The sequence below is a fragment of the Giraffa tippelskirchi genome, chromosome 4 (assembly GCF_054371585.1).
Source record: "Giraffa tippelskirchi isolate mGirTip1 chromosome 4, T2T-mGirTip1v1.2.pri, whole genome shotgun sequence".
NCBI classification, from domain to species: Eukaryota; Metazoa; Chordata; class Mammalia; order Artiodactyla; family Giraffidae; genus Giraffa; species Giraffa tippelskirchi.
The window spans coordinates 68,260,912-68,549,269 of NC_137278.1; the positions used below are offsets into that span (position 1 = coordinate 68,260,912).

Here is a 288,358-nt window from a genome sequence, read left to right on the forward strand (position 1 = left end):
AGAAAAAGGAGAAAAGGAAAGATATACCCATTTGAATGCAGAGTTCCAAAGAATATCAAGGAGAGGTAATAAAGCCTTCCTCAGTGATCAGTGCAAAGAAATAGAGAAAAATAATCGAATGGGAAAGACTAGAGATCTCTTCAAGAAAATTAAAGATACCAAGAGAACATTTCATGCAAAGATGGGCTCGATAAAGGACAGAAATGGTAGGAATCTAAGAGAAGAATAATATATTAAGAAGAGTTGGCAAGAATCCACAGAAGGACCATATGAAAATATCTTCCATGACCCAGATAACCATGATGATGTGATCACTCACATAGAGTCAGACATCCTGAAATGTGAAGTCAAGTGGGTCTTATGAAGCATCACTACACACAAAGCTAGTGGGGATGATGGAATTCCACCTGAGTTATTTCAAATCCTAAAAGATGACACTGTGAAAGTGCTCCACTCAATATGCCAGCAAATTTGGAAAACTCAGCAGTGGCCACAGGACTGGAAAAGGTCAGTTTTCATTCCAATCCCAAAGAGAGGCAATTCCAAAGAATGTACAAACTACTGCACAATTGCACTCATCTCACATTCTAGCAAAGTAACGCTCAAAATTCTCCAAGCCAGGCTTCAACAGTATGTGAACCATGAACATCCATATGTTCAAGCTGGTTTTAGAAAAGGCAGAGGAACCAGAGATCAAATTGCCAACATCCACTGGATCATAGAAAAAGCAAGAGAATTCCAGAAAAAAAAAAACAACATATACTTCTGCTTTATTGACTTTGCCAAAGCCTTTGACTGTGTGGATTACAATAAACTGTGTAAAAATTCTTAAAGAGATGGGAATACCAGATCACCTGACCTGCCTCCTGAAAAATCTGTATGCAGGTCAAAAAGCAGCAGTCATAACCAGTCATGGAACAACAGACTTGTTCCAAATGAAGAAAGGAGTATATCAAGGCTGTATATTCTTAGCCTGCTTATTTAACTTATATACAGAGAACATCATGCAAAATGCCAGACTGAATGAAGCACAAGCTGGAATCAAGATTGCCAGGAGAAATATCCATAGCCTCAGATCTGCAGATGATACCACCTTTATGGCAGAAAGTGAAGAGAAACTAAAGAGCCTTTTGATGAAAGAGGAGAGTGAAAAGCTGGCTTAAGCTCAACAGTTAAAAAACTAAGATCATGGCATCTGGTCCCATCACTTCATGACAAATAGATGGGGAAACAATGGAAACAGTGAGAGACTTTATTTTGGCGGGGGGGCGGGGAGAGCGCTCCAAAATCACTGCAGATGGTGACTGCAGCCATGAAATTAAAAGACACTTGCTCCTTGGAAGAATAGCTATGAATAACCTAGACAGCATATTAAAAAGCAGAGACATTGCTTTGCCAACAAAGGTCCATCTAGTGAAAGCTTTGGTTCTTCCAGTAGTCATGTATGGATGTGAGAGTTGGACTATACAGAAAGCTGAGCACTGAGGAATTGACGCCTTTGAACTGTAGTGTTGGAGAAGACTCTTGAGAGTCCTGTGGACTACATGGAGATCAAATCAGTCAATCCTAAAGGAAATCATCCCTGAATATTCAATGGGAGGACTGATGTTGAAGCTAAAATTCCAATACTTTGTCCACCTGATGTGAATAACTGACTCATTGGAAAAGACCCTGATGCTGGGAAATACTGAAGAAAGGATGAGTAGGGTACGAAAGAGGAGATGATTGGATGGCATCACTGACTCTATGCACGTGAGTTTTAGCAAGCTCTGGGAGTTGTTCATGGACAGGGAAGCCTGGCATGCTGCAGTCCATGGGTTTGCAGGGTAGGACACGACTGAATGATTGAACTGAATTGAGCCCAGCCATAAGATTTTAATCTTGTGATCCTCTTCATATGTCATACTGTAGTGCATGGACTATACATAGCACATTTGATTTAAAACTATTTCCAGAAAAATATATTTTTAGGCTTACTAACCAGCTTTCTTCTGCAGACACAGTTTTGTCTTCACAAAATGTCACCATTCCTTCTTAGCATAGCAAAAGATAATGTTTGTAATTCACAGCATTGGTAAAGGCTTCCTAAGGTTGTTCTTTACAGTCTGTACATGCTCAGAAATAAATTTAAACATTTGGGAAATTATCTGGATAATTCAGAAAATAAAATATCTTCCCTTAATGGTTAAGTGTAATGAATTATTTGGGCCTCAGTTAACTAAGAATGGTAAATCATAAATATGAGAACACATAATTTGAGAACACTATTTTCTATGCCTATGTATTTAGCTTATCTCTATAAATTTTTAAAAACTATACAGCATAGTCTGAGTAATAGATTTGAGAGCATTTTATAAATCATTTGTACAATTATACATTTGGCTAATTTTTCTGATTTGACTTTTAAACATGTTTTGTGTTGTAGACAGTTTGAGATTTTAAAAATAGAGCATTGTATAATGTACCCATTGCCCATATTGAACAATTTACAGGGCCTAGGCAATCCTGAGTCATCTATATGCCATTCTCTTTGACTACCTTTATATACTATAAACATTTTGTCTGCAAATATTTCAGTCTTTTTTGGAAATCATGTGTTTATTACAATATTTAAAAAATCAAAAAGTAATCCCATAACCTCAGAAAATTTAAATATTGTCCAAATTTCTAATTGTCATTTATATTTTAATTTTACACAGATATTTTTGTTTTGTTTGAATTAGAATCAAAACAAGTTTCAGTTCAGTTCAGTTCAGTCACTCAGTCATGTCCAACTCTTTGCGACCCCATGGACTGCAGCATGCCATGCTTCCCTGTTCATCAAAAAATCCCAGGGCTTGCTAAAATTCATGTCCATCAAATCAGTGATGCCATCCCATCATCTCATCCTCTGTTGTCCCCTTCTCCTTCTGCCTCAATCTTTCCCAGCAGCAGGATCTTTTCCAGTGAGTGAGTTCTTCACATCAGGTGGTCAAAATATTGGAGTTTCAGCATCAGTCCTTCCAATGAATATTCAGGACTGATTTCCTTTAGGATTGGCTGCTTTGATCTCCTTGCAGTCCAAGGGACTCTCAAGAGTCTTCTCCAACACTACTTCAAAAGCATCAATTCTTAGTGCTCAGCTTTCTTTATATTCCAACTCTCATATCCATACATGACTACTGGAAGAACCAAAGCTTTCACTAGACGGACCTTTGTTGGCAAAGTAATGTCTCTGCTTTTTAATATGCTGTCTAGGTTAGTCATAGCTTTTCTTCCAAGGAGCAAGTGCTTTTTAATTTCATGGCTGCAATCACCATCTGCAGTGATTCCAGAGCCCAAGAAAATAAAGTCTGTCACTGATTCCATTGTTTACCCATTTCTTTATCATGAAGTGATGGGACAAGATGCCATGATTTTAGTTTTTGAGTGCTGAGTTTTAAGCCAGCTTTTTCACTCTCCTCTTTTGCTTTCCTCAAGAGGCTTTTTTGTTCTTCACTTTCTGCCATAAGGGTGGTGTCATCTGCATGTCTGAGGCTATTGATATTTCTCCTGGCAATCTTGATTTCAGCTTGTGTATCAACCAGCCCAAAATTTCACAAGATGTATTCTGCATATAAGTTAAATAAGCAGGCTAACAATATACAGCCTTGACGTACTCCTTTCCAGATTTGGAACCAGTCTATTGTTCCACATCTGGTTCTAACTGCTGCTTCTTGACCTGCATACATATTTTTCAAGTAGCAGGTCAGGTGGTCTGGTATTCCCATCTCTTAATGAATTTTCCACAGTTTGGTTTGATCCACACAGTCGAAGGCTTTGACATAGTCAATAATCAGAAGTGATGTTTTTCTGCAACTCTCATGCTTTTTTGATGATCCAGTGGATGTTGGCAATTTGATCTCTGGTTCCTCTGCCTTTTTAAATCCAGCTTGAACATCTGGAAGTTCACGGCTCACGTACTGTTGAAGCCTGGCTTGGAGAATTTTGAGCATTACTTTGCTAGCGTGTGAGATAAGTGCAATTGTTTGCTACTTGAACATTCTTTGGTATTGCCCTTTTTTGGTATTGGAATGAAAACTGAAAATTTCCAATCCTGTGGCCACTGCGGAGTTTTCCAAATTTGCTGGCATATTGAGTGCAGTACTTTCACAGCATCATCTTTAGGATTTGAAATAGTTCAGCTGGAATTCTATCACCTCCACTAGCTTTGTTCATGCTGATGCTTCCTAAGGCCCTCTTGACTTTACATTCCAGGATGTCTTGCTCTAGGTGAGTGATCACATCATTGCGGTTATCTGGGTCATGAATACCTTTTTCGTATACTTCTTCTGTGTATGATTTACAACTCATTTAATATCTTCTGCTTCTGTTAGGTACCATTTCTGTCCTTAATTGTGTCCATCTTTGCATGAAATAGTCCCATGGTATCCCTAGTTTTCTTCAAGATATCTCTAGTCTTTTCCATTCTATTGTTTTCCTGTATTTCTTTGCATTGATCACTGAGGAATGCTTTCTTTCTTTTTTTGGGGGGGGGGGGTGAAGACAATTTGGACAGACATTTTTCCAAAGAAGACACACAAATGGCCAGAAAGCACATGATTAAGATGTTCAGCAACATTAATCATTAAGGAAATGCAACTCAAAACCACAATGTGATACCACTTTAAACCCATTGCTGCTAAATCGCTTCAGTTGTGTCTGACTCTGTGCAACCCCATAGATGGCAGCCCACCAGGCTCCCCCGTCCCTGGGATTCTCCATGCAAGAACACTGGAGTGGGTTGCCATTTCCTTCTCCAATGCGTGAAAGTGAAAAGTGAAAGTGAAGTCGCTCAGTCACGTCCGACTTTTAGCGACCCCATGGACTGCACCCTACCAGGCTCCTCCATTCATGGGATTTTCCAGGCAAGAGTACTGGAGTGGGTTGCCATTGCCTTCTCCATGAGGAAGGCTTTCTTATCTCTCCTTGCTAGTCTTTGGAACTCTGCATTCAAATGGGTATATCTGTCCTTGTCTCCTTTGCTTTTGCCTTCTCTTCTTTTCACAGCTATTTGTAAGGCCTCCTCATACAACCATTGTGACTTTTTGCATTTCTTTTTCTTTGGGAGGGTCTTGATCACTGCCTCCTGTGCAATGTCATGAACCTCTGTCCATAGTTCTTCAGGCACACTATCAGATCTAATCACTTGAATCTATTTGTCACTTCCACTGTATAACCATAAGGTATTTGCTTTAGGTCATAACTGAATGGTTTAGTGTTTTCCTCTCTTTCTTCAATTTCAATCTGAATTTGGCAATAAGGATTTCATGATCTGAGCCACAGTCAGCTCCTGGTCTTGTTTTGCTGACTGTATAGAGCTTCTCTATTTTGCTGCAAAGAATATAATCAATCTGATTTCTCTATTGACCATCTGATAATGTACATGTGTAGAGTCTTCTCTTGTGTTCTTGGAAGAAGGTGTTTGCTATGACCAATGTGTTCTTTGGCAAAACTCTGTTAACCTTTGACCTGCTTCGTTTTGTACTCCACGGCCAAATTTACCTGTTACTCCAGGTATCTCTTGATTTCCTACTTTTGCATTCCAGTCCTCTATGATGAAAATGATATCTTTTTTGGATGTTAGTTCTAGAAGTTCTAGTAGATCTTCATAGAACCGTTCAACCTCAGCTTCTTCAGCTTCACTGGTCAGGGCATAGACTTGGATTACTCTAATATTGAATGGTTTGCCTTGGAACCGAACAGAGATCTTTCTGTCATTTTTGAGATTGCATCCAAGTACTGCATTTTGGACTCTTTTGTTTACTGTGATGGCTACTCCTTTTCTTTTAAGGGATTCTTGGCCACAGTAGTAGATGTAATGGCCATCTGAATTAAACTCACCCACTCCAGTCCATTTTAGGTCACATGAATTTATTAGTATTTTGTTATTTGTAAAAGCAAATCAATGATAGTAGTATTAATCTACTCACAGATTCATGATGATGATGATGATGATATTGATTGTAGTATTAGCAGTATGCTGAAGAGAATATTTTCTGTCTTGAAGAGAGAAACAGTATAGTATTATAAGAGGATAACAAATGTGAATATATTTGTGAAAGAAAAAGGGTAAATTGTGAAGTTCATTAACATCAGTTTGGTCATGAAAGATGACTAAAACCTAAAAACTATATTCTCACAGCTCGGTTTTCTAATGTATTCATTGATTATTTAAGAGAGTCTCGTGCAGGAGCTTTTGAGAGTAATTAGTTATTAAATCCCAATCTCTACCTGGTTTTCTCATAAACTGTAAGTCATTCAGTCATGTCTAACTCTTTGTGACCTCACTATGGACTAAATAGTCCATGGAATTTTCCAGGCCAGAATACTAGAGTGGTAACCTTTCCCTTCTTCAGGGGATCTTCGCAACCCAGGAATCGGACTGGAGTCTCCTGCATTGCAGGTGGTTTCTTTGTCAACTGAGCAATGAGGGAAGCCCTTTCCCATAAAGTAGAAACTAAAACCGTTTCTGAATTACCACTTTATTAAGGAGTACAGAGGATGAGATGGTTGGATGGCATCACCAACTCGATGGGCATAAGTTTGAGCAAGCTCTGGGAGTTGGTGATGGACAGGGAACCCTGGCATGCTGCAGTCCATGGGGTCGCAAGGAGTCAGACACGACTGAGCAACTGAAGTGAACTGGACTGAACTCATCAGCCCAGAGACCAGCTATGAAGGATCAAGGGGGTGAATTGGGGAAGAAGGAAGAAAGATACTCAGAGACATTTATAAGTTGCCTTCTGCTAAGGACAATTTATTGCTCACTCTCATAGAACTGGCCCCTGTTAAGCCTAACAAATTCAGTGGTGCCAGTGGCAGTGGTAGGGAGTAGTTGGAGGAGAAAATAAATAATTTATAAGCCAGCTGCCAATTCTTAGTTTCATTACATGGACCTGAACTTTACATGGGCAAGTATTATCTTGTTTTGCATTTTAGAGGAAGCACATGGGCAGAGAACAAAAAGACTCTGCCTAGTCTTGATCCTGGTTGCTGGTAAGTGAAAATTTGAAAGTGCTTAAAAACCAATAGAAAACTGGTGGCTGAAACAGCAGCTAGAGAGGATCTGAAATACCTGATACAGGCACCAAATAATACAGTTTCAAGGTCTTTTTGTTTCTATGTAAAATTCACTTCAATAAACACTTTTTCTCATATTTAGAATGTACAAGCCTTTGTGAAAGTTAAAAGGGTATGGATGCAAAAGTAACTGAATCTCTACCTACAAAGATGCACATTGTAATGTGAGGGGAAGGTTGAAACAACTAATGGTAGACAATATATCTGAGTAAGATGCCAAGATGTTTAGAGATGGGTAAAATGAGTTTTGGATTTGGGGAAAGAAATTTTGGATAAGTTTAACAGAAGTAAATACATTGAGCTATCTCTTGACATACGGCATGATGATGATACACAGAGGTGCAGTTTTGATTGATGTTCACAGTCTGAATAAAGGCACTGAAGTTTCAGACTATGAAAGAAAGATTTGGGTGTGTACAGTTGGTCATGATTGAATGAGTTTGGAGCAGAAGGCAAACCCAGAGAATAGATTACTAAATCTCAGACTGATCCTCAATATGCAACAGAGTTCCGGAAATAAAGAGTTATCTATTGAATGAATAAGCTTCGTGGGAATGCCACCAGTTGTTGGTCTTAACTGATAGCTCAGCTGGTAAACAATCTGCCTGCAATGCAGGTGACCCCGGTTCGATTCTTGGGTTGGGAAGATCCACTGGAGAAGGGATAGGCTACCCATTCCAGTATTCTTGGGCTTCCCTGGTGGCTCAGCTGGTAAAGAATCAGCTTGCAGTGTGGAAGACTTGAGTTTGATCCCTGGTTTGGGAAGATCCCCTGGAGAAGGGAAAGGCTACCCACTCCAATATTCTGGCCTGGAGAATTCCATGGGATTGCAAAGAGTTGGACATGACTGAGAGACTTTCACTTTCACCAGTTGTTGCATGCACAGAAATGGGTCTGAGGTAGTGCTTAAGAAACTCTGAGTTAAAAAATAAAGCACAATTCCTGTGGTTGGACTTTTTAGGAGTTTTGATGGGAAATAAAAATGATACTTTATATTAGCATTTAAGATTATTTTAACATGAAATTGATTTTTGTGTGAAATATCTTGCCAGATTCTTGTTCTGTGTGGTGTAGATTTTAGATAATGCTGTGCTAGAATATACTGCATGTTGTTGTTGTTCAGTCAGTAAGTCAGGTCTGACTTTTTGTGACCCCATGAACTGCAGCACATCAGGCTTCCCTGTCCTTCACTGTCTCCTGGAATTTGTTTAAACTAACGTCCATTGAGTTTACGATGCCATCCAACCATTTCATCCTCTGTTGCCTCCTTTTCCTCCTTTCTTGAATCTTTCCCAGCATCAGGGTCTTTTCCAATGAGTCCACTCTGCACCAGATGACCAAAGCATTGGAGCTTCAGCTTCAGCATCAGTCCCTCCAGTGAATATTCAGGGTTGGTTTCCTTTAGGATTGACTGGTTTGATCTCCTTGTTGTCCAAGGAACTCTCAAGAGTCTTCTCCAGCACAACAATTTGAAAGCATTACTTCTTCAGTGCTCAGCCTTCCTTATAGTCCAACTCACATCCATATATGACTGCTGGAAAAACCATAACTTTGAATATTAAGACGTTTGTCTGCAAAGTGATGTCTCTGCTTTTTTAATACGCTGTCTTGGTTTGTCATAGCTTTTCTTTCAAGGAGCAAGCATCTTTTAATTTTGTGGCTCTATGAAGAGGAAATGAGTGAAATAAGTGAAACCTTAAGTGAGTATACATTAATATTTCAAGTAATATTCATCAATATCTTATTTAAGGAAAAGTTTGGAACAGAATTATTAAATCTCTGAATGACAGCTCATCTTACTTTCTGTTGTTTGTATAGTTTTCTATTAATTACTCTAGTTTGAAAATGCATCCCATCTTGACTCAAGTAACAAGCTTACCATTCAAGCTCTGGCCTTTTACATTCAATCCAGCTTTCAACACTAGTTACTTGACTGATGTTGGACCAGTCTTTTCTTATTTGACGAAGAAGGTAGGACTTAGAGATAGTATAGAAAGAGAGAAAATGAAAGGAGAATACAGAAAGAGTTCATAAGTTAAAAATATAAATTTTTTTAAAAAATGGAAGAGGAAGAAAGGAAAAACAGGAAGGGAGAGAAGGAAGAAAGAGGAGAGAAAAGACAGAAAAAAACTTAATTGAACTTGAAAATTCTTAACACTGAGCTCTTTTAATATTGTAGAATGGGCACAGGACCCTGAACAAATCTTTCCCTCTGTGGTAGTCAGTTCATTTATTTGTGGGATGTAATTTGTGGAGGTTGCACTGTGACATTCAGTTACTTAATTCTCTGTAATTATGAATCATCTATAAAGCCCTAAGGATTATAACAATTCTCTAGAGCCCTGAAGTGAATACCAAGAGAAATTAGCTTGTGTACTAAAGAATTATTCAGGAAGTAATTTTATCTGTCTTGAAGGCACATTTTATATAATTATTTATATAGTCTTCTTAATAAAAAGCCACACCCAAGTATTTGCCTCTACACTTGGAATTGTGTTTCAAGTCTGTGGAAATATTTTGACGGTCAATAGAGATTCATTTAACATAATTATGCATACTAACATTTACTTTTCTCTTTAATATTTCAAAAAAAGGGATTGATTAGAAAAGAAGGGAGTGAATTTCTACCCATGACTCAGTTCAATGAATTTAAACTGTAGATTAACTATTAGTATGATGGTCTAATTTCCTTCCAGAATTTCCATTCCCTTTTTCTAGGATGCAAATGCCGAGAACTCACCATTATTAAAATTCTAACTAAACTAAATATATTTCTTCATATGCTCAATAAAATTTAGTGACACTAGCTTCATTATTTTTGCCATAAATATTAATATTTTATCTTTAAAGGTTTCTGGGCCATATATAATCTGTGAAATATAAGTGATTTTTCTTAATTATTATTGATTTGTAGAAAGGCAGCTCAGGCTTTCCACCAGCAATGAACTTATTGCATTTGTTAAGACATACAAATAAAATGTAAGTAATGTATACATGAGATATTTTGAAGAAATGAATAGCTAGTACCCCACTAAGAACCCATATCAAATTTATTTCTAGAAGGGTTACAAATGTTAGCAATAAGAATACTAACTGTTTCTATGTCCTCAATAACACATTCTAGTCTATCAACACAACCTATGAGCAAAGAATCAGCAAAGGAGGATGATGAATGATCAAATAAAAATCCTTCCCAGTTTTAAAGCAAGTATTTCTCACTTTATGACAGTTTATCCTACACTATTATTTAAAATAAAACTAGTATACATATGACAACTAAATTCAAATTTGCAAAAAGCTACAAGCTTAGAAGATACTTTTTAGCTTCTCTGTTTTCCCAGTGTTAATATAAAATAGGTAAATAAATCTTAAATATGTAATGATAATAACTTCATGGATACTCTCTAGGATCTGTCACAAACTGATTTGGAAACAAACACAAGCACTTTTTATAAAATGTTTCACACAGGTTCAGTTCAGTTCAGTCGCTCAGTCGTGTCCGACTCTTTGCGACCTCATGAACCGCAGCACACCAGGCCTCCCTGTCCATCACCAACTTCCGGAGTTTACTCAAACTCATGTCCATCGAGTCGGTGATGCCATCCAACCATCTCATCCTCTGTCGTCCCCTTCTCCTCCTTCCCCCAATCCTTCCCAACATTAGGGTCTTTTCCAATGAGTCAACTCTTCGCATGAGGTGGCCAAAGTATCGGAGTTTCAGCTTCACATCAGTCCTTCCAATGAACAACCAGGACTGATCTCCTTTAAAAAATATATAAATGTCACAATACAACCGGTCTTGCACAACAAGATGAGGAGCTTATATATATATTGGGATCTCCTACAATTCTTGATTAGTAAATACACAGCTTTGTTGGAAGTATACATACTTGTGTTGACTCAGAGTTCTGCAACCTAAGTTAATATAGTGAAATAAACATTTCCACTTACTAATAGTGAAATTGCTTCAAATGCTTTAGTAACCTCATTGGGCATATTGACTCACTCATCTTGTTTAACTAAAGTTGATGGAGACATGATATAATGGATAAAAATAAACCTCCTAGTACACTTGACCTGAAGGTCTCTGGAAACATAGACAAATACAGAAAAAACATGAGGTATTCTGAGAACTGTTACCAGGAGAATCCTGGGAGGACGGTAATATTTCAAGCTAATTTGAAAGCAGTAGATTTTGAGACATTTTTATGTCAATTGCAGACACTTCTACACTTGTCATATATCAAGAAGGGAAAATTTAAATCTTTTGAAAAGCTGTAGTAAAATTCACAGGTGTCCCAGTATAAAATTTGCCATCTTAGTCATTTTTAAGTGTACCATTCAGTAGTATTAAGTACATTTACCTGGTTTACAAATTTCTCTTTAAGACTAGACTTTCACTTTGAATATATATAAAAAAGTGGGATTTCAGTTATTTTATATATATATACCTAAGAGTGGATCATATGGTGAGTCAACTTTTGTTCTTCAAAAAGGAACTACTGTACCTTTTTTTTTCCTCTTTTTGTAGTGACTGATTCATTTTGCATTCCCACCAGCGGTGCTCAACTGTTTCAGTTATTTCACTTCTCTCATGAACAATTGCTGTTTTGGGGGGTTTTTTATTATTATTTTTTAATAATGGCCATTCTAATGGATGTGAGGTGGTATCTCATTTTGGCTTTGATTTTCTTTCCATATTAAGAATCTTTTTACGGACTCATTGGCCAATTATATATCTTTCTTGGAGAAATTCCTGTTCAAATCTTTTTCCCAGTTTTTAATTAGGTTGTTTGGTTTTGAGTTGTAGAAGTTCTTTATAATTTTTATATTAGCCTATAATTAAAGATATGATTTTCATATATTTTCTATCTTTCTGTGTGTTGCTTTTTTACTCTGGTGATTGTATCCTTTATGCACAGTCATTTAAATTTTGATGTGATGTAATTTATCTATTTTTTTCTTTTTTGCCTATACTATTAGTATCATAGTCTGGAAATATTTGCCAAATTTGATAGAAAGGATGAAGCTTTCTTCCACCATGTTTTTTTTTTTTTCTAAGTCATTTATTTTATTTATAAAGTTTATTGTTTTTATTCTTAACCTACAACAGACTGTATAAGTTCATGGGAAGTCATAAATATTTCACAGAATAAGTGAGTTGAATTGGTCATTTGACATTGCCAAATTCAGAAATAAACTTTATAATCATCTTTGAATTACTCCGTATATGCTCCCTGGTTCCATGTAACACACATTTCCCTGAATTAACACTAATCTCAATTATGTGTTGGAAACACTTTATCCAAATTGCAGATTTCTTCCCTTCCTTTACTGTATTTTCAATCAGAATAAGACCTTAATTCTAATAGATTTGAATTTTTGATTTCTTTTTCTATAGAGTTTTTGTTTGTTATAAATTGTTAAATCACTTCTTACTCCAAAATCATGAATATACCCTTCCTGTATTTTCTTTTAAAAATGTTTGCAGTTTTGCCTTTCATATTTGAATTTTTGTATCCATGTGGAATTTCTAAGTATTGTGTAAGAAAAATATTCAAATATTTTCCATATGAGTAACCAAATGTTCCTCTTCCAACAACACAAGAGATGACTCTACACATGGTCCATACTGAAATCAGATTGATTATATTCTTTGTAGTTGAAGATGGAGAGCTCTATACACGCAGCAAAACAAGACCAGGAATTAACTGTGGCTGAGATCATGAAATCCTATTCAAAAATTCAGACTTAATTTGAAGAATGGAGGGAAAACAATTAGACCATTCAGGTATGACCTATATCAAATACCTAACGGTTGTACAGTGGAAGTGACAAATAGATTCAAGGGATTAGATCTGATATAGTGCTGCAAGAACTGTGGATGGAGGTTGATGACATTGTACAGGAGGCAATGATCAAAACCATCCTCAAGAAAAGAAACACAAAAAGGCAAAATGGTTGTTTGTGGAGACCTTACAAATAGCTGAGAAAAGAAAAGAAGCAAAAGGCAAAAGAGAAAAGGAAAGATATACCCATTTGAATGAAGAGTTCCAAAGAATAACAAGGAGAGATAAGAAAGCCTTCCTCAGCAATCAATGCAAAGAAATAGAGGGAAACAGTAGAATGGGAAAGACTAGAGATCTCTTCAAGAAAATTAGAGATACGAAGGGAACAATTCATGTAAAGATGGGCAAAATAAAGAACAGAAATGGTGGAGACCTGAAAGAAACAGAAGACATTAAGAAGAGGTGGTAAGACTACACAGAAGAACTATACAAAAAAGATGTTAATGACCCAGATAGCCACAATGGTGTGATCACTCACCTAGAGCAAGACATCCTGAAATGTTAAGTGGGCCTTAGGAAGCATCACTATGAACAAAGCTAGTGGAGGTGATGGAATTCAGTTGAGCTATTTCAAATCCTAAAAGATGATGCTGTGAAAGTGCTACACTCACTATGCCAACAAATTTGGAAAACTCAGCAGTGGCCACAGGACTGGAAAAGGTCAATTTCATTCCAATCCCAAAGAAAGGCAATTCCAAAGAATTTTTAAACTACCACACAGTTGCACTCATCTTACACGCTAGCAAAGTAATGCTCAAAATGCTCCAAGCTAGGCTTCAACAGTACATGAACAGAGAACTTCCAGATGTTCAAGCTGAATTTAGAAAAGGCAGAGGAACCAGAGATCAAATTACCAACATCCACTGGATTATAGAAATATCAAGAGAATTCTAGAAAATCATCTGCTTCATTGACTATGATAAAGCATTTGACTGTGTGGATGACAACAAACTGTAGAAAAATCTTCCAAGAGATGAGAATACCAAGCCACCTTACCTGTCTCCTGAGAAACCTGTATGCAGGTCAAGAAGCAACAGTTAGAACTGGACGTGGAACAACAGACTGGTTCCAAATCGGGAAAGAAGTACATCAAGTATATCGTCACCCTGCTTATTTCACTTACATGCAGAGTACATCATGAGAAATGCTGGACTGGATGAAGCACAAGCTGGACTCAAGATTGCCAGGAGAAATATCAAAAACTTCAGATATGCAGATGACACCACTCTTACGGCAGAAAGTGAAGAAGAGCTGAAGAGGCGCTTGATGAAAGTGAAAGAGTGAAAAAGAGTGAAAAAGTGGCTTAAAACTCAACATTCAGAAAACTAATAAGATCACGGCATCTGGTCCCATCACTTCATGGCAAATAGATGGGGAAACAGAGGAAACAGTGTCAGACTTTATTTTTGGGGGCTCCAAAATCACTTCAGATGGTGACTGCAGCCATGAAATTAAAAGACACTTGCTCCTTGGAAGAAAAGTTATGACCAATCTAGACGGCATATTAAAAAGCAGAGACATTACTTTGCCAACAAAGATCTGTCTAGTCAAAGCTATGGTTTTTCCAGTAGTCACGTATGCATGTGAGAATTGGACTATAAAGAAAGCTGAGTGCCAAAGAATTGATGTTTTTGAACTGTGGTGTTGGAGCAGACTCTTAAGAGTCCCTTGGACTGCAAGGAGATCTAACAAGTCCATCCTAAAGGATATCAGTCCTGAATATTAATTAGAACGACTGATGTTGAAGCTGAAACTCCAATACTTTGGCCATCTGATGCAAAGAGCCCACTCATTTGAAAAGACCCTGCTGGTGGGAAAGATTGAAGGTGGGAGGAGAAGGTGACGCAGAGGATGAGATGGTTGGATGGCATCACCGTCTCAATGGATATGAGTTTGAGTAAACTCCAGGAGTTGGTGATGGACAGGGAGGCCTGGTGTGGTGCAGTCCATGTGGTTGCAAAGAGTCAGACACGATTCAGTGACATAAGTGAACTGAACTGTGCTGTGGGCCATACCTACTCTGTCAGAAACAGTAGCAATTATGGAAGCAATAGGGCTAGGAACATATATATATGCTTCCTTTCCAGTGTTCATGGTTTGTCAGTGACAGAAGAACATATTTGAAAGACAGTTAATTCAAAAATTCTCCTGTTAAATAAGTTTTGACAATTTTTAAAAATCTTTCAGTATAATGTATGTAATACTGCACATCTGTAGTTCCATGGTTAATTTAAATTTTTTGTCTAAATAAACACACTCTTCAGGAGTTCATTGATTTTTAGAGGTGGAAACTTCTCACCATCAAAACAAGCCAGATGTTTCAGTATAATTCATTGATTTATTGAATACTTTCATATGTAGTTGCCACTTCAATTCTAGAAGTTGATGTGGACTGATCTTCATGACAGTGAGATTCAAGAAAAATGTTATGGAACCAACACCAGAGTTTTAAGAATATGCATAAAGTACCGACTGTTATAGAAGCATAAGTATATATCAGTAAGCTATGTTTTTGTGCTTCTGCACAGTTCAACATATAGATGGTCTGTTAAAAGAAAAACCACGTTGCTTTGTTTCTAAACTAAATGTATAAAATATTGCTGAATATCAGTGGGCAAGAAAAATAGATGGGGAAAAATGGAAAAAACTGTTTCCCCTCATTTTTGATTCTCAGCTGAATGTCATGGCTGCACTAGATATCAGGAGACAGCTTTCTAGTCTCGTGCATTTTCTAAAATTTAATCTCCTCATTGAAATACAGCTCATATCACAGAATGGAAGGAATCTTAATATTAAAGAGAAATTCCCTTAGATCCAAGTGTTTTTTAAATAAACATTTGCCAAGAAAGGCTTTCAGACATGTCCTAATGAGGTTTTAGATTTTGGCATGAGAGGAAGACAAATATACATCGTTTATATGTAGAATTTAAGGAAATGGTACTAATGAACCTATGTACAAAAAAGAAGTTGAGTCACAGATCTAGAAACAAACTTGTGGTTATTACCAAGGGAGAAAGGAAGGGAGAGTTACATTGGGAGGTTGGGATTGACATATGAAAGTGAAAGTGAAAGTCACTCAGTCATGTCCAACTCTTTGCAGCCCCATAGACCGCAAAATACCCCATGGAATTCTCCAGGCCAGAATACTGGAGTGGGTAGCCTTTCCCTTCTTTAGGAGACCTTCCCAGCCCAGGGATAGGACCCAGGTCTCCTGCATTACATGTGGATTCTTTACCAGCTGAGCCACAAGGGATTGACATAGACACACTACTACATACAGAACAGATAACTAAACAGAATGTAGCACAGGAAGCTACTCAGTACTCTGTAATGACCTGTATGGGAGCAGAATCTTAAAAAGAGCACATATATGTATATATATCTATAGATATATATCTATAGATATATATCTATAGATATATATATCTATAGATATATATCTATATCTATATATATATCTGACTTACAGCAGAAACTAACAACTTTGTAAATCAATCATATTTTTATTTACAATTTATATTATAATTTATATTTTTGTTTATATTTTAACATAATATTTAAATAAAATATTTAAAATTTAGTAACTTAACTATTAATAAATTAATATTAAATAATATTAAATAAAATATTTAATATTTAAATATTTGAATAAAATATAAATATATTTATATTTATAATTTATTTTTCAATTAAAACATAATTAGAAAAGAAAAAGCAAGTCTTGAAGCACTGTATATTGGTATAATATACTGTACGGAAAAGGTCTTAATGACCCAGATAACCACAGTTGTATGGCCAGTCACTTAGAGCCAGATAATCCTGGAGTGTAAAGTCAAGTGGGCCTTAGGAACCATTACTACCAATAAAGCTAGTGGAATTCCAGCTGAGCTATTTAACATACTAAAAGATGATGGTGTTAAAGTGCTACTTTCAATATGTCAGCAAATTTGGAAAACCCAGCTGTGGCCACAGGACTGGAAAAGGTCAGTTTTCATCCTAATTCCAAAGAAAGGCAGTGCTAAAGAATGTTCAAACTACTGAACAATTGCGCTCATTTCCCATGCCAGTAAGGTTATGCTCAAAATCCTTCAAGCCACACTTCCACAATACTTGAATCAAAAACTTCCAGATGTACAAGCTGGGTTTAGAAAAAGCAGAGGAACCAGAGATCAAATTGCCAACATCTGTTGAATCATAGAGAAAGCAAAAGAATTCCAGAAAAAAACATCCGTTTTTGTTTCATTGACTATGCAGAAGACTTTGACTGTGCAGATCACAACAAACTGTGGAAAATTCTTAAAGAAAGAGGTGGGAATGGCAGACAATTTTACCCGTCTTCTGAGAAAGACTTGCGGATCAAGAAGTAAAAATTAAAACTGGACATGGAAAAACTGACTGGCTCAAAATTGGGAAAGGAGTATGACAAGGCTGTATATTGTCATCTTGTTTATTTAACTTATATGCAGTATACATACATCATGCAAAATGCCAAGCTGGATGAGTTACAAGATGGAATCAAAATTGCCAGGAGAAATTCAACAACCTCAGGTATGGAGGTAATACCACTTTAGTGGCACAAAGCAAAGAGGAACTAAAGAACCTCTTGATGGAGGTTAAAGAGGAGAGTGAAATATACAGCTTTAAACTCAGCATTCAAAAAACTGAAAGATTATGGCATCCAGTTCCATCACTTCATAGCAAGTAGAAGGGGAAAAAGTGGAAGCAGTGACAGATTTTCTCTTCTTGGGCTCCAGAATCACTGCAGATGATGACAGCAGCCATGAAATTAGACACTTGTTTCTTTGAAGGAAGGCTATGACAGGCCTAGGCAGTGTTTTAGAAAGCAAAGACATCACTTTGCCAACAAAGGTCTGTCTGTATAGTCATAAGCTATGGTCTTTCCAGTAGTGAGAAACGATATGAGAGTTGGACCATAAAGAAGGCTGAACACCAAAGAATTGATGTTTTTTAATTGTGCTGCTGGAGAAGACTAAGAGTCCCTCAGACAGCAAGGAGATCAAACCAGTCAATCCTAAGGGAAATCAACCCTGAATACTCATTGGAAGGACTGGTGCTGAAGCTGAAGCTCCAATACTTTGGCAACTTGATGCAAACAGGTGACTCATTGGAAAATACTCTGATTCTGGGAAAATTTGAAGGCAAAAGGAGAAGAGGATGGCAAAGGATGAGATGGTTAGATTGTATTACCAATTAAATGGACATGAACTTGGGCAAACTCCAGGAGTTGATGAGAGACAGGGAACCATGGAGTGCTGCAGTCCATGGGGTTTCAAAGAGTTATCCATGACTTAGTGACCTGACAACAATAAAATACTAGGAAAAGCAGATGGATGTTCATTGGTATAATACACTAGGAAAGGCAAACATTGCTTCTGTATATGTATGCATAAGTGAGGAACATGGAGTGCTACTTTTAAAAAGTAAATTAAATAATATATATTATTTATAATAAATATTTTATACATCATGATATAATGTGTATGGACTTCCCAGATGGCGCTAGTGGTAAAGAATGTCCCTGTCAATGCAGGATACATAAGAGATAAGGATTCTATCCCTAGGTCGGCAAGATCCCCTGAAGGAGGGCATGGCAACCCACTCCATATTTTTGCCTGGAGAATCCCATGGACAAAGGACCCTAGTGGGCTACAGTATATAGGGTCACAAAGAGTCATACTCTACTGAAGCGACTTAGCATGCATGCACACATAATGTATATAGATGTCTGTATGTTTGTGTACCATGATGTTTATTACTTTTTATTTTATATCTTTTTTTAAAATTTATACATTCAATATAAAATATTTAGGAAGCACAGATAAATTATATTGGGCAAAAATATTTAAAGACATAACCCTTATACATGATGATAAACACTACTGATATTTCAATATATATCTTATATTCATTTATGCTTTCTGTAAATTATTGTTATAAGCATATTAAGAGAGATTTATTTGAATAAATTACTTGTCACTTTTATCCTGCCAAAGGTAGAATTAAATGACAATTAATAATGTGATGCTTGCTAATTGTTTTCTTATGAGTGGGTTCCATGGTGTATAGCGCCTTCTCCCCTTGGAGGAGTAGACTACTCAGCATGAAACCTGGATATCTTCCAGTTCATGAGAGTTCTCTACCTGCATCTTGGTTTTGAGGAAAGGGCCCTGCAGCCACATATGTATTACATAGTCTCATCAATGGTAACCAGCATCAAAATGGGCAGATTCTTTAAAGTTGAGCCAGTGACTTTCTCAATAATTTTAACACAAAAACAACAGGAAAAGAAAGAGAGGGAAAATTAAAAAGAAAACACACACAGAAAAACCGAGCCTCCATGACACATTCAGTGTGTTATGAGATACTGTTTTCAGCTCTGTGGGTTATGAGACAGAGAGATTGCCTCAGGAGGGAAAAGAAGCAAGTGAGTAAAGAAAAGTAGTGATAAGGAATGGAGGAAAATCATAATGCCAGAATTTCTAGAAGCTTTCCAGTTTCAAGTTACACATAATCCATCTCTATTGTTACAATTTAAAATGGTTTAAAAAGCTCTAATTTTTATGTTACATGTATTCAGATATAACTTAATACTGTCATAAAGTTTATCTTCTGATGCTGCAATTATTCTGGGGCTGTAGTCACTCCACGAAGGTAAAATATCACTCTTGAGAACCATTTAAGTGATGAGCTCCTAGCAAATCCTGATGGGGAAAAAAGGCATCTTGATACTTGAATATCAGAATATCTGACTACTTTTTATTTTACCCTGTGTTTATTTATTATCATCTATCAACTAGCCTAATTTCTTTCATATCTTCAATTTTTGGAAATGCTGTGCTTTAGTTGAATATGAATTTATATTCTACTGTCTAACCGTGTTTTGTTGTTCTTCAGTTGCTGAGTCATGTCCAACTCTTTGCAGCCCCATTGGCTACAGCACACCAAGCTCCTCTATCTTCCGCTATTTCTCAGAGTTTGCTCGAATTCTTTTCCATTGAGTTGGCGATGCTAGCCATGTTTAATCAGTTCCAATACCTGCTTTACTTCTGCTCCTCTGGAATGGAATTGTGTTCATTTTTGTTTGTTTGTTTTTATTCTTGTAAGTCAAGACTCTCTGTCTATTGCTGTCTAGCCAGCCTGTTCCATGTGTATGTATTTTGTGCCCTTGATTCATTATTCATCTATAAGCATGGGCAATAGAAGGAGAGAGCATAATATAATGTACCAAGAAAGATGCATATTTCTTAAATTTCAAAGTATTCACCTTGGTATTTTAGGGAATATTGCAAATTTCTTTTTCATTTATTTTGTCTATAAAATTCAATGTAAGTAAAAAAATCACCCATCCTTTTTCTTACATTTGAGATTTTACTTGTATAACTTTAGTTATTTGAGGACAGTGGGGAAAAAAATGGGGTTTATATAAGATAAATGTAATATAATCCCAGCTATTCCCCTGTTACCTGTTTGATCTTGGACTGTTACTTTCATCCTTGAGCATCAGTTCCTTATTCATAATTTTCAGAATTATTCAGAGGGATTGAAATATGTTGAAATTTGGGGGAACATAGTAGAATTTATTACTCTGACGCTTTAATCAATTTTCTATATGCTGTTGCTTTAGTCGTTTCTGATTCTTTGTGACTCTATAGACTGAAACTTTGATGCATACCATTTGTAGACAATTATAGTGAACAATGAGCTTCCCAGGTGGCGCTAGTTGTAAAGAATCTGTCTGTGAGATTCTCCAAGCAAGAATTCTGGAGTGGGTTGCCTTTCCTTCCTCCAGGGGATCTTTCCAACCCAGGGACTAAACCCGTGTTTCTTGAGTAGCCTGCAATGGCAGGCAGATTCTTTACCACTAGCACCACCTGGGAAGCCAGTTTTCTCTATGACTATATAAATCAGGACTTATCAAAACATTCAATTTGGATTCATCATATTCTAGCATAATTTTTCTTGATTTCATTTTTTTAAAGTGCAATCAAATAAGTTATTTAATTATAATACTCTTTTGAACCATCTACATATCCATCATATCTATATTATTACCACAATAGAAGCTAAGTTGGAGAGGGAAATGGCAACCCATTCCAGTATTCTTGCCTGGAGAATCCCTGGACAGAGGAGCCTGGTGGGCTGCTGTCTATGGGGTTGCACAGAGTTGGACACGATTGAAGTGACTTAGCAGCAGCAGCAGCAGCAGAAGAAGTCAAGTGGTGAGGTCTTCCTCTTTAGACATCAGATACTCTCACAAAACTGTCCAATCTTGAAGGATGCTATAAAACACTATGAACAGACTTGATGCCTTAAAAAGCTTTAAGACATTCTGTACTTTAACCTTTCCATCTCTTGTAACATTCATCAAAGTGTTCAGCTTATGGGATGAACAATTAGAAGTGCTACAAAAGTTTTTTCTCTTGCTGAAAGTGAAAGAGGAAAGTGAAAAAGTTGGCTTCAAGTTCAACATTCAGAAAACTAAGATCATAGCATCCGGTCCCATCACTTCATGGCAAATAGATGGGGAAACAGTAGAAACAGTGACACACTTTATTTGGGGGGACTCCAAAATCACTGCAGATGGTGACTGCAGCCATGAAATTAAAAGACACTTACTCCTTGGAAGAAAAGTTAATGACCAATCTAGATGGCATATTATAAAGCAGAGACATTACTTTGCCAACAAAGGTCCATCTAGTCAAGGCTATTGTTTTTCCAATAGTCACCTATGGATGTGAGAGTTGGACTATAAAGAAAGCTGAGCACCAAAGAATTGATGGTTTTGAACTGTGGTGTTGGAGAATTCTCTTGAGAGTCCCTTGCACTGCAAGGAGATCAAACCAATCTTAAAAGAAATCAGTCCTGAATATTCATTGGCAAGACTGATGTTGAAGCTGAAACTCCAATACTTTGGCCACCTGATGGGAAGAACTGACTGATTGAAAAAGACCCTAATGCTGGGAAAGATTGAAGGCGGGAAGAGAAGGGGATGACAGAGGATGAGATGGTTGGATGGCATCACCAGCTCGATGGACATGAGTTTGAGCAAGCTCCAGGAGCCTGTGATAGTCAGGGAAGCTTGGCGTGCTGCAGTCCTTGGTGTTGCAAAGAGTTGGACATAACTGTGTGACTGAACTGAACTGAATGTTTCTCATAGCTTTTTTTCAAGCAACTGTCTTAATTTCATGGCTGCAGTCACTCTCTGCAGTGATTTTGGAGCCCAAGAAAATAAAATCTGTCACTGTTTCCATTTTTTCCCCATCTATGTGGTGATGGGACTGGATTCCATGATCTTAGTTTTTTGAATTTTGAGTTTAAAGCTATCTTTTTCACTCTCTTCTTTCCCCTCATCGAGTTTCTTAATTTCTCCTTGCTTCTGCCATTGGAGTGGTATCTATCCAAGATTACTGGTATTTCTCCCAGCAGTCTTGATTCCAGCATGAGCTTCATACAGCCTGGTATTTTGCATGATGCATTCTGCATATAAGTTAAATAAGGAGAGTGACAATATATGGTCTTGATGTACTCCTTTCCCAATTTTGAACCAATTTGTTGTTCCATGTCCAGTTCTAGCTGTTGCTTTTTGAGCTGCTTGCAGGAAGGAGGTTAATGAACAGCAAAGTATAAATTGCCTCATAAGAGGAAAAAGGCAAATTTATTTCCTTCAGAAAGAGTTTAATATTTAAAGATGTTCTTGAGAATTGTTATTAAACAAAACAATGTAAAGATTAGCTCTGAATGAATCCTTCCTTGTTAAGTTTTTGAAACAAATATTTGTTGAAATAGTGTTGACAACAATATTATGTTAGTTTAGGTTGTACAGCATACTGATTTGATGTTTTTGTAGATTATATTCCATGTAAAGTTTTCGTAAAATATCTATGTATAAAATACAAAGCTATATACCTTGTGCTGTTAAGTGCATCCTTGTATCTTACTCTTAACCACAAAAATAAAGATTACTAGTATTTTCATGTAAATGCTTGTCTTATTTTCAAATTTCTATCTAAATTGGGAGCTATAGGTCAAACAAAGACTTTTAGCTTCAATTAATTTGGATAATAATTTAGAGATAGAAACATGAATCAAAGTTAGATATAACAAATTTTAGAGGTGACTAAACATAAATAAATGTTTTAGGAAAGATATCACAATGAAACCTTATTTCTCCCAAAAATATTAGCCAAAATCAGAGAGATAAGAAATTCCATCTTTAATGACAGATATTAAATTTGACAGAAATAACCAAAGCAGATAAGTAAGAGTGATGCATATGTGGCTGTAATGTTTCTTTCTCACTGGCACTTTTTCTTTTGGTAAAGCAGTGAAAAGTAATGGAATATAGCTATTTGATTTATAAAATCCTTGGGGGAAAAGTGTTTGAATTTTAGAGGAGAAAATGAGCACCAGTATATATTAGAAGATGTATCCATGGTAACTTGACCCCAAAATGAATTTAATTAGTATATGTGAAATCTATCTCTAATTTCCCTGTTGCCAAATGTATGACCAGCATCATTAAATATTACTTGACTCACTCATATATCTTCCTAGTTTTAGACAATCAGAGAAGAAATGATTTCTGCAGTGATCAGGATGATGAAAAACAGCATCAGATTTTTTACTTTCCCAATAAAAATAAGAATATTCAAAAGCACTTCTAACTGAAGTATAGTAACAGGTATCAGTTTATCAGATTTCAGAAACTATTTAATAACTAGAAACTACTGAATAAAATATATATTACATCTGATGTCAGAAAACTGAAGTTACTCAAATGGAAACACAAAGGAAAAAAAATGGTGTTAAAATTCAGTCCACATATCCTGCGAGCATAATCCCTGCCTCCCTGGGAAGATGGCCTAAAAACCAAGAACCAAGTCATACAATGGCAGCTATTCTGATAACTGACTCTGCAGCCAAATTATGATGTGATGGTTTCAGTCTTGGCTTGAATCACAGGTGAAAACTTAGAGCTCTTTAATACTCCTTATTCTAGGTTAGAAGATCCAAAGTAGTACAATTAGAAGCCTAAAATAGCAGCACATACATAGAGATGTAGTGTTAAGAATAGGAAGCATAGAGAGGGACCTTGTTCTCTTGACCTCCATCTTTCAATATTAGAAATAAGATACCTCTTAAAAATAGAGCTCTGCAGGTTCCTGAGTCTCTGAGCCAGAAACAGTGGATTTAAAGGAATTCTTAGAATTCTGTTATCCTCCATGGCCACCATCCTTCTAAGAAAGCACCAACAACTAGGGTCCTGAATAGACATTTCTCCTAAGAAGACTTACAAATGACCAACAGGTATACAAAACATTGCTTAGTGCACTAATCATTAAGAAGTTTAAAATCAAAACCACAATGAAGTATCACCTCATGTCTGTCAGCACATCTCTCATCAACAAAAACAAAAGACCACGAGTGTTGGCAATGATGTGAAAAACTAGAACAGCTGCACACTGTTGGTGGGAAAGCAAAATGGTTCAGGCACTATGGAAAACAGTATGGAAGTTCCTCAAAAATACTAAAAATAGAAATATCATCTTATCCAGCAATCCTGTATTAGATATTTATTCAAAAGAATTTAAATCAAGATTTGAAGACATACTAGCCTTAATTTTCATTGCAGTGCTATTTACTATAACCAATATTTGAAAACAACCTAAATGTCAGCTGATGAATGGTTAAAGAAAATGTGGTATATACATGCAATAAAATGTAGTTCAGCCTTAAAAGGAAGGAAATTCTGACATTTGTTACAACATGGATGAGACTTGAGGGCATCTTGATAAGTGAAATAAGCTAATCCTAGAAAGATAAATACTGCTTGATTCCTCTTATATGAGTTATCTAAAATAGTCATATTCATAAAATCGAAGAGTGGTATAGTGATTTCTCAGGGACTGAGTGAGGGGGAATTGGTGAGTTACTAATTAACTGGCATAAAGTTTCAGTTAAGCAAGATTAATGAACTTCAGGGATCTGTTGTACTGTGTTGTACCAAAAGTCGACAATAGCAGGTTGTACTCTTAAAATTTTTGAGTCTAGCTTTCATGTTGTTCTCTTACAACGATGAAATTAAAAGAGGGTGGGGAGCCAATTAAGATATGATTTTTAGGGAAATTTTCTGAGGAGATATTATGTAAATTGACCTCTGAAAGGTGAGAAGGGGTGACTAGTGTTAAGTATATTGAGAAAAAAATTTTTGACAGAGAAAACAGGAAGTGCAAAGTACCTGAGTAAGAAAACTGAAGGCCACTGTTGACAGAGGATAGCAGATAGAGTGAAGAAAAACATAAGCTAAGTGGGATTGGATGATAGGGACTTGTGGATGAGTAGTAACTTCTGATGCCATAAACTGAAATTGAAATGTAGGTTCTTATTTATTAATCTTCCATTTTTTCTTGCCCTGTTTATATTTGCTCACAGAGATTTGTATTACTTGTTTTATTCCTCATCCTTTGCATCTATTATCCATAAATGAAAGTCTTAAATTTCATTTTATTTTAAGGAATCTGACACAGGCTTTCAAAAGCAGGTTGGTTTTAACATTTCATAAACACCATCTAGGTCATAGTTACATATGGTATATTTTATTAGGCCAAAATAAAAAGAAAAACATATTTCATAGAATGTAAACAGCAAAACACAACTCATAGACATTTATTTCTTATTATTTTTAAATTTTATTGGCTGTAAATGGGCGTATAAAATCTATGAAGCCTCATGGAGGAAACAGAAACCCCTATTCTGTTTCTAATTTCTCCCTTTCCAGTGCTCATCCAAAAAAAGTTGTTACCTACATGATCAAAATTTACCAGAATTTCAATTGTTTCTGGGTAAATAGAAGTTAGAGCTATTCATCATAAACACTGTCTACCACTTTTCACCTTAGAACTCCCATCAGTTAGTGACACATATTCAACAACCTGACTTAAACTTGCAATATAGTCATAAAATTTTAAGGGGACTTAATAGAGCCCCTGAACTTTTGGTTAAGAAAAAAAAAGATATTAAACTTACTAAAAAAAAGTTTAACAATTGCTGGGGAGGGCAGGAGGTACATGAGGAATCCCTGTTGTTGTTGTGTAGTTGCTAAATTGTCTGACTGCAACCGTGTAGACTGTAGTACAGCAGGTTCCTCCTACCTCTACTATCTCCCAGAGTTTGCTCAAATTCATAACTACTGAGTTGGTAAAGCTATCTAACCATTTCATCCTCTGCAATCCTCTTCTCCTTTTGCCTTAATTTTTGCCAATATCAGAGTCTTCCAATGAGTCAACTCTTCTCATCGGGTGGCAAAGTATTGGAGCTTCAGCTTCAGCATCAGTCCTTCCAATGAATATTCAGGACTGATTTCCTTTAGGATTTACTGGTTTGATTTCCTTGCTGTCCAAGGGACTCTCAAGAGTTTTCTCTGGTAAATCTCTGTACTTGTCTTTAATTTTGCTATGAACCTTCCCCCAACACAATTGCCAAGTTCTCTAACTCGTCTCTTGGGTTTTCAAAACATGGAAAAACTAATTCTTCCTGAGAAATTCAGGATCTTTCCCTCCACCTATTGATTCCAGCCAGTTGCTCATTCCATGATCTACACCTGAACCAAGATTACACTGTAATAAAGATAAGACCAGTACACACAACTACTTAAACAACCTGAACTCACTCAATTAATGACTCAAATTTTATGGCCCAAAATAGGGGACTAAATCCATTCTTACCCCAACTAACTTGCACATCCTTTTCTACAAATGGAAAGTAATGAGAAACAATAAACATGCACATGGTAATCTTCCTTTCAGTTCAGTTCAGTTGCTCAGTCATGTCTGACTCTTTGCAACCCCATGGACTGCAGCATGCCAGGCCTCCTTGTCCATCACCAACTCCCGGAGTTTACTCAAACTCATGTCCATTGAGTTGGTGATTCAGTACAACCATCTCATTACTTTGCCAAAGAAGGTACATCTAGTCAAGGCTATGGTTTTTCCAGTAGTCATGTATGGATGAGAGAGTTGGACTAAAAAGAAAACTGACAGCCGAAGAATTGATGCTTTTGAACTATGGTGTTGGAGAAGACTCTTGAGAGTCCCTTGCACTGCAAGGGGATCCTACCAGATCATCCTAAAGGAAATCAGTCCTGAATATTCATTAGAAGGACTGATGTTGAAGCTGCAACTCCAATACTTTGGCCACCTGATGTGACGAGCTGACTTATTTGAAAAGACCCTGATGCTGGGAAAGATTGAAGGTGGGAGGAGAAGGGGATGACAGAGGATGAGATGGTTACATGGTAGTCTTCAAGCACAGTAATTATCAAGAAAATGTTTTCTCATATAAGAAAGCTTTTCAAGATACAGATCTTCTGCAGCATTACTGTGCATTCACTTGATCTGAAACTGAGTGCCATTTGAAGATGGAGATTTCTTTCTAAATTATGCATGGGAACACTAAAGTGATCTGTTTTCATTTCTCCTTTCTCTTGGTTCCCCCTGTTTATCTTTCCTGTTACAATCAGTCTGAATGACAAAGATAAGCCCCCGTTGCTCTTGTTTCTTACCTTTTTCTTCCCTTAGAATAGTGCCTAAATATTTCTTTTCCAGTCTTTGAATCACTTCCCTTTTTCTGTTGTCTGCCATTTCTCAAAAGGATAGAGTTGGAAAATCATCATAATTCTAGGTTTTAGGCCTGGAGGATGTTAGGTAGCTAACAGATTATTTAGTTGATTTGAAGTAGAAAAGAAAGCTGTAGAACATTTTAGGAATGTGTTAGCTCTTCAAAATTCTAATAAAGTGCTACTTATTCATTCACGTTCTAACCATCCTATTCAAGACAATACTGTTAGCCTTGCTCTTTTAAGTAGAGTAAGTGGAATACCAAAGAGAATGTTAAGTTTTATTAATTCACCTTATCATTTTCTTGAGAATGACTAATCTCTGGAAGTAGCTTACTTGATCAAACAAATACCTTTTATTACTATAAAGGAAACATCCTTTATGTTAAAAGAGTGAAAACAGTTCTATGAATAAGTAAAAACAGAAGAATGTTTCCATCAGTGGGAGATATTTGAGAGGAAATATAATGTCAAGAAAAACAAGGCATTCATGGAAATAATACTTATGTAACTAAGCAGATTCCAAAATTGATTGTGATAACTCTACAATTTATCCTAATTATCTGATCACTAAGATGAGATAGAGTATCATATTGGCATAAGAGGGCAATAATGGAGTCACAAAACCAAGCTCAATAAGGTAACAATGCTTGGATGTGTTGGAGACCATTGTCTTCCTTAATAAAATCAAACTGAGAATACCCAAGGCAGACAAAGGAGACAGAATCATTGTATGGAAAATATTTTTGAGTCTGTCATTCCCAAACATAGTTTACTTCCTCTGAGGCTCTGGCCTCCATTTCTTAATATCTTTATGACTGTAAATAAATTGTTTTACTTTTCTCTGCCCCAAGTTTCTCATCTATTAATGGGCTTATTAGTAGCACTATCAATTAGTAGTGTTGGTAAAATTAAAAGGCATATAACCTAGAAGAATGCTTAGACAATTTTATTCTGATTTTATTAATACTTTTACTACTACATATGTCTTAGTGGGGTTCCATTTCCCGTAAATGCTACTCTCTAAGTACTCACTTGGATATTTTCCCCCAACAATCTATAACTGATAGTTATTAGAGTAGATCTTTTAAACAAAACTTTATTAAATACTCAGAGCTAACAGAAAATACTGAGCTATATATAAACTATCTTGCTTATAAAATATAGGTCTCTCATCTTCATCTTGGACTATCCTTGAAGATCTTTCAATATCTAGCTACTGGTCATGGAAATATGGTAAAAGCCTTCATAAATTCATTTATAAATAACCCCTGGGACAGCTTAATTTCTCAAAATCCAAGTGTAAGGACATGATTTACAGAGACAGCTGAGAAATTCCTTTTCAATCTGTTCGATGTATTGAAGCCCTCATTTTAAGTTTCTGTTTCCGTTTTCAAGACATCCCTCTTCCATAGATGAAATAGAAAATGTTCTCTCTCCTCTTCAAGGGAGAGCCCACCACTATATAGGTCAGGCCCTTATCCTGTGACTGCAGACAGTCACTGTGGTCAGAATGCAACATGGCACTTGTGCAATGGGAGATACCATTGCTGACCTCTTTTCACAGGACAGCCAAGAGGAACAAGATTTGTACAGAGCAGGTACCCACAATGGGAAATCATTGAAGAGAAACTCAAAGCTTATTCAGGCAAAAAGGTTTTCCTTCACTGACAGGCTGAAGTGTGAGAAATGTCTAATATTCACCTCTTTGGATTAAGAATGAGGTTTATCCTAAAACGTAAAAGCTGTTTGGCAAAAAAAAATGCATTACTTTAACTTCAGTCATGGATATAGCAAGTTTAATGTGAGTTGGTGTATTAGAAAAGCCAGTTAGTAACTCAAATGGAATGTTATATGAAATAGGAAAAGCCTCTGAATAGATTATGGACTGTTTACCACTAGCCCCTTACCTTAAGTAGGGTAGTAGTAAAATATTTTTGCTAAATAGAGGACAGCATGATTTGGGTATTGTAGACTTAAGGCAGAGGGTCATTGAGGAAGGTTTTGACAGGGTAGCTAAGAACAGAGAAAAGGCAATGCAGAGCTCTAGTCTATAAGCTCTAGTCATAAATTATACAAGTGACTAAAACTGTAAACAGACAAATAGCAAAGTCTGATAAAGCCAGGCAGAGCTTTAGAAATGAAACCTTTTGAACACTCCTGCCTAAAATTCTTAGACAGTTCAAAAGATGGCCATACATGTGGAAATAAAACATACTAGAGTTTCAGGAGGAGAGATGTATTAGTACAATATTAACATACAAAAAAAGACATAATCTCAAGTGTAGTTAATATTTTTTTTTCTTTTTTTATCGTATCTCTTCAGAAAAGGAAAAAAAGAAAAAAGATAAAGAGGGAGCATGAAAGAGGAAACTGCCTCTGTAGCTAGAAGTATTTATAGATAACCCTTTGGAGAGCACAGTGGCAGAGTGGCAGGGTTAGAAGGTGCAGTAGTCCTTTTACTACGATGACATTCAGGGGAAATTGCAGGCATTGCCACCTGGATAGCACTTAAGTATCTGTAGTGAACTTAAGCATTTACCATTGAAAATGAGTAATAGGCCTGTGTTAAAAAGACAACTCTGCTATCTGTGTAATACATAAAAGAAAGTAATGAAATTAAATCCTAGTCCATCTTATCCAGATTGTGCTGGCCTTAGCTATTGGCCTGGCTTTGGACAATGACCTAGAATTTAAATGCTATGTCCATAGAAGATTAGAATAAAAACACACCCGAGGAATTTCTAGGCTGAAAGTTTCATCCTTAAAAGGACAGAATTGGATAGACACACAGTGTCTACAATTGTTCATTTCCACTGTTGGTATTTTAAAATGCTTTTTCAGTCATTAAAATAAAACCTTCAAGATTTTTGAATAAAGTGAAAGCTAGGTCATTAAGAACTATCTGTTCCAGGTTTGTCTCTTCCTGGCTATGTGATTGATGAAGTCAGTTCATCTCTCTAGGGTCACTCTGATCCCTTAAAGTGTTGCACTGTATGTAACACAGCTTCTCCCTTCTAAGACTGCATGGTTCTGTATGGGAGGCCTACTAATGCTCATGTTCTAAGTCTCTTTTTGTCTTCCCAGCCATCTGTTAGGTAGGACCACTGGACTTATTGTCTGTGCACTCTGGGTAAAGGTGGCACAGATCCCTTCTAGGCAGAGACATAGAAGAGCAGAGCAAGGACACCATGAGGACCCTTAATTCACCACAGTGACCTTGGTGGTTGTACCTTCTACATCATGCCGTCTCAGACTGTACACCCTCTATTGAGCTGAGTCCCTGGGTAAAAAAATAAAACAAAGTTTACCTACCAAATAATGTTAAACATGTTATGTGAGTGGGTCAATTTTTCAATCATGCCCACTGCTACTTTGTAAAAGCAACTTATAGTAGAGGTCACATGTGATTTTAAACATGCTATTTGAAAAGTATTCTATAGATATATGGAATCATATAACTGAAAGGCATGTTTGAGATCATTCATTTAAATATCTCATTTTATAGATGGTTGATTTTATAGGAAATTTTGACTCAAAAGAAAACTGATAATATCATTGATAAGTAAGAGCTTAGTGTCATTTAATACTTATCTATATATAACTAATAATACCTGAAGTTCAATTTCTATGATTTCCTGAAAACTAATCAGGCAATTGTTTGTGTTCTCAGAATTTGGGTATAGTTCCAGATGTAAGATTCTAATCTATCTTGAAATTGAAATAAAAAATTTGGGTAATCTAAGATGGATATTTAAATAGTTTTCTAAAACTCAGAACTTACCTATTTTATTTGGGAAAAAAATCAGGGTACTACAGTTATTCCCTCTCCTTAAGTTTGTGACAGTTGACTTAAAATAATCAGTTTTTCAAATAGAGTAGAAATAAATGATGAACACCTTCAAGCCACCATATAATCATAAATCACTTTTAAGATCAAAACAAAAATTAAAAATATTATCTTTAATCTAAGTCATTTAAAATTTGAAATTATTAGGTAACATTCCTTAGTCATATAACAAGTTAATGGCAGAACAAAGACAAATAATATATATATTTTAAATAATTTTTCCATTCAGCCCTAACATCTGCCATATAAGTATGTAGGGGAAAAAATTATCATTTGCTACCTTCTGTAAGTAGAGTAATGTTACTAACACAGAGCAATGCCAGAACAAGATACTAGTCTTCCCTATCTTTTCATCAGCCAAATTCTACTTACCATTCTGACCTCAAGTAAGAATCTCTCATTCATAAAAGTTTTCCTTAACATGGTATAGTGACTAGATTCTCTGATTGTTTTACAGTATAGTACTTTTCTTTCTTTGGGCTTTTCATAAGTTGAAATACTTTGTTTTTATTTATTCAGTATGCACTCCATAAATGAACGAAATATTTAATGACTCCAGTGCTTTTTCACCTAAAATTTCTTTCATCTACTGCTCCATTACCTTAGATTGCTCACTATGGTAATAAAGGTGAAGTTTTTCTAAAAAATATATAGCTGAGTTCACTTTTATATATACTGATTTTTTAAATAAGTTGGAGGCAAGCAAAACACTAGACATATCTTTAATATTAGTTTAGGATGCAGATTTTTCTTCCAAGGTATGGTCCCTCATAATAGGAAAAGTGATTAGCAACTTGTAGCAAATATGAAAAGTAAGTATTAGTCTGCTTCTCTTCCCTTCTGTAAATGCGTGTGTCACTGCCAACTCAAGCTGGATTGACATGCTATAGGACTATAAAATAATTCATCACTACAATTAAGCATTGTTAAATATTTCAAGGTATTGCTGACATCAGGGAGACATATGCCTCCAGAGCCTGTGAAAAGGACAGCATTTGCTGAAATTAAACCTTTTCCTGCTTGTCACATACAAGTAGAAATTTTAAAATTACTTTCATTGGAGGTAGGGCTTCCCTGGTGGCCCAGATGGTAAAGAATCTGGCTACAATTAGGGAGATTTGGGTTCGATACCTGGGTCAGGTAGATCCCTTGGGGAAAGGAATGGCTACCCACTCCAGTATTCTTGCCTGGAGAATTCCATGGACAGAGGAGCCTGGCAGGCTACAGTCCATGAAGCTGAAAAAATCAAACATGACAGAGTGACTAACCCTTTCACTTCACTTCACTGAAGGTAATATTTCCAATTTCTTTTCCCAACTCCTTGTCCTTCCAAGATTGATGCTAATTTGACCTTTCTGTAACACGTATTTTGTCTTGTCAACTTCCCTTTTTAAAAACCTTCCAGAGCTGTTCCTTGACTCTAGGGTAAGTTTAAACTTCCCAGTCTAGCATTTAACATTACCCAAAATGATGCAAAAGTGCTTACCAATCACATTTCTTTACTTTTCCCCTAAACCTCAAGTCTTTGTTCCTCCTGCCAACTACTTACTTTGATACTGTCTTTACTCATGTTCCCATTCCTTTGCATGACTCTCTCCTGTTTTTACTTGGTCTTCATTCTACTTTATTTTCCATTTTATTTTTCTGCTTTATCTCCAAATCAAGAGCTCAATCTACCTCCTCAGAAGTTGGTTATTCTCTATTTTCCACCATTTCCAGTTGAAAGTAACACAACCTCAGCCCAGTTATACACCTTCATTTGAATATATGTAGACTTCTTCACTGAGGTATCCATTTATGGGTTTTGGGTTTTAACCATGCCTAGTATAATCTTTGCAATCTCTTAGAGCTCAGCAATATAAAATATGGGCATAAAGCATGATTAAAACATTTGAAAAATAGCTTTAGTTATATTGAAAATGGAGAGTAAGACTACTTAAAATGATCCAAGATTTTAAAATCTCTTCAGCAAATGATAGATTTTGGAATTGTGAGATTTTATAAACTAGGATTTCTAAATAAGCAAAATAAAATACAGAAATATTTTCCCTAATTAACATTGGCAAGTGGAGTAATGAAAGAAAATGGGCTATTGTCTATCAAATTCTGGTATTTTATAATTGACAACATTATAAACGTATAGCCTTATAAAATAGAGCAATATATGCAGATATTGGACTGATTCTTTACAGATTAAAGTCATACTTAAGAGTTTAATTTTTTCAATTAAATCTCTGATTTTTGGTATAGTTTTCTCTTTCTCCCAAGGTAGAGTATTAGCCACTCTGTCAAATTTCAGTTTGAGGAAGGAGTTAGAGTTAATCAGGATATCTCCACTTCTTCCCTTTTGTTCACTGATAATTTGTAAAAAACCTATCCATGAAGCCCTCTAAACAGCTGAAAGGGTTTATCTGGTCAGCTAGGAAAAAAATCACCAACAATTTAGGAGCACCAACAATGAATTAGCAGATAAACTGACAAATGAAATATGATTTTCCTCTTTTCAAATGATAATTTTAAGAGAAAAAGGAAAGAGAAGATTTTTTTTGAATTATTTAAATGAACACTATAGTGGAATTTAATTTCCTTAATCTCACAACTCTGGTTTCCTAGTTTCTTTCAAGAATGACAAATGGATAAAAATGGCTTTTAGCATTTCTAATTTACATTAACTTGGACAAATATTGACAGTTTATGGTGAACAGTGCTGGTATTCATGATCTCCAAAGGAGAAAATTTCACTCTGGGACCCAAAAGAAGTGGTCTCAGTCATTCAGAGCTTTGTGTAACAAAGTTTATTTGAGTGAAAAAGATAGAGAAAACCTCCAACAAAAGGCACTGGAAGGGGGTAGGAGAGTACTCGCCCTCACTGGTTTCAGTTCAGTCGTGTCTGACTCTGCGACCCCATGAATCGCAGCACGCCAGGCCTCACTGTCCATCACCAACTCCCAGAGTTTACCCAAACTCATGTCCATTGAGTCAGTGATGCCATCCAACCATCTCATCCTCTGTCGTCCCCTTCTCCTCCTGCCCACAAACCTTCCCAGCATCAGGGTCTTTTCCAATGAGTCAACACTTCGCATGAGGGGGCCAAAGTATTGAAGTTTCAGCTTCAACATCAGTCCTTCCAATGAGCACCCAGGACTGATCTCCTTTAGGATGGATGGACTGGTTGGATCTCCTTGCAGTCCAAGGGACTCTCAAGAGGCTTCTCCAACACCACAGTTCAAAAGCATCAATTCGTCAGCACTCAGCTTTCTTCACATTCCAACTCACATCCATACATGACTACTGGAAAAACCATAGCCTTGACTAGATGGACCTTTGTTAGCTAAGTAATGTCTCTGCTTTTTAATATGCTATCTAGTTTGGTCAGAAATTTCCTTCCAAGGAGTAAGTGTCTTTTAATTTCATGGCTGCAATCACCATCTGAAGTGATTTTGGAGTCCCCCAAAATAAAGTCTGACACTGTTTCCACTGTTTCCCCATCTATTTCCCATGAAGTGATGGGACCAGATGCCATGATCTTAGTTTTCTGAACGTTGAGCTTTAAGCCAACTTTTTCAAACTCTCCTCTCTCACTTTCAAGAGGCTTTTTAGTTCTTCTTCACTTTCTGCCATAAGGGTGGTGTCATCTGCATATCTGAGGTCATTGTAAGTCAAGTGGGCCTTAGAAAGCATCACTACGAACAAAGCTAGTGGAGGTGATGGAATTCCAGTTGAGCTATTTCAAATCCTGAAAGATGATGCTGTGAAAGTGCTTCACTGAATATGCCAGCAAATTTGGAAAACTCAGCAGTGGTCACGGGACTGGAAAAGGTCTGTTTTCATCCCAATCCCAAAGAAAGACAATGCCAAAAAATGCTCAAACTATCGCACAATTGCACTCATCTCACATGCTAGTAAAGTAATGCTCAAAATTCTCCAAGCCAGGCTTCAACAATACGTGAACCGTGAACTTCCAGATGTTCAAGCTGGTTTTAGAAAAAGCGGAGGAACCAGAGATCAAATTGCCAACATCCGCTGGATCATTTAAAAAGCAAGAGAGTTCCAGAAAAACATCTATTCCTGCTTTATTGACTATGCCAAAGCCTTTGACTGTGTGGATCACAACAAACTGTGGGAAATTCTTCAAGAGATTGGAATACCAGACCGCCTGACCTACCTCTTGAGAAACCTGTATGCAGGTCAGGAAGCAACAGTTAGAACTGGACATGGAACAACACTGGTTCCAAATAGGAAAAGGAGTACGTCAAGGCTGTATATTGTCACCCTGCTTATTTAACTTATATGCAGAGTACATCATGATAAATGCTGGGCTGGAAGAAGCACAAGCTAGAATCACTGGTATAAGCCGGGCATTATGTATTTCTCAGCTGGCTGCTGAGAATAGATAAAAAGAATACTTTCAGGTTGTAAGAGTTCCAAGAGACCCTTTCCCAAGGCATAGCCTCTTGAGGTAATTTCAGCGCAAGTTTAGCCAGGGAGAACTGGTTCCCTGTGGGCAAAGTCTCTGGGCGAGATTTACTGTTGCTATGTAATCAAGAGTACAAAGTCTTGAGAAACAGGTTCCCAGGTAAGATTTGTTACAATTATACTTGTTAACATAGAGCCTAAGAAAAGTATTTGAATGAGTAAGACATTGTCTCCCTGTGTAATTATCAGCTCCAGACATAAAGATACCCCAGATCTCAGGCAAGATACATTGTTGCACAAGACTTAAGGAAAGCCTGAGCAGAATGTTCACCTCTTCCTTAGAGGTCCCTGGACACCCTGCCTACCTTAACTCTCTCAATATCGAATATCTTGCGGTCATTTATTGATTATTTTATTTGATTAATTTTAACTATGCATACATCATTAGTAAATTAATTATGCATACTGGTTTTATTTGTGTACATGTTACTGTATTTCTTGTCCAGACTAACACTCCCATAAAAAGCAAAGATTGGCTTCCCAGTTTCAAGGAATCTCTGTGATGACAGGCAAGGGAGCTTGGTTACCACTTTTGAGTCACATGGGCAATTTCTCTTTGATCTATACTTTTAAATTTTGAGCAGACCCTTGAAAATCTGAAACTCTGGAGATGAAACATCTAGGCAGAAAAGGGTTTACAATCCTTGAGATTCAGTATTCTCACATTTAGTATCTCTCAATGCCTCTTCTCATTGATGTAAAAGCATCAGCTTAATTTGCAGAGCTGAGGACATCATTAACTGCACCTTCAGATAAAGCATCTCAAAAAAAAAAAGAAAGAGTTCTGAAGCAGGAAACTTATAACACTCTGAAAACTGGAAACTTTTAACTTTTTCCAACATTATTTCAAAGTTCAAAATCAAAAGTGAACTCAGACTTTAATAAAAAAATGTTTGTCTATTCATGGAAAATGATTTCCCACAAACCTCTCCTTAATTATTACTTTATAAGTTGCAGTTTTCATTGGGCAAGATGGCATTAAAAAATCCTTGGAGGATTTACTAGCACTGTCGTAGTGATCCTGTTTGAACTTTTAAAATTGAAAGCTTGCATGCACACTTCACTTTTCAGTTATATGAGATATATAAACTCATAATTGTATATATGGTGATGAATTCCACCATAAATGTAGGCACTTGCTTATATAATACCAGTGTCCACTCAATGAAAAATTGCTGTTTTTCCTATTGAGGAATATTCACATGCTCAAATTCACATCTGTCTCTTTTATTTTCCCCCAATAACCACTGCTACTACCTTGATCAGATAGTCAGAATTTCTTTCTTGGATAGGTACAAAGTTTCCCAACTCTTGAGAACATACTACACATTCTTTACCCTGAACTTAGAATGAGCTTATAAAATACATATTTGATTATGTCATTCCCTACTTATGTGTTGCTAGGATAATGATGTCCAATCTCTTTATAAAGCCACCAAGTCCTTAATGAAATGGTCCCTTGTAAATCTTGAGTCCTTGAGCATAAGGACTGTCATCTAACTGTATCTCTGGTGTCTAGTAAGGTGTCTAGCACCCTAAACACAACTCAGGATGTAATGATCAATGGTGAAAAGTCTGTTGAATGAGTCAGGCAAGTAGAATCATCTTATCTGGTGTAGTTCTAGATGTAGTGTTCTCCATCATTTAAAAAATATCCTCTGGCAACTTATTTGTCTCTTAAAAATGACATTTCTTAAATATAAGTTTTTTGTTTGTTTTTTATTTATTGGATTTATTGAAATTCCCCTGTGGTGTTTTCATTACAGATATAGACTATGTTGTTTAACTGATTTTCTAAAAATTTTAACATCCATACTTAGTAAAATCCAAAGTTAATCAGTATCTTTATATCTTCCAAACAATATAAATATACAAGAACATCTTAATTCATGTTCTCTGCACCCAATTTATATACTCAATTTATAGTCTTGTTATTTTATATTTTTTTCTTTTTAATACCAGAAATTTGATGTTACACTTATGATTTTTGATAGTCATTAGTAGTTTAAGTTTACCCATATAATTACCAAATTCTGTACTTGCCATTCCATCTTGTTTATTAGTAGTGAAATTATTTTGTTTTTGTTCCTGATATACACCTATTAGCAGTCTCTGTAGAAAAATTCTGTTGGTGATAAAATTTATAAGTTATGGTAGCCCTAAAAGTGTCTTCACTGTGGCCTTATTCTTGAAAGATATTTGTAGTAGACATACAATTTAAGATAGAGAGTTACATTTTCTCAGCTCATTGGGAGTGTTAGTCTCCTGGAGTCCATTGTTGCTATTAGAAAGTCAAGCATCAATCTAATTAGTATTTATTTGATGAGGATCTTCCTTTCCTCTCTGGCACCTTTCATGGTACTCTAATTTTATTTTTTTATAGATTGTATTTTTATTTTTTAAAAATATATTAACCATATTTATTTTCCATTTTGTGATCATTCCAGTGTCTGAAGTTCTTGTTGTTTCTGCTTTCTACACTTACTGCTGTCTTCTATTCATTTTGCATTCTTTTCCTATATATTTCATATTTTATTGTGGTTTCAGATTTCTTGGACTTTTATTTGTAATTATTCTTTTATGACTGTTTTAAAGTTAGTTTCCTCCCCAAAATTTGTATTTGAATCTGATAGATACCTGAAGGCAATAAAAATCTCAGACATCTTTTCACCCTAAGGATTTTCAGATCATATATTACACCAAATTCAGGTGATATTTCCTCAGAAATTCATATTATACATTCAGACTTAATGGAACTTTCTTGTTTTTATTCTTCAATTTCCCTTCTATCCAGAATAAAAGTCAAAATTACATATTATGTTTTCTATATGTGTAGTTTATTTTTAGTTTACTTTTAGGGACCCTAGTTTTACACAAAATATATTTTGTGTGTAAAAATCTTTTTAGATTATACATTCAGCCCTGCCATTGTCTATTGTACTGTCATCAGTGAGAAGTTCATTGTCACTAGAGTTTGAAAGAAACTTTAGGAAAGCTAACTTCAGTATGAGCTTCTCTTTCAGACTTTCCACTTTTACTTTGTTTTGAGGCCTCTGAGTATTTATTTTTAAATTTCTCCTTACCTCAGCAAAGCTTTTAGAACGGCTTGTGTTTATATCTTTTAGCCAGGATTATTCGTTGTTTTGGTCAGGAGGTTTATTTAGGCTATCTCTTTAGTCATGCTTCAGGAAACAGAATTTTCTCCTTGATGTGTTCCTGTCTAAATCTTTTGCCCATCTTTATGAAACTTCCAATGACAAAAACAATTTCTTTAGAAAATGGACATTTTCTAATCTAGAATTCATTTGCTTTCTCTGTCTATTCTGATACAGTTCACACACACACACACACACACACACACACACACACACAACTTAAATTTCTACCCCTTAGGCTTCCACTGTAGGACTTCCACTACCCCTTCCACTATAGGACTTTCTCATTATCTTCCATAATTCTGACTCTTAGCTTTTTTACAGGATCGCTCTTTTCTGTCCATTTTTTTATTGTTCCCATGTGTGTTGGTTAATTTTATGTGTTCTCCTGTTTAGGCTGTAGTGCCCAGTTGCTAGGTCAAACACCAGTCTAGAAGGTGCTGCTGCTGCTTCTAAGTTGCTTCAGTCATGTCCGACTCTGTGAGACCCCATAGATGGCAGCCCACCAGGCTCCCCCGTCCCTGGGATTCTCCAGGCAGGAACACTGGAGTGGTTTGCCATTTCCTTCTCCAATGCATGAAAGTGAAAATGAAAGTGAAGTTGCTCAGTCGTGTCTGACTCTTTGAGACCTCATGGACCATAGCCTACCAGGCTCCTCTCTCCATGGGATTTTCCATGCAAGAGTACTCGAGTGGGTTGCCATTTCCTTCTCCAGTCTAGAAGTTATTCTGAAAGTATTTTTAAAATGTGGTTAACATTTAAATTAGCAGATTTCTTATAAGCTAGATTGCCTTTCGTTTTGTGGATTGGCTGCATCCAATCAGTTGACGGCCTTAAAAAACTGAGATCTCTCAAAAAGGAAGGAGTTTTACCTCCAGACTGCCTTCATACTCACTTTAGATTTAGGACAGGAATATAAAGTCCTGCCAGAATCTCTAGCCTGAAGGTCAGCCCTACAAATTCAAACTAGCCTCTACGATCATGTCAGTTTGTAAAAGTCAATCTCTCTGCTCTCTCTCATACATGTGTGTATATACATATATATATGTGTATACATATATGTATGTGTATGTATATATATATATATATGAACCTATAAATAATGATATGATGGGATTTTATACATATACACATATAATATACATATACAAATTATACAAATACATATACTAATTAAACAAGTATAACATACATATATAATTGTGTGTATGTACATACCTTATATATAAAATATATCTATGTATAAACATATGCATTTATACATAAGTGTGTATATGTATATATAAGTATATATGATGGGGCAGGGAATGGTTTTTGGACTTCTGGGATTCTATAGGCTTCTGGGATTCTCTGGCTCCAAACATGTGGTATCCTTCAAGAAAAGGGCAGAATGACTCCAAAGGCAGTTCAGGATCGTTAGGGCTTCCTCTGGCCCAAAGGACACAGTCCCATTGCAGGACTATCTCCTTCTCAGTTCTTTAGAGTAGGGTCAGCTCCTCAGTTTCAGAGAGCTGGCTGCCAAAGGCTGTGGTAAGTACCAAGGATAGAGCATCTAGGCCGAGATATTTTTTCTCTTGCCTTAAAAGCTAGTGTAATTTACCCTGCTAGATTTCAGACTTGCTTTCTGAAATTTACCCTTTCTTTTCATTTCCCCTTTGAAGTGGAAAGGGGACCCCTTTGTGTTGGACCCCTTTGTGCTGGTCCATCATTGTGTTTTGGAAGCAGATAACTTATTCTATGGTTTGACAGGTTCTCAACTAGAAATACATTTTGCTTCAGAATGAATCATACCTCACCTATACGTGACTTATATGATGGTTAGGAGGTATTTTGTACAGAGATGATGCTGGAATTTGTTAAAATTTTTCAAGATGTTGGAATATGGTGAATTTTGTATGTGAAAAGGACACTAATACGGACAGGGAAGAGGGTGGAGTATTATGAGATGAATTATGTTCCTCAAAATTTTATACATCAAAAATAATGTAGTATCTCAGAAAGTGACTTTACTTGAAATATGATGTTTACAGAGGTAATCAAGTTAAAATGAGATTATTACCAATAGTCCTAATCCAGTATGACTTGTATTGTAATAAAAAGAGTATATTTGGACACAGAGATACAGGATAGATCATGTGAAGAAATACTGGTAACATGGCCAAGGATGGTCAAGGAGAAAGGCCTGAAACAGAGCATTCCTTCCTAACCCTCAGTAAGAACTATCCCTGCTGACATTTTGATTTTGAACTTTTCTAGTCTCCCAAACTATGAAATACATTTCTATGGTTTAAGTCAACCAGTTTGTGATAATTTTTTATAGCTTTTGCAAACTTATACACCAGAGCTCTAACCACAGCCCCTTTACTTTCTTTTTATCCAATATTTTCAGAAAAACTTGTTTCTCCCAAGGCTTATGACTTCTGAGTTTATTGCATTATTTATAAATTGTCATTAGCATCTATGTCAAGTTCCAGTTATTTGAATCCTTATTAAGCACTTCTACCTGCAAGTATTATCAAATTGTGTCTAAATAAAATGGTCCCCCCAATCTTTTTTTTTTTTTTTGTATTATTCATCTTGTTTAAAATCTTTTTATTCATTGCTTCAGGGTCACATTCAGCTTTTCCTTCTGCATCATTTCCTTGTTTAGTTGATCCCAAAGACAGGTCTCAACAATTCTACCTTAATACCTCTTCTATCCTTAGTCTAGCTTCTCAATATAGCATTTTATAATATCTTAAACTAGTAAGCAGCACATTATAACATTATCTAGATTTAAATTTGAATTCCAGAAGTCAGAGGAATTGCTTAAAACTTGAGTTTCTGTTTCTTTATAAACATAGCTTTTTCTAAAATTTAAGTCTGATCATGCCAATTTCCTAATTAAAAAGTAAAATTAAAAAATAAAGCAGAAAACTTCCTTTACCTAAAGAAGATATTTAAACTTCTTAGTATAGCAAATTCATTTCTTTTCAAAGCTATTTCTTCTGCCTATTCCTCTAGTCTCTCTACTTTCTGCTTGCAATCTATGCACTATTAATGCTAAACTATTTTTATTTTCCTAAAAATATTATGTTTATGTCTTTATGTGTTCTCTTTGCTCACAATGTCTTTCTGCTAGCTTAGCTACTTGGCAAATCTCTTCTTACACTTTTAAGGTCAGAGACAGGGATTCTCTCTTCTGGAAAATAGTTTCTGGATTCCTATACTTATTCATTTATCTGATCTTTGTAAACAGTAGCTAGTAGTATCTGTTAGAATATGTATTGTATTACATTTACTTATTTGCATATATTTATCTTTTGTGAATATATTTATCCTTTGCTGACAAAGGTTTGTCTAGTCAAAGCTATGGTTTTTCCAGTAGTCGTGTATGGATGTTAAGAGTTGGACAACAAAGAAAGCTGAGCGCCGAAGAATTGATGCTTTTGAACTGTGGTGTTGGAAAAGACTCTTGAGAGTCCCTTGGACTACATGGAAATCAAAGCAGTCAATCCTAAAGGAAATCAGTCCTGAATATTCTTTGGAAGGACTGATGCTGAAGCTGAAGCTCCAATGCTTTGGTCACCTGATGTGAAGAAGTGACTTATTTGAAAAGACCCTGATGCTGGGAAAGATTGAAGACAGGAGGAGAAGGGATGACAGAGAATGAGATGTTTGGATGGCATCACCAACCAGATAGACATGAGTTTGAGTAAACTCCAGGCATTGGTGATGGACAGGGAAGCCTGGCGTTCTGCAGTCCATGGGGTCACAAAGAGTCAGACACAACTGAGCGACTGAACTGAACTGACCTTTTGTGAAAATGTGGATTTCTTGAATGTGAAGATTTTGTTATTTTCATTTTGTTCCCCAAATGTGGACATTTTCTGCTGCCACTTAAATTCAGTAATTCCTCATTACATGAGTGAATGAGCATAGTAATTATATACAGACTAGATGATTCAGGTTAGGCCATATCAAGTGAAAAGTCTTCTAGAGGACATAGGAAGAAACTAAATGTTGGACAAACTATAATTTATCATTATTTTGGTAACTTATATGACATTTTTGTAAGATGTAAATTAAAATTTAAATCATAACCATATAAGTGATGGTGGCTAAGCTATAAATATGAATATAGGTCTATATTAATTATAATTCAAACATTTATTCCTGGATGATGTTGAGAAAATAACCAAGGATTTATCAGTCCTTTATTATGTACATTTTTTCCAGAAAAAGAATATAATTATATCTCATTAATTTATTGTTAAGACTTGCTGACCTAGATGTCATTGATTTTTTATATAATCACTATATCAATTGTGGAGTCATATGTTTTCATTTTAAAATTCAACTTTTATCATTTCCATCTCCTGAATGAAGAGGGTTTTCCCTATATTCCCCAAAATATAGCTGCATTCACAATTCTAGCTCTGTTATCAAATGGGTGTATTCCTTAAATGGTGGTTTAGTCACTAAGTCATGTCTGACTCATGTGACCCCATGGACTGTGGCCCACCAGACTCCTCTGTCCATGGAATTTTCCAGGTAAGAATACTGGGGTGGGTTGCCTTTTCCTTCTCTGATTCCTTGAGTAATTCATACTAATTCTGGTTGCCTCATTTATAAAATGAGAATAATAATGTTTACATTTGCTACCTCCCAATATTGTTGTGAAGTGTAATGAGACAATAAATATGTTGAAACACAGGAAGTGTGAGAAAACACTTTAAAATATTTCAAGCAGTTTTTAAGACTACATTTTCCAGCTTCAATGGAAGTATGTTGTGTTTCCCTTTGATTAGTTATTTATAAATTAAAAAAAAAATCAGTGTTTATTATCATTGTTTTGGGGCTTCCCAAGTAGCTCAAACAGTAAAGAATATGCCTGCAATGCAGGAGACCTGGGATCAATCCTACATTGGCAAAATCCTCTGGAGAAGGGTGTGGCAACCCACTCTGTTATTCTTGCCTGGAGAATTCCATGGACAGAGGAGCCTGGCGAGCTACAGATCTACAGTCCATGGGGTCACAAAGAGTTGGACACAGCAGGGCAACTAACATACATATACACATCATTGCTTTTAGACATGTGATGTTCTATAAACAGATAAGATTGGCAAAAAGAACTTCTGTCTTTTTAACTTATCAGTCAGATGACATTAAATTACCAGGTGAATTTCAATTTCATAATTTGATTTTCATGCCATCATCTGTAATAGTGCAAAGATAATTGTAATGGGACAGTCATGAATGTAAGATGTGATGAGTTAGGTCTAAATATTTCTGATATCATAGGTGAATCCCCAGATAAATTATATTGATGTTACATAGTATCTAACATTTTTTGGTTTCTAGAATGTTTTATTGCATGTCAAACCAAACCTGTTCTTCATAAAGCATAGAGTTGTTGCTTTGGCTGAAAGAAATCCATTCCAGAATTCAGATACTACATACTGCCAGTGAGATAGGTGTAAGGGAAGTTCACTGAGGCTTGCTAAATGCTATCATCTTCAATTACCCTCCAACTTTTAGAGTTTCTTAAGAAAACCTGATACTTCCTCTTGCTAAAAGCGCCAGCACCAGCATCATGAGTCGTAGATGGACAGTTCTGTCAATGCATTTTCTTCTTCTTCTCAGTTGGAATCCATTTGGTCTGTGTGAGCTGTCAGCTTAGATCTAACTCTTTCTGCATTTCTGCACATGTGGAGCAGAAGTTGAGTCCCTGAGCACATTTCAAAGCTGTGGTTCTGGCCCTGATGTTTTAAGAAGTTTTCTTTTCTTCCAAGTGGAGGGACTATGATAGTTAAAATGGTCATGGTTCCTGTGTTGCTATTCTTCATAATTTTCCAACTAGCTCTAAGAGAGCTAGTTATATATTTGATAGAATAATATTTGCTTACTTAACAATTTTGTTAACTGCTTTCGGACATACCAGTTCATTCACAATCTGGCCATTCTTTGCTTTACTAATAGCTAAGTTTGGCTGAGATTGATTTTATGTGTATATTAATTGCTCAAATTAAAAATGAATAAATTATTTAAAGTTCCTTATTTGGGATTTTGGATCAAGTACTAAGTGAAGTATTCCTTTTATGAATTTTGAATTAACCATAATATATTTTGTTTTTCTTTTTTTTTTTTTTGGTTGGAACTACAGGGCAGCATATCAGAAGGTTTAATGGGTTCTATCAAGATGCTGACCTAATTTAAACATTAATCATACTAAATAAACTACAGATCATTGTGCCACTTATAATGGTTAAATTTACTGATCACTTGTTCTTAATTGAATTGTTTACCAAGCCTATATATAGTTGATACCATTTCTACTTCCAATTTTATCATTTTGAAAATTATAAAAATGTTTTTATTTGGAATTCAAATTAAAAGCCTACTAATACTTTAGGATTATCTATGAGAGTAGTCAAGGATAAATTTGAGAATATTTATTGAAGATTTTAGTTGCTAACCAAAGGATCTTGAATTTAGTACTGTAAATAGTTTGAAGTCAGAGGAAACATTTGAAGGAAGGGTAAATTGGAGTACATGAGCTTTTACCCCAAGTTTATTGAGATACAACTAACATATAACATTGTGTAAGTTTAAAGTGTATGATATGATGATTTGATACATATAATTAGCATGAAATAATTACCACTACCATTTGTGTATTTGTATGTGGTAAAAGCATTTAAGATCTGCTCTCTTAGCAACTTTGTATTATGTAAAACAATAATTTAACTATAGTCATCATACTGTGTATTAGATCCCTAGAATTTATTCCACTTGTATTTGGAAGTATGACCCCTTTGACCAACATCCCCATTTTCCCCGTCCTCCATTCCATGGAAACCACCATTCTATTCTCTCTTTCCATAAGTTTGGCTCTTTTAGAGTCCACATAGGATTGAGATCATAGAGTATTTGCCTTTGTCTGACATGTTTCACTTATTGATGGCTAGGAGGGCTTTTTTAAATTGGTAATGTATACATATATATCCAAGTTAATTGAATAGCTTGCACATAAGTTCACAAATGTGCTGGCAAAAACAAACAAGTAGCTTATAGTATACACACGGAGGGATTCAAGGGATCATGGGAAGAATATTCAGCAACTGTCAGAGCCTTGGCCACAGCCTGAGATTTCTGCAATTTTAAGAATCAAAAATTGCTGCCTAAACTGGAAGCTGATTGAGAATCACCAAGGATGCTGGGAGCCTTGAGAGATATGGGAAACACTTAAGAGAGGTTATCTATATATCAATGACTAACTTAATCTGGAAATATATAACCTACACAAAGGATATCTTTAATTCCTGATTAAAGTACCTTTTTATTAAGACTTTGTTCATTCTTTTTCAACCTTTATTCATTGAACAAATATCTATTGATTGCTTACTGCGTTACGGGCAATTTGAGGCATTCTGTAAATAGTTGTAAGTTAGATAGAAAAGCCCTCTTCCCTCATGAGACTTATGTTGTTGTAAGGTGGGTGGTGGGTGAGGTAAATGGTAAACCAATCCATGTGGAAATCATGGATAGTGAGTTTTACTGCTTTGCTACTTTGTATTAATTTGCATGTCTGTTATTACTTGCTTGTATACTCAAATGCTAGAGCTTCCCAGGTGGCTCAGTGGTAAAGAATCCACCAGCAAATGCAGGAGATATGGGTTCAATCCCTCGATCAGAACAATACCCTGGAGGAGGAAATGGCAACCCACTCCGATATTCTTGCCTGGCAAATCCCATGGACAGAGAAGCCTATCAGGGCTAGGATTTATAGAGTTGCAAAAGAGTCAGACACTACTTAGCAACACTGCTTAGATGCTACCACATTTTATACGTTCCATCTTTCCTCATGCTCTTGATATGTATTTGTTATTGAGTCAAGTGACAGAATAAAGGGAGAGGAGAGTAAGTTGAGGGAAGAATGGAACATGAAGAAGGGAGACTGTGACAATAGACAACATGATGGATTTGGTTTCATTAGTAACTTTTGACTTTTAAAAATTTAAACTAACAGAATTTTTAGTGCCACATAATCTTAAATGGACAACTATATTGAAGTTGATGGGGGTGAAATAGGAGAATGAAAAAGCTGGCTTAAAATCCAACATTCAAAAAGCTAAGATCATGGCATCTGGGCCCATCACTTCATGGCAAATAGAAGAGGAAAAAGTGAAAGCAGTGACAGATTTTATTTTCTTGGGCTCAAAATCTCTGTGGATGATGACTGCAGTCATAAAATGAAAAGATGCTTGTGTCTTGGAGGGAAAGCTATGACAAACCTAGACAGTGTATTAAAAAACAGGGACATCACTTTGCTGACAAATGTCCATATAGACAAAGCTGTAGTTTTTCAAGTAGTTTTGTATGGATGTGAGAGTTGGACCATAAAGAAGACTTTGTGCTGAAGAATTGATGCTTTTGAATTGTGGTGCTGGAGACCACTCTTGAGAGTCCCCTGGACTGCAAGGAGATCAAACCAGTCAATCCTAAAGGAAATCAGTCTTGAATATTCATTGGAAGGACTGATGTTGAAGCTGAAGCCCCAATACTTTGGCCACCTGATGGTATCATAATACCATGATAGAAGGTGCTACATTTCTTTGATTAAAAAGAAGAAATGAAACAAATGTAGGAAACATTGGCTTTTGACTGATACAGCAAAACAGTTGATACATTAGTAACTGTTTTTGATTGAGTAATATGGAAAACTAGGTAATCTAAAATTTAATAAGTTTATACATGTATACTATAAACTGAGCCAGAGTTTAATTAATCCAAATACAGATATAAAATACATGATTATCACATCACTTAAAATGTTATTTGCTTTCCATTGACTCCAGAAATCCAAGCATATTATGGGCATTTCTGTTGATCTTAAGTTTAATTTTAAAACACCATCACTAAAAGAGCCTCAAGAGAACAGCTTATCATTTTGATAAGAAATCCCCCCAGGAATGCAATTAGATAGCATTGGCCATTTACAAATTACGCTACTGATTATATAGACAAAATATACAGCTGAAATAAGTGCTTCTGTGCTAGCATCAAAAGGTGAGTTATAAGAAAATTTGGAAGATGGAACTGGGTTTTCCCCACTTTACTGTCAGCTGGATATGTGCACCTTATATTTGGTGCTGTGATTTTTCTCCAGCTAGTTCAGAATTTTTAAAAATTGAGCCATAATTTTCTTTTTCGCATAAAATTGTCAGGATATTGAAAAAAATAATGGGATCAAAGTTGAAAGATTATATTTAAAATCAAGATAGTTACTTATGTGTTGAGTTAGCCAAAACTGTTTTTGTATTTCCCTATAACATGGCTCTAGTAGCACTTAGTTGTCTTTAATTTATTTGAAACAATTTTGTGAGATTGTGTTGTGACAGCTGTTATATCAGCATGTGTTAAAAAATGCTTCTAAATTGATGATTTTTTATGCAACCATTTTAATATTGAAGATGAAAAAAGCAACATTTTATGCATATTATACTTTATTGTTTTAAGAAAGGTTAAAAACACAACTGAAACACACATACACACACACACAATATTTGTGCAGTGTATGGGGAAGGTGCTGTGACTGATTGAGCACATAAAAGCATTCTGCAAAGTTTTGTGCTAGAGATTCCTCACTGGACATTCCTCTGTGATTGGATAGAATAGTTGAAATTGATAGTGATCAAATTGAGACATTAATTAAGAACAATCAACATTATACCACATGTGAGGTAGCCAACTCAAATTATCTAAGTCAAGCATTGAAAATCATTTGCACAACTTGGTTATGTTAATTGCTTTGATATTTCAGTTCCACAAAAGTTAAGTGGAAAAAAACAACAACAACAAAAAAGAAACAAAGGCTTAATTCCAACAAGTACTACTCTAAATTAGACCAGCTCTGTGTCCAAAATTAGTCAACAGAAAAGACACAATCTTCCATCAGGGTAGCACAAGATCACATATATTTTTGATGACCAGGCAAAAGGTGTTATGTATGGATGTCACAGTTGGACCATAAAGAGAGCTCAGCTGAGAGCTGAGTGCCAAAGAATTGATGCTCTTGATCTGTGGTGTTGAAGAAGACTCTTGAGAGTCCCTTGGACAGCAAGGAGATCAAACCAGTCAATCCTAAAGGAAACCAGTCCTGAATATTCATTGGGAGGACTGATGCCAAAGCTGAAACACCAATACTTTGGCCACCCAATGCGAAGAACTGACTCATTTGAAAAGACCCTGATGCTGGGAAAGAGTGAAGGCAGGAGGAGAAGGGGATGACAGAGGATGAGATGATTGGATGGCGTCAGCAACTCAATGGACATGAATTTGAGCAAGCTCCAGGAGTTGGTGATGGATAGGGAAGCCTGCTGTAGTCCATGGGGCTGCAAAGAGTTGGACATAACTCAGTGACTGCACTGAACTGAAAAACTGTTACAGTATGGCTAGGAATTTCTGACTCATCTGCTGTATTCACCAGTCACTGCATCTTTGGGTGTCCATTTATTTCAGTCTTTACAAAATTATTTTAATGGAAAAAAAAAGAGTGTCAATTCCCTGAAAGACTGTAAAAGGCATCTGGAACAGTTCTTTGCTCAAAAAGATAAAAGATAAAGATAAAGATGGAATTGTGAAGTTGCCTGAAAAATGACAGAAGGTAGTGTAACAAAATGATGAGTACATTGTTGAATTAAGTTACTGGTGAAAATGAAAATTGTGCCTTTATTTTTACTTTAAAAAGGGAACTTTTTGGCCAACCCCAGAGCATCCATGCAGCAATTAGATATTTAGAAAATTATTTAGAAATATCTATGTATGACCATGAGAAAGGCTTTCTTATCTCTCTTTGCTATTCTTTGGAATTCTGCATTCAGATGGGAATATCTTTCCTTTTCTACTTTGCTTTTCGCTTCTCTTCTTTTCCAAGCTATTTGTAAAAGAATAGCAAGGAGAGATAAGAAAGCCTTCCTCAGTGATCAATGCAAAGAAATAGAGGAAAACAACAGAATAGGAGAGACTAGAGATCTCTTCAAGAAAATTAGAGATACCAAGGGAACATTTCATGAAAAGATGGGATCGATAAAGGACAGGAATGGTATGGACCTAACAGAAGCAGAAGATATTAAGAAGAAGTGGCAAGAATACACAGAAGGACTGTACAAAAAAGATCTTCACGACCCAGATAATCATGATGGTGTGATCACTCACCTAGAGCCAGACATCCTGGAATGTGAAGTCAAGTGGGCCTTAGAAAGCATCACTACGAACAAAGCTAGTGGAGGTGATGGAATTCCAGTTGAGCTATTGCTGTGGAAGTGCTGCACTTGATATGCCAGCAAATCTGAAAAACTCAGCAGTGGCCACAGGACTGGAAAATATCAGTTTTCATTACAATCCCAAAGAAAGGCAATGCCAAAGAATGCTCAAACTGCCACACAATTGCACTCATCTCACACGCTAGTAAAGTAATGCTCAAAATTCTCCAAGCCAGGCTTCAACAATACATGAACTGTGAACTTCCAGATGTTCAAGCTGGTTTTAGAAAAGGCAGAGGAACCAGAGATCAAATTGCCAGCATCTGGTGAATCATCGAAAAAGCAAGAGAGTTCCAGAAAAACATCTATTTCAGCTTTATTGACTATGCCAAAGCCTTTGACTGTGTGGATCACAATAAACTGTGGAAAATTCTGAAAGAGATGGGAATACCAGACCATCTGACCTGTCTCTTGAGAAACCTGTATGCAGGTCAGGAAGCAACAGTTAGAACTGGACATGGAACAACAGACTGGTTCCAAACAGGAAAAGGAGTCCGTCAAGGCTGTATATTGTCACCCTGCTTATTTCACTTATATGCAGAGTACATCATGAGAAACGCTGGGCTGGAAGAAACACAAGCTGGAATCAAGATTGCCGGGAGAAATATCAATAACCTCAGCTATGGAGATGACACCACCCTTATGGCGGAAAGTGAAGAAGAACTAAAGAGCCTCTTGATGAAAGTGAAAGAGGAGAGTGAAAAGGTTGGCTTAAAGCTCAACGTTCAGAAAACTAAGATCATGGCATCTGGTCCCATCACTTCATGGGAAATAGATGGGGAAACAGTGGAAACAGTGTCAGACTTTATTTTTGGGGGCTTCAAAATCACTGCTGGTGGTGATTGCAGCCATGAAATTACAAGACGCTTACTCCTTGGAAGGAAGGTTATCACCAACCTAGACAGCATATTTAAAAGCAGAGACATTACTTTGCCAACAAAGGTCCGTCTAGTCAAGGCTATGGTTTTTCCAGTAGTCATGTATGGATGTGAGAGTTGGACGGTGAAGAAAGCTGAGCACCGAAGAATTGATGCTTTTGAACTGTGGTGTTGGAGAAGCCTCTTGAGAGTCCCTTGGACTGCAAGGAGATCCAACCAGTCCATCCTAAAGGAGATCAGTCCTGGGTGTTCATTGGAAGGACTGATGTTGAAGCTGAAACTCCAAGGGCCACCTGATGGGAAGAGTTGACTCACTGGAAAAGACCCTAATGCTGGAAGGATTGGGGGCAGGAGGAGATGGAGGCAACAGAGGATGAGATGGTTGGATGGCATCACCAACTCAATGGACATGGGTTTGTGTAAACTCTGGGAGTTGGTGATGGACAGGGAGGCCTGGCATGCTGCAATTCATGGGGTCGCAAAGAGTTGGATACGACTGAGCGACTGAACTGAACTGAAGTGAACTGACCCTATCTTGTTTACTTACTACGTATTTAGCATTGTGCAAGTACAACTGCAGTATAGAAGAAATGGCTGAAAAAATAAGAAACAATGGATAATGCAAATCTTGACTTAAGCTAATCAAACAGACACTGAAAGCTTTAAATTCTCCTCCATACACACCCAATATAATCCTTTAACCTTTGTGATACAATGTAATTTTTTTTGTTATACAATCAAACTTTGGCCCAGATAACTGACACTGGGTTGTGGTGAAGAATCTGTACAGTGTTTATTGTAAGACAAAAGACAAAGTCACCTAATGCTCAAAAAGTTTGAACTCCCTGATGGGCTTCAAGAAAGTTTTTAAAGGCAATGTGAGGGAGGGGATTCACAGAGTATGTGATCAGCTCATGAACAGCTCTCTCATTTGTTGATGGTAAAGTAACAGGGCAGTGACACAGGGGTTAATGTTATCAATCATCAGATTCCAGTAGGTCTAGGGGCTAAATGTGCCTGGTGATTTGGGGGAAGGGGATTAACATCTGTAAAACAACTTAGGAAATGCGCATGCTTTTATCTAAGTACTTCAGTTCAGTTCAGTTCAGTCGCCCAGTCGTGTCAAACTCTCTGTGATCCCATGGACTGCAGCATGTCAGGCCACTCTGTTCATCACCAACTCATGGAGCTTGCTCAAACTCATGTCCGTTGAGTTAGTGATATCATCCAACCACGTCATCCTCTGTTGTCCCCTTCTCCTCCTGCTTTCTATCTTTCCCAGCATCAGAGTCTTTTCAAATGAGTCAGTTCTTTGCATCAGATGGCCAAAGTATTGAAGTTTCAGCTTCAGCATCAGTTCTTCCAATGGATATTCAGGACTGATTTCCTCTAGGATTGACTGGTTTGATCTCATTGCTGTCCAAGGAACTCTCAAGAATCTTCTCCAACACCACAGTTCAAAAGCCTTGATTTATGTCAATGTACGGCAAAAACCGCTACAATATTATAAAGTAATTAGCCTCCAATGAAAATAAATAAATTTTTAAAAAATGAAAATTAAAAAAAAAAGCATTAATTCTTCATGCTTAGCCTTCTTTATGGCCCAACTCTCACATCCATACATGACTACTGGAAGAACCATAGCTTTCACTAGATGGACCTTTGTCCAGGTACTTCAGAGAGGAGCTACAGATTCTGTGACTGCTCTATGGCTGATTTACTGTTTAAATTCTTAGTAGTTCTCCTGGCCCAACTGCAATGTTTGTCACTCTGTGTTCATATCCTTTCCAATTGTTAATTCTCTAGCCAGGATTTTTGACTCTGGGGAGGCCTGGGAGACTTCCGTTGTTGTATTAATACAAACAAGAGGCAGGTAGAGAACATGGTGGAAGGGATCCTTCCCAGGGAGGGACCCGTAGGGTTTTACTTGGTCACACTTTTAAATCAGAGCACTAATCTTGAGAAAATGCACCACTTATCATTTTACAAAAGATGTATAAAATGTCTGAAAAACACTAATTTTAATATCAATATTTCTTTCTAAAGCTTACTTGAATGCATCATACAGATTTAAATTGTATATTCAAAATTCAAATTCTGATGGAAAAACAAATGAATAATTAGTAAATGAGATCAGTTTTACCCTTGAGTTTATTAAATTTTTAGCAGATATCTTGAAGTTTCATTCAATTTCAAGTTCCATGTGTGATATGTCAAAGAAAAATTGAACCAGACAAGTTAAACAGGCAAGGAATACTTCATTTAAGACTGTTGCAATAAGAAAGAGAGATTAAACTCAACACCTCTGAAATTAAAGCCTGGAGTGTTGTTAAGCAGTGAATTGAGCTAGTGTAAAAGTTCTTAAGTATGTTGAGGAGGGTGTGCAGAGATTGGTCGATGTAATTAAGTGTTCTGTGCTTGCTAATTGATATTTATTGGAGTTAGACTCCTCTCTCAAACACATACACACCATAGGTGTGTATCTAGAAGGGCACTGTCTTCCTTGATGATTATATTTCAAAGGAATGGCTCCCAGGTCTTTTTATTTTATTTTTTAATTTATTTTTATATTGGAGGATAATTGTTTTACAGAATTGTGTTGTTTTTTGTCAAACCTCAACATAAATCAGCCTAGGTATACATATATCGCCTCCCTTATGAAACTCCCTCCAACCTCCCACCCCATCAACCCTCTAGGTTGATACAGAGCCCCTGATTGAGTTTTCTGAGCCATACAGCAAATTCCCATTGGCTATCTATTTTACATATGGTAATGTAAGTTTCCATGTTATTCTTTCCATATATCTCACCCTCTCCTCCCCTCTCTCCATGTCCATACATCTGTTCTCTATGTTTCTCCATTGCTGACCTGTAAATAAATTCTTCAGTACCATTTTTCTAGATTCCGTATATGTGCATTAGAATACAATATTTATCTTTCTCCTTCTGACTCACTTCATTCTGTATAATAGGTTCTAGGTTCATCCACCACATAAGAACTGACTCAAATGCATTGGGTAAGTAATATTATGGCTGAGTAATATTCCGTTGTGTATATGTACCACAATTCCTTTATCAATCTGTTGATGGACATCTAGGTTTCTTCCATGTTCTATCTATTGTAAAGAGTGCTGCAATGAACAATGGGATACATGAGTGTTTTTCAATTTTGGTTTCCTAGTGTATATGTCTAAGAGTGGGATTGCTGGGTCATATGGTGGTTTTATTCCTAGTTTTTTAAGGAATGTCCTTACCGTCTTCCATAGTGGCTGTATCAATTTACATTCCCACCAACAGTGCAAGAGTGTTCCTTTTTCTCCACACCCTCTCCAGCATTTATTGTTCGTAGACTTTTTGATGCTGGCCATTCTGACCAATATGAAGTGATATCTCGTGGTTTTGATTTGCATTTCTCTAATAATGACCAATGTTGAACATCTTTTCATATGTTTGTTAGCCATCTGTATGTCTTCTTTGAAGAAATGTATGTTTAGGTCTTTTTCCCACTTTCTTACTGGGTTGTTTGTTTTTCTGGCATTGAGTTGTATGAGCTGCTTGTATATTTTGGAACTTAATCCTTTGTCACTTGTTTCATTTGCTATTATTTTCTCCCATTCTGAGGGTTGTCTTTTCACCTTGCTTATAGTTTCCTTTGCTGTGACAAAACTTTTAAGTTTAATCAGGTCCCATTCTTTACTTTTGCTTTTATTTCTGTTACTTTAGGAGGTGGGTCATAAAGGATCTTTCTTTGATTTATGTCATCAAGTGTTCTGCCTATGTTTTCCTCTAAGACTTTTATAGTTTCTGGTCTTACATTTAGGTCTTTAATCCATTTTGAGTTTATCTTTGTGTATGGTGTTAGGAAGTGTTCTAATTTCATTATTTTACATGTAGCTGTCCAGTTTTCCCAGCACCATTTATTGAAGAGGCTGTCTTTGCCCCATGGTATATTCTGCCTCCTTTGTCAAAATTAAAGTACCCATAGGTGCATGGGTTTATTTTTGGCCTTTCTATCTTTCGTTCTTTGGCCTGCATTTCTGGTTTTGTGCCACTACCATACTGTCTTGATGACTGTAGCTTTGTAGTATAACCTGAAGTCAGGAGGGTTGATTCCTTCAGCTCCATTCTTCTTTCTCAAGGCTGCTTTGGCTATTCAGGGTCTTTTGTGTTTCCATATGAATTGTGAAATTTTTTGTTCTAGTTCTGTGAAAAATGCCTTTGGTAATTTGATAGGGATCACATTGAATCTGTAGATTGCATTTGCTAGTATAGTCATTTTCACAATATTGATTCTTCCCACCCAGGAACATGGAATATCTCTCCATCTGTTTATGTCATTTTTTATTTCTTTCATCAGTGTCTTATAATTTTCTGTGTACAGTTCTTTGTCTCTTTAGGTAAGTTTATTCCTAGATATTTAATTCTTTTTGTTGCAGTGGTGAATGGGATTGATTCTTTAATTTCTCTTTTTGATTTTTTGTTGTTAGTATATAGAAATGCAAGTGATTTCTGTGTATTGATTTTGTATCCTGCAACATTGCTAAATTCACTGGTTAGTTCTAGTAATTTTCTGATACTATCTTTAGGGTTTTCTATGTACAGTATCATGTCATCTGCAAACAGTGAGAGATTTACTTCTTTTCTGATCTGGATTCCTTTTATTTCTTTTTCTTCTCTGATTGCTGTAGCTAGGACTTTCAGAACTATGTTGAATAATAGTGGTGAAAGTGGTCACCCTTGTCTTGTTCCTGATCTTAGGGGGAATGCTTTTCATTTTTCACCATTAAGAATAATGTTTACTCTATGCTTATCATATATGGCCTTTACTATGTTGATGTAGGTTCATTCTATGCCCGTTTTTTGAAGAGTTTTAATCATAAATGGGTGCTGAATTTTGTCAAAGGCTTTTTCTGACTCTATTGAGATTATCATACGGTTTTTATCTTTCAGTTTGTTAATATGGCGTATCACACTGACTGATTTGCATATATTGAAGAATCCTTGTATTCCTGGAATAAGCCCAACTTGATCATGGTGTATGATTTTGAACGTGTCACTGAATTGTGTATACTAAAATTTTGTAGAGGATATTTTCATCTATGTTCATCAGTGACATTGGGCCTTAGTTTTCTTTTTTTGTGTTGTCTTTGTCTGGCTTTGGTATCATGGTGATGGTGGCCTTGTAGAATGAGTTTGGAAGTATTCCTTCCTCTGCAATTTTTTGAAAGTGTTGTAGAAGGATAGGCATTAGCTCTTCTCTAAATGTTTGATAGAATTCTCCTGGGAAGCCATCTGGTCCTGGGTTTTGTTTTTGGGGATATTTTTGATCACAGCTTCAATTTCAATGCTTGTAATTGGGTTGCTCACAATTTATATTTCTTTTTGGTTCAGTCTTGGAAAATTGAACTTTTCTAAGGATCTGTCCATTTCTTCCAGGTTATCCATTTTATTGCCATACAGTTGTTCATAATAGTCTCTTATAATCCTTTTTATTTCTGCATTGTCTGTTGTAACCTCTCCTTTTTCATTTCTAATTGTGTTGATTTGATTCTTTTCTCTCTTTTTCTTGATGAGTCTGGCTAAATGTTTGTCAATTTTGTTTATGTTTTCAAATAACAAGCTTTTAGTTTTATTAATCTTTACTATTGCTTCTTTCACTTCTTTTTCATTTATTTCTGCTCAGATCTTTATGATTTCTTTCCTTCTACTATTTTTGAGGTATTTTTGTTCTTCTTTTTCCAGTTGTTTTAGAGGTAAAGTTAGGTTGTCTATTCGATGTTTTTCTTATTTCTTGAGGTAGGATTGTATTGCTATAAACTTCCCTCTTAGAACTGCCTTTGCTGCATCCTATAGGTTTTGAGTTGTCGTGTTTTCATTGTCATTTTTTTCTCAAAAATTTTTTATTTCCCTTTTGATTTCTTCAGTAACCTGTTGGTTATTTAGAAACGTGTTGTTTAATCTCCATGTGCTTGTATTTTTTAGTTTTTTTCTTGTGATTGATATCTAGTCTCATAGCGTTGTGGTCAGATAAGATGCTTGATATGATTTGAATTTTCTTAAATTTACTGAGGTTTGATTTATGACCCAAGATGTGGTCTATCCTAGAGAATGTTCCATGTGCACTTGAGAAGAAGGTGTATTCTTCTGCATTTGGATGGAATGTTCTGAAGATATCAATGAGATCCATCTCATCTAATGTATCATTTAAGACTTGTGTTTCCTTATTAATTTTCTGTTTTGATGATCCGTCCATTGGTATGAGTGGGGTGTTAGTCTCCTACTATTATTATGTTACTTTCAATTTCTCCTTTTATGTCTGTTAGTGTTTGTCTTATGTATTGAGGTGCTCCTATGTTGGGTACATAGATATTTATAATTGTTATGTCTTCCTCTTGGATTGATCCTTTGTTCCTTATGTAGTGTCCTTCCTTATCTCTTGTAATCTTCTTTATTTTAAGGTCTATTTTATCTGATATGAGGATTGCTACTCCTGCTTTCTTTTGCTTCCCATTTGCATGGAATATGTTTTTCATCCTCTCACTTTCAGTCTATGTGTGTCTTGAGGTCTGAAGTGGGTTTCTTGTAGACAGCATGTATATGGGTCTTGTTTTTGTACCCATTCAGCCAGTTTGTGGCTTTTGGTTGGAGCATCTAATCCATTTGCATTTAAAGTAATTATTGATACATATGTTCCTATTGCCATTTTCTTAATTGTTTGGGGTTGATTTTGTAGATCATTTTTCTTCTCTTATATTTCTTGACTATAAGTCCATTTAACATTTGTTGTAAAGCTGGTTTCATGGCATTGATCTCTATTAACTTTTTTTTGCCTGAAAAGCTTTTGATTTGTCCATCAGTTTTGAATGAGATCCTTGCTGGGTACAGTAAGCTTGGTTGTAGATTTTTCCCTTTCAGTACTTTAAATGCATCCTGCCATTCCCTTCTGGCCTGCAGAGTTTCTGCTGAAAGATCAGCTGTTAAGCATATGGGGTTTCCATTGTATGTTACTTGTTGCTTTTCCCTTGATGCTTTTAATATTCTTTCTTTGTGTTTAGTCTTTTTTAGTTTGATTAGTATGTGTCTTGGCATGTTTCTCCTTGGGTTTATCCTGTATTGGACTCTTTGTGCATCTTGGACTTGGTTGACTGTTTCCTTTTCCATGCTGGGGAAATTTTCAACTATAATCTCTTCAAAAATTTTCTCATACCCTTTCTTTTTCTCTGCTTCTTCTGGGACCCCTATAATTTGACTGTTGGTGCATTTGATATTGTCCCAGAGGTCTCTGAGACTATCCTCAGTTCTTTTCATTCTTTCTACTTTATTCTGCTCTTCAGAAGTTATTTTCACCATTTTATCTTCCAGCTCACTGATTCATTCTTGTGCTTCAGATATTCTGCTATTGATTCCCTCTAGAGTATTTTTAATTTCAGTAATTGTATTGTTTATCTCTGCATCTTTAATTCTTCTAGGTCTTTGTTAATTGATTCTTGCATTTTATCCAATCTGTTTTCAAGGTTTTTGATCATCTTTACTATTATTTTGAATTCTTTTTCAGGTAGTTTGCCTCTTTCCTCTTCATTTATTTCAACTTCTGTATTTCTAGTTTGTTCCTTCATTTGTGTAGTATTTCTCTGCCTTTTCATTATTATTTTTTTAACTTACTGTGTTTGAGGTCTCCTTTTCCCAGGCTTCAAGTCTGAATTATTTCTTCTTTTTGGTTTCTTCCCTACTAAGTTTGGCCCAGTGGTTTGTGTAAGCTTCTTATAGGGTGACATTTGTGCTGAGTTTTTGTTTGTTTGTTTGTTTTTTCTCTGATGGGCAAGTTTGAGTGAGGTCGTAATCCTGTCTGCTGATGATTGGGTTTGTATTTTTGTTTTGTTTGTTGTTTAGATGAGGCATCCTGCACAGGGTGCTATTGGTGGTTGTGTGATGCCCAGTATTGTATTCCAGTGGTTTCCTTTGTGTGAGTTCTCACTATTTGATACTCCCTAGGGTTAGTTCTCTGGTAATCTAGGGTCTTGGAGTCAGTGCTCACACTCCAAAAGGTCAGGGCTTGATCTTGTGTCCAAAATGGAACACAATAGGCAGCAAAAGCATGTCTTGAATTCACTAGGTCCCAGAAGTCCAGAGAACACTGGGACCCTGAGCAGCGATGCTAGTTCCTCTTATGAACTTGTTCATGGTGATGGTTTCATGAGACTGTTTGCACATGTCCAAACCCTTTGTAATGTACACAGGCAGACCTTGAAGATACTTCAAGTTCAGCTCCAGGACACTTTTTTTTTTTCTTTTTCTTTTGATCTTAGTATATACTTTCACTGACTCAAAGGGAGCAGCATGGAAAAGCCTCGAACCCAGGACTTTCTAGCACAGTGTTGCTCCCAGGTCTTTGAGAAAGGCATCCCTGGGTTTTAAACCTGGCCAGAAGCTGAGAGAATATTCACATCTCAACAGGACCAAGACAGAATTTACATTTGAAAATTTTCTGAAGTGAATGTGTTAAGTAAAGAGTAGCCAGGGGCCAATAGTTAGGAAACTAACTTCCTTAAATTTTTTTTAAGCTGAGGGGAATGTTAAGGCTCTCTTGATCAGAAGTGAAAGATATAAATTGGAAGGTACTCTCTAGTTTCAGAATAACTGAAGGGAATCTTATATGCATTTCATTTTTATAAGAAAAGATCTTTAAGTTTCTGTGATAGATTATGTGCCACTGACTACTGGCCTTTTTTAAGAGGTAAATGCTAACTGTTAAGAAGAGGAATAATAGTATACCTACAGGGTTGATTTTCATTGAGATTAAATGGAAATATATATATAAAGTTGTTACCACAATCCAAAATCATAGATTGCACTCATAAAGGAAAGCTGTTAGATGTCATTAATGAGCATAGAGCCTCTGATTCTGTTTGAAAATATTTGCATGATTCAGTGATATAGGATAGGTTATTATGGTAAAAATATTTTAACACATCATTTTTTGAAATATCTATTAAAACAGCTTGTGTTCATTGTATCTGTATGTAGCTTTATATAACTTAATTTTGATTTGGGAAATGTGTATTTTTACTTCATTTTAAGCCCTAAGTGTCTGTCTTTGTAACAGTTATAATATCCTTTCCTAAGGCCATATAAGCCTGAGGGAATGACTAATGCTGAGGGGAAAAGCTTAATAATCTTTAAGACTTTGGAGCTTTTGAGACCACAAGACCTTCACTCATATTCCTTTTCTCTTGACTACCTGATTGCTTCTGTTATTTCCTTAATGATGAGTACAAGCAGTTATTGAGGTTTCTACTTGCCACTACCTGCCTTGTTACCTGGAGGCTTTGAGAGGACCTGCCTGCTGCTTTTGTGGCTCCCCCTCATTTGCAGAGGCTTACAGTTCTGAAATTTCTGCTCTCCTTGTTTTCTTTCCCTCCACTCTTGCTACTAGTTTTGCTTCTTCTAATCTTCTCACCATTTTCTTCTCCCATACATTGGTTATAACTTTTGTTAACCTGTTACTGTTGTCCTGTTCTCTCAATGAAGAGAATTCCTCACTTTGGAATTTAGGATATTTCTCTAGAAGTGACAAAACAAAATGTGTGTGCATAGCTACTTCACGTTTACAGGAGCAAAAGCAGACTGTCACTACTTAGAGTTAAGGAACATAAGGTAAAATCTTCTCTACAGGGACCACATCAGATGTTAAATAACTAGGCCTCATGGAAATATGTAATATGGTGACACTAAAATATAAAAACTCTAGCAGTCTCCTCATATCATTATGCATCTCTTCTGCTTCTGTAACTCTTCCTACTTATTTCATTTACCTTAAGTGCCAATAACTAAGTATTCTATATGTTAATTTCATATTCAAACTTCCTAAGATATATAAAATTATTTGATCACTAGCCATCATAAGGAGCACCCATTTTAGAGAGATTTAATGTTCTGGAATTTTTGTTTTGTCCTTGCCCTGATTTATGGTCTGCTTAGATCTGCCTGAGAATGGAGATTGGAGCCTGATGGTTAAGGAACAAGTTATTCTAAGAGATAGGCTGTGGACTTGGGACCACTTTTTGTGGGAGTCATATCTGTGATCATCACAAGGGAAAGAGAATGTGATTAGCTAGAAAACTATAGTATAGACTATTAAAGGGTACAGTGTGGGTAAAAATAATTTGAATTAAATTTTCAGCTTTCTAACATAGAGCTTACAGGTAGAGGTTATAGAACAGCACTTTCTATGAAGCGAGAAGCTTCCCTAACCTTCAAGACTCCTCATTTGATGTGGCTGATGCCAACAAAACTGACTGAGGCAAGAATCATCAAAGTTTTCAAAGAGCAACCTTTGTCATTCTTATAGAAGATTTTCTGTATTTTCATCCTCTCCTGATTTTTCTGAATAATCTAGAGTTTATGACTACCTGACAATCAGTGTGAGGTACTAGGTTAACCTCGACATGTTCCTGAGTGCTTATGGAAAGTTTGAATCAATGTTAATTTTCCAAAGTCACTGTCCTATGTGTATCACATTACAACTGAGTCCAAGCTTTATGCGTACCTGAGACTGTTCTTGCATTTCTCCACTATAAAGGATGTCCACAAGGCAGAGCTTTCAAATCCCAAAGTTTTCTTTTTCCCACCTACAAATAAGACCTACAAGGTCCTACTGGGAAAAAAAAAATTGTTAATTATCCACTTTGATAGTCTTGTGCTCTTTAAATAGTAATAACACTAAGACACTAAGAAACAAACACTTCTCACTATCATTTTTGTCCTATGATTTTGTTTTTACGGTACTCGAACATAATTATTACACTAGTTCACAAACGTTACTACAGAAAAGCTTAAAAACACTGTGTCTGGCTTTATATATTAGCAATCAAGATCAGCTTAAAGGTGGGAAGAGCTGAAACTTAAACTTAGCTCTTCTATTTGTGAATTGCATGTTCTTTCCATAATATGACAGAAATTATCTTGTAGTAATATCCCTACAAAACTAGTGAGCACTGGTGAAGAAGGGGAGTTATTTTTAGAAGCAGTCAGTCCTGATTGAAATTCACATGCTTTTAATTATTAGCTATGCAATATTTCCCTGAGCATTTTTAATGAAAGTATATAAGTAAAAAAGTTACACTGAACATCCAAACACCCACCACCTAGATACTGATATCAAAATTTTACCATGTGTTCTTTTATCATATAGTGAACTACAGCTACGTGGTTTTGACAGCTATATTTTTCTCACTGTGGTACAATTTCCCCATCTGCAAAATGGGAATGAATAACTCCTGAATCCTGTGGACAGAGGAGCCTGATGGGCTGCTGTCTATGGGGTCGCACAGAGTCGGACACCACTGAAGCGCCTTACCATGCATACATACATTGGAGAAGGAAATGGCACCCCACTCCAGTATTCTTGCCTGGAGAATCCCTGGGATGGAGGGGCCTGGTGGACTGCTATCTATGGGGTCGCACAGAGTTGGACACGACTGAAGTGACTTAGCAGCAGCAGCAGCATAGTATTTTGGGGGATTATTCAAGATAACATTTATAATTGATTAGCAAAATACCTGAAATAGAATGAGTAATAAATTCAATGAAAATGTTCTTTGTGTGAGTACTTTTCCTTCCAGTGAAGGAAAAACTTTCCACACATGGAGAGAAGCTACAAGTATTTTCCCTTATGTGTGTGGGTGTGTGTGCTTAGTCACTGAGCCATGTCCAACTCTTTTCAATCCCATGAACTGCAGCCTGCCAGACTCTTCTGTCCATGGGGATTCTCCAGGCAAGAATACTGGAATGGGTTGTCATGCCCTCCTCCAGGGATCTTCCCAACCCAGGAATCTAACCCAAGTCTATGCATTTTGCAGGTGGATTCTTTACCATCTGAGCCACCAGGGAAGCCCATAAATACTGGAGTGGGTAGCCAATCCCTTTTCCAGGGGATCTTCCTGAACAAGGAATAAAACCAGGGTCTCCTTCATGGCAGGCAGATTCTTTACCAGCTGAGCTACCAGGGAAGCCCCATTTGCCTTTATATTAATCATCAAATACAGAACTTTCCTACTAGGAGATAGCTTTATTTGGAATGGCTTTGTATTTCCTCCAGATTCCGTGGGTTAACAAAAAACTTATTTTAACTTACTGAGATTCCTTGAAATAAACTAACCATTGAAATGAAATGAAATGTTAGTCACTCAGTCACATCTAACTCCTTGCAATCCCATGGACTGTAGACCACCAGGCTTGTCTGTCCATGGGATTTTCCAGGCAAGAATACTGGAATGGGATGCCATTTTCTTCTCCAGGGGATCTTCCCCCAGGTGTCCTGAATTTCAGGCAGATTCTTTATTGTCTGAGCCACCAGGGAAGCCATTAGGACTTCTTTAACTCTAAGGTAACTATTCAGAAGTGTTGACTTTCATGGTATCATGGGATTCTGGTCGCATTTGGGTATGTGGTATACTAGCTTTTAAAATTAGTGTTTCATTAAGCCAGCTGTTAATTCAGTTAATTCAGTCTTGTACTGACTAATGGTACTTTGTACTGTTTCCTCTCCCACAGAGGCACCAGAGATGGCACATTCAAGAACATTCATTTAGGAATATCTTCACTTTTATCTGTTTAATGTACTTGGTATGGATAAAGGACAGCAAAGGCCTCAAAGCAGAGATATCTTTAAGGTACAGAGGTGCCACTGATTAAAGACATGTATTCAAAGCAAAAGGTTGTAATAAAAGAAAGGGGTTAATAGTGAAGCAAAACAGATCAGAGTTAATCCAAGATAATTTCTTAGATAACTGATTGAAAGGTGGCTGCATAGGTTGTTACATAGATAATAAGAAGGGAAATGTAGAGTGATTTATCTCCATCTTTGAAATTCTTATTCATAGAGAAAACCTAAAATAATAGGGACTGGAAAAAATTAAAAAGTCAAATTAGGACCATACTTGACAGTGTAGGTCTTGAAAGTTATATCAGAAATTCTCTGAGTCTCTCTTCCAGCAATGATCCCTATGGCCTTGAATTTTTTTATCCATAAAATTAGGATGTTGATAAAGTGTTATCTCCAATTTTAATACAGCTTTGAAGCTGGTGGAAGAAGGCTTGAAACTGTAAATAGAAATATATCAGAAGACCTTAATTAATGGAAAAGCATACTCTATTCTTCTGTTTTATAGAAAATGTTTTAAAAAACTGTGTTGGTTCTAGAGAATTCAACAGAATGACAATAAGGGTATGGAAAAGTAAATATTATCATACAGTACTGGTGAGCATGCAAGTTTATATAATTGTGGGGCCAGAAATCTATCACTTGTAATAAGTTGAAAAAGGAACTTGCAGACATTTGTATAATATGACATTTATACCTAAAGAAGAGGGGTCAGATTGACCTTCCATGCATGTTTTTATGTTGGTTTATTTTCATAGAACACATCTGAAAGGGTATTCAAGGGAAGTATGATATGGAAATAATGATAGGAAATACAAAGTTTTTCAAGTAATTTAGGAAAACAATTATTTTTAAAGTGCTCTCTTTATGTGAAGTTTAGTATATTTTTCAAGGAATAAGTGGCAGCAAAGGCCTCTAAGCAGAAAAAGAAAAAGAAAAAAATTCTTTAAGACAAGTCAATTGAAAAATAAAATAAAATCTTCCCTTTATTTAGATATTCTGAGAATTCCAATTAACATGGTTAACTAAGCATTTTAATGTAAAAAATTTGCACTTTCACTTCAAAAAGTAGAATGTTTGCAGATTCAACAAATGTGAAAATTAGCTCCTCAAAAAATATACACATGTGCTCTTTTCAAGAAATATAGAGGAAAGCTGTCTTATGACAAAAATGTATGCTTAAAATGTTCAAAGACTAGCACCACCTGGGAAGCCCAAAAGACATTGTGTAAAATACTCAAACATATAAAATGAAGAATAAAAATAATCTAACAATAACAGGGTTGCATGAGAGAAAATGAGAGAATTTATTTTTAAAATGAATATGATATAGTTTTTGAAATTGAAAAAAAAATAGGAAGAATAATGGTCAACTAGTGACAACAATAGAAAACAGTAGAATGAGAAAGAATAGAGATCTCTTCAAGAAAATTAGAGATAACAAGGAAACATTTCATGCAAAGATGGGCACATTAAAGGACAGAAATGATATGGACCTAACAGAAATGGAAGATATTAAGATGAGGTGGCAAGAATACCCAGAATTATTCAAAAAAGATCTTAATGACCCAGATAACCACAATAATGTGAGCACTCGAGCCAAACATACTGGAGTGTGACCTCAAGTGGGCCATTGGAAGCATCACCGCAAACAAAGCTAGTGGAGGTGATGGAATTCCAGCTAAGCTATTTCAAATCCTAAAAGATGATGCTGTGAAAGTGCTGCACTCAATATGCCAGCAAATTGGAAAAGTCAGCAGTGAACACAGAAGTAGGAAAGGTCCGTTTTCATTCCAATCCCAAAGAAGGACATTGCCAAAAACTGTTCAAACTGTCACACAATTGCACTCATTTAGCCCACTAGCAAAGTAATGCTCAAAATTCTACAAGTGAGGTTTCAACACTATGTGAAGCGAGAACTTCCAGATGTTCAAGCTGGATTTAGAAAAGGCAGAGGAACCAGAGATCAAATTGCCAACATCCACTGGATCATATAAAAAGCAAAAGAATTCCAAAAAATCATCTACTTCTGCTTCATTGATTACGACAAAGCCTTTGACTGTGTGGATCAAAACAAACTGTGGACAATTCTTCAAGAGATGGGAATACCAGACCACCTTACCTGCCTCCTGAGAAATCTGTATGCAGGTCAAGAAGCAACAGTTAGAACCAGACATGAAACACCAGACTGGTTCCAAATTGGGAAAGGAGTACATCAAGGCTGTATATTGTCACCCTGCTTATTGAACTTATATGCAGAGTATATCACACAAAATGCTGGGCTGGATGAAGCACACGCTGGAATCAAGACTGCCAGGAGAAATGTCAATAACCTCAGATATGCAGACGGCACCACCCTTATGACAGAAAGTGAAGAGGAACTAAGGAGCCTCTTGATGAAAGTGAAAGAAGAGAGTGAAAAGCTGACTTAAAACTCAACATTCAAAACATGAAGATCATGGCATCTGGTCCCATCTCTTCATGGCAAGTATATGTGGAAACAATGGAAACAGTGACAGACTATATTTCCTTGGGCTCCAAAATCACTGCCAATGGTGACTTCAGCCATGAAATTAAAAAACGTTGACTCCTTGGAAAAAAAGCTATAACAAACCTAGACAGCATATTAAAAAGCGGAGACATTACTTTGCTGACAAAGCTCCATCTATTCAAAGCTATGCTTTCTCCAGTAGTCAGGTATGGATGTGAGAGTTGCACCATAAAAAAAGCTGAGCACTGAAGAATTGATGCTTTTGAGCTGTGTTGTTGGAGAAGACTCTTGAGAGTCCCTTGGATTGCAAGGAGGTCAAATCAGTCAATCCTAAAGGATATCAATCCTGAAAATACACTGGAAGGATTGATGCTGAAGTTGAAGCTCCAGTACTTTGACTACCTGATGTGAAGAGCTCACTTATTAGCAAAGATCCTGATGCTGGGAAAGATTGAAGGCAGGAGAAGAAGAGGATGACAGAGGATGTGATGGTTGATGGCATCATCGACTCAGTGGACATGAGTTTGAGCAAGCTCCGGGAGATGGTGTTGGACAGGGAAACTGGGTGTGCTGCAGTGCATTGGGTCTCAAAGAGTTGGACATGCCTCAGTGACTGAACAGCAAGAAGTGGCAACTAAATAAGGAACTAGCAATTGGAAGACACGGTTGGAGAAGTTATAAACTCTGCAGCAGAGATATAAAACATGGAAGATAGAATGAGAAATTTGAGAGGATGAAATTAAATGCTGTCACAGTGGAAAAAGACAATGTGAGAAGTTTGCTGACAACGTCCAGCATGGGACACAATCAAGAACTATGAGAATAATGTCATGCAAGAATACATGAAAGGATAAGTCAAAATAAATATATAACTAAACATAGTAAGATTGTAAAGCATATGAAAAATATCTCTTTGAAAATATCTCTTTAAAAAACACCCCCAAATAAACTGTAAGGACAAATATAAATAGTTTGAAAAGTAACAGTGAAAGTAGTAGTTGCTCAGTCATGTCCGACTCTTTGCAACCCCAAAGACTAGAGCCCACCAGGTTCCTCTGTCCATGGAATTCTCCAGACAAGAATGAAGGAGTGCATTGTCATGCCCTTCTCCAGTTGATCTTCCCAACACAGGGATCAAACCTAGGTCACCCGCCTTGCAGGCCGACTCTTTACTCTTTGAGCTACTTAACTACTTTAAAATTAGTGATTTGTTTTTAACAAAGGAGCCACTGGTAGTTGACAAATTGGGAGAAGGAATCTTCCTTTACCAAGTTTGACAAGCTGTTAACTTGACGTGTTGTGCTTTGCTAAGTCACTTAGTCATGTCTGACTGTTGGCAACCTCATGTACTGTATAGACCACCAAGCTCCTCTGTCCATGGAATTTCCAGGCAAGAATACTGGAGTGGATTGCCATTTCCTCCTCCAGGGATTCTTCCCAATCCAGGGATCGATTCCATGTCTCCTGCTTGGCAAGTGGATTCTATAGGGCTCCAAAATCACCGCAGATGGTGACTGCAGCCATGAAATTAAAAGATGGTTCCTCTTTGGAAGAAAAGCTATGGCAAACCTAGACAGCATATTAAAAAACAGAGACATTACTTCGCTGACAAAGGTCTGTGTAGTCAAAACTATGGTTTTTCCAGTAGTCATGTATGGATGATGTGAGAGTTGGACCATAAAGAAAGCTGAGCAATGAAGAATTGATGCTCTTGAACTGTGGTGTTGGAGAAGACTCTTGAGAGTCCCTTGGACAGCAAGGAGATCAAACCAGTCAATCCTAAAGGAAACCAGTCCTGAATATTCATTGGAAGGACTGATGCCGAAGCTGAAACACCAATGCTTTGGCCACCGGATGTGAAGAACTTACTCATTGGAAAAGACCCTGATGCTAGGAAAGATTGAAGGCAGGAGGAGAAGAGGACAACAAAGGATGAGGTGGTTGGATGGCATCACTGACTCAATGAACATGAGTCTGAGCAAGTTCTGGGAGATGATGAAGGACAGGGGAGCCTGGCATGTTGCAGTATACAGGGTCACTAAAAGTCAGACATGACTGAGCGACTGAACTGAACTTAAGCCATCTGGGAAGCCCAAAATTTCTTATAGGGCAGATCTAATAGTGGCAAACTGTCATAGCTTTCATTTTATTGGGACATCTTAATTTCTGCTTCAATTTTGAAGTAGTTTTTCTGTGTGTTGAATTCTTGGCTAAGAATTTTGTCTGTCTTAGAGCACCTAGAATGTAACATTCTACTGCCTTCTGCAGTCATAAGTTCTGATGAGAAGTTGGCAGCAATTCTTAATGAAAGTCTCATATTTGACAAGTTGATTCTCTCTTAGGACCTCTAAGATTCCCTGTCCATGTCTTTCTAAAGTGTCATTATCATGTATCTGCTGTGGACCTCTTTGAGTTTATCCTACTTAGAATTTACTGAATTTTTTGAATGTATAGGTTAATTTTTCTAATCAAATTTAGGTAGTTTTGGGCCATTATTATATAAATACTCTTTCTGTTCTTTTCTTTCTCTCCTAACCTACTTGGACTCCCAGTATGTGTATGTTGGTGCATTTGATGGTGTCACATAAGACTCAATCTTTATTTTACATCCTTCTTGTTTATTTCTATTATCTGATCAATTCTCGGTTGACCTTTCTTATATTTTCTTTTATTATTTCTTCTGCTTGCTCAGATCTGCTTTTGAAAACCCTATAGTGATTTTTTTTTTTTTCATTTCACTCACTTGCTGCAGTTTTTACTTCCAGAATTTTAGTTTGGTTCCTTTTTGTAAATTTTGCCTCTTTATTGATTAACTATTTGATAAGACAATTTTCTTTCGGTTTCCTTTGGTTGCATATGTTTTTCTTTAGCTTTTGAGCATACTTAAAATAATTGATTTAAAGTCTTAATCTAGTAAGTCCAATGTTAGTGCTTCCTCAGAACAATTTCTATTAATTGCTTTTATTTTCCTGCATGTATCCCATGGTTTACTGTTTATTTACATTTTTCATAAGTTTTGTTGAAAACTGGGCATTTTGAAAATTATAGAATATTGGATAAAAAGATTCTCCCTCATCTCCAGGTTATGTTTAGCAACTTTATTGAACTGACTTGTAATGTCTGCATTATTTTTTGTATGCGGCCACTCAAGTCTTTGTTCCTTTAGCTTGTGTTCAGTTAGGGGTTGGCATAGATTTCCTTAAATACCTGGGTTCGAAAAGTATCTTTAAGTCTTTGAAGACAGACTCTGGGACATATCTTCTACCCACAGTTGGATGATTTACAACTCACTTCCACTTCATGTTTGCACAAATTCTAAGTATAAGCTATAGGTAAGAGCTTAGGGCATTTTCAGGTCTTTTTAGAGCATGTCCATGTGTACATGTGTTCATGAATTTCTAGTTTCCAATGGATATGTTGGAGCTTTTCAAAACTCATATTTCTAAAGGCATCTCATTACTCAGCTTTCCTGACAATCATTTTGGTTATTTTGTTTCTCCTAAACAGTTATCCATTGCCTCATGTAGTACTAGACTAACTCATTTACCTGTAAATGTTTTAAACAAATACCTCCTGAGTATCTGCCTCATCAGTGGAAGTGTTTTGAGATAGGCCAAGACAAGCCTCTCAGACATCTTCTATGAAGTCAATATATAAGCACAACACACAAGCACTATTCTTTGCAAATGAGGTTCATTCTTCAACTTTAGGTACGTGTACCTGTACCAGAAATGTGGTTGTTATCTTCAAAGCAATCACTGAGCTGGAAAGAGGGAGGGGACCAGTATATGTTAAATACCTCAAAATTCTTTATTCTTATTGAGATCTAGCCAGTTTTTCTTTCTTTCTTTTTTTTTCTTTTCAGCCAGTTTTTCTTGATTATGGATTCCTGTGGTTGCTATAAGATTTTCCTTAGTTTCTAGAATTCCAAAAAATTGTATTACAACAGTTTTTGCCAATTTATTTGTTATATCTATGGAGTGCTAGATTTTTGGAATCTTATTCTGCAAGTTTCACTGATATCTCCAGTTAGAATATTCTAAAATGTAAAATAAGTAGCTGGTTTTGTCTACTAAATCTATATTTTAAGGTAAAAAAAAAAAACTGAAATCAAAAATTTAAATTTAAGTATCCTTTGGCATCAGTATGCAAAATGCTTCACACCGAGATGTGTCTGAATATGGCACATATTCCAACACATATTTAATATTATTAAATCTTGCTGAAAGCTAAACTTCAATATGTTCTTAATATTTCTCCAACTCAACCCTGTCCCTATGCTTCCCATTTCTGTTATGACGTGCAGCTGAAAACATTGATGTCGTTTTTCTATTCTCTTTTGTTATATTTTCTAGCTCACAAATTGTCAGTAAATTGTCAGGACCCCATTTCTAAGTACTAACATTTTTTTTTTTTAATCTTTTTATTTTTATTTTTTTTATTTTTTATTTTTTTGCTGAAGATAGATATATATATATATTTTTAATAAATTTATTTATTTTAGTTGGGGGCTAATTACTTTACAATATTGTAATAGTTTTTGCCATACATTGACATGAATCAGCCATGGGTTTACATGTGTTCCCCTTCCTGGACCCCCCACCCACCTCCCTCCCCATCCCATCCCTCTGGGTCATCCCATTGCCCCGGCCCTGAGCCCTTGTCTCATGCATCGAACATGGAATGGTATTCTGTTTCACATATGATAATATACATGTTTCAGTGCTATTGTCCCAGAACGTCCCACCCTCACCTTCTCCCTCAGAGTCCATAAAATTGTTCTATGCATCTGTGTCTCTTATTCTGTCTCGCATATAGGGTTATCGTTACCATCTTTCAAATTCCATATATATGCATTAGTATACTGTATTGGTGTTTTTCTTTCTGGCTTACTTCACTCTGTATAATGGGCTCCAGTTTCATCCATCTCATAAGTACTAACATTTTAAATTCTCATTCTCTGGAAAAATTTATTTCAGTTTATTCCTAGCTAAAGTTATTCCTCTAAATTCTTCTCCACCAAAGGCTCCAAAAGTAAATCTTTCTCTTTTAATCTAATATCATATTATCTGAAATCTATAGGCAACAAAATAAAATTATTTCTTGCTTTAAAAATATAGTATATGCTTGTATGTCTACTTCATGTGCCTTCTTCACCAATGAAATCTAAAATATTTATATCATTCATCCAATCACAAACACCATTTCTTTAGTTTTTCACTTACACATGACTTTTTTACGCCTACCCTGAATAGTTTTACTAACAATACTTGGGATTTCCCTGGCAATGCTCAACCATCCAAAATATGGTGGAAAATATAACAATTATGCTTTTTCCTTTTTTCATAACAGAACCTGTATTTATAGATCAAGTGATTACAATTTCATGGAAATCTGCATAAGTATTTACTTAACTTTAGGCTAAAATATGGTTCCTTTTAAAAGATCATTGAAAAGAAGTTATATTATAATTGAGATTTTATTTACTCTGGTATCAAGGTTATTTTATAATCCTTTCCTGTCTCCCAAATCATAATAAGCAGATATTTATTTCCTTGATTTTAGGTAAATGGTTTTAAGTGGGCTTTGAGGGAATATTTTCCTTCACATTCCTTGATCAAATTTTGTTAGGCTATGAGCCAAGCCATTCATACCTCTTTAATATTCTTAGTAATGACTCCACACAGTGCTATTATTGCTTATTTGTTCTGCCTTTGGAGTAAACAAAGGCCACTGGGTAATTACCTATAATTTTATTTGTCAGATTTCATCACTAAAAAAAGAAATATTACTAGTCTTGGGGTGGGCGGTTGTTTTTAAAGTGCTTTCCATTAATGTTCTTATTGTGCTTGCATAGGTATGACTCATAACTTCTGCAAACTTCTTTACACTGAAGAAAACTTGAGTCTTGGATGACAGCTCCACTATGTCCTGACTGTACCATACCATCCTAACCTTTATCATCAGCCTTGGAAATTTTTCAAGAACTTTATAGCTGTTATGCTAATCATTTGATTATCAGAATACCTAATGAGGCAGATGAAATAAATATGACCATCTCTTACATATGAGAACACTTAAACCCATAAAGATTAAATGAATTATTCAAGTTTACTGGCAGAAACTAGTTCTCTTGACTACTAGCTCTTATCTGTTTCTATAATGTTTTGCTGAAGTCCTTGACTGATATAATCTTCCTGGAAAGTAATGGTATTGTGTCTTGTGTGTAACTGCTTCTATATGCTATCTCAAAGAGATGTTGAAAAACAAATATTGTTCATTTGAGTAACTTTGAGAACCATAGAAGAACATAAATTCATTAAAGTTGTATATTTTCTGTTATGAATCTTTTTTTTCCCCTTAGGGCTAGAATCATAGTGCTAAGATAGTAGTAATTGTATTACTCTTTTTGCTACCATATTTAGATGGATCATTCAGTGGATCACACGTCTATAAAAATTAATGCCAAAATATTGAGGAATTAGTGATAAAAGTGGCTTATAGTATGATCCACATGGGCCGATATCCCTTTCTTATCTCCCATTAACCAACTTCTAATTAACATCAAAAAAATTATTTACTTTTAACTTCAAGTTAAGGTATATCCCAAGCTCTGAAAGAAACAAGTTAAATGTGGTTTTCAAATTACTCAAATTGTAACCTTTTTGATTCCATTTCCTGTATCTTGGCCTACCTTAAAACACACTAATACTGGTATGTATAAGTAGATATATGTTTTAAAGAATTTTATGACATATTTTCATTCTAGAATTCTGATTATTTTAAAGAATAACTATAACTATATATATATATATGGAAACATAAAATAATGATGAATTTTGAGAAGTTTATAATTCTGACACATATTTCAGAGCTTAATATAAAAAAAGTTCTATTGTGGACCACATATTGGTATAGGGAACCTTGCCTTGCTTTTATATCACATAAACAGCTTCCTACCCATGGGTATGACCTTGTTAAAAGGTTCAACCAGAGGGAAAATAAAGGGTGGAGGCTTCCAAGTATCAAACAGTAAATACTGGATATAATTTTTAATCTCATAGATTTTTAATTCTCTTATTCAGAGCTTAACTAATTAAAATTAATTTTTTAGAAATAATATATTGTCAGATAAACTTCAACTCAGGTAATGATGTGACAGATTGGAATTTAGTATTACTGCTATACTTTTAAAAGGTTTTCATCACCTTTCACTGTGTTGAAATACTCTTGATCTATACTTTCTCCTCCTTATGGGAATTTGATGTTGTAGTCAATAACAATATCCTCACAAATGTTCCTGCGTGGGGAGAGATGGCTGTGTTCACTTACAAGTAGTGTCATGAAGAGGTTAATTCAAACAGATGCAATCTAATTAAGACATTATAAGTTATCTTCCCCTCTATATACTCACATCACAGAGCTTAGTGTTAGGAAAAAAGTTATAAATTGATTACAGGGTTTTACATGCTTATATTTGTTCACAAGTCAATAAATTTATAAATTATGATCAAAATATTCCTTTACTATATATGTAAAAAATAAAGAATTCATGAATTATTCCCTATAGAAATTATTTTACTTCTCCAAGTCTTTGTTTAGACCAAAATTATGTCCTCTTTATTGGGTAATTTTCTGTTGGAGACAACAGCATTATTCAACACTGTTGTCTTTATGCATGATCTCCTCCGTCGCACACTATTGCCATCATTCTGTTTGTTAAGGCAGAACTTCTGAATGATGATCTGTTGACCCTCCAGGAAACTTATCTATTTCACCAAAACATACATGTGATGCTTATGTCTAGATGATCCTAGTTGCTTGACTATCTATATATTTATGAGATATTTATCATTGACTACAGCCCCTCTTTCACTTACTTGTTCTCTGCTTTGTATTACAGGGGCTGGAAGACTGCAGACTACATTCTCAAATCCATTGCCAACTGGTCTGCTATGGGATTTCTTAAGGTGAGACATGTCCAAATAGAAAAAAGAGTAATCTGTGTTTTTACTTTGGCAGGAGTTTCACTTCAGAATTCAAAAACCTGCTGCTCAGTACCACTATTAACAGTTCTGCACTGGCTGTGCAGTAACTTCAGTTATACTGTAGTCAGTTCAGATTTGTTGGTTCAAATCCAAGGGTTGAAATGACCTTCTTTTCTCAAAATTTCATTTCTCAAGAACTAGCCTCTCTTTTCTTTATTTCTTCACTTGTTTATGACAGATTTAGATTTTTAGTTAGTTCACTGTACTAAATTCTACTCTGGAATATTTAGAAATCTTTCTTTGTTTTTTTTTTTTTTTTATCTGGTTGACTCTGATACTTCACTTACTATAAAAAGTAGTCCTAGGAAATTGATCTTTAAAGTTGGCAGTCTGCAGTGGATTTCCTGACTTGACTAGGCTTGGAAGTGATAATATAGTTACTGCCAGAGGAAAATGGGATAATGTAAATGTGTGTGGTAACTGAAATTATTTAATTCATTAGGTACTTTTGCTTGCTTCAGTTGACTTTTTAGTGGGAAATATAATAACACAGGCTTGCTAGCAATTTCTAGCAATATAAGTTTAAGGGGAAAAGGACAAGCACAGACTTCAAAATTTCAGCACAAGTTACAGAATGAAAATCACTAACTTCCTATGATTATGATACAAATATATCTTATTTCAATATAATAATGTAGCAACTAAACTTCAAACCCCAAATTAGACCCTACATGAGGGGAAATTAAAATGCAAGTTGATTCATGAGCTTACTGCTCTTATTGAAAATTGGAAAATTGATGGTAAAGAAATGGGACCCTGAAAACTGTGATGAGGGCTTGTATGAAGACTCAAATCACAGAAACTTGACCAAATCCTCTTGAGTCGCCAGAAGTCCTTCTCTATCAGAAGGACACTGGCATTGTTTTGCTTGAAGACCCTATAATGACATTAGCTGTAGAGTCACCATTCAAAGGAAAGAGATTAACCCCCAACCCAACCCCTTTACCACATCTCACTGACCCAGCCTCAAACTTAGAGTAATATTCCATCACACTTGATCCAGGGGGACAAATGTAGAGTCTGAACCAAAAAGAGATAACTGATATCCCTAAATATTTTTAATTGCTGTATTATTTCAGTAAAAAGCTGGTAAATATAGTAGTAAGTAAGTTTTTAGGGTTTAAGATCAGGGGTAGGAAAATGGAATTATGTATGCCCATCTATGTTTAGAAATAAAAGTTTATTACAATACAACCATGTAATCATTATGTATATATGTCAATGGCTGCTTTTGTGTTACTGTGGCAGAATTGAGTGGTTATAACCTAAACCTCATGGCCATTAAGCCTAAGATATTTATCATTGTGTCCCAGAAGAAGTTTGCCAACTCCTTATCTAGACCATGGAAGATAGAATGTCACATTAAATTAGGATGAATTTGTTGATACTGGTGTTTTTACCCAAATCCAGAAGTAATGTGTACTAGAGTAACTCAATTCCTTAGATCCAGAATTGTCCTATATTCATTGAAGCTAAAATAACAGAAACTTTCTAGTATTAAATGGATGATTATAAGGATATAAGAATGTTTAACTCCACCACCACAAAAATGTACCCCAAGAATACCTAGATGCTCTGCTTTCAATCCAACATTATAAAATGCATCTGTGAGTGGAGCAATAGTATCATTGTGTTGACTGTTCTCTTCACATCTAATGATAGGAAATGTGGCCGTTAAAATCCATTGCCCAGTTTCAAATGGCATAGTGGAATCTTGGACTGGCAGAGGCAAAGAGGTGGGCATTATTATTCTAATGAGAGTAGGGCTGGAACAGTAAATAAGTATTTTCATATGTGAAGATTGTTGATGGTATCTAAATTATCATAGAAATGAAATAGATGGGCATCTGATAAAATGTTACATGGTTGTATAATCAGGAAGACTCTGACTCTGACCTGGATGTCATTTCCCAAACAGCAGCTCCTTTACATATCTAGTGTCATTTAATGAACAGAAGCTATATCCCCTTGAAGAATAATTATAAATTTCTAGTTACTCTCTGTGAATCTAAGGTGGTCTAAGGCTTGTCAGAATATTTCATTAAAAGAGAAAAGTTAATACATCTTTTACTACTATGTATTCCCATCCCCCACACACATACTTATACACACATTGCTTGGTACCATTGTCTTCCTTTTTTGTTTGGGAGGCAGTGTTTACCCATTTGAGTATCACGCTCCAAGTTATCTATTGAAATGCCAGTTTAAATGAGGATCAAAGCAAACCAATGCTCTGCAACAGATTCAGGCAACATACAAACTCTTCTCTTCCTTGGGTTTTGAGATATAGTAATTTCAATAGCACCAAAGAATTTGTGGTAGACAAGAATGATTTATGGAGCCATTAGCAAGCCCTGAAGTACAATCACAGTGCCAACTCTAAGGCATTTTAAGAAAGCCATGTCCCAAGATACTATTTATGTTTTGAGAACTCCTCTTGGGTCTTCACAGAAATGAAATGCTTTACTACAAAACATCAAGGACTATGCATTTCAGGTGTCACACCTTAAACCTGATGTTATTGGATCAGACAAGCCGTAAAAATCAAATGTTCATTATCAAAATCCCTAAACAAATGGAAGAATTACATATTAAATTGTAGTTGGACAAGTGATGAATACACTGTGAATTGCATAAACAGGAATAATAGAGTTCTAAGGCACCCATTCCTGCTACATTAATCTATTTCTCTTAATGCATGTCTGTGGCTTCATACTACATTCCCTATAACTGTAGCACTAAGGAAGAAGATACTTGGACGTAGTTTACATATGGTTTTCCAAAGTCTGACATGATATAGAAAGACATTATTTTCTCATTACCACGGTGGTTTTAGATAACACTGAAAGATGATGAAACAAAATCCTTCAAGTGGGCATGTATTTAACCAATGTGTCTTATTAACTTTGCTGTGATGAAAAGATTTTCACAGGTAACAGGCATGTATTAAATTTGGAGAGTGGCTCAAGGTTTGGCTGTGTGGTCAAAAATATGTAAAGAACAGAGCATTATTAAAAGATGAAGTTTGAAGAGATGCATGGATGAATATTTCACAATAGGCATAAAATATAGGATATCTGTGTCTCACCCAAATTTAGGCAGTACCATTAGTGAGGAGGGTCTCAAAAGGCGATAGACGAGATGGTCTACACTGTTTCTATCAATTCAGTTCATTTCAGTTGCTCAGTCATGTCCAACTCTTTGTGACCCTATGGACTGCAGCACACCAGGCCTCCCTGTCCATCACCATCACTGGTTTACTCATGTGCATTGAGTTGGTTAGCTTCTTTCTTAAACAGCAAGGTTCTTGCTCAATGAATTCGTCTATACAATTTTATGGCAGTGGGGATAAAGAGATTATTCTGCACTAAAAAAAACATGGGCTTCCCCTCTTTGAGCTAATCTATTTTCTTGCCACTGCAGAGGACCCATCCTATCAATGGCAGAAAACAGTCATGAGCCACCAATATGTCAGCAGTCTCAGTAGGAACCGTCAAGAATTTGAAGGCAACTTATTGTATCAGGTTCCTTAGATCCTAAAGAGAAAAGAGAGAAGTTGCTCAGTCGTGTCCAACTCTTTGCAACCCTATGAACTGTAGCCTATCAGGCTCCTCTGTCCATGGGATTTTCCAGGCAAGAATACTGGAGTGGGTTGCTATTTCCTCTTCCAGGGGATCTTCCCCACCCAGGGGTTGAACCCAGGTCTTCCACATTGCAGGCAGATGCTTTACCGTCTGAGCCACCAGGGAAGCATTAGATCCTAAAGGGGGTGGTAATTTGTTCTTACTGGTATAGTCACTGATTTTTATGGATTTTTATGAATTTGCTTTTTTCTGCCACAGATACTTCTGGCAGCATCACATCCAAGGACTTATGAAATGTCATAAAATAAATTCAATGAACAATATACTTTACATCTTTTCTTCTGGACACATACTTCATTTCAGAACAAAATAACTGTAATCTTGGGCTCTTTGACAAGGAACATAGTAGTCTAGTCAAATAATTGATTACCCAGAAGACCTGATTTTAAAAAATGTTGAAAAGGTTTATCACAGTCCTTCCAGTACTTTGTTATCAATTAGCTATATTAAACACCTTTCTCTTGAAATTTTTAGAGTGGTGTCTGTTATCCTGTCTGGATGATGACCAATGAATCTTGCCTTCTTGTGACAAGGTTTGTCTAGTATCTGTTGAATGATTAAGTTCTGGCCACTGCCAAAACCAAGTGTAATTGCCAGATAACTATAAAGAATATCTCTTACTCCCCCACTACTTCCAACAGTATAACAATATGACCAAGACCACCAAACCTGTTGATACTTTGAATTCTTATCAGTTCAGTTCAGTTCAGTTCAGTTAAGTCGCTCAGTCATGTCCGAATCTTTGTGACCCCATGAACCATAGCACGCCAGGCCTCCCTGTCCATCAACAGCTCCCAAAGTCCACCCAAACCTGTGTCTATTGAGTCAGTGATGCCATCCAACCATCTCATCCTCTGTGTTCCCCTTCTCCAGCCCCCAATCTTCCCCAGCATCAGGGTCCTTTCAAATGAGTCAGCTCTTTGCATCAGGTGGCCAATGTATTAGAGTTTCAGCCTCAACATCAGTCCTTCCAATGAACACCCAGGACTGATCTCCTTTAGGATGGACTGGTTGGATCTCCTTGCAGTCCAAGGGACTCTCAAGAGTCTTCTCCAACACCACAGTTCAAAAGCATCAATTCTTTGGCGCTCAGCCTTCTTTATAGTCCAACTCTCACATCCATACATGACCACTGGAAAAACCATAACCTTGACTAGACAGACCTTTGTTGACAAAGTAATGTCTCTGCTTTTTAATATGCTGTCTAGGTTTGTCATAACTTTCCTTCCAAGGAGTAAACATCTTTGAATTTCATGGCTGCAATCACCATCTGCAGTGATTTTGGAGCCCAGAAAAATAAAGTCAGCCACTGTTTCCACTGTTTCCCCATCTATTTGCCATGAAGTGATGGGACCGGATGCCATGATCTTAGTTTTCTGAATGTTGAGCTTTAAGCCAACTTTTTCATTCTCCTCTTTCACTTTCATCAAGAGACTCTTTAGTTCTTCACTTTCTGCCATAAGGGTGGTGTCATCTGCATATCTCACTGTTATTGATATTTCTCCCAACAATCTTGATTCCAGCTTGTGCTTCCTCCAGCCCAGCGTTTCTCATGATGTACTCTGCATATAAGTTAAATAAGCGGGGTGACAATATACAGCCTTGACGTACTCCTTTTCCTATTTGGAACCAGTCTGTTGTTCCATGTCCAGTTCTAACTTACTTCCTGACCTGCATCCAGGTTTCTCAAGAGGCAGGTCGGGTGGTCTGGTATTCCCATCTCTTTCAGAATTTTCCACAGTTTATTGTGATCCACACAGTCAAAGGCTTTGGCATAGTCAATAAAGCAGAAATAGATGTTTTTCTGGAACTCTCTTGCTTTTTTCATGATCCAGCAGATGTTGACAATTTGATCTCTGGTCCATCTGCCTTTTCTAAAAAACTCTTATATTAAGTAGTAAACCTTGTGGGCCATCTGTCAATGTCTATACTATTCTAATTATTTCAACAACTAAATATGGTTTTCTTGGTCATTATTATATCATTCATGTTAGAGGTAGAAACTTTAAAAAATATTTTGAATATAGGGAATTTTTGAGGATGTTATTACTAAAATTTTCTTAAAACTCAGCTTGAGCTTAAAATGGTATCAGAGAAGATCATATTGAAATAATTTAGGACATTAACTAAAGCAGTATGGCTAAGTTGGGGACTGGTTGAAACTAATCTATAAATAAGTGGCTCTTTGGGTTCATTTTGATCTCCAGCGAACAAGATATCTGGAGACAGTTTTGGTTATCACAATTGGTTTTGAGACCTGTACCTGGCATCTAGTGGGAAGAAATCCAGGGATACTTCTCCGTATCTTACAACATGAGACAGCCCCTCCTTCCTCCTAAATGAAGCACAGAATTATCTTACTCAAAGTATCAATAATGATTAGAATGAAACACCTGTTATAAATGAACAAAATTATCTTTTAAGGGTATACAGGAGAGAAAAGCTATGACAAACCTAGACAGCATACTAAAAAGCAGAGACATTACTTTGCCAATAAAGATCCACATAGTCAAAGCTATGGTATTTTCAGTAGTCATGTATCTATGTGAGAGCTGGACCATAAAGAAGGGTGAGAACTGAAGAATCTATGTTTTTGAACTGTGGTGTTGGAGAAAACTCTTGAGAGTTCCTTGGACTACAAGGAGATCAAACCAGTCTATCCTAAAGGAAATCAATCCTGAATATTCATTGGAAGGACTGATGTTGAAGCTGAAACTCCAATACTTTGGCCACCTGATGAGAAGAGCTGACTCATTAGTAAAGACCCTGATGCTAGGAAAAATTGAAGGCAGAAGGAGAAGGAGATGACAGAGGATGAGATGGTTAGATGGCATCACTGACTCAATGGATATGAGTTTGAGCAATCCCTGGGAGTTGGTGAAGGACAGGGAAGCCTGGTGTGCTGCAGTCCATGGGGTTACAGAGTTGGACATGACTGAGCGACTGAACAACAACAGGACAGAGAAAAACAAACATAAATTGAAAGCCCAGTTAAGCCCATCCCCCAGTGTATCCAAGGAAAAGGAGAAACCCTGATAGCACCAACATTAATTATTGTTGTTGTTTCTGAATGGTTTCTCTATGTCTTCTCTTTGTCAGAATTTTTTTTTTATCTCTGTAAGTCTCATTTTCTTAACTTCAAATTGAGGTGTCTAGACTCATTTAGACATGACTAAGCGACTGAACAGCAAATAATATTGTTGATAGTGAGCTTGATTTTTCACAAAAATAATACATGGTTACATTATATATAGGGCTTCCCAGGTGGTGCAATGATAAAGAATATGCCTGCCAATGCAGGAGACACAAGAGACGAGGGTTTGATCCCTGTATCAGGAAGATCCCTTGGAGTAGGAAATGACAACCCACTCCAGTATTCTTGCCTGGAAAATTCCATGAAAAACGGAGCCTCATGGCTATAGTCCATGGGTTTGCAAAGAGTCAGACCTGACTGAGCATACACACACACACACATCCTTTATATAAAAGTGATGAAGAGTACGTAAATACAGGCTATATATTTTTAATTACTACAGATTGATTCTGGTTAAGCCAGTTAGAGATGTCTTGAAATACAGTGCTAACTGTGGTAGAAACAGATTCACCTTTATTCCTGATTGCATTGTCATGTCAGCCGAGACTATGTTTATAATTTCATTAAAATCTATAGTCTAATGCTTCTTGGCATGATTCTAAAGTCTCAGAAACGCTTTTAAATAGTGTCATAAGAGAAGAGTTGGCATGTTTTCTTTCTGACTTTCAAGCTTTCAGAATACAAATTAAGAACTATGTTATTCAATTGTTAAGACAGTTTGACATTATGAATGTGCTGAAACTCTGTGACAGGTTTTTTTAAAGAATGAAGTATCATCATCATTGCTAGAATATATTTTGAGTGATATGTTCTATACAAATGTTGTCTCATAAAAATCATCATAGATCTATAAGGTACAGGTTATCTTTATATAAAAGGACAATAAAATAGCTAATATTACTTAGTGCTTACCATATGTGGAAACCCCTATATTAAGTACTTTATAGATAGTATTTTATTTCTTAATTATAACAAACCACTTCAATCTTAAGTTGAGGATGCTAAGGCAAAGAAAATTTAACTAGATTGAGAACAAGTTGGTACTAACTAGTAGAGCTAGTAGTTCAGTAAAGATGGTTTTATACAGAAGCCTGCTTATTTGAATCCAGCTGCCTGATATAAATTAAAACTTTAATGAGAGGAAGAAAAGGAATTTGTGAGTATAATCATTACTTGTGGTCGGCTGTAGAAGGGGGGAAAAAAGTTAAAAGAAATTTCTTGGTCAAAACAGAGCCTGGAGCCAATAGGTAGAAAGAGAAAGACATAGAGGGGAAAAATAAAGAGAAGATGAGATGATTATAGTATCCTGTACTTTCTATGTTTCACCCAAATACACTCCTTTTTGAAATTTATTTTCATCTGGAAGCAATACAATTTTCTGGGAATTATGGTTCTTGTAGGTTAATCAGTGAGGTGGCAAAATAGGTTTGCACAATAATACACAAGTAGGTGAAACAAAGAGACTAAAAAGTGAATAATTACTGAGTTTATGTTGGAACCCTACTAATGTTTCAGTGCATGGACACCTACATACAGTTAATAATAGATGTGTAAACAGGAGTTCTCAGTATTTATGTGATACATTAGAACAAGCTCATTAAGAGACACTATGGTGGGTATCACTCTGTAAAAACTGCTTCAAAATATATGGAGTGCCTGTAAAATAACTTAATTCAAAGTAAGTATTTTTTTCATAAAAAAATATTTAGGAACTTTATTTTAGCCTTCTAAAAAAGTATTCTGTAATCAGAAATTAAATTCTAATAATTTTCACAACTTGGAAACAATGAAAATCATTAATTACTAAATACCTTAGGGCTTTCCTGGTGGCTCAGATGGTAAAGAATCCACCTGCAATGCAGGATACCCAGATTCGATCCCTAGGTGAGAAAGAGCCCCTAGAGAAGGGAATGGCTACTCACTCCAGTATTCTTGCCTGGAGAATTCCATGGACAGAGAAGCCTGGTGGGCTTCAGCCCATAGAATTGCAAAGGGTCGGACCCTATCTACAACAATTAGCTAAATAAAGTGATTGTATTGCAAGAGCATCAGGGGCCTGATGTTATAGTTAGTATTTTGATTACTCCCAAGGTATGACGATATGTCAGTGACAGAGGGCATAAGACCAGCAGCTGGCTTTACCAAGATAGTAATATTGAAAGTCTGAGAACTGCACAGAATAGCTTATAGACACCAATATGTAAATATTTGGAGATAACTCCATGAAGTTACTGATTTAAGGTTTTCTAGGTGAAAACTCCAAAACAATAGCTACTTTATCCAAGTGTGGGCTTTGGTGTAAAGAAACAGAAGTAGAAGGCCTCAAAGCCTAATCTGCCACTTCCTGGACCAAACATGCCACTGGTGCTCCAAACATCTTGTAAGAATTTTCAAAAGATGGGACATTGACTTTTGTGGTGATATCTCTTGATTTTCTTCCAAATACCCACACCATACATGTATTGTATAGAAATTCATAGTTCTATGTGATAAAAACCTCCATTAAACTGTGCTATCCTTTGTCTTAAATTACTGAAAGTCAATGCAGTTATCAGACTCACAGGGGTGATAAGTTTGCCATATGCTAAGTTTCTAGACTGTGCTGAAAATAAATGATAATCCCATCATCAGGTTATTTTTCCACAGAGGATTTTCATGGAGATGTTTAATTTCTGAGTTAGTATAATGGCCTCTTATGCGGAAGAATGAAATCCGTAGCCCTCTGTCTCTGGCTTTGAAATGTTATTATGCAAATTATTTTTAAAGTCATTTGTTAATATATGTGGACTTGAGCAGTTACTTTCTTAGTTATATAAAGTCAAGGAGTTTTTCCTCTGGCACCATATTTTGCTCTATGTAGTTCTTCTTTTTCAATACTGACTTCTGTTTTAGGACCAATCCATTTTACTTATCAATGCATTATTTAAAAATAATTAAGGATATGTATTATCCCACACCTTCTTTTTAATCCTTCTAGCTAAGAAGTTCACTTCTTCCTTTTTACTTTCTGAGAAAAGAGACTATTGAAAAGTCTCTTAAAATTTTCTAATTGAGAGGAGTGAACTGTTACTTATGGGAATAATAATATCCAACGTGAGTAACACTTATGAATAATCATTCACCATCTTTATTTCTTCCAACCATTCTGATTAAGTTGAATTCTATTTAATTCTACGACCCTACCTTGTTGAAAATTTGTGGCACAATTACAGATTATTCTTATTAACAGTTATAAATTAGGTAGCTTGTATTTTGGCTTTACTTCTGTCTGCCTTGTGATTTTTAGTTAAATTACATATATAAATATAATCGATGAGCATGATTTATTCACTGTTGCAAATGGAATTAATGTTCATAGCCCATCTCCTGTAGGGATTTGAGTGTAATAGAAATACAAATCTTGTGATTGTTCTTTAAAAGCTAACATTTACTTTGCTATTGAATGAAAGGTTCTTTAAATGCTATTGTGCTTTACAATTTTCAAAAGTTTCAAACACCTAATTTTATATAATCCCATAATAACTTTTTTCCCATATTTCTATATTGCCCATTTCCCCTTCCCTCTCCTCAAGGGTAGCCAGTAGTTTCTTCTCTGTATCTGTGAATCTACTTTTTTGTTGTATTCACTAGTTGTATTTTTTAGATTTCACATACAAGTAATATCATATAATATTTGTCTTTCTCTGTCTGACTTATCTCATTTAGCATAATGTCTTCCAAGTCTATACATGATGCTACAAATGGCAATATTTCATTCTTTTTATGACTGAGTAGTATTCCATTATATATATGTATTATGTATATATATATATAATATATATATATATATGTGGTGTATATATATATATATATATATATACACCACAGCTCCTTTATCCATTGATCTGTTGATGAACACTTGGATTACCTTGGCAATTGTAAATAATGCTGCTGTGAACATTGGGGTGCCTGTATCCTTTCCAATTAGTGTTTTTTTTTTTCTTTTAATATATGCCCTGGATTGGAGCTGCTACATCATATGATAGTTTTATTTTTAGTTTTTTGATAAATCTGCATGCTGTTTTCCACAGTGGTTGCACCAGTATACATTTCCACCAACAGTTTATAAGTGTTACCATTTCTCCAGATACTCACCAGCATTCATCTTTTGTTTTCTTTTTTGATAATAGCTCTTCTGACATGTGTGAGATGATAACTTATTGTGATTTGATTTGCATTTCCCTGGTAATTAGTGATGTTGAGACTCTTTTCATGTGCTTGTTTACCATCTGCATTTCTTCTTTGGAAAAATTTCTATTAACTTCTGCACACTTTTAATCTTTTTTTTAATGTCAAGTTTATATGAGTTGTTATATTTGGTAGATATTAATATCCTATCTGTCATATGATTTGCAAATATTTTCTCCCATTTGGTATTGTCTTTTTGTTTTGCCCATGGTTTCCTTTGTTGTGCAGAGTTTTTAAGTTTAGTTAGGTCCTATTTGTTTTTTTTTGCTTTTGTTTTCTTTGCTTTAAGAGATGGACCCCAAAAAATGCCACTGCCATTTGTGTCAAAGAGCATTCTTCCAATGTTTTTGTCTAGGAAAATTACATTATCTAGTCTTACATTTAGATCTTTAACCTATTTTGAGTTTATTTTTCTATATGATGTAGAAAATGTTTTAATTTCATTATTTTGCATGTAGCTCCCTGTTTTCTCAGCACTATTTATTGAAGAGACTGTCTTTTCTCCATTTTATATTCTTGCCTTCTTTGTCATCGAATAGATGACCATAAGTGTGTGGGATTATTTTTGGGATTTCTGTCCTATTTCATTGATCCATGCATCTGTTTTTGTGCCAGTACCGTGTTGTTTTGATGACTATTGCTTTGTAGTAAAGTCTGAAGTCAATATAATACATGACATTATCAAATTGAAGAATTAAAAGTATATGTATTGTTTTTCCAAAGTTTATCTACATGCAAACAACTTACTTGGTTCTACTTCTAATTTAAAACATTCTTAATCAAGTCCTATAGTTGGTGAACAGTAAGTCACTTAATTGTGTTATGTTGTTTTGGGCTGTATTTTTACGCTTGGATTTTACATGTTGAGGCTCTAACTCCCAATGTGACGTTGTTTGGAGACAAGGCCTTTGGGATGGTAATTAAAGATAAATGAAAGCATAAGTATGGGTCCCGGCTCTGATGGGATTGGTGCCCTAATAATAATAAGAAGAGACACCCTACCATTCTCTTTCTCCACTGGCACACAACAGAGGAATGGCCAAATAAGGACACAACAGTAAGGTGGTTCTCTACAAGCTCGGAAGAGAGCTCTCACCTGAAAGCAGCCAATGGCACTTAAATCTGGAACTTCTAGCCTCCAGAACTGTGAAAAAATTAATATCTGTTGTTTAAGTTACTAGTCTGTGGTATAACAGCCCAAGTGAACTAATATAACTGAAATTTCCAAGTATATCTAGAAATTACAAAATGGAACAAACTCAACAGTCACTTAAAGTGCATATGAAACTTTATTAAATGATAGAAAGATACCACACCATCAAAATTTTACTCTATTTATATTTTAATGCATTACGTGATGGTTTGCATAAACACCTGGAAATTTGGTGGGCTTCTTTGGGTAGGTAACTTTGAGAAATGCTAAGATGATCTTTTGAAAAAACAGACTTGGGCAATTCTCTTTTGCTGCCTAATATTCAAGGCAAATTTTTCTATATGGCTTTTGCATCAAGATGAAATTATTAATTTCATATAGAGCATCTTTCTGTTATTTGAGCTACATTTCATTACACACAAAAAAGCATTATTTTTTCCTTTAACATGCAACCAATACTTTTTATATCAATCTTTTCTGTTTAAATTATGCATTGCTGATATAAAAGTGACCAGCATCTTGGAGTGTGGTTTTGATGATGGCCAAAGATAATTGATGATTAGATTTTGTCCTAGGCTTATTATATGAAATATATTCAAACTTGGATTTTTCATCCTTTTTAAAAAAAATATATTATTTGACTGAGTCATGTCTTAGTTGTGACACTTAGGATCTTTGTTGCAGCACGTAGGCTTTTCTCTAGTTGCTATGGGCAGGCTTACTTGTCCCATGGAATGTGGAATCTTAGTTCCTGATTAAGGATGGAACCAGCATTCCCTGCTTTGGAAGGCAAATTGTCAACCACTGGACTGCCAGGGAAGTCCCTCATTTTATCACAGTGACTTTTAACCACCACCAGGTTATGAATCTTTCATCTACTCATGATTTTTAATGACAGAAATAATGTATGATAATTGAACACTGAGATTGAGCTTACTAATATTTGAATTTAAATACCAAAATAAATACTATGCAAAATATAATCATTAAGAAGCAATGACATTTTTTCAAATGCTGCTGCATTGTCTCAAACAGCTTTGAAATTTAATTTTGGAGGCATCTTCAGAGGTAATTTACTTATCATGCACAAATATTTATGTCATTTATTTTTCTCTTTCTCTTGTTTTCTTTTCAACATTTCAAATCTACCTTTCCTTAGTTTTGTTTTCTGTTAATATTGACCTGTGCTTTTAAAAAGATGAGGAATACTAGATTAAAAAAAATTTTTCAAGTAATTTTGAGACTAGGTTTCTAAGAAAATCCTTATCTGTGACACCTTAAAAAGCAGATAGACACACTGTTCTATCTTATCAATTCTCTAGAATAAAGATCATAGCCATTAGTAAATCAGATTGGGCAATCATTAAAGAAAGTAAGAAAATATACATTTGTCTAATACCAATGGGAGACTTGAAGTCTAAATTGGCTAAAAGGAGAATTTGGATATGTTGTAGTTCCAGATACCTCAAACAACTTAACGATATCTCTATCTGCACTGACTTCTTTTCTTTTTTTTTGGAAACAAAGGTGAATATTTTTAATGATTGAAGGTACAATTCATAAAGAAGTTAGACGACATAAATGATTAGACACCTAACAACAAAGGAACAAATATATGTAAAGCAAAATTCAGAAGAAACATAATGGATAAAAATATATATATAATCATAGTGAGACATATTAACATTTATCTGAGAAAATTTAATCAAATGCAGAAAAAATAGGAGCATCTTGAATGATGGCATTAATAATTTAAATATCATAGTTTTATATTTGTATTAATTTATATTAATCTTATATCTTGCAAAACATATTTAAAATATTGTATCTCATAAGTTGTTGTTACATGTCCAAAGGACATTTAGAAAAACTGGCAAAAAAGATAAATGTTATAAAATTTCAAAAAGTAGAATTCTTTTAGATTTCTTTTTTTTTGTAACTCAGCTATACATATACACATATATTACTTTTGAAATTATTTTCCATTATGAATTATTACGAGATGTTAACTGTAGTTCCCTGTGCTATACAGTAGACCTTTGTTGCTTGTTGCATATCTATTTTTTAAAATTAGAAATCTAGCATTCTACTCATACTGAGTCAAGCAAGTAGAATCAAAATGTCATAAATATTTTAGTTAGGCAAAAATTCATAAATTTTCTAAAATATATATATATTGTACATATTATTTATATATATGTATACAAAAGCTTTTCTACTATGCTTGATAGAGGCTTGGGGAAAAAAAAAACATCAAAAAAAAAAAAAAGAAGAGATGGAGAAACTGGAAAACAAACTAAATGAAATGGGAGCACTGAATATGAAATAGAAAAAGTGAAACCAACTGGATAAAAGATCTTCATATAGGCCAGTTGTTTTTAAACATGGCTGCTCATTATAAACATATCTAGAAATCTGGGGAAAAAAAAACAATACCTGGGTATTTTCATTTTTCAAAGAATTCCAAAATAATTCTGATATGCATCTGGATTTTAAAAAGTGATTACAGATTTTTCTATTGAATGGTAGCTTTGATGACATAGAATTCTATTATTTTTGTGTTGACTAATCATGATGCAATGATGTTAAGTGAGTAATAGTTACATAATCATGATAGTAAAAGATATTTATCAGTTTACACAATCAATAGCAAGCCAAAAAATAAAAGATAAATACAATTGTAAGTCTTAATGGGAACATGATTAACCTAATAATATAAAATAATTATATACTATTTAGGGGGTGAAGCAGAGTAATGTGGTAAGTGGTGCATACTTAATCATGTTTTCATCTGCTCAGTCTGTTTCTTTTGGTTGTGCACTGACTTCTGACATTAATTATGAAGAAGTAAGTCAAACTTTTTGATCACAGGTTGAGGAACTAGTCATCCATGAAACTGCCCTTACTTCAAACATCAATAACCAGTTTGGAGATTCACAGGCCACTTTCATTTCTCATCAGCTGCATACAAATTTTGAGGTTCCCTTTACCCTATCAGGTTTGACAATTTACTAGAATGACTCAGAAAAATTAGTCAATATAATTGGAGCTTTATTATAACAAAGGGATATTGTAAGGCCCCTACGTATGAGCCTTCAAGTTGAAAACTTTCAAAGATGTGAGCGTCCATTTGGATGAGGAATTCAAAGAGGTCTTCAGCAATTTAGTGACCCTTTGCAAGAAGCTGGAGCTAGATCTGCAAGAGGATAACTTCACTGAACTCCTTTTTGTGCAACACAAGAAGTTTACTAATAAAGACCTGATGGGATTGGAGGCCTAGAGAAAGAGTGAAGAGAGACAGGAGGTAGAAAAAGTACCAGAGGACACAAAGAGATTCACGATGCAGGAAACAGCAAGGGAGTTTTCCTTATTTGAAGAGACAGTTTTAGTTTTTGAGGTATAGGACCTGAACATAGAATGGTGCAGAAATGTTGCAGCATCCATTCATAATGCAATCTAGTGCTACCTCGCCATCTATGACTAGGAAAAAAAGAGCTGCTACTCAGACATAACTGGATTACTTTTTTAAGAGAGTAGATAGAATGAAATTCAGCAAGGAACCAGAACTTGTGCCATCAACATGAGGCATGAATGAAATTGAAGCTTGCATTCCATCTCTTATTGCTGATGATTCTTCAGTTCTTCCATTTCCCACCTCTTCTCTCTCCTCCAGTCAGTATCTTTTCTTGTCTGTTCATTCAGTGCCAGCCCCTGTATGCCATGTATTGTTGTGTACTACTTTACTTCTTAAGGTACTGTATTGTAAGCTTTAAAATGTTTATTTTTTGTATGTTTTATATATTATTTGTAGAAAAGTATTACAAAATTATTATAGTACAGTACTATATAGCTGACTGTTAGTTGGTACCTAGGCCAGATTTGTTGCACTTATGAACAAATTGTATTTATGATCAGAATGAAACTTGTTCATATGTATGGGACTTACGATACAAATGAAGAGGTATGGGAAGGTATGAAAAGTGAAGCTTATGACATTCTCAGCGATGTATTAACTTTTTAGTACATGTGACAATATGCAGATTATTTTCAACCAAAAAATCTCTCTCAAGTTTTGTGTCCAGAGATTGTATTGAGACTTCAGCGTGTAAGCACCATTGATGGAAACGTTGCTCATGTGTTTGTTTGTTTTTTTTTTGCCACGAGCCTTTTATATAATTTTTATTGAAAAATAGTTGATTTCCAATGTTGTATTATTTTCAGGTATACAGTGATTTAGCTGTATATATAGTATAGACTTCAGAGTGTACTACAAAACTACAGTCATCAGAACAATATGGTAATGGCATAAAAACAGACATACAGATTGATAGAGCATTATAGAAAGTCCAGAAATAAACCCATGCACTTTTGGTCAATTAATGTATGACAAAGGAGGCAAGCATATACGATGGAGAAAAGACAATCTCTTCAATATGTAGTACTGGGAAAACAGTAGAGCTAGAAGAATGGAATTAGAATGTTCTCTAACACTGTATGAGGATGGCACAGCAACCCACTCCAGTATTCTTGCCTGGAGACTCCCATGGGCAGAGGAACCTGGGGGGACTAGAGTCAGACATGACTGAGCAACTAAGCACAGCACTAACCTTGTGTACAAAAAAAAAAAAAAGAGCAAGCTCACAAGAGTTGAAGACCTAATTATAAGACAAGATACTATAAAATTCTTAGAATAAAACATAGACTGAACATTCTTTGACATATATCACAGCAATACATTTTTGGATTTATCACCTAGAATACTGTAAATAAAAGCTAAAATAAATAAATAGAATTTAATTTATAAGCTTTTGAACAGCAAAGGAAACATGAACACATAAAAAAGACAGCCTACAGAATGGGAAAAAATGCTTCCAAATGGTGTGACCAATAAGGGATTAATTTCCAAAATATAATAGCACGTACAGCTCAATATCAAAAGAAACAAGAAAGAAAAAAAAGCAATAAAAAAATGGACAAAAATTCTAAATAGACATTTCTCCAAAGAAGACCTGTGGTTTAGATTAATCTTTAGTCTCTCTTCCCTTGCAAGAGCCTAATATTATGGGACTTAAATCCTAAACCCTCTAATCACATGGTTAGTCTTTTATGGTAAAAAGTCACCTGAGTCACCTCATTAGCATAAATTATCAGGTGTTTTCTTGGGAGCCCACTATAGTAACAAAGACACTTCTATCACTTGGAAAATTCCAAAGGTTTAGATGTTACCTCTCAGGAACCTGGGACAAAATTCAACCAAATTCTTTATTACATACAATTTCACTGTCTTTTACCTTGCTAGAGTTAGTGACATTTAATTATTTTTATCAGGATATGATGAAGAAAATGCTAATAACATATTTGGCAAACCAAAAAATAAAATAGCAGTGAAAATTAAAATATTAATACCTAGTGAAAATTGGTCATTTTTATTGAATGATTTCCAAGAAATATAGTTCTAGTATTTTAAATGTATTTAAGAGTTTTGCCCTACAGCATTACATAAAGTATTGTGGATTTGTCATTATTTTGGTTTTAAATCTGAAGATGTTGGTTTATTTTTTCTGTCTAATGCTTTCAATTTCATGGATTTCAAAATATGAAAAATGAACCTAGTTTTTATTTTCAATTATGCAGGTTAAGCGGTCACGATGGATTGCTCAATTTGATTCAGAGTATCACCGTGCTTGACCCTAATGTGGTGACTATATGTGCACAGTGTTTGCAGATAACACCAGTGCTAAATGACCATTCACATATGAAGAAACAGATGATTTCCACAGATTACTTATAATGATTAATGACATTTTCTTTATTTTACATAAGCTTGTACAAATTTATTTTCCTCAATTCTTCATTATAAATTTGAATAAATCATGTTAAAACATTAAGGGAAGCAGATGTCTCTTCCCTCATTATTCACCGTTACCTATTCATAGGAATATTGGGTTCCACCAAACTGAGCAATCAAAAATAATTTCTAACCTTTCCCTTCTTATGTGCTGTATATTCTTGGTAGAACTAAAGAAAGCAGTCACTCCCTTTCCTCATCATTTAGCATGTATTGCAACTCACTATGGAATTGAGAGAAGAGTGATTAATTCTTTGCAAGATTGTTTCTACCTATTTGAAACCAAAAATCTTACACATAGGTGTTATTAAAGTCAATATTTATTGAATTATAAGGATGGATCTTTCAAAATTTGTTGAATTATGTCCTAAAAAAGCAATAACTAGAGCTTTTCATCTCTGTGCCATCATAGTCCTATATCTGCAAAAGTACAATTTAAAAACACTTATTTTCTGAATATAAAATATATACTTCTCAAAATTCTCCAAGCCAGGCTTCAACAATACGTGAACCGTGAACTTCCAGCTGTTCAAGCTGATCTTAGAAACGGCAGAGGAACCAGAGATCAAATTGCCAACATCTGCTGGATCATCGAAAAAGCAAGAGAGTTCCAGAAAAACATCTATTTCTGCTTTATTGACTATGCCAAAGCCTTTGACTCTGTGGATCACAATAAACTATGGAAAATTCTGAAAGAGATGGGAATACCAGACCATCTGACCTGTCTCTTGAGAAACCTGTATGCAGGTCAGGAAGCAACAGTTAGAACTGGACATGGAACAACAGACTGGTTCCAAATAGGAAAAGGAGTCCGTCAAGGCTGTATATTGTCACCTTGCTTATTTAACTTATATGCAGAGTACATCATGAGAAACGCTGGGCTGGAAGAAACACAAGCTAGAATCAAGATTGTCGGGAGAATTATCAATAACCTCAGATATGCGGATGACACCACCCTTATGGCAGAAAGTGAAGAAGAACTGAAGATCCTCTTGATGAAAGTGAAAGAGGAGAGTGAAAAAGTTGGCTTAAAGCTCAACATTCAAAAAACTAAGATCATGGCATCTGGTTCCATCACTTCATGGGAAATAGATGGGGAAACAGTGGAAACAGTGTCAGACTTTATTTTTTTGGGCTCCAGAATCACTGCTGATGGTGACTGCAGCCATGAAATTAAAAGACACTTACTCCTTGGAAGGAAGGTTATGGCCAACCTAGATAGCATATTGAAAAGCAGAGACATTACTTTGCCAACAAAGGTCTGTCTAGTCAAGGCTATGGTTTTTCCAGTGGTCATGTATGGATGTGAGAGTTGGACGGTGAAGAAAGCTCAGCACCGAAGAATTGATGCTTTTGAACTGTGGTGTTGGAGAAGACTCTTGAGAGTCCCTTGGACTGCAAGGAGATCCAACCAGTCCATCCTAAAGGAGATCAGCCCTGGATGTTCATTGGAAGGACTGATGTTGAAGCTGCAACTCCAATACTCTGGCCACCTCATGGGAAGAGTTGACTCATTGGAAAAATCCTGATGCTGGGAAAGATTGAGGGCAGGAGAAGAAGGGATGACAGAGGATGAGATGGCTGGATGGCATCACTGACTTGATGGACATGAGTTTGTGTAGACTCTGGGAGTTGGTGATGGACAGGGAGGCCTGGCGTGCTGCAGTTCATGGGCTTGCAAAGAGTCGGACACGACTGAGTGACTGAACTGAACTGAACTCACATTCAAGTGGAAAGTTGAAAGCTTAAAAATCATAAATTATAGAAATAAAACTGCCTTATAATAATCCATTATTTAAAATCAAATCTATTAAATATTGATGTATTTCCTTCCTTCCTTTCCTCCAAGACACATTGATAGGAAGGTAGATAAATAAATAGGAGATGTAGATAAATAGGAGATGTAGATGAATATACATATACACATATATAATGTCCTATATATATGTGTGTATATATACATATACACACATATATATATATGTGTGTGTATATGTATATATACATATACATATACATATATATACACATATACATATACATACATACACACATACATATATATATATGTATATATACACAAGTTAGACTAAGCCTTGGTCAAATTTAGAATCCTAATCATTGCTGAAAATCTGAATGTGAATTATGAGAGAATGAAAGACTACAGAATTGGATAGTGACAGCCATACAATGAAATCATAGATATCCTTTGTTTTCATCTTTGTTATAAACCAGACAATGAGGAATTTACTGCATAGGCGGTGGGGATAGTTGCAGTAATATATCTCCACTGGACAACTTTCTGTAGGTACTATGTATGCAAGCCACACATCTTCTGTGAAAACCCATAAACACCTCATGGTGAATTGATTTATACTTTTTTTCATAAATTGAGAATGCAGCTTAAATCACATCTGCTGAAAAATGAAAGGTTTGCTTACAGGTTATTAGTTTTAACTGGAAAATAACTAAATTTTTAAAATTAAATAACATTTTTGGAGTAAGTGAACACAATTCAACCACAAATATTTATATTTTCTCCCTTCCTAGATTACATTCAAGTTGTATAAAATAAATAGGAAATGTAAAGACCCACAAAGACATTGATAACAAAGGAGTAGACAATATAATTCAATAAATTAATGAGAAAATGTTTGAAAAAAATGAAAGCAACAGGAAAATGAAGGATAAATGATCTATTAGAAAATAGTGACCTCCAATTTAAAGTCTTTGCTAATGGAAATAATGGCAAGAATTGAGTTGATTTATCCTCAGGATCCATAATGAATCTCAGAATTTTGGGTTATCAAGTATACCAGGAAGAGAGTGGAACTCCAAGACTATGAAGAAAGAACATATATAAATCTAGATAATGTGAGACACAGCCCCTTCTGACTTGTCTGAGAACTTCTACATGCAGGAAATGTGCTTCAGGCTCATTTTTACAGAATTCTTGTTCAGAGAACCTGAATAAACACTAAATCAGAGAAATATCTCCAAATACTGATATTTTATAGACCCTAAAAAAAGGGACCACTGTTTTATCCCTTTATAGTTAAGCCAGTGAGTTAGTAAAACTGCTATGAACCAGGAAATTTAATCACCTTTGAATATTTGATTCTTAAATGTAAAGATATAGCGCAGAATCAGCAGATACTTGAGAAAATGATCCAATTTAACTAAGAAAGAATAAAACAGTCAAACAAAGAGTGAAAAAGAATTTCCAAAGAAAAAGTTCACATTGTCAGGTGCAGACGAAGTTTCATATTACCACACTTCTTATCCACAGGAAGATAAGAATGTTTGCATAGATGCAAGCATACAGTGTTATTGGAAAGAATCAATGTATTATAAATAGCTTTTAAAAATAGTTACCATATAGCCTCAGTTCAGTTCAGTCACTCAGTCATGTCCAACTCTTTGCGAACCCATGAACAGCAGCACGCCAGGCCTCCCAATCCATCATCAACTCCCTGAGTCCACCCAAACCATGTCCATCGAGTTGGTGATGCCATCCATCACCATCCTCTACCATCTCATCCTCTGTCGTCCCCTTCTCCTCCTGCCCCCAATCCTTCCCAGCATCAGGGTCTTTTCAAATGAGTCAGCTCTTTGAATCAGGTGGCCAAAGTATTGGAGTTTCAGCTTCAACATCAGTCCTACCAATGAACACCCAGGACTGATCTCCTTTAGGATGAACTGGTTGGATCTCCTTGCAGTCCAAGGGACTCTCAAGAGGCTTCTCCAACACCACAGTTCAAAAGCATCAATTCTTCTGTGCTCAGCTTTCTTTATAGTCCAACTCTCACATCCATACATGACCACTGGAAAAACCATAGCCTTGACTAGACGGACCTTTGTTAGCAAAGTAATGTCTCTGCTTTTTAATATGCTATCTAGGTTGGTCATAACTTTCCTTCCAAGGAATAAGCGTCTTTTAATTTCATGGCTGCAGTCACCATCTGCAGTGATTTTGGAGCCCAGAAAAATGAAGTCTGACACTGTTTCCACTGTTTCCCCATCTATCTGCCATGAAGTGGTGGGACCAGATGCCATGATCTTAGTTTTCTGAATGTTGAGCTTTAAGCCAAATTTTTCACTCTCTTACTTTCGTCAAGAGGCTCTTTAGTTCTTCTTCATTTTCTGCCATAAGGGTGGTGTCATCTCCATAGCTGAGGTTATTGATATTTCTCCCAGCAGTCTTGATTCCAGCTTGTGCTTCCTCCAGTCCAGCATTTCTCATGATGTACTCTGCACATAAGTTAAATAAGCAAGGTGACAATATACAGCCTTGACGTACTCCTTTTCCTATTTGGAACCAGTCTGTTGTTCCATGTCCAGTTCTAACTGTTGCTTCCTGACCTGCATACAGGTTTCTCAAGATGCAGGTCAGGTGATCTGGTATTCCCATCTCTTTCAGAATTTTCCACAGTTTATTGTGATCCACACACTCAAAGGCGATGTTTTTCTGGAACTCTCTTGCTTTTTTGATGATCCAGCAGATGTTGGCAATTTGATCTCTGGTTCCTCTGTCTTTTCTAAAACCAGCTTGAACATCTGGACGTTCACAGTTAATGTATTGCTGAAGACTGGCTTGGAGAATTTTAAGCATTACTTTACTAGCATGTGAGATGAGTGCAATTATGCGGTAGTTTGTGCATTCTTTGGCATTGCCTTTCTTTGGGATTGGAATGAAAACTGACATTTTCCAGTCCTGTGACCACTGCTTAGTTGTCCATATTTACTGGCATATTAAGTGTAGCACTTTCACAGTGTCATCTTTCAGGATTTGAAATAGCTCAACTGGAATTCCATCATCTCCACTAGCTTTGTTTGTAGTGATGCTTCCTAAGGCCCACTTGACTTCACATCCTAGGATGTCTGGCTCTAGGTGAGTGATGACACCATCGTAGTTATCTGGGTCATGGATATCCTTTTTGTACAGATCTTCTGTGTATTCTTGCCACCTCTTTTTAATATCTTCTGCTTCTGTTAGGTCCCTATCATTTCTGTCTTTATGGAGCCCATCTTTGCATGAAACGTTCCCTTGGTGTCTCTAATTTGCTTGACAAGACCTCTAGTCTTCCCCATTCTATTGTTTTCCTCTATCTCTTTGCATTGATCGCTGAGGAAGGCTTTCTTATCTGTCCTTGCTATTCTTTGGAACTCTGCTTTCAAATGAGTATATCTTTCCTTTTCTCCTTTGCTTTTCACTTCCCATCATTTCACAGCTATTTGTAAGGCTTCCTCAGACAGCCATTTTGCTTTTTTGCATTTTTTTTTATTGTAGATGATCTTGATTCCTGTCCCCTGTGCAATGTCACGAACCTCCATCCATAGTTCATCAGTTATTCTGTCTATCAGATCTAGTCCTTTAAATCTATTTCTCACTTCTACCGTATAGTCATAAGGGATTTGATTTAGGTCATAGCTGGATGCTTACACAACACCAATAGCAACAATAATACAAAAAATATTTACAAGATAAAGGAATGTCCCTAAAAATAAAATAAGATTATGATTTATAAGAACTGTCAAAATGTAGCAAGAAATAAAGTGACTTATAGTTGAAATAAAATCTGCTCTTTAAACTTCATTCTTTTTTATTATTCATTAATTTTAGGTTTCATCATATACCTTATTTTCAAAAATCTCCCTTCTATATTTAATCAGGAACTAAATCTCATTAGTCATATCTAAAAATTACCTTTTGAATCTCATTCTACTTACTCATACACACTAGTGATTCCTACTTTTGGCTCTTACCCCTCTTGCCAATAACACTTTGACAGCCCTCTAATTTTGGGTCTGCCCCTTAATCAAGATCATTATGTCACCTCCAGTGTTGCCTTCTAAAAATGTAATTATATCATGACAATTCAAGCTATTTTCTAGTTCTTTTTTTGCCTCTTACAGAAGAGTAAATTATTCAGTCTGGCTTACAAAGTCTTTGTAAATATCTGGTCTGACTCACAGTCTCAGCTTCATCTCCAGCCACACAGAAGCATTCAACTTCCAGTTACACTAACTTCTTAAATAATTTACACAAACTTATGACCATCATTCATCCATTGCTTTGTTTCCATATGCTTATTGAAAGGGGACATGGGTGAATTACTCAAAACTTCTGTGTATTAATCTGTATTTCCCCTCCTGAAATGAACTGATTTTGTTTGGAGGAAGTTATATGCTTGCAAGAATCAAGTGTCTTATTTTTATTACTCTATTTCTATGATGAAAAAAATTCTTCCAGTAATAGATGCGAAAGGAAAGTTGACAATAATTCTCACTGGATTTTTGTTCACTTTGGAGACAGCAGGTATATATCTTTATTATGTATAAAAATGAGAGCTTTTAGGTCAGTGCTGGGGGAATTTTTAAATCGCATACAAATTGAAAAGGTCACTTTAAGGTCAAACATCACTATTTTGGTTACTGTAGTTACATCTTTTTTGTCTTTTTTCTCATTTTCAGGTATTCCATTTATCATTGTTCTTTCAGTCTTGTCTTCACACCCCAACCCTTAACCCAAGTTAGTTTCACATGCAGAAAAACAATATTAATGAGCCACTTAGAAAATCTTAGGTATACTTTAAATGTGAAAGATCAAAGTTTTGATAAAATCAGCTTATTGATTGTTTAACTTAAGTATATATTTTTAAAAACAGATACTTTTTGTATTCTAGTATATTAGATATATCTATAAAATTTGAATCAATCCTTTAGTATTATTATTTGAATAATAGTTTTAACTGTGGAAATAAAAAGCAAATATAGAGGCAATTGAATATTAATCTAGAACAAATTCTGTTGTTTTCAATAAACAACAGTTTTAGTTCAGAGATACAGAGTACCAGAAGTTTCATTCCAACCTCTGCAACTAAAAATTAGATATACAAACTGCAAATCAATGAAATTAATAACTTTTCTTGAACCCATCAGCAAAAAGACTTTCCAGGACAATCAAGTAACCTAGAATATTGGGAGAGAAAAGGATGCTTGCAGGGAGAAACACAATCTAAGTGTATGTATGGTAACCTAGGACAGACACTTCAGGGTGTTATATATGCCAGTAAGAAGATACAGCTAATAAATTTTAATGAATAGCTAAGATGTGAGTGTGGGAAAGAACAAGCATGTGAATTACATAGGGGTATAGATACAGGCAGGGTCACACTCTTTGAGATTTTCCTCTACGATTTTTGGAAGCTACTCATACGATTGAATAGAATCCTCGGAAAACATTTCTTGTGATGTTGACAGGAGGAGACATACAATAGCCACTAGTGTCTTATGGAGAGATGCTATACCGATCTCTGCCATCTCTATTATAGAGAAATGGTTTTAATCTGCATAAGGAAGAACTACAGAAATTATATTGGCAATGTTGCAGCTGAGAAGAGGAGCTGGGAGAGAGGTGGAGTTAGTGTTAGTCCATGATACGTGCTTCCCTGGTGGTTCAGCAGTAAGAATATGCTTGCTAATGTAAGAGACGTGGGTTTGATCCCTGGGTCAGGAGGATCCCCTGGAGAAGGAAATGGCAAACCACTACAGCATTCTTGCCTCGGAAATTCTGTGGACAGAGGAGCCTGTTGGGCTACGGTCTGTGGCATCACAAGTCCGACAACATTTAGCAACTAAACAGCAACAACAGCATGGGCAAGGAAGCATGAAAAGTTTGCCATGATAGTTAGAGGAAGGGAAGGAACACTTGTGGAGACCAAAGCCCTGAAGCAAAGGGAAACAGAATCTGCCTAAAATTTAGTATGAATTAAAGTATTAGAGAATGGCATCTTCCAACTCCAGTTACCTCCAGGCTATTAGGAGAAAAATCAAAATAACAGTGGATTACAGTTGAAAGTGCTGCAAGAGACTAATTCTCTGGAAATCAGATATTGAGGAAAGTCCTCTAGCAAATTAGTCCACCTAGATAGTATATTAAAAAGCATAGACATTACTTTGCCAACAAAGGTCCATCTAGTCAAAGCCATGGTTTTTCCAGTAGTCATGTATGGATGTGAGAGTTAGACCATAAAGAAAGCTGAGCACCGAAGAATTGATGCTTTTGAACTGTGGTGTTGGAGAAGACTCTTGAGAGTCCCTTGGACTGCAAGGAGATCCAACCAGTCCATCCTAAAGGAAATCAGTCCTGGGTGTTCATTGGAAGGACTGATGTTGAAGCTGAAACTCCAAGACTTTGGCCACCTGATGCGAAGAGCTGACTCATTTGAAAAGACCCTGATGCTGGGAAGGATTAGGGGCAGGAGGAGAAGGGGACAACAGAGGATGAGATGGCTGGATGGCATCACCGACTCAATGGAGATGAGTTTGAGCAAGCTCCAGGAGTTGGTGATGGACAGGGAAGCCTGGAATGCTACAGTCTATGGGGTCGCAAAGAGTTGAACACGACTGAGCAACTGAACTGAACTAAACTGATAAACCCAGTCAGTAGGGGGATGTGAAGCCTGTGCTATTTGGAAAGAAATGTAGTAATAGGAAACTTTAATTCCCAACTCCTAACTTTATTAACACATAGCCCCATTATTTTTGTCTCTTGAAATAAAAGCATGCAGATGTCTAAGTATAAATATATTAGATATGTTTTAATAAATATTTTATAAATGTAAATATAAGTTGCATATATATCTCAATACCTACACTTATGACCAGCTGTCAAAAAAAAAAAAAATTGCAGGGCATTACAAAAAGGCAAAAAAAAAAAAAAAAACAAAATTGCAGTCTGAAGAGACAAAGATATTATCAAAACTAAATTCAGATGTATCACGGATGTTGTATTTAGCATACATGAAACTTAAAATAATAATGCTTAGCATGTTAATGGCACTAATAAAAATAGAGAAAACATACATCATCATCATTTTGAAGGTAATTTTACCATAGACTAAAAATAGTAAGAAATGACCAAATGGAAATAAATGCTAGGGAGCTGGGGAAAATAAAAGAGAGAATGATGGCCTAAGATCCACTTTGCAGTTAAATACAACACCATCAAGGAAACAATCAGTGAATTCCAAGATTGTTGTTGTTGCTCAGTCACTAAGTCATGTCTGACTCTTCACGACCCCATGGACTGTAGGCTTCCCTGTCTTTTATAATCTACTGGAGTTTGTTCAGACTCATGTCCATTGAGTTGATGATGGTATCTAACCATCTCATCCTCTGTCACCCCCTTATAGTTTTGCATTCAATTTTTTCCAACATCAGGATTTGGCTGTTTGCATGAAGTGGCCAAAAATATTGGAGCTTCAGCTTTAGCATCAGTACTTCCAATGAATATTCAAGGTTGATTTCCTTGAGGATAGATTGGTTTGATCTTCTTGCAGTCCAAGGGACTCTCAAAGATCATCTCCAACACCACAATTTTAAAGCATCAGTTCTTTGGTGCTCAGCCTTTTTTATGGTCTCTCACATCTGTACATGACTAATGGAAAAAACATAGCTTTGACTATGTGGACCTTTGTCAGCGAAGTGATCTCTGCTTTTGAATATTCCATGTTTGTCATAACTTTTCTTCCAAGGCACAAACATTTTTTAATTTCATGGCTATAGTCACTGTCCAGTGAATTTGAAGCTCAAGAAACTAAACTCTGTCACTCTTTCCAATTTCCCCCTTCTATTTCCCATGAAGTGATAGAATCAGATGCCATGGTCTTTTTTGTTTCATGTTGAGTTTTAAACCAGCTTTTTCACTCTCATCTTTCACTCCCATCAAGAAGCTCTTCAGCTCTTCTTCACTTTCTGCCATTAGAGTCATATCATCTGCATATCTGAGGTTGTTGATATTTCTCCCAGCAATCTTGATTCCAACTTGTGATTCATTCAACATGGCATTTCACATAATGTACTCTGCATAGAAGTTAAATAATCAGGGTGACAATATACAGCCTTGATGTACTCCTTTCCCAATTTGGAACCAGCCTGCTTTTCCATGTCCAGTTCTAACTGTTGCTTCTTGACCTGCATATAGGTTTCTCAAGAGGCAGGTCAGGTGGTCTGGTATTCCCAACTCTTCAAGAATTTTCCATAGTTTGTTGTGATCCACATAGTCAAAGGCTTTAGCATAGTTAATGAAGCACAAGTAGATATTTTTTGTTTTAATTTCCTTGCTTTCTCTACGAACCAATGAATGTTGGCAGTTTGATTCCAAGATAAATCAGTAGAAATCATCCAAAATAAAACAAAAGGAAAATCATAGGAGAATATTAACACTTTTGGAATAATATCAAGTGATATAATAGACACATCGTTTTAATCTCAGAAAGGGGAAAAAATGGGAAAAAGAAATGTGAACAGGAAACAATGAAGGTAAATGAAATGATTTTTGTTATTTTTATTCGCCCTAAAAAATAACTTAGTAGTTAAAGCAAAAATATGTTGTGTGTTATATAGTACATGGATATGTAAAATATATAAATGTAAAATGGTGAAAGGGAGAATTTGGAACTATATTGTTATCGGTACCTATATTACAGATGAAGCAACATAATATTATTTGAAGGCAGACTCAGAAAATAGTATTTATTTATTTATTTCTCAAAAAGTAAAACATGTTTTGAAGACTGATACTAATGTATTTCATATATATGACTTTACTATAAATCTATAATTCTATACTAATCAAGTCAGTCAGCAAAAACAAGACTGGGAGCTGACTGTGGCTCAGATCATAAACTCTTTATTGCCAAATTCAGACTTAAATTGAAGAAAGTGGGGAAAAGCACTAGACGATTCAGGTATGATCTAAATAAAATTCCTTATGATTATACAGTGGAAGTGAGAAATAGATTTAAGGGACTAGATCTGATAGACAGAATGCCTGATGAACTAAGGATGGAGGTTTGTGACATTGTACAGGAGACAGGGATCAAGACTATCCCCAAGAAAAAGAAGTGCAAAAAAGCAAAATGGCTGTCTGAGGAGGCCTTACAAATAGCTGTGAAAAGAGAAGCAAAAAGCAAAGGAGAAAAGGCAAGACATACCCATTTGAATGCAGAGTTCCAAAGAATAGCAAGGAGAGATAAGAAAGCCTTCCTCAGCGATCAATGCAAAGAAATAGAGGAAAACAATAGAATGGGAAAGACTAGAGGTCTTGTCAAGCAAATTAGAGATACCAAGGGAACATTTCATGCAAAGATGGACACAATTAAGGACTGAAATGATAGGGACTTAACAGAAGCAGAAGATATTAAGAAGAGGTGGCAAGAATACACAGAAGACCTGTACAAAAAGGATATCCATGACCCAGATAACTATGATGGTGTGATCACTCACCTGGAGCCAGACATCCTGGAATGTGAAGTCAAGTGGGCCTTAGGAAGCATCACTATGAACAAAGCTAGTGGAGATGATGGAATTTCAGTTGAGCTATTTCAAATCCTAAAAGATGATGCTGTGAAAGTGCTGCACTCAATATGCCAGCAAATTTGGAAAACTCAGCAGGGGCCACAGGACTGGAAAAACTCAGTTTTCATTCCAATCCCAAAGAAAGGCAATGCCAAAGAATGCTCAATCTACCGCACAATTGTACTCATCTCACACATTAGCAAAGTAATGCTTAAAATTCTCCAAGCCAGGCTTCAGCAACACGTGAACCCTGAACTTCCAGATGTTCAAGCTGGTTTTAGAAAAGGCAGAGGAACCAGAGATCAAATTGCCAACATCTGCTGGATTATTGAAAAAGCAAGAGAGTTCCAGAAAAATATTTTTCTCCTTTATTGACTATACTAAATCCTTTGGCTGTATAGATCACAATAAACTGTGGAAAATTCTTCAAGATATGGAAATACCAGACCACCTGACCTGCCTCTTGAGAAACCTGCATGCAAGTCAGGAAGCAACAGTTAGAACTGGACATGGAACAATAGACTGGTTCCAAATAGGAAAAAGAGTATGTCAAGGCTGTATATTGTCACCCTGCTTGTTTAACTTATATGCATAGTACATCATGAGAAACCCTGGTCTGGAAGAAGCACAAGCTGGAATCAAGATTGCCGGGAGAAATGTCAATAACCTCAGATATGCTGATGACACCATCCTTATGGCAAAAAGTGAAGAAGAACTACAGAGCCTCTTGATGAAAGTGAAAGGGGAGAGTGAAAAAGTTGGCTTAAAGCTCAGCATTCAGAAAACTGAGCACATTGCATCCGGTCCCATCCCTTAAGTGCAAAACAGTGGGGAAATAGTGGAAACAGTGGCTGACTTTTTTTAGGGGACTCCAAAATCACTGCAGATAGTGACTGCAGCCCTGAAATTAAAAGACACTCCTTGGAAGGAAAGTTATGACCAACCTAGACAGCATATTAAAAAGCAGAGACATTACTTTGCCAACAAAGGTCCGTCTAGTCAAGGCTATGGTTTTTCCAGTAGTCATGTATGGATGAGAGAGTTTGACTGTAAAGAGAGCTGAGTGCCAAAGAATTGATGCTTTTGAACTGTGGTGTTGGAGAAGATTCTTGAGAGTCCCTTGGACTGCAAGGAGATCCATCCAGTCCATCCTAAAGGAGATCATTCCTGGGTGTTCATTGGAAGGACTGATGTTGAAGCTGAAACTCTAATTCTTTGTCCACCTGATGCAAAGAACTGACTCATTTGAAAAGACCCTGATGCTGGGAACAATTTAGGCCCGATAAGGGGACCACAGAGTATGAGATGGTTGGATGGCATCACAGACTCAATGGACATGAGTTTGAGTAAACTCGGGGAGTTGGAGATGGACAGAGATGCATGATATGCTGTGGTTCATGGGGTCACAAAGAGCCGGGCAAGACTGAGTGACTGAACTGAACTGAATACTAATCAAGATAATACCCAAATGATTGTTCATGGATATAGAATAGAGAAACCAGTGATAGATCATCAGAAATATAGTCAGCATTTTATTCAAATTTGCACTCAAATTCAGTTGATGACACTTTTTTTTAATAAATGATACTGTACTTATTGTACTTCCACATTAAAAACAAACAATAAACCCTGACACATAGCTCTCACTTCATCCAAGAATTGAGTCAAAATGGATTGTAGACAAATATAAAATGAAAAATTACACAATTGCTGGAAAATATAAAATCTAATGACTTTGAATTTTTGATTTTTTAATATATGACATTAAAAGCATTATATATAAAAAGCAACTAGTTTAATTGGTGACTTTATCAAACAAACATTTTTCTCTGTGAAATTTTAATGTAATTAAAAGGTAAGCCAAATTCTGGAGAAAATATTCATATATCATATATCTCATATTAGCTTTTATCCTGAATATAAAAAGATTTCTAAAAAATTCAGTAACCAAAAAGACTCAGTAAGAAAATGGACATAAAATCATAAGAGACACATTCTTAAAGAAGATATATAAATGTTAAGTAAGCAAATGAAAAGTAACTCAAAATCATATTATTAAGGTCTTGCATATTAAAATCATACTGAGCAATATTTAAACAATTGCTAAAGTGGCTGACAAATATAAAAATGACAATATCAAGTGCTGTCAAACATGCTATACAAAGAAAACATTTTACTGCCTCTGAAAACAGTTCAGAACCTCTGAAAAAAAAAAAAATAGGTGGTTTATCATAAGGTTGAACATACTTTTAAAATATAACCCACAAAGATAGAAATATAGAGCAATGGAATAAAATAGAAAGCCCAGAGATAAACCCACGCACCTGTGGACACCTTATCTTCGACAAAGGAGTCAAGAATATACAATGGAGAAAAGACATCTCTTTAACAAGTGGTGCTGGGAAAACTGGTCAACCACTTGTAAAAGAATGAAACTAGAACACTTCCTAACACCATACACAAAAATAAACTCAAAATGGATTAAAGATCTAAACGTAAGACCAGAAACTATAAAACTCCTAGAGGAAAACATAGGCAAAACACTCTCCGACATAAATCACAGCAGGATCCTCCATGACCCACCTCCCAGAATATTGGAAATAAAAGCAAAAATAAACAAAGGGGACCTAATTAAAATTAAAAGCTTTTGCACAACAAAGGAAACTATAAGCAAGGTGAAAAGACAGCCTTCAGAATGGGAGAAAATACTAGCAAACGAAAACAGACAATTAATCTCAAAAATATACAAGCAACTCCTGCAGCTGAATTCCAGAAAAATAAATGACCCATCAAAAAATGGACCAAAGAACTAAACAGACATTTCTCCAAAGAAGACATACAGATGGCTAACAAACACATGAAAAGATGCTCAACATCACTCATTATTAGAGAAATGCAAATCAAAACCACAATGAGGTACCATTTGACACCAGTCAGAATGGCTGCTATCCAAAAATCTACAAGCAATAAATGCTGGAGAAGGTGTGGAGAAAAGGGAACCCTCTTACACTGTTGGTGGGAATGCAAACTAGTCCAGCCACTATGGAGAACAGTGTGGAGATTCCTTAAAAAACTGGGAATAGAACTGCCATATGACCCAGCAATCCCACTGCTGGGCATACACACCGAGGAAACCAGAATTGAAAGAGACGCGTGTACCCCAATGTTCATCGCAGCACTGTTTACAATAGCCAGGACATGGAAGCAACCTAGATGTCCATCAGCAGATGAATGGATAAGGAAGCTGTGGTACATATACACAATGGAATATTACTCAGCCATTAAAAAAATACATTTGAATTGGTTCTACTGAGATGGATGAAACTGGAGCCCATTATACAGAGTGAAGTAAGCCAGAAAGAAAAACACCAATACAGTATACTAATGCATATATATGGAATTTGAAAGATGGTAACGATAACCCTATATGCGAGACAGTATAAGAGACATAGATGCATAGAACAGTCTTATGGACTCTGAGGGAGAAGGTGAGGGTGGGACGTTCTGGGAGAATAGCATTGAAACATGTATATTATCATATGTGAAACAGAACACCATTCCATGTTCGATGCATGAGACAAATGCTCAGGGCTGAGGCAATGGGATGACCCAGAGGGATGGGATGGGGAGGGTGGTGGGAGAGGGGTTCAGGATGGGGAACACATGTAAACCCATGGCTGATTCATGTCAATGTATGGCAAAAACCACTACAATATTGTAAAGAAATTAGCCCCCAACTAAAATAAATAAATTTATTTAAAAATTAATTAATTAATTAAATAAAATATAACCCAGCAGTGATCTATTATTACCAAAGTGCATTGAATATTTATGCTCATACAATAATCTATTAGATGTTTGAATCAGCTCAGTTCACAAATTCCAATATTTGGAAACAAGATACATGTAATTTAATAAGTGAATAGATTAAAAATGTGGTAAATCCATACAATGAAATAAACTATGGATTTAAACAAAAAGAATGAGTCTCAAATGAATTTTACTATGGGAAAAAAATCAGAGTCAAAAGTATAAATGTTTTGTGATTGCGTTTATATAGTATTTTGGAAAAGACTAAATTCTTCAAACAGGAAAAAAAAAAAAAGATCTGTACTTGCTAAGGGGTTTGGGGAGGGAGGAGAGATAGACTGTAAATAGGTTGCACATTAATAATTTTTATGATAATGTGGTATTCTGTAGGTTTCTGTAATGGTGTATGTATTAATGTATGCAGTTTCCAAAACCTATTAAAGCACAAGGTGCAAAAATTGAATTTAACTATCTGAAGATTTTTTTTCATTTCAAATAAGGATGTGGTAGGAACTGAAGATAGAAAGTTCCTACTGAGGGACAGTGAAAAATAAATCTAACTGAATTAAAATCCAGGACATTTTTATTGAAACTAGTGGGGAGGAAAGGCAGTGGCAAAGTATACAGACAGTATAAGGCTAAAGACAAAAATTATTGGTAGAAAATTAGAGAAATATGAATAAAGTGCATACTTTAGGTAATTAAATTTTACCCTGTTAATTTATGAAATTTGATTAAAGTGACATAGTTATGCAAGTTGCTAACGTTTGGAGAAGTAGGGGATGGGAATGTGAGAATTTTGTGTACAATCTTTGCAACTATTTTGTAAATCTAAAATTATTTTTAAAATCATGATAAAAGATAGTAGTACTTCTGGAAGTTTTTTTCACATGTAAATTTAGAGTCGGTTGGTCTGTCTCAAAAATCCACTGGGAATTTGATAGCGATTATGTTGATTTGTAGGTAAGTTTGGAATGTTCTGCCACCTTAAAATAGCAAGTCTTTCAGCCTGTGGACATGATATATTTCTCTGTTCATTCAAACCTTCTTTAGTTTCTTTAGCAGTGGTTTATAAGTTTCATTTTACAGGACTTATACCCCTTTTGTTACACTTATTTCAAAATATTTTACCTTTTGAATGCTGCTTAAATAAACTTGTTCAAATCTTCTTTACCTTTACTAATTTTCTACTTGCTTTATTATTTATTGTTTCTTTTTATTGCCATCTCAGATCTGCTCAGAGCCCATCTGGTTTATATTTTCATTTAAATTACTGGCTTCTCATTGCAACTTCCCCTTTTGTTTCTTTGCTATTATATTCATTTCTCTCTTGAATGTTCTATTTGTTACTCATTGTTAGCATACTTTAGTTCTTTTATTATATGTTACTATCTTACTTCGAACATTTTAATTATAGCAGCTTTAAAAGTATTATCTGCTAAATAAATATCTGGGCTCATTCAGAGTTAAGTTATTTTGGCTCTCATTTGCTATGTTGCTATTGTTTGGTCACTTTTCTGTTTATTTTTATGCTTAATGATTTTTAATTAATTGAAAATTGTAGTTAATATAGTAATTTTGGACTTTATTATCCTGAGAGTTAATGTAGTTTTCAATAACTTGCCTGTTCTTAAGTTTTACCTACTATTCAGTTGATAAAACATTTGATCTTTTCTACTTGGTTTCTTAGAGTATTTTTCCTATGTGTGTGTGTGTGTGTGTGTGTGTGTCAGTGGTCACATAATGTGTCCGTAAGACTCTGTGTTCTGTTGAGCTTCCCCTGAATGGGTAGAGAAATGCATTTAAATTCCTCAGAAATTTTCAATAGCCCATACATTTTATATTTTTCGTGGTTCTTTAGGTCACCCCACCCCCACCCCCTACTGCATGTGTAGTTTAGATAATGCCAAGGATAGGTTTGGAGCTCCTTTCAGCTCTTGTATGGATCTGTCACTTTTAGGATATCACCATTAAATTCCCACCTTATCTACTGCCCTTCCAGAACTGGGACCTCAGTTTTAGATTCCCATGTCTACATGGACATTCCGTATCTTTCAAACTGAGCCTGCTGCTTTTAGTTGGCAAAGACCTGGGCATATCTCCTGTTCCCACATTAAATCAAGTCTGCACCTGTAAAGCTGATAATTTGCCAAAACCCCATACCAGTAAAGCTCTCATTTCCAGTGATCAAGCAGGGAAGAGGGCAGAAAGAGGGTAGGAGCATTTCCCGGCGAGAAAGCCACAGATGTAGCCTGCATTTTTTGTAACATTTCAGCACTTTTTGACTTCCCTGGTGGCTCAGACGGTAAAGCATCTGCCAACAATGCAGGAGACCTGGGTTCGATCCCTGGGTTGGGAAGATCCTCTGGAGAAGGAAATGGCAACCCACTCCAATACTCTTGCCCAGAAAATCCCGTGGACGGAGGAGCCTAGTGGGTTACAGTCCATGGGGTCACAAAGAGTTGGACACGACTGAGCGACTTCACTTTCACTTTCAGCACTTTTTAAAGAACAAATGCTTCTCAATACTCTGACTTTGGCTTATTTCTGGTGCCACTGAATTGTTGTTACTGGCAGTATTGTCATTTATACTTGTTTTCTGCAAAGAGTAATCATCGTACCTCCTCTTTCTATCACTGTGTGGAGTACTTTAATTAATTACTTTTTAATTCTAATTAAATGAATTGATTTAATCAATGAGGAAGTCTTATCTTGGTGCCAGAAAGTCATTAATACCTCTCTAAAATTTTCCAATTTCTCTCATTTTTTAAAAATAGACTAGGGTAAGACGAGTTTCAGCAGTTTTAGCAGACTACAGAAAACATTATTTTAGTTACATTATATTATTTTAGTTTTATTTTATTAATAGCAGGTGACACTGAGTTGCCATTTAATTTTATTGATATAAAATCTTTCTTTTAAAAAATTAGGTAACAAAGGTAAAATGCTAAACAGAGAACAGTAATCTTAATATTACAAGTCCCTGGATAATATGCTGTGATGGTTAATTTTATGTGGCAACTGTCTCGGCCATGGTGCTCAAACAGTTTGATTAAATATTACTCAAGGTGTTTCTGTGAGGGTGTTTGGGTGAAATTTACATTTACTTCTATGGACTTGGAGTATTGCATATTGCTTTCCATAATGAGGGTGGATCTTATCCAATTAGTAAGGAAATGCAATTTCATATTTGTCAATTCATCATTCTTCCTAAACATCTATATGTTTCTTCTATTAACATATTAGCATTTATAGAACAGTTGATATTTGCAAAATATTTTACTTAGTTTAATTATTTACTCCATAATACATGCACTAAATTGCTGTTTTAGTATAATAAAAAGTAACTCTCAAAATAAATGTGCTTATTGTTTTCTATAGTGCTAATGTCATGGTAATTGCATTTTAGAAATTAAAAGTTAGAAAGTTCAATTATACTTGCCATTATGCAATCACTGTATTTTAATGCATATATATATATATATATGTAGGGGGGGGTCTAGGTATGAATATCTATCTGTCTTTCTTTCTTTCTACATTTCTATCTATCTGGATTGCATTCTACAGGTTGAGGTATTAGTCCTAGAAAGCAAGAAACACTGAGTTTGCATTACATATTGTTACGTACAAAAAAAAAATTAATCTTAAAATCAATTGTACTTCTTTAGCCCTGTGAAAAAGCTATTAATATTCCAAAGGGCATAAAGTTGAAAAGAAAATATAACTTCCAATACTCCTTTACCCTCCAAAATAGAGATTAGTATCTTTTCCCAGATAGAACTGTGAAGGATTCAAAGGCTCTCTTATAAGCAGGGGTTAAAATGGAATGACTATCTCCATTAAAATTGTGAGAAAGTTAAGATTTTGCTTACTCATTATAAGTCCCCCCCACCAAAGAAGCACACATTGTGGCTTGATATCATGCAGACTTGGGATAAGTGCCCTGATCCTCAGTCAGATCTGAAATCAACTGTTACATGAAAGAAGAGTGGTAGGAATCTCTCCTTTTCAATGTCCATACATCCAGAGGTGTTAGTACTTACAAGGGCTCAGTTAGTATTAGTCCAGGAAAGTAACCAGGCATACAATACATAAAGACTATTTTCCACTACTTGCAGTGGAGTTCTGAATAGGTGAGTGACCTCCAGGGCAGGTCTAAAGTAGATGAGGGCTTCCCTTGTGGCTCAGCTGATTGGGAAGGTCCCCTGGAGAAGAGAACTGCTACCAATTCCAGTATTCTGGCCTGGAGAATTCCATGGACTGTATAGTCCATGGGTTGCAAAGAGTCATTCACGATGGAGCAACTTTCACTTTCACTTTTCAAATATTGAGAAGTTTTAATCACTCACTTATACAAAACTTCACTGCAAGTAGTAGGTAAAGAGAATTCTGTGGATATTTTAACTCTATATCGTTCCTTCTTAGGAGAGAAAATAAATAGAACAAAGGAATACCCCAGGAAAAAGATCACAAAAGCAAGCTACCTTAAAAGACGTTTACTCCTTGGAAGGAAAGTTATGACCAACCTAGACAGCATATTAAAAAGCAGAGACATTACTTATCAACAAAGGTCCATCTAGTCAAGGCTATGGTTTTTCCAGTGGTCATGTATGGATGTGAGAGTTGGACTGTGAAGAAAGCTGAGTGCCGAAAAATTGCTGCGGAAAGTTATGACCAACCTAGACAGCATATTAAAAAGCAGAGACATTACTTATCAACAAAGGTCCATCTAGTCAAGGCTATGGTTTTTCCAGTGGTCATGTATGGATGTGAGAGTTGGACTGTGAAGAAAGCTGAGTGCCGAAAAATTGCTGCTTTTGAACTGTGGTGTTGGAGAAGGCTCTTGAGAGTCCCTTGGACTTTAAGGAAATCCAGCCAGTCCATCCTAAAGGAAATCAGTTCTGAATATTCATTGCAAGGACTGACACTGAAACTGAAACTCCAATACTTCGGCCACCTGATGCGAAGAGCTGACTCATTTGAAAAGACCCTGATGCTGGGAAAGATTGAGGGCAGGAGGAGAAGGGGATGATAGAGGATAAGATGGTTGGATGGCATCACTGACTCAATGGACATGGGTTTGGGTGGACTCTGGGAGTTGGTGATGGACAGGGAGGCCTGGTGTGCTGCGGTTCATGGGGTCGCAAAGAGTTGGACACGACTGAGCAACTGAACTGAACTGAACTGTGATATCCTGGGCCATATACTCAGGCCTTAACATAACTGAGGATGTGTGAATATTGCACTGTAGCCTAGAGATGGTTCTGAAGTAACGAATTGAAAAGGGATGACTTTCTAGAGCTCCAAGCATTTCTCTTCTCTTTCTTAATGAATAAAATAGATTCCTTTACCTGGGTAAGATATGAATATGACTTCCTGGCCTTTATAAATCAATTTGGAAATTCATCCTCATTATCAATGTACTTTTAAGACACACTACTATGTGTGACACACTACTGTGACACACTACTACATATATGCATGTGATTTGTATAATCTCTTTGTTTTGTGTAACTTCTGTATGTACCTGTATAAGTAGCTTCTGCTTCCACTTCATTATAGAACCTTGAAAATGTTGTGCTCATATTTCACCTGTGAATTCCTAATGTGTACATCTTTGTACTTTTTCAAGTTTCCATGGTATATAAATCTCCACTTTAGATTAATTGTTAGATATATTTTTGTTATAATAAGTGTCTTTTTTTTATTTCTTAGAGCAATTTACATGATTATATCATAAATTCCAAGACGCAGATGGACTTATTCTGCACATCTCCACTTTAAAAAACAAAATATTTTGTTTAAGTTGTTTATTATTTTTACAGCATAAATTAATATTTATGAAATGCTTCTGCATTATTTTATGAGTATATGATAATACGTCTTTGTTTTTATTCATCAGTCTGTGAATAGAAAGAAAAAAATATAAATGAAGGGTTGTTGCTCAGTTGTGTCTGACTCTGCGACCCCATAGACTGCAGCCTACCAGGATCCTCCGTCCCTGGGATTCTCCAGGCAAAAATACTGGAGTGGGTTGCCATTTCTTTCTCCATTGCATGAAAGTGAAAAGTGAAAGTGTTGTCGCTCAGTCGTGTCTGACTCCTAGCTACCCCATAGACTGCAGCCTACCAGGCTCCTCCGTCCATGGGATTTTCCAGGCAAGAGTACTGGAGTGGGTTGTCATTGCCTTCTCCAAAATGAAGGGTAAAAGGAATCAAAAAAATCCCTGTAATATCAATCTGTGGAGCCATAAAGCAATAAGATGGCTTGATGAATCTTTTATTTTTTAAAAATATTGAAGTCTCTCTTGCTCTCTCTCTCTTGCTCTCTCCCCCCCCTCAGAATTACAATTATAAATCTTTTCATAATAATTTAAATCAATATAGTCTTAATGAAATGGTATGATTTTTGTCTGCTGGTTTTATGTGTACTCATGACTTTTGACCAGCTGTTTTTGAGACATAGAAGACAAATCAAATAGCATAAGAAAGACAGATTTTTGAGACGTTGTGACAGGGCATTAGCTATGAAGCACTAGAAGTCTGATAAATATATGCCCTGAGACCCAACCCAATTAAATACATTTAAGAAAATGGACTATTTCAGACTGATTTCACAGAGTTGCTGACAGACTCCTTCAAGTACTTAAATTCAGCTCAATTGCATCACTGTAGACAAATGCCACATCTCCTTCTCCTGACATGATAGACTAAAGGGACTGTGCTGATGCAGTAAGATCTTCTTGAATAAACTCTTTTATTTTTCCTCACTTTATAATTCCTGACCTTGTCAACAGGCAAAGTGATTTTGTTAGGATGAAGAATGAATAATGCTTGATAACAGATGTCTTCAACCCTAGGTGTGCTTATTCCTGAGAGACGCAAAGACTTTCCAGAAAGTACATGGCATAGATCATTTTAAGAGAATTGTGTAAAAGATATTCATTTTTAAATGTACTTATGTCTAAAAATGATCAAATTGAAAGTTCTGCAGGTCTGGAAATTCAGATCTACTGATGTTTCTGAAGCTTCTTTCCCATTTTCAAACTTTGCACGGTTGCCTTTGATCCAGATTACTAAGGAAAGGAAAGGCAAATTGATCAAATTTCTAGAATCCTATCTAGCCACATCTGTATTCTTGGGCTCCAAACAAAAAGATAATTTAAAAATACATTTGAATCGGTTCTACTGAGATGGATGAAACTGGAGCCCATTATACAGAGTGAAGTAAGCCAGAAAGAAAAACAACAATACAGTATACTAATGCATATATATGGAATTTGATAGACGGTAACGATAACCCTATATGCGAGACAGAATAAGAGACACAGATGCATAGAACAATTTTGTGGACTCTGAGGGAGAAGGTGAGGGTGGGACGTTCTGGGGGAATAGCATTGAAACATGTATATTATCATATGTGAAAGAGAACACCATTCCATGTTCGATGCATGAGACAAGGACTCAGGGCCGGGGCAATGGGATGACCCAGAGGGATGGGATGGGGAGGGAGGTGGGTGGGGGGTCCAGGAAGGGGAACACATGTAAACCCATGGCTGATTCATGTCAATGTATGGCAAAAACTATTACAATATTGTAAAGTAATTAGCCCCCAACTAAAATAAATAAATTTATAAAAAAAATTAAAAAAAAAATGCATAGCTCCTGAGGGAGGGTATAATGGTAGCTAAACCACATGACCTTACCAAAAAAAAAAAGCAAAAAGAAAAAAACAAAACTGGAGAATTAGTATCAAGCTTACTACCGAGTTCTCTGTGCTGTAGTCTGCCAGACTCTGTCTGTCAATCATCTGTCTATCTATCTTAGTATTTGAATTCCAAAGTAAGGTGCCATGGGGCTTATATTAGCACAGTTATTTTGAAAATAAAGCCACTGTAATAACTAAAATGCAATGAAGTCAGACTTTTTCTGATAGAAAGTAAAGTCATTTGGCTGGTCATTTGACCAAATGATCTGACAAGCCAAATGCATTTGAATTTTTTTTTTTTTGGTAAATTGAATAAGCTAAATGTATAAACATATAGCCAAAATAATATTAATAACAAGAATAGCAACAATGATATTTAAAGCACATATGTATAATGCCAGAAATTGCCTCCTTTCTAGTTAAGTGTGTGAGTGTGTGTTAGTCATTGAGTCACGTCCAACTCTTTGAGACACCCCATGGACTGTACCCTACCAGGCTTCATTGTCCATGGAATTTTCCAGGCAAGAATATTGCAGTGGGTAGCCATTCCTTTCTCCAGGGCATTTTCTTACCCAGGAATCAAAACCAGATCTCCTGCATTGAAGGCAGATTCTTTACAGTCTGATCCACCAGGGAAGCCCCTTGCTAATTAATGCAAAAATTAGAAATCACTTTGAATGGGCAGGAGATGCACATCACTGTTTGCAATTATTTTAAGGTGCCCAGGAACAGAAATTTATGTGGAGCACTACTCCTTCTCATTTGGTCCTTGAACAGACTTGCTTTCTGACAGGTTTTTCTTTTTTTAATTACTTTATGTTAGACAATATCAGAGAGTAGAAATTTCTGATTCCAGTCTTCTTCTTCCACCACATCAAGCTTCCCCTCTTTAATCACTGAAAACTTGTTACCCTCTTAAATTTTTTACGTTAAATTTGATTAATAGACATGCAAAAACAGTGGAGAGCTGTACTAATAAATATGTTTGGAGGTTATTTTGTAATTATGAAGAAGAATACTTCTTAGCAACATAGAAACCATTTATTACTAATTAGTCGAAGCACTCATCATTACATGCCTGATAGACTAGGTTTGTTGCATCAAACTTCTAATATTTTAAGTTATTGTATTTCAAAAGGGGTAAAATATAACAAGTTGTGTCTTACAGAATCTTAACGCATGTATATTTAGGGAAAGATTTTATTGGAAATATAATTTATCTATAAATTTATATCTAATTGTGTGTGTGTGTTCTGTTTCATTTGTTAACATTTTTGGATTCTTAGAATGTTTGGGGGAAAGTGAAAAACAGTAATGTTCTATGGATTTTTATTTCAATACTTGCTGATTACATTAACCAAGAATTTTAAGATCCTGCAGCCAATGCCAGCTCATTGCTTTGTTAACTTCTTCACCTTCAGCTTAAAACTGCAGCTTTCCCTCCAGTTTCAATAGAATAAATTTTTAATAAAATAAGTTTAACTCTTCTTTAATTAGGTTATATCATAATCCAGTCTATATTTCCTTGTCATTTTCTGTCACAATTAAAATTATATTTGGTTTTCTAAGAAAACTCTAAAAATGCTTACTCTGAATTCAAATACATTATTAAGTTAAGCTGTATATATACTAATATCAGTTTAACCTACTGTTTAAGAGCGTAGATTTTAAAGTTAGGCTTTGGGGCTTGAATCCTGGTTCAACTGTTGATTAGCTTTCTGATATTAAGCAAGTCCTTCTCCAACTATGTCTTTTGTTTTGTTTTGTTTTATGAAAGTGAAGGAAATAATTGTAACTAGCCCATATATTTGGAGAATTAGATGAGTGGTCTACACTAATTTTAGCATATTTACTAACTGTGGTTAAGCATTCTCTGTATGTTTTTCATCATTGTTATTGATGTGTTCTTTAATCTGCTGCTGCTAAGTCACTTAAGTTGTGTCTGACTCTGTGCAACCCCAAACACGGCAGCCCACCAGGCTCCCCCGTCCCTGGGATTTTCCAGGCATGAGTACTGGAGTGGGGTGCAATTGCCTTCTCCAGTTCTTTAATCTAGCAAAGACCAAATGTGTTCCATTTCTTAAGTATCAGTGAATAACCTACATTTTCTTCTCTCTCTTCTCTAAATACTCAATCCACATATATGTCTGCCTTTCTTGAGTTTCAATTATATTTTTTATCCAATTAATGTATAGTGTATACTGATCTTTTTTTTTTTTTAAGACATTAGCTATATTACTCTAGATGAAATGTAAGTACTTTGAGGACAGAGTCCAGAGGCCAAATACCTATTAGTCAGTTACACAAACTTATTGAATTAAACTACTGATTAAACACAAGACTGGGTATGAAAACTGATTTCTTAAATGGCAAAAACATATAATCTCTTTGAATATAATTTTATCACACTGATAAAAAGAAAATATTTAAGGGTAAACATAACAGAAAAAGAGATGCCAGCAAAACAATGTTGGAATTTTAAATAATATACCTAAACAGCAACAGAGCAGCCAGAGAAAATTAAAAATGATGCCTGAAGCAGGTGAAATGCATAGGCAGGTCTGTACGCATCATGGAGCCCTCAAAAGACCCAGACATCAGAAGTATGAAATACAATGAAGAAAGGAGATTAGTTTGAGAATGTTTACTATAAAAATGTGACATAAATTAACCAACTTATGGGAAAAGTCATAACAACTCAGCCAGCTTACACAAAGAAGGTCCACTAGTTAACAAGATAGCCAACACCAGTGATACATGCAGAAAATTTTCCCTATTTTCTATAGTCTATCATTTGACTATGTTTCTTACATGAATGAGAAAAATTAAAACAGAAAATTAAAACACTCAGAAGAAACAGACAAGTCAGAAAACAATGCAATAAAATAAATCAAACATATTGCATAAATACCATTAAATTATACATGCATGCATAACTAAACACTTATAAGGAGCACAAAAAAACCTCTTTGAAATTAAAAGTAAGGTAGCATAAAACAGAATATAAAAAGAAATCTTGAAAGATAAAGATGATAAAAGCCCTTTCTAAATACAACATCTACACATAGAACACTTGAAAAAGAATAGCAATCATAGGAAACCTGAAATAAAGGACCAGGAAGTCCACTATAAGACCGTTAATAATAAAGAACAAACTAAGGAAACAGAAGGGTTATTCAGCAAATAAATAATTTTAGAATATTCAAAATGGAAAAGATTCATACAGGTATAAAGTGCTATATATTATTTGCAGATTGTGGTTAAATATGGATATTGTGAACTCTAGAACAACCACTATGAAAATAAGCTAATAAAAGAAAGAGCAGTAGTCAATAATAAGTCAAAAGAAGAGATATAATGGGAGAAGAAAAAATCCAAAAGAAGGTAGCAAAGATAAATTGGACAAATGAAAAACTGTAGCAAACAATCATATTTAAGCCAATTACACCAACAATTATATTAAAAACAAGTTGTTAAATACTCAAAAGACAGAGATTGCCAAACTAGAAATACCCAACAAATGCTATTTACATGAAAACCCACTTTAAGAACAGAAACAGAGAAGTTAAAAGCTGCAATGAGAAAAGATATCCCAGGAAAACGATAGTCATAAGAAAATTAAGTTCAAAAGTAAAAGTGTTAATTGTTCAGTCATGTCTTACTCTTTGCAACCCTTGGACTGAAGGATGCCAAGCTCCTCTGTCCATGGAATTCTCCAGGCAAAAATACTAGAATGAGTAGTCATTCCCTTCTCCACAGGATCTTCCTGACCAAGGGATTGAACTCAGGTCTCCTACATTGCAGGGAGGGAAATGAATTTCAAGATGATGATTATTATAAATATGAAAGAGACTTTTTTTTAAATTATAAAATGGTAAAAAGGAAGAAAATATTTGAGTTTGTAGAATAGAAATAACCATAAATATTCATTGCAGTAGAGACTATTTAAATCATGCACATATATCACCATCAAATAGGAGCAGGCTGGACACGCAGAGAAGATTGTTAAAACTTACATAGAAAAATTCATATCACATGCAAATGTTTGGAAATTTGAACAGGATCAAATTCTAGTAATAAATAATAGTGGCAACTGAACAAAATGGAATGATACTTTCATATTTTTTCAACCAGAAATCTGTTCCCATTACAATTGTTTTCAAATATAAAGTTAAAAGAAAAAAAATAGAGACTCTTCAAAAACAAATCCCATGCATTTAAAAAAAAAAAAATTCTTGGAAGATATGCTATACTGGAAGAAGGAAGAGTGGGGTGGGAAGACAGATGTGTGTTCCAACATCACAAAATGACAAAGAATAATCCCTGGGAGAGGTGTGTTAGATTTCAAGAATACAGCTGTACCTAAAACCCTAGAGAGCATAAAGTTCAGATTAGATAAGGACAAAGGCATGAGAGGAATAAGAAAACAATGAAACTGATATATTACCAGATAGGTCTAAATATATGGGAAAAAAATTTATACTTTCTAAGAGGAGCGTAGAAAGTTAAGAAAATGGGAAAAATGGTAATTATCTACTCCAGAAAAGATAAAATAAAGTATACAAAAAGAGAAATGTAATCAAAATACTCTACATCATTCAAATGTAGATAAAAATTACATGTCAAAATATTATAATATTATTTAATATTATAACCAGAATTATTATGTATAGTAGATTTCTAGATAAGAAAAATGTGTTAAGTATTGGAAGACATGGTGACTAAATTCTCATTTTCCATTTTAGGAAGACAATGATAAGTCAAAACTTAAATTCTGAAAATATTTATATAATCATATATTTTAAAATATTAAGATATATTCCAAAACATACAACTGAAAATTTAAGAGATTGCCTTGATAGGACAAAAATACAGAAAGAGAAGAAATAGTGCAGCTGGGACTTGCTGTTTTTCATTTTTAAAACATGGCAGGACTACTGACTTTTAAAATTTTATAGCAATACAACTTTAAAAAATTTTAAAACATGTGAAATGATAGAAAGTCTAATAGTCATAAATGCAAATTATTATAGTAATAAAGTGAAGGAAATGATGAACTGTGTCAGGAGATGCTGAAAATATTTCTAGATTAAAAAAAATGTTTGCATTTGAGTGAGGTTTGTGTAGGATATCTACAGCCCCATAGCATAATTGATCTGTGGTTGCTGTTATATAACCCCATTGAAATTTACTCATCCTAGAGTGTGATAATTAGCTTAATCTAGATATGTACATTGAGACAGATAAATGCCACAGCAATTTACTCCAAATAAAAATCATAAGTGTTGTGTCTTCTGCCATTGTTTCTTAAAACTTATGCCTATAAAAGTTTCCTTTCTGTCAACTGTATTTCCTTCCTCATGTCTGAGGAATGGTGCTTTCTACCCACCAATATTCCACTCTAGAAAGGAGCAATAGGCTTTAACTGTAGCACATATGTTTAAAGACGAAACATTGAATTTTAAGTGTTCTATGTAGACCTGCAGCATGCTGTTTTCTAGAAATTGAGAGGCTGGTAAGTGAGTCATTCAACATTTCAGAGCAACTTCCTTTCGCCTAAAACAAAATGGCTTTTCACTTCTCACAATGACATGCTGTTCGTTGCAAACTAAAATTTCTATCTACCTATTTCAGACTGCCTCCAGCAGCGGAACTAAAAAAACTATTGAACTTCTGCAGTAATATGAAATTCTGATAGTGATTTTGTCAGCCTTTTCTATGAGGTTATTTTTTGGACTATTTATATTTTTGCCTGGAAAAGAAAATAAAATAGGAATGCAAGCAAAGATATATAAGAAATATGAAAGAACACATAAAGAAGAAATGAAATGAGTGAAACTATGGGGCTTATAGAGTTGGTATAAACAAGAGAAATTTGTCAATGACAAGTTTTTACTTCTCATGAGTTTTGAGTTCTAATTCTGTATCAGTTGCTCATATTATCATTGTATCTGATAAAGGAATTGGAGAAAGACTGTATAAAATGTGAAGTTTAATAGTAAATATAGAATTGATTAATCAGAATTCTTTATTTTTTATTATAACTTTGGAACTTGATGAACATAAACTGTCATTTCTACACTCAGATGCTTTATATCTACATGCAAGCGTAGTTATATGTGTGAAAGTATCTTGTAATGAAGCAGATTATCTATTGATTCATGTTTTTATATAAACATTTTTGCATAAGTTGGGAGGAGAATGTAGATAGAATCCTATACGAAAAGTATCTTGTATTGAATTTTTAGCTAGGAGTATAGAAAGTAAAGAGTCAGGGCAAGCACAGAAGCAGGAACCTTGCATCCTTAAGCTAAATAATCTTTGTTAAGTCACATCACTCAGGGAGAATAGAATCCTTTTTTTTTTTTTTAAGCTCAAACTAAGTAGAAGAAAGAAAGCAAGGTCATCCTGTTGGCTCAGAGCTAGCTTTAATGGCCTAATCTTTACTCTTTCCAGGTCCTCAGAGACATACAGTAAGTAATAAAAATAAAACTGACAAAGGAACAAACAAGCCACTGCCAGATTCATCTTTAGCCAAAAGATACCGGAGCCTCTTAAGCTTCTTGTTTGACTCACTGGTAAGTTTGTTGTCATCTCTCTGGGAACTTGGAAACAAATGAAAGACAAATGTACTTACTGGACTAAATGATCCTGGTAATAACAGTGAAGCAATGCATGTGCTATAGATCCTCAGTCTTGTGCATCTCCTTGTTTAGTAATCCCTAAACTCTCACCTACAGTTGGTGATTTGTCTTTGAAGAGAACTTTATTTGGAAATATCCTAGTTCTAACATAATTGCTTCTACAAAGAAAATTGGAAAGTGGCTGGGTTAAATGTTCATTGAAAATAATTAAAAGCTTTTCTCATCTTTCAGGGTAGAAACAGAATTTTAGGCTATTGATGCTAGAAGTAAATTTTTAAAAATATATTTAACTTGTGATTTTAAATTTAAGAAACGATGCTAATAACATTATCTATAGTGATATGCAATTTTCTATGAAGAACCCACCTTGCTATTTCAAAAACACTGAAATACTGAATTAAAAATACTTTTTTTAAAAAAATAAGACAAACAAATAATGAACACACAATGTTGAAGCACAAGTCTGTTGCAAAGGAAATAATCAGGTGCCCTTAACAGCTGGGAAGTGGGAGTGATCCACCATGGAAAAGACACATGCCTTAAAGGCTAGAGTCCTAACCAGAGTCAGGGCTTTAGTCCTCAGGCTGAGAGGGAACCTAGCATTGTTACCCTTGCTTAAAACTTAGAACTGTGAAAAACACACAGACAGAAATTGATAATTTAGCACACAAAGGATCAGTTCCTTGATACATGAGTAGAATACATTCAGCCTTTGGAACTCATAATCCATGGCCAGTGCCGTGAATGAGCACAGGAACAAATAGCTATAAAACCAAAGTAATGAGGCAAGATAAGCTGGAAATCAATTAAAAAACGATCTCAATCCAATGAATTCTATGGAATCCTAGCCAAAGGAGCTCAAAACCTGTTCTAAAAATAACCCTCTACAACCTATCAGTCAGTTCAGTTAAGTCGCTCAGTCATGTCTGCCTCTTTGCAACACCGTGGACTGCATCAAGCCAGGCTTCCCAGTCCATCACCAACTCATGGAGCTTGTTCAAACTCATGTCCATCGAGTCAGTGATGCCATCCAAACATCTCATCCTCTGTTGTCTCTTCTCCTCCCGTCTTCAGTTTTTCCCAGTGTCAGGGTCTTTTCTAAGCAGTCAGTTCTTAGCATCAAGTGGCCAAAATATTGGAGCTTCAGCTTCAGCATCAGTCCTTCCAATGAATATTCAGGACTGATTTCCTTTAGGATGGACTGGTTGGATCTCCTTGCAGTCCAAGGGACTCTCAAGAGTCTTCTCCAAAACCACAGTTCAAAAGCATCAATTCTTCGATGCTCAGCTTTCTTTATGGTCTAACTCTCACATCCATACGTGACTACTGTCATACATACATCCATCCATAGCTTTGACTAGACAGACCTTTGTCAGCAGAGTAATGTCTTTGTTTTTTAATATGCTGTCTAGATTGGTCGTAGCTTTTCTTCCAAGGAGCAAGCATCTTTTAATTTCATGGCTGCAGTAACCATCTGCAGTGATTTTGGAGCCCTCAAAAATAAAGTCTCTCAGTGTTTCCATTGTTTCCCTGTCTATCTGCCATGAAGTGATGGGACCAGATGCCATGATCTTCATTTTTTGAATGTGGAATTTTAAGCCAGCTTTTTCCCTCTTCTCTTTCACCTTCAAGAGGCTTTTTAGTTCCTCTTCTCTTTCTGCTATAAGGTTGGTGTCATCTGCAGATCTGAGGTTATTGATACTTCTCCTGGAAATCTTGATTCCAGCTTGTGCTTCATCCAGCCTGGTATTTTGCATGATGTACTCATATAAGTTAAATAAGCATGGTGACAGTATACAGCCTTTACATACTTCTTTCCCAATTTGGAGCTAGTTTATCATTCCATGTCCAGTTCTAACAGTTGCTTCTTGACCTCCATGCAAATTTCTCAGTAAGCAGGTTAGGGTCTGATGTTCCTATCTTGAAGACTTTTCTACGGTTTGTTGTGATTCACACAGTCAAAGGCTTTGGCATAGTCAATAAAGCAGAAGTAGATGATTTTCTGGAACTCTCTTGCTTTTTCTATGATCCAAGGGATGTTGACAATTTGATCTCTAGTTCCTCTGCCTTTTCTAAATCTAGCTTGAACATCTGGAATTTCTTGGTTCATGTACTGTTGAAGCCTGGCTTGGAGAATTTTAAGCATTACTTTACTAGCATGTGAAATAAGTGCAATTGTGCGGTAGTCTGACATTCTTTGGCATTGTCTTTCTTTGGGATTGGAATGAAAACAGACTTTTCCAGTCCTTTTTTCACTGCTGAGTTTTCCAAATTTGCTGGCATATTGAGTGTGGCACTTTAACAGCATATAAAAATGATTAAAGAATAAAAACAAACAGAGGATCTAATTTTAGAGCTTGTATAAATTCTTTGCATATATTAACTCATTCATTTCAATAAAGATGCTTTATAAAACATGACTTTGGTTTGAATTTCACAAAACAATGCTGAGAGAAATGCTAAAAGCTTTTGTTAGCAAGAAGGAAAATAAGGCCAGCTGGTAGGACAGATAGAAATGTAGTAATAGTGAGCAAGAAAGAGTTTAAAACATATAGAAGTATTTAAATATTGGCTATTAAATATTAAACAAAATAATTAATATGTAATAGTATAATTATATGTTGTAAATAAATTACTGAAAACATAATAAAAACATGGAATATGTGAGGAGACTTTTGGGAAAAATACAAGATTCTTTTAGTGCTAGGTAAAAGGACAGAGATAATGATTAACATTTGGACTTTGCTGGCAAAATATAAAGTTATTTGTTTTAGTGAGAATAACGTATATTAAGTGCAACAACAGGCAAACTTATAATATCAGTAGTTTAATAATGAAAATTTACTTCTAACTTATGCAAAGTCTAATGGGAGTTAAGCAGCTCACCTCCCTCAAGAATCTATGCCTCTAGAGCATGTATTCTACAAGGTTTTTGCAGCAGGAAAAGAGAGGTATACTGAGTTTTAATTGCCCTGATTTTAGCATGAAACTAATCACTTCTCACTGTCCATCAGCTATTGCCCTCAAATGGCTTTGATCTACTAATAATACAAGGCTAGCTAGAATGTAGAGGAACACAAAATTTTATGAATCATAAAGTGCATATAAATAAATATTTAATAAAGAATAAAATCCTCAGCATCTAAACTAATAGATGATAAATTGAAATATAGAAAACTTAATAAATCAAACATGGTTAAGAAAGGAAGTATAACAAAGTTAAGGAAATTTGTATTAAGTGGAAGATACAAAATAAGGTTGTATTAGTAATTCTAAGCATGTCAGAGAAGCCAATAAATTTAAATTAATTAAATTCTCTCATCATTAGACATAGGTTCATCAACCTGTGTATTTTTTGCAAAGGATACTTAAATTATAATGATGCAAAGGTTGAAATGAAGGTATGAAAACCAATCAAATAAAATTAATGTAAAATTATTAACATCAGAACATTACCGTGCAAAACTAATCAAGCAAAGATTGCCATATCGTAATGATAAGACAGTGTATCATGCAACAATCATGACCTTATACATAAGAAGATAGCAACTTCATTTGTGAAATAAAATTCAAGAGACCAGTCAGCAAAAATGAAAATCCAACATCATGCTGCTGCTGCTGCTAATTCGCTTCAGTCGTGTCCGACTCTGTGCGGCCCCATAGACGGCAGCCCACCAGGCTCCACCATCCCTGGGATTCTCCAGGCAAGAACACTGGAGTGGGTTGCCATTTCCTTCTCCAACGCATGAAAGTGAAAAGTGAAAGTGAAGTCGCTCAGTCATGTCTGACTGTTAGCAACCCCATGGACTGTAGCCTACCAGGCTCCTCTGTCCATGGGATTTTCCAGGCAAGAGTACTGGAGTGGGTTGGCATTGCCTTCTCCAAAAAAGCATGTATACATTTTCCTAATTTTATAATTTGTATTGTTAATTTAATGAGCACTCATAAATTGTATAAGTTTTGCACCCCCCCTCCCCAAAACCTATCTCACTCTATTGGACCTTGTGTAGAAGATTGTCTTTTCATTTACAGTGGGGAGTATATGTTCTGACTAAGATTTGTGGTAAAGTTGGGTCTTTATCTCAGAGCCATCATTTTTCTAATGTTTCTGCCTGTAAGTAGTAAGTCTACTGGCTAGATAAGTACAGAAAATAGGGGAAAACAATCAATATGATTATCTTATAAATGTTGTTACATCAACATTCCCAATTGGTTGTATTTGCTTATAATTCTGATTAGATAGTCACCTTTGAGAACTCCGAGGAATTCAGAAGTCTTTTTTTTTTTCTTGGACAATATTTACTTTTTAAAATTTATTTTTAATTGGAAGATAGTTGCTTTACAATGTTGTGTTGGTTTCTGCCATGCAGTAACATGAATTTGCCATAAGTATACATATGTCCCCTTCCTCTTAAACCTTCCTCTCACCAACCCCCCCATCCCACCGCTCTAGGTTATACAGTAAATTCCCACTAGTTATCTATTTTACATATGGTAATGTATATGCTTCAATGCCACTCTCTTAATTCATGCCACCCTCTCCTTCCCCTGCTGTGTCCACAAGTCTGTTCTCTATGTCTGCATCTCCATTCCTGCCCTGAAAATAGGTTCATCAGTATACTTTTCTAGATTCCATGTATATGCATTAATATATAATACTAGTTTTTCTCTTTTTGATTTACTTCACTCTATGTAACAGGGTTCTAGGCTCATCCACTTTACTACAGTTGACTCAAATTTGTTCCTTTTTATGGCTGAGTGATATTCTATTGTGTGTGTATATATATATATATATATATGTATATATATATATATATATACCACAACTTCTCTATCCATTCATCTGTCAGTGAACATCTAGGTTGCCTCCAGGTCCTGGCTATTGTAAATAGTGCTGCATTAAGCGATGGGGTATGTGTGTCTTTTTGAATTATGATTTTCCCACAATGTATGCCCAGTAGTTTTATTCTTAGGTTTTTAAGCACTCTCCCTACTGGTCTGCATAAAGGCTGTGTTAATCTACATTCCCACCGACAATTCAGGAGGGTTCCTTTTTCTCCACATCCTCTCCAGCATTTATTGTTTGTAGATTTTTTTAATGATGGCCATTCTCACAGGTGTGAGGCAGTGCTATTGCAGTTTTGATGTGTTTTTTTCTCTAATAATAAGCAATGTTGAGCATCTTTTCATTTGTTTATGTCTTTGTAGAAATGTCTGTTTAGGTTTTCTCCCTGTTTTTTGATGGTGATGCACTCCATGAGCTGTTTGAGCATTTTGGAGATTAATCTTTTGTCAGTTGCTTCATTCACAATTATTTTCTTCCATTCTCACATTTATCATTGCATCTTTTTTATAGTTTCTTTTACTGTGCAAAAGCTGTTAAGTTTAATTAGGCCCCATTTGTTTATTTTTATTTTGATTACTCTAGAAGGTGGATCAAAGAGAATCTTGCTGTGATTTATGTCAAAGAAGTTTTTGAAAGAAAATTTGCAACACATAATAGAAAGAAATTTGGAATGAGATTCTGTTAGAGTGCCTTTTTTTCTTCTTTTGTATTTGCGATGCTTGAAACCAAAAGTTGAGGTGGTGGAAGAACTCCAAGTTGCAGCTTTATAAATACTATATTAAATAAACGGTCAACAAAGAGATCATATAAGGAAAGAAGTTAATTTTCTCAGAATGCCTTGTTATTTCACTATCACTGGCTCTGAATTTTGTTTTTCCTTTCCTGGATTATTGGAGAAATATATCTACCTTTAAGGAAAAGTATAACTATGAAAGAGTTTCCTTTTATGTTTTCCCCTACTTTTACACAGAGTTCTTAGTAGTTATGTTTTCCCCAAAGCACTCAACAACAGTGTCTGGTGATAAAATGTAGAGTAGGCTAAATACGGATAAATGTGAAATGCCCTAATTATTTTCTGTGTAATTAATTGATTAAGCTCATTTTGGGTGTGCTTTTCTTTCTGACCAGAAACTTGGCTCATTAGACCAACTCAAAAAGTGACCTTTTTAAAGGAAGAGTTTCCAATACATTTATTCATGTTCCATAGTATTAAGGATAGGGCAATTGAAAACCAAAAGTAATACTTTTGGATAATGTACAGCAGACATTATTTTAAATATAATATATGGGATTTAAATTTAGGCATTCTTTATAAGACACTTCTCTTTACACAGATTTGAATAAAAGATAGCATCCTGCTTGCAGTTTTCTTTCAAAAGCCAATCCACTAGTCATATTTAAACTCAAATATTCCTGTTCTTGTTGTTGTTTTCTTTTTTTACTTTTGATGAAGTCATAATAGCATACTAGTGTTTTCTTTGAATTGGCTTCTGCATGTTAACTTTACTACACAAAGTCCATATATTAGTCTGTCTTCATTTTACTATACAGTTAACACAAATATCCACTTAACACACTGTGTATGCTTAATTTTTTGTTGAATTTGACTTACTATATTCTAAAGAACAATGGTGAAACACTACTCAACTTAGTTCAGATTGAAAAATAATTGAGTCTATGCCATGGAAAAATATTAAGATAGGGGAATAAAAATTATAAAATAATATAAGTATCCATGCTATTACAGATGACCCTTTTCATTAATGAATTACTTCCAAAATAAAATTAAGAACTTTCAGAGAGCCATTTGATATTATGATTCTCATGAGTGTTTGCAAAAAGTTAGGGTTAAAATTCGAGTGTTTGTGTGTGCATTATGCCCATAGAATAGCATTTTGGGGCTACTGGATATTATTAAGTGGTTAACTTTGAATTCTGGACCCAGACCATGTAGGGACAAATCTTAGCTATAATATTACCAGTTGTGTGGCACTGGAGATTTTACTAGAGAGAAATATACCTTGGTTTCCCCCTTTCTAAAATGGAAATGAATATAGATTTTCCTCATTAGGGTTGTGTTAGACAGGGCCTGTCAGATGGAGAATGTTTAATGAATGATGTTTTATTTTTGTTGTTGTTATTGTTGCTTTGACATGTTAGGCAAACTCTTTCATTTACCCAAGCATTCTATCAAAGTGAAATATGAGTCGTTACTTATTGGAATCCTTTTTAAACGACTCAGAATTATTTAGATATCATTAATCTAAATGATCTCGATTTTTTTATATGATTTTCAGTTCAGTTCAGTTCAGTCGCTCAGTCATGTCCGATTCTTTGCAACCCCAGGAACTATAGCACACCAGGCCTCCCTGTCCATCACCAACTCCCTGAGTCCACCCAAACCCATGTCCATAGAGTCAGTGATGCCATCCAACCATCTCAGCCCTGTCATCCCCTTCTCCTCCTGGCCTCAATCTTTCCCAGCATCAGGGTCTTTTCAAATGAGTCAGCTCTTTGCATCAGGTGGCCAAAGTATTGGAGTTATATGATTTTAAGTTGTTTATTTGAAATATACCTTTCATTCTAGTATAAGATAACAATCTCAGTGAAATATAAAAATGGGTAGGTCTAATTTACATTTTTATTTGAAAAACAACAATTACTGTCTAACACAAATGATGAAGCTTGACATTTGCTCCTTTTTCTCTTTTATTTACATTTAAGTATTGTTATTTTTATTTGTAGTATTTTCATTTAAAAATGGGACAAAATTAACTAATCATATTAAATTTGTGAGGAGGAGAGTTATATAATGTCATTTATATTTTTATTAATTAAAAATGAAATTAATAAAATAACACTGGTAATGCTATTAAAATATTGTTTGAACAATCTGAATTTGTTTACTCTCTGTTGATCTCTGATTAGATGTTTCAGTCATATCAATGTGTTGTAATACAAAAATATGATTTTTAGGACTTTCTTGTATAAACTAGAAAGCATTTTTAATTGCTGACTGGCTATCATTCAAATTCCAGTGCCAGGATGTTGCTACATTTTGACATTTCATTCTTCACTTTTATAACTAAAATTTGAAATATTCAGAACTAAAAATCACCCTGTTCCTTACAAGATATTTAGCAAGCACACGTGTATCTGTATGCGTATGTTCCCTGCTGTGGTTCCAAAGATCCACAGAATGAAATTCACTTACTTCCCACCTTCCCATGTAGTTTCATGATTGATACCTATAACTTTGTATGCCCAAAATCTTGGGATCATATTTGCCTTCAGGAGATTTTTTGAAACCTATCTTGTAGTACAGCTAATTCAGTACCACTCATTATTTCTACTATTTCTGCTTTTATTTCAAGACCTGAAGAAGTTATGGCCTATTTCTAAATCCCAGTATTTTTCTCTAAATTAAGTAACTTTTTCTTTAACTTGTTCCTCCAATGATAACTAGCTCAAGAACTCAGTGTTTTTCTTTTGAGACAAATATTCTACTGTTCTCAGTCCCCTGCTCTTGAAACTAGTAAAATGCTGAACATGAGCTTGGGGACCTATCTTTGTTTCCAGACCTCTGCAAACTCCGTGTCCCTCCTTAAATGTCCACATGCTGTTTTTTCCCAGATTCCATATATGAACAAACAGGATCACACGAAGGTAAGGCACTATGTCCATGGTCAAAGAGTCCACATACAGTAGAGTTTTGAATCCATACACTCCAACCACAGGGTCCATATATTTAACCACTATGCTACGCGCCTTCCATAGACTGCTTTTCTGTTTCTCTTTTACATTTTGTCTGGCCTCTATCACTATTCTTAAATTTTAGCTTCCTTTTGACAATGTCCATTTTTCAAAATTCTTGAGATGTAGTAAAATAAATTACAAATAGGAATCTATCTAGCCCTTAAGCCAACTCCTCTGTTGTCTTATGTGGGAGGAGAAACCTTCTGTCTGTTTTGTACCGGTATAATTTTAAGCAAATATGAGTTTTCTAATACTACAATTAACATATGTCTATGTCAAAGTTCTAATAGTACTAGACAATAATTATTAAAAAGATGAATTTCAACAGTTTTTTAAGGAATACCTATTTAAAATTTACACATGGATAAATAATGAACCAATTGCATATGAAGCTAAATCTGCCAATTATGGTTACAAATACCACTTTCTAAGAGATCCCTGGCTTCCCAGGTGCACTAGTGGTAAAGAACCTGCCTATCAATACATGAGACATAAGAAATGAAGGTTCAATCCCTGGGTTGGGAAGATCCCCTGGAAGAGGTCATGGCAATCCACTCCAGTATTCTTGCCCAAAGAATCCCCATAACAGAGGAGCCTGGGGGGCTACACTCCATAGGGTCGCAAAGAGTTGGACATGCCTAAAGTGACTTAGCATGCATGCAAGAGATCCCTGTGTACAAGAGGTTGTTTTAAATATTTTTCTTGATTTTTGGAGTAGATGTAGTACTTTTCTGAGACTCTAATGGTGAGCATTAGAATGATGGACATTTAAGTTGCCTTAAAACTAAGCATTCAAAAAACGAAGATCATGGCATCCAGTCCCATCACTTCATGGCAAATAGAATGGGAAACAATGAAAAGAGTGAGAGACATTATTTTCTTGGGCTCCAAAAAACACTGCAGATGGTGACTGCAGCCATGAAATTAAAAGACACTTGCTCCTTGGAAGAAAAGTTATGACCAACCTAGATAGCATATTAAAAAGCATAGATATTACTTTGCCTACAAAGGTCCATCTAGTCAAACCTATATGGTTTTTCCAATAGTGATGTATGGGTGTGAGAGTTGGACCATAAAGAAGGCTGAGCACCAACGAATTTATACTTTTGAACTATGGTGTTGGAGAAGACTCTTGAGAGTCCCTTGGACTGCAAGGAGATCAAACCAGTCAATCCTAAAGGAAGTCAGTCCTGAATATTCATTGTAAGGACTGATGCTAAGGCTGAAGCTCCAACATTTTGACCACCAGATGCAAAGTACCAACTAATTTGAAAAGGCCATGATGCTGGGAAAGATTGAAGGTAGGAGGAGAAGGGGACAACAGAGGACAAAGTGGTTGGATGGCATCACTGACTCGATGGACATGAGTTTGAGCAAACTCCGGGCGATGTTGAAGGACAGGGAAGCCTCTTATGCTGCAGTCCTTGGGGTCGCAAAGATTTGCACATGACTGAGCAACTGAACAACAACAGCAAATGGTGGACAGTATTTGGTCAATATCTATGTTAATTTTACCACAGAAAGATTACAAAGGAACTAAATATCTAATTATTCATGAATCTAAACAAAGGATTACTGTTAGGAAAACTAAGTTGATTCTTTAGAAACTTTTCTTTCAGTGCTTGTTTGAGATGGAAAGTAATGAAATATAAATTGCTTGGGGGCTTTTAGAAAGAATACTAGTCTAGAGAATAAAATCCCTGAGTTCTATAACTTCTCTTCCATTAACAGATTCTCTCATACAGTGAAAGTTGTCCAGCTGAAATGAGATGATGAGACTAAATCCAACCAGAAGCCTTTTCCAGTGCAAAACTGTATATTCATGATAGCGTTAATAGCCAAGAACTATCCTAATTATAACATTTAGTGAAAAATGGTATGCCCTTTGGCAGAATTAATGTTGACTATTAATGTGACTTCTCTATTTACACATGCTTTAGGGATATTTTTAATTAAAATTCTCCCTATGTTGATATCTAGCCATCTTTACTAAGTGTGTTATTTCACAATAAAGAATGAGTGTCTTTACTATTCAGAGCATTTTATATTTTCAATTTAATCTTCTGGTTCTTAATATAGAACTTCAAATCAAATGTTCCCTAGCTTTAGAAGTCATTCATCAGGTACAGAGAACAGGTAGGATTAAAGAGGATTGAATCATGGCATTTTGCTTTTTATTTCATCTTTTAGCCTCCCAACAAAGACTACAGACCATGGCCTTGTTAATCCTGTAGAGCAGGAGTCAGTTTCTGCATCATTAGTGTTAGTGATGAGTGATGCTTTTGACAAAGGTTAGAAAGCTTTTAGAACCATTTGACAACAATGACCACTAAAGATAGAAGTGGTTTCCCACTTGTTTTTCTAGAAGTAGAGTGACAGAGTTCCCACCTGACTCAGAAGACCTTTACCCTGTTCAAATCTGTCAATATTTTACTCATTTTCTGAAGCTCAATATAATAACTACTCTTTCTTCCAAAGATTTTATCTAATTGGAATTAAAGTCTTCCTTGTGGGATGCATTAGAAAAACACACACACAAACACTTAGAACATGAGAGATGTTTGATTGTAATCTTACCAGAGCACATTCTGTAATATATATTTTATTTATACTTATCTAAATGTTTATCTTTTCTCCCAAACTTGTCAGTAAGGAAGGCTGAAAGTTGAAATCATATAGAATCACATATCTTTTCTCCCAAACTTGTCAGTAAGGAAGGCTGAAAGTTAGAATCATATAGAATCACATACAGTTGAATTCTGTATCTTCAAAATGCCTAGAGCAGTTCAAGTAACACAGTAGATATGTACTCAATATTGATTAAATTGTATTGAAATGATTAAAAGGATGGAAATAATGATTTAGGGAACACTTTAGTTCAATTTTTGTGTACCACACACACTTGGATTTGTAATCTTCATTGACAGAAGTTCAGGTTTTCTGGAAGAAGATTTTGCTCACCTGCTCCTTCAAAAAAAGTTTTTATCCTATTTTAACTCATCTTCTACATATATGACTTGGAATAAGAGAAACTGCTTAATGTCCCAAACATCTCACTACTTTTGAATTAATGCTTGACCGTCAAAAATTATGTACTGATTTTACCAACAATAAATCACTGCTTTATATCTTCTGAAAAGGAAATTTTCTTTTAAAAATTTACAGTTAAATGGTGGAGATGTGTTGGAGGAGAAAAACTTCTTACAGGTGAAATCTGAAATTGTTTAAGTGATTATTATATTAAAGTTACCAAAATAACGTGGAGAATATTACCTAAATTTGTGTTAGAGATTCCAGTATAATTAGAAAACACATGTATCAGAAAAAACAACCTCCAAGGAAATTGTTGCAAGGAAAATACATAGACTACTTGGAATTTCAAAATAAAGTGATAAAAAGGTTTTGAGTGATATTGAAAAGAATGAGAAGATATTGGAGCTTGACCTTGAATAATGAATATGAGTTAGATTGTAAGATTGGGAGAGTGTAGTTTGAGATAACCGTTTAAGCAAAGACAAACTGATTGAAGGTGTTAAATAATTTGTGGGTAAAAGTCATTTAAACATCCAAGGGTTTGATATCACCATATTACAACTACTTATATGAGAAAAGCATAAGTCAAGTACTAAACAGAATTTGAAAAAGCAGAATGATGAAACCTGAATCAGGTGATGATGAAAAGACCCCATCCATGAATAGTACATACCTTAGATAAAGACGCATTAGTAGTGCTGTAGTCAAATGATACTCAGCAGTCTCTGGTTCAGTGGACACATGGCTCAATCCATCTCCATAGAGACACAGACGTGTTACATTGATTAACTGAGCAGAGTGTCATATTGATTTGATTTACACCCTCCAAAGGTATATTCCCAAGTTCAGGAATTTATGCAGCACTTAATTCTAAACAACCCATTCAGAAGTAGAAAAAACAAGTAAGTATAACTTTAACTGAAATATTTAACCATGGTAACTGTGAAAAATCACCAAGAAATAACAGCTCTTAAATTATGCCATAGTGATATTTGATATAGGGAGAATAATATAGACATATACCAATAAAATGGAAGTGATCTAGGAATATGGGTTAGGGAAAATATGTAGATATAGATGTGTAGCTTAGAATAAAAATGCCAGACTTATTGAGTGAGGGATAAAGTTTTTTATGGAAAGTAAATTTCAGCATTAATGTGAAAAAAATCTGCTTTGGATATTTAAGAGGCTATGTATCATTGTCGTAAGAAACAGATGGTTTTACAGCCTTTATACAACAATAAGTTTCATAAATCACAAGCCAGATGCAACAACAAGGCCGTTTTCAACACCTCTTCTTTTAATTCTTAATCAGACACAAAAACAGTGATTATAACTTGGAGATTCATTTGTAGATGATGTGATCATCCTTTGGTAACATAAAGGAAGGACTTGTGGAGCTCTATCTGCTAAAGTTTTCATTGCACTGTCATGTTCCTATTCCAGGGCTTCCCAGGCAGCTCCGTAGGTAAAGAATCTGCCTGCAGTGCAGGGGACGCTGGCAGATGCGGGTTCGATCCCTGGGTAGGAAAGATCCCTGGAGGAGGAAATGGCAACCCACTCCAGTATTCTTTCTTGAAAAATCCCATGGACAGAGGAGCCTGGTGAGCTATAATCCATAGGATTGCAAAGAGACAGGACTGAAGCGACTGAGCACACCCACACATTCGTATCCCATTGAAATCCTATTAAAACTTGAGATATAATCTCCAATATCAGGAATTAGATTTTCAAGTATCAGAGTAGTTATTGAGCCACATAATGAAAAGTGACACTGGTCTGTAGGCTTGTATTATTTTAAACTTTCAAGTTAAAAAGAAAAAAATGATGACTCTTCTAAACACTCAATGATCTTATTTTATATCCAAGAATAGAAACAGCATTCACATTTATTTCAAAGAACTGAAACACACTGCTGTGTTTATATATTCAATATAACGTGTCTGTGTTTCAAAGCAGGGATTTTGTTTGAAACTCTCATGACATGTTTGCTTTCCACCTTATTGCAGAATGTCCCTGTTAAACATCCATTATTTAAAACATGCTTGTCTACCCAGAAAAACATAGTAATGTCTAGAGACATTTTTTTAAAGAGTGGATTCAATGACCAAAGTTGATGCCCTACCTAATCATTTACTATTATTTATGACCTAGGAAATAAACTATACTACTCTGCTAGTCTCTGTGTGAGTACTAGCATTTATTTCAAAATACTGAGTCTAAGTTTTTACCTCTAAATGGGATATATAATACCCTTCTAACCAAATAATGGGCTTTCCTTGTGGCTTAGCTGGTAAAGAATCCACCTGCAATACAGGAAACCTGGCTTCTATCCCTGGGTTGGGAAGATCCCCTGGAGAAGGGAAAGGCTATCCACTCTAGTATTCTGGCCTGGAGAATTCCATGGACTGTATAGTCCATGGGGTTGCAAAGAGTTGGACACAACTGAGCGACTTTCACTTGAACTTAACTTTAACCAAATAATCCTGAGAATTTACCTAGATTTTCTTCACTTAATTCGTGGCATGTGGTAGGTTAAAAAGAAAAAAAAAAAAATCAAGTTTGTTTCTCCTTCCTCTGTATATTGTGCTATGTGTCCAAGTATGTAACTTTGTCACATTTTAAGAGGGCTGCTTTCCAAATTTGAGGAAGCATATGATACTTTGAGAAACCCTTCTCAGGTAACTTTTATGTTCTTTAAGCATAAAGCGTCTCATTTTAAGATCATTTGTCTATCCAATATATTAGTATAGGGTGGTAGTTTTATACTGGCAGGTACTTGGTAAGAAAGGAGAGGAAGACTGAGGGTCAAGGAGCAGAATGTGAAATTGGGTTGGGGGATAGGAGTGTCCTGTGATTTGGGGGGAAGGATTATATTTATGAGATTTTGTAGATCTGAGGGAGGAGCTAGGGACATTTGATTTGACTGGAGTCGGCTTGAATTAGAAGGGATGCAATGCCACTCACATTTTGCCAGCTAGTATATCTCATTACTACTGAAAAATAATGTGGGTCATGTCTTCAAGTATATTTCTTTCTACTTAAATTATTAATCATATTTAATCATGTTTGAATGAACATGATTTTACTGATCTATCTTTATATTTTGGATACATTATTTTACGTTATTAACAACAGTTTTGTTCTGACATACTCCCAAATTCTTTGTCATTTTTCACCTTAGATGGTAGTGGTTATGATTAGAAAATCTTTGTGAGATTTATCATGAAATCATTATTAATCACCTATTATGTACTAGATCTCAGTTACTACGCTAGGTGCTAATAACATATGATAATACCCATACCTAGCCAACTGAATAAGATGTAAAAGCAAAATGGTAAATAAAATATATCAAAATGCATGCTATGCTAAATATTTGTTTTTGATTACTACATTTAATTATTTATAAATATGTCTTATTATGCATCAGGGAGGATTTTCCCAGGAAACAATGCATCTGAGCCAGGTTCTGAAGGAGGAGTAGAAAATATCACCCAGAATGGGTAAGGACAAGTTTGTCATAGGCAAAGGGAGTGACTTGGACAAAAATCCAAGCGAAAGAAAGATCATCATATTTGTTAAACTGCAAGGGATTCGATTTATCTAGAATTCAGTTTCAACAGAGGAGTGGAAAGGAAAGGTATTAAAGGAGAACAGTTTTCCTCCCTCTCTTCGTCTCCCCTCCCTTCCTCCTTTCCTTTCCATTTTTCCTTTCCACCTTTCTTCTCTCTTCTCCTTTCCCCCATTTCTTCCCTCTTCTTTCTTCCTTTTAATATTGTTCTGCAGAGTAACAAGCTCCTTACCAAATATTAGCTTGAAGTCAAAGAATCAGCTCTGATCTCTATCTTTATGGGGTCCTAAGATTCCCTAAGATCCTTATTAATACAATTGTATCTCATTTTCTTTGTTTCCTACTCTTTTGCTCTTTCATCTAAATGTGATTTATAGACAGAAAAGTAATTGAAAACAATCCAGTTTTTGTCAATTTTAAAACAGTTTACTCTATGTTTTATAAGATATTTGCAACTGACCGAGTTTCTTCTAATAGCAAGTTCCCAAACCACTTTTCTATAGATGGGATTTAGCTCTGTTCTGTAACAATGCACACTGAATTTCTCATTTGCTCTTAAGCTCCTTGGCCCACTGACACTCCACTTTAAGTTTAATCAGACAGAAAAATCAGAAAAGCTCTGGTCTCAAGTGACCACTTTGACTTTTTTTTTCCTGAAAGCAATAAGAGATGAAATTTGCCCATTTTGTGCAGTCAGTATGTGATTCTCTATACACCTGTATACTGTGTTTATTTCAAATTCAGGGTGACCAACATTAATGCTGCCTGTCTCAGTGAGAAAACCAGCTTTACAGGCACCATTAGCAATCATTTCTAGTAGCTATCTGCATGAGTGATACTGTGTTTATTAGGAATTTTTTTGAAGATAGACCAAAAAGTATGAGAAAGTTTCAGAGCTGCTTAGGTCTTAACTAAATAGGGAATCAGATTTGATTCATTTATTATAGTCATAGTTCTTTAGCAACAAGTGTTCTTAAGATAAGGCAGACTTTTCCTCTGATTGGACCCTGAAAATTGCTTGTGCCCTGCACAAGTGATATGACACATATCATCCTGCATATGTGTAATTGGGGTTTTCAGTTAATGATATAACATCTATAAAGATATATTGACTTTTTGTAATGGTTGTATGATATCCAGTGTACTCCTTTTTTATTTATTAATAAATTTATTTATTTTAGTTGGAGGCTAATTACTTTACAATATTGTAGTGGATTTTGCCATACATTGACATGAATCAGCCATGGGTTTACATGTGTTCCCCATCCTGAACCCCCCTCCCATCTCCCTCCCTATCCCATCCCTCTGGGGCATCCCATTGCCCCAGCCCTGAGCATTTGTCTCATGCATTGAACCTGGAATGGCGTTCTGTTTCACATATGATAATATACATGTTTCAATGCTATTCTCCCAGAACGTCCCACCCTCACCTTCTCCCTCAGAGTCCATAAGACTGTTCTATGCATCTGTGTACTCTTATTATACCAATTCACATACCCACCAACATTGCACAAGTATTTCCTTTCTCTACATCCTTGCCAATACTTTTGTCTTATATTTTTGAAGACAGTCATTTTAACACTTGTGAGATTATATTTCTTTGTATTCTTCTACTGTGTTAAAATTTAACCCTGAGTTTAAAGACTGCTAAGTTCTATGAGTACTTCTAGAGAATTGTTGAAACTGAGAGTAGCTTGGTGGGGGGGGGCAAAAATTGCAACTGTGCTTTATTCAAGATTAAAAGTTTTTCTTATGTTCCCCTTAGGACCCCTGCTTTTATTCTTGTGATAGTACTTATCATACTGTATTCTAATTTCCTATGCCTAACATAAAGTCGGCTCAGAGTAAGTCCTCAATACCTACTAGTACAGCTACAGAACTAAAGTAAGAAAAGAAGGAAGAATATCTCAATATACCATACACAGTTAATTGTTTTAACTTTTTATTTTGTATTGGGGTATAGCCAATTAACACTGTTGTGATAGTTTAAGGTGAACAGCTGAGGGACTCAGCCATACATATACATGTATTCATTCTCTCCAAAACTCCCCTCCTAGCCAAGCTGCCACATAACATTGAGCAGGGTTCCATGTGCTGTACAGTAGGTCCTTGATAGTTATCCATTTTAAATATAGCAGTGTATACAGGCAACTGTAAGTTCTTTCGCTAAGACTTGTGGGTCTCATTCTGTTTTGTACATAAGTTCATTTGTATCATTTCTTTTTTATTCTACGTGTAAATGATGTTATACAATATTTCTCCTTCTCTGTCTGACTTACTTCACTCACTATGACAGTCTGCTGCTGCTGCTGCTAAGTCGCTTCAGTCATATCTGACTCTGTGCGACCCCATAGACAGCAGCCCACCAGGCTCCCCCATCCCTGAGATTCTCCAGGCAAGAATACTGGAGTGGGTTGCCATTTCCTTCTCCATATGACAGTCTAGCTCTATCCATATTGCTGCAGATGGCATTAATTCATTTTTTTTAATGGTTGAGTAATATTCTGTTACATGAGTTGCTTTTTTTTTTTTATGTAAGCCAAAAGGTAGTGTGATCAAATGCTTTGAACTACTAACAAGTAATGGCATAAAAGTGATTATTGAGAAAACAGATATACTTCTATTCCTCTAGCTTGACATTAGTGAGAAAATTCTGGTGTCTTACTTCATGGCAGATAGATGGGGAAACAGTGGAAACAGTGGCTGACTTTATTTTTCTGGGCTCCAAAATCGCTGCAGATGGTGACTGCAGCCATGAAATTAAAAGACACTTACTCCTTGGAAGGAAAGTTATGACCAACCTTGATAGCATGTTAAAAAGCAGAGATTACTTTGCCAACAAAGGTCCGTCTAGTCAAGTCTATGGTTTTTCCAGTGGTCATGTATGGATGTGAGAGTTGGACTATAAAGAAAGCTGAACGCCAAAGAATTGATGCTTTTGAACTGTGGTGTTGGAGAAGCCTCTTGAGAGTCCCTTGGACTGCAAGGAGATCCAACCAGTCCATCCTAAAGGAGATCAGTCCTGGGTGTTCATTGGTAGGACTGATGTTGAAGCTGAAACTCCAATATTTTGGCCACCTGATTCGAAGAATTGACTCACTGGAAAAGACCCTGATGCTGGGAAAGATTGAGGGCAGGAGGAGAAGGGGACGACAGAGGATGAGATGGCTGGATGGCATCATTGACTCGATGGCCATGGGTTTGGGTGGACTCGGGGAGCTGGTGATGGACAAGGAGGCCTGGCGTGCTGCAGTTCCTGGGGTTGCAAAGAGTTGGACACGACTGAGTGACTGAACTGAACTGTACTGATAGTGCCTCCATCTTGTTGCCACAAGATATCCATTGACATAGAATCTTGGACTAGAGGAAAGGAAAAAAATCATCTCTCATGTCAATACCTAGAGATCAATCTTTTCCAGATGAAGATAAAAACTAAACAGATATTCCCAACACAATAAAGGCTAAAATTAAAATTCAGTGTTACCAACTGAAAATACATTTAAGAAAGAGTTAATAATTTATCACCATAGCAAACATAAGGAATATATTATAAATGTGAGATTGAAGAGCCTGACAAAGTTATGAAATGAAATCAACATAAATTGGGATTAATCTTAAGGAGATATAATTAGATTGTGATTGAGGTTAAGAAAACCTAAGTATAATCAATACAATTGAGTGTTGAAAGAGTATTTTTAAGAGAACAAGAATGAACTGAAATAAATTTTTAGCACCTTCCATATGAAAAGGATACCTACTTCAGTGAGCCTATGTGGATGACTGGTCCATTTAGGAGGTTTATACCTATCACAAAGATTGCTGCTTTGCACTATTATATAGTTATTAATATCATTCTTCTGACTTAGATTCTAGAGCATATCAGGCAAAATTCAAATTACCTTAAATCTCACTATAGTATTCCATACAAGCAAATATTAATTCTTGTGATGAATTAATATTTGGAATTCATTCCTACATTATTCATTTATATAATTGGTTAGAGTAAATCTGGAAATCTCTGGACACACTGAGAAAAAAAATCAAATTTATATGCCTGAAAAGCTGGAGACAAGATTCAAGTATGTGTTTAACACTAAGTAGTATCAACCTAGTCACTCTGTTTAGGTAGGGAGGAAAATTTTCCTCAGGTTATACCTCCTAGTTATACAGCATGGCTATTCTACCTCAGGAAAGGTGGGCAAGAGATAAAGCAGGAAAGGGTTAAAGAATTTAAAAGAGAAAAATATTTCATGAACTCATAATGTTTCCTAGAGTTACAATGTTGGAAAGAAAGAAAAGAAAGTTAGTCACACAGTTGTGTCCAACTCTTTGCAATCCCATGGACTGTAGCCCCCCAGGTTCCTCTGTCCTTGGAGTTCTCCAGGCAAGAATATTGGAATGGATTGCCATTTCCTTCTCTAGGGGACCTTCCTGACCCATGGATAGAATATGGATCTCCTGCATTGCAGGCAGATTCTTTACCAACTGAGCTACTAGTCCTCACTTAAATTTGTCAGCACTGTGCCTGTTTTGTCACAAGCGAAGCTAGTAGAACTTAAAGAACTTATTTTGAAAGATATGATGCAAGAAGACAGCCTGCCTGGCTCTTTGGGTAACATTGATCTCTCCCTGTCTTTTGATTTTGAGTAGTGTGTACACATGTGGAATAGTGTGTGTATGTGCATATGAGTATGTGTATATGTGTATGTGAGTGTGAGTATATTTTTATGATGAAATCTTTTGTACCATGGGCCATAAAGTAAGAAATTTATTTTATATCTTTATTTTAAACTTTATTATAAATTTATTTTAAATTTCTCCCTGTTAGAAGTCCAAAAAAATGCACATACCCTTATCCAAAGAGAATATGTGTGTGTGTGTATGTGTGTGTATTTTTTAACTGCCATTAAAATAAAAATATGCTCACTGATTACAGGTAAGGAGCATCCATGTGAAGGTATACAGAATTATCTAAGGGCTCATTTCTACTACAAATCTTGTCCAGAAAAATTCTCCTAACACCACATTTTATAATAGCGCACAATGATCTTAAATTGATTATATTGCCCCTCTGATTAATTTAGTAGCTCTCCTTTACTCAACTGTCTAACAGACAGGGTTAGGTGAAACACTGTCTCCAGAGATCAAAGTGAGCATTCATTAGCGGGGAAAGAGTGGAAGGCATTGTCTGTTCATGTAGCCCAGACTTATGGGACTGGGGTCAAACTTCAAGTTAATGCAGTTTGGTTTAATGGTTTTTGGAGAGTGATAAGAAGATTGTTTCAGAAAGACATACATTCCCAGCTACAGTTTTCTACTCAGGTTTTTCTTTTATCAGATTCACAAAATGATTCTGTTTATGACTCCATGTGTGTACAAATCTCACCTGATGGATTTTGAGGAGCTTGAATGGCAGTAGTAATTTATTTCCAAACCACCATCATGATGGTCAGACTCTTATGTGAATAAAAAATTTTCATAAAGAAGCAATGACTCATGAGATGCTAGGGGACTTAATTTTATGGCACAGTTTTAGTTTGCTGCATAAGAGTGGAATAGTAAGTTAAAGAGATTCTGATTCTTAGAAATTGAAACCATATTATTTTAACTTAAAAATAACTCCCTTTGTGTCAAATTACTTCTTTAGGCTTTAAATTTTTCATCTTTAAAATGACATTATAGGATAAACTTATCCCTAAAGTCAGTTTCATCTTGAAAATCATCTTATTATGTGGTTGCTGAAGGCCATCCTGTTAGAACTCATGAGATTTTGATCTTAATTACTAGGAATCCTAATTTTGATCTTAATTACTAGGGCTTCCCTGGTGGCTCAGAAGGTAAAGCGTCTGCCTACAATGCAGGAGACCTGGGTTCAATCCCTAGGTTAGGAAGATCTCTTGCAGAAGGAAATGGCAACCCACTCCAGTATGCTTGCCAGGAAAATCCCATGGACGGAGGAGCCTGGTAGGCTACGGTCCGTGGGGTCACAAAGAGTTGGACACGACTGAGCGACTTCACTTTCACTTTCACTAGAAATCCTAATTGGACAGATAAATAAACATAATTTACATATCACATAGTTTTTTATATTTACAATTAATGAGACATATTAAAAATTTTTAAATATTCTAAACTGAGATTTTTGAAATTGTGTATGAAAGAACCCTGCTTTATAAAATGATTAGTTATAAGAACTTATTGAATGATATATGGACCCATTTATAAGTCCATTAGTGCATTTTATAATGCACTTATGGTTTATAAGTGCATATTAATTGTAGACTACTGTATTCATTCAGCTCCATTGTTGCTTTAAACTAACTACACATCTGGTGCCATTGTGCAAGTACTAGACCCCACTTCAAAAAAAAAAAAACTCCAGAAGCTACTCAGTTCAGTTCAGTCACTCAGTCGTGTCCGACTCTTTGCAACCCCATGAATTGCAGCACGCCAGGCCTCTCTGTCCATCACCAACTCCCGGAGTCTACCCAAACCCATGTCCATCGAGTTGGTGATGCCATCCAACCATCTGATCCTCTGTCATCCCCTTCTCCTCCCGCCCCCAATCCTACCCAGCATTAGGGTCTTTTCCAATGAGTCAACCCTTCGCATGAGGTGGCCAAAGTATTGGAGCTTCAGCTTCAACATCAGACCTTCCAATGAACACCCAGGATTGATCTCTTTTAGGATGGATTGATTGCATTTCCTTGCAGTCCAAGGGACTCTCAAGAGTCTTCTCCAACACCACAGTTCAAAAGCATCAATTCTTCGGCGCTCAGCTTTCTTCACAGTCCAACTCTCATATCCATACATGACCACTGGAAAAACCATAGACTTGACTAGACGGACTTTTGTTGGCAAAGTAATGTCTCTGCTTTTAAATATGCTATCTAGGTTGGTCATAACCTTCCTTCCAAGGAGTAAGCGTCTTTTAATTTCATGGCTGCAGTCACCATCAGCAGTGATTCTGGAGCCCAAAAAAAGAAAGTTTGACACTGTTTCCACTGTTTCCCCATCTATTTCCCATGAAGTGATGGGACCAGATGCCATGATCTTAGTTTTCTGAATGTTGAGCTTTAAGCCAACTTTTTCACTCTCCTCTTTCACCTTCATCAAGAGGCTCTTTAGTTCTTCTTCACTTTCTGCCATAAGGGTGGTGTCATCCGCATATCTGAGGTTATTGATATTTCTCCCGGCAGTCTTGATTCCAGCTTGTGTTTCTTCCAGCCCAGCATTTCTCACGATGTGCTCTGCATATAAGTTAAATAAGCAGGGTGACAATACACAGCCTTGATGGACTCCTTTTCCTGTTTGGAACCAGTCTGTTGTTCCATGTCCAGTTCTAACTGTTGCTTCCTGACCTACTAGCTTTTTATTAATTCAGTTCCAAATTATATGTCTGATCTCTTCTACACATCAAATTCTATTTTGTTTCTTATACCTCATCATAGATTGCTTTTCTCACAGTGAAACTGGCTTCCTTACAAACACAGATTTTGTATGTGGCCACTGTACTTCTGTCTGCTTTAAGCTACAATGCTGGACAATTCAATAAGTAACATGTCTATGGGCCATTGTTAGCACAATGATGACATAACAGTGATTGTTATGGGAGCAGGTGTTGTGGTATATTCATATACTATGTTTATAACTTCTTGTCTAGGTTGTGAAATTGAACCATTAAGTGAAAAAAAGACTATATATAAACAGAATAAATTATGTATCAGATTATTTTTTACAAACCACATGATATATACATAAATTCCAAAATACAGTGAAATATAATAATGAAAACATTCCAAGAGCTTGACATAAACTATTTTGATTTTGTGGGCCTAATTTAATGTACTTAATTCCTTCCATGTCTTTTATTTAATTTCTTTCCTATTTTCATTGGTGTAGTGACCCAGAACTTGGAGGGAGCTGGTTAATTCCAGATGACTGCCCTTTCCTTACCCCTTTTCTATATAATCTCTGCACTCTGTGAGAAGTTTCTGATTTTAGAAGACTGATTGGGTAGTGATAGATTCTGCACATTTTTTCCAGAGCAAGGAAAACTGTTGTTCCTCTCACCCCTATTGTTTCTTCCTTCCTCATGAGAGTTAAGAACCAGTTTTTTTATGACTTTATACTTGAGCCTGGCTTATTATCATAGAGTTTTTGAGTTTTAGGTTGCGGGTGGTCAGAGACACTGTTTACTCATTTATTGTAACCTACTAAACTAGAGGGACCTGCAACTAGATTTGGGGCACTAGTTCATATAATAGTAAATAATACTTTGATATTTGTAGTTGTCAGTGCTTTTTCTTTGTTGATAATGTCCTGTTCAATTTTAAGTGACATAAATGCAAAGGTTAAAATAGATAAAGAAATTACAAAAATGGGCAATATCAAAGAATGGTCAAACTACCAGACAGTTGCACTCATTTCACATGCTAGCAAGTTAATGCTCAAAATCATTCAAGCTAGGCTTCAATAGTACATGAACTGAGAACTGCCAGATGTACAAGCTGGATTTAGAAAAGACAGAGAAACCAGAGATCAAATTGCCAACATCTATTGGATCATAGAAAATGAAAGGGAATTCCAGAAAAAAAATCTGCTTCACTGACTATGCTAAAGCCTTTTACTGTGCAGATCACAACACCCTGTGGAAAATTCTGAAAGTGATGGGAATACTAGACCACCTAACCTGCCTCCTGAGGAACCTGTATGCAAGCCAAGAAGCAGCAGTTAGAACCAGACATGGTACAATAGACTGGTTCCAAATCGGGAAAGGAGTACATCAAGGCTATATATTGTCACCTTGCTTGTTTAACTTATATGCAGAATACATCATGCAAAATGCTGGGCTGGATGAATTACAAGCTGGAATCAAGATTGCCAGGAGAAATATCAGAAACCTCAGATATGCAGATTACACCACCCTTATGACAGAAAGCAAAGAACTAAAGAGCCTCTTGATGAAAGTGAAAGAGGAGTCTGGAAAAGCTGGCTTAAAACTCAGCATTCCAAAAATGAAGATCATGGCCTTCAGTCCCATCACTTCATGGCAAATAGATGGAGAAAAATTGAAAACAGTGTCTCACTCCCAAATCACTGTGGATCATGATTGCAGCCATGAAATTAGAAGATGCTTGCTCCTTGGAAGAAAAGCTATAACAACCTAGACAGCGTATTAAAAAGCAGAGACATCACTTTGCTGACAAAGGCCTGTATAGTCAAAGCTATTGTTTCTCCAGCAGTCGTGTATGGATGTGAGAGTTGGACCATAAAGAAGGCTGAGCACCAAAGAACTGATGCTTTTGAACTGTGGTGATGGAGAAGACCTTTGAGAGTTCCTTGGACAGCAATGAGATTAAACCAGTCAATCTTAAAGAAAATCAACCCTGAATATTCTTTGGAAGGACTGATGCTAAAGCTGAAGCTCCAGTGTTTTGGCCACCTATGCAAACAGTCACATCAGTGTCTTTTCACTGGAAAAGAATCTTTGTTGGCAAAGATTGGGGGCAGGAGGAAAAGGGGGTGATAGAGGATGAGATGGTTGGATGTCATCATCAACTCAATGGGCAAGAGTTTGAACAAATTCCAGGAAATAGCAAAAGGCAGGGAAGCCTGGCATGCTGCAGTCTACATGGTCACAAGAGTAGGACATGACTGAGCAACTGAACAAAGATAGAGATGAAGAAGAAAAAGAGTCTCAGGAGCTGTATGAAGATTGGAGAGATCACCACCACAAATTTATTAAAAGTTATGAAAGTACTGTAAAATTACAGATAATTTCTTCTCCATTAAGAGAGATAATAAATATATATGGATTGTCTACAAAGTATGTGGAAATACAGTGATATGGTTCATTTTTTGATGAAATATTTCTTTTGATTTATTTTATATTTACATATTGTGAACCAGCTGGAACATATTTACTGGCATCCCAGCAAAATTGATGCCATTGTCTTTTCATTTTTATTCTTTTCTGCTTTCACTTCTTAAGTGTACCTTATCTCCTCTATCTCCACCTCACTGATTTCCAAGAGATTTTTGTTATGCAAAGTGTGTCTTGTAAAGCAGTGCTGCTAGTGTTACCTAAGAAATGTTTAAAAATGTTGAATCCAGGCCCCTCCTCAAAGCTACCGAATTGGAGCCTTCATTTTAAAATCATCCCAGATAAGTATTGCAATAGATAACAGTGCAATGCTGCTATTTCAGTTCAGTTCAGTTCGCTCAGTCGTGTCCGACTCTTTGCGACCCCATGAACCTCACACGCCAGGCCTCCCTGTCCATCACCAATTCCCAGAGTTTACCCAAACTCATGTTAATTGAGTCGGTGATGCCATCTAACCATCTCATCCTCTGTCGTCCCCTTCTCCTCCTGCCTTCAATCTTTCCCAACATCAGGGTCTTTTAAAATGAATCAGCTCTTTGCATCAGGTGGCCAAAGTAGTGGAGTTTCAGCTTCAACATCAGTCCTTCCAGTGAACACCCAGGAATGATCTCCTTTAGGATGGACCGGTTGGATCTTCTTGCAGTCCAAGGGACTTTCAAGAGTCTTCTCCAACACCACAGTTCAAAAGCATCAATTCTTCGGCGCTCAGCTTTCTTTTACTCCCAACGCTCACATCCATACATGACTACTGGAAAAACCATAGCCTTGACTAGACAGACCTTTCTTGACAAACTAATGTCTCTGCTTTATAATATGCTGTCTAGGTTGGTCATAAGTTTCCTTCCAAGGAGTAAGCGTCTTTTAATTTCATAGCTGCAGTCACCATCTGCAGTGATTTTGGAGCCCCCCAAAATAAAGTCAGCCACTGTTTCCATTATTTCCCCATCTATTTGCCATGAAATGATGGGACCGGATGCCATGATCTTAGTTTTCTGAATGTTGAGCTTTAAGCCAACTTTTTCACTCTCCTCTCTCACTTTCATCAAGAGGCTCTTTTGTTCTTCTTCACTTTCTGCCATAAGGGTGGTGTCTCAAGGGTGGTACATACAGGTTTCTCAAGAGGCAGGTCAGGTGGTCTGGTATCCCCATTTCTTTCAGAATTTTCCACAGTTTATTGTGATCCACATAGTCAAAGGCTTTGACATAGTCATAAAGCAGAAATAGATGTTTTTCTGGAACTCTCTTGCTTTTTTAATGATCCAGTGGATGATGGCAATTTGATCTCTGGTTCCTCTGCCTTTTCTAAAACCAACTTGAACATCTGGAAGTTCACGGTTCACGTATTGCTGAAGCCTGGCTTGGAGAATTTTGAGCATTACTTTACTAGCGTGTGAGATGAGTGCAATTGTGCAGTAGTTGAGCATTCTTTGGCATTGCCTTTCATTTTACTATTCCCATTTGCCTGGAATCTTGCTGCAAATGAAATCTGATTAAGAAAGGGTAGCGAGACAAAACATAGGGCCTTTTGTTTTGTTTTGTTTCCTTCCTTAATAAATTTCCCATGTTTTTAGTTCTCTGGTTAATCTTGGGCTGAAGATGATGATGATGGTTTTTAACCAGTAATTGGCCGCTCTTCTTGGGAGATATTTTCTTTGGAAATAAGAGGTCACTAGTAGACTGATTGGATGCCAGGAGTCTGATTAAACCATGTCTATCAGTGGGCTATGAAGTAAATGAGATGTTATTGCCCTTATAATATTGCCTGATGGGTCATGTAGGAAATGTAATAACATTTCACATGAATTGAACTACAATGAAACAGTAACTGCATGCAAAAAAACACTTTAAATGTCACAGAATGTGGCTTTCATTTGTCTGTGGAGAGGCCTTAAGGTTTCCTAATATATTTCAATAGTTTTAAATAAAATGATTTTGAATTAGGCATGTCTAAAAACAGGAAAATTAGTTCAGAGTATTTTATAACATGGACATGATTTTGAGCAAACTCCAGGAGACAGTGGAGGACAGAAGAGACTGGTGTGAAGCAGTCCATGGGGTTGCAAAGAATTGGACATGCCTTAGTGACTGAACAATAAATATTACAATATGCCAAGCTAGAGGTGATAAAATCAAGTTAACAAAGTAAAGAAGGAAGTAAAATGGAATATGGAAGTCTTGAATGCCACTTGTAGGCATCAGTGGAAAAGAAGACTCTGACTTTATTGTGGAGAATTTTAACAATGACAGGCCTGGAGGAGGGCATGGCACATCACTCCAATATTCCTGCCTGGAGAATTCCCAAGGACAAAGGAGCCTGGCAGGCTACAGTCTATAGGGTTGCAAAGAGTCAGACATGACTGAGCAACTAAGCACAACAATGATAGGGCAATAATAGTGTTTTTAAGAGAACTAGAGGGGGCCAGTGAAGTTTTATGAGGCAGAGAATTTGTTCAGTCCTTGTTAGGTTTTATATTTGTCCATGATTGAGGTATAAATGCCTCATAGGACTGAAGCTAAAATACAATCATAAGTATTAAGGTAATTATTTACACTGAACTATTACTTGAAGAAGATTAGACAAATAATTTATTATGCATATGTGCATGCTCAGTCACTTCAGTTGTGTCTGACTTTTTGCAACCCTATGGATTGTAACCTTCCAGGCTCCTCTATCTATGGCATTCCCCAGGCAAGAATACTGGAGTGTATTGCCATGCCCTCTTCCAGGGGATCTTCCCAAACCTAATTTAGTTTAGAGAGACAAAGGAAGAGGAGGGAAGGGGAAAGAAGGGAAATGGGGTGGAAGGGAAGGGAAAGAAAAAAAGAAGGGAAAAGAGGAAAAAGAAAAGGAATAGAAAAATAGGGAAGAAGAAGGATGAAAAGACTTGAGTGGAAGTGATGGTACACAGGAGATGATAAAAATCTTGAGGACAAAAAAGTTTGGTGAGTATGAAAAAGAGAACATCTAGAAAGAATGCAGGGTTTTTTATCTGCCTGACAATTTGAATAGTATCAAGGCAGAGTGTCACAGTGAACATGAGAGGAGAAAAACTGTATAAAAACAGAGCAGTAAAAATATGAAGGTGTCAAATATTGTCAACAGATTAGGAGTGATAAAGACAGAGAAAGACTCCGGGATTAGGGGAATTTAGCCACTCCGAACAGAGCTGATTTGGAGAATGATAGTGGAAGAAGATAGACTATTGGGCACGATGAGAGAATCAACTGTGATTATTTAGAAGAAGCGAGGAAGAGTGAATATAGGCTGGAAAAATATGGTAGACAAAGTAAGGAGAACATTTAATATATGATATGTGAAGAGCAGAGTGGCAGACAAGAATTTGGGAAGGATGAGGACCTTTGAGACAAAACATGTCTTCAATAATTTCAGGTCTCTATGTTGCAAAACAGATATATAATAAATACCAAAATGTTTTAACTACTTGCATGCCTTCTTCCTCTTCCCATATTGACTACATAGCATAGACTCCACATTTATTGCTTGCATTATTGCAGTAGATTTATACCTGTCTTCACTCTTTTTTTTTTTTTTCAGTCTTTTCTCTACCAGTGATTTACATTATGGAGCATTTTGCATAACCTTGTGGATATTTTCATTATCAAATTTGTGAGTGAGGCCAAGGGTGCTAGATGTCTGCAATCCTGTTCAGCTAATCGTCCTGTAAGCTTCATTTTTTTTCAAATGTCCAGGAAGGCCAAAACGTTACAAATATTCTGGTTATAGAACATAATAATATGAAAAAAGATATTACAAGAAGTTATATGAAAAGCTCAGTAGTTTAGAGAATGTAATTTTGAATAGGGAAACTTATAGAATAAGAGACATTGTGTTAAAATTAATTGTACTGTGTATTCATCCTGTCTCTTCGGTGTATCATGGAATATCTAACTTTTAATTGAAAAAAAATTCAGTGCAGAAGTGGAATTAGTATAAATTCGATAAAACTGGTTGCAAATATGTAACAATGCAAGTTTTGAAACTCCTTTTGACAGATTTTTATAAAGTGTTATAAATCAGTGGAGATACATAAAAATAAGGAATTCCATGAACTTCATGTAAAAGTTTGTTTTAACTGTAGCACATATTATTGAACTCTTATTTATGTTTTTGGAAATTGTAGGGAGATAATAAGCAAAATGATATGTAAAAATTTAATATTGAAGATTTTGATTTGCTTTAGTCTCATTTGTTTTCTTCCCCTGATATTATCCTCAAATATATATTTGAGGTATCTGTGTAGTTGCTAAGTCATGTCCAACTCTTTGCAACCCCATGGACTATAGCCTGCCAGGCTCCCCTGTCCATGGGATTCTCCAAGCAAGAATACTGGAGTGGGTTGCCATTTCCTCCTCCAGGGGATCATCCTGACCCAATTGAGGTATATATAGAGGTATATATAGAGGTATATATCCATACCTCTCCTATGGATTCTTCTATTACTGCTTTTCTTCCTGGTGCATCCTTTTTTCTTTATTGCTTAGAGAAAAATATAATCACTAAGATCTTTTTAAGTATTAAAGACTTAATATACACCTTGACATGGGGTAGGCTTTTTAGGACAGGTTGTATTCTTTGTGATGCATCATCACCCCAACCCATGCCATTAATGGAAGAGGGACTTATTTTGATAACATGATTATTTATAAATGAATACAATCTCATTTGGTAGTATATCATACTTATTTTCTTCACTGTAAAATTATGTTTTTGTTGTTGTTGGCATGGTGTTTGGTTTTTACTTCATTGCCTAATACATTTCTGATCTTTCATTTTCTTATTTATTGAGCACATGCTACATACCAGGAATATGTGAGATATAATCTATATAATACTGAAACAAACAAAAAATCATATCTCTCCCCACATGGGGCTTGCTTTCTAGCAGGAAAGAGAGAGAATAAGTAAATAAGTGGGTTAAAATATTTTTAAATGGTGATCATTGCTGTGGAGAAAAATAAGAGGAAGTGGCAGAGGCTCAGTAAGAGGAATTTAATATAAATTAACTAAGGAGAGTCTTGCTAATATAATGCAATTAGGAGGAAATGAGGGAGAAATTCTTTCAATATTAGCCCAGGGAGTAACAAGTCTAAAGGTCCTGAAACAGGAAGTTTCTTGGCATTAAAAAAAAAACAAACAACTTGAGGAGGTGAGAATGACCGGAGCAAAGTAGGTATGTGAGAAAGAAAGTTGGGTTGGAGAATTGCAGGTGTCAGGAAACCATTGTAAGCACTTTAAGTTAATGTTCTTTGTGAGATGGGAAAGCAGGGAATGATTTGGGGCAGAGTGCCATAATCTGACCTACATTTTTAAATAATCACTCTGACATTTGTTTTGAGAATACTCTTCGAGCTAGAGCATAAGTGAGGAGATCAGCTAAGTGTCTATACCAACATATATTTTAAGAATGTTCTCTGTCTATATAAGGTATAGTTCTATAAGTGACTGATTTGATTTCATTTTCCTGGGCTGCAAAATCACTGCAGACAGTGACTGCAGCCATGAAATTAAAAGGTGCTTGCTCCTTGGAAGGGAAGCTATGACAACCCTAGACATCATATTAAAAAGCAGAGACATCACGTTGCTGACAAAAGTCTGTATAGTGAAAGCTATGGTTTTTCCAATAGTCATGTACAGATGTGAGAGTTGGTCCATAAAGAAGAATGAAAGCCAAAGAATTGATGCTTTCAAATTGGAGAACTGCTTTCAAACTGGAGAAGACTCTTAGTCCCTTGGACTGCAGGGAGATGAAACCAGTCAATTCTAAAGGAAATAAACCCTCAATATTCATTGGAAGGACTGTTGCTGAAGTTGAAGCTTCAGTACTTCGGCCGAGCTGACTCACTGGAAAAGAACCTGATGCTGGGAAAGAATGAAGATAAAAAGAGCCGAGGTGAAGGTGAGAGGGATAGATAGCATCACCTACTCAGTGGATATGGATTTGAGCAAACTCCAGGAGGAAATGGAGGACAGAGGAGCCTGGTGTGCTACAGTCCTTGAGGTCACAAAGAATCACACATGACTTAGGGACTGAACAGCAGCAACTTAGTAGAGTAAAATAGGTACACTGTCTACTTTCTTGGAGGTTATAATCTAACAGATAAGTTGCTTTAGAGCTTAAATTCATTGTTTTTTATATTTTTTCTTTTCCTTTTCAGCTAGATTTTGTATCATTTTAAAATTGGATTAGGTATCCAATTATACATTTGAATTCATTCATTTACTCATCCACTCATGGAGCAATCAAAAGCCTGCATGCCATGTTGAGATAATGATCTCTCTCAGACAAGCTACATATTGCTGGCACTGAGTGACTGTTCAACAAAGTCTTCAAGAGTTGAACTGAGTTGAGTATTGGGAGTAATAAAAAGCTGGGAAGATGACTAAAGGGTTAAGAAAAAGTATGATAAGATGTAGTTGGTATGCAGGCAAATTAGGCTGTCTATGTTGGAGCTGCTGAACTTAATGGCTTTTGGAGATCATTGATGAGCTTCTGTATTCTTAGTGTACTTTAGTAACCTCTACTGTCAAGGCAGAACAGTAATGCATGCTGACTTTTCAGAGATGTAAGAGAAGAAGGAGCATGCAAATGATTGTATACAAATGATTAAGCTGAGATTGATCCAATATAAATGCTAACTAGAAAAGGAGACAATTCACTTCATGCTATAATTTCAATGCAGAAGGAAACATCAGACCATTGATTACCCCTCTCATATATGAAAAACATATGAAAATACATTCAGCATTCACAACTATAGTAAATGTTTGTTCAGAGCTCTTGTTAGTACCAGGTTTTCTTTAAAAACCAGATGTTTCCTCTTCTTCTTCTTTATTTTTTTTAAAAATAATCATGAAGCAAATAAGAAATGTGCACTACCATCTTATAATTTTCTAGGAATAATATGGAGAGGTGGACTTACTGATATATTACTTAAAACAGTCTCTTCTCCCCTGATCATTCAAATGGAAGGGAAAATATCACTGTTAAAGAGTAAAAATCTTTAAATTTTTATTTGTCATATTTATCTTGAAAGGTCTTATGAATTATAAAAATCTACTCAATTAAATTATGAACCTCAAAATGTTTAGCTGTAATTCTTACTCTTTACCCCAAATTTGCATCATTAATAAAAATAAGGTAGTGATTGATTATTTTATGAAAAATATTCCAATTTTCATGTTATTTACCTACATATTGCTATGGATATTAACTTTGGTGTAGACTCCTTGTTTCTATATTATTTTTAAGTAAAGTAGACCTGTTAACAGAGATCCTGATGGAATAAGACAGAGGGTTTGCTTATGGAAAAATGTCACATTGTATTACTCTTCAACAATGCTTATTTTTTTTGATATCATATAAATTTGGAAGGAAACTCTACAATTATCACTGTATTTTCCTAACTTTGAATGTCATAGATTTGCTTTCACTTCTTTTTAACATTTTAATAGATGCAATTATACAAAATAGATTCTTTTGTATGCCTTCAATCACAACATTGTTTTGTGAGATTCATAATGTTTCATGCAGTAGTTCAGTCATTTTTATTGGGATAGTATATTCTATTAAATAAGGAGCTTCTCCGGTGGCTCAGATGGTAGAGAATCCACCTGCAATACAGGAGACCTGGGATGGGAAGATCCTCAGGGGAAGGAAATGGCTACTCACTCCAGTATTCTTGCCTGAAGAATCCCATGAACAGAGGAGCCTGGTGGGCTATGGTCCATGTGGTTGCAAAGTGACAGACACGATTTAGCAACTAAATAACAACAATACAATACAATACAATAATAACCAAATATTTTTCAGAGTGTTTCCAACAGAAGAGTTCTAATTAAGGTACATTGTCACCAACAATTGTATTTTATTTTTTCTTCAGCCATCCTGATGGAGGTGATTTTGCATTTAGTTTAATTTATACTGAGAATTTTAGTTTAAATTTAGGTTAAATTATGTTGATCAATTTGAACAGTCTTGACATCTTAAAAATACTGTTGTCTTCTGATCCATGTGCAAGTATAACTCGGTGTTTAGCTCTTTAATTTCTCATTGCAATATTTTATAGTTTTCCATGTCCACCTTTTTACAGCTTTTTCCCTGCATAGTTAATATCTAAGAATGCTACTGCATATTGTACTTTTTAAAATTTTAATTTTGAAATGCTTCTTGTTGGTACATAGAAATAGAGTTGATTTTTATATTAATGTTATACCCTAACACCTACCTAAGTCCACTTATCAGTTCTAATAGCTTAGAAATAAGATAGTTTTGATTTCAGTCTTAAGGCTTTTTATCTTGTTTTCATGCCTTATCACACTAGCTAAAATTATAATGTTGAATGGAAGTGGTGAGAACAGATGTGCTATCTCCGTGTATGATATAAGTTACAGGTTTTCTTAGATCAGTTAGTCAGTTCAGTCGCTCAGTCATTTCAGACTCTTTGCAACCCCATGGACTGCAGCAAGCCAGGCTTCCCTGTCCATCACCAACCCCCAGAGCTTGCTCAAACTCATGTCCATTGAGGTGATGATGTTATCCAACCATCTCATCCTCTTTTGTCCCCTTCTCCTCCTGCCTTCAATCTTTCCCAGCATCAGGGTCTTTTCCAATGAGTCAGTTCTTTGCATCGGGTGGCCAAAATATTGGAGCTTCAGCTTCAGCACCAGTCCTTCCAATGAATATTTAGGATTGACTTCCTTTAGAATTGACTGGTTTGATATCCTTGCAGTTCAAGGGACTCTCACGAGTGTTCTCCAACACCACAGTTCAAAACCATCAATTCTTCAGTGCTCAGTTTTCTTTACGGTCCAATGCTCACATCCATACATGACTACTAGAAAAACCATTTTCTTAAATATACTTTATGATTTTAGGAGGCATTCTTATATTTTTTAATTTGCTGAGATTTTAACAGGAATTGATATTAAATTTGTTGTCACAGTTTGTGTATCTCTTGATAGAATCATATGATCTTTTTCTTTTTTCATTCAATTAATATTGAAAATTATATTGATTTTTACATGTTATCCCAACTTTTGTTCTTAAGACAAATTCCACTTCTTCTTGTTTTAGATTATTGGATTTAATATTAATACAGGATATTGTCTGTCCTTTACCTCTTGTAATTTCTTTGCCTGCATTTTGAAATCAGAATAATGTTGACCAATTCTATCTTCTTTTGTTTATAATCTGTTTTTTATCCCTTTATAAGGAGTTTTAAATTTCACATATTTATCAGTTATTGAATGTCCATTTGATTTCCCCAGATTAATTTGTTGATTTATTATCATTCTAAGTGCTCTGTCCAACTTTGAGTATTTTCCTGGATATGTGTGTGCTTAGTTGTTCAGTCGTATATGACTCTCTTATGACCCCAAGGATTGTAGCACACCAGAATCCTCTGCCCATGGAATTTTTCAGGCAAGAATATAGGAGTGGGTGGTCATTCCCTTCTCAGGGGATATTCCTGGCTTAAGGGTCAAATCTGAGTCTCCTGTATTGCAGGCAGATTCTTTGCCACTGAGCCACGAGGGAAGCCCCTTCCTGGATATATTAATGATATTATTTTACAACCCTTTTCAACTAATTCCACTCTCTAAATTTCCTACAAATCAGTTTCTCTTTTCTAGTTATCATTTTGTGAATGCGTTTTTTTAATTCTTGGGTAGACCTCTAAACTTTTTATTGAATAGTGGATGTTGTGCATGTACATTTTAGGGAACCCTGATGATGTTATATTCCTTCTGAGGTTCTTCCTTTCCTTCAGTGTCTGATAATGTTAATCAAAGATGATGCTGATTTGAAGTTGATTGCCATCTTGATAAGACTATCTCTGTTTCATCTTCCCCTCCCCCAGGGTTTCAAACCATTATCTTTTATGACATATTCTTGGCAGGTTTCAATTTAAATATTTTACTCAAGACATTGTTTAAAATAGTAGCATATGCATTAGGGATTTCTCACTTACGTTTTTCATCTCCTAATCTACACGAATTCAGAATGTGGCTATTGCCCTGTACAAACTTTTAGTTAAATTCTTGATGATATCCAAGTTTATGATAAATTTTATTTTGGTTTCTGTGGCTGTGGACCTCTCTCACTGCAGTTAAGTAAGAATTCTCAGATGATTGCTTCTGCCCTGAACCAGCAAATACTGCTAAGATAAAAGTGACTGAAGTGATCTCAAGTTTTGAGGCCCTCTCTTTCTTTGTAGCTTCTTTGAATCTTGCTGCTTCATTGGCTTACTACAAGTTTTAAATTAATATTTTTCCCAATGACTTAATTTTTAAAATGATTTTTCTGCAAAAAATGCTATTATAAGCCCCACACTACCAACTGTTAACTAAATGCAGAACACTCTGGTCTCCTTGTGAAAAGTTCCATCAGCATTTGAACAATTTTTAGTTTTCTGGCACAGCAGTATTTCTAGGAGTTTAAATTATATTTTCTCTTCCCCAAACCTTGAATCATCTACTTTTCCAAGACACCTAAGTTTCAATAATAATTAAAGGATAAGCAAGCTTCTCTTGGTGTAAGGAAGTGAACAATTTGTTTGGGTTTGCCTACGTTGATTTTAATGTGTTTTGAGTGGAAACAATGAGATGGATATATCCAGAAAGTCAGAAAGGTCTAAATGTTTGATAAATGTAAATATTAAATATAAATATCTGGGATTATTAAGAGCCATGGGTATAGAATTGAATCACCCTATATAGTATATTCAGAATAAACAGAGAAAAGATAGATACTGGGACTCGGTAGATCAATTAATATTTATGTCACTTCTTAAATGAAAGTCTATATGACTCTTATGAACTAGTCAAGACATCATAATAGTCTAATGCTTAAGAAACCAGTAGCACTTCATTTATTTATTGAATATATGTAAATTTACTACAGACAAGTCAGTGTCTTATTATAGTTTATATACATTGCTTATGCATATCTTGGGGGGCATTTTTAATAAGAAATGTAAGTGAACACCACCCTCAGGAGACTAAATAAATAAACTTCTTGACTCATAAATATATATGTATATTACAAAGTGTCAAAAGAGCTCTCATTGGTAACTACTGAGTGTTAACATATTGTAGCCAAAGGACATGTCTTTCAATGACAAATGAGAATTATGAAGATTAACATGCTTTATGTATAAGTTCTGTTCAGGCACATCATATTACCATTTGCAGTAACTACATATTGCCAATTGCCTATTCTTGATTCCTTTTATCAAACTATGTCATATGTATTGTACTCTCACTTTAATGAGAAAATAAATACTGTGAAGAGTAGATATATTTTTATCACTACAATTCTATGATGCTTGCACCATGTCGAGAGTTGTATCACTTAAATATTAATATGTAAAAGTTATAAAGTAAATCAAAGTAATAATTGGATATTAAAGGCTTTTGATACAACTTTGGATTGCTAGTGTTGTTTGGGTAGTTTTTTTCATCTCTGATATAAGATTTTCTCTTGTATTTCTTTTCAAGAAATAAAATGCTTTTCATAACATGACAAATCTAACCTCTAATCTTTTACTTAATTTTAAAGTTTCCAGGATGTTACATTGGTTATTGTCTTTAACAAATATTGTGTTAATGTCACTGAGCAATGAATGACAGTAATGTCACAGTCTCCTCAATTTGTATGTATAAAATTATGTTTACATGTATTCTATTTTTTATGATACCTTATTATATTTTTAAATATAAGCATCTGTTTCTGAACATTCATTTCCATTCAGTTCAGTTACTCAGTCGTGTCCAGCTCTTTGAGATCTCATGGACTGCAGCAGGCCAGGCTTACCTGTCCATCACCAACTCCTTCCCATGAACTCATGTCCATTGAGTCGGTGATTCTATCCAACCGTCTCATCTTCTGTCATCCCCTTCTCCTCCTGCCCTCAATCTTTTCCAGCAACAGGGTCTTTTCTAAGGAGTCAGCTCTTCACATTAGGTGGCCAAAGTATTGGAGTTTCAGCTTTAGCATCAGTCCTTCCAATGAATATTCAGGACTGATTTTCTTTAGGATGGACTGGTTGGATCTCTTTACAGTCCAAGGTACTCTCAAAAGTTTTCTCCAACACCACAGTTCAAAAGCATCAATTCTTCATTGCTCAACTTTCTTTGTGGTCCAACTCTCACATCCATACATGACTACTGAAAATACCATAGCTTTGACTAGACAGACATTTGTTGACAAAGTAATGTCTCTGCTGTTTAATATGCTATCTTGGTTGCTCATAGCTTTTCTTCCAAGGAGCGAGCGTCTTTTAATTTCATGGTTGCAATCACCATCTGCAGTGATTTCAGAGCTCAAGGAAATAAAGCCTGTCACTGTTTCCATTGTGACCCCATCTATTGATGAAGTGATGGGACCAGATGTCATGATCTTAGTTTTTCGAATGTTGAGTTTTAAGCCAGCTTTTTCATTGTCCTCTTTCACTTCCATCAAGAGGCTCTTTAGTTCCTCTTCACTTTCTGTCATAAGGGTGGTGTTATCTGCATATCTGAGATTATTGATATTTCTCCCGGGAATCTTGATTCCAGCTTGTGCTTCATCCAGCCTGACATTTTTCATGATGTACTCTGCATATAAGTTAAATAAGCAGGGTGACAATATACAGCCTTAACATAATCCTTTCCTGATTTGGAAACAGTCTGTTGCTCCATGTCTGACTGTAACTGTTGCTTCTTGACTGGAATACAGATTTCTCAGGAGGCAGGTAGGGTGGTCTGGCATTCCCATCTGTTTAAGAATTTTAGGCGTGGGTAAATTATCACCTGGAAGAAACTTTTGATTTATTCAGCAAGTACGGTGTCAAAATTATTGCAAAGTTAGCATCAGTAATTGTATTAATTTTAATCCTAGTAAATTAAATATATTATATATGTTAACTTATGACACTGAGCACTGTCTAATCAAACCCATAAATAGTGAAGTCACTCTATCATATAACACGATAAGAAGATATTAGATATACGTAATTCATCTTTTGTCACGAATGTACGTATCTAAAATCTTTTTCACCAAATACATAAAGCAATGAGGTTAAAAGAATAAAGCTCGGAATTCTTTTTTTTTTCTCATTGATGGAGGAAGGCAAGACTTTATTCTAAATCACCAATCTAGGACAAGACAGAGCCTTGACTGACTCTAATTCATTGTTTTTCCCATTACACATTAACTGAAAAAATAAATCCTTCATACCCTTTTATTAAGGAGGCTACAACATGAGCAAAGGAGAAGGCAATGGCACCCCACTCCAGTACTCTTGCCTGGAAAATCCCATGGATGAAAGAGCCTGGTAGGCTACAGTCCATGGGGTTGCTGAGAGCCAGACACGACTGAGCGACTTCACTTTCACTTTTCCTTTTCAATCACTGGAGAAGGAAATGGCAACCCACTCCAGTATTCTTGCCTGGAGAATCCCAGGGACAGCGGAGCCTCGTGGGCTGCCATCTATGAGGTCACACAGAGTCGGACACGACTGAAGCGACTTAGCAGCAGCAACAGCAGCAACATGAGCAGAACCTGTGAAACCGGAATGTGGCAAAGAAGGGAATTCCTGGAAAGATTTCTCTTTGGATCAGTTTTTCAAATGTCATAGTTAAATGATCTTCATAGAGTAATTGCTAGTATCATGCAGTTAACTGCTGTGTCCTGTAAAATTACCCTTTAACTTTCACCTTCCAATAGCAAACTCTACAGAAGGAAGTCAGCACTGCACTCAGCCCTCATCTCAGGAGTGAAGAGTTAGGCTGCCACTTGAGAACAAAGAATAAACATAAGTCAGTTGGAATTCCATATGGAAAACTTGCCCGTTCTCCAACATTTATTAATTTATTCAGTCATTATTTTATTAAACTACTCCATTTTGTTGCTCAAATTGTTCCCACTTCTGCCATTGGGAGTTCTCACATTCATTTCTGTGCTCCACTGACATATTCCATCAATGTGAGTTTTGTTCTTTTTGAGTACTTTCTTACTATCTTGACACTACGAGATGCTTTGTGTTCATCTCATGTATTTCCTGCCCTAGGACTAAAACCAGACATTTTCCTGAGAAGTCTTAGATCCTTATATTGTAGAATGATTTTAGAAATCAAACAATGGTTGCTATATACGTTCACATTGGTTAGAGTATTGTTACTTTAGGCCTTCTCAGTTAACAAAGCAAAGAAAAAATAGGTATGTGTAATAACACTTATGCACACACATGTATAAACACATACATACATATACATTCTATATATAACCATTTGTATCATTATTAGAGTAAGCATGAATTTATACTAATGTTTCCAAAATTACTTTTGCTTATCTATTACCAGAAGATCATTCTAGTCTTCTGCCTTGAACTCTGTCACCTCCAAATCTAACAGTGAGAAACGTGGCTTCCAACATCCACCATTTGTTTACTTAATAGTATCAATTCTGTGATATCAGAGATGTTAACCCAAGTGGGAAGCAGTTTTATTAACTAAAGTACAGTGTTTACATTCAGTTTACTTTGTCTTTACTCTTATGTATTTCACTCATTTCCAAAGTTAGGTTAACAAAAGTTAGGTTAACACTTTTTCCACCTGCCTCCATAGATTCTCCTTTCAGGGGCTACATATTTTTCTTGGAATCTCTCAATTTTCTAATTACATATTTTAAAATGTTCATTTATTAAAGTGCAACTAATAGCTTTCTGAAAATAATATATTCTCTTGAAAACCAAATTAATTACCCTTAGGTAAATATGATATGTATAGAAATCACATTTTATATTCTTTCTTTGGTTAACCCAGAGCCCATATCTATAATAGCTGTATATTAAAAATACTTAAGGCAGTACTTAAAAATTTTCATTGAAATTTAAATCAAAAATTTTCTTTTATTTTAAAATATTTTCTCAATATCATTCCAAACTATTACCCTAACCTATCCCTTACTTTCTTGACCAGTTTGAAGGTTTTCTGAAATATATAGTATACAGTTCTGGTGATTGAATTGTGAGGAAATGTTGTATATTGGGGACCAAAGGGCTATGAATTAAAAGTTAGAAAACAATGCAAATAGAAATAATACATAAGAGAATGAAAAATAAGAGGCTTGTGATCACTTGGTCCCAGTGGCTGTGGTAGAGAGGATGCTAAATAGTCCTCTCTACCAAACAAGTATCCTCCCATGCGTTATCTGACAGCAATCCAACAGAAATGGGATGGAGAAAGATAGTGGCTTAACTGAAATAAATAAGGTTTTCATCAATTACAAATCAGTTTCATGCAAAGGAGAAAAGAAAAATTATTTCTGTCCTCAACTTTATTAGTTTGAGAAAAGAAAAATGGAAGGAGGCTGTCTGAATCTAAAAGTATCCTTTCCATTCATTTAAAAATGATTCCTTTTTGTGTGTATTTTAAAAATAATTGTCACAGAACGAGTAAAATTCAGGCCTTGTTTATTTTAGATGTGGTAAAAAAAAAAAAAAGCATGTTTAGAAATAAGCCACAAGGCAGTAAAATTGATTTCTGGTTTATCTGGTGTAGCTTCAAGTCCCTCATTGAGTCAGGGAATAATTGATTGCTGGAAACCTTGTAGCAGTGGTTAAAAATTGATAAATGTTAAAGTGGACACAATAGTTTATAGCTTTTTAAGAGTTGTGGAACCTCTATATTTCTCTCATCACCATCTCTAGATCATCAGGTAAAATTTAAAAGGCTTTTGTCTTTTTCTTTGTAAATTACATCCAGCTATTCAGGAACCCCAAGGCTGAAGGTTGGGTATCTTTTAGTTAGATGGGCAAATGTATGATTTATAAATGCAAGTTGTATATTGGGTAGTATTTTATTGCTTTTGCATTAGCTACACTAGTTAGAGCAAAACATTTAACAGTCATTTTAGAAATAACCAACTAGCAATCATTTAAAGTTTAATCTTCACTAATAAACAATATTAAAAATTAAGGTATTGAAATTTCTGCAGTGTTTCTCTGATTCACAGATTTATAATCATTGCTTTTAGGCCTGGAAGAGAATGAAAAATATGATGAAATCTAGCCCACTTTTTTATTTATTAGCTATTGTTCTTTTTTTATATAGAGGCTGAATTTTATTTCTCAAAGTCAAAAGATAAAATTTTCTAGTTGTGTCTTTTTCATGTTAAATATATGACCTCTAGAAAGATTAGTTTTAAAATTACCTAATGTACAACTATGCTGTCCAAATAATTTTGTTCATAGATAAAGGTGAAGTTTCTTACAGTTTAAAAAAATATTTCACATGACACCTGCAAACATGTTGGAGAGGCAGCAGTAATAAAGTAAATGTTTATATATTATAATTCTTATAATTTTTAATGTTTAACATAAATTTACATTGAAGGTGGTTTCAAAGAATTACTTAAGAAAACACTTTGAAAAGCATAAATATATTTTCTGGGTCTATATTAAAGAGTTTTACTATTATTTCCTTTCTAAGAACTTAAAAGTAATCTGAGATAAACTATATGGAAATAGAAAAAAAAAAGTATGCATAAACCTCACTGTTCTTTTACCCAGGCTGATTTCAATGGACAGAGAGGTATGTTACATACCAGTGATGAACTGATTTATGTTATTACCATATATTCTTATATACCAGATCCCAGGTATGCCCTGCTACCATAAATAATGCTTAATATACACCACTTGAGGAATTTATCTTTTTAGTGAATATATGGGGAAACAATGTGTGAAATGCTCCCTCAGGTAACATGAGGTAGAAGGCATAGCATTCTTGATTTAAAATGTCCAAATTAAATCAACTAGCTTACTCAGCAAATTCCAGAGAATGCAAGGGGAATAGCCTTTTAGAACCTAGGGACATACAAAATAGATAATGATGTGCTCCAATATTCCATAAACCCATCAAGTTATTATATACTTAGAAATAATTCAAGTGTATTTCTTTCAGTAAGGCATAAAAGCTGTAAAAATGGATCTTATTCTCATAAGCTTAAGAATTTCACTCAAGACTACTCTGTAAATATCAGTGGACACACATAATAATAAATGCACAAGGCTAGGAGATAAGGTTAATATTCCTTGTGAGACTCTGCTGAATAAACTTAGCAATATAAAAAAATACACTGTTTTATTTGGTTCTAAATTAATTTTGCCGTCATACTTATTTAAAACTCTTACAATTGTGGACTGGTTAAATGTTTAAGTTTTAAAAGACTTGTGATCTGCTCTTCAGTCTTCAGTGTATTCTTAGTTTAATTTAATCTGTGCTGTCTGACTCCCACAGCATAGAAAACATTGTTCTTTGATGCTAAGTGGATTTCAAAGATAACTAAGAGACAATATCAATTACTAAAACTTGGTTATTTGTAGGGGAGAAGAATCAGTAAAGGTCTCCTTTATGTCAGTGACAAAGAAAATAGAAGTATCTATGCTGCTGCTGCTGCTGCTAAGTTGCTTCAGTCGTGTCCAACTCTGTCCGACCCCATAGACAGCAGCCCACCAGGCTTCGCCATCCCTGGGATTCTCCAGGAAAGAACACTGGAGTGGGTTGCCATTTCCTTCTCCAATCATGAAAGTGAAAATTGGAAGTGAAGTCGCTCAGTCATGTCCTACTCTTAACGACCCCATGGACTGTAGCCTGCCAGGCTCCTCTGCCCATGGGATTTTCCAGGCAAGAGTACTGGAGTGGGGTGCCATTGCCTTCTCCAATAGAAGTATCTGTGGGTCACTATTAATTATAATACACTGTGGAGAAAGCATTCTTATTTATTTGAAAAGATCTTATAGAGAGCTGGTTTTTCAGTGCCTGGGCCAGTGCATATGAATGGCAAAATGGAATGAATATTATCAGATTGTCAGAATCAATACAGTAAGTAAAAGAAAATACTTATATGTGCATGTATATTGAGAGAATCAATTCTTAGATTGATAAGGAGTCTGGTGCCCCCCAGATGGAGAAAAGGACAAACTTTTTTTTTATCTTGTTTTGTCTTAGTCACTGCTGCCGCTGCTAAGTCACTTCAGTCGTGTCCGACTCTGTGCGACCCCATAGACGGCAGTCCACCAGGCTCCTCTTTCCCTGGGATTCTCCAGGCAAGAATACTGGAGTGGGTTGCCATTTCCTTCTCCAATGTATGCATGCACGCTAAGTCGCTTCAGTCGTGCCTGACTCTGCAACGCTATGGACAGCAGCCCAACAGGCTCCTCCATCCACAGGATTCTCTAGGCAAGAATACTGGAGTGGGTTGCCATTTCCTTCTCCTGTCTTAGTCACATAAGACACTTTTTTCTTAAGCTCTGAGTTGTTATGGTAACAATCTATTTCTTCTAAGACTAACTTTCTTTAAGCCCAGAGCTAATGATTACATCACTGACTCGATGGACATGAGTTTGGGTAAACTCTGGGAGTTGGTGATGGACACGGAGGCCTGGAGTGCTGCAATTCATGGGGTCGCAAAGAGTTGGACAGGACTGAGCGACTGAACTGAACTGAATGATTACATAATAAAACAACTCATCTTACTCAACTGTATGTTTTCTTTAAACTCTGTACTAATGATTATATAACAACAATGTACCTTGCTTGAGGACATGTTACTTCTTAAGAACCTTCTGAATAATAAGGCCTTGATAAGACTAGTGAGTGGGGCACTCTCTGCTCCCTTCTGATGTCTATGTCCTAAGCTTTCTCTATCCCTTCTTCACTCTAATAAATCTTTTGCCACACAAAGCTCTGAGTGACTGAAGTCACATCTTTGATCTCAAAGTGAAATTCTCTCTTTCCGAGATCATGAATCCAACACCATTCACCATAAGGTATCAATATATGGTTAGAAAGAAATTCACCAAAGTGGTGGCTTCCTGTGGTTGTTAAAATTGCTCATAATTAAAACTTTATATTGTTAAATGTTTATATATTCTCTAAATCTACAATGAATATGTTACTATACATAAATTTACTTTATATAATATATATATATATATATGTTTAAGGATTACATTGTTACAAAGATGATTTAAATTAGCTGATAAATATTTACAATTAGAAAATAAATATCCCATGTTACTATATATATTTTTTCCTTTTGTGATTTTTATATAGACATTGTAACATACATCTTTTAAAGGTGCCATTTTTAAGCTAGACTAAGTATGAATGCTAGAGGAAGAACTTGGGTTTACATAAGAGAAAAATATTTAAAACCTAGATAGGAAAGTTATTTAATTTCTATTTATCATAATTTCCCCATGTGTACTATGATGACAATTATAAGCCTTACTTCACAGGGCTGCTATGAATTTTAAATGAGATATTACTTGGAAAACATATAAGAACTTCAAAGAGTAACTCTCAATAAATCTTAGTATCAGTAGTAAAATTTTATATGTTCAGCTCTTCTGTATATCTTTCAGTTATAAAGTATCTCTATCAGGCATATAATTTAAATTATCATCATCTGAATTTACCATTGTCCTGAGGGGCAGTCTGTAATAACTAATTTATACTCATGTATTAATGACTAAACATGCCTTTCTTGTATGGGTCAGGAAAGAATGATTAAGGGTTGAACTGATGGGAATAAGTAAAAAGTGGGAAGACTAGAGGATTAAGACAGGAAGAGTCCAAAGAAATAGAAGTAGAGCTTGTAAATGCTTCCTTTTCAAAGACTTTTTAAAAACAATTACAATCACTGTCTATCAGAAAATTTTAATGTCTTTTTGCTATAAATTGGAGGTTATTTTAGGTAGCACATGCCAAGTACACTCCTGCAGAAGTATATTCCTTAGGGAAGTGCATACCTAGATGAATAAAGAAGCATCAATTAAATGTCTTCTCTGTGTCTTGGTGAGTCACCTACAATATTTATGTATCTTTTATTTTTAATTCAAGTATAGTTTATTTATAACCTTATGTTAATTTCTGTTGAACAGCAAAGTGATTCACTTATACATATATTTTCGTTTTCATATTCTTTTTCAAATTATTTTCCACTTTGGTTTAAATATAGTTCCCATATGTATCTTTGTAGTATATAAAATAAAGCATATAATCATTGAGGAATTCCATGGTATGAAACTTTTAGACATAGACACAAGAACAAATTTACCTTCTTTTATGTAGTATTTGAAATTCTGTATTTCTTTCTTTTTTCTTTACTGTCAAGATATATAAGAAAAAATCATAACAAAATTGGTTCATTCCTCCTACTTCATTTTTTAATCAGCATCTGTTATGTATTTACTTTGGTTCATTATGGCCCTAATTTAGATTCATTAAAAGATCTGAGCTGCCAAAGATGGTTCCTTACTTTAGCAGTTCAGGTGCCATGGCCAAAGTCAACCAGGAGTGCTGACTTCAGATCAGAGCACCTGTGAGATTAACTAATTCTCATGCATTGTCAAAACTGTTTTAATCTAGAATAATTGACTTGGCCAGAGTGTGGGGTCAGTAGTGTCATGTACCAAATTTATCTTGGTATGATTAGTTGCAGAGAAGAATTTTCAAGAGGTAGGGGACTCCCGAATCTCCATAAACTTCACAGGTTTAGATGTTCAGAAATGGATTTTGGAGTAATTGCTTTGATCTTTGACAGCCTTAATATATCATTCTCTTGGGCTGCCTTTTAGAAAACTTTTGGTGAACAGAAATCACAGATGATAGATTCATCACAAAAGGCCATGACATTAAAGCCTTTAAACATCAGTTCAATTCAGTTCAGTCACTCAGTCATGTCCAACTCTTTGTGATTCCATGAACCACAGCACGCCAGGCCTCCCAGTCCATCACCAACAGCCGGAGTCCACCCAAACCCATGTCTGTCGAGTCAGTGATGCCATCCAGTGATCTCATCCTCTGTCATCCCCTTCTCCTCCTGCCCTCAATCTTTCCCAGCATCAGGGTCTTTTCAAATGAGTCAGTGCTTCACATCAGTTGGCCAAAGTATTGGAGTTTCAGCTTCAACATCAGTCTTTCCCATGAACACCCAGGACTGATCTCCTTTAGGATGGACTGGTTGGATCTCCTTGCAGTCCAAGGGACTCTCAAGAGTCTTCTCCAACACCACAGTTCAAAAGCATAAATTCTTCAGCACTCAGTTTTCTTTATAGTCCAACGCTCACATCCATACATGACTACTGTAAAAACCATAGCCTTGACTAGATGGACCTTTCTTGACAAAGTAATGATCTGCTTTTTAATATGCTATCTAGGTGGGTCAAAACCTTCCTTCCAAGGAGTAAGCGTCTTTTAATTTAATGGCTGCAATCATGATCTGCAGTGATTTTGGAACCCCCAAAAATAAAGTAAGCCACTGTTCCTACTGTTTCCCCATCTATTTGGCATGAAGTGGTGGGACCAGATACCATGATCTTAGTTTTCTGAATGCTGAACTTTGAGCCAACTTTTTCACTCTCCTCCTTAAATTTCATCAAGAGGCTCTTTACTTCTTCACTTTCTGCCATAAGGGTGGTGTCATCTGCATATCTGAGGTTATTGATATTTCTCCTGACAATCTTGATTCCAGCTTCATTCCAGCTTCCTCCAGCCCAGTGTTTCTCATGATCTACTCTGCATATAAGTTAAATAAGTAGGGTGACAATATACAGCCTTGACATACTACTCTTCCTATTTGGAACCAGTCTGTTGTTCCATGTCCAGTTCTAACTGTTGCTTCCTGACCTGCATGCAGGTTTCTCAAGAGGCAGGTCAGATTGTCTGGTATTCCAATCTCCTTCAGAATTTTCCAAGGTTTTTTGTGATCCACACAGTCAAAGGCTTTGGTATAGTCAATAAAGTAGAAATAGATGTTTTTCTGGAACTCTCTTGCTTTTTTTGATGATCCAGCAGATGTTGGCAATTTGATCTCTGGTTCCTCTACCTTTTCTAAAACCAGCTGGAACATCTGGAAGTTCACGGTTCACGTATTGCTGAAGCCTGGCGTGGAGAATTTTGAGCATTATTGAGTAGCGTGTGAGATGAGTGCAATTGTGCGGTAGTGTGAGCATTTTTTGACATTGCCTTTCTTTGGGATTGGGATGAAAACTGAGCTCTTCCAGTCCTGTGGCCACAGCTGAAATTTCCAAATTTGCTGACATATTGAGTGCAGCACTTTCACAGCATCATCTTTAGGATTTGAAATAGCCCAACTGGAATTCCATCACCTCCACTAGCTTTGTTCGTAGTGATGCTTCCTAAGGCCCACTTGACTTCCCATTCCAGGATGTCTGTCTCTAGGTGAGTGATAACACCATAGTGATTATCTGGGTCATGAAGATCTTTTTTGTACAGTTCTTCTGTGTATTCTTGCCACCTCTTAGTATTTTCTGCTTCTCTTAGGTCAATTCAATTTCTGTCCTTTATTGAGCCCATCTTTGCATGAAATGTCCCCTTGGTATCTCTAATTTTCTTGAAGAGATCTCTAGTCTTTCCCTTTCTATTGTTTTCCTCTATTTCTTTGCACTAATCATTGAGGAAGGCTTTCTTATCTCTCCTTGCTATTCTATGGAACTCTGCATTCAAATGGGTTTATCTTTCCTTTTCTCCTTTGCTTTCCACTTCTCTTCCTTTCAGAGCTATTTGTAGGGCCTCCTCAGACAGCCATTTTGCTTTTTTGCATTTCTTTTTCTTGCACATGGTCTTGATGTCTATCTCCTGTACAATATCACAAACCTCCATCCATGGTTCATCAGGCACTCTATCAGATCTAGTCCCTTAAATCTATTTCTCACTTCCACTGTATAGCCAAAAGGGATATGATTTAGGTCATGCCTGAATGGTCTAGTGATTTCCCCCACTTTCTTCAGTTTCAGTCTTAATTTGGCAATAAGGAGTTCATGATCTGAGCCATAGTCCGCTCCCAATCTTGTTTTTGCTGACTATATAGAGCTTCTCCATCTTTGGCTGAAAGAATATAATCACTCTGATTTTGGTGTTGACCTTCTGGTGATGTCCATGTGTAGAGTCGTCTCTTGTGTTGTTGGAAGAGGGTGTTTGCTATGATCAGTGCGTTGTCTTGACAAAACTCCATTAGCCTTTGCCCTGCTTCATTCTGTACTCCAAGGCCAAATTTGCCTGTTACTCCAGGTGTTTCTTGACTTTCTACTTTTGCATTCCAGTCCCCTATAATGAAAAGGACATCTTAGGTAACTAATAGAGTCACAAAAAACTACTGCCTTTATGGCTCTACTATTCTCTTTTTGTAAATCAAGACCAGATACACATGCGCACCTTCACACACATGTACATATCAAACACATGTACACATCACACACAAATACTATGTACAGTAGGAAATAGTATAGCCAAATTCGTAGCTTGGTTTTATCAATTATGCAAGATTGTAACAGCATATATTTTACATTCTTAAACTTACTATTGACTTTTATTTCTTTCACCTATTCTTTGTCCTATTATTTCATTTTTCTCACTAACATTTTAATATCACCTATTTTATCCATTTTTTGCAAAAAATATGGTATATATTAAAAAATAAATTTTATAAGCTGCTCTGTGGTCATAAGCAAACTGTAAACTCTTTTGTGAAGTCTAATCAATTTTATGAAAGGATATAGCCTCAGATCCTACAAAGAAGATTTAGGAACTGGAGCTCTTTAGCCTAGAGGGGCTTAACACGAAGAAATTGTTTGGCAGTGCAGCTCTTTTTAACATACAGCTAGCTTGGCCAACTGGGACAGGACAGTCTCAGAAGAATAATCAGTTTTGGCTATAAATGACTCCCTCTAGAAAGGTCTGCATTGTATCACCTACCAGTGGATAGGGATTTTGAGAGGGTGGAAATTTTGAGGGGATGGAGTAAGTTTTGCATCACTAGAATTAAAATATGCCCTAGATTAGCACTCTCCAAATTTTACTGCTTGTATACAAACCTCTATTAATAGTTTCTTTTTTAATGCAACATACCATACATACATATACCATACATACTTTTTAAAGCCAAGTTTTGTCAACCTGGCTTATATATCCCTTGGTTACCTCGCAAAACATTAGTCCTTCTAATTATGTTTCTTCTATAGATTCACTCATACTTTATCCTCATACTCTTCTGAACTCCTGTTGCTTGATTTTACTTCTCAAAGGCATTCATTGTGTCTTTCAAAATACTCACATGTGACTATTTCCACATCCTCAATCTTATCAATGAACTTTCACTTCTTTGTCTTAAGATCTTATAAGTAAATAATTGTGCCCATATTCTACCCCTTCCCAACACACACACAAAAGTTCTGGAAATGGAATTGACAGCTCTTTCAATGCCATGCCACTATCAATTCTGTTCTAGCCTAGGTAGATATTTTGAGTACCACAAATATTTACCTCCTTGGCCTATGAATATCCAATCATTTTACTCACTATATAACTGGAAAGGACTTCTTGAAACACTAAGTATATCATTCCCAGATTTAAATTTCTTTAACTGTTATTTATTTTCCCACATATAAAATCTCAACTTTTACCATTACTGACAGGGACTTTCTTGATCGAATTCTACATTAGATTTCAGCATTAACCACCTGATCTACTTGAGATTTATTGAATTGCTGGAACTTCCTGAGCATGCCTTATTCTCTTTCACTTTTGGGTCTTCAAGACCTGAGCTTTGCTCTCCCTAGAAGGCTATTCTTCTTGTTTGAAACATTAAAGGACTTATTTTAACAACAACAAAAAAAATCATATAACATTGTATTAATTTAAGGAACAATTTGATGTATGTATATATTGCAAAATTTAGCTAACATCCATCACTTCATATAATTACATACTTTTCCTTGATCTGACCTTGAGTCAATAAAGTAATCCTTGTTATTGAATATCTCCAGAAATGCACCATAAAGTCATAGGGGTGGGGATTATATCCCCAGCATTCAGTGGCATAAGAGGGACTTAATTAATATTTAAATGCATTGAATTAAATTTAATCATTGCATTAAATGTAATCAAACTGGCTCTAACATGAAAGGAGGGATGGGTTATTTAATATAAAATAGTAGAAGTGAACCCAATGAATGAGCAGTACTGTGAAATACATTTTAACTGAAAATACTAGAAAACTTACAACATAGTTATCTAAAAATGGACTGTGCTATCTTGAGACACAGTAAGTTTTTCACCACTAGAATTAAAATATCCCATAGATTAGCAGTCTCCAAATTTTGCTGCTTGTACACAGGCCTCTATTAGTGTCTTTTTTAATGACACATACCAAACATATGGCTACCCTAGTGGATTAGTGTAAAGAATCTTCCTGCAATGCATGGGACTAGGATCCAATCCCTGGGTCAGGAAGATGCCCCGGAGACACAGCAAGTAGACACCTGTCCACAAGTCAGAAAGAAAGCTCTCACTAGGAACTAAATTAGCTGACACTTTGATGGACTTCTCAGCCTCTAGAATTATGATATACACATTTCTGTTGTTTAAGCCACCTACTTATGGTATTTTGTTATGGCAGCTTGAGCAAACTAATAGAGATGACTTAAAAAATAAAAAAAAAGAATCTCTACCATTTTCTTCCTGTGTATTAATGAATTGTTTTGTGTATCAGCCTAGATTCTTGCTCCTCATTTGGAAATTATTATGAAACTACATGATACTATTTTTAAACAATTACAGTATATATTTTTGGTTGGAAAATCTTATTTTGGGAATAGCACTGAATTTGGACACATTAGAAAATACATTAGGTGTGCTATGCTTTTGTTATGCAACCAAATGATTAATGAAGTTTTCAACATTTTCTGTATGCTGATGAACATGATTCAGTGGCTTATAAGCAAAACATTGTAAACTGGCACTCCTGGGGTATGGCATGATACAAAAGAGCATCATTTTGTTAACCTACTAATCTTAGATTTTCACTCTTACTAGTTAAATTTAGTTCCCATAACTCCATAAGTTATTCACTATAACATCTACTTCCAAATCATGAAACGTTGTCCTGATCAAAGGAAGATGAAAACACAAAGTTCTTAAAGGAAATGCATATCCCTAGAGTCTCTCGGTTATATACACTTTCAACTTACAGCTTTGTGTATTTGGAAGGACACCAGACAATTCATGGGGAAGATTTCTACTCTACCAAATTATTGGAAATATAGGAATAAATTTTACTTCCCAAATATTTAATGTATCCATGATTAGATAACATATTTGAAATGTTATTTCAAAAATTAACATCATATTTTGGCCAACAATTTCATGAAGTCATTTGAGTTCTCATAAAATCATTTCTAAAACAGATCCCATTTTTACACTTAGAAACTTTACTGTGTTGTTTTGATCTTTATAATCTATTTTTTAAAATCACATTGTATCTGCTCTAGTCTCTAGCCCAAAGCAAATCAATACTTTCTCCTACTCTTCTTTCTTTCTTCTTGTGTATAAATGATTCTAGAGAGTGGAACAGAGAGAAGAGAGAGGACAAGAAAAAAAAATGTGGAATTTACAAATATTACAGAGAACTTACACTTTTTCATAATGAAAGAAGTGAATATTTCTAAGATATTATTGTTGTTATAGATTCAGGCCCTGACATAGATTTTTATGCTGTGTGCTTGGGGCTCCACACCAATAAATCTGAGTTTGAAAAGATGTAGAAGCCTGTTTGCATATTGGCTTTTCTGGAGAAAGAAAACCAGATCTGAGGTCTTTCAGTCCAAGTTTTCATGGATGTAATCTGTTCACACTGTGCTGTCTTCTAGTTCTAATTTGTCATACTCTTTTTTAAAATGCCTTGGGTCTGCATCTTTACCTCACCACGTTCTAAATCATCTGTCAGAACCTTTGCCAGAGCAAATTTGCAAAGGCATAATAACACTCTGTCTTAACTATCACTACAAATTTTGCTAAAATAGAAATTATTTTTTTGTATGGAGTTTGTCATTTTTCTTAAGGAAAAAGTTGAAAACATCATGAATATCCAGGAGAAAGAGAGTGGCAGAATTCAAGAATATTCTAACTATGCAATAGAAAAGTATTTCACCTGCAAAATGATTTTGAAGAATATTTGGTGAGAAATTTATCTGGAAAAATTATTTTACTCTTAACTGGAAAAAGAAAAATGAGGATGGGACAAACTGTATTGTCTCAAATTTAAAGAACACATACATATTTTATGAACACAAATAATATTTTAAAAAGGTAAATGTTTAGCCAGTGCTAAAATATTAATAGTTCTTAAATCTAGATGCTTTACTTATGGTTTTAACATCAGTCTTTAAGCTTGTGTTTTTTAATTCTACAGCAACACGTAACATGTTTATAATCAGGAAAACGTTGTCAAATAACCCATGCACAGTCTCTGTCATATCCCTGATCGAAGTGTAGGTGATTATTTCTTTCTGTAATTCTGACTCTGTTTTATGAATAATGGATACCGGGTATCCTGACTTCAAAATAAGTCTGAGGCTGATCAGGGAAGATAATGTGGTCAATTAACTGTGGCTACCATTTGTTCAAGAAGAGCAAGTAGGAGCATAGGGCCCATGTTTGTCACCCTTTCTGAAAGGTATTTGCTTTTCCCTTTATATTTTAAAAAAATAATTTTATTTACGTTTTAGGACACATGGTCTGTATTTTCAATGTTCTCCAATAATTCTACAACTCATTTGGTTGAAACACCAGTCACACTTATAGAGTAACTTCTGATTTTTGACAAGACATTAATAGGAAGACTGCAATATTAAAAACATTATGAAAATAATGAGGTCACGGCTTACACCTAGATTAACTACTAGTACTCTATCTGGAAGTTGAATCTATTTCTTTCTCCCTGAAAGTGACACATGGGCCTTCCTAAAGAAAGTTTTAATCTTAGTAGTGTTACACAAATTTTATTACAGTGGAATACTGTGAAACTGTATTTATATAACTGTGGAGAAAAGGTGTCTTATATATAAACCTGTTTCTTAAATATTTAGAGCTTAACTTTTTAGGTAACTTTAACATTTATATTCTTTTGAAGTGTTAATATTTTTCCAAACATATCTTTTTGTGTTTGCTCTAACAAAAGAAAAAGTTAGAGTATTCTTAATCAGTCTTTAATACACATACTATTGTATTTCCCAGTTTAAGATATATTTATTCAAACACTTCATGAATTTATTAATAAGTGTCCCAAGATTTCCTTTTTGTGCCTCAACTGTTAGCGTAGTACATGAATCCAAAGGGCTTCTTTACCCAGACCTCAGTAGTCAGTCATAAATGTTGAGAGACAGATGGAAAGAGAGATAATTGGGAGGTCTTTTCTTCAATTTTTTTAACCAAAAGTACACTTGACTTCTTATCATGACTCCTTCTCGTGTTATTCACACACAGCAGATGTGTCCTTGGTCACTTCTGTGCAGTACACATGCCTGCACAGTTTTCACTGGTGCATCATGCTTGAGTTCCCGAGTTTAAAATTCTTTTGATTCAGACTTCATTTCCAGCTACTGTGACCAAAATATCACTAGGCCAGTGTGCATGAGGTTGGAGAGAGCTTCTAGCCTGGGACACAAACTATGCCAGAACTTTCTTCTAATATTCAAATTTGCTCTTGAGTCAGCTCACTAGCCCGGATCCTTTTCTTTATAAAGAGTTTCTATTTGGTATCAGTAGTGATGCTGTCTGCTGTAAAATGCAAGATGTCAGTGAGGTTTGAATCACTTTGAAACAATTGGGGCTTTAATCTATTTCTTTACAGAAAGTTCCTAGGATGATATGTAAATCTACTCTCATTCTTTCCTTGCACCTAGCTGTTCACACCAAGGAGATAAGTCTTTAAGGTAAACCTATTTCCTAACGTAACTGGTCACAGATTAGCATAGAAAAAAAAAATGAAATTCTGTCCAAGATAAAATTTTTCTTACATTCTACCATAGAAATGATTGTCAAAACATAAGTTTTGTCTTGAAATAAGGTATCCTACCTGATGATTGTCATCTTAATGACATGGCATTACCATTATGGGTATAATCAATTATACTTGACCCCCTCCCTTAACCTGAATATTGATTCATCCTTCAAAGCTTAGTTCAAAGAATTACTGTCTCCAAAGTTTTAGCAAACACTGAAGTAGAATTTTCACCATTTAATGGCTTCGCAAGCTGCCTTTTGTGGCTTATGGTACATATGTTTGCCAATATAAATGATCCGTTTGAGCTAAATTGCCACAGCTGCTAGAACACCTCTTTGCCCATATTTGCAGCAAAAAATAAATAAATAAAATCTTGAAAATCAAAATAAGGGCAAATTTCTCTCAAAAGCAAAAATAACATCTTTTTTTCCCCTCCCATCATTACAGAATAATAGGAGGAGAGAAAGGTATAGGCCAGTATTCAAAGGGTGTTACAGACACAAATGCGAGAGTGATTTTTTTTTTTTCATTCTAATAGGAAGAACACTATGTCAAGCACCTACATTAACAACTCATGTTCAAGAATGATGTAAGGAACTCTAAGAAACTCTAAGAAAACCTCTTCATGACAAGAACCATGGTTACCATGCAACACTATCAACAAGTATGTTATCCTTCTTTGGGCGTATACCAGACATATATAGCAGAAATATATTTATTACATAAAGCCAAAGTGCAACAGAGCAAATGGTTCCTAGAACAGATTTAGACAATACTGAAATGACATTCACATTAAACTGGCAGATTTAAAACAACAATAACAAAAATTGTCACCTATGAAGCACAATAAAGTGAAAATGCATCTGCAAATCAATCCTAAAAATTCTCCCAATGAAGAAGGGACAGCACATAATTTTAAATTCTCAGTAATATTTGCCTAACATGCTGATGAGATTATTAAGATTCTTGAGTAAAACTGATTTATAATACAGAGGGGATTTTTCAGTTGGAAAGGAAAGAAGTCTTGTTGTAAGAGTAGTTTGAAATATATAATGTTCCTAGGCTTTGCTCCCATAAGATCACAGGCTTGAAATTAAGTTCAATTCTTTGAATATTAAGCAAGATAAATTGATTGCAACTCATTTCACCAAGTGAATGCTCATTATTTTTTTAAAAATGATTAATTGAGGTATGTAATTCTCTTAGGCATACCTGTGGTGCTACACTTAAGTAACGGAAATCTTAAGCTTTCAGGAATGTAATCTAGACTTGTTTCTCCACTAAATTGTTTCTAGCTCAGCCATCTTTGTTCTTTTCATATTATTTTAGAGCAATGCCTGTTACTTTTGGAAAATTCTCCAGATAAAACCAATTTACTATCTTAAGAAGATCTAGAATGTTAAATTTTTTAAATTTATTTTTAGTTAATTTTTATTGGAGTATAGTTGCTTTACAATGTTGTGTTGGGTTCTACTTTACAGCAAAGTGAATCAGCTGCATATTTACATATATCCCCTCTCTTTTTGATTTCCTTCCCATTTAGGTCACCACAGAGTACTGAGTCGAGTTCTTTGAGCTCTGAAGTACATTCTCATTATTTAGCTATTTTGTACATGGTATCAATAGTGTATATATATCAACCCCAATCTTCCAATTTGTCCCACCTCCCCCCACCCCCCCGGTGTCCATATGTTTGCTCTCTATATGTGAGTGTCTATTTCAGCTTTGCAAATTAGATCACATATACCATTTTTCTAGATTCCACATGTTTGTGTTAATATCTATTTTTTCTCTTTCTGACTTACTTCACTCTGTAAGACAGTCTCTAGGTCCATCCATTTCAGTTTAGTAGAGACGCTTAGTCGTGTCCAACTCTTTGCAACCCCAAGGACTACAGCATGCCAGGCCTCCCTGTCCATCACCAACTCTCAGAGTTTCTGGAACTCTCTTACTTTTTCGATGATTCAGCGGATGGTGGCAATTTGATCTCTGGTTCCTCTGCCTTTTGTAAATCCAGCCTGAACATCTGGAAGTTGACAGTTCATGTATTGCTGAAGCCTGGCTTGGAGAATTTTGAGCATTTCTTTACCAGCGAGTGAAATGAGTGCAATTGTGTGGTAGTTTGAACATTCTTTGGCATTACCTTTCTTTGGGATTGGAATGAAAACTGACCATTTCCAGTCCTGTGGCCTCTGCTGAGTTTTCCATATTTGCTGGCATATTGAGGGCAGCACTTTCACAGCATCATCTTTCAGAATTTGAAATAGTTCAACTGGAATTCCATCACCTCCACTAGCTTTGTTCGTAGTGATGCTTCCTAAGGCCCACTTGACTTCACATTCCAGGATGTCTGGCTCTAGGTGAGTGTGAGCTTTCACACCATCGTGATTATCTGGGTCATGAAGATCTTCTTTGTCCAGTTCTTCTATGTATTCTTGCCACCTCTTCTTAATATCTTCTGCTTCTGTTAGGTCCATACCATTTCTGTCCTTTATCGAGCCTATCTTTGCATGAAATGTTCCCTTGGTATCTCTAATTTTCCTGAAGAGATCTCTAGTCTTTCCCGTTCTATTATTTTCCTCTATTTCTTTGCATTGATCACTGAGGAAGGCTTTCTTACCTCTCCTTGCCATTCTTTGGAACTCTGCATTCAACTGGGTATATCTTTCCTTTTCTTCTTTGCTTTTTACTTCTCTTCTTTTCACAGCTATTTGTAAGCCCTCCTTAGACAGCCATTTTGCTTTTTTTCCTTTCTTTTCCATGGGGATGGTCGTGCTCCCTGTCTCCTGTACAATGTCACAAACTTCCATCCATCGTTCTTCAGGCACTCTTATCAGTTCTAATCCCTTGAATCTGAAACGTTTCCTAACTTTCCAGTCATCTCTGCTGTGACCTGAAATAATGTTTTTAAAATCACTTAATGTAGCATTTTAAATTGTTTGTTTCAGACTGATTTCTCTGGACATCTAGTCCACAAAAATGTTTGAGAAGACTCAAACCTTTAAACACTGATCATGGATTTTAATGAAAACAAAAAGACAAAACACTTCATGCTTAAATGCCAGAGTCCTTTCTTTCTTCCTTTTTTCTTTTATATCTTTTCTGTACATTTTGTCTTATTTAGATTGAGATCCATCTCCTCTAATTTTATTCTCTAGAAACTTGCTGTTTTAGATAATCTTCTCCTTTAATTCTAGGAATCTGGTTCCTAGATTCTCCTAAAGGCATTTTGAATCCTTTACCAGTCTATAACTCTGTATTGTGTAGAGTGCAGGCAGGTCTCCTGAGGTCTCATGAGAAGCTTTTCCATAGGCTGTGGAATGAGCAACAGTCTGTAGTCCTTTGAGCTCTCAATATACAATTGCCAGTATATCTCTTCTCTTACGAAACACCAAGAGCAAGACCTCTGCTCCCAAAATTCTTCATGGCAATAGGTAAAAATTCATTCCTCCCATGTTCCTTCACCAAAGCTCCTCCAAAGCAAGAGGAATTTAATACATTCTGCCTTTTCTGTGTGCACAAGTCTTGAAGGATAGTTTGCCTTGTTTGGAACTGGTATTGTAGTTACCATCAGAATCAATTTGAGGAAATACTATAGGAGCTCTTTTGTTTGTCCTGGGACATATTGTTACAATGTCTTTGTCTTCCAATCTGCCCACCAATGCTCAGAAAAAGAAGTCAGATTTAAAATGATAAAGGTATCAGACACATGTATTTAGGCTGACGACATTTTGGAACATCTCACTGAGTTATTTGGCAGATTAATTATTAAATGCCCTCCAAACTCAAACAGTTACTTTAGTCTCTTTTTTTAAAAGCCCCTTGTAAAACTTAAAAAAAAAACAAAAAATCATTACTTCTTTTTATGATTTTAATGTTATTGACTACTTGGTTGAAAATTATTCCGTTCATGCTCACCCACCTGTTTTTCCTAATTACTTTTCTCTTTAAAAAACTTGTATCACTGAGTTGGAAGAAAATAATGAAATTATTGCTTTTTATGGGATACTGAGCTGCACTTTCACCCTTCATTCTCTTTCTGCTCACCTTAGCTCATCCTTGTGTGACTGAGACATCTTTGAGTTCAATCACAACTGTGTGTATCATTGTAATTATGATTTTAAGTCATGAGGAAAGGAATTAAGTTTAGCTGAAGTAGATAGATTCCTCTTAAAAAGATTATTTAAGAAAATGTCTTTGGAAATATGAGAAGGGCGATTGAAAGACTGAAGGAAACAAGGTACAATGTCTAAATTTCAAACCTCTCTGATAAGACACTGGAGTACAATAGTTTAAAGTATCAAGCCATGTTGTCTAGGAGCAGATCTGTTTTGCCATTTATTAGCTTTGTGACCTAGAATGAATTACAGTCTGCCCTACTCCTTATAGTTTTCGCATCCCAGGATTTAAACAAATGCAGCTCTAATTTTGATCCATGTTTGGTAGAACTTGTTTATGTGAAATCTGAGGATAAGAAGGGCTGACTGTATTTAACTTTCACTGCTTCAGTAAAATAACTTTTACCTATTTCATAGGGTTGTCGAGGATTATATGCAAATTAACTATAGAAATATAAATATTGCTAGTAATTGAGCTTCTACTGAAATGTGTCTAAGAATACACTAAAGAAAATAAAACAACTAAATGTAAGGAATCTTGTGGAATTAGGCACATACTGACAACATAATATACTAGTAGTGAGAACTTGGACAAGAAAGTCTATAACTCCTCTGGCCCTCAATTATTTTTATGTGAAATAACAATGGACTAAATTTTCCTATATTAGGACATGGGGAAACCATTCTGGGCTTATGCATAATTAGGCCTGTACTCTATGTGAGCTAGAACAACCTGTCATATGACCTGTCAGACATGCATTGTAGATAGGCTCTAACAAAGAAAAGAACTCATGTACCAGATTGTTTAGAATGTCTAATTTGAAGATAGGGATAAAAGCCCCCTACCCATGATGCTGATGCTAGTACTCCTTTGAAGAAAAGCTTCCCTTCCCAGACACCAAGGTCAATGTGACTCACTTTGTATGTGCTAATCTGTCTCTTTTGAAACCTTGAAGGAATATACCTCTGTCATGCTTGATCTTTGTTCTGTTTTGACAATATATAAAACTGTGCTGAAAACCATGCTTTACTGGAGCACTTTCTTTCTTGGGGGGGGGGGACTGCACTCCTGGCTACAGTTCTAGTTTGACTTGAATAAAAGTCTTTTCTACCTCTATTATAAGCTGGTTACTGATTATTTGCATCGACAACAAGAATAGTGATATCACCCTTCTTGGAATGTTTTCAGTATTAAAAACCACAAATATAGTTTTAAAGGTCTGCGACCTAGTATAAAATTGCTGCGACCTAGTATAAAATTAGTGATTATTCTAATTCTAATTGTTTATTACTGTTGTTAATTGACTGGGTAAAAGGTATATCCAGTGATAGCTCTTTCTGCAATCTCGTCCCATGAAAGTGAATCACACAGAATAGGGAAAAGGTGGACTTTCATAATTTCTAAGATGAAATGAAGACTTTTTTTAAACTGTTTATTTAAAATAAGATAGTGGTATACCCTCAATACCCTTCCTTTTTTTCTTAGAAATGAAGTAAAGAAGGGAGGATAGGAGGGAAGGAAAGAGGAAGGAAGGAACGAAAAAAGGGGAAGAAAGGGAAGGAAAGAAAGTAAGAGAAAGAGGAAAGGAAGAAAAGAAAGCGTCTATTGATGTTCATTACACGATTTTTTGCAATAGCAAGAATTGGAAACCTCTTAAATATCCACCAATAATGAATTGGAAATGAGTTATATATATGATGGTGCATGATAAATATATAACTTTATATACTGTGACTGACAGCATGGTATTAGTCTATTATTAATAATTAGAATGTCCAGCACCAGTTAAAGTTTGATTTGAACTGAATCCTGTAGTCCTGTGGGCTTCCCAGGTGGCTCTAGTGGTAAAGAACCTGCTGCATTCCAGGAGCCATAAGAGATATGGGTTCAATTCCTGGATCAGGAAGATCCCCTTGAGGAGGGCATGACAACCCACTCCAGTATTCTTACCTGGAGAATCCCACGGACAGAAGAGTCTGGTGGGCTCTGGTCCATAGAGTCTCAAAGAATTGGACATGACTGAAGCGACTGAGCACCCACACATGTTGTAGTCCTGTGTTGGAAAAAATGGAGCGTAGGGGATACCTTCCCCTTCTGACTCCCTTTTAGCTGGCTCTCCTAGGAAACTTTCACAAGCACTTGGATCTCTTGACGTAGCAAAGGCATCATTATTATAGATGATGTTTTGAAGCAACTTTCTTAGGCATTAGGCATCTGAAGACACATGTCTAACCTCTGTCTACTTTAGCTTTCTTTAGCATAGATCTTAAAATTCATCTATATTTCCCATCTGCATGAACTATATTTCAAAGCTTTTCAAGTGGTTTGAAGTGGACTTGTGTTTTCTTAACCTCAGAGTTTTTGACATTTTGGCTGGACAACTCTTTGTTGTTAGAGGCTGCCCTTTACCTTGTAGAGTGGTTTGAAGTATACCTGGCTTTTACCCACTAGCTTCCAGTGACATATCCTCAGTGTGATCGCCCAAAATGTTTCCAAGAGGGGTAAAATTACCCTTAAAATCAGAATCATTATGTAAGAAGGTAACATCCTGATGTGCCCACATGAAGACAATTCAGTGAGATTCTATAGAGTAGCAATTCTCCCTAAATAAATCTTTATCACATTCTTCTAATCTCATGATCATTTTATCTCTTCCATGTAGGGAGAGATTTTAAGGATCATGAGAAAGATTTGTCTAATTACTACTTAAATTCTGATGTGCTTCACACTTATTCATTTACTGTGTTGTTAGTAGAAGCAGGAATAATCTAACATTCTGGATTCTATATAATATAGTCATGTTTATATATAGCTCTTTATACTACACGCCTTTAATATTTTCTGAAATAAGTAGATTTATGTTTATTAACATAGAAAGGTATACAAGACATATTTTTAAATGAAAAATAATCATAATTTAAACATTCACTGTATGTTCCACTTTAAAAACATAATAATCTATTGTTATAAAGGAGGGTGTTATTTTTAAAGAAATGTTTTGTCTACGTGTATCTCTACAAACACACACATATATGTATGGAGAAATATAAAATAATTGCAGTTTTACAATGCTGCCATTGTTGCTACTAATATTAATAACAACAGTAAAGTTGTGTTGTAGGGCAGTTTAACATTCACATAATGTAATTACTAAGTAAGTAAGTGTTAGTCACTCAGTCGTGCCCAACTTTTTGCGACCCCATCAACTGCAGCCCACCAGGCTCCTCTGTCTATGAGATTTTCCAGGCAAGGATACTGGAGTGGGTTGCCATTTCCTTCTCCAGGGAATCTTCCCAAACCAGGGATTGAACCTGGGTCTCCTGCACTGCAGGCAGATTCTTTACCAACTGAGCTACAAGGGAAGCCCATGTAATTACTAATGTCATTTTAAAATACACATTGAAATATATTAATTCACCACTTGAAAACTAAAAACAATCTCCATAATGAATTTTAAAAATAATGTAAGTAACTTTTATTTCCTAGATTTAAAAATCAGAAGGGAAATTGGAGAAATGTTTTGGGCTGGAGTTTAGACCTAAAACAAAGAAGGAAGAATAATATCATTGATATCAAACAGGAGGAGGGCATGTCACAATTGCCAATTATGTTCCAGTAACTTGTTGAAATTGTTTAAAATTAAGTAATATCTTACCTTTTTAAACTCAGTGTTTATGCATTTTTCAATAACCCTCCTCCACCTCATTAATTAAGTCTATGTCTTTATTAAACTTTTAATTAAGTTTTTCTTTGACATTTGGCACACATATTCTGTCCACCTGTTTGCATTTGCCCTGATTTCTGGCCTGTGCCACAACATAAGAAATCAGTAGATGTCATTCTGCCAAATGTCAGTTTTTAAGTGTAGAAAACTTGTCAAATTGTTATCTGCCAATTTTCTTGCTCCCAGTGAACTTGATCTCATTTTGCCTCTTCAAGTTTGTTTGTTTATTCCTGCTAAAGTCTCTGCAGACTTTCTGATAAAGAGTTAGTTGGTCACTTCTCTTTTTCCTTCTCCGTACTCAGTGGGCTTGCACATATTTCTATAAAATACTCATAATGATATCTCTTTTACTAGTCAGTGAACTCCTTCAGAGGGAGAACTTGGGGATACCTAAAGTCAGAGTTGATACTTTTAGGACATTATGGATTTAAGACTGTTCTATGAACTTCAGCACCTGGAAGGATAAATATAGACTCTACTGTTTCTCATTAACATGATCAAACTTCAGTTCATCTGCCTTTACTTTTATCTTTTCCATAACCATCTCACTTTCTCTGTTTGCTTGTCTCTGCTATGTCAGTATTTTTTCTACATGGTGATTATGACTTTTCTGGTTCTTTAAAATCATTTTTATCTCCCATGGTTAATTCCCTACTTCAAATTCCTAGAAGAGAGATACCAATTAGTCTCTTTTGTCACTGTTATTGTCATTTTGTAGCATCAGTCACAGGTCTTTGGAGTGCCCCTAGATGATTTACTTTGCATCATATGACTCCCCTTGACCTAATTGTAGTGCTTAGGAAGGGAATATACTAAAATATACTTCCTAAGAATATATACTAGAAACCATTGCTTCCTAGGGCAGCACACTGATTATTTCTTTTCTAGCTTCCTTAAGAAGGTAAAAGAGGTTTTTCAGGCAAAGACTGAAAACTCCAATAAACTGACTTGCTATATACTGCTAATACAAGCATTCTTCCAAGATCACATGTTAGTCTTAATAGTTTATTTTCAATTTCTAGTCTTCAAAACAAAGTTGATCTTTATGAATCTCATGAAGCCCAATGAGAAGTCACATTTTATTTCTTTGTATTCCATCTCTGGCTCTAGGATAGCTTTTCAATCAAATGCATTTCTTCAGGTTTTAGATGTTTCAGCACCTGTTGTCAGCAATGATGATTCATAGAGAAGGAATTAAACAAAATGGAGTCTTGTTGTAAATGCACACAAAAAATCAATATTGCCAAATGGAAGAGAAGGAATCAATTCAGAAGGCACGTTATTGTCAAACTTCTAAAAGGATTCTGCCGACAATGGAAAATAGGCAGAATTCTATAAAAATATACTAGCTGTGCTAGTCTTTAACATAACAGACTAAGACAGTATAAAAAGTAAATGGCAAACAACAACAACAACAAAAAAGATCATGAATATATACTGTAGAGATTGAAGTAAAGCAAATGTAAACTAAACCAACCAGAGTATGGTTATTTAAACAATGCTTTTTAGAAATTTATATTGCTTTGAAAGTAGACTAGTTTTTGTTGTTGTTGTTGTTGTTGTTGGAGTGAAATATGTATGTATATATGTATCTATATAGTTTTAGTTTTTGATCCCTGGGAAAATGAGCAATTATATACAGATATCTTATATTCTTTTCTTCAATGAAAAATACTATAAGTCGAGATGTCTTTGCATAGACTAAGAAGTCATAGTGACTTTTAATAGACCCAGGCCCTCCAGGAAGAAGCTGATCTGTTTCACCAACACAAGATGACAGTTTCATGAATGAAAGTTTTCTTTCTTAATTTAAGAAAAATTAGATTTGTATAAAGAAAAAAATGGATAAAGATTCACCATCATAAAGATGAATCTGTCCTAGTATTTATTTCATAAGTAAAATTTTTGAAGTTCTGTGAGATCAAAGATTAATATTTACTAAGGTAAACTATCTGTTGTTTTATATACAACAGAAGGCTTTATATTTAATTCCTAATACTGATTATCATCAATAGTGTTTTCTATTTTTCAAAGAAACTTTGCAAACAAAACTGTTTTAGACTCACAGAAATATTGTGATTGATAAAAATAGAGACATACTAGGCCTGTTTTATGAATGGGGAAATGGTGAAGAAGAAAATATTAAATGGCTTAACCTAAGTTACAAAGCAAATCATAAATTTAAATGTCAATCACTAATTCTCCTAGATGTGCTTTTCTTGCTCATCCAGACATATTCTCTGTGGTAGGAACAATTGTCCTACTTGCATGTACAATAATAAAAGAAATTATATTTAGAAATAAAACCCATTTCTACACTGATATCTACACTAGCATATATTTGCAATATGATCTGAGGCAATATTTAGGTCAACATATGGGAATCCAGATCAATATGTTTCTAAAATTTCAGAAGATAACCCAAAATATATTGTCCTAACTTTTAGTAGACTAGAATAACTGGGTACTATAGATTGGTAGGAATAATTGTATTAAAAGCAAACATTTACAACACATTTACCATGTGCCTAATACTGTAGTGTCTGATCCTATGAGTAAATTATTCATCACATGTAAATTTATAGTTGAAGAAACTGAGTTATGAAGACATAAGTGATTTGCTCCAGACAAGACCTAGTTTATATTTTCAGTAGCAAATGAGTATAAAAATTGGTATACTGTTTATTATTAAAGACAGATTGCCCATGAATTGACCTGAATTGTTTGCCAGAAAATAGTAGTAAGCCACACTTAGAATAGTTTTTGTCATTCTATATGATGGACAGGAAGATTTTGACACACTGAAACAGAGTGAGCTCTACTGAAGATGATCCTTTATATTTTGTTCATAGACATTTTATGAACCATGAGAAATTATGGCTGGGTATCACTAACCTGAAAAGAATCATAGACTTAACACCTGAACTTTGATTAAAAAAATATTAAAGTGCTCAGCAGAACTGATTTTTCAAAAGTTGCTAATTATTTAGAACATTCTCTAACACCATACAAAAATAAACTCAAGATGATTAAAGTCCTATATGTAAGATGTACCTAACAAAAGCAGAAGATATTAAGAAGAGGTGGCAAGAATACACAGAAGAACTGTACAAAAAAGATCTTCACGACACAGATAATCACGATGGTGTGATCACTCACCTAGAGCCAGACATCTTGGAATGTGAAGACAAGTGGGCCTTAGAAAGCATCACTACGAACAAAGCTAGTGGAGGTGATGGAATTCCAGTTGAGCTATTTCAAATCCTCAAAGATGATGCTGTGAAAGTGCTGCACTCGATATGCCAGCAAATTTGGAAAACTCAGCAGTGGCCACAGGACTGGAAGAGGTCAGTCTTCGTTCCAATCCCAAAGAAAGGCAATGCCAAAGAATGCTCAAACTACCGCACAATTGCACTCATCTCACATGCTAGTAAAGTAATGCTGAAAATTCTCCAAGCCACTCTTCAGCAATACGTGAACCATGAACTTCCAGATGTTCAAGCTGGTTTTAGAAAAGGCAGAGGAACCAGAGATCAAATTGCCAATATCCGCTGGATCATCGAAAAAGCAAGAGAGTTCCAGAAAAACATCTATTTCTGCTTTATTGACTATGCCAAAGCCTTTGACTGTGTGGATCACAATAAACTGTGGAAAATTCAGAAAGAGATGGGAATACCAGACCATCTGACCTGTCTCTTGAGAAACCTGTATGCAGCTGAGGAAGCAACAGTTAGAACTGGACATGGAACAACAGACTGGTTCCAAATAGGAAAAGGAGTATGCCAAGGCTGTATATTGTCACCCTGCTTATTTCACTTATATGCAGAGTACATCATGAGAAACGCTGGGCTGGAAGAAACACAAGCTGGAATCAAGATTGCCAGGAGAAATATCAATAACCTCAGATATGCGGATGACACCACCCTTATGGCAGAAAGTGAAGAAGAACTAAAGAGCCTCTTGATGAAGGTTAAGGAGGAGAGTGAAAAAGTTGGCTTAAAGCTCAACGTTCAGAAAACTAAGATCATGGCACCTGGTCCCATCACTCCATGGGAAATAGATGGGGAAACAGTGGAAACAGTGTCAGACTTTACTTTTTTGGGCTCCAGAATCACTGCTGATGGTGACTGCAGCCATGAAATTAAAAGACGCTTACTCCTTGGAAGGAAGGTTATGGCCAACCTAGATAGCATGTTTAAAAGCAGAGACATTACTTTGCCAACAAAAGTCCGTCTAGTCAAGACTATGGTTTTTCCAGTGGTCATGTATGGATGTGAGAGTTGGACGGTGAAGAAAGCTGAGCGCCGCAGAATTGATGCTTTTGAAGTGTGGTGTTGGAGAAGACTCTTGAGAGTTTCTTGGACTGCAAGGAGATCCAATCAATCCATCCTAAAAGAGATCAATCCTGGGTGTTCATTGGAAGGTCTGATGTTGAAGCTGAAACTCCAATACTTTGGCCACCTCATGCGAAGGGTTGACTCATTGGAAAAGACCCTAATGCTGGGTAGAATTGGGGGCGGGAGGAGAAGGGGACGACAGAGGATGAGATGGTTGGATGGCATCACCGACTCGATGAACATGGGTTTGGGTAGACTCCAGGAGTTGGTGATGGACAGAGAGGCCTGGCGTGCTGCAATTCATGGGGTCGCAGAGAGTCGGACACGACTGAGCGACTGAACTGAACTGATGTAAGATGGAATACTATAAAACACCTAGAGGAAAACATAGGTGGAACACTCTTTGACATAAATCACAGCAATAGTTTTTTGGATCCCTCTCCTAACATAAAGGAAATAAAAGCAAAAGTAAATAAATGGGGCCTAGTGAAACATAAAAGTTTTAGAAAGGAAATTATGAATGAAATAAAAAGACAACCCACTACTATGTAAAAAATAGACAACTAATGAGAATCTATTTTATAGCACAGGGAATTTACTGAATGCTCTTAGTGACCTAAATGAACAGGAAATCTGAAAAAGAGGGGTTGTATGTATATGTATGGGCTTCTCTTGTGGCTCAGCTGGTAAAAAATTCACCTGTGATGCAGAAGACCTGGGTTCGATGCCTGAGTTGGGAAGATCCCTTGGACAAGGGATCTCACCTGGAGAATTCCATGGACTGTATAGTCCATGGGGTCGCAAATAGTCCAACACGACTGAGAGACTTCACTTTCACTTTCATATGTATAACTGATTCACTTTGCTGGACAGCAGAAACTAACACAACATTGCAAAGTAACTATACTCCAATAAAAATAAATTTTAAAAATAAAAGATGTATGCTGAGTATTAATAAAAACAAAACTTAGAAGCTTTGCACTGCTAAGGAAACCATCAGCAAAAAAACAACAAAAAAGAAACACTGAGTGGGAGACAATACTTGCAAATTATATGCCTGATAAGGGATTAATATACAACATATTTAAACAGCTCATACAACGCAACAACAAAAAAAATTTTTTTTAATGGACAGAAGAATGTCATAGACATTTTTTCAGAGAGGAAATGCAAATAGCTTATAGGCATATGAAAAGTTACCCATCCTCATTGGTCATCAGGAAAATGCAAATCAAAACCACAAAACCACAATGATATATGACCTCACATCTATCACAATGTTTATCATAAAAAGGAACACACGTATTTATATATAAATTTATATATTTATATATATAAATATATTTATATTTATATATAATATATTATAAATAATATTTATATTATATATATTTATTTATATAAATATTATATATAATATTTATATTATAAATATACAATATTTATAATATTTATAATATTTATATATTTATATATGTATATATAAATGTGAGCATATAGAGGGAGAAGGCAATGGCACCCCACTCCAGTACTCTTACCTGGGAAACCCCATGGATGGAGGAGCCTGGTAGGCTGCAGCCCATGGGGTCGCGAAGAGTCAGACATGACTGAGCAACTTCACTTTCTCTTTTCACTTTCATGCATTGGAGAAGGAAATGGCAACCCTCTCCAATATTCTTGCCTGGAGAATCCCAGGGACGAAGGAGCCTGGTGGGCTGCCATCTATGGGGTCGAACAGAGTCGGACACGACTGAAGCGACTTAGCAGCAGCAGCAGCAGCAGAGCATATAGAGAATAGGCAACCCTGATACACTGTGGGTAGGAATGTAATTTGGTGCAGCTGCTGTGAAAAACAATATGGAGATTTCTCAAAAAACTAAAAACAGAATTACCATAAGACCTAGAAATTCCACTCTTGGTATATATTAAAAAAAGAAACATTAATTGGAAAAGATACACACACCTCATTGCTCATAGCAGCATTGTTTACAATGTCCAAGACATGGAGATAACTCAAGTGTCTGTGGATAGACAAATGGATAAAGTAGTTGTGGTATATATGTATATAAACATATATATATATATACATACACACTTGTATGTATATATATATATATATATAATATATACACACATATAGAATACTACTCAGTCATAAAAAAGAATAAAATATTGCTATCTTTGGCAATATGGATGGACTTGAGAGCATTATGCTAAGTTAAATAAATCAGACAGAGAAGAAACACTGTGTGATATAGCTTATATGTGGAAACTAAAAAAATGCAACAAACTGGTGAATAAAGCATGAAAGAAGCAGATTCACAAATATAAAGAAAAATAAATAATGGTTAGTGGAGGGAAGGGTCAAAATAGGGATGAGGGAATGGGAAGTATACACTATTGAGAGTAAGATAGGTTCCAGAAAATACTGTAAAACACAAGAGAATATACCAATATTTTGTATTAAGTCCAAATTGAAGGTAACCTTTAAAAATTGTTTAAAGCTTCTTTCTCTAAAAAATAAAAATTAAAAAACAGTGAAGTCTCAGTGGGATCAATATTACAAAACTTGCTAATCATCTTAGAGAAGTGTTACTTGTTATTCTAAATAAGTAAACCTCAGAATGAAAATAATGGTTCAGCTGCACACAGTGTTTAAATAAAGATCATTCAGTATTCAGAATATGTGTTGGAAAAATAGGTTATAACCAACACTATGATTTTTTTTTATAGCAGCAAAATAGGGTAGCAAATTAAAATTCTCTTTTAAATATAGAGACTGAGTAAATGGTAATTTAGGTAGTGAAATCATTCACACAGTGTAAAATCTGTATATGAGCAATTGAATCATTGAGAAAATGGGTTTTTTTCCCCCAGTAAATATTATTAACTAGAAAAACAAATGTACAAATAAACCTACAATAGATCTCAAATAACTAATCTTTCACAGGTTTAGTTATATGTTTATATATTCCATGGCTGGACAGTCTCTAAATTTGTAAACATTTATTGGAATATAATATTTAATTGCTAGATTGAAATGTAAAATTAAAGACTGTTTCCACTGCCTTTAATAGAAAGTGATGTATAACATTGATTTTAATGTTTACCTATTGAAATTAACTGTAACAATACAAGATGAAAGATTTATATAAATGCAAATTACTTTCCTAAATAAGGCCGTTTTCATATGACCTGTTAGGTATTACTTGAGTTTCAATATCTTTTATTGCAACTATCCATTAGTACTTGGGCTTCCCTGGTGGCTCAGTGGTAAAGAATTCTGCTGCCAATGCAGGAGATGCAGGTTTGATCCCTGAGTCGGGATGATCCCCTAGAGAAGGAAATGGCAACTGACTGCAGTATTCTTGCCCGGGAAATACCACTGGACAGAGGAGCCTGGCAAGCTACAGTCCATGGGATTGCAAGAGTCAGGCACAACTTAGTGACTGAGCAACACAGTACTAATATCTGTATGTGAATCACCTACTGTATTTTGTCTAGTACAATATCCCTTAGAGAACAATGTTTTAAACTTGCCAACTTCCATTTGCCCTAATCCCCATTTCCATAATTTCAATGTATGTGTGCAGAGTCATAGCCGACTCTTGTGACCTCATGAACTGTAGCCCGCCAGGCTCTTCTGTCCATGGAATTTCCCAGGTAAGAATGCTGAAGTGGCTTGCCATTCCCTTCTCCAGGGGATCTTTCCAACCAAGGATCAAACGTGGGGCTCCTGCATTGCAGGCAGGTGCTTTACCATCTGAGTCACCAGGGAACCCAGATACTGTTTGGCAAATAAAATTATATAATTAATAAATCATGATGCCTTATCTAAAGGACAAGTAAAATCTCAAAAACTTGATAGGTAAGGTGGAACTGGGGTCTAAGTTCTTAAGTGAATCATTTGTTTTGTATAAGTAATGGTTTTATACTGCTTTTCTGGGAAACTTTAATGCCATATTTATATCTATTTTTATCCAATTACGAGCTACAGGAATTATTACAGAAAAGAAATTCTTATAAGTATTAATTAATTTTCTGTTTAAGGAAATCATTTGATTTGATTTAAATTACTACATCAGCAGAAATATTCTTGAATTAGAAAACCATTCCATGTCTCTTTCATCTACCTAGACTGAACAGCCTAATATTCATTATTTTTTAAAAAGCACTCAAATCAATTAGAAGCCATTGGTGTATTTGGAGCTGTATCCCCCCTCAGAGAGTCACTTAATGATTCACAAGGATATACTTAATAACAATTGTTCCCTAAGAACAGACTAGGAGTATGGCAATTGACATATTTATATTTTGGTGGCTTAAATAAATCTTTCTTGTTTGATTGCATTATAAGAAGAAGATATTATTTCATGGCTCCTGGATAGAACTGAGTTATTTAGAGTTTTCATTGTATTTAGATATATAAAATAAAGTTTAAAAATAGCCCTCAAAAGCAAAGAGAGTAGAATTAGACTTCTAAAGAATGCAAATATGAATAAAACAATATCCTGGCCTTTTTAGGATTGGTCTACCTAATGAGAACTTTTGTGTAAAAAATAAAAATTCTAAGAAATAATTCAGGACAAGAATAGTACTGATTAATTTTGATTGGCAGAAAATTAAAAACTTGTTTGCTGCCTTCAAATACATGAAGAGACCCGACATCCAAGGTAAGAGAAACCCAAGTAAGATGGTAGGCACAGAGAGAGGGGATCAGAGAGCAGACAGACTGAAACTACAATCACAGACAACTAGCCAATCTGATCACATGGATCACAGCATTGTCTAACTCAATGAAACTAAGCCATGCCATATGGGGCCACCCAAGACGGATGGGTCATGGTGGAGAGGTCTGACAGAATATGGTCCACTGAAGAAGGGAATGGCAAACTACTTCAGTATTCTTGCATTGAGAACCCCATGAACAGTATGAAAAAGCAAAAAGATAGGACACCGAAAGATGAACTCTCCATGTCGGTAGGTGCCCAATATGCTACTGGAGATCACTGGAGAAATAACTCCAGAAAGAATGAAGGGATGGAGCCAGAGCAAAAACAACACCCAGTTGTGGAAGGGACAGGTGATAGAAGCAAGGTTTGATGCTGTAAAGAACAATATTGCATAGGAACTTGGAATGTTAGGTCCATGAATCAGAGCAAATTGGAACTGGTCAAACAGGAGATGACAAGAGTGAACATCGACATTCTAGGAATCAGTGAATTAAGATGGAGTGGAATGGGTGGATTTAACTCAGATGATCATTATATCTACTACTGTGGTCAGGAATCCCTTAGAAGGAATGAAGTAGCCATCATAGTCAACAAAAGAGTCCGAAATACAGTACTTGGATGCAATCTCAAAAACGACAGAATGACCTCTGTTCATTTCCAAGGCAGATCAGTCAATATCACAGTAATCCAAGTCTATGCCCCGACCAGTAACATTGAAGAAGCTGAAGTTGAACAGTTCTATGAAGACCTACAAGACCTTCTAGAACTAACACCCAAAAAAGATGTCCTTTTCATTATAGGGGACTGGAATGCAAAAGTAGGAAGTCAAGAAACACCTGGTGTAACAGGCAAATTTGCCTTTGGAGTACAGAATGAAGCAGGGCAAAGGCTAATAGAGTTTTGCCAAGAGAATGCACTGATCAGAGCAAGCACTCTCTTCCAACAACACAAGAGAAGACTCTACACATGGACATCACCAGATGGTCAACACCGATATCAGATTAATTATATTCTTTACAGCCAAAGATGGAGAAGCACTATACAGTCAGCAAAAACAAGAATGGGAGCTGATTGTGGCTCATATCATGAACCCCTTATTGCTAAATTCAGACTGAAATTGAAGAAAGTGGAGAAAACCACTAGACCATTCAAGTATGACCTAAATCAAATACGTCTTGACTATACAGTGAAAGTGAGAAATAGATTCAAGGGACTAGATCTGATAGACAGAGTGCTGATGAACTATGGATGGAGATTCATGACATTGTACAGGAGACAGGAATCAAGACCATCCCCAAGAAAAGGAAATGCAAAAAGCAAAATGGCTGTCTGAGAAGGCGTTACAAATAGCTGTGAAAAGAAGGGAAGTGAAAAGCAAAGGAGAAAAGGAAAGATGTACCCATTTGAATGCAGAGTTCCAAAGAATAGCAAGGAGAGATAAGAAAGCCTTCCTCAGTAATGAATGCAAAGAAATAGAGGAAAACAACAGAATGTGAAGGACTAGAGATCTCTTCAAGAAAATTAGAGATACCAAGGAAATATTTCATGCCAAGATGGGCTCAATAAAGCACAGAAATGGTATGGACCTAACAGAAGCAGAAGATATTAAGAAGAGGTGGCAAGAATACACAGAAGAACTGTACATAAAAGATCCTTATGACCCAGGTAATCATGATGGTGTGATCACTCACCTAGAGCCAGACATCCTGGAATGTGAAGTCAAGTGGGCCTTAGGAAGCATCACTACGAACAAAGCTAGTGGAGGTGATGGAATTCCAGTTGAGCTATTTCAAATCCTCAAAGATGATGCTGTGAAATTGCACTCAATATGCCAGCAAATATGGAAAACTCAGCAGTGGCCATGAGACTGGAAAAGGTCAATTTTCATTCCAATCCCAAAGAAAGGCAATGCCAAAGAATGCTCAAACTACCACACAAGTGCCCTCATCTCACACGCTAGCAAAGTAATGCTCAAAATTCTCCAAACCAGGCTTCAGCAATACAAGAACCATCAACTTCCAGATGTTCAGGCTGGATTTAGAAAAGGCAGAGGAACCAGAGATCAAATTGCCAACATATGCTGGATCATCAAAAAAGCAAGAGAGTTCCAGAAAAACATCTATTTCTGCTTTATTGGCTATGCCAAAGCCTTTGACTGTGTGGATCACAATAAACTGTGGAAAATTCTTCAAGTGATAGGAACACCAGACCACCTGACCTGCCTCTTGAGAGACCTGTATGCAAGTCAGGAAGCAACAGTTAGAACTGGGCATGGAACAACAGACTGGTTCCAAATAGGAAAAGGAGTATGTCAAGGCTGTATATTGTCACCCTGCTTATTTAACTTATATGCAGAGTACATCATGAGAAACCCTGGGCTGGAGAAAGCACAAGGTAGAATCATGATTGCCAGGAGAAATATCAATAACCTCAGATATGCAGATGACACCACCCTTATGGCGGAAAGTGAAGAAGAACTAAAGAGCCTCTTGATGAAAGTAAAAGAGGAGAGTGAAAAAGGTGGCTTAAAGCTCAACATTCAGAAAACTAAGATCATGGCATCTGCTCCCATCACTTCATGGCAAATAGATGCAGCAACAGTGGAAACAGTGGCTGACTTTATTTTTCTGGGCTCCAAAGTCCCTGCAGATGGTGATTGCAGCCATGAACTTAAAAGACACTTACTCTTTGGAAGAATTTTTATGACCAACCTAGACAGCATATTAAAAAGCGGAGACATTACTGTGCCAACAAAGGTCCAACTAGTCAAGGCTATGGTTTTTCCAGTGGTCATGTATGGATGCAAGAGCTGGACTATAAAGAAAGTTGAGCACAGAAGAATTGATTCTTTGGACTATAGTGTTGGAGAAGACTCTTGAGAGTCCCTTGGACTTCAAGGAGATCCAACCAGTCCATCCTAAAGGAGGTCAGTCCTGGGTGTTCATTGGAAGGATTGATATTGAAGCTGAAACTGCAATACTTTGTCCACCTCATGCGAAGAATTGACTCATTGAAAAAGACCCTGATGCTGGGAAAGATTGAGGGCAGGAGGAGAAGGGGACGACAGAGGATGAGATGGTTAGATGGCATCACCGACTCGATAGACATGGGTTTGGGTGGATTCCAAGGGTTGGTGATGGACAGGGAGGCCTGGTGTGCTGTCGTTCATGGGGTTGCAAAGAGTCGGACATGACTGAGCGACTAAAATGAACTGAACTGAACTGAATATGTAAGTCACCATTTATTCAAATGATATTTATCAACAATCTGTTATGTACCGCAATCTGATTAAGGCATTAGGATAAAACAGTAGAAATAAAAATCTCCAGTTCTCATGAATATTATATGAAATAGGCAAGACATGACTAAATGTGTTGCATAACAATAAAAATAAAGTAATGACTATCATGTTATTTATATGTCTGCAACTGATCTAAAATATTGTATATATAAAACTTTAATTCTCATGCCAATCTATCAGTTGATTACTTCTATTTCATAAATATGAATTTAAGTGATCTGCTCTGTAGTTTGCTCAAAGTGACAAAGTATTAAATAATGAAGCTAGTGCTATCAGTTTGCATCCGAAGATGAAGAACCTCTACATAGTCAACATAAAGGAGACCTGGAGCATACTGTGGCTCAGATCATAAGCTCTTTATAGCAAAATTAAACTAAAGAAAGTAGTTAAAATCAGGAGACCATTCAGCTATGACCTAAATCAAATCCCTTATTATTATACAGTAAAAGTGACAAATAGTTTTAAGGGATTAGATATCATAGACAGAGTGCCTGAAAAACTATGGAAAGAAGTTCGTAACATTGTGCAGGAGACAGTGAACAAAACCATTCCAAAGAAAAAGAAATGCAAGAAGGAAGAGTGGCTGTCTGAGGAGATATTACAAATAGCTGAGGAAAGAAGACAAGCCAAAAGCAAGGGAGAAAAGGTAAGATATACCCAACTGAATGCAGTTTCAGAGAATAGCAAGAAGAGATAAGAAGGCCTTCTTCAATGAACAATACAAAGAAATAGAGAAACACAATAGAATGGGAAAGACTAGAGGTCTCTTCAAGAAAATTAGGGATACCAAAGGGACATTTCATGTAAGGATGGGCATAATAAGGGGCAGAAACATTAAAGACTTAACAGAGGCAAAAGAGATTCAGAAGAAGTGACAAGAATACACAGAAGAAATGTAAAAAAAAGGTCTCGATGACCAGGATAAACGCAATGATATGGTCACTCACCTAGAGCCAGACATCCTGGAGTGTGAAGTCAAGCAGGCCTTAAGAAGTATTAGTGCCAGTAAAGCTAGTGGAGGTGATGGAATTCCAGCTGAGCTGTTCAAAATACTAAAAGACGATGGTGTTAAAGTGCTGTGCTCAATTTGTCAGCAAATTTGGAAAACACAGCAGTGGCCACAGGACTGAAAAATGTCAGTTTTCATCCCAATTCCAAACAAGGGTAGTGTTAAAGATTGTTCAAACTACTGGACAATTGCACTCACTTCCCATGCTAGTAAGGTTATGCTTGAAATCCTTCAAGCTACACTTCAGCAGTGCTTGAATTGAGAACTTCCATGTGTACAAGCTAGGTTTAGAAAAGGCAGAGGAACCAGAGATCAAATTGCCAACATTGGTTGGATAATATGTAAAGCAAGGGAAGTCTAGAAAAGGATCTACTTCTGTTTCATTGACTATGCTAAAGTCTTTGTGTGGATCACAATGAACTGTGGAAAATTCTTAAAGAGATGGGAATACCAAACCATCATACCTGTCTCCTGAGCAACCTATATTTGGGTCAAGAGGTAATAGAACCTTACATGTAACAACTGATTGGTTCATGCCGGAGTCCAGCTCCAGCAGCCAGGGAATCGCCCTGAAGGGATGAGTGGTGTTGGTGGAGAATGATGCAGCCTCTGACTCAAAGTGCTGAACTGCATGTTTATTTTAAGCATCAGGTTTTCTTTTATACTTTCACAAAAGCATTAGGTCAGAGGTTTGACATCTTCAGTTTCCCCTCACCCAGATTTACTGTCTCCATAAATCAGTGTTGTCCTTCAGAGTTCCCTCTAAAGTGTCCTTGTGATTACATTGTAACTCAAGTTTGTCTCTGGGCTGCATACCACATTCCTCAATTTATTTCTTATCTTTCTAAATCCTGCTATCCCCTGGTAACTTAAGCTCATTATCTCCTAAAAAGGCTTCTAGCTATTAGTATCTCTAAAATTCCTAGTCTCTATAAGCTATAGTAAAATATGCCAACACTACAACATACCTTAAACTTTTAGCTTCTAACTATTCTTAATCATTCTTAAACTCTAAACTCAGCAAATTTCTTTTGCCATAAACATTTCCCTCACAAGCAGGTTTCAGATAACAATGTTTCCCATGGCCTCAAGCTGTGGCTTATGTGCTCATCCTGGAACATTCTTTGTAAAGGTCCTTGAACAAATGTAACTTTATGGATTATTTCCTGGGCAACTGCAGAAGGCTTTGTGCTTTCTCATGCAAGAACAATAAGCACCTTAATGTTCTTTCCAGCCAACTCAACCGAAGGAAGGAAAGGGCAAGTCAGAATCACAAGACCTAACTCCGTCATCCCAGGACTGTGCCTGCAGGATGAGGAGAGGGGGTTGGGGCCGTGCCTCCATTTTGTCAGTAATGCCTAACGCAGCTCCCGACAGGTTCAAATTAGGAAAGGAGTGTGACAGAGCTGTATATAATCACCTTGTTTATTTAACTAATATGCAGAGTAGATCATGTGAAATGCCAGGCTGACTGAGTTACAAGCTGGAATCAAGATTGCCAGGAGAAATATCAACAACCCCAGATATGCAGATGTTACTTCTCCAATGGCAAAAAGCTAAAAGGAACTAAAGAGCCTCTAGATGAGGATGAAGGAGAAGAGTGAAAATTGGACAGCAAGATTAAACCAGTCAATCCTAAGGGAAATCAACCCTGAATACTCATTGGAAGAACTGATGCTGAAGCTCTGATACTTTGGCCACCTGATGTGAAGAGCCAACTCATTGGAAAAAGACCCTGCTGCTGGGAAAGATTGAAAGCAAAAGGAGAAGAGGGCAGCAGAGGATGAGATGGTTGGATAGCATCAGGACTCAATGAACATGAAGTTGAGTGAAATCCAGGAGGTGGTAAGGGCCAGCTAACCCTGGCATGCTGCCGTCCATGGCTGGCAAAGAGTTGGACTTGACTGAGAGACTGAACAACAAGAACGACTATATTAATTGTTATATAGGGGAAAAAAAAGACACAAATGACATTCAATAGATAAGAATGGAATGTGGCAAGGAGGAAGTAAAGTGAAGTGAAAGTCGCTCAGTCGTGTTCGACTCTATGCATCCCTATGAACTATACAGTCCATGAAGCTCTCCAGGCCAGAATTCTGGAGTGGGTGAAAGTAGAAAGTGAAAAGTGAAAGTGAAAGTCACAGTCACTCAGTTGTGCCCAACTCTTTACGATCCCACGGACCATATCCCATGGAATTCTCCAGGCTAGGATACTGGAGTGGGTAGCATTTCCCTTCTCCAGGGAATCTTCCCAATCTGGGGTGGGTAGCCTTTCCCTTCTCTGGGAGATCTTCCCAACCCAGGGATTGAACACAGGTCTCCCTCATTGCGGGTGGATTCTTTACCAGCTGAGCCACAGGGAAGCTCACAAGAGAATCCCAAGGCAAGGAAGAGGGGCCTAATTAATTTATACAGAATTAGGGTTAGAGAGAATCACAGTGGTAAACTGATAGTTGGTTTCAACTTTTTAGGGACCAAAGAAATAATGGTGGTGGTGGTTTAGTTGCTAAGTTGTGTCAACTCTTGCAACCCCATGGACTGTATGTAGCCTGCCAGGGTCCTCTGTCCATGGTATTCTCCAGACAAGAATACTGGAGTGGGTTGCCATTCCCTTCTCCAGGAGATCTTCTTGACCCAAGAATTCAACCTGTGTCTCCTGCATTGCAGGCAGATTCTTTACCAACTGAGCTACAAGGGAAGCTTTAATATAAAGAGGTAATACCTAGAAGAAAATGGTCCAGGCAGATAGAAAATTAAAGAGATGGATATGTGTTCAATTAGCTCCAGGAACAGCATGTTTGGGCCTAAGGCAGGGGAATGGAGACTATAACGGGAGAAGTAATATCGATCTGTTCATTTGACTGTGATATGGAGGGAGTTGGGGATACTCTGGAGTATTCTGAATGGAGAAGGAATGTGATATAATTTGTACTTTAAAATGATAGTGCCAAGAGGATAGTAAGTTGAAGTAATTAAGGGAGAAATCAAGGAGATCAGTTGGTAGGCAGCAGTTTTAATCTAATTACAAAACCATAGTGACCTGAACTTGGCAGGATTGAAGGTATGGACCTCAGCTGAAATATGGATATGTGATTTGCTGACGAACTATGTGAGGTGTGAGAAAAGAGTTAAAGGAGATTCTAAAAGTTTATGCTTAGTCCTAAGATACTAGAAAAATAGATTAATTATTTATTCAATACAGAAATTTGTGGGAGAAGCTAGTTGATGTGGGGGAAATAAATGTTGAAGAAGAGAAGATTGAATGTCCTTTGGTAGGCATGAGGGAATAGAATATAATGCATGAGGTATTGGTTTTAGATAGGGGCTTAGAAAGCTGGTTCATTGTGACAAAATCTATGGGTGAAGATGAAAATGAGTTAGTAAATGGTAGTATATGAAAGTTTGCACAAATATATTCTATTTTACAATTGAAATAAGAAGTTTCAAGTTCAGAGTAGGTACAGTGTTATATTAACTAAGGTGGGTTTTTTGGCCAATCTTTTATCATGAAGGTCTAGAGACAAGGAATTTGAGTATATCTTCAATTAGTGATTATAATAATGGACTATTTAAGTCAAGCAAGGGAGGAAGTTAAAGCATGAGATAACAAAGGAGTAGTGAGGAGTTTGCATGATTAATAGAACATAGTTCCTGATTTAGGCAAATAGTTGTTCAATATAGAGTACTAGAAGAAGTAACCTGAAAGACAGAATAACCTATAGTTGTTACTTACCAACTATGTCATCAAACTTCAGTATGATGTCATCAGTATGTCATTTACCAAGAACAGACAAGGTAATTTCTAATGCTTGGCGTTGGCAACTAAATATCTGTCCAGCTTCAGATTATTCTAGTTTGCTGTGTTTGAACAAGTTTTGCTAACAGTCTTCTTTCTACCCTAGAGTAGCTCACTGCAGTAACTGTATGACTGGGTAAAACATTGAGTCACAGGGAGCAAAAGTGCGACGCATTGAAGAATAATGCTGAACAACTCTCTATATGCTCAAGCATTTTGTAAGATGATTACCTTTTTTCCAAGTTCAATCCAAAATATCTCTGAAATCAATCAAAAGGTGCATAAAGACTTATGAGTCCATGTTTCTTTGTAGTAGGCATTGTAAGAGGACAATTGAAATACCCTGCTTGATTCCAGCCTCCCTTGTATCATCTTTTGGTTTATAAGGATTTGGCACATTTTTAGGATCCTGAAAATTAATTGGAGCTAGTGTCATAAACTCATGTATGCTCTCAGGTGTTTTTAATGGAAAATGCTCAAATATATTACTACACTCTTTTGGTTCATTTCAGTGTCTATTATTTCCTTTCATATCAATAATATTATCTTTGGCAATGCCAGATTTATGAATGCTATCTTTTGCTAGCAAATTATGAATTAATATTCAATTTTAAGTATTAAATTCATTAAAAAAGAACTAATGTCCAAAACTATTCCATATTGCTTTTAAAGATTGCCCATCAGAAAATTTTTCCATTCTTGATTTCAGGCTGCCATCACTTCTTCTGCATTAGAAAGCCCATATATTGTACATTTTCAAGACCCACCCTTTTTCCCTTGTACCACAATAACTCAGTGTTTTACAGCTACACCTCAAATGACAGCAGAAAGGCCTTGAATCATAAAATGTACTGAATTCATATAGTCAGAATTAATCAAAAGAGAAGTCAAACCATGAAAAAGCTCTATAGTAACAAGTCATTCTAAAATATTTCTTTCTGAGAAAGTTTAAATTTTTGCCATGCACTTGTCATGATTTGCCTTTGGAGAACCATCCGAATTGTCTATAATACATCTTCATATTGAGACTCCTTATCTTGATAAATTAGTGATGTGAGACCATATCTCTGAGTCTAAGACTAATAAATAAAATTTCTATTGTTAAAAATTTTAGTAGGGAGCTAAAATGATGAGAATTTTTTGTTGGAGTAATTCTAAATTTAGGAATAACTTTAAATTGTATAAACGATTTTCATCATCAAAGAAATAAAATCCATCTTTTAAAGATAATCCATTTTCTTATTCATCTTAAGGGAAACAGATACAACTTGGTCATTTCCCTTAGAATTTCATGATTGCTCAATATAGCACTAAAATTATATGTCCCATCTTGTGTGGTGATGATAGGAAAGCTCAAATATACCTGGGCTTAACTGTATTTTCTTTCATTGACATTTTTCAATTTAATTAAAGCCTCCATAATGTCAACAATTGCTCATATCAATTCCTGATAACAGGAGGCACTGCAGTCATGAATATTGTGCTTGCCAATTCATGTTTAATCCTACAATATTTTATACTTTTTAGAATGAAATAATGGCAGAGAGCCTGGCAGAGGGGACTCAGTAAACACTGAACTTTTACATTGCTAATAATGTAATATGAATAATAGTTTAAATGCATTGAGAGTTTACCCTGCGCCTAAGCTGATTCTAGATTAAGAAGCCCTAATTTACGTAGTATTTTGATAAGTTTGTCACATTTTGTCATATCAGTTAGACATAAAGTATATTTTGAAAGATCCTCCCCCACTCACAGGACTTCCCTCGTGGCTTAGATGGTAAAGCGTCTGCCTACAATGCTGGTGACCCAGGTTCAATCCTTGGGTCAGGAAGGTCCTCTGGAGAAGGAAATGGCAACCCACTCCAGTACTCTTGCCTGGAAAATCCCATGGATGGAGGAGCATGGTAGGGTACAGTCCATGGGGTTGCCAAGAGGCAGACATGACTGAACCACTTCACTTTCACCCCACTCAGAAAAAGCACAATACATATTTTCAAATATTTTATGTATTATTTTAAATAGTTTCAAGTAATTTTTCAAGATAGTTATTTCAGTACATCCTTGAGCTTCCTAACATTAGAATATTCCTTCTAGAGCTGAAGCAAGAAATTGACAATATGAAATGAAGTTCAGGAATGGAATGGAGGTCATTGTTGAGACCCAAATATCAAGTGTGGTTTAGGAATAGCTTTGCAGGTATTATTTGGTGATTTTAAAGAATCAACAAACAGACAGACATTTTTTGCGTTTTGAGTCTGTTGCTTTCACATATCCTTGTGTTCAAGAGGATCATAAACTCAACAGTGACAAATGTATTGTTTTGGTTCAGACATAATACACTTAAGGGGATGTCAAAAAAGAAAGATATTAAGATTGATGTTAGCTAATTTTCTGTTAGTAGCTTTTGTTATTTGGCTAAAACCGCACCAAACAAAGTGCATATTTGATACTTTGAGTGCATAAATTTTGGGATTACATCAGCTCATTAATTAACATTTAGAATAGAAGAGAACGTATATTCAATTTGATGTGACACCTAATAAAAGTTGTAATTAACAGCTTCTAAGTGATTTTAAGGAAGAAAATGAATTAGCACTTTTATAAAAGGTAATTGTTCAGCAGTTCTGTTTGAAGAGATGACTGCAGGGATCATTTTTCTCTGCCTCAATTCTATAGAAGTTTAATAGGAAAACATGAGGAATATTCCTTTTAAAAATTGTAGTAGATTTTTGTCCTATTTCTTGCCTGGAAAACTTTATAAATCTAAAGTTCTTTCTTGAACCACAGTATGACATTCAATTTTTTATTGAGTTATATTAAACACACACTATTATGTTAGTTTCAGGTGTACAACATAGGAATTTTATATTTTTACACATTATGAAAGGATCACCACAATAAGACCAGTACCATCTGACACTATACAATGCTGTTACACTGTCACTGACTATATACCCTATGTGTATATTACATCTCCATGACATTTATTTTATAGCTGGAGATTGTACCTTTTAATCCTCTTTTTCTATTTCATACACTCTAGCACCTCTACCCCTCTGTAAATCATCAGTTTATTCTCTGTCTATGAGCCTATTTCTGTTTTGTTTTTCATTTATTTTACTTTTTCTAGATTGTACTTATAAGCAAATCAGTTTTTCCCTGTATGACTTGTTTCACTTAACATAGTACCCTCTGGGTCTATCCATGTTGCCACAAATGGCAAGATTTCATACATTTTATGGATGAATAATATTTCATTGTATATATGTGCACATGTGTGTGTGTCTATGGATATGTGTGTATATATATATATTTTTTCAGGTGGTTCAGTGGTAAAGAATTTGCCTGTCAATGCAGGAGATGTGGGAGACTTGGGCTTGATCCCTGGGTCAGAAAGATCCCCTGGAGGAAGAAATGGCAAACCACTCCAGCATTCTTGCCTGGGTAATCCCATGGACAGAGGAGCCTGGTGCCCCATGGTGTCACAAAAAGTCAGACACAATATAGTACAAGCACAATGCATGTGTGTGTGTGTGTGTGTGTGTGTGTGTGTGTGTGTGTATGCATGCTCATCATGCTTTCTTTATTCATTCATCTATGGGTGGACACCTATGTCACTTCCATATCTTGGCTATTGTAAACTACTACAGTGAACACAGGAGTACATATATCTTTTCAAATAACTGAATCATATGATAGTTTTGTAATGTTTTCCACAGTGAATTCATCAATGTATATTCCTACCAACAGTGCACAAGCCTCCCTTTTTCTCCACATTCTTGCCAATTCTTATTATTTCTTGTCTTTTTCATAATAGCCATTCTAACAGATGGCCGTCTATTACCTGTCTAACCACGAGATATTTCATTGTGGTTTTGATTTGCATTTCCCTGATGTTGAGTGATATTGAGCACATTTTCATGTACCTGCTGACCATGATTATGTCTTCCTTGAAAAAATATTGGTTCCGGTCCTCTGTCCATGTTTTAATTGGGTAGAATTTTTTTAATATTGAGTTTTATGTGTTATTTATATAGTTGACCCTTGAACAACATGGATTTGAACTGTGCAGGTCCACTAATACACAATTATTTTTCAACAAATGTATGATTCGCCCTCAGTATCCCTGTATCACACATCCACAGATTTAGCAAACCACTGATTGCAAATTTAATACATGATCCATGAAGTTGGTTGTATATGAGAATGCAGAATCCATAATTCAAAGGGTTGAATGTGAGATTTAAGCATCTGCAGATTTAGGGGTCTAAGGAGCTGTGCCTCAGTCACTCAATCATGTCCAAATCTTTGTGACCCCATGGGCTGTAACCTGCCAGTCTCCTCTGTCCATAGGATTTTTCAGGCAAGAATACTGGAGTGGGTTGCTATTTCCTTCTCCAGGGGAAATTCTCAACCCCGGGGTTGAACCCACATCTCCTGCGTCTCCTACATTGCAGTCAGATTTTTAACCTGCTGAGCCATCTAAGGAGGGACCTGGAATAAAAAAGGAATGAAATATTTCCCTTTGGAGTAACATAGATGGACCTAGAAAATATACTTAGTGAAGTAAGTCAGACAGAGAGATATTATGTGATATCACTTATATGTGGAATCTAAAAAATATTACAAATGAATCTATATACAAACCATAGAAAACAAACATGATTTCCAAAGGGGAGAAGGAGAAGGAGGAACAAATTAGGAGTATGAGATTAACAGATACAAACTACTATACATAACATAGGTGAGCAACAAGAATTTATTTGCTCAGGGAATTATATTTAATATCTTATAATAACCCATAATGGAATATGATCTAAAAAATAACTGAATTACTTTATACCTGAAACTAACACAATATTATAAAAAGCTATAAATGAATAAAAATTCAGATATGGAAAGTTTTATTTAAATATATATTTAATTTTTTAAAAAATATACTTGTTCTAGTGGTTACCTATGTCATAATATAGGATTTATGATTGTATGTCTCAACAACTTTCATACTGTCATGTGCTTCCATTTGAAAAATAAGTTAATACCTGCTTACCTACATCAGATAATTAAGTAAATCAACTCACTAATTATCTTTTTATATAAGATGAATAGAAGCATCACCATCTAAATCATGCCCCCCATATTACATTGTCATTAGAAAATCTTTGCTTCTAATTTTTTGTCATTATATTTTAATTTTATTCAATTTATGTAAGCTCAAACAAAGCAAGACAAAACAGTTTATTCATCTCACTGTATCCCCACCTCTTTCAACAAGCAACTTATTCTCTCTACCCGTGAGTTTGATTTTTTTTTTTTTAAATTCCACATGTAAGAGAGATCATACAATGTTTGTCTTTCTCTATCTGAATTATTTCACTTAGCATAATGCCCTCATGGTTCATCCATGGTATCACAAAGGCAGTATTTCACTCCTTTAATGGCTGAATACGGAGAAGGCAATGGCACCCCACTCCAGTACTCTTGCCTGGAAAATCCCATGGACGGAGGAGCCTGGTAGGCTATAATCCATGGGGTCGCTAAGAGTCGGACACGACTGAGCGACTTTACTTTCACTTTCCCCATTCATGCACTGGAGAAGGAAACGGCAACCCACTCCAGTATTCTTGCCTGGAGAACCCCAGGGACGGTGGAGCCTGGTGGGCTACAGTCTATGGGGTCGCCCGGAGTCGGACACGGCTGAAGCGACTTAGCAGCAATGGCTGAATAAAATCTCACATAATAATATGTGGCATATATATACCACGATTTCTTTATCCATTCATTCATTGATTGACACTTACGTTGTTTTATATCTCAGCTGTTGTAAATAATGCTGCAATCAACATGGCACTGTAGGTATCTTTTTGAATTAGTGTTTTTGTTTCATTCAGATTAATACTTAGAATTTCTGGCCATATGATATGAATAACTAATGTATTTTTGCTAAAAAGAATAAAGACAAAGGAATCTGATTTTCAGACTTGATATATACATGTTTTATTGTTTGAGGAACAGACACACAGGCCAATGTGACAAAGTTGAAAATCTAGAAATAGACTAACAAAGAATACAACTGATTATTGACAAAGTAGTAAAAGCAAATTAAGAAAAGAAAGATCACCTCCTTTTCAATAAATGATGTTGGAGCAATTGGATGTCCATAGACAAAGAAAGAAAGAGAGAGAGAGAGCTGGAGTTGAGGGGAAGAAAAAAGGAAAAGAGGAAAGAAAATAACTTTAACTTAAGTTACACACATATAAACATACATACATGTGTGTTTATGCACACATGTGTACAAACACATATTAAGTCAAAATGGATCATGAATATACATATGGAATGGTTAGTTAGTGAAGTGAAAGTTGCTCAGTCATATCTGACTCTATGCGACTCCACAAACTATACAGTCCATGAAATTTTCCAGGCCAGAATAGTGAAGTGGGTAGCCTTTCTCTTCTCCAGGAGATCTTCCCAACCCAGGGACCGAACCCAGGTCTCCTTCATTGCTGGCGGATTCTGTACCATCTGAGCCATAAGGAAAGCCCAAGAATACTGGAGTGGGTGGCCTATCCCTTCTCTAGTGGATCTTCCTGACCCAGAAATTGAACCAGAGTCTCCTGCATTGCAGAGAGATTCTTTACCAACTGAGCTATGAAAGAAGCCCATATGAAATATATAATATTTGATATTATATATATATGATATATGAAATATACAATGTGTATGAAATATATAACTATATATATGAAATATATAAAACTACAAAACTTTTAGAAAAAAGTAGTAAAAAGCCTTCAGGGTCTAAAGATAGTTGAAAAGATCTTAGAGTTTAAAACTGAATAAATAATAGAAAATAAATAATAGAAAAGTTGATAAAAATTGAATTTCAAAATTAAAACACTTTGCTATGAAAAAGACTCTGGTGAGGAGATGAAAAGATAATATACAGACAGAGAGAGCATTTGGAAATCACATATCCAATATAAGACTAATATCTAGAATACATAAAGGACATCTAATGCTACTGTGGGGCTTCCCGGGTGACTCAACGGTAAAGAATCTGCCTGCAATGCAGGAGACCTGGGTTTGACCCCAGGGTTTGGAAGATCCCCTGGAGAAGGAAATGGCGACATACTGCAGTGTAATTGCCTGGATGGTCGCAAGAGTCAGACATGACTTAACAACTAAACCACAACTAAACCACAACTAAACCACCATCACCACCACCACCACCAATGCTACTGTAGAACTTAAAATATTTAAACTAGAGAATGTGAACAGAAATGAAAAGATTCCCAAATAATCCAAACAACAACAACAACTCTCAGTACTCAACAGTAAACAGACCATCCAAGTAAAAAAATAAATAGGCAAAAGACATGAAGAGAAATTTACTGAAGATATGCTGCTGCTGCTGCTGCTAAGTCGCTTCAGTCATGTCCAACTCTGTGCGACCCCATAGACGGCAGCCCGCCAGGCTCCCCCGTCCCTGGGATTCTCTAGTCAAGAATACTGGAGTGGGTTGCCATTTCCGTCTCCAATGCATAAAAGTGAAAAGTGAAAGTGAAGTTGCTCAGTCGTGTCCGACTCCTAGCGACCCCATGGACTGCAGCCTATTAGGCTCCTCCGTCCATGGGATTTTCCAGGCAAGAGTACTGGAGTGGGTTGCCATTGCCTTCTCCAACTGAAGATATGACAGATATCAAATAAACACATATGTTCAACTTCCCTGGCTATTAAGGAAATGAAAATTAAAACCCAATGAGGTAACAGTACACACTACCAGAATGGCCAAAGTAAAAAGTAGAGATGACACCAAAACTAGCAAGAATGTTTAGAAATTGGATCATTTATACAATACATTGTTAGTGGGATTATACAGCCAGTCCCTAAAGCAGTTTGGTAGTATCATAAGATACTAAATGTTCAGTGTTGGACAGTAAAGAAAGTTGAGCCAGAAGAATTTATTCTTTTGAACTGTGTTGTTGGAGAAGACTCTTGAGAGTCCCTGGGACCCACGGAGATCAAACCAGTCAATCCTAAAGGAAATTAGTCCTGAATATTCATTGGAAGGGTTTGCTGAAGCTGAAGCTCCAATACTTGGGCCACCTGATGTGAAGAACTGACTCATTGGAAAAGATCTTGATGCTGGAAAAGATTTAAGGTAGGAGGAGAAGGGGATGACAGAGGATGAGATGGTTGGATGGCATTACCAACTCAATGGACATGAGTTTGAGTAAACTCCAGGAGTTGGTGATGAACAGGGAGGTCTGGCGTGCTGCAGTCCATGGGGTTGCAAAGAGTCAGACATGATTGGGCAACTAAACTGAACTGAAATTTTAAATTAATATTCAACCCAGTAATCACCACCCTGAGGATTTATCCTAGAGAAATGGACTCTGAACAGTAATGTTTAGAACTACTTTATTTGTAATAGTCAAAAACTAGAAGCAACAAACATACCTTTCAACTGGTGAGTGAGTGGTAAAAAAACCAAACCGAAACAAACAAACAAAAAAAACTGTAGGACACCCAACCCATGAAATACCATTTAGCAGTTAAAAAAAATTTGATACATGCAACAACCTTGATAAATTTCCAGAGAATATGCCTAGTTAGTTATAAGGAGCATATTCAAGGATTAGTACAGTATGATTCCATTTATACAGAGTCATGAAATGGGAAATTTATAGCAATGGAGAATTGAAAGTTTAGAAGACTGTGGGAAAGAAGAAAATGGGAGTGCCTAGAAGGACCACATGAGGAATCCTTGTTTTGATGGAAATATTCTGTATCATGACTGTATCAGTGTCCTATAATGGTGATGACGTTGAACCAAAATGTTACCATGGTAGCCATTAGAGTAACTGCATAAAGGGTATATGAAAGTTCTCTGTACTATTATTTTAAAATTTTATGTAAATCCACAATTATCTCATAGTTTAAAGTTAAATAAGAAATTATATAAAGATATAAAAATGCATACCATATTCAAAAGTAAGTTTGAATGGTTATATTAATTTCAGAAATTTGATTTTAGGGCAAAGAATATTGCAAGGGTTAGAACATGTCCTTTAATGATCATAAAGGGGCCCATTTAACTAGAGGCATAAAGATTCTAATGTTCATGTACCTAGTAACAGTGATTTAACATATATGGAGCAAAAAATATTAAAAATGAATGGAGAAATAAATGTATCATAAATTATAATTAGCAATTTCAAAAATCTTCTCTAAATAATTGATAGGGTATATAGACAGAAAATCAGTAAAGATGCAGAAGATTTAATCGTCTACCAAACAACATGTCTAATTGATATTTACAGAACACTCTACCGCAAAACAGACCACCTTCACATTCTTTCAAGTGCATTCAGAGCATTTATTAATATGGCACTTCTTGCATATAAAACAAGTCTACATAAATTAGAAGTATTCAAGTGATGTAAAATAATTAGAAATCATTAATAGATATTTGGAAACTCTCCATATATTTGGAAGCTAAGTAACAAACTTTTAAGTATCCCATGGATCAAAGACAAATTTAAAATTAGAACTATAAGTACCTTGAACTACATTAACATGAAAATATACAACATGCCAAAAATATGTGGAATGCTGGTAAGTCATTCTATATGGTTCTATCTGTAGCAATGAATACCAATAGTAGAGAAAAATAAGTCTTAAATTACTGTGGTATTTGGCATAAAAATAGACATATAGATCAATGAAACAGAAAAGGGATTCCTGAAATAGAATGACATATCTATGTATATGGACACATGATTTATAACACAGATATAAAAGCAATTCAGTGGAGATAAGATTCTGTTTTCAACAAATGATGTCATATCAACTGAATATCTATGAAAATGGGAATACTTCACACTATTGATCAAAATTGACTCAAAATGGAACATGGACCTAAATTTAAAATCTAAAATTACATTACATCAAGAAGAAAACATAGAAAAGATGACCTCTGTGATATTAAAATTTGAAAATGTTTTTGAAGTATGCCATGAAAGTGAAAGTGAAGTTACTCAGTTGATCAGCTGTGTCTGACTCTTTGCAACCCCACGGACTGTAGCCTACCAGGCTCCTCCATCTATGGGATTTTCCAGGCAAGAGTACTGGAGCGGGTTTCCATTTCCTTCTCCAGGGGATCTTTCCAACCCAGGGATCGAACCCGGGTCTCCCATATTGCAGGCAGATGCCTTACCCTCTGAGCCACCAGGAAAGCCATGATGTATGTTACACATATGACTAATAAAGGAATTAATGGACAAAGTTTTCTTCTACAAAATTAAAAACTTATTTTCTTAGTCAGAGTTAAGAGAATAAAAGGCAAGCTATGGAGTTAAATAAATTATTTTCAGTATATGAGTTTGGTAAGGGAATAATATCTAGAGTGTACATGGAACTCTCAAAACTCAATAGTAGGAAGCAAAAACCTAATTAAAAAAATGAGCGAAAAATTTGAACAGATGTATTACTAGTGAAGATATGATCAACGTTGTTAGTTATTAGGACAAAACAGATGACAACCACACTGATAGAGGGAATATAAAATGGAACAGCTATTTTGGAAAGCCATTTCTTAAAATTTAAACATATATACTTCATATGATCTAGCCATTGCACATCTATATGTTAATTAAAAAAATAAAATATTTTTACAAAAATATGTTTACAGATGTTTATAAAAGCTTTATTCATAATTGCTTTGGGAATAATTTAAATGTCTTTTGACAATTGAAGTTGTAGCACATCCATAATTTGGAATACTGCTCAGGAAAAGAAGTAAATGAAATATTGAAACAAGCTACAACAAAGATGGACATGGAAAGAATTATACTGAGTGAAAGAAGCCAGGGAAAAAGTAACCAGACATGTTCTCTAACTTCATTTATATAATATTCTAGCAAACTAACCTATATTGGCAAGAAAGCAGATCAGTGGTTTTGTAGCAGTAGGTGGGTACAGAGCAAGGTGAGAAAATGGAATTAGAATGAGACAGGAAGAAAACTGTTCACCATCTTTGGAGTGTAATTGTTTCATCTGTGTTTTCATATTTTAAAACTTACAAGTTATACACATTTACCTTATTATATTTCAATTATGTCTTATGAAACAGTTGAAATTATATGCTACAAGTCTCCCCTGGGTGGATCAGAGTGTAAAGAATCTGTCTGCAATTCAGGAGACACAGGTTCCCTCCCTGGGTCAGAAAGATCCTCTGGAGAAGGGAATGGCAACCCTCTCCAGTATTCTTACCTGAAGAATTCCATGGACAGAGCAGCCTGGTAAGCTACAGTCCATGGAGTTGCAAAGAGTCAGACACAACTGCGTAACTAACACTCTCACTTTCACAGGTCTAATATTAGACAAATTTTAGAAAAAAAAAAACTCCAAGAGTAAAATAGGCATTTTCATTTAGATTTTCTTTTCTTTTCATTGTGCTTTATTGAGAAATATAAAGCATACATTCTGAACCATATACTTGGAAAAAAAATGAAAGTGAGAGTGTTAGTCACTCAGTCATGTCACACTCTTTGCAACCCCATGGATTGTAGCCTCCAGGCTCCTCTATCCATGGAATTTTCCAAGCAAGAACACCAGAGTGTTTATAACACTCCCATCTCCAGGGAATCTTTCTGACCCAGGGATCGAACCTGGGTCTCCTGCATTGCAGGCAGTTTCTTTACTGTCTGAGCTGCCAGGGAAGTTCACATATATTTGAAAGGGACTTCAGATATATATATCTCCTCTCCTCCACAAGCTTGAATGTCCAGATCTTTTAAGATACATGCCTTTGTGTGTGTGTTAGTTGGTCAGTCGTGTCTGACTCTTTGCATCCCATCGACTATAGCCTGCTAGGTTCCTCTGTAGGAGATTCTCCAGGCAAGAATACAGGAATGGGTAGCCATTTCCTTCTCCAGGAGATCTTCCTGACCCAGAGATCAAACCTGGGTCTCCTGCATTGCAGGCAGATTCTTTACTGTCTGAGCTACTAGGGTAACCCCAACATAATAGATGCCATTATGCTCTCTGAAATGAGATCTCCAGAGCTGAGGCTCTCAACCTCAAGATGCTTACTTACTTATCTTTTTTTTTTTTTCTTTAAGCCCATTTCTTGCATCTTTGTTCTCATTTTGCTGTGTCCACTATTAATTATTAATTTTTGATTGATAATAATTCAATCCTTACCGTTTTTTAATTCAGGCATAAATAACTTCAGTCGCAGTAAATTTTTCATGAGTCATGAAGTCAGTCATGTACTGAAAACAACAACAAAACAGTTTCAACATAGGAATGCATCAGTTTAGAAATGTGGGAAAGTATTGGTTCTTCAATCTGTTAAAACTTCTGTTTTTTCTTTCTTTAATGTTAATTAAGTAGCTTTATTGCTCAAATAACTTGCCAGTATTTTTAATTGAGAACACTATAACCCTATATTATAAATATACCTTTTAATATAGTATTTGCTATTCTTATATGCTAGGCATATGAAGAATTGTTATTCATTTTTATTATAGTTTGAATAGTATTATATGTAAATTAGTATTTATATAACATGATAAATATAACAAAATATTGATAAGGGTCAGAGAAAATGAAGAATGAAGAGTAATAGTAGCCTTATAAACAAGATGATACTCAAGGATAACAAGTTCTTTGAAATATTGTATTGTAGTCCTAATAGAATACCAGTGGCAATATTCCAGTGAAACAGATTTATGAGCAGTATCTCTAATTATTGTTAGTTGTATGGATCTTAAATTAGTACTTAATAGTACTTAAAATAGTTTTAGAGTTTATGGAAATACTCTGTATCTTATTTGTAATACAGTTAGACAAATAAGTATTTGCCAAAACTCAGAGAACTATATATATTTACTATATATGTTAAATCTGACCATTTGTAAATTATATTTTCATAATTCTGGCTAAACATAATCATTCACTTCTTTTAGATTTTGTCTGAAGAGCATGGTTCTATTTTAGTTATTTTAAATAGTTTCAACAATAGTCATTTTCAGATTTTAAGTAACTTTTATCTGTACTCCTCTAGATTCAGTTCAGTTCAGTTCAGCTCAGTCACTCAAATTCAAGTCCATTGAGTTAATGATGCTATGTATCCATCTTATCCTCTGCCACCACCTTCTCCTCTCACCTTCAATCTTTTCCAGCATCAGAGTCTTTTGCAATGAGTCAGCTCTTTGCATCAGGTGGCCAAAGTGTTGGAGCTTCAGCTTCACCATCAGTCCTGCCAATGAATATTCGAGTTTGATTTCTTTTAGGATTGACTGGTTTGATATCCTTGCAGTCCAAGAAACACTATTTAGTACATGGTAAAACTTCCAAACATTTGTTCAATGGAAAGAATGACAACATACTCCCATCAGTTCAGTTCAGTCGCTCAGTCGTGTCTGACTCTTTGCAACCCCATGAATCGCAGCACGCCAGGCCTCCCTGTCCATCACCAACTCCCGGAGTTTACCCAAACCCATGTCCATTGAGTCAGTGATGCCATCCAACCATCTCTTCCTCTGTCTTCCCCTTCTCCTCCTGCCCCAATCTTTCCCAGTATTAGGGTCTTTTCCAATGAGTCAACTCTTCGCATCAGGTGGCCAAAGTATTGGAGTTTCAGCTTCAACATCAGTCCTTCCAATGAACACCCAGGGCTGATCTCCTTTAGGATGGACTTGCAATCCAAGGGACTCTCAAGAGTCTTCTCCAACACCACAGTTCAAAAGCATCAATTTTTCGTGCTCAGCTTTCTTCACCATCCAACTCTCACATCCATACATGACCACTGGAAAAACCATAGCCTTGACTAGATGGACCTTTGTTGGCAAAGTAATGTCTCTGCTTTTAAATATGCTATCTAGGTTAGTCATAACGTTCCTTCCAAGGAGTAAGCGTCTTTTAATTTCATGGCTGCAATCACCATCAGCAGTGATTTTGTAGCCTCCAAAAATAAAATCTGACACTGTTTGCACTGTTTCCACATCTATTTCCCATGAAGTGATGGGACCAGATGTCATGATCTTAGTGTTCTGAACGTTGAGCTTTAAGCCAACTTTTCCACTCTCCTGTTTCACTTTCATCAAGAGGCTCTTTAGTTCTTCACTTTCTGCCATAAGGGTGGTGTCATCCGCATGTCTGAGGTTGTTGATATTTCTCCCGGCAATCTTGATTCCAGCTTGTGTTTCTTCCAGCACAGCCTTTCTGATGATGTACTCTGCATATAAGTTAAATAAGCAGGGTGACAATATACAGCCTTGACGTACTCCTTTTCCTATTTGGAACCAGTCTGTTGTTCCATGTCCAGTTCTGACTGTTGCTTCCTGACCTGCATACAGGTTTCTCAAGAGACAGATCAGATGATCTGGTATTCCTATCTCTTTCAGAATTTTCCACAGTTTATTGTGATCCACACAGTCAAAGGGGACTGAAAAACAACAACTAAAAGAGCAACTTAAAGTATCAACTTGAATTCTTAACCAAATAAGTTTCCAAATCACTCTATATTTTCTCAAATGTGGAGGGAGGTGGGAGGGGGGTTCAGGATTGGGAACACATGTACACCCATGGTGGATTCATGTCAATGTATGGCAAAACAAATACAATATTGTAAAGTTAAACTATAGATAAATAAACTAATTTAAAATAAAAAAAAAAAATACTAAATACCAGGAAGACTCTGTGAGGTAGTTAAAATGCTACCACACAGACTCTATTAGTGATGACTTGAAAGTCATGCTGTGTATGATCATTTATTGTTCTGTCAAAAAATTAGTGATATTGCTATTCAATTTATTCCCATTGAAATCATTAAATAGTGTGGAAGACTTGTGAAGAAAAGTTTGGAAATTTGGACAGTCCTTGACATTTGCAGTTATCAGTGAGTAGGAGGATGCCTTTGACAGATAAGACTGTAAAGGAACTAAGGCTTCATAAGCAATACATTTTTCTCAGTTTTACTCATATTTGGTCCTAAAAAACAGAACTGCATTTTTATTTTTTTGAGTGAAGTGAGACAATTTTGGCAGAGGACATCATCAGTGTTAATAATCTTAAAATTAAATATCATATATAAATTTGGCCTTCAATCAGTGACTTCTGTTCTGTGTCCCTAATTAATATATGCAAGTTTTTGGATAGGGAAAAAAGACTGAGATGAACTAGATCAGAATATTGAAGCATTTGGTTATAAGGGTTGTTAAGACCAGGTAGCTACCAGATTGAACAGGTAGGGTCACTGATGGATCCGAGTATCTACCGAACCTTCCTTTTTCTGCTTGTCTGCAGCCAGGCCTATGCCACTGGCCCATAACGTGGAGAGAGTGGCCTGATTTGGCTTCCAGGCCTTCCCTATTGGGAAGTAAGGTGGGAAGCCAAGAACACCCAATTTAAAGAAGTGGTGGGAGTAGAAAGAAACAGTGTATTGAAAACAAACATTGTGTGGATTGGGGACTTTCAAAGATACATTTATTTCTTTTTTGGAAACTTACTTATGCTTCTAATTTTAAAAATTTTGCTAAAAATTACAATGGCTAGTATCTGTTGAATACCTATTTGGGGACATGCTTCATTCTAAGATATTTTCATTTAACAACCCATTTCAGTTAGATTAATATTGTAACTATCTTTATTTTCAAGATGAGAAAGAGAGAGCTAATAAGTGAGTCCCAAATTACAAATCGGAGATTTGAACTCTGGTTTTGGAGTCAGTCTGATTCTGTGCTACTCTTCAGCAGCACCCTGACAAAGAAAGGAAGAAAAAGAAGAAAAGAAAAAGAAAGGAAAGAAGGAAACAGAGAGAGAGAAGGATGGGGAAGAACTTTTTTTCACTTTGAACATCCTAGGCATTTAGCCATTATTAGAAAAGGAATATTATCAAAAAGTTTTTTGATACTCAAATATTTTATAGCAATAATTTTATTTTAGATAGCATTTAAAAAAATCTGCATACATTTGCAATTTTAGATATAAGTGTATTTAAGATAAATTAAGCATTTGCATTGTTATTATATTTTCAGTGTAATACTTGGCATTGTTATTAGAATATATATGCTTTATAGAACATGATGTTTTAGAGTTCTATGAGACAGGATAAATGCTATTTTGGACCTTAATTTTTGCTTTTGCTTCCACAAATAAAAGGCTAAAGAGGCTTCCTTCATGGTGATAACATTGGAAGAGCTACCTGAATGTCAGAATTCCTAATAAAAATATATGCACCAGGCCCATTAATTTATTCATTCAACAAATATTTGCTAAATGCCTACTATGTTCTGTGTCTTGAGGGCAGACTGCTGAATCAATCTAAGTTCCTTCCTAAAAAGATCTGTAACAGGTACAGTAATCTTAAGGAATACATGACCTATACTTTTCCTGAGAAAGCTCAAGAGCTTTCTCAGTAAGGAAAGATTAAAAAAAAGGGGAACATTTATGAAAAACTCAGCCACTATCTATTCTTCATTTATTTTTAAAAATTAAAAAATCAGTATACATTTTAATATTTTTACCAGTTATCCTAGGCAGGGAATAGAGTTAAGTACTGGCTTAACTCAATGGTGCTTTAACTCAGACTCTGAGTTTTTCCAGTTTTAAAGTCAACTTCTTTAAAGGACTTAGGCTCCCCCTCCCTGGTGGCTCAGATGGTAAAGTGTCTGCAATGCGGGAGACCCGGGTTCGATCCCTAGGTTGGGAAGATCCCCTGGAGAAGAAAATGGCACCCCACTCCAGTATTCTTGCCTGGAAAATCCCATGGACGGAGGAGCCTGGTAGGCTACAGTCCATGGGGTCGCAAAGAGTCAGACATGACTGAGTGACTCCACTTTCTTTAAAGGAAGATGAAGTGACTTGTCCGTAGTCACACATTTGGTTAATGGTCAGGGCAACAAAGATTGGTCTCCTGATTCCAAAATCAGTTCTCTTTTTGCTACACAGGCCTATTGTTTAAAGAAATTGAAAAGACTTAAAATACTTCTTAATATTAGCCCCATATGCATTAAAACACTGTGATAGTAATAATTTGTTTCCAGTGTCATCTTTTGGAAATTATTTTTAAAAATCCTGTCTTTCCAAATAAATGAGTGTCCAAAGGAGGAAACTCCCAGAAAATGTAGGGGAAAATTTTTTCTTTCTTTCTTTTTATGATAATACTTTCACATCTGTTTCCTTAGCACTAGAGTCATGAGAGGAACTGGCCTGATTATTTAATATTAACAAATAGTACTAATACTTGTGCATATTATTACTCTTTTTTTTAAGCAATTTCACATTTTCAAGATCAAAAACAAGCAACAGGAATATTTAGACTGAAGCTTGACAAACTGCCCAAACTTTAGAATTGATCAAAGTTAATGAAATAGAAGTCTTTTCATCATTATCTTCTCTTCTTGTCTCCAGAGTGAGTAATTGTTCTAGAAGTCAGAATTAAGCTAAACTTGGGAAAGTTGGAATGAAATGAGGCTGTGGATATAAAGCAGTACTATAATTGAGAAAATGTAGTTGGACTCAAGAGTGAGTGAGATGGTGCCAAGCCAGACCTGAGGAAACCTGTACTTCCAGGATCTGAGAAAACCCAAACTGAGGTGGGTCTTCAAGAATGCAAATAGCACTTCAGTCTCAGACACTTCCATCTCTTTCACTGCCCTGTTTTCCTCTTCCATTTAACAATACAAAGTCACTTCCTTCTAAACTGCCTGTCACCGGTTTATCTTCTTCCCAACGATCAGCGTCAATGTTTCATACTTTGTACTTTTATGAAGATAGATAAAGAAAGCAAAGTATTTGGAAAATCAGGATATTAGATATGTGAAAGGGCATTTTACCTATGATTCAAAGCCATTAGATTCTGGGATTTGTCTGTATGTATGAGTGTGTTTGCCATTGTCAAAATAACCCTTTAGCAGAATTCAGTGACTTCCAAATGCATTTAAACACAAGCAAATGGTTATAATCTATTCATACATAGTTTTGTTTTTTTAGTACCTGGATAACAGGCACAGGTTACTTTGTGCACATTGTTAATTTTTAAACGTACAAATTTTAATATTTTTGCTAGTTATCTTGGATGGGAAATAAGTACTAACTTAACCTATGGTTTTCTTTTAATGCACTTTTAATTCATTTTTCCAGGTTTAATTAATAGATTTTTACTTGAGATAGCCTTTCTGACATTTAGACAGTGTTTTGAGTCTATAATTTGTAAAGTATGACTTAACTTTAAAAAAAAACAAAACACATGACATGGATTTCTATAATAAATTGAGTTTTTGTTGTAGTCAATTGACATTTATGGGAGAATTTTTAATATAATTAATGATAGACGAGGAATCCTAAAATCCATTAGTCTTTGTCAAAGTGTGTTAAGTGTCTCTGAATATATGGAGCTATAGAAAAAATTAACTTAAAGGTACTCTAAGGTTAGATTCTGTAATTAACATCAAAGACACCAACATAAAAATAATTTTGTCCCAAATTAAAGGAAATATCATTTTTTATTATTTCATATTTCTTTTGTAAATATTTTGGAGAGATAAGACTGAAAATAGGCAAGATAAATAGAAATGAGACAGAAGGAGAAACAGAAGAATACATACAAATTTCAAAAGCATTGGAAACAAAAATCAAGAAGAGACATTGTTCACTACATCAAGATAGGATGAAGAGCTTAATGCTCAGAGGAAATAGAAGAAAAGGGCTTCTAAGAGCTGACTGTCTACCCTTCAGGCCTAACGACCAAGTTCAGGCGTTAGGACGCACTATATGAATCTGTCTATGGGAGACTGATGAAATCTTCACCTTCTGCTGTGATTTTCAGCATAGGTGATTGAATCTTTTTGGCACTGCTACCCCTCTGGCTTTACCAAATGGCAATGCCAGATGTATTGGTACTGTCTTGATTTCTTGTTTTGAAGGAGGATGAGGAAAGATGAAGAAGGAGCTGAATTTATAATATTAAATCACCACTACTAAATGTAGTCAGAGTTTAAATATAAAATGGATAGCAGACTTGAGAATTCCTTGAGTAGACAAAACCATTTAAGTCATGTAATCAAAACTAAATCTAGCTTGTTTCATGGATGTAAGCAAAGCTTAACTTAGGTGATTTCTTATAAATGCCTCTAACAATTGTAAAAGAAACAAGTCATCTTTCTAAACATGGTGTGAGATAAATCACTTCTAATCAAATCCTTGCTATTTAGAACCTTCCATTGTAATAACCAATCATTGTAAATGTTAGTAACCTCCTCACTTTTATTTCATAAGTCACCATATAACTTTATGCTCCTGAGCTTCACATTAGTCATTGAACTTGGAAATTTGACTTTGCAAACTATTTTATATGTATGATAAACAAACTCTTGTTAATCAGTACTATTTATTTAGTGGTTTTAATTTTGCTATTTCTGGATTTTTGACAATTTATGGCATTAGAAGTGGAATCCAAAGAAGACCCCAACAACTCAAGGGCCATGAGCAACCAGCCTAATGTACTGATTTCACTGCTTCCTGGATGATTCTTGAGTTTAAGGATAAGTCTCTTTTTGATCTGACCTCTGCTCTCTTTGCTTTTTTTTTTACCTTTCCAGTCTTATTATGCATACCTATATTCTGTTTTTTTGAAGCTTCTTGTTAAATCACCTTTTGGTCTGTAAGGGAGAATCCTATGTCAAGTCTGTCGAAGATCTCTGTGCTTAGTTGCTCGATCATAGCCGACTCTTTGTGACCCCCGTGGACCATAGCCCACCAGGTTCCTCTGTGCTCGGAATTTTTCAGGCAAGAATACTGGAGCAGGTTGCCATTTCCTACTCCAGGGGATCTTCCTAATACAGGGATCAAACCTGCATTGGCAGGTGGATTCTTTACCACTGAGTGACCTGGGAAACCCAACTCTATCTTTTAGGCAGAAGTCAGATTATCAGGTCAGAGTATTTGCTTAGAAAATCTGAAAGCAAAATGGGTTCCACCTGGTCTAAATCTCCTTTTCTTTTAATGATTCCTGCCTCTTATATGTATATTCACTATGGACCAGCATCCTGTGCCTTTCTGAAAAATAGGGTACACTTTTGAATAATTTGGAATTATAGCCACCTTTCTAGGGAAGCCTTGTTTTAGGTAAATCCATCTTAAGGAGCATCCTAAAAGAGAGGATCTCAACCTTTCAGAGACAACACAATGCATTCTCTGAATGATGTGAAGAAGTTTATACAACACAAAGTGACTCTAAAAATAGCTTCTTCTGAAGAATCTTTACAGTGCACAAATTAAAAATCTTTACTAAAAAACAAAAGACAAAAAATTTTGTCCAACTGAGCAGGTAATCTTAATCTATACGTAATTTGGATCCAACTATTCTTTTCAACTTTGTAACTGAGATATAGCTAAATTTTTAAAAAAGCAAAAGCTATAAAATCTCTATATAAGTCTGTATATTATGCATGTCTATGTGTGTATGCTCTAAGTATGTGATATTTTTCTACCTATGGATGGTATTGCTAAAATTAATTTGCACAGAACTCTATTTAATTGATTTCAAGGAAAGATAAGTATTTATATGTCAGGTATACTCTCAGAAATAAAGTAACTAGCAAAAGTGTTTTTTGAATTTACATGATCTAAGATCATCTTTGACAAATAAAAACTGTTTTAAGTTTGTTGATTTAATAAAAGCAGGCATGCCTTTAGAGCTGTCAATATTTAATGCAAACATACAGCTTTTTCTACCTGGATTTACTAGTCAAATAAACTCATGCTATCTCTCTTACAAAGTCTTCAACAAGAAGAAATAAGATGATAGCTATTTGATATCTAATCTAAGGATGAGTACTAAGAACAAGTCATTTAAATAAATGTAAATAAGATAAATATTTATACTAAATTAAACTAAATAATGAATATTTATTAGAATATTTAGACTATCCCCAAATAAGACAATATACTAAGAAATTGATTTCTAAATATAATTTTAAACTTATCTACTTTTGACTTAAGTTTTACAGAGAGACAAAGGGTATTGGGTTTATAAATAAACATACCTTTTATATGAAAAAGTCTCTAAAAAAGGACAAGTTTTTATAATTTTGTATTTATAAATTCACTAATCTACCATGTGATGCTAATATAGGATAGAGAGTTCATAGTTGCCTGCTCACTAGCTTTCACTGGAACATAAAATTTATAGTTAAAATTTATAATCAGTGTATAAAGGTATAACTGCAAAAATTAATGAGTGAAGAAATACAACTTTGTATACAAAGTATGGAGCAAAATGGGATGCATTTTTATATGAGGAGTATATGAGACATGTATTTTTGTTAAGGAAAAGAGAGTAATATTGTCTGAAATAAAATGATTAGTTGTTCAAGAATAAGAAAAAAAATAATAACACAAAACCTAAATGGATATAGAAAATTGCAAAATTTTTGTGGAGATTTTATGGTGTAAGTTCAGAGCTGGCTAAAATTGAATGGGTTTATTATTAGATTTTTTATAGGCTTTAATAAATAACGTACTTGTGTGAAGCTTCCCTGACAGCTCAGTTGGTAAAGAATCCACTTGCAATGCAGGAGATCCTGGTTCAGTTCCTGAGTCGGGAAGATCAGCTGGAGAATGGACAGGTTACCCACTCTAGTATCCTTGGGCTTCCCTTGTGGCTCAGCTGGTACTTATGTAAAACTACAATTCTATGATTTAATAATTTATTTTATCTGCTAAACAAAAAAATTCCTTGAACCACTGCTCTGGTCAGCTCTTAATAAATATTATAAAAGGTTTTTCTTAATCTACCTAAGAAACAAAGATTTTGTGTCTTAATAATTATTTCCTGTGCCCCACATTGTCTTTGTCAGGTCTTTGATTACTTCGGAAAACTAGGCATTTTCCTTTTATTTTTTTCCAGTTTTTTTTTTCTGTAATTGATATACAGCGTGTTATTTTCAGAAGTACAGCAAAGTGATTCAGTTTTATATATATATATATATATATATATATATATATACACACATATATATTCTTTTCCATTATAGGTTATTATAAGATATTGAATATAGTTTCCTGTGCTATACAGTAGGTTCTTGTTGATTATCTATTTTATATATAGTAGTGTGTATCTGTTAATCTCAGACTCCTAATTTATCCCTCCTCCTGCCTGTTTCCCCTTTAGTAACCATAACTTTGTTTTCTACATCTGTGATTCTTTTTCTGTCTTGTAAATAAATTCATTCATATCGTTTTTTTAGAGTCCACATATAAGTGATATTATCTAATATTTGTCTTTGTCTAATATTTCACCTATGATAATTTGTAAGTCCATCAGTGTTGCTGAAAATGGCATTATATAATTCTTTCTTTCTTTTTCATTTCATTCTTTTTGCCTATTATTTCATGCATATGAAATAGTGCATATTATTTCATGTGCAATAATATTCTATTGCACATATATGCAGCATCTTCTTTACCCCTTCTTCTATCAGTGGACATTTACATTGCTTCCATGTACTGGCTATTGTGAATAGTGCTGCTGTGAATACTGGGATGCATTTATCTTTTTGAATTAGTTATTGCCTTTTCCAGATACATGGCTTAGTGGTGAAATTGCCAGATCATATGGTAACTCTATTTTTAGTTTATAAAGGAATTTCCATACTATTCTACATACATTCCCACCAACAACGTAGGAAGGTTTCTTTTTCTCCATACCCTCTCCAGAGTTGTTTATTTTTAGACTTTTTGATGATGGCTATTCTGACTGGCACCCCACTCCAGTACTCTTGCCTGGAAAATCCCATGGACGGAGCAGCCTGGTAGGCTACAGCCCATGGGGTCGCTAAGAGTCGGACACGACTGAGCAACTTCACTTTCACTTTTCCCTTTCATGCACTGGAGAAGGAAATGGCAACCCACTCCAGTATTCTTGCCTGGAGAATCCCAGGGACGGCGGAGCCTGGTGGGCTGCCGTCTATGGGGTCGCACAGAGTTGGACACGACTGAAGCGACTTAGCAGCATTCTGACAGGTGTGAGGTGATATCTTATCATAGTTTTGATTTGCATTTTTCTAATAAATAACAATGTCGAGTGTGAGTCTTTTTAATATTAAAAAAGCTAAAGTTTATTTACAACTATATAGTTTTCTGTTTTTGTGTTTGAAACCTTGTAGTTGACCCTTTGGTTGAATGGATAATTAAGTATTGTTTCACAGTGACTTATACTCCTGTTTAATCAAGTATTTCAAATATTTTGACATTTTTAACAAACTTCCCCAAATCAAATTCTGAATGAACTCTTTTTGGACCTAAAACTAACTTTGGACTTTTCCATAGGGTTCTTAGAAGATCTCAAAAAATTTTCTGTCTCTCCTTGTAAAAGAGAAATCTTTATTTAGTCTTGATATTAAATTTCATGGGGAGTGTTGTTAAAAAATATTTAAAGTTCTTATATTTACATGTGTAAATATTATTAATATATGTTCTGGAAATTACATGTAATCTAAAAATCTAGATATGTCCTGGGATAATATTATCAATCGTCGGTAAAAGTATCTCAGTCGTGTCCACCTCTTTGCAACACCATGGACTATACAGTCCATGGAATTCTCCAGGCCAGAATACTGGAGTGGGTAGCTATTCCCCTCTCTAGGGGATCTTCCTAACCCAGAGATCTAACCCAGGTCTCCCGTATTGCAGGTGAATTCTTTACCAGCTGAACCACCTCCAGTTGTTATTTTATAAGATATATCACAAAAAATAGCAGTTAATTTTTAAGCTCATAATTTTTTATGGATTCTCATAGATTTTTAACTATGTATGTTAAGTCTTTAATCACTCACAAGTTATTGTTTCACTCCTAATTCTTTTTACAAAAGTGTTTACAATCAATTGTAGACAGGCTACTTCAACTTCAAAGAGATTCATGGAAAGAGATGATGGCAATTACTTTAGATTATAGGTTTCTGATAACTTTAAGATCATGACCCTCACCTGGATATAAGAATTTCTAAAATTTAAATAGAAAACTTATTGACTCATAAAGCTACTAACCAAAGATGATACAAAATGAGGATTATTAACTACAGGAGAGTGAATGAATTTATTAAGATGATTATAATTTTTATGAATTAATATAAAACATTGCTGATTGCAATATCAACACTAGTAATCTAAATTAATACTATGTTTGTTGGTTACACTCTCACCCTGCTGAGAGAATGACCAAAAGTAGAAAATTGTTCAAATTAAGTACAAAATAGAGACTGGTCTTGAGACTTCCCTGAGCAAACAAAACCACTAGCTTATTTCATGAACATAAGTAAAATTTAATTTAGATTATTTCTTGTAAATGCCTCTGAGACTTATTAAAAAAGGAAAAAAAAGTAAATCATTTCCTTAAACATGGTATGGGATAATCACTTTTAATCAATTCCCTGTCATTTAGGAATCCTCATTATAATAACCAATCATTGTAAAGGTTAACTACTTCCTCATTTCACTTTATAAGTCATCCTGAAACTTTATGCCTCTGAGCTTCATACCATTCTTTGAATTTGGAAGCTTCCAGTTTGCAAGCTGTTTTTAGATGTACCACAATAAACTCTTAGTCAATGCTATTTATTGATTTGGTAGTTTTAATTTTGCTATTTCTGGAGTTTTGTCACAGCTATTGCAAACAACTCAGTCTAGTCTACCTTGCCAGGACACCTCCAGAATTCAGTATCTGGACAAAAGAATTTACAGAAGTTGCACTGAAAAATGAAATGCCAATAAGAGTTGACTAAATTTAAAACTTTTGCTTCCTAAGAGACACAGATGGCAAGTTTGTTATAGTTAGCTCATCACAGAGGTTTTTAAATAGCCCTGGGTAAAAATCAATTTATGAACATGTAGCCATTAAAATGCAATACATCTAGTCAACACAATAAATATGCAATAGGCAAGAACTATAATAGATGGCCTCACACTTACTTTTAATACTAGGCTCAAATAGATTTGATGGTTTAAAAGGTTTTAGGAAATTTTATGTTTGCATGTGTCCATTCTAGTGGTAAGTGTTTGTCTCTCAGTTGTGTCTGACTCTTTGTGACCCTATGGACTGTAGCCCACCAGGCTCCTCTGTCTATGGGATTCTCCAGAAAAGAATATTGGGGTGAGTTGCCATTCTCTTCTCCAGTCTAGTGGGAAAGGAAGAAGCAAAAATAATGTAATAAATATGAGGTTTCTCTTCATATGACCCTGCTTAACTTATTGTTTGCAATGTGAAAAATATTTTAATGTAATACTAGTTTTAGATTTCATTACAAAAATCAACCTAATGGAAAAACAATTAAAGCCAATGTATGCACAAGATGAATGATACCAACTTAAGTACAAGGTGAATGATACCCATAGCAATTTTTTTGGTATATTTCCTTTGCCAGTAATGGTTATTACCTAGAAAGCCTCTTTGTAACAAAACAAACAAACAAACAAAAACCACATTTTTTGAGGGAATTAACAGTGATCTAAAGATAGGAATTCTGTATTAACGTGTTATTATTCCACTATTCTCCGAGTAAAGTGTGGTTTCTGGAAAGGAATTATCTTTGAAGGTCTTGGTAAGAAAATGCTGAAATGGCACATCACAGCCAGACGCCCCCCTGGGTGAGTCATCTTTACCTGATGCCGGAGCGGCTCTCTGAAAGACCAACTGGTGTACTTCTCCCCTGTTGGCATAACTATATTTAGAATCCATAACTAGAGAGCTCAGGGCTTCTCGGGATGATATTTTTAAATGTGTCATCACTCTAGACATGCTCTCCTTCCCTCTCCTACTGCTTCAGCCTCCCTCATACTTTCACACATCCAAATGGAAAAGAATCAAGAAAAATCACATTCCAAAGGAACCTGTGACACTAGTCTCATCTGGAATGTTAAGTTCTGAGCTTACAATATGCTAATAAGTCCCTTGCTCTTGTGCTTAAGGAGGTTTGAATTATTCTGGCAGCTTAGCAATATGATGGACAGTACCATATTGGTCTCATTGTTCAATATGGTCCTTAGGGAAGAATATAGAAAACTCCAGTGGATTTTTTTTCCTTTATTTTTTAGAACGTCCTTCACAAAGGTTTATATACTGGAATAGGAAATTCTTGCAATTGCTAGCTGTGACTCTGCTTCATGATATATTAAGCAATGACATAACATCATGAGGAAACACAGACCTTGGTTCTAGCTGTGAAATCATCTTTAGTGAAGTCACTGGAGACAGAAAATAGAAATGCACACACTCTTCACAGAATATACATATGAGTAAAACATTATTAACCTGTCACTGGTATGAGAATTCACTGTGGCTAAGGGAAGTCTCCTGCATATATTTTGACTAACATCCTTGGAGTCTGCTTAACAAATTAATACTGTTTAACATACTTTCAGATTTATATGAAAGTATATGGCTGGGACGTAGCATGGATTCAGTGTTGAGGGAATTGATCAATTTGCAATTCTATTAATTTATTCAGTATAAGTTTACTTACCATGTACCTGCTTTGCAAATTCATGCATAGTGGATTGATTAATACAGTGAATTTAAGGAGGGAAGATGAGAATGGTATGTATTTTTTAAGGCTTCCCAGGTGACTCAGTGGTAAAGAATCTGGCTGCAATGCAGTATATTCAGGGGATGCCTATTTGATCCCTGGGTTAGGAAGATCCCTTGGAGAAGGAAATAGCAACTCACTCCAGTTTTCTTGTCTCGAAAATTCCGTGGATGGAGGAGCCCTATGGGCTATAGTCTATGGGTTCACAGAGAGTCAGAAATGACTTGAGCATGCATGCACAGTATTTTATAATATCTAGCTAGGAAAACTAGGATATATATGACAAGTAAAGCTCCAAAACAGACTTAATTATTATTAACCTGGAATAACCAAGAATTGCATAATTAAATTCTGGATGATGAGTCTGGGACAGCTGCATCATTATAAGCTTGCATAATAAGAAAGACTTTGAGTAGATAATTTAAGCTGTGGAAATAGCATTAGGAAACACAAGGAGGATAATGGAAAGAAAAAATGTTCACTTGTAGCACAAGGAGTATAGGGACAGTGAGGCAAAATGCAGAGTTCTGAAAAGGTGGAGGCACTGAAAGCTACTGTGATAATATGGGGGTGATCTTAAAATATCAGCGTCAAAGTAAGAAAGCTTGTGTTTCCCTTAGTATGGGATAGTGCTATTATTTGTTTTGGAGTATGCCAGTACTATTTTAGAAATGGTTTTTGGGCAGATGAATTTGGCAGAATTCCTAAATAAATGGAGACAAGGAAAGCCTGAAAGCAAAAATTTTATCTAGGACATGATTTTTCTAATTCAATATGAGTCTCAGTTCAGTTCAGTCACTCAGTCATGCCCAACTCTTTGCAATCCCATGGACTGCCGCACACCAGGCTTCTTTGTCCATCACCAACTCCTGGAGCTTGCTCAAACTCATGTCCATTGAGTTGGTGATGCCATCCAACCATCTCATCCTCTGTCATCCCCTTCTCCTCCTGCCTTCAATCTTTCCCAGCATCAGGGTCTTTTCCAATGAGTCAGTTCTTCACATCAGGTGGCCAAAATATTGGAGCTCCAGCTTCAGCAAACCCTTCCAATGAATATTCAGGACTGCTATCCTTTAGGATAGACTGTTTTGATCTCCTTGCAGTCCAAGGGACTCTCAAGAGACTTCTCCATCACCACAATTCAAAAGCATCAATTCTTCAATGCTCAGCTTTCTTTATATTCCAACTCTCACATCCATACATGACTACTGGAAAAACCATAGCTTTGACTAGATGTACCTTTGTTGGCAAAGTAATGTCTCTGCTTTTAATATACTGTCAAGGTTTGTCATAACTTTTCTTCCAAGGAGCAAGGGTATTTTAATTTCATTGCTGCAGTCACCATCTGCAGTGACTTTGGAGCCGAAGAAAATAAAGTCTCTCAATTTCCATTGTTTCACCATCTATTTGCCATGAAGTAATGGGACCACATGCCATGATCTTCATTTTTTGAATGTTGAGGTTTAAGCCAGCTGTTTCACTCTCCTCTTTCACTTTTATCAAGAGGCTTTTCAGTTCCTCTTCACTTTCTGCCATAAGTGTGGTGTCATCTGCATATTTGAGGTTATTGACATTTCTCCCAGCTGTCTTGATTCCAGCTTGTGCTTCATGCAGGCTGGCATTTTATATGATGTACTCCAAATATAATTTAAATAAGCAGGGTGACAATATACAGCCCTGATGTACTCCTCTCCCAAATTGGAACCAGTCTCTTGTTCCGTGTCCGGTTCTAACTGTTGCTTCTTGATCTGAATACAGACTTCTCAGGAGGCACATAAGGTTGTCTGGTATTTCCATCTCTTGAAGAATTTTCCACAGTTTTTTGTAATCCACAGAGTCAAAGGCTTTAGCGTAGTCAGTTAAGAAGAAGTAGATGTTTTTCAGGTATTCTCTTGCTTTTTCTATGATTCAACAGTTGTTGGCAACTTGGTCTCTGGTTCCTCTACCTTTTCTAAATCCTACTTGAACATCTGGAAGTTCTTGGTTCACATACTGTTGAAGCCTAGCTTGGAGAATTTTTATCATTACTTGGTGAGCATGTGAGATGAGTGCAATTGTGCAGTAGTTTGAGCATTTTTTGGCATTGCTTTTCTTGAAATTAGAATGAAAACTGGCCTTTTCCAGGCCTGTGGCCACTGCTGAGTTTTTCAAATTTGCTGGCATATTAATACAGCACTTTCACAGCATCATCTTTTAGGATTTGAAATAGCTCAGTTGTAATTCCATCACTTCCACTAGCTTTGTTTGTAGTGATGCTTCCTAAGGCCTAGTCGAGGAAGGCTAAAACTTGAGCATGAAATGTGGAATGAAAAAAGACTATTTTAAGAAATATTGTGGATAAAGTGTTTCCAAATGTAGCTGGAGGCAGTGTCCTCTGCATACATGGTATAGTCCTTAAAATACTGATTGAGTGAAAAGCAAAGAAATAAGGAATGTGATAGCTGGTAAGCAAAAGGCAAAAAAAAAAAGGCCCCACAGTGTAAAATATGCCTATAACCACAATCCTAATAAAATATCAATAGTAATTTATTGTTTTCTTATCAAATGTCAAACAATGTGCTAGGAACTTTACATGCATCTTCGTATTTAACCACAAGTAACCTAGTGAAAGTGAAGTCATTCAGTTGTGTCCAACTCTTTTTGACCCCATGGACTGTAGCCTACCAGGCTCCTCCGTCCATGGGATTTTCTGTCCATGGAATTCTCCAGGCAAGAATACTGGAGTGGGTTGCCATTTCCTTCTCCAGGAGATCTTCCTGACCCAGGGATTGAACCCAGGTCTCCCACATTGTAGGCAGACGCTTTACCATCTGAGCCACCAGGGAAGTCCTAGGACGTTATTAATTAATAACCTAGGTGGAGGCAATGCACATGAACTTGGGCAAACTTCAGAAGATGGTGAGGAACAGGGAGGCTTAGCATATTGCACTCCATGGGGTCACAGAGTCAGACACAACTGGGTGACTGAACAGTAACAACCTAGGAAGAAAGTAATATTTTCTACAATTTAGAAACTAGGGAATGGAGGTGTAAATTTGCCAAATGTCTCTCATCCAAGATTTCAAATCATGCTTGATTCTGCCACAGAGTTAGGGAACTTCTAGTTTATATTCTTTTCTATTTACTCTCCTCCATGTCACCTATGATATATAACTAGCAGATATTATCTATTAATAAACACTTCCTGGCATATATTCCTGGCATATGCAATGAATTCATTTGCCTTATCTACCCTTCTTCATTTTACCCCATGAATACTATGCAAGGTTCTGTCAAAATTTTATTCAAATCAGTATTTAGTATGAGCATAGCAGTCTTGAAAAACCAGAAAAAAAAAAAATATATATATATATACATACACACATATGTATATATAACTTGCTGTCTTCACTGCTCTTAGTGGATTCCTACCTGTTATAAATGCTTGATATTTTTATTTATAAAAGTTTCATACAGGTTTTTCTATAATATTTGCATTAATTATACAACTCCAGAGCTTAATTATTATAATTTTTATTCTAATTTTAAAATCTTTATTTAAAAATCTTATCTTCAGATGGTAAAACCTCTTCCTAGTTCATCAAAGATCACTGAAGATGAGCATTCTCTTCTGCAATTCTTTTTCACTATTCCAAGATATTATTGGGCTAGGAAAACTAAATTCACTTAGTTCATGCAGAGATCTCTTAAAAAATCTCTAATTAATATTTAAATTAAAACTTTTTAAAAATCACTTTGTCTTATAACCTTGCCAGTCCTTGACAAGTTAGGGAAACCCATATGGCCCTAAAAAAAATCATTTCTTTCTATTAGCTTTTAACCACCACCAGCTTGTCTCTATTGTTCTCACTTCTAATAAAACTCAAATTTCCTGTTTGAATGTGTCCACACTGGGAAGAGAGAGTACCATCTTAGACACATATTGATGATGTTATTCACTCAATTTGTGATCACTTTTATCTGCAGCAATAATGGATTGTCTAGTTCCTTTTTCTCAATTGTCAAAGTACCTTCTTTTAACAAATAGCACTTTATAGTGAGATGATTTTAAATGGTTATGTGTGTAGTCTTGTCAATAAAACTGAATCTTTTATTTGCTTTTCTTTTTCTATTTTAATCCAGCTGATTCTTACTGAAATTAAAATTGTTCTGCTGGAGTTATTAACAATAAAGTTTAACCACATGAACTAATTGTGCAAAGATGAGCTGAGCTGGTGATACCATATTTATAAACTATGCACAAGTCTATTTGATTGATGAAAGAGGGGTAAGGAATAGAAATATGAGTGGTCATACTGTGGATACAAAATTATATAATTGCTTCTTCTAATTTATATAACAAAAGAGTTCTTGGCTCTATCACCGTGGAAAAAAAGAAGAGTGAGTACTTAGGTTCATGGAGGGTCGGCTAGGTGTTTTTCATACACTACACTTTTGAATCCTAACATTAGCCTATGTGTGATTATTATCATCTCTGTTTTATGGAGCAGAACATCAGGGTTTAGGCAGTTTATGTTACTTAGAAAATATGGAAAGAATTTAAAATATGTATGTTAATTAATTTCTTAGATGTAAAGACAATTGCCTACAGAATTTTATTTCACCAAAGGAAAAAAATAAAAAAGGAGCTGCAGAATGACTTTTAAAATCTCTAACATTTGTTTTTTGGTGGATATTTCCACTTCATTGAGACTTAGTATAAATCCTCCATTTTCTAGCATCACTACCGGGCTATAATTTTTTAGGAACCTGACTGCACTTTTATCATTCATGCTCCCTTCTCTAGATTTACTCAGGTAGAGCCAACAAATGAAGGTTACCTCTGAAAGGTAATCTGTTCTACCAGCATCAAAGAACATACAGGACACATATCTTTATGAACTTTTACTATTATCGTGCAATATAGTGTGAGGACAGAAAGGCCTGGTGTTTGTCCCCCACACCTCCACTCGTCTCACAGTCAGCCTTTTAATCTCTATCTGTTCCATCACCCTGGCCATTTTAGGACTGCTGTGTTCAAAGTGCAGCACTGTTTAGAAGATGATGATGATGACAATAGAAAGCAAAATTGTAGATAATAGATTTAAAGAGATTATTATAAAATCAGTGCAGATGTCTCATTTTCTCAGGGATCTTTTTTTCAGCAGTATTTCTCCCACAGAACTATATTCTAAGAAATTGACTGACTCTCAACCAAGATGATTAGATAAATAGTGAGGTGTGCAGAAATTTATTAATAATACCACTACTATGAGTAAAATTTAAACTACTGTGACAACCACTACTCCTACTATTTCAGTTACCTGGAATGCCAGCAAATACTTATAAAGTAATATCTTCCATCAACCGTGCCAAGAAATTTACATGGATTGTATCTTTAGCCTTTGAAAAAAACACTTTGGAGAAAGTACTATGCTATCCCTTTTAAAATAGGGAGAGGCTCAGACATTTTAAGTAAGCTCAAAATCATACAACTGGTAGCTGGTAAGGTGGATTCACACCCTGACAATCTTTTGCTCTCCTCTGGCTGCTTCTGTTCTTGCTGCTGCTAATGGCAGCACAGCAAGCTCAAAGACACATCTGTCTAATCAAAAAACTCTTTTCTTAATCACTACATTATGTTGCCATTCAGTACAGTACTTATAATTAAATGTTAAGCTTTGAATATTGTCTTTAACAATGCATGTAATAAAAGAAGGATGGAAAGAACCTTCCCACCAACCTACTTCTCATAGAGTGAGGTACGACAATGACAAGAATTATTCACTTTTGGAAAGATATTCAAAGAGGAACTTAAAACTGGCTTATAAAACTCTGTGCTAAATTTTAGAACACAGCACTAACTCTATAGAATGAAGCAAAATTGCATCAATACACAATTAGAATTACTATTCAAGTTTTTTTCTGTAATAGTTTGAATATGTTTCATTGACAGTGATTGATTGAAGATAAAAACATATTTTTGCATCCACCATTTTGAGTATCGCATATGGGAACATGTGACACTTGCAGCATTACATGCTGTGTGTGATGGAATGAAAATAAGGTTTTGAAATAATTGTTTTAGAAAAGCAGTACCACCAGGAATGCTGGCTTCCATAAAGCTGTTTCTGAATAAGTGATGGAACATGCTGACTCTCTTTCTCTCTCTTGTCTTCATTCTCTTACTTTCTTTCTTTCTCTGTAAATGTATTAATATATAAAAACTTGATTGCACTTGAAGGGCTATAGCTCTTTGAAATTTTCTAAAGTAGATTATAAAATTATAATGTGATTCTCATATATAAGAACAATTACAGTGTAACTTCCAGTTATTTATATGCTTATTTAATTTTTTAGATCTTTATTTTAGTAAAGTATGTGTCCTTATCATTTATAGCTGTATAATTATATAATCAAGAAGGTTTAAAGTTATCCTAAGCCTTAAGAGTAATCCTGTTACTGACAAAGGCCTGTTGTCAGCAGTAGCAGATCGTCACCTGTTACTGTCATTGACCAAACTTGAGTCAGGTTTGTCTGAGTCCTCTTTTTATCTAGGCCTAAAGTTGAACTCTGTCTTAGCCATCTTATTCTAGTTTTAGCAAGAGTCCTACTGATTCAGTTTAGTGAAAGTCCCTCACCCTGCATATCTGAGCAAATTTCTCATCCCATATTCTCCATATCATGTCACTCTGGCCTGCCATCAGCAAAAATCCTATTAAGTTGGTTTACCAAGAATCCCTGTAACTTTGTTTCCTTTTCCTGTCCTTTTCTTGGTTATAAATCTTATTGTTGTTATATTCGAAGTTGAACATGGTTTTTACTCCTGCTTCAAAATCTTCACTGCAGTAGTGCCTCTTCAGTAAAGTCTTCCTTACTGTCTTTGTCAAGAGTCATGAATAATTGTTTCTTAACAATACATAGGAAAGATTTCATAAGTTTTCTCCACCAAATCTAACACTTCCCAAGCTTAAGCCACTCAGTCAGTGATATTTTGATATAGCAGCCCAAACAGACTAAAGCATTCCCCAAAGCCCATCTTCTCTTGTGCGTGCATGCATGCGTGCTAAGTCACTTCAGTTGTGTCCAACTCTTTGCAACCCTATAGACTGTAGCCCACAAGGCTACTCTGTTCATGGGATTCTCCAGGCAAGAATACTGGAGTGGGTTGCCATGCCCTCTTCCAGGTGATCTTCCTGACCTGGGTATCGAACTCATGTCTACCTGCAACTCCTGCATTGCAGGCAGATTCTGTACCCACTGAGCCACCTGGGAAGCCCCCACCTTCTCTCACATTCACTCAAAATTACACCCAAATCTCCTCTCAGTAATTGATAGAACAAAAGTCATAAAATCAAAAAGATATGTAACAGTTGAACACCACTGCTGATCAACTTAAACTAAATGGCATATATAGAATGCAATTTATATGCACTTGAAGCATTTCAAATGCACCTGAAGCATTCACTAAGGTAGACAATACACTTCTAAGTAACTTATGAGTCACAGAAGATATCACAAAAAGAATTAGGAAACATTTTAAATTAAGTGGAAATGAAAACAAAATGTATAACAATTTGTGAGATGCAGCTAAAACAGTTTTTAGGGGAAAAAATAGAGCATTAACTGCTTATACTTGAAAAACATGATAGATTAAAAATAAGTGATCTAAGCTTCCATTTTTTGAAGTCTATGGAAAGTCACTGCTTGCATCTGCTCTTATGAGGGGGACAGTTGACTGATAGTTCTATTACTGCCTTGGATTTCTACCATGTTTACACTGAAACCAGGCTTCTTGCTTCTTCTGGCTTTCTTCTAATCAACAAGTGAAAACAGTAAAAGTACCAGGGCAGACCCAGTTATCAGGTCATCAACCTGGAAAAATCACCTATCCAGATGATAAGTCTGACACCATGGATCACTTCCTCTTTTCTCGGAGTGATGTTTGAGGCTTTGCATGTGTGTGTGTTTGTTATGTGTGTGCCTTTTTGTAAATTTTATATTTTCAATATGGGAAAACCCTATCACAGGTTCTTATTTTAGGAACATTGAATATTCAAAATTCTAATTTTACTTTTGCTCTGATGCTTTGAATTCTGAGTTCGTTTCTGTCTAACTGCTGCAATGAGTGTCGTTCTGTTTAGGGACACCATTTTTACACTCTCTTGTGACATTTTCAGTCATGGGCTACCATGGCTCTTGCCATGGCTCCTTTCTAGGAAAATACGTAGTCCAAAGAAAAATGTTCTTTCAGTTTCAAATATTTTGGAGGCTGCATGATTACCTTCAGCAAATTCTGAGGAGTTTTTAACATGCCAATCTGTTTCTTATGCTTTTCCTTCTTATTGTATTTACAACTAGTTTTGTTTGTTGAATTTGATTACATTTTTTCCCTTATTCTTTTATTTCCTTTCTGGCATATTTTTGTTCTAATATAACCATAAATTTTGTGCTGTGCATTTTCCTAAAATGAATGACACACAATCAGTGAATTTTGAATTAGCCAAAAACATCCATCCTAAATTCCCCATGATCTTCACTGCTGAGTTGAATAATCCCACACTCAGAGTATCCTTCCTCTTTTTAATCAGTGTAAAGCAGGCTAGCCATGTTTTCACCTAAGTTAAATATAAGAAAAGAAACAAGCATTTGCCTGGCCTTCTTCTATTATTTTTTAAAGACTACTTTTTTTAGATTATCAAAGAGCTTATGAGAGAAAACTCTCCTTTACATAAGAATCAGAGACGATACATTTCAAGGAAAGAATGAAACAACTCAAATGAAATATAGTAGATCAAGGCAGTCATGATTAATTTCTGTTAATACATTAAGTCTGAGATGATTGGAACTTTAAAATGAATGAATTTCAGGCTGACAACACTTGATTTAATGGTTAAATCTATACTTCACTAAGAGTACACTTTAGGGAATACTCAGAATCATATATATTAAACCTTTCTGTACCTGAACCTAAAACTGTGTCTAGATTTACCTCCCTCAAATTTTATGAGATATTTAAGAGAAATAAGGCCATGTTAGATAACAGCATATTTTATAGAACATGGCAAATTATACTAGGGAGATGACATATGGAGAACACAAATACAGCAAAATATGTACAGAAAGAAATTCTCTGTATGAAAAGAAATCTAAGAGAATATCAACTGAATTCAATGTCATACCTTTGTTGGACACCTAGGAGTTGCTTTGTAATAAATACTCCAGAAAAGAGAAAAAGGTGATATTGTGGAGTAGGACCTATGAAACAAGAATTGTGGAAACTGAATTCCAGATGGCTTATTTTACAATCATCTCTATTTTTATGCTTGTGAAAATTGCAATTATAGAATGTGAGTTTATAGAGATCCTGTGGATTAGCTTCATAAGTCCAAAAAGGTTAAAAAAAAAAAGTATACTGAAAAATACAAGATATTAAGGAAAGAATTGAAGCAGACACAAATAAATGAAAGGATAATTCAAGTTTATGTGTTGAAAGCGTTAGTTAAAATTGCTAAAATGTTTGTACCACCCAAACTGATACAAAAGTTTAACATATTCCCTATCAACATCTTAATGGAATTTTTCACAAGCAAAAAAAAAATCCTAAAAAAAACCCCTCAACTTTCAAAAAAATTAAAAAAAATAAAAAAGTAGAGACTGTACTTTACTTTGCTGACAAAGGGCCATATAGTTAAAGCTATGGTTTTTCCAGTAGTCATGTATGGATGTGAGAATTGGACCATAGGAAAGCTGAGCACCTACGAATTGATGCTTTTGACCTGTGGTGTAGGAGAAGACTCTCTTAAGAGTCCCTTGACTGCAAGGAGATTAAACCAGTCAATCCTAATGGAAATCAATCCTGGATATTCATTGGAAGGACTGATGCTGAAGCTGAAGCTCGAATCCTTTGGCCACCTTATGCGAAGAATTGACTCACTGAAAAAAACCCTGATACTGGGAAAGATTGAAGGCAGGAGAAGAAAGATGAAAGAGGGTGCGATGGTTGGATGGCATCACTGACTTTTTGAGAAGCTCCAGGAGTTGGGTGATGGACAGGGAAGCCTGCAGTGCTCAGTCCATGGGGACACAAAGAGTTGCACGTGACTCAGCAACTGAACTGGCTGAACTGATTTTCCTACATTATGGGCTTATTGTCAATCCCGATAATGTTGATCAGTTTCAGTCTTCTAAAATCTGCATTTATAATTGTGCCATGTAATCAAACTTGTTTATGTATGTCTCTATCAGAAGTTCATAAAATTTTAATTCAGAATTTTTAAAAGAACAATGAAAAGGGTAAAAAAAGAAAAGAAAAAAGAAGACATGTTAAGTCTGCAGATATATTAAAAGTAAAAATAGATACCTAATTTTAAAAAGAAACACAGTGAACCTTCCTTGGATTTGAATATAGCCCTGGAAAGAGAAGACTGTACACATGGACATCACCAGATGGTCAACACCGAAAGCAGATTGATTATATTCTTTGCAGCCAAAGATGGAAAAGCTCTATACAGTCAGCAAAAACAAGACCAGGAGTGGACTGTGGCTCAGATCATGAACTCCTTATTGCCAAATTCAGACTTAATTTGAAGAAAGAAGGGAAAACCACTAGACCATTCAGGTATACCTAAATCAAATCTCTTATGATTATACAGTGAAAGTGACAAATAGATTTAAGGGACTAGATCTGATAGACAGAGTGCCTGATAAACTATGGACAAAGGTTCGTGACATTGTACAGGAGACAGGGATCAAGACCATCCCCATGGACAAGAAATGCAAAAAAGCAAAATGGCTGTCTGAGGATGCCTTACAAATAGCTGGGAAAAGAAGAGAAGCAAAAAGCAAAGGAGAAAAGGAAAGATATTCCCATCTGAATGCAGAGTTCCAAAGAATAGCAAGGAGAGATAAGAAAGCCTTCCTCAGGGATCAATGGGAAGAAATAGAGGAAAATAACAGAATGGGAAAGACTAGAGATCTCTTCAAGAAAATGAGAGATACCAAGGGAACATTTCATGCAAAGATGGGATCAATAAAGGACAGAAATGGTATGGACCTAACAGAAGAAGATATTAAGAAGAGGTGGCAAAAATACACAGAAGAACTGTACAAAAAAAATCTTAATGACCCAGATAATCACAATAGTGTGATCACTCACATAGAGCCAGACATCCTGGAATGTGAAGTCAAGTGGGCCTTAGGAAACATCACTACAAATGAAGCTAGTGGAGGTGATGGAATTCCAGTTGAGCTCTTTCAAATCCTGAAAGATGATGCTGTGAAAGTGCTGCACTCGATATGCCAGGAAAACTGGAAAACTCAGCAGTGGCCACGGGACTGGAAAAGGTCAGTTTTCATTCCAATCCCAAAAAAAGGCAATGCCAAAGAATGCTCAAACTACCGCACAATTGCACTCATCTCACATGCTAGTAAAGTAATGCTTAAAATTCTCCAAGCCAGGCTTCAGCAATATGTGAACCGTGAACTTCCAGATGTTCCAGCTGGTTTTAGAAAAGTCAGAGGAACCAGAGATCAAATTGCCAACATCCACTGGATCATCGAAAAAGCAAGAGAGTTCCAGAAAAAACATCTATTTCTGCTTTATTGATTATGCCAAAGCCTTTGAGTGTGTGGATCACAATAAACTGTGGAAAATTCTGAAAGAGATGGGAATACCAGACCATCTGACCTGCCTCTTGAGAAACCTGTATGCAGGTCAGGAAGCAACAGTTAGAATTGGACATGGAGCAACAGACTGGTTCCAAATAGGAAAAGTAGTACGTCAAGGCTGTATATTGTTACCCCATTTATTTAACTTATATGCAGAGTACATTATGAGAAACGCTGGCCTGGAAGAAACAAAAGCTGGAATCAAGATTGCTGGGAGAAATATCAATAACCTCAGATATGCAGATGACACCACCCTTATGGCAGAAAGAGAAGAAAACTAAAGAGCCTCTTGATGAAAGTAAAAGAGGAGAGTGAAAAATTTGGCTTAAAGCTCAATGTTCAGAAAACTAAGATCATGGAATCTGGTCATATAACTTCATGGGAAATAGATGGGGAAACAGTGGAAACAGTGTCAGACTTTATTTTTTGGGCCTCTAAAATCACTGCAGATGGTGATTGCACCATGAAATTGAAAGACACTTACTCCTTGGAAGGAAGGTTATGACCAACCTAGATAGCATATTTAAAAGCAGAGACATTACTTTGCCAACAAAGATCCTTCTAGTCAAGGCTATGGTTTTTCCAGTGGTCATGTATGGATGTGAGAGTTGGACGGTGAAGAAAGCTGAGTGCTGCAGAATAGATGCTTTTGAACTGTGGTGTTGGAGAAGACTCTTGAGAGTCCCTTGGACTGCAAGGAGATCCAACCAGTCCATCCTAAAGGAGATCAATCCTGGGTGTTCATTGGAAGGACTGATGTTGAAGCTGAAACTCCAATACTTTGTCCACCTCATGCGAAGAGTTGACTCATTGGAAAAGACCCTAATGCTGGGAAGGATTGGGGGCAGGAGGAGAAGGGGATGACAGAGGATGAGATGGTTGGATGGCATCACTGACTCGATGGAAATGGGTTTGGGTAAACTCCAGGAGTCAGTGATGGACAGGGAGGCCTGGCATGCTGCGATTCATGGGTCGCAAAGAGTTGGGCACGAATGAGCGACTGAACTGAACCGAGCGAACTGGAAAGAGAATATATTCTGTTATTCTTGAAATCTTAGTAAACATTATATATCACTAAAAACAAGCCTCATTGTTGAGATAATATTAAAATTTAAAAAATAAATAAATAAAAAAGACATTACAGACTTAGGAAAATAAAGTAAAAACGAAATACAATCCATTATAGAGCCAATGGATAATTTAGAAATATCAAGAAACAACAAAAAGATACATTAAAATTAAATTGTGAACATTAAGAGTGATTTGATAAAATCATACTGAGGTCACGTAAAATGAGATTAGGCCCCAAAATGAAGGTGATAATTTGAGATATCAGACAGCATTGACTTAATGTAATATTTCTCCTTTAAGCATAAACCTCAAAATGGAATAGTGGAATATAATTAAAATAAATAAAGATAAAAATTTAAATACATAGGGAATTTTTCAGAAAATAAATGCATTTTGAACAATTGGCAATAATACATGATTAAATTATTGAACTTTAAATACAAAGAAAGCATTCTTTAGGTAATTGGGCACACACACACACAAAGTCATCTATTAAGGAAAACTAAATTATTTAGTCAGGCCTTAGTTTTTTCCACAGCAACACTGAATGCCAAAATATAATGGTGCAATAGCTACAAAGTTCTGAGGGAAAATAAAAACCTGAGCCAAGATTTTGCACATAACCAAATCGTCCTTCAAGTACAATAAAACAGGACAAAACAATACAGAATGACAGATAGTTTCAGACATGCTGAAACTCAGGGAATACAGCATTTATGAACCATTTTTGAAGGGTAAAAAGAAGCAAATTTGATAAATAACTCCAGTCAACTAAGTGATGAAGCAAAACAAAATAAAATCTGAAATGGAAAACCTGTCATAAAAGGACTGGCTGAGAATATTGAATCCATTTAAAAATAGAATTAATACCAAACATCTCTGGAAATGAAGGTTGTAAAACAGAATATGAATTTTATAAACTTTGACGGTGTATAAATAATAATGTAGCTTACAAAAATTGGCAGGTGAGGGAAGACAGAGGGAAGCAGAAGAGCGCATGTATTTCTCTAACATTGAAACATGCAGCTCAAAAACTGACTCCATCTTTTGAAAGTTAAAAAGTGATCCCTTATTCCTTATTAACATTATAGATTTCTTCTGGGTGCAAAAATCTTACTTAAATTGATTCATTTAGTCAAATGTTTGCTTCATTCAAAGTAGCATGCTTAGCATGATGCAGTTTCTACGAAAATATTTTATGTGTGTATGTGTGTACTCAGTCATGTCCAACTATTTGCAACTCCATAGATTATAGCCCTTCAGGCCCCTCTGTCCGTGGAATTCTCCAGGCAAGAATGCTGGGGTGAGAGGCCATTCCCTTCTCCAGGGGATCCCAACCCAGGGATCGAATCCAGGTCTCCTGCATTGCAGATGAATTCTTTACCACCTGAGCCACCAGGGAAGCCCAAGAATACTGGAGTGGGTAGCTATCCCTTCTCCATAGGATCTTCCTGACCCAGGAATCAAACCGAGGTCTCCTGCATTTCAGGCAGATTCTTTACCAGCTGAGTTACCACATTACGATGTGTTTTAAAATAGTTATGCACATAAAGCACAGATCCATGGAGAGAAAAGGGATTCCTGTCTGCAGTTTGTCGTAAATGTCACCTACAGAAATAATGGCAATTGTTAAACAGTGTAGAGCTAAGAACAGTGTTTTTCAACATGACTTTATAGCCACCTTTATCAGTGATGGTCAAATGTTAATGTGTATATGAACCAAAAGGGAATCTTAAAATGCAGTCTCTAGTACAGAGCATTTTAAAAATAGGGAATAGAGCCTCAGAGTGCACAATTTTAACAAGATGATACCAGTTTAGCTATACTTTATATGGCATGAACCCAAACTGGAGAATACACCAATGGGTTTAAGAGATTCTGTTTCAGTAGCTCTACCAACAGACCTCTGTATGTGTAAATATTAATTACACTAAAACCTTATCTGATATAAAATTTTGAGGTTAAGTGAGAAACAGAAAGTGACCTAAATCAAGTAATTCTCCTGTTGACTCTAAAGGGACTCAGGTCTCTAACCAAACAGTGTACTAATTGTTGATTGATTTAAAATAGGAGTCTTCTGGATGAGCACAAGTTCTGTTTATTTCATGTAGTCTGCAGTATAAAATGGAAATATTACTTTATACAATTTTGAATCTGAAAAAATTGATACCATGATGAACATTCTATATGAGATGATTGAAATTATTTTGAACACTTACCTAGTAAGTACAAATACATTTCTTGTGAAACTGTATAATATTAATAAGACCATTTTGTAAAACAAGTTGGCAATATTTATCTGGAGCCACAGGTGCATCCCTATACTTATTTAGGGGTTCTATCTGCATGAAATAATCTTTTTACATACTTGGAAGTTCCAAGTATATAGAAGTTCAATAAATTATAACTGATGATGTAGATATTTAATAATTAAGTGGTTAAGCTATTTGCTATTGTTTATCCAGTAAAGAAAATGTCTAATTCACCATCTTATCTAACCCTTTGCCATAAATATTTGATTTCTGTGAGTTAAGGTGCTTCACCTTTTTACCTTGGACATTCTTCCAAGTCAACAGAGATGGTGAGATACTCTCAATTACATGACACATATCACTCCAAATTCAGAGTTATTTAAATGTGAAAAAAAGCATATAACTTAAAATTAATTAATCACTACAGTTTAGTACTAGTTTTTACAAGGAATTCAGAAAATGAAATGAAGTCACAGTGAACTGTGACAGTCAGGTGAAACTTGACAGAGAAATTCAGGGGAAGGATAAAGTTGGAGAATACTTGGTGCAGATATTGTTGACAGGAAAGGAAAGTTGTTGTTGGCTGAGAGTTGGTATCAATAAAGTTAATACTGAAATTAGGTTCAAGAAACAGTGGCTGTAGCCACACTCCAAGATAATCTTAAAATAATGTAAGAGTTTAATAATACTATTTCATCTGTATTTTGCAAACACCAATTCTTTTTATGTTGAGCTAAAACTCCAGAAATGCACTGGTAGCTTCAACAAGGGAGAGAGTCTAGGTATAATGACAAGAATTTGGATTTCAGAAACTTCTGTAGCCTGAAATGGCATCTGGAGAAAATCCAGTATGTCTGTGTGTGTGACCAACTGAGTTTCTAAAAGGCCCCATTATCACTGAAGCAAAAATGTAGGTTGACAGAACAAATGGTTTGCTTCACTTAATAAAAAAGTATTCATTCACCTTGATAGATCCTCATCTCTCTAAGTTGTACCCATTTCAGGGTCATTCTACAAAAGAGAAGCTCAAACTTGTTACTGTAATATAAAGTGCATTGCTAGCAAAATGTCATTCCTTATATTCACGGATGACTTCAGCAAAGACCTGGAACCATTTGTTAGAGCAACTGAAACCAGAAATATGTGGTTTACAAATATAGAGTGATTCACATAAAATCTGAATCTTAAAGCTTTAGGAAAAATGTGTGAAAAATAAAAATCAGTAACCCATCGTTATGCTTTCATGTGTGCTGTCAAATCAATTTTGTTTTTCAGGCTAAAGAAATACTTTAGAAATGTTGCTAATATAAGCCATCCTTGAAGTTTTGTAGGATAGATTTACCTGATTCTAGGCAAGAAATCACACATGGAATATGAAAGGACTTCTAGAGCAAGTGGGAAGACAGATACATAATCTCCAAATCAATAACACTATTTGTAAGCATACTTTACATCTAAATTATAGGATGTAAAATCAAATTATATGATTCTCATCATTATAAATTTAACCTCTAAGTATTTAAATAGTCATAAACTAAGTATTCATGTCCAATATATCTACTCTAGGTGACTTACAGAATATCACAAATTTTAGGTTGTATTTTATCATTGTGCATGCATGTGAACACACACATACACACTCAGAATACATATCTGTTGTCAGAGTGACATTTATGGCATATTGTCAGTGAATAATACTTTTCCAATATTCAAAGAAAAATTGTACCCGTGTGGATTGGTTTCTTAAAAAGTTTGTCACTTAAATATCCTTTATACTTGGCAACCTTCTCAAGTTCATAGGCAAGAAATACTGGATATCTGAAAGTGATAATATTAGGTTGATTTCCCATAAACAGTATTTTAAAAGATGTAGTATAATTCCATATCTCTAACAATGGAGAAAGGACTCTGCAATGTGTATGATCATTGGAGAACAAAATATACACATTTCCACCTATGATTCGGGCTGGTTAAAAATTTTATTCTAGAGTAAGCATTGACTTCCTTTCACTAATCACTGCCTTGTTGTGGCAAAGGGACTTGCATAACTCAGTGAAGCTATGAGCCATGCCATACAGGGCCACCCAAGATGGACGGGTCTTACTATGCTAAAACCTTTGACTCTGTGGATCATGACACACATGGAAAGTTCTTAGAGAGATGGGAATACCAGATCATCTTACCTGTCTTCTGAAAAACCTGTATACAGGTCAAGAAACAACAGTTAGAACCCTATATGGAACAACTGACGTCCCTATAGCTCAGGGAATCTGCCTGCAGTGCAGGAGACCTGGGTTCGATCCCTGAGTCAGGAGGATTCCCTGGAGAAGGAAATGGCAGTCCACTCCAGTATTCTTATCTGGAGAATTCCATGGATCAAGGAGTCTGGAGGGCTACAGTCCATGGGGTCACAAAGAGTTGGACACGACTCAGTGAACAATTGATATTCAAGACTGAGAAAGGAGTACAACAGAGCTGTCTGCTGTCACCCTGTTTGTTTAACTCATACACTGAGTATATCATGAGAAATGCCAGGCTAGATGAGTTACAAACTAGAATCAAGACAGGGAGGAGAAACACCAACAACCTCAGATATGCAGATGATACCACTCTAATCACAGAAAGCAAAGAGGAACTAAAAAGCCTTTTGATGAGGGTGAAGGAGGAGAGTGAAAGAGGAGACTTAACACTAAATATTAAATCAACTATGATTATGGCATCCATCCCCATTACTGCATGGCAAATAGAAGGGAAAAAGCTGAAAGTAGTGACAGATTTCCTCTTCTTGGGCTCCAAAATCACTGCAGACGATGGCTGCAACTGTGAAATCAGAAGATGATTGTTTCTTGGCAGGAAAGCTATGACAAACCTAGACAGTGTGTTGAAAAACAGAGACATCACTCTGCAAACAAAGGTCTGTATAGTCAAGGCTATGGTCTTCCCAGTGGTCAGATACAGCTGTGAGAGCTGGACTGTAAAGAAGGCAGAACGCCAAAGAATTGATGCTGCAAACTGTGTCCTGGAGAAGACTCCTGAAAACTCCTTGGACAGCAAAGAGATCAAACCAATCAATCTTAAGGGAGATCAACTCTGAATATTCACTGGAAGGATTGATACTAAAGTTGAAGGTCCAGTATTTTTGTCATCTAATACTAACAGATGACTCATTGGAAAAGTCCCTGATGCTGGGAAAGGTTGAGAGCAGAAGAAGAGGGCATCAGAAGATGAGATGACTGGAAGGCATCACCAATGCAACGAACATGAACTTGGGCAAACTCCAGGAGATGGTGAGGGGCAGGGAGGCCTGGCGTGCTGCTATCCACAGGGTCACAAAGAGTCGGACATAATGGGTGACTGAACGACAACAACAAGCACTGACTTGTGCTTCTTCATTCCAATAAACATTAGACAAAATGATTAAGTAACAGATGACATAGTAAGGGGAATCTGTAGAAAAGTAGTTTTTTATATCCTTAGTAAGTTGTAGGTATTTGCGAGATCACATCATCAGTAATTACCTAAATATTTCTGACATATACCCAACTGCTCATGTAGGATGTCAGACTCCTGTAAAGTGAAATCTCAGTAGTTTGGGAAACTCTAAAGAAAGCCTCTCGTATGCTCACAAACAACCCCCACTGGCACCACGAGACTTATTAAATGCTGCTAAGTCCTCTGTTAAATCTTGTTATTGATATCTTCCACATGATAGAATAAAAAAGATATTTTTATGTTCTAAATAAATTAGGCTATTAATTGTAATTAAAATGAAATCAATAAATTAAAAATAGTAAATAAATTGATGGCTTATTAAACCAAAATAAACATCTATAAACAGTCTGAAGATTTTCTACTTTTAACTGAGAGTGTCCAGATAAATTATAATCTCATAACTGCAATAAGAACACACTGGTGAAGAGGTAATAGAAATGAAGGCCATTAAATTAAAACACTTTATGAGGTTCAAGGCAAAGATGTGAAGTGGCTTTGGTTAGTAAATGATTTAAGGGTGCATTATTTCCCCAGAATTAAACATATAAGTGTCTTTAAACTATCCTCTTTACATATTAGTAAAGGGCATAGTTTAATAGTTGAAATCAAGTCTAAGATAGCTAAAATAATTTGCCAATTTAAAGCAGCTACAAATGACTGCTTTTCTTTTTTAAGAAAAAAATAATGGCGTCTGTAGTTCATTTAGCAAATATTTATTGTATTTTTACCATTAACAAGATAAAATGCTGTGTATTTTGGGATAACAGTAAAGAATCAGATGCCAACCTTACTTTTGAAAACATTAGACTTTATTAAAATAATTATGTCATAAGATCTGATTAGAAATCAGAAATTGAGTCATTTCCACTGACTCAATGGACATGAATTTGAGCAAACTCCAAGAAACTGAAGGATAGGGAACTTGGCATGCTGCAGTTCATGGAGTCACAAAGAGTCGGTCTCTATTTAGTGACTGCACAACAACAAAGATCATGAGATCATTTCAGAGTTGTGTATTAGCTACTACCTTATAGTATATATGGTAAAAAGGGGAAGAAATCCTGATAAAATAGTTAAAATTAGCATAGAAATGGATTCGGAAATATACATGGCATACAAAGGAAATAAGTTATTCAGTTTTGATACTAGACAAAGATGTATAGAAATTATTAAGGAAAATTATTGCAATTATTATTATAAATGTGTAGAATCACTAAGGAAAAATTGGTAGAAAATGGAAGTTGTTGCTTTAGGACCTGGGACCCCTTTCTAATATGATAACACAGTTATGTTTTTTGAGGAGAAATTGGTGAGATCTGACATATTGTCACCCTGCTTATTTAACTTATATGCAGAGTACATCATGAGAAACGCTGGGCTGGAAGAAACACAAGCTGGAATCAAGATTGCCAGGAGAAATATCAATAACCTCAGATATGCAGATGACACCACCCTTATGGCAGAAAGTGAAGAAGAACTAAAGAGCCTCTTGATGAAAGTGAAAGAGGAGAGTGAAAAAGTTGGCTTAAAGCTCAACGTTCAGAAAACTAAGATCATGGCATCTGGTCCCATCACTTCATGGGAAATAGATGGGGAAACAGTGGAAACAGTGTCAGACTTTATTTTGGGGGGCTCCAAAATCACTGCAGATGGTGATTGCAGCCATGAAATTAAAAGACACTTACTCCTTGGAAGGAAGGTTATGGCCAACCTAGATAGCATATTTAAAAGCAGAGACATTACTTTGCCAACAAAAGTCCGTCTAGTCAAGGCTATGGTTTTTCCAGTAGTCATGTATGGATGTGAGAGTTGGATGGTGAAGAAAGCTGAGCGCTGCAGAATTGATGCTTTTGAACTGTGATGTTGGAGAAGACTCTTGAGAGTCCCTTGGACTGCAAGGAGATCCAACCAGTCCATCCTAAAGGAGATCAGTCCTGGGTGTTCATTGGAAGGACTGATGTTGAAGCTGAAGCTCCAGTACTTTGTCCACCTCATGCGAAGAGTTGACTCATTGGAAAAGACCCTAATGCTGGGAAGGATTGGGGGCAGGAGGAGAAGGGGACGACAGAGGATGAGATGGTTGGATGGCATCACCGACTCGATAGACATGGGTTTGGGTAGGCTCCGGGAGTTGGTGATGGACAGAGAGGCCTGGCGTGCTACAATTCATGGGGTTGCAAAGAGTCAGACACGACTGAATGACTGAACTGAACTGAACTGACATATTAATACAGTCAGAATACAAATATCACAGTAATATTTAGGATGGATTAGAAGGTAAAGAGAGAGCTGGAAGAAATAAGTTAGAAAGCCAGTGTAGTAGTCTGGGTAAGCAGCAAGAAAATTGTAAATATTGAGATTAAACAAAGGTCTTACTATATGACAAGGATCTCAGGGCTAGAATTGATAGGCACTATCAATTGACTTCCTGTAGAGAGTATAGGGCTTCCTAGGTGGCACCCTAGAGTGTACATTAAAAAGTAGAGACATTACTTTTGCCAACAAAGCTCTGTCTAGTCAAAGCTATGATCTTTCCAGTAGTCATGTACGGATGTGAGAGCTGGACCATAAAGAAGGCTGAGCGCCAAGGAATTGATGCTTTTGAACTGTGGTGTTAGAGAAGACTCTTGAGAGTCCCTTGGACTGCAAGGCAATCAAACCAGTCAATCCTAAAGGAAATCACTCCTGAATATTCATTGGAAGGACTGATGTTGAAACTGAAGCCCCAATACTTTGGCCACCTGATGTGAAGAACTGACTTTTTGGAAAAGACCTTGATGCTGGGAAAGATTGAAGGAATGAGGAGAAGGGGACGCCAGAGGATGGGATGATTGGATGACATTACCGACTCAATGGACATGAGTTTGAGCAGGCTTCAGGAGTTGGTGATGGACAAGAAGGCCTGGCATGCTGCAGTCCATGGGGTCACAAAGAGTTGGACATGACTGAGTGGCTGAACTGACTGACTGACCCATGCTAAAGAAGCCACCTGCCAGTGCAGGAGACACAAGAGATGCAGATTCGATGCCTGGGTCAGGAAGATGCCTTGGAGTAGGAAATGGCTTCCCACTCCAGTATTCTTGCCTGGAAAATTCCATGGGAAGAGGAGCCTGGTGGGCTACAGTCTAGGGGTCCACAGAGTTGGACACTACTGATTGACTGAACACAGCACATAGAGAGTATGGGAAATGAGAACCAAAGATAAATCTATGATTTATGATTTAGGACATGCACGTGATCCTGCTGCTATTAGAAGATTGAAAGCTCAGAAGAGGAATAAACTTAGAGGCAATGTGATGTCTTCACCTTTAAAAGTATTAAGCATGTGGTCATAAATATTCTAATGGGATGAGGCAGGAAACAGAAATATGAACTTGGAACTCACATTTAAAGCTAGTATTGAGATCATTGACAACTTTCAATAGAATGGTAATGAAAGTGGATCGATTGCAAAGGACATTATTGTAAATGAGAGATTGGTATATGGTGGTAGAAAATGTGTAGATGGATTCCCCAATGATTTTCTGTTACCAACAGAAGAGAGATTGGATGTTGTTTTGAGACACGGGGCAGATAAAGGTACACATCAATAAATGGCTAAAATTTGAAGCACTATTTCACTGTGGACAATAGAAGACACTAATTTTTTTTAATTGTATAGTTGACTTAGAATATTGTTTTAGTTTCAGGAGGACAGTGTGGAATCTAAACATTAATTTTAAAAATTAAAAGCAATCGTTTTTTTAAGTGGAAAAGAAAACTACTACCAAAACTTGGTTTGGTAATACAGGAAATAATTCACAGATAAATATCCTTTATGAATATGGGTGTAAAAGTCCTTTAAAAATATCTGCAAATGTAGTCCAGCAATTTATAAGTACATTGTCACCATGTAGGATTTATTCCCAGAATGATTTATGTTAGACAATCAGTCAATGCATTTTGTCATGTTAACAGACTAAAGGAGCAAACCATATGATCATCTCAAAGATGGTGGAAAAGCATATGATAAAAGTTAACACCAGTGTGTAACAAAAACTCAATATATGAGAAATACAGAGGCACATTCTCAACCTGATCAAGGGCATAAAATAAATCTACCACTAATATCAAAACTATGGATTTGGAGAAGACTCTTGAGAGTCCCTTGGGCAGCAAGGTGATCAAACCGGTCGATCCTAAAAGAAATCAACCCTGAATATTCATTGGAAGACTGATGAGGAAGCTGAAGCTCCAATACTTTGGGCACCTGATGTGAAGAGCCAACTCATTGGAAAAGACCCTGATGCTGGGAAAGATTGAGGGCAGGAGGAGAATGGAGTGACAGAGGACGAAATGGTTGGATGGCATCACTGACTCATTGGACATGAGTCTGAGCAAACTCTGGGAGATAGTGAAGGACAGGGAGGCCTGGTATCCTGCAGTCTATGGGGTCACAAAGATGTGGACATGACTGAGCAACTGAACAACAACAAAAATATCAAAACTGATGTTGAAACGTTTCTCTAATATTTCCCCTCATATAAGGAATAGTCCAAACATGACTCTTCATATCACCTATCTTTAACATTGTACCTGAAGTCCTAATCAATGCAAAGAGGCTATGGAGAAATAAAAAGACTAAAGTAGGAAAGGACAAAATAGAACTTCATTGTGTGTGAATCACATGACTTTTTACATAGGAAACTTTAACAAATCTGTAAAACAAATCTAATAGTTGAATTTAGCAATTTCTCAAGGTATATTTGCCGCTGCTATGTAGATGGGCAATTCCCCTGTTAAATGGGAAATAAGAACTCATAGATATATGTTGAATAATCAGTATGCCCATCAACAAAATAATGGCTAAATAAATCAAGGTATATTCATAAAATTGAATTCTTTTCAACAATTAAAAGAGTGGAATGAACTATTGATACAACAACGTGGATGAATCTCAAAGCATTGTTGAGCAAATGAAGTAAAAATATGCCCGCTCTATGATTCTGTCTATATAATATAGGTAAATACTATTTATAAGTGGTAAAAATCAAGACATGATTGTTGGATATAGTAATTAACTGGAATGAAACATACATAAATGTTCCATGGTCATCAAAATATTTTATATCTTTGTAGGGTGATGTTCACACGGGTGTGTATATTTATCAAAACTTCTCAACTCCATACTTAAGACCTGTACATTTTACTATGTAAATTTTACCTTGATAAAGATGATTGTAACTTAATCCTTTTGTTAAAAAGTGCCATAGGAGTCAATGAAAATACTGAAGAAAAAAATTGTAACTAGAACAATAAAAATTAATGAAAATAAAAGAACCTTGCTTTGTAAAGAATTTAAGTCAACGTGGATAAACTATGTTTTCCTATTAAAATATAATACATATTCAGCTTGGAAAATCACAGATAAATAAATCCTTGTTTTGAGTAGAGAGATTAAAGAAATACTTGACCAGTAAGATGTGGCTAAATGAAAGGGAAATAATGTATAAATTCCTAGCCCAGTAATGACATTCACCCAGATCCTACAATGACTTGTAGTACTCAAGGGCAGAGTCTATTGTATTTCCCAAGTGACTGAATCTTTCACAGATCACCAGTTAAACAAGGTGGCTTTGGTTTGTTGCTGGGGGAAAACAGAGGCCACAGGAAAAACTCAGAGATCATAATAGGATATAGGGAAAACAGCAGACTATGCACAAGTCATTTCTAGTTCCTTCTACTCGTCTGTATCTTCAAAAGGCAGAAAAGAGTGCCATAGGCAAATCTTTGGTCCTTAAACAAAGGAGAGAAAACATGTTTCAGTACAGATAGAAAGATTTCAGTAATGAGAGTTAACAAGACATTTAGGCCATTGGGAAAGGAATGCTGCTGCTGCTGCTAAGTCACTTCAGTCATGTCTGACTCTGTGCAACCCCATAGACAACAGCCCACCAGGCTCCTCTGTCTCTGAGATTCTGCAGGCAAGAATACTGGAGTGGGTTGCCATTTCCTTCTCCAATGCATGCATGCATGCTAAGTCGCTTCAGTCATGTCCAACTCTGTGCACCCCCATGGACAGCAGCCCACCAGGCTCCTCTGTCCACAGGATTCTCCAGGCAAGAATACGCGAGTGGTTGCCATTTCCTTCTCCAGGAAGAGGAATGAATGCAGGTCAAAATAATGAATCACAACTCAGCATCACAAGAAGAGGCCAGTTGTAAAATCTCTTTGACTAACTTTAAATGCAGAGGACTGCATCAAGAAATCCACTATGTCCTCTAACATGAAGGAAAAGGGCAAGTTAGACATGGACTCAGATATCTGAACAAACTAAAACCGAAATGTACTTTATAACCTCCAATGTAGCAAAGAGCACTGAGTTTATGGAAATCACTATATTTTCATAAGCCCTTTCACCTGTATCTACAATGAATTCTGTTCATAATCATGGGTCACATGAAGAGAAAAGGTGAGGCATTATAAATTCTTGGAAATTACTTAGTATCCCAGAACTGAGTCACTGCTTATCATTATAGGGTATAAAAAAAGTACAGGAGTAGATATCAAGAGATCTGTGTCCAGCATGGCTGCTAAAAATCATGTGCTTTTCACAGCTATATATAGAAGGAAAAATCAGCTTTAAACTTTCCAACATTAAAATTAAAAATTAGAAATTAACAGAAAACAGTATTTGGTGAAGTGTATGATATTAGCATTGTAATTAGAAAAGTCACTTAGAAAAAACAAGGTACACAATTATAATGGGAAATGACGGATGGGATATATTAAAATAGTATATATTAGCTGGTGGTTCTTTTTTGTACTTTAGTATTGCTATTGCTAAGTCACTTCAGTCGTGTCCGACTCTGTGTGACCCCACAGACAGCAGCCCACCAGGCTCCCAAGTCCCTGGGATTTTCCAGGCAAGAACACTGGAGTGGGTTGCCATTTCCTTCTCCAATGCATGAAAGTGAAAAGTGAAAGGGAAGTCGCTCAGTCGTGTCCGACTCTTCGCGACCCCATGGACTGCAGCCTACCAAGCTCCTCCGTCCATGGGATTTTTCAGGCAAGAGTACTGGAGTGGGGTGCCATAGACTGTTCCAGAGCATGATGAGATGGAAAGCTGAAACACAGGAAAGGATGGAGCTTCTTTCATACAAGCTTAGGTTTTGACATTCAAGCACAGATTTTGATCCTAATTTTTTCACCTTTTTACTCAGATAAATTTGCCTAACTGATTAAGAGTACTAATTAGTGCTAGTAATACCTAACTCTGTGTGTGTTGGGGGAGAATGGGGTTGATAAATGAATATAAAATAAAATGCTTAATGTTAGGCCTGATAAATAGTGACTAGTAAGCATATAGTAGAGATAGAAAGTTGTGTGATATAAATTATGATATTGCATTAATACTGATAAAACCCACCAAAGAATGTACATATTTGGGTAAATTCATACACCTAAGCATTATTTTGGAGAAGGCAGTGGCACCCCACTCCAGTATTCTTGCCTGGAAAATCCCATGGTCGGAGGAGCCTGGTAGGCTGAAGTCCATGGGGTCGCGAAGAGTCGGACACGACTGAGCGACTTCACTTTCACTTTTCACTTTCATGCATTGGAGAAGGAAATGGCAACCCACTCCAGTGTTCTTGCCTGGAGAATCCCAGGAACGGGGGAATCTGGTGGGCTGCCGTCTCTGGGGTCGCACAGAGTCGGACACGACTGAAGTGACTTAGCAGCAGCAGCAAGCATTATGAACTAATCTCATATAGATAGAAAAATTATACATGATATATTAACAAATCATAAATAACAGCATAATTTAAAAAAATGGACAAAACTAATTTGTGTTTATTTTTAAAGTCCAAGAATGATTTAGCACAACTTGTTTTTTAATTTAACTTGTTTCTCATTGGTGTCTTTTTCTATTAAAGTCTTATAATAGAAAATTTAGCATCTATGTTTAATTATAGGATGAGTGACAAAATGTCTGTAATATTATTGTTTTTTTCTATGTATGTATTTATATATGTGTGTATGTATATCTATCAATCATCTGTGAATCTGTTAATCTATCCAACTATTTGTTTCTCTATCATAAAGTATGTAAACTGAAGGAACTTAGGCTGCAAAGTCAAATCTCCTGGGTTTGTTTTTTAGTTTCTTAGTATTGTGACCTTAGGTGGGTTATTTAACCCTTTTGTAAATCAGGTTGTTCATTTGTGTAAAAAAAAACCAAATCCACAAAATAATAATGCAGACATAGAATAAATAAATACTTAAAATACATATTTTCTGGCCTGTCACATATATTGGTAGCTTTATTGTTATGATTATGACTATATGTTAAATAATAATTACTAAGTAAAATTATCATATAATGCATAATAATTATTATGAGTGTGTGAAAATCACTCAGTCATGTCCGACTTTTTGCAACACCATGGATTGTAGCCCACCAGGCTCCTCTGTCCATGGAATTTTCCGGGCAAGAATACTGGAGTAGTCTGCCATTCCCTTTGCCAGGACATCTCCATGACTCAGGGATCGAACCCAGGTCTCCCGCACTGCAGGCAGATTCTTTACCATCTGAGCAACTAGGGAAGCCCCAATAATTATTATTATGTGTTCAAATATATAAACCCTGGAATGTTATTTATGAAGAATAACTATTATTTCCTAACATTTTGTTAAACTTGTTATATGTTTCTCAGATAAGTATATATAGATAGATAGATAGATAGAGTATATATATATATATATATATATATATATATATATATATATATATGTATAATGAATATATATATTCATTCCTGGCCAGTAGATATTTGTCTACAAGCATTGTTTAAATAGTTATTTTATGCATTTGCTTAATCAAATTGTGAGATAGCTTATGATAATTTATTTTAATTAGTTTTTTGGGAATGAAACATGAAAGATCTGTAAGCAAACACACAATTATCATCATCCATTGCTATAGACTATGATGTGTTTAGTAAATATATCATGGCCTTTCTGTGATATTCATCTCAGGAAAGTAGTCACAGGATTTCCATAAGGAGTAAAAATATTATTTTTGCAGTAATATGAAATTGACAAATTTTCCCAATAAATTCTCTAAAATAGTTCTGCCAAATTACAATGGAAAATTCAATAACCGTTATTAGCAATATATAAAGTATAAAGTATAATGCCTTTTTATGGACTTTCACATAGATTTCAAAGATCTTCACAACACTGTGAAGCAGGTTCAGCAAATTGCCATTTCAACAATTTCAGTTGTCATTATATCAGTAAGAAAAATGAAGGAGGTTCAAATAAGTTAAATGGATTATCAAGGCATGTAGATAGCAATTGCCTAACTCTGATATTTTAAATCTTACTGCGCTTTCCAAAGTCTCTCAGAGTATAAGATATACATATATATGTTGTGTGTGTGTGTACCTGTGTATGTATCATTTATTTTTTATTTTATCTTTTAATGTGAACAATATTTGGTGAGTGTTTCAGCCCTGGCAAGTCTGTTTGCCATAAATGTCTAAAAGCTAAAGACGAAAAATATAGATGTACTTAAATTTCATTCAATATACAAATTGATAATACATTTAATTATGTTTAAATTAACATAATACATTATGTTAATATATTAAGTGATGGAGTAATGTAACTTCACCCAAAATTGAAAATGAAGTTGTTTTGCATCCATGATTCATGCTTTTAGAAGTATAGTGTCTTTAGTGTTAGAACAGGCCATTTTAAAATGATTTATAAATAATTGAAAGCTTGTAGAAGAGCTTTATAATAAACCCCAAATAATTTTCTAGTTTATCACTTGATATTTGAATTTCATGGTAGGCATTATCACCTTTTATATGAGGAGAAACTGAGACAGAGAGTATGCAACTCTCTAAAAAAGTGAGTCAGTTTTTGGAGGGCTATAAACCAGAGCATGATTTGGAAGCTTCAATCTGAGAAATTTGCCTAAAATATAGCACTGTCTGAGTTTATTTAAATATTAGTTTTCATTGTGTCTTTTATTTAAAGTAAGCATAGAAAACCAATTGCTTGTATTCTGTTTTTTGCTCTGATTTTTTAGAAATATTTTTAATGTTTAGAGTCCAACATATCTGTTCCCTTAAAATAATTCACACAAAAAATGTCATGCATATCTCTGTGATATTGCTGTGTAACACTATTCACAGTTTGAAGATACTAACTTGATTCTTCTACATGTACATTTTACATATCAGTAATTCCTCTACGGTATAGTAAGTTTTCTTGAAATCTGAGAAAATCTAGTGTATTATTGAAGGGATTCAATGCAGTAAGTAGACAGGCAGAACGCTTTAACTGTGGATTTACAAAAGGCTAACCTTGGTTACTCTCACAGCATGAGTTTATTTAATTTTATTCTTTCATTAAGAAAGTATAAATATGTTGATTAATCATTCAATTTGCTTTGCAGACCCCTTTGCTATTTTCTTAAATTAACTTCCAAGTGCAAATTTTCCCATGCATGATGTCTATTGTGGAGCTTACACTGATTATATAATTAAAAAGTAACTTGTAATAATCTCAATCACTATTTCTCTCTCTTCCTCTTCTCCTCCTCTCCCTTTTTGGCTCATTATCTCTCACAGAACACTAGGGAATTCTTCAAGTTTTCAATTGAATTTATCCCATATAAACTAAACCCAATATTTTTGAAAGGAACTTAAGGCTGTAATTAATTAACTCCTCTAAGAACTAAAACACTTTGAAAAAAATTCTCATTTTCAGAATTTATTAAAATAAAGAAACATTGATATAAGAAAGATAAAGAAAATATGATTTTTCTTTCTCAAAATAACTTTAGAGTACATGCTACATATAAAAAGTAGCCTCAATTTTAATGGGAACTGTCAAACATAGGCAAAAAAGAATAGTATAATGAATATCCAAATTTCCATTAATTCTTCAAGAATTAATGCCATGTAGCCAAACTTCTTTTACCCATATCCCTCCTACTGCTTTTATTTGTGTTATTGTTGTTTAAGTATTGAAAAAAAATCTTAGGCATCATCATATTACCCAGAGATAGCTCCAAATGTATAATGAACAAATAAGAGTATTTTATAGCATAACCAAAATCACTTTATCACACTTCACCAAAATATTAACAATCCTTTAATACTATCTAATACTCAGCCCATGTTAAAATTCATCCAACTATCTCAAAGTCTTTTTATGCTTAGATTGCTGAAATTGACATGCAGACAAGATCAACACATATATCTACTTGACATAGCTTTTAAATCTTTTTAGTTTAGGATGTAGACAGAACACACTTTGACATAAATCATAGTGATATTTTTTTAAGATCTGTCTCCTCAGGCAAAAGAATCAAAAGCAAACATAAACAAATGGGACCTAATTAAACTTAAAAGCTTTTCCACAGCAAAGGAAACCATTGACAAAACAAAAGTACAGCTTATTGAATGGAAAAAAAATTGCAAGTGATATGACCTATGAGTTAACATACAAAATATATAAACAGCTCATATAACTCAATATCAAAAAAAAAAACAACCCTGGTGTAAAAATAGGCAGAAGACCTAAACAGGCATTTCCCAAAGAAGATATACATGCCAACAAGCAAATGAAAAGATGCTCATCGTCACTAATAATCAGAGAAATGCAAATCAAAATCCCAATAATATCCACCTCACACCTGTCAGAATTCTACAGATAACAAACATTGGCATGGATGTGGAAAAAAGCAATCTTCATACACTATTGGTGAGAAATTAAATTGGTACAGCCACTATAGAAAACAGTAAGAGTTTCTTCAAAAAACTAAAAACAGAACTGCCATATGATCCAGCAATTCAATTGCTGTGTATATATCTGAAGAAAATGAAAACAACTTTGAAAACATTCATGCACCTCAGTATTTGTAGCACCGTTATTTACAATAGCCAAGATACAGAAGCAACCTAAGATTCCATCAATAGATGAGTGATAAAGAAGATGTGATATATATGTGTATATATATGAAATGTTACCCAGTCATAACAAAGAATGAGATTCTGCCTTGTGCCACAATATGAATGTACCTGGAGGGCATTATGCTTAATGAGATACGTCAAACAAAGAAGGATAAATACTCAGTTTTCACTTATATGTGAAATATTAAAAATCTAAGACAAATAAATATTGCAAAACAGAGACAGACTCACAGACATAGAGAACAAATGAATGATTATCAGGAAAGGGAAGGAAGGAGGGACAAGATATGGATTGGGAATTAAGAGATATGAATTACAATGTTAAATAAATAAGTAACAAGGAAATATTGTATAGGTCAGAGAAATATAGCCACAATTTTGTAATAACTTTAAATGGAGTATAATATATAAAGAATTGAATCACTATTTGTATATTTGAAACTAATATAATGTAAATTAACTATACTTTTATTTATTTAAGTCTATTTTAAGCTGAATCCACTTGACCTGTAGAGTATCTGTAGAGTATCCTGATTGGTTCCTCACTTTTTCAACTGATAAAACAAGAGGCTTGATTAGATTAAGATTTATTTGGGAGAGTAGTTATTTCTTTTTAGGAGATGTATATCATTTTGAATCAAATCAGAAAATTTATAATACCTATTTGTCCTTATGATTGTGAAGTTAAGATAGATAAGTAGGTTCAGGTGTTCTCAGGCCCATTCATCCCTTATAAAATTTTTCATTAACCTTCACATAACAGATTTAGTATTTATTGATAATCCTTGCCTAGATTTTTTTATTAATGAATGGTTACAAATGGTGATCTCAAAAATTTTATTCTTCCTTCTATATCTGTTAGTTGTAAATATCTGACAAGAAGAGATGACTTTTCTCCATCAAATAGTAGAATGCTTTGAAATAGTGCAGTTTCTCTGAGAAAATGAAGATACTTAAATATTTAATTATTTTCCACTATTTATTAATTTCAGAAAAAATATATGGTGCTTTAGAATCTTCTACAGGTAACTAATAAATATATTTTAGCATCACTGTGAACAAGCACATTTACTTGTTCATATTGAAGTGTTTTGTCCTTTTACTGTCATTATTCTTTTGATGTTCAACTCTGATCATTGAAAGGACTTTTATGTTAGCTTCTGTAATTTTTCCACCTTTATTGAGTTTAAATTGACAGATAAAATTGTAACACACTTTAATTGTACAACATGATGATTTGCTATACGTATACATTGTGAAAAAACTTCCTTCATCAAATTGATTAATATATTAATCACCTCACATATTTATCATTTTGTTTTGATTTTTTTGAAAGCATTTAAAATCTACTCTCATAGCTAATTTCAGAATGTTCAATGCAGTGTTACCAACTGTAGTCACCACAGGATCCAGACCCCTCACTCCTCAGAGAGACATAGGGAATTGGGAGTTCCCTACGGATGGTATGGCACTGTGCTGGAGTGAGGTCTATACCAACAGTATATCTCAGTCTTTCCTATCTCTTTCCACGTGTATATTTTCTCATTCACTTGATGTATAGGAGACAGTTAACTCTTGAATTTGGTTTAGAGGTAATTGTTCACCGTGTAGTTGTACATTTCCTGAGTTCATGAGTGGAGGAATGTTCAAGAGCCACTTATATCATCAGCTCGGTGGAACTTTGTTCTAATTTCTTTGTGACATGGCCATGGTGATATACTTTATGTCATATCCCAATGTGCCAGGCTTACTCAGTACCGTTCACTACAACTGAAATCAACTGTTTCTCTCAGTCAGTTCAGTCGCTCAGCCGTGTCCAACTCCCTGTGACCGCATTGACTACAGCACACCAGGTCTCCCTGTCCATCACCAACTTCTGGGTCTACCCATATTCATGTCCATCAAGTCGGTGATGCCATCCAACCATCTCACTCCTGTTGTCCCCTTCTCCTCCTGCCCTCAATCATTCCCAGCATCAGGGTCTTTTCAAATGAGTCAACTCTTTGCATCAGGTGGCCAAAATATTGGAGTTTCAGCTTTAACATCAGCCCTTCAAATGAACGTTCAGGACTGATTTCCTTTAGGATGGACTGGGTGGACCTCCTAGCAGTCCAAGGGACTCTCAAGAGTCTTCTCCAAGATACAGTTCAAAAGTATCAATTCTTCGCTTCTCAACTTTCTTTACAGTCCAACTCCAACGTCCATACATGACTACTGAAAAAAACATAGCCTTGAATAGACAGACCTTTGTTGGGAAAGTAATGTCTCTGCTTTTAATATGCTGTCGAGCATGGTCATAACTTTCATTCCAAGGAGTATGCTTCTTTTAATTTCATGGCTGCAGTCACCATCTGCAGTGATTTTGGAGCCCCAGAAAATAAAGTCAGCCACTGTTTCCACTGTTTCCCCATCTATTTCCCATGAAGTGATGGGACCGGATGCCATGATCTTAGTTTTCTGAATGTTGAGCTTTAAGCCAACTTTTTCACTGTCCTCTTTCACTTTCATCAAGAGGCTGTTTAGTTCTTCTTCACTTTCTGCCATAAGGTTGATGTCATCTGCATATCTGAGGTTATTGACATTTCTCCCGGCAACCTTGATTCCAGCTTGTGCTTTCTCCAGCCCAGTGTTTCTCATGATGTATTCTGCATATAAGTTAAATAAGCAGAGTGACAATATACAGCTTTGACGTACCCCTTTTCCTATTTGGAACCAGTCTGTTGTTCCATGTCCAGTTCTAACTGTTGCTTCCTGACCTGCATACAGGTTTCTCAAGAGGCAGGTCAGGTGTTCTGGTATTCCCATCTCTTTTAGATTTTCTACAGTTTGTTGTGATCCAAAGATAATGCTTAATATTAATAGAAGATGAAAATGTTTTCTTAGTTTTCAACACTGTTATAATCAATATAAGCCCTTTGAAAACAGAAACTATTTGAACCATAAGTAGCAGCATACTGTAACTATGTCTAGAATTATCTTGATCCCTCAGTTCATGTGTAAGATGCCAAATTTTGATGAGGAATACATTTTTCTATTTTATTTTTTTTTTGTGCATGCTTAGAGGCAGAATTTAACAAACAGATCAATAAGAACTCTCAATGAGAATAAACAGAATAAGAAAGCAAAACCCCTTTTCTCTAATAAGCCAAGAAAAGAGACAATACCTTACTTAACGTTAATGTATACCTAACGTGTACCTAACAGAAGAAATTCTTTAGTCTGTTAAATTGTAAAAGTGTCTTTACTAAAATTCTAATTTAGCAGGTCTACAGTTTTTCAAGTTAAACACAGTGTTTATCCAGACCTCAAAACCCTACATTTTTAGTGGATGTCCTCAAAGTTGATGCTGTGACTTTGTTAAATTAACATTTGTTAAGTAGACCCCAGAACATCAGATGATGAACCAAGTTCCAACAAAAGATCACAAAGGAAATTAAATACAGACATTTGTTACATGGCTACAGAAGCAGGAGGAGTTACACTGAATGCCTTCAGAGACCCTGCAAGAAGGTTATGTAAGACAGGGTGCAGACAGAGAGACTTTGAGAGGACATGGAGCACATAACTTTATTAGGGTCCATGGGTGTGTATTGAGGTTCCCCAGTGAAAGGCCAGATTGGTCTATTCAAACCAAGAACAGTGTGGCTTTGCTAAGGGGGGTATGAGGGGAAGGCCTTGGGATGCAGGGGACAGTGCTTTATCACAAAGGGTGTAGGGATAGTCAAACCAGGAATTTATATTTACTTGTGACTCTATATTATATGATCAAGGGAGGGGTCAGTGTCAATTCAAGGCCCCTGCAGGCAAGCCTCTTGGCCACTTAAAATGGATGCCAAGGCAGGTATCACATCCAGTGGAGTCATATAGCTACACTCTTAAGAGCTGGTGACTTTGAAGAACTTATTTCACTTCCATGCATGCCTCCTAGTCACTTTGAAATATGAGCAGGGATCACAAGTTCCTTCTCTATTATAAGATCTGAAGGAATTATATAGCAGATCTTATCCAGGTTGCTTTTAGGGGAGACCGTAGAGTAGAGAATCCCTCTACTATTTGCAAGCATATGTTAGGAAAGTTATTAGAACCTAATATATCATTCACAATTCTTAGCTGGGATCTTAAAACTGTTTCTGTGTAAACTGGTTTGTATGGTCCAGATTTATTGGTTAATATGCTAATAATAAGCACACATGCCTTCATTCAAAGTGGACAAAAACCTTAGAAAGGGGACACTTAGAGCCAGTCTTTCCTGTGGAATCCAAAGTGTAATTGTCACATAAACCCTGTGACCCAAGGCACACCCTAATGAATGATAAGGAAGGTTAGGGAACATATGTCCACTTTATTGATGGGATGTACCTAAACATTGAATGAGTGAACAACAAAGGGTACAGTTTAGTATTGTTTCCTTCCAAATTTAATAATCAACAAGTTATGTAGAACACTTAGAATTGAAAAAAAATGCTGTTGAGACCAGAAGAACCATCTACCTTGTACACACCAAGCCTGGAAAGACACTGCTAATTCTGATCATGCTTATCTTGATTCATTCACACCACCCATTCCAAGACGAGTATTTCACGCAACCATTAGTGATACATGGAGAAGGCAATGGCAACCCACCCCAGTACTCTTGCCTGGAAAATCCCATGGATGGAGGAGCCTGGTAGGCTACAGTCCATGGGGGTCGCGAAGAGTTGGACACGACTGAGCGACTTCACTTTCCCTTTTCACTTTCATGCATTGGAGAAGGAAATGGCAACCCACTCCAGTGTTCTTGCCTGGAGAATCCCAGGGACGGCGGAGCCTGGTGGGCTGCTGTCTGTGGGGTCGCACAGAGTCGGACATGACTGAAGCGACGCAGCAGCAGCAGCAGCATTACTGATACAAGACTTAGAGTTTGCCAGAGAATTAGGAGAGTGATTTTATAACTCATTGGAGTTTTTTTTTTTCTCCCCTCAAAAATATTTTCTATAATGGCTGATATTTTTAGATTGACCCCACTTGAAATTTTCATAAAAATAGCATTGTGTATACCTAATTGTTCTTGAAATTGGCTTCCAGAGCAGGAAGGAAACGGCAATGATTGTTCCTGTGAATCTATAAAACATGAGCTCAGAACAGACATCACTTGGTGCTACAGGAACACTGACATCAATGCTTGTTTTATTGATACTAACCCGGCATGAAAACCTATGAGTATAAAAACATGTAGGAAGATATTAAGATACCTTCCACATATAGCATACAGGAGGAAAAGTCAAGGACCTGTTTGTTGACTCTAATTGGGATGTTTTTAGTCAATCATCTTGGAGTGATTCAGAGGCAATGGCCTTTTGAAGGGCCAACCTTCCTTGAAGGAATATTAATAACTATATTTACAATAGGAAGATAGTGACTTCCTTATTTATTCAGACACTGGCTGAGATGGTTGACTTATAGCAGAAAATCATGTAATGTAGGTGCTTGGCTACATGACATAATTAATAAATCTTGGTGTTTCTTACAGTTCCAAGAGATTAAAACATACCCCTGATTCCAGAACTATAGAAGGGTAGCAAGCCATTAGGCCTGGTGCCAAGTTATGCAAAAACTACAGTATGAATAAAGTGATAATGATGTAACCAGTAGTTCACAGAAAGATAAAAGGAAAAACAATGAAGACTGGAAAATATGCGAAAGGATTTTATTTCCTTAAGAGAAAAATGGGTGGGAACAAATGTCATACTAATATGCTCTTGGCCAAATTGGGAGATGATAGTTGCTTGCAGTCTACCTGGAACTGTCAGGAAGAAAGTGATTAGTTTCCCAAACCTTAGGCACAGCACAGTACCCTCCTTTCTCACGGTTCAAATGTACTCCATGATGTATATTTTACTTCATTAGCCAGTACCTTAGTGGATGAGTATATATGCATTTGATACATCATAGCCAATATCGCTGTTTCTCACATCAGACATTACAAAATGAATTCTGAATCTAGAACTTATAGCATATTAATGATTTGATCTACTGAATATGAGGATTTGATATGAAATATATAAAAAACAGTATTAGTCTCCAGAAAGAGGTTGTTGAAATTAAAGCATATTTTCTTGTGTAAATTTCAATGTAATAGATAAAGTCAAGCACATTTGATAAATGGTATAGCCACCATATTTTTAAATATGTTCCAACTATATGGCAAGTGCCTTGGAAAATCCATTAACATAGTTGGTTCCCAGGTCACTCAATGGTAAAGTATCAGCCTGACAATGCAAGAGATGCAGGAGATACAGGTTCTGTCCCTGGGTTGGGAAGATCCCCTGGAGGAGGAAATGGCAATCCACTCCAGTACTCTCACAGAGAAAATCCCTTGTACAGAAGAGCTTGGTAGGCAGCAGTCCTTGGGGCTACAGAGTAGGACATGACTGAGCACACACGCCATGGTGGTGTAAGGAGTTTTCTGTTCCAAAACTGCATGGACTCTCATTGTATCACAGATAATAGTGAAAGAATATGTGTTATTAAGGAGGGGAAAATATACCTACAATTTAAATAACTTTCAAAACTTAACAAATACACTTTCTGGTGTCATATATCCATAAGGAAGGAAGTAATTTTCAAAAACATGGCAGATGAATCCTAAATATGTGGTTCAGGTTTTCATCACTTACAGTGAAAAGAGGCATGTGCCCATTTATTATCATAGAATTGTGTGTATGCACTTTTGTGTGGGAATAGAAAAATTGCATTAGAGTATTAACTGCTGGATTCAGTCAGTTTAAGGAGATCATCACATCAATCTGTGTAATCAAAGAATAGTTTTCAGGATCCAGGTTTAACCACCTACAGCCCTACCAAAGATGACAGGTGTGGAAGACTGTAATCAGTCTAGCTTTTGAAAATTTTTCTGGAAAGATTCTATAGTGTCTATAAAGCAAATGTTGACACATGTCTAGGCCATGTAGAGAGTAAAATCTACTGGGAATATTAGGTCCAGATGAAACAATATTTAGAATGGAAGGTTATTAATTGAAATGTTACTGATGCAATTCATCAGTTTCAAGGACCAGGACAACCAAGACGTCTCTGAACAGGCAAGAGCCATATGATTTCAGTGGGTCGCTTAAGCCCAGGATCCCAGAAATACTTTAGTAAGAGACAAAGATGTTAATGAAGACCCCCATTCCTACTTAGGCTTCTACAAACACGCAGACTTCTGAATTAAGATATAGAAAATAGAATCATTTTATATTTTATGTATAACAATCATTTGTTAAGATAAGGTGAAATATTTCACTTGCATTCTCAATATTCAGTATAGATTCAATAGAGTTTTGACTACAGTCTTAAGTGTTTTGATACATATGGAAAAAATGCTTCTATCAGCCAAAAGTTATCTAGTTTTGTCTGATTTATTAGTCAACATTAACAGAATCAGTGAAACCTCTCAGGGTCTATAACTAAACATTAGTTTGACTTTACTCTGTGAGTTTTGTGGGTGCACATTTAGAGAGTGTTCAGAAATTTGAAGGAGATTAATTTATGTGAATAAATGGTCAGAAAAGAAAGTCTTAAGAAAGAATCTGAAGACGAGGGGTGAAATACCTGTATGCTATAAAGTCAGGAAAAGGAAGAACAAAGAACATCAGTTCTTGGAATGGAGGAATGAGGCAAATACTATCTGATACCCTACTGAATATTTTAGATTCTTTTAGTCTTATTGACCATACTCTTTGAAATGGAGTCAATGAGACTAGGGTATCCATCAAGTTTGATTGGTATTGTTTTCTCCTACCTCACATCCTTTCTACCTAATCTTTATTCCAGCCATTGCTGAGACAAGAAGATTGATGCAAATGTAAACTAAAAACACATTGCCACCTTAAAATCATTTTTTCTTATTTTCTTGTCCTGAGTTTTTTAACTCTATGGCAGGGAAACTTGTATGAACCTACTTTGTACTCATCAATACAAATGCTCATTGAAAGCTTAAGGCACTGAATACCCTAATAGGACAACCCTTACTCAATGGGAGATAAGAGCTGATGATAAATACTTCCCTTTTTTGTTCTTTTTGTGGGCAGTTGTGAGAATCCATGTGTAAATTTCCCTAAAAGGTCCCAGGTGCATTTAGCACCATTTTTCACAATGGAGAACAGCTTTAGGGCTCATTTTTCTGTTGACTTTCCTCCTTCATAGTTTTGTTTCCTTCTTCCCCACTTCTGGTCCTAGGAATATTCCCTAGAATAAATAAACTATCACAAACAAAACTTTGCCTCTGCCTGTGCTTTTTTTTTTTTTTCCAGGCTAACATAGCTACTCTACTGTGTGCCAGAAAATCTTGACTTATAAATGTTAAAACAAACAAAACCCTTGCTGAATTTTCAATCTTGTGGAAAGATAGACAATAAACAAATGAGGAGGTACGCACATCATATATAGGATATTACTAATAAAGAAAAATAAATCAGTGTAAGGTACAGATAATGTTGTTATTGGAAAGAACTTTTAAAAATGTTGGTATAATTTGCACATTTAAAGTGCATGATTCAATGTGTGTGCACGTGTGATATAATTCACAGTATTTTTATTTACATATTTTATTTTATTTTTATATTTATTTTATTTCTTTATTTATTTTATTTTTATTTTATTTTTTATTTATATATTTTTATTCCCCTTAAGAGAAAATTTGTGCCTGTTAGTTGTCACTTCTCCATTGCCTCTCCACTCCCCAGTTTAAACCATCAACAACCTACTTTCTTTCTCCGTCTGGACACTGCCTATTCTGAACACTTCATATAAATTGAATCATATAATATTTTATCTTTTTTAACTGATTTCTTTCACTTTTCAGGATCAGCCATATCATGGCTTGTTCTTTTATTTTTTTTTAATTGGCAACTAAAATTTCATCGTGTGATTATAATACATATATTTATCCACTCATCAATTGATAGAAATTTTGATTGATTCAACTTTTTGGCTACTATAAATAAAACTGTTGTGAACATTCATGTGTAAATATTTGTGTACATGTATCTTTCTATTTCTTTTATACAAAGTGCTTAGTTGCTCAGTCATGTTCGACTCTTTGCAACCCCATGGACTATAACCTGCCAGACTCCTCTGTTCATGGGATTTTCCAGGTAAGAATACTGGAGTGGGTAGCCATTCCTTTTTCCATTTACTAACTGAGCCACCAGGGAAGCCCTATTTCTCCTGTATAAACATGTTAAATAAAAATTGCACCTGATGCAGTTAAACAGGCAAGGAAGATTTTAATCAAGATTACTGCAAAAGAGGAGATATTCAACTCAATTCCACTGAAACAAAAGATGATGATTTAACAAAGACTTCTTGCTCAGTCGTGTCCGATTCTTTGCTACCCATGGACTGTAGCCCACCAGGCTCTTCCATCCATAGAATTTTCTAGGCAAGAGTACTGGAGTAGGTTGCCATTTCCTTCTCCAGAGGATCTTCCTGATCCAGGGATCAAACCCGGGTCTCCCGCATTACGGGCAGATGCTTTACCCTCTGAGCCACCGGGGAATCCCTGATTTAACTAAAGCCAAATATAAATATTTAAATATAGGGGGGAGCTAATGGAATAGTACTAGAGGACATTATGGAGGAAGATGGTCAATGTGATTTAGCCATTAGTGTTTCATGACTTCCTCTCATGAAAGTAAGACTCTTACTGTCCCACAAGGACTGGGAGATAGGGACAGCTACCTTCTTAGATTTTTATATTTCACAGGAATGGCTCCCACCTCCTTGAGAAAGATATTTCTGAGTTCTAAAACTGGCCAGGGCTGGTAGATAATTTGTATTGCAAAAGGACGAAAAATTCTGCAATTAAGAATTTTCTAAAATAAATGCCCTATGAAAGGGGGGGTCAGTGGGCAGTTGTTAGGAAGTAGCCACCGACAGTACATAAAAGATGCAAATTGCTCCATATCCTCACCAATGGTTGTGATCCTTTGTCTTTATTATTATTATTACTATTATTATTATGGCCATCCCAGTGGATATGAAGTGGTATCTATTGTGGTTTTGATTTTCATTTTTTTAAAGACAAATAATATTGTTTTTATATGCTTATTGGCCATTCCTAAATCTTCTTTCAAGAAACATCCATTCAGATCCATTGTATGTTTCTCAGCTGTGTTATTTCTCTTTGTTACTGAGTATTTCCCCTTTTTATTAATGATTGTAAGATTCAGTATGATTTAATTCTGTTAACATATAGTCCAGATAATGGGGATGACAGGTGAAAATAATAGATCCTTTCACATTTCCAAACATTTCCAATTCATTTCATCCTCTGTAGACATGGAAAAGGATGAAATCACAAATAATTATATATTTCCTCCTATAAAAGCAGTGGTATAATATTTTTACTGGAATTAAATCAGATGAAATAAAACAATTTATAATATTTTATTAAAACTGAATTTATTTAAAATAACTAAAAGTGCTTGTTATCCTGAGTTGTTAACATATCACCTTGGACCTAGAAATCAGTCTTCTCTAGGATTTTTGAAATGAAGCCCAGGTGTATTTGGTTTCAGTTTGACTTTAGTAACTGACTCTCAGATTGCTCCAGTCTCTACAGGCAAGACCTGGCCCACTTCTCCCTCTGCCTGCTCCTAAAATCAGTATCCTCATCTAGTGCTTGGCCAGGCCAGTGGAGAGGAAAGTGAACACAAGGCAAGCAATATGTTAGATAGAAGCATTGAGGAAAGAAAGGTCACAGTCTCCTGAGTGACAAAACAATTGCAGAATGGTGAAGAGCATTGAAATAAAAGAATTTTGTTTTCTTTTTTTTTTCTTCTTCTTTAATGTGGACAGTTTCATTGTCAGCTTTTATAATCTTAACAACATACTGCTGCTGCTGCTGCTAAGTTGCTTTAGTCCTGTCTGACTCTGTGCGACCCCGTAGACGGCAGCCCACCAGGCTCCCCCGTCCCTGGGATTCTCCAGGCAAGAACACTGGAGTGGGTTGCCATTTCCTTCTCCAGTGCATGAACGGGAAAAGTGAAAGTGAAGTCGCTCAGTCGTGTCCGATTCTTAGCGACCCCATGAACTGTAGCCTACCAGGCTCCTCCATCCATGGGATTTTCCAGGCAAGAGTACTGGAGTGGGGTGTAACAACATACAGACATCATCAAAAGACAATACACATTGCATAAGTAGTGTCCACATTTTGAATTAATGAAAATATAAGTGGTCTTTGTTTTTAATAGGTTTTCCCTACCTTCCATTTGACTTTACAGTTTCCTTTGGTTAAGTGCTGTGAGCGGGGGCAGGGGGGAGGAAAAAAAAATCAGATAAATTTACACATCCTCACTAATTTCTGTTTGAACTGTTAGAGACTCTATCTCTAGGATCTCTTTGCTTCCATGCTGGAAATATTTTGGGACATTTATTGAATAATGCCTTAATAAAGGCACTCTCCCTCAGGGAAAATTATCGAGGTAAGTAAGCACAAAGAAATGCCTTACAGATGATTATGAGATAAAACAAAGTTGAATAATAGAATTTTTAACAAGACAAAACCCAGAATGAAAATAAGTTACTTGCATTAAAATAAAAGATATGATGATACTATAGACTTTTTTTGATCACAAAGACCTACTCCTGTCCAATGCATAATATACATTAAAAAAGAAAAAAACAGAAAAATTTGAGCTTCATATGTGACTGGTTAGCTTATGGTATTAAACAGACCTATATCATGTAATTTGACTTTTATAACTTTCAAAATTATCAACTTAAACTATTGCATTGTAAAAATGAAAAAACTGATGTTTATAAAGGTCAAGTAAATTTTCCAAGAAGGGACTTATAATTAGTGGCCTCTCACACATAATTTCTGTTATTTTCACTTTTACAAAGTTATTATATAAAGTTATTTTTTCCTATCCATTTCTATAGCACACACATTTTATATCTCATATATTTTCATGCCATTTATATGCCAGACACTATAGTTCATGTAATACAGTCATGATTTCAAGCTGAATATTTCAAAATGAGTATTTGTATTTCACTCTCATTTTATAGCTGAAGAAACTGAGACTCAGAGGAGCTATGCAGATTTCCGAAGATCCCAGTCAGTAAGTGGCCTATAGGATTCTATCAACCAAATCTATATTCATCATAGGAGATAGCAATGACTCTCTAAATTTATCTCTGCTAAAAATCAAACCATATAGGAAGGTAAATTAGCAAAAATCCTACTTCATTTTAATAAAGATTGATGTGTTGCTCTAAAATTGGTATGTTATAGGATTATGTAAGTAGACCAAAACAAAGAATCAAAATCAGACCATAAACACAACCATAATTCTTGGAGACAAGTTTAGTGCCACATGGTATTTTATAATCCCTCAATGGAATTATGAAAGTAGATACATAATATATATAAAATAATATTATATATGTATGTGTATGTGCATGCTTAGTCACTTAGTCTTGTTGCAACCCTATGGCTTGTAGCCTGCCAGGCTCCTCTGTCATGTGATTCTCAGACAAGAATACTGGAATGGGTAGCCATCCCCTTCTCCAGGGGATCTTCCTGACCCAAGGATTAAACCCAGACTCCAGTTTGATTCCTGGGTTGGGAAGTTACCCTGGAGAAAGAATAGGCTACCCACTCCAGTATTCTTGGGCATCCCTGGTGGCTCAGATGGTCAAGAATCCACCTGCAATGCAGAAAATCTGGGTTCCATCCCTGGGTTGGGATGGTCCCCTGGAGGAGGGCTTGGCAACCCACTCCAGTATTTTTGCCTGGAGAATTCCCAGGAACAGAAGAGCCTGGCAGGCTACAGTCCATGCGATCTCAAAGAGTCAGACATGACTAAACAACAAAGCACAGCATATGTGTATGATTATATAGAGAGACTGTAATGTAGAAAATATATAGACTTTCACTTCACATCATGATGATTATCAGAAATTGAAATTACCCTCCTGTTTTAAACAGTTGCAAACTAGAAAGCTATATGAAACAATGGTTCAGTTATTGGATAACTGCTATTTCCCTGAGATAAGAAAAATGAAATAAACTCTTCAACTCAACAGCTTAGGTTCTGGAGTTTGTTTCCCAGTAACAACAGAGAGAGGCAAGTCAAACTAACCTCAGAATTCTCAGTGGATGGAGGAAAAAAAAAAAAAAGGTCACAGTTTGGATAAACTAAGTTGCCCATAATTTGTGGGACAGACTACTAGAGTAAAGGGAGCCATATATAAAAACTTGCACACTTAGAGTAAAAGAGAGAAGAACTAGAGGGTGAAATGACAACGTGAGACTGCATTAGAGATCTGAAGAATTGTCCCCTTAAGTTTTAAACTGTTAATTATGCATAATTAAGAAGTGACTAGACAAAAGGGAAGAAAAAGAAAAAAATCCCCAGAACGTAATAGACCAAATAATTGCTTGAGTTCACACAGGGATAGGTATAATTTTTGTTCCCTCGAATCAGAGTTGAAAGACCATATAATATGCAGGATATCTGACAGAATTCTCAAAATATCACATTATATAAGGAGATAAATTATCACCTGACTAAAGAGTGCTCTGGGTTTACCTTAACCAAATAGAAACACAAGACTTAAAAAGATCTGAGTCCCAATACAGGCATACCTCAAAGATATTGGAGATTTGGTTGCAGACCACCTAATAAGTGAGTCACAAGGATTTATTGACTTTCCAGTGCATATAATAGTTATATTTACACTATACTGAAGTCTGTTAGGGATTCCCCAGTGGCTCAGAGGGTAAAGCGTCTGCCTGCAGTGCGGGAGACCCGAGTTCTATCCCTGGATCAGAAAGATCCCATGGAGAAGGAAATGACAACCCACTCCAGTACTCTTGCCTAGAAAATCCCGTGAATGGAGGAGCCTGGTGGGCTACAGTCCATGGGTCGCAAAGAGTTGGACACGACTGAGTGGGAAGTCTGTTAAGAATGCGATAGCATTATTTCTAAGAAAAAGTGTTCACAGTTCAATTCAGTTGCTCAGTTGAGTACGACTCTTTGTGACCCCAGGAGCCGCAGCACTCCAGGCCTCCCTGTCCATCACCAACTCCCAGAGTCCACCCAAACCCATGTGCATTGAGTCGGTGATGCCATCCAACCATCTCATCCTTTGTCATCCCCTTCTCCTCCTGCCCTCAATCTTTCCCAGCATCAGGGTCTTTTCAAATGAGTCAGCTCTTCACATCAGGTAGCCTAAGTACTGCAGTTTCAGCTTCAACATCAGTCCTTCCAATAAACACCCAGGACTGATCTCCTTTAGGATGGACTGTTTGGATCTCCTTGCAGTCCAAGGGACTCTCAAGAGTCTTCTCCAACACCACAGTTCAAAAGCATCAATTCTTTGGGGCTCAGCTTCCTTTACAGTCCAATTCTCACATCCATACAAGACCACAGGAAAAACCATAGCGTTGACTAGACAGACCTTTGTTGACAAAGTATGTCTCTGCTTTTTAATATGCTGTCTAGGTTGGTCATAACTTTCCTTCCAAGGAGTAAGCATCTTTTAATTTCATGGCTGCAATCACCATCTGCAGTGATTTTGAAATCCAGAAAGATAAAGTCAGCCACTGTTTCCACTGTTTCCGCATCTATTTACCATAAAGTGATGGGACCGGATGCCATGATCTTAGTTTTCTGAATGTTGAGCTTTAAGCCAACGTTTTCACTCTCCTCTTTCACTTTCATCAAGAGGCTCTTTAGTTCTTCTTCACTTTCTGCCATAAGGGTGGCAACATCTGCATATCTGAGGTTATTTAAAAATGCTTTATTTTTTAAAAAAGTATTAGGCATCATCTGACAATGCAGGGTTGCTACAGATCTTTGATTTTTAAACTCAAATTTATCTGTGAAGTGCAATAAAACAAAGCACAATAAAGTGAGGTATGCCTGTAACTCAATTGCATATGGAAACAAAGTGTGTAATACTAGCTAAAGAAACAGTACAATCCAGAAACTAACAGTTTAAAATTCAAAACTTAAAGCATATAATTGAAAATTATTAGGCAATCAAAGAAGTAGGAAATATGATCAATAATCAGAGAAAAATCTGACATAGACAAATCCATAAGTAAATATTTACTGATAATCTTCTAAACCAAGTAATCTTTAGAACAGTGTTAAACACTGAAAATAGAATGAGTAGATTAGTATATTGTCTTAGAGTATGGTTAACTTTAGTTCCACTGTGAAAGAAGGCATTTTATAATTATTATTAATATAAATATGTATTTTTATGTTCTAGAGTAACACCAGCTATAAAAATATAAGCATATGGGAAAGACTAACTAATAAAAAACTATAAAATAGGCTACAAAATAGGAAAATGTTTAAAATATTGAAATGTTTTGTATTATTAGAACTATAAAGATATGTGTACACAGTTAAGCTACTAGTTGGGATGAATAACAATACTTTATTTCAAGAAAATATTATAAGTGCAATTTTTCTTAAGGTAAATTAAACAATACTCAAATAAAAATCCTTAGTAATATTCATTGGCTTTGAAATAGTAATTTCAATTCTAAGAATTATCCTGAAAAAATAATGATATATACAAATACACTATTATTTAGAATAGTAAAATTTGAAAGCAACATAACATATATTATCAGGTGACTAGCTACATTCATTTCATCAAATCTTCTAATGAGGTAATATGCAGATAGTCTTAAAACATAGCTAAGAATATGAGAAAATCTGATAACAAGTAAAATAAGTTAATTAAATTTAAAAAATATTATATTTTTATTGGCATTATTATATTTTTACAAAAACAGCTGTATTTTTAAACCTAAATCAGTTTATTTCTCTCTCGTGTTAAGAATGGTTTTGTAACTAAGAATGGTGGTATAATCATGAGTAATTTTCATAATAGCTTTATATTTGTCTGTGGTTACTTTCTATAGTTAGTACTGTCACATTTATAGTGTTTATGTAGTTTTTCAAGCAGCAACATAGTCAATAAGTTCAAAAGTATAACTAAATGATAGAGGTCAGAATTGATCTTTGGTTTTGGTAATGAATACCATAAATTGGTATTTGGTTGTGGTAATAAATACTAACAGATTGTGGTTTGTTAGGTTACCAAAGAGATACCATTGATTATTGCCTTTTGAAGGTGGTAACAATACCTTGACTAATTTCTAAAAAAATTCAACTAACTTAAGGACCTAGGGAAATAATTCTTCTTATTCATCCTTCAACTTGCCATGACAAAAATTTTATCTATCTATCACATTCTACCTTGGCAAGAGAAAGTGTTAGAAGAAGATAAAGAATTTTCTGATTTTCCTTCCAAGGTCACTCATTTGATAGCTTCTGACTAGAAAAGTTTACTCCCTGTGCTGTTACTGTGAAATGCTACCTCACCTATTGATCTTCTAGACTGTTGCTCCTTTTCACTAGACATCAATAATTGCTCTGTTTGTTATTCTATCTGCATGTCTTAAGTAGTTGAGTTTTTACCACCTGGAATAACACCTTAAATATATAAAAGCACAATTTCTTTTTTATAATAATATAGATCTTTTAAAGTATGATCTTCCAAACTGCAAAATAGGACATTATACGTTCTGTTAATATATGACAAAGAGAATGCCACAGTTTAAAGGGTCACAGTCATATATTCATACAGAGAATACCAGGAAAAGATAAATCTGATGCAAGATGGTTTCTTTTTAATATGTATCTTAGGTGACCAGTTCAAAGCTTCATTTTCATTTATTAGAAAAAGATGACTGGAACTTGTTCCATTTATTAGAAAGAGTATAGAAATAGAAAAATTTCAATTAATTAGGAAGAGATGCCTAGAATATGGAACCTAGTGGCATAATAAAAGGCAGAGACATTTCTTTGCCAACAAAAGATCGATCTAGTCAAAGCTATGGTTTTTCCAGTAGCTATGTATGGATGTGAGAGTTGGACCATAAAGAAAGCCGAGTGCCAAAGAACTGATGCTTTAGAACTGTGGTGTTGGAGAAGACTCTTGAGAGTTCCTCGGACTGCAAGGATATCAAACCAGTCAATCCTAAAGGAAATCAGTCCTGAATATTCATTGGAAGGACTGATACTGAAGCTGAAACTCCAATCTGTTGGCCATCTGATGCGAAGAACTGTCTCATTGGAAAAGACCCTGATGCTGGGAAAGATTGAAGGCAGGAGGAGAAGGGGACAATGGAAGATGAGATGTTTGGATGGCATCACCAACTGGATGGACATGAGTTTGAGTAAGCTCCGGGAGTTGTTGATGGACAGGGGAGTTGTTGATGGACAGTCCATGGGGTTGCAAAGAGTCGGACATGACTGAGCTACTGAACTTAATTGATGCAAGATGGTTTCTTTTTTTATGTTTTTTTAGGTGACCAGTTCAAAGCTTCATTTTCATTTATTAGAAAAAATGCCTAGAACTTTTAGGAAACTCATTTCTAACTGCATAGCTTGTCAGTGTCACAGGAAGTACTAGAAGCTTAACCGTCGTGCATCTTAAACCAGACTTCCTTCCTGCATACAAATTCTACATTGTGAGGGAAAGAATTATTTGGCTGAGGTTATGATTTTATGTTAAAAATGAAGAGACTGAAGAAAAAATGATGAAAGCCCCAAGAGAGTGGAAACTATCCTTACAAAGAGCTGAGAGAAGAAGAGAAACTAAAGGCAAAGGAAAAAAGGAAACATATACCCATCCGAATGCAGAGTTCCAAAGACAGCATGGAGAGATTAAAAAAAACAAAAAAAGGCTTCCTAAATGATCAATGCAAAGAAGAAGAGGAAAACAATAGAATGGGAAAGACTAGGGATCTCTTCAAGAAAATTAGAGATACCAAGGGAACATTTCATGCAAAGAGGGGAACAATAAAAGGACAGAAATGGTCTGGATCTAACTGAAGCAGAAGATTTTTTTTTTTAAAGGTGGCAAGAATACCCAGAAAAACTATACAAAAAAGGTCTTAATGACCCAGATAACCACAATGGTGTGATCACTCACCTAGAGCCAGAGATCCTGGAATGAGAAGTCAAGTGGGCTTTAGGAAGCTTCACTACAAACAAAGCTAGTGGAGGTGATGGAATTCCAGCTGAGCTATTTCAAGTCATAAAAGATGATGCTGTTAAAGTGCTTCATTCAATATGCCAGCAAATTTGGAAATCTCAGCAGTGGCCACAGGACTGGAAAAGGTCAGTTTTCGTTCCAATCCCAAAGGCAAGGCCGAAGAATGTTCAAACTACCGCAATTGCACTCAAGTCACATGCCAGCAAAGTAATGATCAAAATTCTCCAAGCTAGATTTCAACAGTATTTGAACCATGAACTTCCAGATGTCCACCTGGATTTAGAAACGGCATAGGAGGTAAGATCAAATTGGCAACATCCACTGGATCATTGAAAAAGCAAGAGAGTTCCAGAAAAACATTTACGTCTGCTTTATTGACTATAGCAAAACCTAAGACAGTGTAGACCACATCAAACTGGAAAATTCTTCAAAAATGGGAATACCAGACCACCTTACGTGCATCCTGAGAAATCTGTATTCAGGTCAGGAAGCAACAGTTAGAACCAGACATGTAACAACAGACTGGTTCCAAATCGGGAAAGGAGTATGTCAAGGTTGTATAATGTCACCCTGCTTATTTAACTTATATGCAGAGTACATTATGCGAAATGCCAGGCTGGATGAAGCACAAGCTGGAATCAAGATTGCTGGGAAAATATCAATAACCTCAGATACGCAGATGACACCACCCTTATGTCAGAAATTGAAGAGGAACTGAAGATCCTCTTGAGGAACGTGAAAGAGGAGAGTGAAAAAGTTCACTTAAAACTCAACATTCAAAAATACTAAGATCATGGCATATGCCTCCATCACTTCATGCAAAATGATGGGAAACAATGGAAACCATGACAGACTGTTTTCTTGGGCTCCAAAATCACTGCAGATGGTGACTGCATCATGAAATTAAAAGACGCTTGCTCCTTGGCAGAAAAACTATGACCAACCTAGACAGCATATTAAAAAACAGAACATTACTTTGCTGACAAAGGTCCATCTAGTCAAGGCTATGGTTTTTCCAGTATTCATATAGGGATGTGAGAGTTGGACTATAAAGAAAGCTGAGCACTGAGGAATTAATGCTTCTGAACTGTGGTCTTGGAGAAGATTCTTGAGAGTCCTTTGTACTGTAAGGAGAACAAACCTGTTAATCCTAAAGGAAGTCAGTCTTGAATATTCATTGGAAGGACTGTTGCTGAAGCTGAAGCTCCAGTCCTTTGGCCACTTGATGCAAAGAACTGACTCTTTGGAAAAGATCCTGATGCAGGGAAAGATTGAGAGCAGAAGGAGAAGTGGACGACAGAGCATGAGATATTTGGATAACATCACTGACTTGATAGAAATGAGTTTGAGCAGGCTCTGGAAGTTAGTGATGGACAGGGAAGCCTGGCATGCTGCAGTCCATGGGGTCAGAAAGAGTTGGATATGATTGAGTGACTGAACTGAACCGATAATCTTATATTAAAAATGAAGAGACTGAAGAAAAATTGATCAAAGTCACAAGATAACGGTAACTATCTTGAGATATAATCAAGTCTCATGATTAACAGGAGGATGCTACTTCTCTACAAAATTTCTTTGTTTATGAATAGCTTGAGACTTTAAAATATCACCTTAGTTACAGAACAATAATTTTCTGGAAAAAATATAACTTCATCTCTTATGGGAAAGAATTACTCTAAACATTTTTTGAACATGTACTATGTCAAGGAGAATGATAAAGGGCATGCAAATATTTCAGTGAATTATATCAATAGCCCTTTTAGTAGTATATTTTTCCATCTTACTATGAGAAAAAGTAGAAGGAGAAACTTTCCCAAGGCAATAGCTCATTTTTTAAATAGGTTAACGAACACCAAAACCAAGATTGGCCCACAGAACTGACTGGCTTCGGAGCCTTAGTTCTTAACCACCGTGTGGTACAGACTTATCCCACCTACATCCAGTCATGGAGAATATTCTCTCCTTTCTCTATGTGACAATCTGATTTTTTCTTCAGGTTTCAATTTGTTTTTTCCTAAATGAGGGCTAGGTTCCTTCAGTTATCCATTTCTTTTCATCACCTCATTCCATTTATTCTCAGAGAAGTTCTCAACTATTCCTGGAATTTCCATAATCTGTTATGTCAATGTTTTAGGATTTTCCCTCATGTATTACACTGATACATATCTCAAAGGTCATAGCTTAAAACAGGCTTTCAGCAGCCTACAGCCTGTGAGCCAAATATAGACAATATTTGTTTTTATAAATAAAGTTTTATTGCAATAAACAGTCATAACCATTTGTTTATGCTTTTTCAATTGCTGTTTCATGCTATATTTGGCAACTGTGTTAAATCGTATAGCAGAGACCATGTGGCACACAAAGCCAAAACATTTACTGTCTAGCCCTTTCTAGAAGAAACAGTTAACTACTCAACTTATAATCTGAGAACTGTCCCCAACCTGTTTGTTACTGTCAGTGAGGATATAGGTACAGAAACTGAAGATTAAACATTTCAGAAATTTGCATTGCAATTGGACAGATTAATAGTGTATCTTTGAATCTAATTATAACAACAACAACAACAACAAAACTTGGGTAGTTTTTTTGTACTTCTTTTAAAAATGTAATTTTACTGATAATATATTTATGGCACTTTATAGAAGTATCAGATTGAAATGAAGAAAAACATAATACTTGTCTTATAGTTTCTTCCTTGGCTATAGAACAATGAAGTAAATAATCGTTTCCTTTTTTTTTTTGAGGATTCCAGTTTAGCTCAGTTTTTTCAAGGACAGATACTACTAGAGCAAGAGGAATTTATCTGATCAGATGAATATATAGCCATGAAGAAATATGCTTTTTATTATCATCCTTAGCTTACACAAAGCTGAAGAAGAAAATATAATTCTAAGTGTTTTTGTATGCTGTTACTTATTTGTGAATGTTTGTCTAGCTATGGATAATCAAAAAGTTAAAACTGGTTGTCATTTAAATAGTAGCCTAAGTTACATAAGGTGACATTTAGCTTAATGATTTCAATTTTCTTTCATCTCTACTTCCACTAAATTGTTCCAACTGTAATATTGCTACATAGCACTTCATGTGAAAAGCAAAACTATAGCATTCAAATTAAGAACTATTTCCTCTGCTTTATCTCCTTTGTGTGTTTAAAGAAGAATGAAACTTATTAACAAGTAGTCAAATAAATACATCTTGAAAATGTTTTTTTTTTTTTTTCCCAGCAAGATTAAGAGTATTCTGACTTCTAACATGAAAGTTCTTCCTACTGAAACTTACCATCCAGCCTAAGGTGTTTGAGAAAAACGTGTTTAACAATTACTTTTGAGTGAGATAGCATAATTAACTAATTTCCAGAGCACAACCAAAACTGACATTTATATCATGTTTTTCATGCTTTATTGTTTATTAAGTTCATATATGGTCCCATTTGTTTATAGGATTTTAAATCCCATCTCACAGAAAAAAGTCAGGGGTAGTAATTGGCTTGTGCAGAATCACACAACTTAGTGAAGGACCTGGGACTTGAATCTATGTTTCCTGAACTTGGTCTCCTGTTTCTCTGTTGTCTAACTTTACCCTGTAGTTTCGTCACCTATGCTCTTGACACAAAACTTCTTTGCCTGGCTTTGTTTACTGTGTGCTGACTTAAGGAAGCTGCATCAAACCCTTCAGTTATCAGAATAGTAAAAATCCAAACTCTCTCAAATATTCACTATTCATGAATATTCATTAAATGGAAACTACTACCAAAACATGTGGGTTGTTTTAGGCTCTGATGCATAAAGAAAAGAACGAATTCAGATATAAAGGGAAACTGAATTTATGAAAGTGTTGCAAGTAACTGACATCCCTTAGTTCCACTTTCTGTGTTTATCTGCAAATAATCCCACAATTCCAGAATAATCTCCTTCTCATAAGTGAATCATTCTAATATTGTATTAAAAAAAATTCTGGCATTGGTGGATTGGCTATAATGCTGTGGAAAATGCAATTGCCCTAGATAAAACTTTTGATATGGAAAATAGCTCAGATTTATACCAATGCCTCTCACATTTAGCTCTTTTACTAAATTGGTCTATTAATCTCAATATTTCCAGCATAATTGTCTGTGGCTCAGTGATAAATAGCAAGGCACCATCTGTACATAAAAGTCTCTTTATATTCTTTTCCTCTTGTTATTGTAATTTGATGTTAATGCTATTCTTAAAGCCATATATTTGTTGGTAAAGAAACAAGAACATGCTTCTCATTGAGTTTAGGTGAATTTACACACAGCAAAACACATTTCTTAATTTCACTTTTTGTGGAGAACTCTTCTACTGTAAAAAAAAAATTAGCAATGACTAAGGATCTGTTTAACTAGTTCACTTAAGGTGGCAGTCTAATTCACCTTTTAGCCATAGTGTAAATAGTACAGATAGTTAAATAATTTGGATGACAGAATATGAAAGATGTGCTTGTTTGTAAATGGTAAATTGTATAGAACGTTTAAGTAATTGTGAAAAGTGTGACAATGATAGCCAGGGAAAAAAGAAAATTCATGTATGTGACCAAATAGAAAATTTAACCATTGTTAAATTTCATCAAAATAACCCCATAGTGTATTTCTATCCATGATGTGCTTAATTTTCATTATAAAATAAGAATAACATATTTTTCATTGGTGGTTCAGATGGTAAAGAATATGTATGCAATGTGGGACACCCAGGTTCAATCCCTGGGTCGGGAAGATTCCCTGTAGAAAGAAATGGCTTCCCTCTCCAGTATTCTTGCTCAGAGAATCTCAAGGACAGAGGTGCCTGGCGGGGTACAGTCCATGGGATCTCAAAGAGTTGGATATGACTGAGTAACTAACATTTCCCTAACATTGAGATCAAATGTTGTTGTCAACATAATCCACATCTTCCTGTGTGGCAGAGAATTTCAACATGGGGAAGGTGGCATATATCACAACAGATCTTGTACACATTGAGTGAAATGTCTTAACTTTCATTTCACAGAGAATATGCAGATGCATTGATTAAATTATTAAAGGAAACCTATTGACATTTCTTTCCTCTCCTGCTTAAAAATCACCATTCCACGGATTAATAAAATCAGTTCAGTTCAGTTGCTCAATCGTGTCCAACTCTTTGTGACCCCATGCGCTGCAGCATGCCAGTTTTATAAAGTAGAGGATAATAATTCTTCTCTATTCATCATCTCCATTTCTTCATTTCTTTCTATGTGTATTTACTGAGTGGGAACAGCTGGGCATTATCTTCATAAACTACTTCTTTTCATCTACCTTTAGGCTTCAGAATCATTCATACATTCATTTACTTGTTAAATATCCTGGCCATATTCTATACTATGTATCTTGATAAGCAGATTTACCTCTCTGTAAAATTTCCTTAACAACTTGTGTTGTAGGTATAGTAACTTATATTTTACTGATGATAAAAAAGGACCAGAAAACTTACATTAATAACCCAAAGATAGCAGGTAGATGAGACAAACTGATTTCCCAACAAATCTGGCTCATATACACAAAGTTCAGCTCAGTCGCTAAGTCCTGTCCGACTCTTTGTGACCTATGGACTGCAGCACACGAGGCCTCACTGTCCATCACCAACTCCCAGAATTTACCCAAATGCGTGTCCATTGAGTTGATGATGGCATCCAACCATCTCATCCTCTGTCGTCCCCTTTCCTTCAGCCCTCAATCTTTCCCAGCATCAGGATCTTTTCAAATGAGTCAGCTCTTCACATCAGGTGGCCAATGTTTTGCAGTTTCCACTTCAACATCATTCTTTCCAATGAACACCCAGGACTGATCTCCTTTAGGATGCACTGGTTGGATCTCCTTGCAGTCCAAGGGACTCTTCTCCAACACCACAGTTCAAAAACATCAATTCTTCAGGGCTCAGCTATCTTTATAGTCCAACTCCAATATCCATATATGACTACTGGAAAAACAATAGCCTTGACTAGACAGACCTCTGTTGGCATAGTAATGTCTCTGCTTTTTAATATGTGCTGTCTTAGTTGGTCATAACTTTCCTTCCAAGGAGTAAGTGTCTTTTAATTTCATGGCTGCTATCACCATCTGCAGTGATTTTGGAGCCCAAAAAAGTAAAGTCTACCACTCTTTCCACTGTTATTCCATTATTTGACATGAAGTGATGGGACCAGATGCCATAATCTTAGTTTTCTGAATGTTGAGCTCTAAGCCTACTTTTTCACTCTCCTCTTTCACTTTCACCAAGAAGCTCTTTAGTTCTTCTTCACTTTCTTCCATAAGAGTGGTGTCATCTGCATGTCTGAGGTTATTGATATTTCTCTTAGAAAACTGGATTCCAGGTTGTGCTTCATCCATCCCAGTGTTTCTCATGATGTACTCTGCATATAAGTTAAATAAACAGGGTGACAATATACAGCCTTGATGGACTCCTTTTCTGATCTGGAACCAGTCTGTTGTTCCATGTCCAGTTCTAACTGTTGCTTCCTGACCTGCATACAGTTTGTCAAGAGGCAGGTCAGATGGTCTGGTATTCCCATCTCTTTAAAATCTTCAACAGTTTGTTGTGATCCACACAGTCAAAGGCTTTGACATAGTAAATAAAGCAGAAGTAAATATTTTTCTGGAACTCTCTTGCTTTTTTGATGATCCAGCGGATGTTGGCAATTTGATCTCTGGTTCCTCTGCCTTTTCTAAAACCAGCTTGAACATCTGGAAGTTAACAGTTCACATGTTGCTGAAGCCTGTGTTGGAGAATTTTGAACATTGCTTTACTAGCATGTGAGATGAGTGCAAATGTGCGGTAGTTTGAGCAATTTTTGCCATTGCCTTTCTTTGGGATTGGAATGAAAACTGACCTTTTCCAGTCTTGTGACCACTGCTGAGTTTTCCAAATTTTCAGTCATATTGAGCAGCACTTTCATAGATTTAACTTTTAGGATTTGAAATAGCTCAACCGGAATTCCATCACCTCCACTTGCTTTGTTCATAGTGAAGCTTCCTAAGGCCCACTTGACTTCCCATTCCAGGATGTCTGGCTCTAGGTGAGTGATCACACCATCGTGATTATATGGGTCATGAAGATCTTTTTTGTATGGTTCTTCTGTGTATTCTTGCCACCTCTTCTTAATATCTTATGCTTTTGTTAGTTCCATACCATTTCTGTCCTTTATTGAGCTCATCTTTTCATGAAATGTTCCCTTGGTATCTCTAATTTTCCTGAAGAGATCTCTAGTCTTTCCCATTCTATTGTTTTCCTCTATTTTTTGCACTGAGGAAGGCTTCCTTATCTCTCCTTGCTATTCTTTGGAACTCTGCATTCAAATGGGTATATCTTGCCTTTTCTCCTTTGCTTTTTGTTTTTCTTCTTTTCACAGCTATCTGTAAGGCCTCCTCAGACAGCCATTTTGCTTTTTTTGCATTTCTTTTTCTTGGAGATGATCTTGATCCCTGTCTCCTGTACAATGTCATGTACCTCCGTCCATAGTTCATCAGGCACTCTGTCTATCAGATCTAGTCCCTTAAATCTATTTCTCACTTTCACTGTATAATCATAAGGGATTTGATTTAAGTCATCCCTGAATGGTTTAGTGGTTTTCCCTACTTTCTTCAATTTCAGTCTGAATTTGGCAATAACGAGTTCATGATCTAAGCCAGAGTCAGCTCCCGGTTTTGCTTTTGCTTACTATATAGAGCTTCTCCATCTTTGGCTGTAAAGAATATAATCAATCTGATTTCGGTGTTGGCCATCTGGTGATGTCCATGTGTAGAGTCTTTTCTTATGTTGTTGGAAGAGGGTGTTTGGCATGACCAGAGCATTCTCTTGACAAAACTCTATTAGCCTTTGTCCTGCTTCATTTTGTACTCCAAGGCCAAATTTGCCTGTAACTCTGGGTGTTTCTTGACTTCCTACTTTTGCATTCCGTCCCCTATAATGAAAAGGACATCTTTTTTGGGTGTTAGTTCTAAAAGGTCTTGTAGGTCTTCGTAGAACCATTCAGTTTCACCTTCTTCAGTTACTGGTCGGGACATAGACTTGGATTACTGTGATATTGAATGATTTGCCTTGGAAACGAACAGAGATCATTCTGTCGTTTTTGAGATTGCATCCAAGTACTGCATTTTGGACTCTTTTGCTGACTATGATGGCTACGCCAATTCTTCTAAGGGATTCCTGCCCACAGTAGTAGATATAATGGTCATCTGAGTTAAATCCACCCATTCCAGTCCATTTTAGTTTGATGATTCCTAGAATGTCGATGTTCACTCTTGCCATCTCCTCTTTGACCACTTCCAATTTGCCTTGATTCATGGACCTAACATTCCAGGTTCCTATGCAATATTGCTCTTTACAGCATCGAAACTTGCTTCCATCACCAGTCACATCCACAACTGGGTGTTGTTTTTGCTTTGGCTCCATCCTTTTATTCTGTCTGAAGTTATTTTTCCACTGATCTCCAGTAGCATATTGGGCACCTACCGACCTGAGGAGTTCATGTTTCAGTGCCCTATCTTTTTGCCTTTTCATAGTGTTCATGGGGTTCTCAAGGCAAGCATACTGAAGTGGTTTGCCATTCCCTTCTCCAGTGGAACACATTTTGTCAGAACTCTTCACCATGACCCATCCATGTTGGTTGGCCCTACATGGCATGGCTTAGTTTCATTGAGTTAGACAAGGCTGTGGTCCGTATAATCAGATTGGCTAGTTTTCTTTGATTGTGGTTTCAGTCTGTCTGCCTTCTGATGCCCTCTCTCAGTGTCTACCATCTTAGTAGGGTTTCCCTTACCTTGGACTTGGGGTATCTCTTCCCCGCTACTCCAGCAAAGTGCAGCTGCTGCTCCTGACCTTGGATTTGGGGTGTGTCCTCTTAGCCGCTCTCCACTCTAGTGCCACGCAGCCGCTGCTAAGTCTCACTGTTTTCTTAATTGCAGGAAGAATAACACCTTTAGTCAACTATAAGTGTTTCTTGTGCAGCAAGGATTATGCTGAGCATTTTAAAATCCATTTTCCCTTATAATCTTCACAACCCTCTGGTAATTTAGATACTACTGTTACATTTATTGTTATAGTCACATGGCAGGAGCTTTGTCACAGAGCTCAGAAATGTCAGAGCCCCGACTCTTAACTCCTATTGCTCTGACTGTACCCCATCACTACTTCTCATACTGTCCCAGTCTCTCTGCTCAGAGAGAGTTTATATACCTGCTCCCCAGTTATTCTCATTGGCTCTGTCAGCTTCAAGGCCCCATTCAAATGCTATTCCCAACTTGATGTCTTAAGTTGTAACTGAATTCTTATTCTTTTAGGTTTTCATATCTCTTTATACTTCTAATATAGCAACTTTTGCTCTACTATTGTCAGGTATGTGGAGGCCCGCTTTTCTAATACCAAGCATATTTTTATTCTCTTTAATATCTAGGGCTTCTCTGGTGGCTCAGCTGGTTAAAGAATCTGCCTGCAATGTGGGAGACCTGGGTTCAGTCCCTTGGTTGCGAAGATCTCCTGGAGAAGGGAAAGGCTATCCACTCCAGGATTCTGGCCTGGAGAATTCCATGGACTGCGTAGTCCATGGAGTGGCAAAGAGTTGGACACAACTGAGTGACTTTTACTTTTAATGTTTAGCCTCAAAATGCATCCACTAAAAATCTCTGAAATTGTTCTCTTAAGAATCCGAACCAGGAATGTAAGAGAAATGAAAAGAACCAAACCCAAATGGTTCAGTGATATTTTCTTTCTCAGTTTCCTTTGTGGGAAAAAAAATAAATAAATCAAAGATTTGTTTAATGAAATGTCAAAACTTAAGGAGAAGAGCAAGAGCAAATTTTCCAACTTTACTTCTAATAGCCTTAGCTGAATCCCAGGGAGGCAAAAAGGCAATTTGCAAGTTAAATCACTAATAAACCAAAACCCAATTTTGTAATCACCTTTCCTGAGCTGATAAGCTTCAAGTTCTCGAGGGAGCTTTGACTGCTTCCTGGGAGGCAGCAGAGAACACCCAAACTCCTGCCACTCTCTTCTCCAGCTTATCTCTTCCTGCTTAAATAAGCTAGAATCGGGAAAAGAGGTTTATACAAAAAGGAAGGAAGAAAGAGAAGGAAGGCAGGGAGAGAAGGAAGAAAGAAGGAAAGAATGAAAAAAAGGAAAGAAAGGTAGGGAACTGGAGAAGGAGGGAGGGTGGGGTAAGAAGGGGAAATAAAAGGGAAGGAACATTTAGAATATAAAGAGCAGCGTAAGATAGAGGAGGGAATCATTGACTTCTATTTAAAAAAAATTGTTACTTAACATCTTTCTTTTTTGTTCATGTTAAATTCTGGTAAATCACACAGCATGTTAATAAAGTGCTGATGGTAATCAAAGTATGGAAAACCTGATTTATATACATATGTGAGCAAGTCTAGCTGAGTATTTTCCAAAATGTGTTTTGTGGAATATTGATATCCCCAAATGATATTCATTGAAAAAAATGTATTTCCAAGGAGAATTCCTAAAATGGGACATTTTATGTTTTACATATATGTTTTGATGAAGGATACTAAATATTTTAATAATGCCAGCAATAAGGGACTTGTTCAGTTCTGGTTGACCATGAATTTCTCAAACTAATTTTACCCACTTATCCATCCTCTTAAACTTGTTTACTTTTGAAAAGCACCTAGTGTAACATACTTATTAGTTACCACCACAGGTTGTCTCTACATGACCCACGAAGAAGAACCTATTCCAGAATATTTCACTGGAGTTCCATTAATCTTTGGGGGAAAGTCTTCTGTGAGTGTTAAAAATGTTAAAGGATACTTCATATAAAATTGTTCTAAAATCCACACCTTGATTTTGACCTTCCTGTTTAGGGTTGTACTACTGGACAATAAACTAAATACAAAATCTATTTCAATGATCAGATGAATTATTTGGCTTTCTATTACCCTTGAGGCATGACACTCTGGAGAAAATGAATTATCTAATAATTTTTAAATTTCATTTACCTCACAACTACCCACAAAAGACAGCATTTTCAGTATACATACAATTGGGTTAAAGATTGTGTGTTAACTAGCTAATTCTTACATGTGTGCTCAATGGGCACAGGAGTTGGACCATTGCCCAGGAATTATTGTTACTGACTATTAATATTTTCCTACAGAAGGAGATAGAGGTCTAAAAAGCAGGAGTGGTCAGAGAGACTGACCTTGGAAAATTTTTTTTGTCTGAAAGTGAAAGTGAAAAGTTTCACTTTTAGGGTAATTCTCCTGTGAATTTTGACACTAGGGGTATGAGAATATAAGCAGGTGTAGGTCGATGGAAAGAAACTATCCCTCTCTTGAGGAAAATATTAGTATAATGTCAATCACTGCTTTTTTTTTTTTATAAATTTATTTATTTTAGTTGGGGGCTAATTACTTTACAATATTGTAATAGTTTTTGCCATACATTGACATGAATCAGCCATGGGTTTACATGTGTTCCCCTTCCTGGACCCCCCACCCACCTCCCTCCCCATCCCATCCTTCTGGATCATCCCATTGCCCCGGCCCTGAGCCCTTGTCACATGCATCGAACATGGAATGGTGTTCTGTTTCACATATGATAATATACATGTTTTAATGCTATTCTCCCAGAACGTCCCACCCTCACCTTATCCCTCAGAGTCCATAAAATTGTTCCATGCATCTGTGTCTCTTATTCTGTCTCGCATATAGGGTTATCGTTACCATCTTTCAAATTCCATATATATGCATTAGTATACTGTATTGTTGTTTTTCTTTCTGGCTTACTTCACTCTGTATAATGGGCTCCAGTTTCATCCATCTCAGTAGAACCGATTCAAATGTATTTTTTTAATGGCTGAGTAATATTCCATTGTGTATATGTACCACAGCTTCCTTATCCATTCGTCTGCTGATGGACATCTAGGTTGCTTCCATGTCCTGGCTATTGTAAACAGTGCTGCGATGAACATTGGGGTACACGCGTCTCTTTCAATTCTGGTTTCCTCGGTGTATATGCCCAGCAGTGGGATTGCTTTTTAAAAAATTTTATTTTATATAAGAATACAGTTGATTAACAATGTTGTGTTAAGTTTCAGGTGTACAAAAAAGTTATTCAGTTATACATGTATCTATTCTTTTTCAAATTCTTGTCCCATTTGGGTTATTACAAAATATTGAGCAGAGTTCCTTGTTTTATATAGTAGATCTTTGTTGGTTATCCGTTTTAAATATAGAAGTGTGTACTTGTTAATCCCAAACTCCCTAACTATCTTTACCCCCCTCAACTTTCCCCACTGGTAACCATAAGTTCATTCTCTAAGTCTGTGAGTCTG

The 288,358-nt window shown here is 35.8% G+C and overlaps 1 long non-coding RNA gene across 1 annotated transcript; it reads left to right on the forward strand.

The window, feature by feature from the left end:
• The first annotated feature begins 6,351 nt into the window (after positions 1–6,351).
• On the forward strand, positions 6,352–178,131 carry LOC145503592 (uncharacterized). Its single transcript, XR_014051580.1, has 6 exons — positions 6,352–6,424; positions 8,724–8,801; positions 63,803–63,921; positions 74,306–74,372; positions 121,754–121,875; positions 176,446–178,131. It is a non-coding gene; the product is annotated as an uncharacterized LOC145503592 (long non-coding RNA).
• The last annotated feature ends 110,227 nt before the right edge of the window (positions 178,132–288,358 follow it).